Below are 288,358 nucleotides of genomic sequence, written 5' to 3' on the forward strand. Positions count from 1 at the left end.
CTAAGCTGAGGAATCACCAACTTTCAAAAATCACGTACACTAGGTGGCATAAGACAGGCGTCTTAAAGGGGGCCATTCACTGATGAACGCGCCAAGCGATCTAGAGATTATGCCATACGCGGTAAAGGTCTAGAATTGGGCTCTTCAAAAGGGGTCATGCTAGAACACCCAGCCCCCCTCCTCCAATGGTATCATGTAGCCTTAGGTTACGCAGAGAGAAGTGAAGTAATAGTTGATGAAATCGAATTCAAGGACAGATAAATATAGGGAAAAAACAAGGACTTGATTGAATTGACCTGATTGAATTGAATTGATTTATTGACAAAATAAAAAACAATACATACACTTATTCCCGTATTGCGAACATGCCAGAGGCTATAAACGGCCAATACGGGGGATTTGAGAAATTAGTCATTTGATAAAAATTTTGAGTTTTAAAAGTTTGATGAAAATATCATCAAAAAATATTCTTTTTCTAATATCATTAAGCAGAAAAACTAAACGAACAACAAACAAACAAAAACTAAACAGCGAAAATGTAAGTATTTTTTTTCATCTACTCAATAAGATATTTTATAGTATTTTTTTTTCAGAGCGATATTAGCGAAATCAATTCTTCTATATTTTTGGGCAATATAGGAAAATTCCACATATGAAAGGAAATAAATCACTTCTCAAAATTATCGCATATACCTTGTTCACAAAACATTAAACGGAAAAACTAAACAAACAATTTTTATCTACTCAATAAGATATTTGTTAAAATTTTTTTGGAACGAACTTAGCAAAATTGATTCCTTTATATAGTTGGGCAACATGTTCCACACCTCTACACAAACACGTCGTAATGACAGTGCACCTCTATGGCTGTGGCACATTTCTGATATGAATAAATTATTTTCAGATGAGGTTGTTGGGTATGAATGATATCCTTTAGCCTTTTGAAACATATTCAGTTGTCTTAGTCCAAGTGGTACTAAAAAATTAATACACGAGTAAACCAAACTTGAAACTTCGAGCAAAGATATTTTAAAAATGTTTCGAACTTTTTCCAGGCGGAATAAAGCACTTATAGAGTACTTATATGAAAATAGAGTTTTTACTGCCCAATTTTGTATTACTTGGATTTTACGTGCATTATAATTAAACTAATTAGACCAAAGAGCGCATCCATACTCTAAATATGAAAAAACGGGAGTATAACATAAAGTTTTTAGTGCTTTATGAGGAATAAAGTGCTTTAGTCTATTTAGAACATCTGTCCCTCGTGAAATTTTAATGGAAAGTGCCCTTACATGATCTTTGCATGCAATCATTTCACCAATAATCCTTCCCAGATAATTGAAATTGGTTACCCCTTCAATCACTACATTTCCAAATGAAAGTATCTTATTTGTTTCAAAATGCTGTATATTTGAAAATATTATATATTTTGTTTTCGAAATATTTAATGATAGATGATTCATTCGCAAATAACTAGACAATTGAGCTAAAGTGGTCTCCATAATAGCAAACAAACCATCATCCGTATATGACATAAACGACATACTGTGTCATCAGCATAGGTTATTAGTATGCAATTAGCTATAAACTCTTTTATTTCCGAAACATATATTAAGAAAAGTAGCAGCCCTAGTATCAAACCTTGGAAACCCTGCATTCTATTTTTCTTTCTGGTGATGTTGATGATCTGACTACTACAATCTGCATTCTATTTTCCAAATACGATTTTATCCATTTTACCACCCAAACTGAAAAATATTAAGCGGCCGAACCACCAAAGGTTTCTTGCGGTGAGCTGACAATGGTTGGGGGTCTGATCCGTTAGTGTCAGCAGTCAGGTGTTTGAGACGAAGTCGTACCACTTGATCACTTTGATTTGCTTGTTGCGAAAAAAAGTTTGTTTGGGCCGCATCTATGGCATCACGTACAGAAGCAGCAACCGACCAAATTTCGGCACCGTAGAGAAGAACTTGCGTTGCGGTTATTTTTAGATCCGCATTTTTGTTTTTCGGCTGATGTTGGGCTTTGACCACACCGAGCGACATAATCAAGCCCTAATAGACGCGGCTATCAAGGCAATATCATCTTCGAAGTGGCAATTGGCTAGGACTTTATTGCCATATTTTAGTCCGCATCAGAGCCTAATCGTCATTCGATCCATGACATAATTAATCATCGCGTTGAAAAGTTCAGGAGAAGTTACACAGCCTTGCCTTACACTAGTGTCTATTTCGAATAGTGAGCTTCGGCAACAAATAACCTGGACAGAGCTTTTTGTCAAATGTAGAGCACCTTGAACAGACGGCAGCATTTGTCAGGGAGACCTGTTCGTTTTAGTATCAGCCAAAGAGACTCACGGTCGACCGAGTCGAAAGCTGTTTTAAAGTCAACAAAGGCAATATATGGTAAATACTAGGACTCGCGGGCTTTCTCAGTGACTTAGCGAATAGTGCATAGCTGCTTGATCGTGGATCTTTTGGCCAAGAAACCACTTACGGATGAACTAGATATTCCTATCAAGCTACGTCATGGCGAATAGTTTGCCAGGAATCGGCAGGAGGGAATTCTTACAACATGAAGGAAGCCTTAAAATCCCCCTGATGATTGTTACATTTGATCAGGTAGTATTCGTGAGTATATAGTGGACCAAATGGGACAGAGCCTGTGCCTCTGAGTGAATTGTCAGTCATTTCTTCATCAAAGTGGGAACATTGAAAAAGTCATGGTTCTGGTTTCGAATACAAGCCCTTTGGAGACGATTAACTTCAGCTCGTCTCTCAGGTTCTGAGTCTCTCGTCTGATCTTGATGATCTCAATAGAGATCCAGTGCTTTCGAAAGAACCCACTGAAATGTTAGACACCAGAAAGAAATAAAAAAATCATTGGCAAAAGAGACTTCTGTGTTTTGGGGAAGAGGAAAACTTGGCCCTTCGTTCGGATTTTTACCGAATAATGAGCAAATGTGATACCCCCTACAACAAAAATGAATTAAACCTATTCATAGATTCATCCAAAAGAAACTAGATTCAAGCAGAAAATAAATTGTTATAATAATCCTAACTCGAAACGACCGTAATTATTATTAAAGAGTAAATGAAACCCAAAAGGAAGAGAAAATAAAATAAACGATCTTAGCAAACATAAGATAACAAGTACAAGTAAAGATAAATAAATAAATCTTAAAACGAGTGATAATTAAATCGAGCATTCGAGTCAAAATTAAAACGAATAAAAATTACTGAAAACAGATGTTTGGCTACCTTCTCCTTCCCCCTCCCCTAACGGTAAGAATCCTAATACTTATTACGTCATTTGCACTTTACTGAGAACAAAATAAATTATGAAATTTTTTCTGATTTTACAACGTGGAAAATGAAAAAAAGTAAAGTGAAATAAAATCTTGAATTGCTGAGATTTCCAGGATTAATATCATTATATATTAAATTATATATATTTAGTTTACTTTCATTAGTTCTTTCCAGTTATCTTGGTTATTATAGTGAATAATTTTTTATTTGTTGTCGATGCTTTGAAAACTGAAACACACTGTTCAAAATACATATAGTTTTCAATGAAATGCAAATGACGCAACATTCTTCTGAACTTCTACGGTTAGGGGAGGAGGAAGAGGACAGTTGCTTAAGCCCGATTTTCTGTAACGTTCGTTCATTTTAAGTTCGAATTGAATATTCAATTTATTTTTACTCGTTTTAAGATTTATTTATTCATCTATACTAGAATCTGTTGTCTTTATGTTTGATATGATCATTTGTTTTAATTTCTGTTCGTTTTGGGTTTCATTTATTCTTTAATAGTAATTTCTGTTTTTTTTAGTTTAAATTATTCTATGATTGTTTATTCAATTTTTGTTCGTTTTGGGTTTCATTTATTCTTTAATAGTAATTTCTAGCCGTTTTGAGTTTGAACTATCATAGGACTTCATTTTTGATGGTCTTGTGTTTAATATGGCTCTTTACTTTTCTCTGAAAACTTCTGTTTCGGAATTATTTTTTTTAAAGCTAATCTAGGGTAAAGACAGTAGTAAAGTTTCGCTCTGAAACGTGAGGCTTTGAAGGCAGAGGAAGATTTGTTCAATATTTTCCGTAGAAATTGCCTACGAACAGTTTTAGATAGCCGTTTCATTGACAGTATGTCAAGCAACAAGCTCTGCGAGAAATGTAGTTTGATCCTACTTTCTAGGGCTATATAATGAAAGAAAGGTTGGAACTGTCAGGAGGAATTTTAAGCGTGGAGGATGACAGATTTTCAAAGATTGTTCTTTTCTGCCAAACGAAAAGGAGGGGGAGTCCCCAAGTGGGATGGGAAGAGGTTACAAGGAAGGATTGAAAGGAAATTTGAACTTCACGAGAGGGGGTAAAAAGTAAAGCTTTGAATCGATTGGAGTGAAGGAGGAGCGTACGCAGCTATTTTGGTCTCAGGCGGCTGGGGCTGCAGTGAGCTTTTGGTAGTAGATTCTGTGGCTTTCCAACTAAATGAAAATGTTTATCGAACCCTTTATATTTCCAATCACGCTATACCTCGCAGGCTAAGCGAGGGCCAGTTTACGAAAAGATTTCTCGATCCTACTAGTGATCTAAATTAGAGAAAATAATTCGATATATGTAAATATATTTATTAGACTCTATATTAATATCAACCAAATATAGAAATATTTCGAAAACAAAGTCACTTGAAACGCATACAATATACATATCTTTCGAACACAATCAACAATTTTTTTTAGATTTTTTCGTTAGGCTAAAAAACTATAGGAAAAATAGTAGCTACTGCTCAGCCATTTAGCAATAATTAACTAATCAGTCTATCATTTGGTTAATGAGGATCAAGCTGTTCAAAATTGTACACAACAGGCTCAGAAATTCAAGTATTTTTAATTTAAAGAACAGCTTGTCTCAAACAACTGTTATACTCAAGTTAGTCTTAACTGTAAACAATGTGTTTTGGCAGAATCAAAACCGCGGTCCCATGAAATCAGTGTTATATTCCTACTTATTTTATGTTTTTTCCTACTGGGTGTCGTACATTAGTTTTCAGCAATACGCTCCTTTTTATGATGTAAAGAGAAAGCTAACTGCTTTAACTTTCCTCGACCTTGAGCTTAAGTTTATACTATAATACGCTGCAGCATCACGTGATATTCGAACAGGCAGTTTTTCCTGTTTCTTTGGGGATTCAACTCTTTTAGTGTTTTATGCATGTCTTGTTTTTCTTATTTGTCTTTGTTCCATGAAAAAGAATGTAATTTACTCTATCTCCCCTCCCCTTTTTTTCTTTTTTAGATCGTTTAGGTTGGCCAGTGATAGCAGAAACGTTGGATTATCGACAACCCTGGCTTAAAACTTCAAAGCAAAAATGACAAACTGGTTAAGATTGAGGGTAGAGACAATCCTAGGGGCATGATTTTGATATTAGTATTCAAAGATTGCCAAATTTAACATGCAATCACCATTTAAGTGGAAAAAAAAACGTGCAGCCTATTTTAGAGGGTACGAAAGCGTATCATGAGATACGAAGTGGCCAATCATTTCGAAAGAATTGGGAAACTCTTCTAAAAGATTAAGAATTAATATTTTCTCATTTAATATTATAGTTAACAATCCGATGATTTTCTAAAGGGATTCCTTTCTCACAAAGATCAGAGTCTTCTCTGTTTTGGTGGGGATGAGACTACGAAAATTGTCTATGAATCTTTACAATTTACTGATTGTCACCATTGGAATTTTGAGATTTAATATACTTCATCTATATCAACACGACATTCCCTCTTTTGCCGTTTAAAAAGAGCGGTAAATGTTTTTTAATAAAACTATTAATAGAGTTATGCCAGAAATTGAGGAATACTGTCACTTTTAGCCCAAGTATTAACAACGAATTATAGCATATCTATGGACTTTTATTAGATCGTGATCTGAAATACGTAATTCAGAATCCTAAAACTTTTTATGATACTCCATTTCAAGAACAAGGAATAAGATATATTTAATTCACAAATTCTACAGAACAAGTAGTTTATATATTATTTACCAGCCAAATTCTTTTGGCATAGAGAAAGTACTTTTAATCCAAAGCTTAAGAGGTATTTACACACCATCAGTCTCCCCCTCCCCCCAAGAAGAAAATGATTGTAAGTAGTAATAACTTTGTAAGTAGAGGAGCAAAAAATCCATAAGTTCTTGTAAATTTTTTTCCCGCAACCTCTATTCACTAACAAGTTCACTTACGGCAAAACCCAAAATGAACAACCTTAACTAGTCGAAAAACTAAAACTACAGTTACAAAATATCTTATTCGTGCCTTCAAGAATAACAAAGACATTTTTTCTCCCCAAATATTCCTTGAAAAAAAAATCTAAGACAAAAATATTAAACGCCCCCCCATCTACAGTTCTTAATCTAATACGCGAGGTGTGTGAGTCAGATGAAATATTCTGATTTATAGCTAGCATATTTCTCAACTTATGCACAATTAGAGACGAGTTATGATTTCTCAAGTAGATAATTTTTCAGCAATGTCAGTGAATTTTTTTCCTAAATTAAAAGTTTACGTTACGTCTTCTTTACTAAAAAAATGCAGATAAACAGTAAGAGTCCTCCATTTTAAACATAATAAACACAAGTTTTAATTTGAGAGATAGTCATAGAAATGTCTTTCAGTCAGATGTTGTACGTTTACTGGTACTGTTGGGCAAAAGACTAACTTTGTAAACTTAAATATAATTCATTATAATCTTTTAAGAATCTAATCAAGCCCTTTTAAGCTTAAGAAATGTTTGTCTTAATTAAAAAATTTTAACGATCGAGAAATATAAAGTTCCTTCTTTTTCCTTCTTAATGTATTGACAATCATAGAAAGGCAATTTCAAAACAGTCATTCTTCAATAAAACTTTTCTTTCGTTAAAACCAAATTATTAGCAAAAATAATTCAAGCAAATTTCTTAGCAAAATGACTATTCAGTTATCAGAAATGGTGATTTTTAATTTTTTTGAGAACCCAAGTCAATAACTTGAAAACTTGAAACATTTAGAATTTTGAATACTAGAAGAGTTGTTTGTAAGAAAAAAGAATAAAAAAATAATAAATTTAGAAAAGATTTGAAAGATATAAAATTGTACTAAATTCAATATTTTATTCAGTAAACCTTGTCTTTGTTTATTCGGTGTTTCACTATTTTAGATAAGTAGATTTTTTTATATAATTGTACTATATTTTCAATCTCAGTATATATATATATATATATATATATATATATATATATATATATATATATATATATATATATATATATATATATATATATATATATATATATATATATATATATATATATATATATATATAGATAATTAAAAAGCTTACAAAGAAAAAAAGGCGATTGCTAGATGGCTGGGAGCATGACCATGACCAGGATTTTGGGGGTTAAACTAGTTTCCCATAAATTACAAAAATAAATAAATTCTAATTTTTCAACTAAAATATCATTATTTCAACAAAGATTGTGTATTTATTTTAGATTGTCTTCAAAAACACGCGTCTGGAATTCCCCCAAAAAGCCGAAGGTCTAAAGTATGGTCTTTGCTGGGAGCAATGCATATCTGTTTGTTGCTTCCCATTAGACCCCCGCCATAACTAAACAAAGAATTGGCCCAGGATATAAAAGGCAACACTGTTTATCACTCATATCCAGGTATTCCATTGAAAGAAAAAAAATATGGAGCAGTAAAAAAAAGACAAAAAAGGAAATATGCAACCACTAACTTATAGTTCTTTCAAGGGAAATTGTTCAGTATTAACACAAGTGTTTGTGATATACATATAATCGAAAGGTTTTCATTTCAAATTCAAATTTATTTGGAAGTTAAGCTCAAATTAATGAAATCTAGGTGTTTGTTTAGTTAGATAAAAATTTAAAAAAAGTTAGAGGTTTCTTTAACAGCTTTATATTTAATATATGGCATAGAATATGATTAATTATAAGAATCATCGCTACTAACAAACGAAAGTTATAAAAATATTTGAGATTTATAAAATTTGAGTTATTACAAATTTGATAAATAAAGTGATGCGCATAGACAACTAAAATCGTTTGTTCTTATGATAGGAATTGCAAAAGGAATTGAAATCAAGATGATACGTGGACAGAGAGGAGTATATTTAAGCTTTAGATTCTTATCTTGTTCGAATTACTCGTTATTCTCTTTAGTTAATCCTAAGACTATATATTCATCTAACTAAAACAAATAGGAATAAATAAAATGAAATCAGTAATAACATATCAGCCAAAAAACACTTATCACACATTAAAAAAATAACGAATTAGAAAAATCAATCAGAAAAAAATGATCACAGTAAAAAGTTAAAAACAGGCCAATCAGCGAAGAGAAACAGGTCCTCCCACATTGATTGCACTCGTACCGACAACTTATATAAAAATAGTTGAGATCGTTTTTCTCAAAGTAGAAAAAGGCACTTAGTGTCCATCAACTGATTCAAAGTCCCCCAACTCCCACCCCCTAAAATATCATAAAACTGAGTGCAATATACCAATGTTTATATTCGCCCATATTTGTATCACAGGAGGGCTACACCAAAATCACTAAAGAAATCGCTGTATAACAAAGTTATAAAGTTGAAGTCAAATCCAGAACAGTCGCATTTAACACACTCCAGAACAGTCAATTTCAACAATGTCTCTTGGAACGTCCACAAACTGGTAGACAAGTCTCTGGCCATCCACCTTCGCTAAAATCCCTCGCTGATAATAGTACCTGTAACAAAAATAGCATGAAATTAGTTTGTTCTCATGCAAATGGCTAAAGTGTATAGTATAAAAATATAAGTAGGGTCTGAATAAACAGGGCTAAAGTGAAAACACGGGGGTGATTAAGCAAAATCATAACCATAGAAATAACAACCCTACACCTCAGCAAATGAAAATGGTAGTTTAACAAAAATGCTAAATTTCTATTTTAAAGATGTTTACAACTCAATACATAACGTTACCTTGTTCATTTTTTGTCATAAAGAGATCAATTAAATCCTATGAATCTTATTTCTTACTGTCTCATCCGATTTGCATTTATACGTTTTTGAGTTTAGATGTTTTTATCTATTATTTTGTAAAGCGATGTTGAAAACTTTTGCTCCTTATCTATGTCTATAACAGTCGATCTATTATAATCAAAGGAAGATTAATTTTAATAATTATCAATCTATTAATCCACGTTTTTTTCTACTTTTAGGACTAACGTTTGTTTGTATGTCTATTTGATTTACAATAGGAACCTTTTACATATTTTATAGAAATTAAACTTAGCTCCCTCATGTTTTCAAATTTATTCCTTCGTGGATTCAAAAACATAGAGACGCTCACGGCGAATAATTGGTTAAACCCCTAAATCAAGGTAAAAGAAATAGGCAACTCAAAGTTTTCCAATCCACTTGGTAATAAAAATTTTGGATACAATAATTATAAACAGTGGTAGGAAGTATTGTATACTTATTATTATTTGTAAAACATAATAACATTGGTATTAATAAGCCTATTGATAATACCAGTATAATCAATGAAGGGTATTGGTAATACGGGTATATGAGTTCTGAATTCTTTATTTAACAATAAAATTCATAACAAAAAATTATTTCAAGACAATTCTCCCCCATAAGCCTCCATGGCCGTGGATATAGCATTTGCATATTTCTATAGAGGAGGGAAAATAAGATTTTGAAGCTCCACGGGGTAACAACTTATTATTGGGGTTTATATAAAGACTATTTGAGGACTCTAAGGAGGAGAATAATTTATTTATTAAAGCACGATGTTTGTGTCAGATACGCTCTTTGGTTCTGGCATTGATGGTGTCGGACTTTTTACATATTTCTTTTTCTTGCACATTTCAGTGAATCATGCGTCCTATTAGCCATCAAATCAAGTGGTTTTGGAAGCTAGCTATTTTAATTCAGTATTAAATTCTGCAGAGAATGTGAAACATTTAGAGAATGAGAGTAAAGGGAAGCAATATAAACTAGGAAATTACACGGATTTAGGAAAGCTGATTAAACAACAGGGTTCTGCTGATGAATCACCAAAGGCATATTTTAATTATTTGAAAATTGCATCTTAATTTTGTTTTGGCTGTAAATACTATGTCTTCCAGCATGTTAGACATTTCAAAGGGACTCGCGCTTATAAATACCTCAAGGCTTTGAAAAACCTTTGTTTCTCAAATTGAAACAAAGAAAACAATTTGTTGTTGGGCAGAAATTTAGCTTTTGCATCTGATTTTTACAGATGACCGTAAAATTGGTGGACGACGATGGAAACTAAATGTTGACGGTGGATTCAAAATGAGCAAATGTTCTTAATAGATACAACGTAAGAATGACAATTATTAGTTGAGATTAATTAACAGGTGTGCCCTTTCTTGTCAAGTGATTCTTAATCTTATTTTTAATTTGTTAATAATAGTAATCATTAAATTTACATCAACTACATCAAATGAAGGTGCGACAGCCTTGTATTCCTGTTTAGTACTTTCTCCCCGTTTTTCTGTAGCTTTCCATATGATAAAGAAAATCTATCCATCTTTACTCAGTGTTAACTATCCTGAATGGTTCAGTAACTTCAAAACAATGCCTAAAAATTTAGCTCTCTAAAATTATACTAAATAATACAAAAAAGAAATTCGGTGAGGTTTTGTCCTGCGTTCAAGGACATATCTTTTTCTCAAGGGGTAAGAATAGGAGCTTGTAAAAGCGTTTTCAAGGAGTAAGTAAATACGGATATTACAGATTCGAATATTACAAGCACAAACATCATTTATTCGCAATAAGATGGTAAAGTGGAATCTAAATAAAACAAAATATTAGATTAAAAAATTAAAATTTGTCACCCATCTAGCTTCACTCATTAGTACCCAAACGTTGTGACAGCAAACTAGGTACAATAGCGCAGAAAATGAAAAAATAAAGAAAACAATATCAAATAACAGTGTTTTACTGAGATTTTCTTTATTCCAATTTAAAATCGGCTTCTACAAATATTAGTAATTAAATTTTTGAATCGGTCACAGATTCAACACGCTAACCTTAACCATTAAGCCATTGAGTTTAGGCACGCCCAAGCAAAAAGTTAAGAATACTCTAAGGGAAATAAATTCAGTTTTAGGATTCTCTATTTACTAATGGAACTTATATCGTTAATTTTAAAACCAGATGTTCATACATTCCCTAATCAAAAATTTGTTTTAACTAACACAAATATAATGTGACAACTGACAGCCATGGAAAACAGTACTAAAAATCACCCTTAAATCATTCTCTTTTTTAAGCATTGAGACTTAAGCACTAACAAGACGAATTTAGTTTACTTTTATTATAACAAGATCAAAGACAGGGGGCTGTACCCGAGGCTGAATATAGGGGTTGGATGGAGTGTGATTTTGACCCCCCCCCCCTTAATGTTTGTCCGACTCGTAAAAACGTAACAAATATCCTGGAAAAAACCCTGGCTGTATCCTTTGGCCTTTTTTGTGGGCATTTGATAATTTTGCTTCAGTCGTAGTTACACAACGTCAAACATTTAAAGGGGCTCGCTTAAAAATAGTTTGACGTTTGGGAAAGGTTACTTTCTCAATGGAAACAAAGAAGCACCAAAACAATTTGTTGTTGGGAAAATTGTAGCATCTGCGGATGATTTTGTGATGACGTCATATTTGCGACTCAAATTATGCCAAGAATAAATGGAACTAAGAATAAAACACAAAAACGCAGTGAAATTTATGAGGGCTAAAGATCGGACATGCTAATCCGAAAGGCATTATTTGTCACGCCTCTTGCATAAGTGAGACACGTACCCCGTCGGCTCTCAAAAAAGCGCGGTAAATCAGTAACTGATCTTATTATAGGGGGGGGGGCGGACATCGGCACATTAAAGACACGTTTCCAAATGCAGCATGTCTAAGTCTATCCTCGCTTACAGAAACATCTCAAAACTGGAGCTTTGGATGTAACAATTGTTTTGTCACATCCTGAGGAACAGGGCTGCATCGGCACCTTGACTACCTTTGTCGACTTTGTGCTGCCTCCCTCAGCACGCTTCCATCACAATCATTACCAGCTTTGGGTTTTAACCCTTGAAATACTTCTTGCTTTGCTTGGACCTTAAAAATTATTTTTTCAAAACGTGGGGGCGAGGCAATTTTTTTAAAGTTTTTCCTCAATGAAAATACACCTGACATACTCCAATTTGTATTCATGACACAGGGGGCGAGGCATATTAGTACAGATACGGGTTTTATAGTAACTTACCTGAGGGCACGTCCCATTGTTTCATAGTTCATATCTGGTTTATTTTTATGAAGTCCCCAAAGCCTAGAAACTGCTTTGGAATCCACCAACTTGAATACACCCTTCTCTCGATTTGTCCATTTTATAAATTTTGGACAGCATTCTTTGTCCTGAAGCAGCTTCAACAGGAATTCCCACAAATAAGTTGTATTTCCAGCTACAAAAAAATAAATAAAACTATACAAAAACTTAACATTATTACAGTCTATTCGAATTTTTATTATTATTAAAGTCATGCCTAGTGGTGCCTTGCAGGGAGGAGGATCCTGTACCTCAAAAACCCCTAATTTTTGGCATCTTCATAGAAAAATACTTGTTTTTTATGTTTTCATTTAAAAATTATTTTGTCTGCCTACCTCCCCCCCCATACGCTTTCGTGAATTAGCACCACATGACGTGTCTCGTGAGCAACTCTAACATGTCGCTTCGTGGCTTCTGAGGGTAAAATTAGAAAGACGGGAAAGTACTATTCTCGATCTTTTTAATAGATTTAAGAAAAAAAGAAATTTATTCATGGAAAGTACCTTTAAGTTCTGACAGCTTACATTTGAGAGCAAGGGTTCCTTCTTAACAAGGCTTTTGAACTAACATCTTGGCTTTTCCATGATTTCCCCAGATAAATACTGGTAATTGCTTTTTTATTATTTTGAGTGAGGTATTAAACTAAGAAGTGATCATTTTGATCTTTTGTGATTGGAGTTGGTTCGAGCTTCGGACCTGTTTTTCTAGTAGTTTTTTTTTTTTTTTGATGACATATTTTGATCTTTCGTGATTGGGGTTGGTTCATGCTTCAGTCCAGTTTTTATAGTAATTTTTGATATATTTTGATATTTCGTGATTGGGGTTGGTTCGAGCTTCAGTCCAGTTTTTTTTTTATACATATTATGAATAAACCTGGGATTGAAGTTCAGAACAGCCAAGTTCTTTAATAATCAATAAAAAAAATTCACCAACCTATCAAATTAATGACCCACACTGAGGATAACTCGTGTGTGGGATATACACTTAGCAATAAATAACATTCTCTCCAAACTCGAGATATAATATGAGTAAATATCAATTAAATTCCCAATAAGTTTCGCCCGTTTTTTATGCATAATTTGCTGATGAAACTAGGGGAGGGGATTTTTTAAACTAAGGACATTAACTTCATATCGTTACGTTTTTTCCCAAACAAGGAAAAATTTCGAATTCCTGCATGGTACTGTGAAAGTTTTTTCCCATTTTTTATAACCAGTTGTAAATAACAATTCGTCAAGAAAAAAGGAAGTAAAATAATAAGTAGACATCTAGTTTACAAGAGACGTGCAAAAAATTATTATTCGAACACCAATTTGGCAAAAGATCCAGGCGGAAGTGGATAGCTTTGCCGCTACGAGTGTTGTTAATGCGCGTCTCAAAATTATAAAAAGAAAATCTGGAATTCAAGAAAGTATAAAAACGTGACCTGTCATCAATTGGGGAGTAACGGTATCTTTCTTGAAAATACAACGGTCAAAAATAATTCAAGAAAATAGAAGCTACAACAGCGTTGCCGTTATTGTACAAACAGGGTTTTTGCGACTTGACACAAGTCGAGGTAAATACAAGCAATATTTTCAAAAACTGGTTTTCAAAACGTGACAAATTCAGAATAATTCTGTGGGTCCTTTTGATGCTAGATTTTCATTTGAAAGGAATGTCCTTCTTGCGAAAATGAATAAAATTTATAATAACCATAATAATAAAAAACATATCAAAATATCCCGCGTTTTTTAAAGTAACAATACAGGAGCAAGAACAAAAAAAACTATTTTAGACATTGCAACATTTCGATACTAATACAAATAAAATATATTACAGTACAATATCTTCTAAGAATTTACTTATTAGATTTTAACCTAGGATAATATAGAAATTTCATTTATGGATATCAATCATTTAATCATTGGAACGTAAATTTCATATTTATATTTATTCTACAAAGCTAGCGTACATAGAAAGCGACCATTTGACAGTACTCGTAAAACTAATAACTTGCTAGGAACAAAACGACAAGCTTCTCAAACGACACTTATACTAATTCTAAGGATCTCCATGATCTAACTTACCCATACTCAAGTCCTTTTAACAGAATTTCCATTTTAAATATTTTATTCTTTAAAAGAAGGAAAATTTCTTTTTTTTTCATCAAGCAGATTAAGGATTTCCACAATCAAGTTCTTTTTTTTTGTCTAAAATCTCTTTTGGATGAGGTTCCCTCTCCCATCCTATTTTTGAAATTTCAAACAGAATATAACCAGTAATACCAACACATTGTTCCCTTTCAAATTCCCTCAATAATTATTTGTTGTATATTTTAGTACTTTTTAGAGTTGGTCTGCGGCACTGAGTTAGGCATTTTAGAAGAGCAAAAGAGAACTTATGGAAGCTATTTTGCGTGGTCAAAATGTTTCCGGAACGGTTCCGTGTTTGCTTGATGTTTTTTTATGCGCTTGGTGTCTACATACTGATTGCTTTTATGGCACCCAGTTGCTTGGACCCATGACTACACACTTCAAGCCGATTGATTCAATTCATAAACTTAGACATTTGAACCAATAAAAACTTAATTCAATGTTATTTGACCAATAAGTTGACTGGAATCGCAAGGGGAATAAGCATCCGAAACCTAAGAGGGCCTGTCCACCTAGAGTGCTAGGTGAGTGAGCCCATTTATAAGCTAAGACAGTTGGGCTAACAAAAAATGAATTAAATATTGGTTGACGAATATTTACAACAAACAAAGACAGTTGACTGTCTGTGTTTGTGTCTTGGGTTTGACTGTCTAGGCTTGTCACAAGCTCAGGGAGTTTCACCAACAAAAATGCCCAGATAGTCAGTAAAATGGTATTACCTCAGACTAGGCAGCTGAGAAAAAAATTGTGCTTAATTGATTAATTAAAAATTCGCAACCGGAACCCCTGATGATAATCCACAGACCTTATATGAGGGGGGTCACTATAGAAAAAAAAAATAGTGAAAAATGAAATTGGCTGAAAATGCTGGACTGAACTGAGGCAATGAATAGATGCTGTTTGAAAAATGATTGGAGACGGCGGGCACCCCTCCCCACCTCTTCTGAAGAGAGAAACTTGAATAGCTTGGGAACAAAAGAATTTGACGAGATTTATCAAAGCACTATTTCGCTATTTTCTAATGCCAAAAACATGCTTTCTGTGGTAATAGAATATTTATTATTAACAATATTTTGATATTCTGAACAATAATGGTAATTTTTTTGCTCGAGTCAATTTTGAAAAGCACGCAATACATTTACTAATACTTGCTTTATTAAAAATGTTTTATCGACAATCTATCGGTAAATTCATAGTAAATTCATTTTTCGACACTAAAGACATCACACATCTTCAGCGAGGAAAAGATCAGTGTTGCAATTACTCGGAAGAATTTCCGATTTTAATTTGGGTTAATTTTCTCACATGTTTCCACTAGCCGAGACGGACTACTTCCTGCTTAAGACAAGAGCCTCATTCAATGCTCACTTACCACAATTTCTCATCTTAATGAAACGTAACCGATGTTTGTACTACTCATATTTCCAAATTTTACCTAAAGCGGAAGACGTCGCAAAAGAAGACAGAAAAGAAAATAACTTTGGAGGGATTGGAGCTTACCCTATCAACAAAACTGTAGCAAAGTACATATTTGACAAAATACAAAATATTTGAAAAGCTAGTATTGCATTAACTACATTTCCGATTATTTTCCAAATTAGCTTCTTTTTTTAATAAAATTGTACAACCCAGGCTGTGTGAATCTTGAATGTTTGAAAGTAAGATTCAAATCTGCTTTAACTTTTTCTTTGTGGAACTTCATATGTTTCACAAGAAACCAAATAAATTAAACTCTAAATGTGACCAGACACCTGAGCAGGGGAGGAGGGACTAGTCGGTCCCCTGAAAACTCCAATTAAGTTATTTTTTAGCATTTCTTAAAATTTGTGCGTTTCAACGAATTCTCCTTCTTAGACATAAATGTCAACGGATATGCCTGACTGTAACTGCTCAACTTGAACGATTCAGTTTTGTTTTTGCATCCCGCTTAGAAGTCTTCTTGTTTTTAGTATAACTACCGTCAAATTGAAAACAAATTACCCCAATTTTTTTAGGGGAAAAAATTGTTGGGATTGATGTTTTCAAGGCCGTACCAGGGGGGGGGGTTACCTGGTTCAAATCTTCCTCGAAATTCTTGTCTGACTCATAAAAACGTAATACACTTGCATACAAACATATCTTTGATGCGTTTTTTAAGTTTTTTGTACCCCCCACCCTGGTGAAAATACTACAAACAAGAATCCTTGGGTACGTTACAATAAAGTCATTCTTCCTCACCATGTGTGTATGCATAGTCCCCAGGCCTTAGGCGGTCACATGTATAAAAAAAGAATCGAATTTTTTGCTTTACCAAAATCATGAGTCTTAGTTTAGGATTTGAATTAATTTTCACACACTAAAATATCTTCAAAACTTCCTAGGACAAATTTGAAGAATGAGGAAAGCCCAGTTCTTGCATGAAGGATGCCTTTGCCTATGAACTAGCTACCGTATCATCAAATACTGCGTGATAGATTAAAATAATAATGACTAAGGGATTAAACAAAAAGTTAACTAAAAAAAATTACCATCCTTGTGCCTTCGCTTCGTTGCACAGCCATCAATAGGGCTTTTTGATCTTTTTGTCTTTTTTCTTTTCTGAAAGTTTTCAGAATTCAGGTACTCAGATTGACCATATTCAGGCATCAAGAAATCGTCTACTTCTCTTCCTGGCGACACGTCAGGTCCATTGGTCTAAACAATGAATTTTTTATCAGAATTTTTCAACTTACAATAATTATAAAGCAATAAAGGTGTAAAAAGTAAAAAAAAAAAAAAAAAAAAACCGCCCAAGCCACAATTGTCGATAAAAACAAATTCCGCACGACAACGTCACCAATAATGTATCGCGTACGCAATCTGGTGTGCAGGGTTATGCTCGACCTTCAACGGTAAGTTTCACGAATGCCTAAATTGAAGATTTAATGCATATTCCAAATAATAGTATAAGGCCTGCCATATAATAATATCCTTAATTATTAAAACCGCTCCAAAACAATTCTTGTTTGCTTTTCTTGGATTTTAAAATTTTTAGCAGCTCACAAGAATAGCATCATGCGTAAATAAACAAAAGAGATTTTGCAAAGGAGCCTAATAACATAATTCTCTTCCAAAGAACCACGACTTCTATTATGGGAAAAAAGGTAAACAACTGGATACTGTTTTAACTTAGGTCAAGCCAAGTATTTGCAAGAGAAGTACCACGTCACGGTCTGGTCCATCAAGAGAGGGAGACAGGAATAGGGAAGAGATCCATGGCAGCTAAACCTCAAAGGTTACCCAAGCACCAGCGTATTTTTTTTATGTAGAAACTTATTTGCCAGATCTGTTGCAAAAGAGGAAACTTCTTTAAATACAAATGGATATTTTGCGTTTACCCTCTGATGGTTAAGAGTTAAATGTTCTAATGTACGTAAATAGAAGGTAGCCAAGTTAGTAATCCGGTAGCTTGCTGGTCCAAATCTACTTAGCAGACTAGGACAGAATATCTTTCCGAGATGATTTGGAGGTCATAGTTCGTGTTTTTTTTCTTTTGTTTTTTTTTCTGCCAGGGTTAGGCACGTGACATGTATTGCATGAGCAAGACATTTGATTTACAATACATAGCATATCGAGTAATCCTTATTTAGCTCGAGAAAAAAGAATACCTGGATGTCTTGAGTTGTCACTGTAGTAAGCTGAGGTCTTGGAGTCGTCGGGGTATAAACTTTTGGTGAGCTTGGTAGACTAGTTGATGCCAAAGGAGAGTATGGGATGTAAGCTTGCTGTAAGGGTAGCTGAGAAAATCGATGCTTTGAGTCCTGATACAAGTGATGTAAATTGGCGAAGTCAGGATGACCTACAATAAATATATGAAATATTAATTATTAATTTCTTTGAATATTATGGAATATAGATGCATACACAGTGGATGGGGCGGATCTTATAGATCCCAGTTCCCTCCAAAAGATATGACACGTTTTAATACATTTTTTTGCATTGAATATTTATTTTTTCGAATTCAACCTGCTTACTTCTTTAGGCAATTGTATACACTATTATGTTTTCCAATTAGACCACCACCACCGAAACCAGAATGAATTCCTTCGTACTTGCCGGTGCATACAGCCAAAATTGAAGGGGGAACATAAATGAATTTTTGTGAGTGTGGGTAGAATCAACAAGATGTTTTGTGCGCTTTCATTTTTTCAAATATTCAGTCTTAATCGAGAGCCCCTCCCTCGTGTGCAGGCATGTTTAGGGTTATTTTTGGCAATATCTTTTATGGAGGGTGGAGTATAAACAGAATGTTGTAATTCTGCACAGTTAGATTAAGATATCAACTAAAATTGTAAGGTCTGAAAAACAACGTCAACATACCTAAAATTACAAAATCAATTTAAGATCAAAATGGGACTTATTGCGTTTTAGGCGGCCAAAAAGAGATTGCTTCCTGTTTATAACGGGTCTGGTTGAACTATCAAATGCGTAACTTATTATATGTTCTACCCGTTTTATTAACCGGTTGAGAGCTCCAAAGGCTAGTCATAAACACGCGCAGACTTCCGCATATTTTGCTTATTGGGCACCTTTTCTTATTCCCTAAATATTCCCATTTTTACGACCTAACGGACGACAACACTAAACTAAGATAGTATATTTATGCTGGAATAACAAATAGGAATTATTCCTTAAGCTTTGAGCGAGAACATATAATCAAAATGCAAACTTAGGAATGTCCCTAATTAACAAGCTTGGCGACCGAACAGAAAGATCAGCACCCAAGGGCGCATCCACTTTCTGGGGCAGGGGTGGCGGTACGAAAAAACTGAAAAACGTATAAAAATTTGTTTATATGCATTTTTGTTATGTTTTTAAAAGTCGGGCAAAAAATTCAGGGGGTTTAAACCTTGTAACCCCCCTTCTATACGGACTTGGCAGCACCATTAGCGGACTAACTTGGATTTGTCCCCCTCGCTTTCTTTGCCATTATCAGCAGTTTAAAATATTTAGAACAAATTTATCACCATGGCAAATGAGAAGTTCCAGGAAAAATTAATTATCTAATTAATTTTTAATTAGAATTATTAGATTCTAGATGAATCATCTCAATATATGAATTGTGCACCCAAAGATGGTGGGTATATAAATTTCACACCCAATGATGACACTGAGGAAAATCAGGTTAGCCAGTGATGAGTTTAGTGAGGACTAATAGGAATTATACCATATAGAACTTTAAAAACTGGACTACAGTCAGGGAGTAATTTGCAAAGGGATAGGGGGCGCAACTTTTCTCAGACTCCAGTTTGCCCTTCCTCCAGCTGAAATTTAGTTCCTTTGAAAATCTTGTCAATAATAAGATAAGCCTGGATAATTCAAGCATCCACAGAAACGGGTCAGTTTTCTTTAGTACATCTTTGCCTTTATGTTACTATATTGCTAATTTTTCAGTTTTCACTATCATTTTCACTTGATTTGGGAAAATTGGCTCCGACTTCCCCCCAGGATTTTGGCGAAATAGTACTTGTGTATTATACCTACCATACTTTCGGGTCCAGGAGCTGGGGGGCGGGCCCCTCCTAAGATTTTTTTGGGTCCCTCTTGTCCTATTTTTTTCTTTTTTCCTCTTTTTTTAAAATCAATTTGTCATTTTGGTCAATTATTGGCACCTTTGTCACATTCCCCTCCCCCTAAAGATTTTGCCCTATATTCACCCCTGGCCGACAACGCTGTTGCCCTTGATCTATTTAAAGCCGGTTTATGCATGAGCACTCGGATATAATCAGCTTAGCTTGAGTGAGACAAACTGCTATGCAGGTATATTCTAATTAAATATTTAATATATAGAGTTGGTTAGGTTAAGTGGTTAGGTTGTGAGTGCACACAGAGAAACCGGTTTTTACAACAAATCAAGAACAACAGTGTGGTCGGTATAATACATAAGTCCCGACGAAATTACGCCAGTGAATATAGTGCCATTTAATATGCCTGCGACTAATTGTAATTTACATACAGAAGCTTTACTCAGAGTAAGATATTTTAAAACTGTTCGATTTAAAGTGTTTTCGCTCCTCAAGTTTATAAAACTTCTTTTGGACATCTAAGTCGAGAAATTTTGTTTCACAGTTACAACAAAAACTAGGAAGTGTCAGAAAACCGCTTGATTATATGAATCGGTTAAATGAATACACAGGAAGCTAACAGTGAAAATTGTTAGGCAGTGCCGTAAGAGTCATCATGACTGAAGTTGAACGAACCGAACGACTTAAATTTGCCACTTACGAGAATAAAACCGTAAACCGGATTGGTTAGAAACCCGGAAATAGCGCGGCACGTCATTGGCCTTGATTTTGAATTGTCCACCAAAAAATGCACTATGAATTAGAAACGTTGGTTATTTAGGAAGGTCAATAATAATTTCAAAGTCACTTGCAGTTCTTTTTAAATCAATGCTTAAATAGTCGTTCTACCATTGAGATAGATTATGTTTCACCAAGTGTCAATTTGCTTCAATTAATAAGCCATTGTATTTGTAAAAGAAAAAGACAACATATATAAATGCTGCCGTACGGCATGGTCTCATAAATTCCGTAGATACAAAGGGTCAGGATTTCTGGTTCCCCCGTAGAATGCAATTTAGAGGATTCCCAGGGCATTGCTCTAAAAATTACCCAGGGCCTGCATGAATTCGAAGACGAAATCTTTTACGTAAATTTCAATTCCCTTTTTTATGGCCGGAGTTTGATGCAAGGTTAAGGGTGAATATTGTGAGTCGACTCAAAGTACCAAAAACTAGGATATTAGATAGGTGAATCAGGAGCAGAGTTTAGATCAAGAATGGTTTGTTTGGAGTTGTCGCAAACTCATGGATTAAGAAAGATTCGTTCAGTGAAACAAAATTTTCATTGCTTTTGAGCGGGGGGGGTCATCTTAACAGGCAGATTATTTGCACATGAAAACGATAGCATATTTGAACAATGGAATAAAAAACCAAGGCTCCATTTCTGATTACAAAAAGATATGTTTTTTGCAATGGCGGATAAAGCGATGAAAATTTCTCTAAAACATGAAAAAACTATGAAACTTTTTGCAAGGGGACAGATATAACACTGAAGCTGTTTAATAACAGAATAACACATTTTGCCAAAATATTTTTAGAGATGACTTATAGATCTATGACATAAAAACAGGGACAAAATATTTTCCTGGTAAACTGCCTGGACACTTCATCTAACACTTCTGTAAATAAGTCGCTTTATGTTTTGTGTAACCTTTCAAATCGTGTCAGCGACAAAAAACGAGTTCCAATTAAGTCTAGATTTTGTCATATCAAACTAACAAAATGTATATTCAGATGAACCCTTAGTAAACACTATTTTCTTAAACTGTAATTCTATAGATATTTCCCCATTATTCTAATCAATTTATTTTTCATTAATTTATGGTACTTTAGGCCCATAAACTCAAGAAAGTCGTTGAAAAAAACATAAGGAAAATTTCTCCTACCTCTCGCCGATTACAATATGCTATTAATTCTCTAATGACATAACCAATGTACAATATACAATTTTTTCAAAAAGTTTTACCAGAAGATTTCCACTTTCTACACTTCAAACGACCAAACTTAAAGCATAAAAAATATCAGTAAATACTTGAAAAGAAAGGAGAGATAAAGTCAGATATCAAGTAAATTTGTACACAGTCCGGAATTGGGGGGATGACAGATCGTATAAAAAGAACCATACCTAGGATGTAGGACTTATTGTAAACCGATTGTTTAGAATACATTATTTTAGTCTTTGAAGGAGGCAATGAATACTTCCAAAAAAATAGTTGTTTTAAATAGACACCAAAAAAAGCAAGTGTTTCGTCCCAAATATAGATTGTTACGTGCAATTCGTAACAATTTCCTACGAGAAATTACCCGCACTGCGTTGCATGCAGTGTTAGTAATAGTAATAGTGGTAGTAATAACAGGTGTTTATCCCTGTTATTACTACCAGCCAAAAATTCCGTACTTGGAATCAGATTTTTCTGACTTTTCACAAAGAAAATGGCGAAAAAATGAATAGTTTAGTCTTAATGCCTTTTCAACACGAATATCTGATACCTAAGACTCAACCAATTTACCCCATATTTTGCAGCAATGACCTTTATCCTCAGTTTTATCCAGAGACTAAAGAAGCAATCTGTTTCGCATAGGAACATATAATATAATACCCAAATTTTGTAAGCAAATCTATCACTTTCCGTTAATCATTTTCCGTAAATGCTAAGAAATAATACTTTCTTGAATGCATAAAATGCAGCTTGACTTTTTATGCAACAGTTTTCTGCTGTTTTCCACGTATAAGCCAATCCCATTATTTTTTTTACAAGTTTGTGTTAAATGACAATTTATATTTTTTATGTTTTGAAATTTAAGTTCTATCTTTTTTCCGACGCTTCTATCATTACATAGAGATTTCTGGAATTCAAGTCACGTCTGACATAAAAAGATTCAACATTAGAAGTTTCAGCATAAGAATTCAAGCTATTCACACAATAATTTTTACGACCTTCTTGTCAGAAACTTGGCTTGAATTGTCGAATCGACAGTCAGATTGTTTTGACCTGACAATCCGATTGTAAAGTTTGGTGTCGCTAGATAGTACAGTAATCATATCCTCGTTTTGATTGTGGAATTCACAATCTTCCATGTTAGCAATATTGTCAATTTCGTATTTTTAGATCGTAAAAAATTAAAAATCAAATATAAAAATGACGGACAAATATAATTGTGTTTCTCTGGGGTATTGTAGGAGATGGCCAAAGGTCGCCGCGTTGGGACCAGACTGCGTGGTACCGCGTAAGTTGTTAGTAGCAATAGTAGTATAGCCTGATGCCTTTTTTTTCATTATGTTGTTCTCAAATTCATTGTTTTGTGCGATTATAAACAACTATGAAGATTACATAATATTACGTGATCATTATTCAATTTTCTCGATAATAGATTTTAAGTTTTACAACTCGATTGTTATGTAATGTAAACCAACACTATAGACTATGAAATATTTCTTTCCTTAGCGATTCAATATTAATGAGAATTCAGAGTACCAAAGACTAAAGGTGTACAAAATATACAAGTTTTATTATTGTTCAATTCTTTCTTTTAAGAAAGGTCTGAAACTCGGTGTGAAGTATTGTGTCTGATATATCGCTTTTACTGCGAATTGAGCCTGCCATTTTTTTTTGGGGGGGGGGTCCTATATTTAGACAAGTTTCTGAAGTAACAGGAACAGAAAAGGTACTTTAAAAAATAGAACTGTAAGACATCCCTGTAGAATTTTGATTAGAATAAAAAAAAAATTACTTCTTAAAGTTCTATGAGTTCTAAAGTGAGTAATTTCAATGTAAATTGTGTGTTCCTGTGTGTTCAATGTAAATGTTCCTTGTTGTGCCCAGAGAATAGAGTAAGCTGAAAAGAAAATTCCAATATTTCATAATGATATTTGAAAATAGATTCACTTTTTTCTGGAGGCTACATTTCCAAAAAAGGAAATTTTCTGCAAAATTTTCTAAAATCTATGATTGCCCTTGAAGCAAATTTTAGTTTACAGGTTTACATATTAAATAGGGTTTCACTTTTCGGAGTTTACACTACTCACCTTGTGATATCGGGGAAACGTAAGCTGGATTACGATAATAATGCGTCACAGAGGGCGTTAAAACTGTTCCAACGTTTCGACTTCCAGGAGCTGTACCATGATGGGGGGCTACAGAACCTGGAAAATTGGACACTATATAACTTGAGTATACAATTAAGTTATGCTTTCGAGAAATCATGACCGATAATGAAGACAACAAAAATCAATAAAACCTACCAACAAATGTCCATCAAATATGCATTTCTCACGTGCAGATCCAAGCACTTTATGAAGTAAGGTGGTGAATCTTCAGCATTTCTGTTGTTGGGGGAGGGCAACAGGTGTCCATATCCGGAGTCCATATGAAATATATATCTATTTTTTCTCAACCAAAATTAGCCCCCTGGTGAACGACCCCCCACATGTTTCCCCTCCTCAGACGACACCTCTGGTGAAGTATCTATGCTGTTGAGTTTCAGGAAAGTTTGAGAAAACGCCGCATGTTTCTCTCTTGCTTTCGAACGATGTTTCATCTTTTCTAGATGGCTATGTTACTTAGAACTTAATTTTCGAAAAAATGAGGTCAGAATTTCAAATTGTAATCACCGTTTCTCGAACATCTCAGTTGGCCAAAATTAAATCCCATCGTTAAGAGACTTGTCTTCTATACCACAAGTCCGGGATTCCCAGGCTTAATTCATGCCTTGCATCCTCTTTGAATAGGGAATAGGATCAACCCATGAAAATTTAGAGGTGGGAAAATGTATCCTTTGAAGTCTAGTAGAGGGCTTAAAATCCAGAGAACACATGTCCCTGCCACCCCATCCAATTGATACCTCTGTGGATAAGGTGTGTAATATTTAAAAATTATCTGAGATACTGCTTTATAAAGTTGCAATATTTGATAATTCTATGGAAAATCATTGAAAAATCACATATGCGAAATCTTGTTTGAAATCCCTGGATAGGCGATCTCCTCTTCTAAAAAAACTTGAGTTTGTTCTGCCCAATTAGTTATAAGCTTTGGTTTTCAATCTAGTGTTTCCAATGTTTCAAGAAACATGAGTTTATTTATGAGCAGTCCTGTTCCAATCTGACATTAGGTATGTTTTATTTAATCAACTTAGTATGAAATGATAGCACTGTGAATTATAGGACAAGAAACGTCGATAGGGACAATTTAAATATTCGATCTGGCAAAAAAAGTTAAAATTAATTACGCATAGAAAACATATCTACATACTAGTCTAATCAAATATTGACTCCCTGGGATTACCCGAGATTTTTTCCTGGCAGTTTAATATCCAAATTTATTCAAGGAGAGATATCACCATTTGAAAATATATCAAAGGAAGACTCTGTTCAAAGAAAGACGGGAGAATTGGCATTTTTAAAAGGTCAATTTTAAAAATAGAAATATTACAATCAACAAGTTTAATTTGTTAAGAAGTACCAAGTACAAGTTAACTTTGTTAATAACACCATACATACTAGTTACAAATGATGTCAATGGACATCACGGTAATGGAATATTGCTTCATAAATCATAGTAATAAATACTAAGAACAATGAAAGTTAGGTAACTTAATCAGGAAGACACAAAAGTTTAAGTGTGATAAAAATAAGATAACTTAGTTAGTAATGATATACACAGTTATAAAGGAGGACATGTCCTCCGAAAGGAAGACGTCTCGTAACCCTGTATTTAATGATCTCCAGACTTGAAATATGCCCTAATTTTATCTTTTGGCTGTTCACTTATACTATAATGAAAAAGGAGCTTAGGCAAAAGTGTCCAGAAGAGATAGGGAACGGAGGATGGGAATTTGATTCACCCCTTCCCTAGCCCTTGAAGACTAAAACATTTAAAAGTGGCATTTTTCAAGATTGATGAATTATATTATACTTACATTGTGGAAAGAAGGAGAATGTCTTTTTTTATTCTTTACCTTCTGAGCGAATGCTTTAAAGCTTGCCCCCTTTACCGCTGGAAAAAAATTCTGCGAGGACCCTTAAACACAGACACTAAAGTATAATTCCAAAATCCACAGATAGACATTCTGAGAGCATTTGCATGATTCTTTCCTTGGGTTGTCGCACATTTCGTATACTTGGATTGAAAATTGTTTGAATACTGTCCACTCACGGTGTAGGTATATTTCTATGATCCATCACGATTATTTTCGTATATTCACACGACCTATTTATTCTTGTTTCTTAAAAAATTCCAGCAAATGTGAGAAAACGAAACTGTGAGTGTACTAGGACTGCTAAGTTGAAAGTGCTGGATGTGGATCACTACACTACATTTTTTCCACTCCTCGTAAAGCTCATCGGTGGATAGCCTGAAAGGTTTAATAGGGGTATTTGTTTTACTTCCAGAATGAAACGTATCAAGAAGGACCTTAGAAGGAAGTTTTTCCATGTCCGTCCTCCTGTATGAATACATGGTTAACGCTTATAAAAATATATTAACAGATATTTGACAAAGCTGCTTACTTTGGGAAGAGATATTAGTCTTTCCATCATCATTTCCACTGCTTGAATCAACATCAGACACACCGGAGTCCGCTGGGGACGGGGGCAAAGAACCTGTAAAGCCAAAGTAAAAATAAAGATCCTTTAAAAAAGAATTAAACAATTTATAGCATTTTATAACTTTGACAAAAAAAATCCTGTTAGATCAACGACAGTCAAACTGAAGTTAGTGTTAAAGATGTACAGCTCGTACAGCCCGTCAGACGGGGAAATTAGATTATTTTTTTGTGCCATTTTTGGCCATTTATAACTTTGACAAAAAAAAATCCTGTTAGATCAACGACAGTCAAACTGAAGTTAGTGTTAAAGATGTACAGCTCGTACAGCCCGTCAGACGGGGAAATTAGATTATTTTTTTTGTGCCATTTTTGGCCATTGGCCATTTTGGGTGGCCATCTTTTCCCCATCTCAGTTAACATAATTGAGATATTTTAGAATGCGTTTCAACCTTTCGTCCCACGAACATCTGAAGAATATCCTATAAAGTAGTTTTTACATTGGACTACATACTCAATCCGTCTTTAAGGTCTTTTCTCTATTTAACGCTTAATTCACAACCGAATAGAAACTTGGAGAACAAAATATCTCTCTGAGAAGGGAACATGTTGATTCATAAAAATCTTTTGATTTAAGATTAAGTTCTAATTAAAATTTGTGAAATTAGATTTTTTTTTCTACCCTGAATCCTGAATTTATCTGGGAGACCTGAATTTTTCGCCCAAACCCGTACCTTCTCTTCCATAGAACATGCGAACAGGTTTCATTCCAGCCATTCAGCTATCCAAACCATTCTCCAAAATTAATATTAGATTCTGACTCTAGCATGTAAATACAAACCTGTCAACAACCAAAACACAAAACACAACAACCAATACACATTTTTACGTTTTGTGAATGGTGCCTGAAATAATGTTGTCCGTCCTGCCGTAACGAACGGTTTAAAGCCCGAAAACCTCCCATGCCTCTTTTCTTATGTTTTCTGGTTCAAAACTCAATAGCCACCAAACCGTTTTCCACATAGCCTTGTAGGCATGTGGCTACTTGTTCTTTTTTCGTTTATTTTAGCGAGATGTTCAGATTTTGGAAGGCTGCCTGTTCAACTAAACATTTCAGCAGGTAGTATTCCGCTGACGGGGACCCGGATGGTTTCTATCTATACTGGGAATGCGAAAAAACATCATAATTTAACGATATTCTTGAACTGTTAGGATTTTAAAATAGAAATACAAAAAACCTGACTGGTGATTCATCAGAGGAAGTAATCATAACTGGGAACAATTTCGTGACAGTCCCGGAATATGAATCGACATTCCAATTGTCAGACACATTTTCCCCCATAAATCTCGATTGGAAGAAAAGCCTTTTTCAATGACAGCTATATGTCAGAATAATCAACAATGTTTTCAATTCAAAATTTGGGACATTTTTCAATTGATTATCGAATGAGCATATTTGTCAATGATTTCAAACATGACTGCATGGGAGCTCTCTAGTTTTGTCTGAAACCATTCTCTGTCAAAGGAATCACGCCTAAGTATACAAAATTTCATATATTTAGGAATTAAGGCACACTACTTATTTTAGAGTGTAACCCAACTTCCCCACAAAAAAAACTCTTTGATATGTATCAAAATTTCGGAGGTACGAGTTTTGGTACATAACTTTTCTAGTGATTTTAAATGGTTCTCTGACTCAATTTTTCAGTTTAGAGTTTTTAACGACGAAATGAAAGGAAACCTGTTTTACTTCTGTCTCGGATAGACATCTGGGCGCTGATCAAGCTGGTAGTATTATTACATTTCAATTTATGGATACAGTTAAAGTTAAACCAACACTTATATTCTACAAAATACGTGCCAAATCACGACTTCCTTTTCTGCCAAACTTCCTTTTTTTTCGCTCAAAGCTGCCATTTGTTTAGTTCTTCTTAGAACAAAACAGTTGTTCTTTTTAGAAAAGTTCTTTTTAGAAAAGTTCTTTTAAGAATGTTTTTCTTTTAATTCCGTTCAGACAACACCTTCAAAAAGCTACATAAAGCATTGCGAACAAGATAGAAGTCAGAAACACTAATAGTAAAAAATAGACGAACTGATACAAAACAAAAAAGCCAGAAACGTTTGGCTTTGTTTGATTTAGCACAGTTTGTACGACTGTCCACCAGAGTCAGGGTCGGTCCACAGACGTTAGTATAGTCTGGTTCGAGAATTAGCAAATAATCTAGCTGCAGCAAGACCTGGACCAGTGCCTTCACACTAGTAAGCTAAGAAGGAATCCGTAACTAGAAATGGATAAACTTAAACTTGACACTTTTTGAACAATAGAGGTTATAACTGGCTATGTGTCAACATCTAATCAAAGTCCAGGTGACATTGATTTGTAGGCTTAAGTTTCCCTTCCGACTTGATGACTGACATTAGCCTATTGTAGGCATTTCCGTGTTATTCTATGCTTTGATGGACATGGAACTGCTGAAGTTGATTAATGAGGTTCTATCCAAAAGGGGAAGGACTGTCTCAGTGTTGTTTACAAAATTAAGAAATCATTAATTCCAGTTAATTGATTCCGTTGACCCCACTAAATTCTGTACTTTGATCAAACCTATTCTTGTCAAACATTACTGGTTGCATTGGAAAAAAGAGCGATCCATACCGCCCAACTAAACAATACCCTATTGTGTACGCAGAGGGAAGGTTGTGAGGCCCACCTCCTCTCCTCCAAAATCCGAAATTTTCCCGAACTTCTCGGTATTTCTTATTCAAATTTTCAAATAGATTTTTTTTTACTACACCCCCCCCCAAGACAAAATCCTACATAAGTGCTTGAATAGATCATATAAAATTGTAACGGTATTAAGCTAGACTCACTACTTTATGTTAAGTCATTTCCTCCCCCCCCCCTTGCAGACCAAAAATATACAAGAAATCTTATTGCAATAAAATAAAAACCAGCCTGTCCCCCTTCTCAATTAAATTCTGTACTCAACCTTACCTACAGGTCATGACGATCTTGTCCTCTATACGCATTCTTTAATGTTCCAAGTTGCCGATAGTTCCCCGGCGTATTTTCATAATAACAAAAAAAGAAGGAAAAAAGGAACTGTAAGCTCATAATTCTTGCCACAACATTTGTGTTGCACCTTGTGTGAAACAGAATCATGCAGAGATTTTAATTCCACATGATTGGAGGACTGAAGAAGCTTTATGGACCTTCATCGATTATACTTTTTTGGAAAATGGTGCTGCCACAGCACTTGTCAACCAAGATCGATTCGACACTTCATATTGGTCAAACAACGTCAATCAATCCAAAGCTTGGTTGGAATTTTGAAATTCTCAGTTTCTAACCATGATTTGTATGTATGCATGTATGTAAAGCGTGGTTTGTAAGCACAGTTTCCTAGTTCTAATTAGTAGTCAGTAGTCATAGTGGTCATATTGGTTTATTCTTTATTACTCAAAAACTATTATTTATGAATTAATTTCTTTTGAAAAAAAAAAGACATGAGAGCACAATTGCAAGGTGCGAATGAACATTATTGACAGTTGAACTATGTTGCGGATCGTTATTTGTTTGCTTTCCGCATACTTACGTTTTTGACACGTAATTAACACAACTCAGAGAGTGGAATTCCTTCTTCTTCGCTTTTTTTTGCAATTTTGGCCTCCCTTCAAAATTACGTGAAGCGTTGGACATAATCAAATGGCAGACAATAAATCATCAAGTTTATTTAAGAAAGCTCAGCCTTTTTCATTTTCAAATTAAGAGTATCCAGCCTCAAGTTGAGTCTTTTTTTCGACGGTAAATCTCAAGGTGAACAACATTTTCAATAAATCATCAAGGTAGGATTAGATAAAGTGGGGATGCCAACCTTTACTGCAAACAAAACTAGCCAAAATGCGAATATTAAACAGGGGTTTCGATCAGAGACATTTTCAGGTTCAAGCAGCCAAATATTAAATGTATGCTACTTTCATTAACTGCAATCCTAATTACGTCACTAGATAACAAATCATTTTAGCCATATCTTCAACGACTCTGAACGGTTGCTTGTAGCAATCATTTGCTGCATAACTATGCAATATCCTTCAGAAATGATCAACAACTGAGAGAACCATAACGGGAGTAATCCACTTCCCCCGCACCTGGTGCATATTTTGGAACGCCACGTGCGCCACATAGTTCTACCATGATTGGCACAGTCCCCAAACACTTGACACACTCCCAAAAACGCTTGGCACAGCTCTGCCACACTGGGCACGTGCCACCTGGTGTACATGATTTCTGAGAGTGAGCAACCCTAAAACCATAATGGTAAAATTGATTGGAAGAATGTCGGTGTGTTCTGTTTGTTATCATTGCACCAAATTTATCATTAAACTGAGACATTACTACTATCCTCTTTTTGTTATTCTCAAAGAATTCGTTTTAAATTTATGTTCTATTATCTATTTATACATAATGGGCTATACTTTTTTTCAGAAATGAAGTGGTTTACTTGAAATTAGTAAATGGGTCAGTCGTTGCCCCGTGGGTTATAAGTTGCTGGCCCCTGAGATAAATTAAGAATGAAAGAGCTAAAAACTAAGAGGTAAATGAAAAACTATTATTGGAAACAAATCTTTCCTATAAATAAGGATATTAAAAACAGATACAAAAAGAAAACTTTTTTGCTTTGATATTTTTCTTGTTTGATCTAAAGTCAGTAACGTAGGAAAGGGTGGCACCTTTCCTCAAATCTTAGAGATTTTACGATTAGCCTAATAACTCCCTATGTTTTTCATTTAAATTGCCGGTTTCTTTCAGACTAGAAAAATTTTCTTCATGTGCTTCCTGACAAATAAACCCCCCACCCCCTAAAAAAGTATGCTTATGCTTGACCTAATACGAAGAGAAAAAGAGAAGTTTACAAGGATGTCTCCACACTAAGAACGTGTCAAAATGTACGAATATTTGAACAAAAAAAGCTTATTAGGATTGTTGGGAACCCTCCCCCGTCATAGAAAAGTATTCTAATTAACAATTAAAATGAAAAGCTTACAAGTGCTTATATTTTTTATTTAATTCGGCTATTTTATTCTAAGTTTTGCCCCTCACATAACCCCACATGCACACCTGCACCACCTCTTTCGGGCCATATCTTTACTCTTTCTATGTCCGATGCATTTGCTACTAAAAGATTAAATTGTTATACGAATCTTTTCTCTTCTCTTACAGCGTGAGTGCACCTGAGTGCGAGGGGATATGAAATGATTCTTTCAAGAACAAAAAGTGAAAGGTCCTCTCATTTTGAAGTCACGAGTCAGTAGAAAGCTGTTGTCAAGTCGAGAGTCAGTCCTGGAAAGTGACGGACGCGCGATGTTTCAAAATTATGAACTTGTTTATCCAGGAAATATTACTCCCGCTCTCACGGCGTTCTAATCGGAAGCAAAAATATTTTCCAACATGACAAAAATATGTTCTCACGGTTTTATGAGGCTCAAACGAAAATAACGTTGCTGTTGTGAAAGTGAGAGAAATGATGGGTTGCATATTGCTGTATGCTTGGACAAAGGTTCTAACTTGGATTTGCTTCTTGATTGAGTTCCCCCATCCCCTCCTCTCAAAACAAGTTTGACCAGAAATTCTATTTTAACAGACCTCAACCCCCCCCTCCCTCAGGTAACACCTGTCACCTATGACGGTATTTGTTGTGCTTTCGACTAGAACAATTAAAAAGAGGCCCAAAGCTGTTTTAGAGGTAATCAGAAGATACAGCAGAATCGATGGTGATATCTAATTTAAAAGGACGAAGATCCCATGACAAGATTTCCAGTAAGAGTAGATTATAGTAAAAAATAACACATTTTGCAGCATCAGTTTCTTGTAGCATATTCTTGTGGCTTTACTATTTCTTTCGTCCCTATCGTATTTCAAATTTACCTTCTTTTAAATTTTACAACAGTTGGTAAAGGTCTAGAATAGCGGCTCTCCAGAGGGAGACATACTAAAATAAAAAAGAGGAATTTTTAATTTCAAGCTCTTTTATTCTTTGACTATACATATTTAAAACTATTCACAAAATATCCCCGGCAGGGAGACTGGCTCGAAATTTGCTAATTCTTTGTTCATTTTAATGGTTTTATTCGCGTTCTTACTATATAAAAAAAAATATAAATATAAAAAAAAAATCACCAAAAACAAATGATGATATTCTTACTTTATAATATGCAATATGTATCATTTGCTTGTTTTTCCTCATTTTTTCCTGTTTACATAGCTCAGGACAATATGAAAACATCAGGGGAGGGGACTGGCGATGACTTGTCAAAGACGTAAAAAAAAATTTAGCAAAATTGCGAATAAAATTAGCAATCTAAAAGTGCATCTCTTTATGTTCTAGCATGCCTCCTTCTGAAGAGCCCCTATTTTAAGCCTTTACCTAAGATTTTACAATTATCTTTCCACTGATTTTTTTATGTGTATTTTTCCTGTCGTAATCCAGTTTTAATACTCTCTCGGAAGTATAATCTTATTCCATTTAGCATGTGTTTTAATCAGGTTTTTTATTCGACTATAAAGTGCAAATCTGACAAGCTATGGTTTCGCTATAACCCATTTTTAATACTTAATACATCAGGATTTTTGTCTTCTCCCTTTGCTCGCTTTCCTTTTGGCCTCCTTTCTTAGGCCTTTGACCTCTCCCCTCTTTCGTCTTGCTAAGACAGACAGCTAGGACCTTCGAGTTTCACATGGCGTAATGATGGTGTCATTCGAAGTCTATTTTACAGGATTTTTTTTATGTGTGATTTAGCCGTTCTGATGTTGTAAGATCCTATCAATTATTCCAAAAATTTTTTCACGTCTCTAGCTTGATTAGCTTGGCTGTTTTTTTTTGTTTTTTTGTTGTTGTTTTTTTCAGTGAAAATACAAACTAACAACTGTTTCTGCCTGTTAGTGGCTTTGCCTCTCTCAGTCTGCACAAAAAAAATACTATCCAAATAAATCATCCAAACGATTAGGATGATTACCCATCCACCCTAAAGAGCACAGCTAACTTGTTTGCAATGAAAGGGGGCTTTGGGTCCCTGCCCCACGCCAAAATTTCGGCGTGAGGCATATGACCTACCTGTTCTATTGTGATTTTATTTCAAATTTATACAACCCCCCACCCCTCTCCCCCAAAGAAGTCCTCTGGTAGATGCCTTGCGTAGATAAAGATGTAGAGTATGTATTTTTACGGTTTCAATTCACACGATGGAAAACGTGGAAGCTGTGAAACAAATTTAAAAAGGTTTCTTCATTTTCAACTTGTATGGATACATGACTTAATAGTTAAATAGAACAAGAAATACTCATTTCCTGTTTCAAATTTGATTTTAATTCAATCTCAGCCGTCAAAAATCAAAATCAATTAAGTGCGAAAATGCTAGCTTTTAGCTAGTCGAATCTAAAACTACTATGATACGAAGGGGATATGGTGTAGAAACTGCGTAGCCTACATCTAACTTAAACTATTAGAAATACACCGTGTTTTTATTTTGTAGGTAGGATCTCGGTTCTTGAAAACTTTTTGTAGGGAGGGAAGACAACTAAAATTTTGTTTTAGAAATGGAAGTAAATACACCCTATTACGGTCGGAAGATAGCTCTTTGAAATAGTCAGTGACTCTATTACTGTCCACATAATATTTATTAAAAATTCTCAAAAGGTTTTCTTTAAACTTTTCAAATGGCCCAATTCCAGGCAATAGTATTTCATGAAAAGATCAAAGTAAGGCTGTTCAAAATACGCTACAAAGCAGTTTTTCATTTCTGCTACCTTATTCGCAGAGGCGGTTTTATGGGGGATAGAGGGGGTACTTGCCCCAGGTACAGAAATTTTAAGAGCGCAAAATTCCGAATAAGTAATAAAGCAAATTATTAATTAATCAATAATAGAAAGAATAACAAACAATTAAAAACAATAATTCAATTAAAATAATAATAATTAAAAATAAATTATTAATTAATTAATCTCAAAGTATCTGGGAGACATGGAAAGTGGGGGGCAATCAAGCTTTTGCCTCGGGCACAAGAGAGACCAGAACAACCATTGCCTATTTGGTACTCAAAATATCTAGAAATTTCTATTTCCTATTCTTAAATGTATTACATGGTCTTCTCTTGCTAACAAAAATAGCTGAGGATGGTACTCTTAATATCAAATTTTTGTTTTTTTTTGTATATTGGATGACTTAGAACAATCAAATTGGCTCGTAAAATAAACGAAAACTCAAAGCACATTCTTCAGTTTTTCTCTATTTCTGCAACATTCATTCCGTGTAACATAACGCCCTTTAAGTTGCAGCATTGGAAGGGCTGCGAATTGTTTTTGTCGAAAATGATTCTTCGACAAAAACGATTCTCAAACAGTTGATTATCCGCAACAGAAGCACAAAGATCACATTTTATTTCCCAGAACACCGCAAAGCTAAGGAAACAATCAAGACTACTATTTTCACAGGTTAAAGCAAAGCATATGCTAAGGAATCTAGGTCAGGTAAGGTCATTCTCATGGGGGGCCAATTATTGAAATATTGTTATGGATGAGCTTAACTTTCTCAATGGATAAACATTCTAGCCACCTTGGATCAGGTCAAGAGCTTGACCTCTCTTTGGAAAGGGCTTGAACTCACCACCCATAATGAGATCTAAGGGTACCCACGAGAAGGGTCAAAAATAAATGAGATACAAATTGTGAACTTCTTGGAAGAACGCCCAAGAATCTTTCTGTAACGTTCTCCGGGCTGGTTTAGAAAAAAAAATGTTTTGTTTTTACAAGCCTATATTGACAGGCGTGCACAGACCACCTGGGATTTCAAGATTTTTAGTATCCCACAGTTTTCTAATCTTTATGCGTATGTGTGTGCTGTTTTCTTTGTTTGTTTTTATTTTCCAGGGGTATCCCAACCACTATTCAAACGCGAGTACCAGGTCCCAATTTGTCTATGAAAAAAAAATATTTAAGAGATACTAGCGGTAAAAAAGGCGGGGAGGGGTGGGGAAGTTCAAATGAGACATTACAGAATACCTGGAACAGTTATTTTTAGAAGCCCTGGAAGAGCTACTTGTGGTTCCAATTCTCCATGAATGCTTGATAGAGCAACTGGACCGCTTAGGATGCCTCTTAAGAAATCGGTCACACAAGTTGGAGGTGACCCTGGAGAAGGAGACGTGGTAACTTTAGCTTCCAACTCAGCTCGAAGAATTGAGTGGGCAGGATCTTGGTTTGCTTCCACTGAAAACGTGAAAAACTAAATTTCAATATCATTATACAATTGTTTATCAAAGAAGGAGATTGTTACGACAAGGCAATGGAAATGTTATTTTACAAAACAGACTTTTATCATCTTACTGGAATATATATATATATATATATATATATATATATATATATATATATATATATATATATATATATATATATATATATATATATATGATCAAAATAATGTGGAGAGCAGCCCTTACCTTACCCGTATGTACACATAAGACGTTGAACTACAGAATCGGTTTTGTTGTTAAATTGTATCTAACGAGAGTGATCGAGGAGGAGGTACTACAAGTCTTAATTGATTATTTTTCTTTCTCTGAGTGATAAAAGCATACAAAATGGCAAAGTCTTGTAATACTCGGAAAAAGTATCAAGGCAAAATTTGCCTTCAAAAAAATAAAGGGTACGATTTATTCCAGGAGCTGGAATCCTTCAACCAGTCTTTGTCGAATTATTTCTGCTTCTTCCATTTAAAACAACACTCAACACACACCCATAAAGAACAGTCTACTTTCTCAAATCTTTGGCTAACAAACTACAAACTGCTACTAATTACCGTAGCTAAACACAGTTACAAACGTGATAGGAAAAACCAGGCCCAAAAATATCGGTGCAATTCCCCAAATAGTACATTATATTTTTGTTTTACTACCATTCTCAAATTCAAGTTTAACCCAAGAAAGGACGGGCATTATCCAGTTTCAAGACTTATTATTTAGCCATTAATAAAAATGTTTATTTATATATTTATACCTTAAAATGTGCAAAAAATGTCATTTAGGCTTTATCAGAAATGTGCAAATTTAGGAAGGGGCTAAAAAAGAGAAAATAAAAGGATTCTGGTTGGATACATTGGCACCTTTGAGCATGGATAGGTAAGCCAAGAATCCTTAGTGTGTTTATTTTTCTACCTGGCAGTCATTTAATTTCTCGGCCGAAGTTCGAGTCAACGCATGCCGAACTAACCAACGAAGTGATATAACTAAATTTAGATCCTTTTGAATAAAAATAACACTTCAACATGTGTGTTCATAAAATCAAACATCGAATAACACAATGGAAGCAGAATAAATTATTTCTACAGTTAGGAATCACTGTGGAATAAGATGATCAGGCATGCGTACGTAAATTTGCTTTGCTGCAACAATGATTGGGGAGAGTGGGTAGTACAAAGTCGTCAAAATATCAAGAAAAAAGGAGGAATGTGTGGAAACTACTAAGCTTTTTGGTAAAATCTAAAAAATACTAGAATAATGGTTGATTATTTGGCCAGAACAAATGAATCTGAGATGGGGTGGACACTGAGGCCCCCTTGTGGATGGACTGGAAAGACTGTGGATATATTAACTACCTAAAAGGAATAAATGAAAAGGGAAAAATGAAGTAACTTGTTGAGTATCAGCAGGACCGGTAACCACGTAAATGTGGTGTTAAGACTTGTTACCAACCATATTCAGAGAAGGACCTTGAGACTCGTGACCTCTTGGAAAAAATCCATGTATCTGACCAAATTACAGAAGCGAGAATTTCCTAACAGTATTTTCAATCCCATAAATATGGGCGTACAACAGCTCACGTTTTTCCTGTGAAATTAAGCTATTTCTGATATTGCACTTTTCTCATTTTTTACAGCAAAAATTATTAGGGGGCAACTTGGCAATTGTAGTATTTTATACTAAAAAAAAAAAAATAATAATCTTGCTCTTCCCCCCTATTTTTTCGTCTTTTGGTGCCCCTACATTTGACAGACTCGAAAATAAGTACTTACACAATAATTAGGATTGATACCGAAAGAACGACAAAAGGTCACTAAATAATAGCTTTTCATACTCCATTTCGCTTAAATAAATTCTCTTACCGACCAATAAATTTTATATGCTTAAACACATGATTAAACAGAAAAAAATCAGGGCCTTAGTTTTTGACCGAGCGACTGGTGCGATTTCTTAAAAATTTCAGGGGGGGAAGGCAATTTAAACAGCAGAAACCAGGCTAATAATGTGAAACCTATAGGAAATAATGGAAAATTCCAAAAATCCTAACCTTTTGAGGGAAGTCACAGAGCTCCTCGAGTACATCCCAATGTAATATAGTAAAAAAACGCAATGCATCATCCCCCCCAACCTTTAGAGTACTTTACTGGGTTAACTCACAGTGAACGGCACAAATGTGTCTCTAGTTCCCATCTTGTCATTTATTCTAACAAAGGCATTTTGTACATTGTTTCAACTTGAACTTGAATTGCTCTCAAAGGCAAATTGTACGTTGTTTCGACTTGAATTCATTTCAAAAATTGAAAATAATGAACGGGTTATTCAACTTACGTCCTTAGCTTTGCGAATCAGGGTCATGTGAAAAAAAAAAGAACGGCTTCAGAAATAAAGTGAAAGTGAAAAATACAAATTAAAAATGTTTGCAACCACAGAGTACCTTACAAAGTCAAGGTTTTAGATTTGCAGTACTCAGTCTTCTTGAGCTTTTTTTTTCCTACAACACACCTCCCCCCCCCCAAACGGAAATCCTTATTCAAGAAATTAGTAAGGAAATGTACATGTCTATGTGCTATAGAAGTTGTATTCAATTTGAAACTTGGAATCGCTTATGAGTCAATCAGAAAATAAATGAGCTCATCAGTTTCTTTATTTTACTTAAGCGGTGACTTAAGCGGTCAAATTCATAAGTTCATGACTTAAGCGGTCAAAGTTCATGCAAGTTTTTAAGAACACTTGCTCAAGTTAGCTCTTGTCAGCCAGCTGAAAAAGTATGGAAGCCTATGCGAGTGAAAAACTGGTGCTAGTAGAACCCCATAAAACAGTAATCTCATTTAGAGTTTGACGATTGTGCTCCTTGTTTGGCCTATCCCAAGCTGCTGCATATTTTTTTCACAATTCCGTCATAATTCGTTTATTTGTAACTTAAAATCACTTGTAAAACATGCAGAGAATGGTGGTAGGCGGAAGGGAAAGGCCCATACGTATACGGAATAATTTCTATTTGTCTTAAGTTTTAATGTTGCTTCTTACATTCAGTTGAAAAAAACTTGTTTTTTATTTAATTCAGCAATAAAGTGCCGAAATGCAAAGAAAAAACCTTACATTTGTGATCTAACTATACAATTGTCTATGTCAAGAAATATCAGGTCTGAAGGCAACTGTTTGACATTATACGACAAGACCTCAACCCATCTTACCAAGCCAGAATGTCTCATTACACAGTCAGCAGTTTTTCGATCTTCACCTATGTTTTTTTTTCCTTATATAATTAAATAATTATATAATTATATATATATATATATATATATATATATATATATATATATATATATATATATATATATCCAAGGATGGGGCCGAAGTTTGAGAGAGTAAAGTGTTAATTTTTTTTTCCAAACATTGCACATGTTCTTCGATCTTCCAAAGGTGTAGGGAAGCTAGACCTCCTCCCCAAGGTGCCTACCCTGCACTTTTAACGTTTCCTTTCTATATAGAAAAAAGGTTTATTTTGTGATACGCCTTCTTCTATTTCTTTTTCTGGTCTTTTATAAAAATAAAAATGGCTAGCAAAAATAGAAAAGCTTCATTGTCCTAACTTGTCTAACTATTTTGGAGTATAAGTAAACTGAATGATATTGAGCCTGAATCATATTAGTTATAAGATTATTTCAGCTTAATCCTCGTAGTTAGAACGATGAGAATCCTCTAGCTTGTGAAACACAGCCCTTATTATTTGCCTGATCCTGTTTAGAAATCTCAATATAAATACAAGCGCAAGACATAATAATCTAGAGGCAGTCCCAACATAAGGGCCGTAAATCGTTATTATAAGCCAGGTCTCTAATAGAGGAGAAACAAGGTAACCTATCGGTACATAGAGCTCTCCTTTTTTTAAATGGGAGAGCAAGAATATATATGTTTCACAAGTCCAAGCAAATATGAATGTTCAGAATATATATAGTTTTTCGACCGTTAAGCCAATTCCTCGAGCCTCTGTTGGATATATTCTCTGCATTATTGAAAGATGTCAAAACCTCTATTTTAAAGGATAAGTGATTTTTTTTATTCCATTCCTCAAGAACCCTTATAAAAAACTACTTCAGTCTAGATTATTTAAATTCTAAACGAAACCCAGGGTTTCTTATCTAGACCACCTTAAGAAGTGGAGAATTATTTCCGCTTCTCTTGGAAGAGAAATGCGTCAGCAAAACATGTACCTGAGAGGACAAGAAAAGGTTATCCTTGAATATTACCATTCTTAGATCTTTTCCCATTCATAAACCTTCTTCCTTAATTCAAGGAACCAATTCCTGACGTAAGGGCAAGATTAGTCCCGCCTTGAAATATTGATTAAGGGATAGAATTGCGTCAGCAGCCGGAAATAAGAGTTTATTTCAGGTTACTGATTTTGGAGATGTATCCCTGAGGGATAGGTAAAGATATCCCACTTCTGCGCAAAACAAAGAAATCGATTTTCCGCCCCCACATTAAAATTACAGCTTCCGGGACTAGCTCTGCCGGGATATATATATATATAGAAAGATCAATGGAGGATATAAATGTCATAGGAGGGTCTTAAAAGAAAGAGCAATAGTTTGGAGTTCCGATGTGTATTTACCATAACTATGCTTAGAAAAGGAGAATGGGTTCAACTTAAATCTGATTAACAAATGAGGGAACTAGGATTCGAATTGCTACTGATCTGTTTTTTTTGTTGTTGTTGTTTTTTGTTTCAAAATTTAACCACTATCTTACAAATACGGATAGGTCTTTAGTGATTACAAATTAACCCTTACTACAAATTAAAGTTACGAAGACCCTACTTAGACCACATGAATTAGATATTATGGCAAACTCTCTTCCGCCTATTGAATTAAATTAATTAACAAATGCCCCACCATATTTTTAGCTTCTATGTTGACCTTCGTATGATAGCAAACAATATCCACGTCAAGAATATCGAAGCTTAGTTTTTCGTCTCTCCAGAGTCTTTCAAGAACATACCCCTTCCTCTCTCAAAAATTTTTTTAATAAATGTTTCTCCATGATAGGGTTTAAACCAGAGTTTTAAATGATTATAGAGATATTTTTACAAACTCAAGCTTGATTCCGAACAGCTTCAAGTTTTTTTAAGTAATAAAAAGTCAAAAGCAAACTAAGATATTATGGTTTTATCAAATGCAACGCAAGCGTTTTTATTCAATTTACTGGCATATTATGCAATAGCAGTAGGAAAATTTGTCTTACACGCAACGATGTCAAATAGAGCGTAATTTACTTAGTATTTGTGCATTTGAATTTTTTTTGTATGTCTTATAAGACATATATTATGTCCTTTACTATGCCGTACGCATCATTTTAAACTAAATTGGAAATTATGGGACACTTATTTTCTAAAATACTCCCCAATAACAATCGTTGCGATTTATCTTCAACTTAATTTAAATAATGCTGAATCTAGCTAATTCTGGACATACGAATTTTAATAGTTATACTTTAAATTAGTCCTTGGCCTGTTATTTGGTAAATGTGACAATCTTGAAAGCGACTCACACGTAATTTTTGACTATTCAACATTTTCATCGTATTAATTTTAAAGAGAACATGTTTTTTTTATCAAATTTCCTTTGCATAAGATTTGTTACATACCTACAAACCCCTCTATAAGAAAGGCGATAAGAGTAAGTGTGATTATTAAAGAGGCATTATCTTGGTTTCTGTAGAAAGCAAACTACTTGGTATGATGATGCTTTTCAGAGATGGTGCTGTAGATAAATTAAAAGAAAAACAATGTGGTTTTAGGAAGAGAAGCGGATGCGTCAACCAAATTTTTACTCTTAGAGCAATGATTGAAAGGTGTCTGAGTCATCAGACCCTTTAGTCCTTACTTTTACAGATTATGAGCAAGCGCTTGATTCAGCCGAAAGAAGCGCTCTAGAGAAGGTCCTATCCTTGTATGGTATACCAGGTAAATGCATTAATGGTATTATTGCTATGTACGAAAAAAAAAATCCTGTGGTAAGGTAGGAAATGAGGTTGGTAACTGGTTTCATATTAAATCAGGAATAAAGCAGAGTTGCGGTCTTTCCACATTTATATAGATCAATTTGATTGACTTTGTCCTATGAACACGGCAAAGGCTATGGCAGAGCACGGAATCAAATGAGAAAATAAACAATTATAGACTAGATTATGCTGATGATTTGAGTGTCCTAGGTGAAAATGTTATTTTTTCGTGATTTTTGAAATTTTCTTTTGTTTTTTTGGAGGTCAAGATAGTTTAGGGTGCAAGAACAGGTTCAAAAATCAATGTTAAGAAGACTAAGTTGATCAGACTGGGAATAGGTGAAGGTGAATAAGTGATGTTGGGTGGCTGTTGGAAGCTATCCAAAGTGGATAGCTTCACTTGCCTAGGTAGTAGGCCTATTATTAGCAAAGATGGTTGATGCAGTGAAGATTTTAAAAGCAGAATAGCGAAGGCCCAGGGTATTTATTACAGTTGAAAATTTTTTGGACGGATAGGAAGGTAAGTCTGTGAACCAACATTAGGATATTTGAAGGTACAGTGACAGTGGTCAAGTATGGCTCTGAAAATCGAGCTACCCGAAAGACGGAGGAGGATTTATTAGGTACTTTCTAGAGGAATTGTCTACAGATTCTTTTGGGTACCCGTCTGACAGACTGTATTTCAAACAGTAAGCTATACAAAAATGTGGTTCTTTCTTGTTGTCTATGGTTACAATGATAGGAAGGTTGAAATGGCTAGGACATATTATACGGACAAAGGACGATAGATTTCCAAAGATCATCCTTCTCAGCCAACCATCTAGGGCCAAACAAAAAGTAGGTACTCCCAGAATTGGGTGGGAGGATGTCATAAGGAAGAACTTAAGGGAAATTGGAAATTTGGGAGGCTGTAAAGAGAGAGGTTTGGAATAGATTGGGATGGAGGAGGATTGTGTGTAGCTGCATTAAGTTGTAAGTAGCAGTAGTAGTAGTAGTACAGTAGTACGTAAACGGGAGGACTTCTGGCCAGTGTTCTGCAAAAGATCAGGATCTTTCCAATTTTTCGTGAAATTTCTATCCTTCCCCTGTCTCTGGGACCCATCTACATTCATGCAGGTCGTTTCAGGTAACCGATTCACTTGCAAATGGGTAACTAATCCGATTGCAATTGTACAGGCCAAATTTGGTTCAGCCCTACAGGTACGCGCCTAGATTAATCATCGACTTTGATGCCATTTGGGCAACTGTACGGGAAAAGGTCATTCAAAGATAATTTCTAGATTGCTATGGAATAAAGATTTACCTCTAGACACACCATTGAATTTCTATTCCCTTTCAATGATTGAAAGACATACTGGTACTTAAGCATTAACGACACCACAACAGGGCATAATTTCGCCCTGAACCCAATAGGGCTTTGTACGAAAATAAAAAGTTCTTCGGAAATAAGCTTTACACCCCCCCCCCCCCATCACCCTATACGCTGACCTATACATCATGAAATGTATATGCAATGAATTTTCCGTTGTTTCGACGAACCGTTAAATCAATAATATAAATTCATTGCATATATAGCCTACAACTCATTGTATATATTTGCATATGGGGAGGAGAGAGGTGTTTTATAGTTAATTTCCGGCACAAGTGAATGTTATTTTTGGATTCAGTATGAAATATTTACTCTAAAGATATATCTATTCCTTAGCTATCTCAATATTAGCGCAACTTCTGCTGCACTGGCTTTAATACGGAAGTACCTGAATATTTTTGTAATTGTCTCTATATCCTCAGGAATGTTACTCATACACGATTTATAGCCAGGGTTGCCACCACGGTCAGTTCCTAAAGTGCTACAATTGCCAAAATAGTGCTGAAATGGTACGTTCGTGCTATTTTAGCAACCCTGAGCACGTGCTATAGTGCTATACATTATAAAATAGTGCTAAAATAGCACTTTCGTGCTGCAGGTGGCAACCCTGCTTATAGTTATGTATGATCAAGGTCACCAAGGAGGGTCCTCAGCGCCCCTTGATGAATTCATGCCATCCCATTGATCGGAAGTGCCCGTCAGACAGGTACTAATATTAACTTATAGGGATTTACGACCATGAATAAGAAACACTTTTTTGTTATTGGAAATTTTTCTAATTACAAAATGTTATCTATTTGACTTACAACATTATCTTTAGAGTATGCTTTATTATTAAACAAAAAACAAACATTAATGTCACCCAATACTAAGGCAAAAAAAACTCATTAAAATTCCTAGATAAGTTGACACGGGAGAACAACTAGGAGAAATCAAAATGAGAGGTCAAGATAGGCAATAAGCTCCAAGATTACGTTCGGGAATCTTCTTTTTTGATCTATAGGTTTTTATCTCTATTTGAGTAGGGACACAAAAGAACATTCAATTGGATAGAGCAAATAAATAATTTAATTTAACAATTAAACAAAGTACAAAGAAAACTGTAAGTTTTTAAATTTTGGGAGAGAACGGGTTTCTTCCGTCTGTGTACATAACTGGATGTGATAGTACGACATCTCGGCTGTTGCAATTCAAGGGGCCAAACAATGGATAAGGTACTTCCCTGTACCTTATCCAGTGTTTGAAAAAATTTATATTTTTTCTCAAATTTGAATTATTTTGCATTGTATATACCTAGGGGCTACAACTAGCCCCATTAAGAGGGAGGGGCTGAGATACAACTGTCACGGAAGCAACCATTATATTTGTTAACAGGTTTGAATGAAAGTGAAGTGGTGCTACTCTTTTGCTATCATAGCCTAGTGCTTAGTCCGGAATGAGGATAAATTTTCAGAGGCTTATAGCATTAAAAAAAATATACTTATCAGCAGCAAAAAGCACATAGAATTCTTTGGCTTCTGTTTTTGACTTCATGTCGATTGGCACATTATTTCTATTTCTTATGAAAACACTTCCCACTTATTTCAGCAGTTACGGGAAATGAGAATAGCGCAGCGAAGTGAGTACCGGTAATAACAGGATTTTTTCCGTCTTATTAACCTTACCGAAAGAAAAAATTGAAATGACATTTCAGTACGTAAGTTTTATAAACATTTTTCTACAAATGTTTTGGTTCTCAGCAGATACGTAATAACCTTCGCAGTGCAATTTGCATTGTATCCAGCTAAAATACCGCGATATTTACACAAAGTCATGGGACGTAGCCTGTTGGAAATTTAAATATTTCCGGCTCCTTTTATAAGAGCCGGAAAACAACTCCTATTTTAAGCGTAGCGAATTGCATACAAAAATTTTAAGCGCAAACTACAGATAGAATTACTAACTTCATTAAATTCGCAGACAAGCAAGCATTGACCTATGTCCATTTCAAAGGTTACCACTTTCGATAAAATACCAGTTAGGCTATGCCAGGTTCTCCCCAAATATGATAAATAGGCATGTAAAACATCAAATTTTTAATTCTAATTTTGGATTAAGTTCAGAATGCTTTTGAAAAGGACACTTCACATTTCAAAAGCTGATTCGGTAAATATTTAGTAACTGGTCACTTCTTAAGGTGACAGGGTATCACATTACCCTGCCAAATTTCTTTTGATTCTTGGTCTTTTTTTAACAATATTTAATCTGCAATCATATTTATCCACATTTCATTGTAATTTACTCTGGCGAAACTATATTTTATCCAGTCGAGACTGCGGAGACCCCTTTAAACAAAGAACCTATGACGAATCATGAGATTCAATCAACAGAGAAATTATCATTAGGGCTATATCTGGGATCATCAGAGGGAGAGGGTCAGGAAAGTGGCCCTGATACATGGAGAGAGCATAATGTGGCCAGGCACTAAAATATTTGCCGCCAATTGCGATGAAAGAATGAATGTCCAATTTGTATGTCCCGGGAAGGTATTTTGAAATATCTACCTCCACTCCTTCGCCCTATAGAGGGTATTAACCTTTGATGACTTTTAATCTTTGGGTTGTAAAAGTGAAACCTAGGAAAATTGGTCTTCTACTTAGATGAAGTACAAGAGAAGTATTTGGGCTTCAGAACTTTGCTCAGTTCCAATTTATGAGGTTTCAAAGATCTTCAAATACATTCCTAAATTTGGAAACAAATCCATTGATACGGCTTAAAATTTTACTCAAATGACAGGAATTACACTTTCAAAACCAATACGAGAGAAAAAGAAATTAAAACTGAAAATTAAAGTAGGCTATAATTATAATAGGCTAGGGTGTAAACCTGTCAAGTAGGCTAATTCCTAGGGATTAGAAATCAGAAGAGGCTTGACATAGTAGCATGGCAATACCTTCCCAGAGTATATATTTAGCCCTGGATTCATAACTGAAAGTTTCATTTTCCTAATCTAGCCCCTTTAAAAGATAGCCAAAAGCAACTTGTCGAGAATTTTACCCAAGTTCGCAGTAGGCAATGTGATACTGAATGTTGCTAAGTTAGCAGTAATTTCACAACTCAGTGCAATAGCTTCATTACGATTGTTAATTTTGGTTTTGGCCAACAAACTAATCTTTTTTACAACGGTGGTACGTGTATGTTTTCTTCAGAAGAGCAATTGTTCTGCAGTGTTACCAACCCCCTAGGTCTACTACAAATTCGTTTTCACCAAACAATCGACTGATAGACTCAAAATAACTTACGGTAGCGCGTAATCAGCCTCTTCTTGTGATTAAAAAAATTATTTCTACTTAAAGCTGTATCAAGTTCGTCCGAATCACTACCGGAACATTTAGAATCAGCTTTAACATCCAGATTATACTGACACCCAAAACCAAAGTGAGGATGAAAAGTAGCAAAAACACCTGTATAATTATACGAGTCCTCGGAATGGGACGATTTTTCACTATTCGACCTAAATTTGGAACTACAACTGAGGTCCAAAGGGACCTCCACTTCAGGCCTCACTAATGATTCAGTTCTCATTTTAACCAACCTTCTAAAACGAAGTCTCGTTCAAGACTAAAAATTTAGCTTGGTTCTTGTGCAGAATGCGACGCCTTAGGGAGCAATCATCCAATCCACGCAAGCACTCCTCAAGGTTTCCGTCTTTTTTTCTCTCTCTTCCTTAAAAATGTCCGCAAGATGGGACAAGAAAAAGATATTCATAATTATTCTTCAACCATTTATAACTGGGTCGTATCTCTAAGGCAAAATTAGATAATTCAATATTTGATTTTAACCATTTTGTTTCTATAGTAGACACCATTTCATTATGCCGACCAATGGAGCAAATGATGAGCGTTTCGTTGTTTCTTTACTCGCTACATGACTCAGCGCAGGGGGGGGGGGGGCATTGGTTCCGTGCCCCTTCCACAAAATATCGAGGTTTTATTTATATGATTTGTTAATTTATGTATTTTCCAATGTGATGTCGTATTGCACTTGCAGCAATTTAAGGATCAAAATTCTATTGGTGTCTCTCGCAAAACAAAATCGTTATTAATATATCTGTCAATGCTCCTATCCTAGTCCTTGCATTTTAACCGGTCGCCTTTTAATAAAAAGCACATTCGAAACAGACAGAAACTAAATTTAAAAGATAATTTTTTACATGAAAGTGTAGACTCAAGTTAAAACGGTACTTGTCTATAATATAATGAAAAAAGAAATCATCAATGCAGCAGAACAAACACATAAAAAAAAGAAAAAAGAAGACAAAAGGAGAAAAGGAAGACTGTTTTCCTACATTAGTAATTAATATAGATTAGTACTTGAATGAGGCCTTAACCCTACTCATCCATACAATTACCTAGGTCAAACAGCATAGCTATGCAAAAACAACCACAAAGAATAATCCATGGACAGGCAGTCGTGTCGTAAGTAAGTATAAGTCGTCATTTACCAAATATTAGAAACAGTAAAAAAAAGACAAATAATTCAGGGACAACAACCCAACACAAGGGATCATAAGGAGAATAAACACTTGCCTATAGGGTGTCGGCACTTTAAATTCCCTACCCAGGCAAGTGGCGTGCCTACCATAAATTCACTATGATATCCCCGTGCTAGGTATCACCCCCAAAATATTTGCCTATGAAAAAACAAATGTAAAACAACCAAATAACACCAAAACTAGAATACAACAAAATTGAGAAATGAAGTTTGGTTAATGCTTATGAAATGAAACAAAATATGATGAAAATAAAATTTAGCAATAAAATTAAGAAAACTACCACAAACAATTATGGAAGGGGGGCCGCCCAGAGCGCATTATATCAAATGCGTAACCTGACCAAAATACCAACTAAATATTTAATTTAAATATAGGTATAATGTAGTTTCCCAACGAGCCGAAGGAATTGTCTGGTATAGACAGCATGAAAACCGGATATTGTCTCATCCTCGGAATACAAGTTCTCGAGTTATATATACTAGACAAGTACCGTTAAAACCAACAAAATTATTCAAATTTCAAGGCGGGGGGGCTACCTATTTCTCTTCAAATCTATATTTTTGTAGTTATTGAAGTTACTATTAAAACTCTTTCCAAAATTTCCAGAAAATGGTTTCGTAATTAATTTGTACCTGAAGTTCAAAATTAGTAATACTTTCAATTCCTAAAACAGTTGCAAATGGCATTTCTTTTACATTTAGAGGTTTATTTGAAATTACTTATTTTTAATTTTCAGTTACTACGGGCCGTGACTCGCTGTTTACTAGGTTGCAGCTCTTCCTGCTATCTTTATCATGGAAAAGAGTACACAGTCTTCCGCCGGTTAGAGTCTCTAACGCATGACACGGATATTGTTGTGCTTAGACTAGAATAGCGGGTTTGCATGGCATAACAAGTATAGCAGGTCTGCATGCCTAATGTGTTAGGTACAGTTATTTGTATATTATGTAGTAAAAATTGTTTTCTAACTTCACACTGTCCAATACTTTATCCCCCCCCCCCTAATGTGCAAATATATAGCCCAAACTATATATTTTCCATCCATTCTGTTCCTTCTCTTTGTCTTGTCTCGCGCTAAGCTGAAAGATATCAAGGAATAAGCCGGTTCTGCAATGCGTCAATGAATGTACAACAGCTGTAGGGCGTAGATCATACAAGTACCTGAATTTCTCCTAAAACTTTCCCAGAGGACCACCCCGCCCAGGAAACTTGAATCTTAAGATAAGCTCCTTCATGTTTTCAGTCCGGTCTACCTATGGTGGGAAAATCCTCTGATATGCCCCATCTTGCAAGGTCGTATCCAGGGAGGGGGGGGGTACTGGTTTTTTAACCAACAGAATAGGATAATTTAGATGAAAATCATGGACATGTTAATGAGCTCTCTCAAAACCAAATTGGTTCTGATATTAAAAGCTGTGTCAGAGCTGAACACCCACAGAGTGAATAAAATTATACAATGCAGAAACACACTTTAATCTGAACTTTGGTAACAAGTACTGTACAATAGAATAGCTTGCATTAACTAGTCAATGTGATTATTTTTTTATTTTTCAAAAAGTAATTTTTTAAGTCGAGACAGATAGAGGTTGATTATTATACTCCTCCCCCTTATACTGTAAAAAAATGATCTGTCATGGTTGATTTTGAGCCATTAAGATCTCTCAGACGGTCTACAGCATGCAATGTTATCTGAAGTTTTCTGTTCAAAGGGATAGGACCAAAAACAATGAACAAGTGCATAGATTTGACGGAAAAGGCGAAAAATTCCATAGAGTCTGTTTAATCAGCCAAATCATTTTTTGGGTCGAATCAGGCATATCCGCACGAATTCATGGGCAGAGGTGTGTCTGTTTAGTGTGCAAGCTACGTTTGAGGAAATCTCAAAACTGGACAATTACATGTAAAATATAGGAAGTTATTGAAAAAATACAAAAAAGCTGTATATTCGCTTATGCGCCTGATTGTGATGTTAGGAAAGGAAATTTATAGACTTTAACTTTCAGCTACTTTCCAGAAAAAAGATGGGATGAGATGAGGTGCTATATTTACAAATAAAATCCTATTTTGACTAAAGTTGCTAATAGAGAAATGCTCTTTTTTCCTGTTTCCTTATCTCAGATACGAAAACAAGGAAGAATTGTACTAGGAAACAAAAGAACTATCTTCCTTGTTTGTAATTTCAAGACATGGTTCTTCTTCGAATTTTTCCAGAATAAAATTCAGTAACGGCATTAGATGGTTAGTTACGGTGCCTGTACCATTACAAGCATTGAAGAAATAATAGAAGCAGGATCCAGGCATGAATACAAGGGGAGGGGGTGTCCCTGATCATTTACCCGCATCAAATCTTAAGATTTTATAATATATACTATTTTTTCAACTTTTCATCATTTAACTAAACAATTCCTACTTTTCTTTTTTTTTTAGTCCCACCAATTATAAGTCCCCCTCAAACAGATTTCTCCTGGCAGGACCTGGCACCTGGTCCTGGCAAGACACCAGGCAGGACCTTGGTCATAATATAAATTCAAGATTGAGTGGACACATTTGAGGTGGGGGGAGAGATAATCCACCAATGAGAAAAATATTTTTATGTCTTTTCAGTCACTAAATTGCTCATTATTACACTATCTTCCCATGTTAAAAAAAGGGGTTAATCATGAATATCTTTCCCTATGGATATGGCCTTGGATGGAGATCCTTTGTAAAAGAGTTCCCTAATTAAGAAAACGGGCACACTATACCTCTCCTCTACATGTAGGCCATGTAGGCACCATGTAGGTGTCATGCACCTCTAAAATAATGGAACAAACAATGTGAATTCTCTAACGTATACTATAGTTAACACCATAAGGAGCTTTGGCTTCTCATACGGGCAGCTCCCCTTCCCAAACTAAGAAAATCTTGCTTTTACAATTTCCATATACATACACACACACATATATATATATATATATATATATATATATATATATATATATATATATATATATATATATGTCCATGGATTATTCTTTATGGTTGATTGTGTATGGCTATGCTGTTTGACCTATGTAATTGTACGGATGAGTAGGGTTAAGGCCTCATTCAAGTACTGATCTATATTAATTACTAATGTAGGAAAACAGTCTTCCTTTTCTCCTTCTGTCTTCCTCTTTATTTTATTGTTTTTTATGTGTTTGTGCTGTTGCATTGGTGATTTATTTTTTCATTATATATATATATATATATATATATATATATATATATATATATATATATATATATATATATATATATATATATATATATATATATATATAACGCAGTACGTAAACCCTTTGTAAGTTTTAAGTGGCATCAGTACAGGAACCTGTACTGATTCCATATACTGATGTACCATGTACTGATGTCCCTTCTTTTATATGGAAGATACTGCGGCTAGTTATAAAATCTCGAAATGCTTGTACAAACTGACATAATTATGCATCAAAGGCCAAACTAAATAGCAGAACCTGGGAAAAAATTTATAAATTGCACAAATGGACGTATTTGCAATTTTTTTCATTGCCAAAAAAGCAGCAGAGCCAAAAACAAATTGCGAAAGAGAAAGCTAATGTCATGATTTTTCAAGTGCAGCAAAGGCCTTAAACCTGATCCTGATCAAAACAAGAACCCGTTTCAAGCCTTGAGTACCCTTCAAGCTTGCCAACAAATCATTCTAAATCGCAAAAGGGTTAAGCTACTCAACCGGGAACGGAAAAGTTATATCATCAGTGAGCAGAAGTATTAAAATTGCCGCAATTGTATCACTTAATTATGTTTTTGACATAAAATTAACTAAAGAATAGACGTTTTTACCTTGATCCTGGGCAGGTTCAAGTGCTAGGGATGGGGATGCCATTTGGGGGGGGGCAATGAATCCACGGCAAAGAGGGGAATATATTCTTCGGTGGGGGATAGCACTTATCGAAATCTCCTCACCTCCCCCCCTATCTGATTGAGAAGTCGAGAGTTAAGATGTGAGAAAACATTTGCCAGTTAAATAAAAGTATATATACGTACATAGAGGAGGGGTTCGGAAAATTTTCCAAAACTACCAAGATGGTAATAACACACCCTTCTATGAGAAGTCAGGGAAAATACATGAAAACTTCCATACACGCTACCTCCCAGAAATCATTTTATAACTTTATCAGGAACAAACAATTTTCAACTCGCCTTTTAACCCCAAGTAAAACTCTGAAGGAGTAACCAATTGAAGGGAAAAATGTATTTCAATCTGCACGTAAGACTTAAATTTTAAAAGAATTTTAGATTAAAATTTAAGTTGATAATATTTACTGATCGTTTTGATTAATCTTTTATGACAGTTTAATGTTTTTCCGTAATAAATTATTTTAAAGTATAAATCACAATAAACAAGGCATAAACTATGTGAAAGTGTCCACTTGTCTGCTAAATTATGCAAATCCTGGTTTTAACATGGATTAAATTGAAGTTTTTTTGGTATGTTTTGTTTGAAGAAGAAATATTTGACGATAAAAGAAAGTAATAAAAAGAAGTCGATTAATAGTATAACTAATTGTCAGACCCGAAGATTTTTTTCCCTAGGGCCCTTGTCACATTGGGACTCCCCCAAGATTTTGCTCTAGATCCGCCCCTGAGAGAATGGTTGTACAAACTGTGCCTTTCTGTCCACATTGTTCAACAATTTCAGGATCTTATAGAGCTATAGCACAATTCCAGTCTGGATGAGTACGTCATTAGTAGTGGGGGTAGAGACAGATACAGACAAATGTAACTAAGGGAAAGTACTAAAAACTAATCAGAAAAATAGCACACGTACTTTTAACTTCCCATATTCAGTGGAGAACGTTTACCCATCCTTGACGAACGAAAGCATTAGAAGTTAAGCATTCGAGCAGTTGGGCCAATTCAAAAAAAGGAGGGGATGAAGCAATGATTTTTTTTATTCATGACAATACAAAAAAGGACATTCTTTTCTAATGCAAGTATCAAAGAATATTTTTCAAAATCCAGGAGGGTCCTCCCATGCACCTCCTTGGCGCTCATTTCTGGGCAAAAATTGTAGGCAAAATTGTCATTGAAGGCAAAATTTTAGTCAAGAGACAAGCTAAGACTGGTGGGGTTGCGGCCATTCTCATATGTAGGATAATCCAATTTGTGATATAGAAAATGGACATAAATTAAACGAAATCAAAGGTCAGTTTAACCGAAAGTAAGGAGTAACCTTAAAACACAAATTGAGCATTAATAACCCTTTATATGAGGGGGTTGTCTCCCCCTTGAGATCCTGTTTTGTAAACTAATTCTGTAACTTTATGTTTAAACCAGTTTTGTAATTTTAGTGTAAGCCTCCTCAGCCCTCCGTATATATAATACGAAGAACGACCCATTTCACTAAAAACCTAAGCTCTAAAAAATTGGACTTTTATGGCAATGCCCTTATTTATAAAATCTGCACAATCTAGACATTTTTCCAATGATAAAGGATCATGGATCGTATAGAAGTTTTAGATCTTTGAAAAAAATATTTCAGTCTTTGGCATATATTTCATAAACTTTTATGTCTAGAGGGCGTAAATGCACTGAAGCTTCTTGGATACCTTCTTCTTCTTTGTCAACATGCAGTCTTCACTCCTGTACTTTCCTCTACAATCTTCTCGGGATTTGCACAAGTTTCCTTACAATTACTCATATATTTCCATCGAAATGACCGTATTCATATTTCAGTTCTTACGTATTATACCGACCACACTCAAGAAGTGAAGTTAGGTAAGTCATAATGAAATATTCCAAAATCTTATGGAAATATAATACTTTAGTAACAAAATATCGAAACTACAACATACAATTATGGAAAGCAAGCCGCTCAGAACGCATTATAATAAATATCTAATCTAATCAATTCTATATATTAAATATTTAGTGAAAATGTACATGCACAGTAGCTTATCTCACTCGGGCCAAGCTAATTATCTCCAAGTGGACACAGAGAAATCAGTTTTAAACAGATCAAGAACAACAGTATGGTCTGTATAATATATAAGTACCCACACTTCTCTTCAGGACCCCCCTTGCCCCATCTCTGAAACGTAGATATCTATTTATCGATTAATTTCTGTGTTACAATTTATAGGTGAACTGTTCTATGGTTTTACAGATGAGAAAAATATCATTTGTTATATAATTTATTATTGCATTCAGGCGATGAAGACTTTCTTTAGAACGTTTTAGCAGTAAACATAGTACTTCTATGGAAACATAAATTTCCCTGAATTTCTGGAAAACTGAAGTTCAAAATTTTATCACTTGTCTTACACCCTTTGCAAAGGTACTTTTGATTAAATCTGTCTCTGATGGCATAACTTAAAAAAAAAATCCTAAATAGGTAAGGAAAGGACTTCCCAGATTTCAAGGAGTATAAACCCGAAAACCCCATCAACTCTGCTAACGTTCCTGATTTTGTATCTCAGAGCTTTAAATAGAGATGGGATTAATAGTTCTTATAGCAGCATGTCTACTAACAGAATTGACTTTGAAACTCTGAAATTCCTATTTACTAAAAGCGTTCTTGTCCGTGTAGTAAATTGACAAATAAGTGACTAAATGAAGAAAAAATCAAGTTCTTCAAATGGAAGTAAAGGACGACATAAAAATTGACACGAGTAGACATCTACTATTATACTGTCGAGTAGACATCTACAGATTGACACGAGTAGCCATCCTATACACAAGAGTAGTGGTCATTTATTCAAACCCCGTTCTTTACGCTGAAGTTCGACGAGTGCTTCCTTACAAACATTTTAGAAAACAAAAATATTTATGTAAGGATTTCTTTTGCCGATTGGTTTTCAATACATTCTCGAAAATATTACTATGAAAAGCAAATAAAAATAAATAAACCCTCCCTTAAAGCGCTGAGGTAAAAAAAAAAATAAAAACACATACATACATTTTATTACACTGGTCTTACGTAAGAGCATTCAGTCTTAAAATTGAAAAGAATCTTAATTCAGTGGAAACAACTGAGGTTGGGGTGGCATCAAACCCTCCCTCGTCTTTAAGAAAATGTCTAATTTTTTAGCTTTATTATTATTCTTTAATTTCATTTGAAAAAAAAACTCTCTTTCTAATTTTTAAGCTTTATTATTATTCTTTAATTTCATTTGAAAAAAAAACTTTCTTAGTTTACATTTTCTTCGTTTACACTATCATGCTAAGGATAGTCTGATCATCAAGGGGGCTTACACTCCCTCAACCCGCTGCTCTGCGTGCTAAATCTAGACTTTTGTGAATGCACATTTAGGAGTGTTTGCTTTTCGCAGCATATTAGAAAAAGTTTTCTAATTATAAGCTAAAAGTTTCTTTATGCTAATTTCAGCTTTTTTCGCAACAATTTTTATCCAGACACAAAAAAATAGAAGACCGCAAGAGATTCAAGCATCTCTTTAAAAAGAAAAAAAAATAACTTGATGAAAGTATTATTAATAAGAATACCAAGGAGCACATTACAATATTCTGCATAAAAATTCCTTCTTGAAACTTGAAATAATGAGCTCAAAACGGCTTGGAAGCTAACGGGCTTTCCAAATTTGAAAGACACGTAGTAACTAATTGTTAGTCTACCTATCCAATATCTCTTCAGACGCTTATAACATATTAACGACCTATTTATTTTTATTAGGTGAGAAATGAACCTCAAATTTTAAGAGGGGCTAGAGGGGGGTAACTGTAAGCAACCTACAGTATCACTAGCCAATCTATTGGGGGTGGGGAAAGCAAATGTTCTATGGTATGTCTTCTCATTTTCACTGAATATTCGCCTATCAAGACCAGTATTCCAAATTTTCTAACCAACTGGCCAAGAATATTGAAGAGACATCCCCCTCCTATCTGAAACTCCCAAAGCTAATGTTTAAAAACTATTTTTTCCCTTCGATAATGACTGGGAAACTGTTTCTCCTCTGTAACCCATGCTGAACGCTCAGTCAAAATATGTTTTCAAGTGAACGGATTTCTACCCCGCGTGTAACTGGATTCACGTTTCTGTTTTTCTTCTTTTTTGTCAGGGGGTTACTTGAAGCAAGAGACGATAATTCAAATCATTCGATGTCATTGAGTTTTTACTACTAAAAATTATCATCGAGATCGCCCTTCTTTTTGGGCGTGTTTTCCACCTATTTCTTAAGTTATACAAGTTTTCTTATCTTAACTACTCTTTTGGAAAAACGAGATTCTTTTTGCATGCAATGTTGTACAGGTTATATTTTTTAGAGCTTCAGTCACCATTGACATCAGTCGCTCTTTACTTGCAGTTCATTGCTACGAACTGTTCGATGAACACCTTTTGAAAATTTTCTCTGTTTGAGGTTAGTAAAAAGCATGAGATTCTTAACGAGTTCTTTTCTATCCAAGTAAAAGCAATAGTGAAATCTGAGATTCCATCTTTGAATATTTTACTCCTCGATTTCTGTCAAAGATCCTGTCAAAGTACAGTCTGTGAGATGAAGCATAAACAAAGTCATAAAAAAGCGATGAAACCAGAAACTTTGCATCTAAAGAAATTAAGGGAGATTTGCAAAAACCCTGAGATCGTTAAATTTCAATGCATTTGGATATGAGAAGACATCATCAACATGAGAGAAAATACGTGCAGGAACCTATTGTTTGAATTGTCACCCAGGGGGCTCTGCTCTATGTGCCATGGAAATTCTCTACTCTGATCAGATATACGTTTTTGTTATTGTTTGTTTCTATACCAAAATCAAAGGAATTTCGACACCTCAACATTATTTGAAAAAAAAATTAAGTCTTCACGAAAGAAACCTAATGTATCTAGTCCCATTTATTGACAGCATTTACAAAAAACATGATAGCAATCTGTATATTTGTTTTTATGATGACGACTTATCAATAATTTACAATAGGATGAGGATATAGCACCCATCGAACAAAGCATAAACCTCTGGGATTACCTGGCCTATTTAAAAGCCAGAAGAGGTGATGCCAAAGACAGGGGGAAACCCAGAAGTCGGTCATGACCGAATAAATAAAGCCTTTAAACAACGAAAAGTAGAAAGTTATGAGCGACAAAATAGACCTCGGGTGAAAAAAAAACCCTTGTCGTGCTACAGTAATAATAACCCACGGGTCACAATTGTAGGGTAACATATGTGACTATGCTATTTTGGATCAGGCTCAAACCCCCCTAAAAGTAAAATTATTTAACCCTAACGAACTCTATTTATATATGACAAGCTCTTTTGGTGGATATGGATTACAAAATATAACCATTTCCTCATAGAAATCTGATTTCGACAGACAACTAAAATTCTAGGTTTTGGCTGTCGACCAGGCTGGATGGAATGATTTCTACCAGCACGCAAAGTAATTATGCTGATAAATAAAGATTTCAAGCTCTGCCTTCTTTCACAAACGTTGGATCGGGTAAAGACTGTAAAAAACCAAACCACGTTTCCTTGGGATATGGCATTCCCTTCTCCTAGACCTGTGCGAACCAATAACTTAGTCACCACCTACCTCCCACCCCCACAGAGGCCAAATAAACGTTGGCCTCTGAAAAGGCGTAAGTATGACATTAATTGTTACTTCTTACTAAGTTCGTTTGAGGTCAAATAGTTGCTTTTGGTAGCTACCCTGACGAATGAAGCTAATGTACACCTCGCCCCCTCCAGAAAGCTTAAATCAATACTGTGTGTGCAAAAGGCAAAACTAGGACATTAGCTGTTACTAATCGTTCTTCTCGTTTCCTCTACATACGTCAAAATGGTCCCAGACTCCCAGAAAACAGAATAGATCACTAGCTATTACTTCTCACTGGGTTGATTGAGGTCCGACAACCCCGGCCCTCATACCTTAACAAAAAGAATTTAATACACCTTGTAAGCCTCACCCGTAGAGGTCGGACAGGGCAGGAGCCTCCCTCCCCCCAAAGGCAAAAGTGGAAAATTTATCTTGATCTCACTCAATTCTGGTATTTATTTCGAGATCCCTTTCTTGCAGTAGTAGTGGCATGATGGTTTATAATAAATCAAAAACGAAAAAAAAATTAATAAGCAGCTGACCAAAAGCTAAGGTAGTGAAGGAATGTTGCGAAAGCAAATGTAATAAAATCGATAAATGTAAAAAGAACAAAAGAACACCCCATCCTCCTCCGAGACAGACAAGACCAGGTTCAGGCCGTAATGGAAACAAAGAGAAAATCAGTGCAAACTCTCCACCAATTTTTTTTATTCCAACACTTTCTACCAAAACTTTTATGATTACCCGTCCCGACAACTATTGTAATCGCATCCCCAGCTATTTTAATCTCCAACCCGCTCCTTCATTCCCTAGAGAGAGTCTATTAGGTCCAAATTCGAAAAAGACGAAATAAGGACCCTAATTTTGTTTCTAACAAAGTGTATTGAAATTTAATATTCCGTTTTGATAGATTTTGTGATAAAGAGAAATTAGGGGCCCAATCCGCTCACTGGGGTTTGATCAGACATCGACCCGAAAAGGCTGAAATTGGATACTTGCTGTTACTTCCCACCAAAATTGGATGTGATCTAATAGACGCTTTCAGGCTGATAATGTAAAGACGAAAGAATTAAGAGACCCCCTCCCCCGTAGAGGCTAAAATGGCCACATGCTTAAGAGCCGCAAAACTAGAATGCTAGCTTTAACTTCACATCCAATTTGGTTGTGATCCGACACCTACTCTGGTAAGAGTTCCGACGATATGATAATAGAGAGCCCCTCCCTCAAAGAGGCCAGATTGGAAATAGAACCCTAAACTCATAACCAGGATACTTTTACTTCTTTGATGTCTCAAATTATAACTTGTTATATGCCAGTTTAACAATAATTTAGGAGGCTTACCTCCCTCTCCCCCCCCTAAGATGTCAAATCCTGGTCCCCAAAGGCATGCTCAGATTAGGTCCTGATTATAGGGCTTATTTTTATTCAATCTTTAAAAGATGAATAGCCCCTCTAAATCCATGTTGGACTAACGTACTGCGTCTAAGTAAAGCATAAGACGTGAAAGAACTTATTTACTTATGTGATCTACCTTAATAGTAAAACACCTATTATCATATTTTTGTTTTGATACTTGACCTAAAATGAAGCCCTGTATCAGACCTCTACTACAAAAAGTATTATGTGGACCTGTTTTACCTTATTGCTAATGGCATGCGCAGTTGTTCAAAAACAACTACCCATTGAAAAAAAAATGGCCTTACCGCTACAACTAAAAATCTAAAGAATATTTTAAACGCGATTTGCTTCACATGTTGAACATAACGGTATTGTTGGACTTAGTATACAGAAGCTGACATTCCGTCTTCATGGCTAGGTATACTACAACTACTACTACCAATAACTCACCGCAGCAACAAGCCGCCTGAGGTCCACACAGCTTTTCAACTTTTGAACAGACGAAAGTAATTAGAGGGCAACTAACACCCCTCCGACACCCACCATTCCCTCAAACACATCTGATCGAAATTTTGAGGTAGCCATTTTGTTCAACGTAATTGAAAGGCCCGGAAATTAAGTTTTTGAGAATGACAACCCTCCACAGCTCTCAGGGCAAGGGTTGTAAGTTATGCCCTGAGAGCATATATGGTTCATACATATTGGTAATAAGAAGTTCTAGTGCTTCTTCTAATATGACTGGAGTGACTGGAGGGTGGATACCCTCCCCACACACACACCCCGTAGTTTCCCGAAAAGCATCTGATAGTAATTTTAAGATGGTCATTTGCTGTTGTAGAAACTTCGAAAAAGGCACATTCGATTATAACATCGCATCGCAAATAAATGCAAGGGGCTAGTGCCCCTCTTATTAGTCGAAAGTGATTGGGGGGCAACAAGCCCCTTCCACACCCACCATTTCCTTGAACACAAAAATTTTGAGATAGCCATTTTGATCAGTGTAGTTAAAAGATCCGAAAATCATATTTTGAGGATGACACCCCCCCCATAACCCTCAGGGCAAAGGTTTTAAGTTATACCCTTGGGGCATATAAGCTTTTATAGAAAGGGTGGTCATATAAACATCGGATGGGGCACATTAGCTTGGTAATCATATTTTCTAAAATATTTTTTAAGATTCAAATTGATCGGAGGGCAGATCCTCCCCCTCCCTCCCCCGCCACACCTCGTATTTTCCCAAAATGTATCTCATAGAAATTTTGAGACGGCCATCTGTTATCGTAGAAACTTTAAAAATGCTACTTCGATTGGAAATTGGAAGGACCTTTTTTAATAGTCAAAGTGATTGGAAGGCAACAAGCCCCCCTCCACACCCGTCAATTTCTATAACATATCTAATCAAAATTTTGAGATAGCCATTTTGTTTAGCCTTGTTGAAAGTGTGATTTTACATATGGTACCACAATTTACCATTTGGCTAAATAAACAGCATTAAAACAGTGATAAGATAAAGAATGTGATATTTTAACAGTGATATTTTAAGGAATATTTGGGGAGATGTTGAACTATATCAGAGCAAACTATGAGCATGTGGACTTTCAAAAGGTGACAAAGTGATATCTGAAGAAAAAATTAAATTATTAAGTTAGACCTTTAAGGGTAAGTTGTGGGGGATTTTGAACTATCCAGAAGGCTCTATGTGTATACTTTTAATTCTACCACTACATACTGTAACCAATGACCCTAAGGGTATTAAGGTGAAACTTTTAGGGAAAGTTTAGGAGGAGTTTCAATTAGACGAAAAAAACTCCATGCATGCAGGTTTTCAAAAGGGCATATAAGCAATATAATAGGCAGCACCATTCTATAATAGCTAGAAATATCATTCAAAATTTTAAAGGAGCTAATTCGATCCAAAATTAAAATTATGCTGCCCTTCTTTAGAGTGAAAAGAGATTAGAGGGTATGCAGCCCTTCTCTCAAGCCCATTCATTTTCCAAATGCATCCAGTCAAAATTTTGAGACAGCCATTTTGTTCAGCTTAGTAAAACGGTCCAGCAGCTATGTCCTTAGGGATATTAGGTATGCCAACCCCCCACAAATAGGCAATTGGCCAATTGTGCTTTAAAACTAAATGCTGCTTTAGACTGAATTAAAAGGCATTGTGTTTATTGTTGTCATGAAGACACCTCAGCAACATACCGAAAACGACTAGGAGTATTAAGCTAAAGATTTTGGGGCTAATATTATTACTACTTCTGCTATTCCTATATTGCATTTCCTATATCATTTATAATTTTTGATAATAATATTTATGAGTATAGTCTCAGAACTACGTGACATGTAAAAATTTAAGCAGAGTTTATCTTCAATGTAACACAAATGGACTAATGCTGTTTAGCTTTTGCAATATTAGCTTTTTGCGATCGAACTGTCAAAATGGTCAAAACAGGGAAGTTTTCTTGCTCCAGAAAACTGGCAGCTTTGCATGCCTTGAACTCAAATTCAAGACTTCGAGGTCTAGCTACTTGCTTACATTTTTTAGCAAACAAATCACGTATTTCATCAAGTTTGACTTTCTGAACAGGGTTATCATTTACGGAAAAAAGAGCATACCATCGAAAGGGGGAAAATCGCATAATTAGTGAGAAAATATGAACTAGAAAAGCCAAAGTAAATATTTTACAAAACAGAGGCAAAAATCAAAATGGACATGGTTTTGAGAAAGATATGTAAAAAATGTATTGTACAGACCCTAAGGTGTCCTGTTGTCACCCTAGGTGACAGAAGTCCCAAATAAGTGCTGGAAGTGCCCTTCGTCAATCTTTTATCTATTTTTATTAATCCCCATTCGTTACCAACATCCCTAGTTACATTAAATATCATAATCAATTCATTTGGCTGAAGGCAAGAGCTTTTATGTTCAAACTTCGGAAATGGTCTTTCTCATAGAAAATAAGCTTTTTCGTCATTATTTACAGTAGGTTATGAATCGTTATCCTAAAGATTGCAACTATTGATGAGGATGAAGATGAAAGAACCCATCCAAACTAAACCCTGATTAGGCCTTATCTGGGGTCCTAATAGGTTTAATCTCAGACCCACAAGGAAGTAAATCCTGCCCTAAGCATCACAACATTTAAAATAGACTGAAATGTGCTTTACAGCCGATATTCCAGTTTGAAACTTAATAAACAAGTCTTAAGAAGCATTTTTAAATAATAAATTCCAACACCCATCTTAACGAAAAAATATTAAGTCGGAGCCATAAATTAAAGCTTCACCTCGGTGGACTTGGTTTTGGAAGATTCCTTTCTCACCTGCCGATGTCAACTAATCAAATGACAGAAATGGAAAATCAATTTAAAAAAATTTGAAAATAGCTCATAATTTTCTAACAGAGGTTTAAAATTAAATGACATATGTTACTTATTATTTGTCATCTCAATTTTTAGCATTGGTCATAACGGTAGCATTCCCATCGGTTCTAGATAGGCCAAGAAAGTATAGCAGAACAGACAAATCATATATGTATATATATATATATATATATATATATATATATATATATATATATATATATATATATATATATATAAAGTGGCGAAACCCTATAGGCCAGTGTATTCTCCTGATGAGCCCTTGTGTTGTTGCCTCTGAATTATTTGTCTTTATTATTTTTTCTATTGTTTGGTAAATGACGACTTATACTTATTGACGACATGACTGCCTGTCCATGGATTATTCTTTATGGTTGATTGTGTTTGTCTATGCTGTTTGACCTATGTGATTGAATGGATGAGTAGGGTTAAGGCCTCATTCAAGTGCTGGTCTATATTAATCACTAATTTAGGAAAACAGTCTTCCTTTTCTCCTTCTGTCTCTCTCTTTTTTTCTTTTTTTTTCTTTTTTTTTATGTGTTTGTGCTGTTGCATTGGTGATTTCTCTTTTCATGATATATATATATATATATATATATATATATATATATATATATATATATATATATATATATATATATATATGGGTGTGTGTGTCGAAGCTGATAAAGCCAAATGTAAGAGAAAAAAAAAGACATCGATACTGTAGCAGGTAATGATTACCAGTATTAAACAAATTTCTCTTTGAATTCACCAATTTTTTTTACCTAAAATTAAAAGAAAGTTCACAGTCCGCAAAATATTTTTCATGACTCGTCTTCAAATTCTACAAAAACGAGATCATGAAAAGGCCCCATCTTTCGAAATTGTACCTAAAGCCATTATTACTCCGTGGAAACAATCTCCAATTTCCTATTATCTCAATTAAAACTAAAGCAGTAAAGATAAATAATTGCTTTCCATTGTCTTCTGTTTATAAAACTGACAAAAAACTGTCACTTCTATTTTGGGCTGAAAATTAAAACGAACTTTAATCTCGGTCTTTTCAATCGATGCATAAAAAAGGTCTGGACCAAGGGAATGTTATCAACCGCGTTGACAGTCATACAAAATTCTAAATAGAAACTGGTTGACCGACCAATATCTATTTCACGTCGTAAAAGAAACCGCCCTGAAAATTATATATCAATAAAATCAAAGTCGAAACCAACCATGAAATACCAAAAGATTTGACGTGGCAATAACTTGTTGTGATACAAGGAAACCATTGACTCAGTTTATATCCCCTATTAAACAAAAAAAAGTTTTTTCAACTGAAAGTAAGGAGCGACATTAAAACTTAGAACGAACGGAAATTGTTAAGTGTATGGGGGATTCACCCCTCGTCAATACCTCGCTCTTTATGCTTAAGTTCAATTTTTGTTGCCATTCTTTAAGAATGACCCACTAAATCAAAAGACTGTTTAATTAGAATAAATAGCCCTTTTGAAAGTACTTAAAACACTTTAGCGTAAAGAGCGAGGCATTTACGAGGGGGTGCATTCCCTCATATACGTAATAATTTCTGTCCGTTTTAAGTTTTAATGTTACTCCTTACTTTCAGTTAAAAAACTTGTTCTTTTATTTAATTTTCTGATGGTTTTTTAAATATTGCTGGGAAATCCCGCGCCCCTTCATGGATAATTCCCTTACCCATGAAAAATTCCTCCATGGGAAAATCCTCTCACGTAACCTCCTCCCTCAGACCCCCCACCAGAAAAAAAACTGAAAACGTCTGTATACTTCCCAATAACCAATACTATATGTAAACAATGGGCAAAGCTCACAACTTGCCGCCCTTCCCCCGAGGGCTGTGGGGGATCAAGTCGTCCTCAAAGGCATATTTATTAGATTTTTCGACTATGCTGAACAAAATGGTTATCTCAAAAGTTTAATCGGGTGACTTTGGGAAAATGAGAGTGGAAGGGGGCCTAGTTGCCCTCCAATTTTTTGGTCACTTGAAAATGGCACTAGAACTTTTAATTTTCGTTCGAATGAGCCCTCTCGCGATATTCTAGGACCACTGGCTCGATAAAAAAAGAAAATAATAAAACACACCCATGATCTTTCTTCTGGCAAAAAATACAAAATTCCACATTTTTGCAGATAGGAGTTTGAAACCTCTACAGTAGGGTTCTCTGATATGCTGAATATGATGGTGGGATTTTCATTGAGATTATATGACTTTTAGGAGGTGTCTCCCCTTTTTCGAAAATAAGATAAATATTCTCAGGCTTGTAACTTTTGATGGGTAAGACTAAACTTGATGAAGCTTATATATTTGAAGTCAGCATAAAAACCCTATTCTTTTAAAGTATCTATTGGTATCAAAATTCCGTTTTTTGGAGTTTCGGTTACTATTGAGCCGGGTCGCTCCTTACTTACCGTTCGTTACCACGAACTGTTTGAAAACCTGTTATTAGATAGTCTCCAAAACGGAGTTCTAAGTTATCTCTCTCACCATATTATAGAGGTTTTTGAAAAAAAAAGACGTAAAAGTGGTACAACATACCATGAAATACTAGCGCATGCAGATTAGACGCTGGATTACAAACCTTTTTCGTTTTTAAATCCTTAGTTCAACTAATATGTATTTTCAAAAAGTTTTTTTTTAATATAAATAGTTCTTTTTGCAATAATCTCTTTTTTATATCCCAAGGGGATACCCACTTTTTGAAATCATGTACACCAGGTGGTGCGTGCCAAGCGTAGTGGAAGCGTGGTCAGAGCTGTGTGGTACAACTGGCGTTTTGAGGTGCACACCAGGTGGTTGAAAATGAGTGCCCCCTTCCTATATCCATTACAATTTCAAGTCACAGTTAAACTGTGTGCGCTTTCAGAAACCGCGCTTTTTTATTATCTCATTTATATTATGTAACTAGGCACATACGCGGGGGAGGGAACTCTAAACCTGGCTCCTTTGCTTGATGAAATGTCCGCAGTTTTGAGATTTTCCTGACAATTTAGTATACTTTTATATAATTCATTTGGGTTTCAGGATTTTTTGTATTGCCTACTATACTACTACTACTAATAACTTACCGCAACGTCAGGCGACCTAAGGCCCACACAGCTATGCTACGCAGGCATCACTTACTATGCCCAAATAGATTCCCCAGTATAGGTCTTGGTCCAAGTAAAAGGAGTCATATTTTCAAGGGTAGAATAGTATATAATACATACACTTGTCGCATCAACCATAATTACAAAACAAGGGGATGGAAGGTTGGTTCAATGCTTTGAACAGATGTATGGATTGCAGAAGACATAACTTAACCTGGTTATAAAATGGGACTCGGTCTTATTTTCTTTGAGGAAACAAAGGCGTATACAGACGATACGGATGGGTTAGCCATTTTAATTTACACTAAACGCAGACTAGCTAGAGCTGCGTATGAGAGGTGAATAAAACTCAACTTTGTAACCGTTCCAGATTAAAAACTGTAGGACGAGAGTGGTTCCTAATACACAGTAGATGTAATGGTGATCAAGGTCCTAGAAACAAGTGAGGAAGCTTTTCTGGGGAATTTAAAGACAAGGTTAGAACATCAGGAAAACTAACGTTGGAGTACATGTCTTCCAACATTTTTTTTTCTTTTTACAGAATTGTTAAAAAAGTTTTGGCAAAACATATTATTTCAAACATACCAGCTAATATTATCAGAGATTCCGATATACTTAGATTGGAAAGAAAAAGAACAATGCAGAGTGCAGAATACATATTGGATAAAAGCCTCCTAGATTTGCTACGGATTTTCTGAAAACATTGGTTATACCGAGGGGTCACATCGACTTCTAGGAATTCCATAAGCCAGGTGGCATGAGCCATGCGTGGAGGAACTATGCCAAGTGTAGCAGGGACTGTTCAAAGCGCGGCGGAACAGTTCCAAGTGTGGGTGAATCAGACAGCTCACGCGGTGCTGCGAGATGTACATGAGGTGGTGGAAAGTGAGTGGCACCTCAGGCTATACATCTGAAGCTAATATTGTAATATCGACTGCTTGAAGTTCATAATCAAAATGCAGTTAGTGCAAATTTCACAAAGGGCGTTCGATTTTGAGAAATATAATACCTAGAGGGCTTATTAATTACGAATATAAGCGTAAAGTTTCAGAAAAACGTCCAGGATCCACAAATGAGCCTCAATTCCCACCAAAGTTTGTATTCAAGGATGTCTGAGTTTGTTGATTCATACTAATAATGCAGTTTAGAAATCAGACGTAAAAACATACCAAGCAAATATTTCAAAAATGATGCTTGGTTTTAAGCGGAGGTCACCACAATAGATCTGGCAACCACTACTATTGCTACTCATATCACGGCTCCTCTTACGATGACTATCTCTAGCAAATTACTGATGCCATCGTGGTGGTAGCACTCCCACCAAAAATATTGCACAACATTTTTACAGTTAATTATATTAGCTTATATTGTTAGTTCAAACTAGGCCAACATTACTACTTTTTTATGACGCAAAAAGCTACGACAATTAAAAACGAGTGAAAACTAAATTAAAAAGTTTTTAAGTGAAAAGGGACTAGTGAATTTTAAACGATTAGAAATTAGCTTAGCACATTAAGTGTCAAACTTTAGCTCAGGTTAGACCAAGCTTTTGGTCCTTCATAAGGCGACTTCGGAGGGAATTCTTCAACTATTAGGGTGGAGTAAACACCTCTACCCTATTTAATCTATCTACCTTCGACTGTACAACTAAGTCATAAATTCTTCTGTTAAGTAGCAAAAAAATCTCTATAACCAGTATTAAACCTTTCAAAAATACTGTCACTAATTATTTCTTTGATATTGAAAGGCTTGGAACAAAAATTGTTGTCCACAATTTTTCAGCTGGGAGCAATAATTTTTTGGCAAGGGCTAGTACTTGGATATGAGGACCAGGAAGAAAGAAATTTGTCAACTTCTTGTTATCGCAAGGACAACAATAAATCGTTCAGACTGTTCAGGAACAACTTTTGGCTTTCCTTAATGTATTCTGAGCAGTGTCTTACTAAAGGGTTTATCCAAGACAAATTAATACACCAACTATATACATATGTAAGAACATTCTGGAAAGAAGATCAGGTACAGGTCAAACTCAGCGACATCATTTAAAGATAGAAGTATTTTAGTACATTTTGTACATAAAAATACTGAAGGAATCTGAAAAGCTACAGAAATTAAATGTATTGTAATAATTCTTCGACTCTTCAAAGAACGCAACAAATTTTGATTTTGGGGAGCCTACCCTTCTCTAGAGACAAGCTTTTTTGTATAGACAGTGACCAGTATAAACCAATTTATACGAATATCTTTAAAGTGACAGACCTTTATCTGCTGCTGTCTTAAAAAGCCCTCCTTTAGTAAAATTATTCTACCCTTTTGAAATTACAATGAGGTCTCTTCATAGTTACTTAAATCAACAGGCTGATAAATTCTTCAAATTAATTGTGGTGGAAGTCGAAAGCCATTTGAAGATCTATTGTGTTTGGCTTTAGTATCCTCACATTGTGACTGTAGCCTCATACCTATAATTAGTGACTTCAAAAACCCAAAAATACCGCAAGGTGATAGTCAACAAGGTGAAGAATCAATTATTTCAATTATACCAAATCTTGGTTTTGGATTTCCACATTACAATTACAATTTTAATCTTACAATGAATAAGATCAGAAGTCCTTTGACACAAATTGTGATGGAGTTCGGAATCTGTTGTGAAAACTGTTAGGCTACATGCTGTTTTCTTTAGGATGCTCCTAGTACAATTTGAGTCCTCCACTGATTGGCTGTACATATTGGCTTATGGTTCAGGACATAGTTTGGGCTAATACCATTCCCCGTTCTCCGAATGTGTTCCTGAATGATCAAGAGACAGAGGAGGTCGAAGAGTTCAGATTTTTTTTTCGGAGAATTGGGGTGAGTTGGCTCTTTTCCCCTGTCTTGGATCATCAAACTATGCTCCCTAGATAATCTCGGGCTGATATTGAGTCGAAAGAGATGCCCCATGTCTAAACTTATGAGGTTAGGAGAGGGTTGAGGGGCCTGGGCCTCAGGGTTCAGCATTAGATAACCCAATTACAGTAACCAAAAACTACAGACCAAAGGAAACTGCGATCCGTCGATTAAAAACAATTGGCCAAACATTATTCATGAAATACGTACTTTCCTTGTTTGGAGTTAGGATAGTGGGTCCCCTGATCAATCCCAAAATCATCTCTGGACAATCAAGAGCCGAAAGAAATACAACATAGCTCACTCCAGCTGCCCTGCAATCATGTCGATTAAAATTGTGCACAACATTATTTCCAGTAATACTGAGATTCTACTGAGTAGAATCCATCCTACTGAGATTTACTTATGCATGCTTTGCTTTACAGGGGGGAATTCGAATAACTTTGGGTCCTTGCTTAGGAAACTGTCCCCAGGGGCTGAAACTGCAACTTTAGCCCATAATGATAATTAGCGGCTTCAGAAACAATTTAACCCCAGCCTTAAAATTAGTCAAATACTATAATTATCCATGAAATATGTGCTTACTACGTTTCGATTTAGGACAGTCGTCTGATCATTTGGAGAAATCCCTAAGCGTCCCCTGGACAATCACAATCATCCAAAACACTAAACCACAAATAGGCTACATTTATAAAGTTGGGAGAGTATGGATTGGTGAGGTTTGGGCCCCAGCCTTGAGAAAATATATGGTCAAATTTTTGGTAAATCCGAGCAATATTCGTAAACATTGCTTTACAGTGTTGATTTTGGGCTGTCATTTTTCAAAATCCATCATGCAGTGAAGAAGCTCAGAAATCTCAATTGTAAAAAATGTAAAAACGTCCTATTACAATAACTAATTTGTTTGAATAGCATGGCCACCGTTCTGCTCATTTAATACCATTCCAAAAAATTATCATTAAACAATGACTGGTCAAAAAAGTTGAAATATATGAAAATCATAGATTTTGGGGCCAAAACGAAAAATTTGCAAAATGGAAAAATTGTAGATCCAGAATCTTTTCTTAATCCTATTTTCAAATGTAACATGTTCTTAAATTTGCAAACCTCGATGGAAATCAAACATCATACCATACCTGAAATATGAAACTAATATTGAAAGTTGTCTGATCATTGAAGACCATTCCATAAATGGTCCCAGCAAATTAACGAGTTGAAAGAGGTGCAATATGTATATATTTTTGAAGTTGTTTTGAGATGGGGTTGAGGAAGGTCTATGTTGCTCTAGAGGTGCGTTTTTCGAGACCCTTGACAGTTCTGGTTAAAACCGATATCATAAAGGTTGGTAACGATGTTATAGGGGGCTCCAACTACGCCAAGGTATACAAATGACGTTGAAAAAGAGACTTTTTGCCGTCTGAACGGTATTGCTCCTTGAAAGAGCATTGGAGCTTTGAACTTTTGATAGAATGAGCCCTCCCCTGACACTTTGTGGCCATCCTTTTTATACAAGGCATAGGAAAAATAATAATAATAACAAGTGGCAGACACATCGATCCTTAGTATGTCATTTGTAATAAAATTATCATTCACTATACATAGACTTCATATTTTTTTTGGGGGGGACGGAAGACGTCAAATCCCGACGGTATATCCACAGAGACCAGATGGTCTTTTGAAATCGTCTTGGCAGTTATAGACGTTCGCCAAAGTTAGGATTTTCACTTAATCGGATCTTAGCCTTGTCTGGATCAAGGCGCTGTTTTGTGGGTAAAAATTGGCATCTATCTATGATACAGTCCCCTTTGATACTTATAAAGGAAACTGGATCTAAAAAAATGATTCGTTTGAGTATTTCCACTTTAAAGTTCTAAAGCATGTTGATAGTGCAACATTTGTCAAGATTGCATAGGTTTCTGTGTTTGTTTCGATCCTCATCATTTCTAAAATTACAAATTTAGTTTTGATAATTATTTTCGAAAAGTAATTTCAAATTTGACATTTTCAAATACTTGGAATGAGGATCAAAGCAACAGGCATGCACATTCAAAAATTTGGTTCTGGACTTTCGTCTGATGTTTTCATAAATTTGCAAGAAAGCAAAAATGCTTTCATGCTTCTTGTGATTTATCAGGTACTTGAAACACAAAAGCAACTAAAAATGTTTATGTAGAAAAATATTTATGTGCTAAATTATTGTTGCTTTGTTTGATGCACTGTGAAGCATATTACGAAGATTTTTTTAATTATAATTTTTTTTTATGATTCCTAGTCTTTCGTTTTGTAATCTTTTGAGGTCAACCTGTCAGGTACGTAGTCTCTTTCCAGGTCAAGTTCAGATTTCAAATACAAATTGAAATTTACGAAGTTCCTTAAGTTCTTATTTCGCAATATACTTGTGACCGGTCGATTCCCAAAGGTGGTTTGTAACCGATTTTGATTGGTCGCAGTCACAATATAGAGCGATCAGACGATTGTTTGACCTAGCCTGCTCTTCCTAGTCTTATCTTATCAATTTGTAATCATACAACAGAGCCATTTGTGCATGAAGTCGTGCTGATAGATATCTTATAGTGGACTTGATTTAAAGTCTGTTTTGTCCCTGTAGTTTACAATATATGTCTGCCAAATGCTGCAAATAAATCTAGCGGAAGTCTCGACATCATTTATTAATCCTGAATATATTTTCATATTTAGATTCTACCTGCCAAAGTTTTTTCTTTGCCAGAAGTGCACACTTGCCTCTAGATTGATTTATAAATCAGTAGTTGCGAATCAAGACGAAACCGTTGTTTAAGTTGCTTATGTTGTTGCATTTTTATGACAATATTCAAAATTACATTTTTTTGGAAATATTACAAATTTTTCCCTTTTAGGTCTTTCAGGATATTATGGTGTACCCTCCTCCCCTGTGGTGCCTTATAATCACTAAACTATCCATAACCATGGAAACAGGCTTTAAGTTACATTAATCGAAGAAGGGGAGGTACTTGTCTATTATATAAAACATACCCGAGAAGTGAAGGTTGGTGACAATAAAATACTATGGAAACAAAATACTTTATTAGCAGAATTGTGAAAGTCATTTGTGAATTATTAAATTGGGAACTTCGGAGTCGGCTGACCATCTCAAAGACAAAGAAAGTTAATTGTTAACGCGATTCTTGACCTAGTTCATTTTAGTTCATTATTAACGCGATTCTTAAAGACACCGGTTAGTTTACTTTGACTAGTGATAGAATATAGTGTTTAATCATGGATTCACTTCACTTCTCGAGTGTTTTTATATAAAAGACAAGTTCCGAAATTAGTATCAAGGAGAAGAGGACTAAATTTTTCGGGGCTAAAAGTCGTTGAATAGGAAAAACACTGTCCAATTACCCTATTCGGATTCCCCACTAGCTGAAAGCTTTGTTATCATATCAATACTATGCCAAAATCAAGCAGTTGATGGCAAGGAACTGTAAGCAAGGGCGACTTGGCTCGTAACCAAAACTCCAAAAAACATAATTTTGATAAGAATAGATCCATAAAGAAAATTGGATTTTTATGCTGATTCAAAATATATAAAATTCGATAAATTCAATGTTACACATTAAAAGCTGCAAGTTTAAGAAAATACCCCAAAAAATATCAAGTGATCCTTGTAAAAATCACGCCATCAGATTCACAATATCAGAGAATCCTACTGAAGAGGTCTCCTACCTATTAAGTGTGCAATTTTGTGTTTCTTGCCATAAGAAACGTCACGGATGCGTGTTTATTTGTTTTTGTTTTGTTTTTCACAGGGATGATCGCATCGAACCAATGGTCCTGGAAGATTGGCAGAGGGCTCATTCAAACGGGAATCAAAAGTTTCAGTGCCCGTTTTAGTGGCCAGAAAGATTGGAGGGTAACTAGTCCCCCTCCCACTCCCTTTTCTCCCAAAGACATCCGATTAAAATTTTGTAGAAGCCATTTGGTTCAGCCATAGTCCCCCCATAGCCTATTGGAAAAGGCTGTAAGTTACGTAATTTGCCCGTTGTTCACATATAGTATCTGTTATTCGGAAATATGTGGGGTATTTTGGGCGGGGCAGGGGGTTCTGCAGTGATATTTTCCACAGGGATTTTTCTCCAAAGGGAGGATATATCCCAGGGGGAATTCTACACGGGGGAGGGATGGGGATTTTCCTGTGATGGTTTAAAAAGCGTTAGAAATTAAATATTGAAAAAACTAAATTTTTCAACTGTAAGTTAGGAGCAACATTAAAACTGAAAACCAACAAAATTTAGTCCGTATGTTCTCAACCCTCACTTTTTACGTTAAGTGTTTGAACAGTCTTTCTCAAGGAATTAGGATAAAAAAGCAAAAGTAAAGAGCGAGGGCTCAGAAGGGGCCGTCCCCCTCCTATACAGGATAAATTCTTTATTTTTCAGGTTTTAATGTTCTACTTTCAGATTTTTTTCATTTAGTATTGTGGTAGAAACAAGGTTTAAAAAAGTATTATCTTAGTAGTGGTATTTTACAAATAATAGTTATAATCATAATTTTTGGCAAAAAACATCGTATCCAGGTTCTAGCGGTAGCTAGCAACCTAGTAAGAGATTATAATAGGAACAATTTAGGCCTATATTTCAAAAAAAACATTAACATTTGCCAGAAGAGGAAGTTTTGGAGTCCAAACATAAAAACTAGATTTCTTATGCAATTTGAATCGGGATTACTTAACATTACTTAAGATAAATTAGCGTGAAATAAATAACGGACGACGTTGCTCCAGAATTCTCTCAATTTAAAGATGAACCAATTAACGCTAAGACGCAATATCAACCGTGACTTCAAAAGACCAAATCACAAGGATTAAGGGGCCAAGATGAATAGGTCAAAGAGCAAAAACCGAATTCCAAACGCCAGGAAGTGACAATGACCCGAGAAAACGCAACATATGACATCTGATCGGAAGACCGACTTCTCAAATGTCACATTTTATGCTCAATGTGCAAATTGTGCAGGGTTCATACTAACAACAAAAAGGTTAAAAGGTGCATCGACCAATATGATGCAAGTCTCAAGGATACAAGAGCCAAGGTCCAGGTCTTGTAAAAAATTTAACAGCGAAAAAATTGGGGTGTAGTCAGATGCGCCAGGGTTATGGTTTGGAGGGGCCCAACTTGCTACAGAGAAGTGAATTTAACTAGGCAAAAGTCTTTGAATAGCCATTATATTTTCAGAAAATATACATCATTGGCTTATTTCAATATTTTTATTTTTTTTGGGGGGGTACATTAATGAATAAAGTTCCTAAATTCCCCGCTCTACTGCCGTTATAAGGTCATGAAGCAGTGGTGTCGAGTTCCAAAATATTGTGGGGGATACACAATCATATTTTTCATTTTTTTTTCAGCTGTTTCAGTGAAAGTCCTAAAAAAAAGCCATAAACGGGATAGGAAGCGACCCCGATTAACTTGTTATCTCACACCGAACCAAATACTAACTTCAGGTCCTGCGTTAACGGCAGCAATATTATTCTCTACGTATCTAACATTAGTTAACACACATTAAACCCCTACATTAAAGGGTACGAACTTCAAGTTTTTTTCTTTTGAGGAGGGAGGGCTATAAAAAAAAAGAAACGAATTGGACAGTACAAATTTTAAAAATGAGCTCTTTTTCAACTTTATGTAGAACCTTGCTTCAAAATTATATTTTAAAGCAAGCCCAATAACGAACCGAACACACCCTCAGACACGATTCTTGACCGCGAAAATTGGCTTTTAGAATTTGAGAACCATGAATCAGTAATCAAAAACTGAATAAGTTCTTTAAGAGATGAACAGTTGAACACTGACACACTGGCCTTAAGTCAAATGCTATGGAAAGGCATAGGCCAATTAAATCTAGAAGACTGTTATGCGTTATTTTAAAGTCATGTTGACGCTCAATGGTCAATGGTTCAATACGCCACAGCGTATTGAACCATTCTCACAGAACACTTATAAATGATGGTGGGATCATGGGCACAATATTTGCAAAAAAGCACTCAAAATTCTAATGGATTGCTTGATATGCGCCTACAAATCAGGTCGATGAGGATGTAAAAAAAATTCTATGGAGCATTACCTTCTATCACGAAAGACATCCCCAAGCACCATGTACTGTGTGTTTTTAGCGACTTAAACGCAAGAGTCGGAAACGATCGCAAGTATTATCCTGAAGCGTTAGAACGACATGGACATGTTGTGATTAGTACAGTCGCTGGTGGATTATGCGCATAGTAGTGAACTTGCCATTGCTGGAACTTATTTAGAAATAGGAGATTTACAACTACTGTACAAGGAGGAGGACAAGCTAGCAAAAAAAAATACTAGAAAATACAAAACACTTTTCCTTGAAAATGAAGCTGCCTCGGTCAACGGAGCTACTAGGAAAAGTGCCACGTGATAATTGGAGAAGAGTCAACCTTCTACCAGTACCTTGAATTTCTTGGCTTCGAGTGTATTATACTGGTTAAGAGGTGTGCTTGAGTTGCACCTTCAAGAAGAGCAGAAGGGTTTCAGAACTGATAGATTAGGCTACAAATTTATATTTATTCTGATAATTCTCTCTGAGGGATCAATGAGTGAAGTCATAAGCTGTATCTTCTCTTTGTTGTCTCTGAAAAGGCGGTTGACTCATGGCAAAGAGCAAGAGTACGTCAAGGAGTTAAAGAATTTGGGTTATTGGATTGATTCTTATGGCAAAACTAAGACCGAGATAAAACCCAGGATTGGACAGTCGACTTTTTTGTCAGGTTTATTGTATGCGTTTGAAAGGAATATTAAAGACCAAATATTTACTTTTAAAACACATCTCCTTATAGAAGCAAAGAATGAAGTTCAAACTCCAAAACGAACAGATATTACTGCTTCGCAGATTGCTTTGGAAAATTATAAATACTCTTTTTAAAATATATATATATATATATATATATATATATATATATATATATATATATATATATATATATATAGTCATAGCCGGTGCAATTCTATTGAGAGCCTTGTAAAAATAAGTCTTTTATTTTATGCAGGCTAGATGGAATATTCTCCCCTAAAAGAACATCTTGATTTTTGGAGTCGATTTCGTGTTTTCGGTAAAGTGCTGGGTTTAGAATTCTGCAAATATTGGGAAACATCACAAGTCATCTTGTTTTAGATTGTGCCCGGAGAGATATCTTCAAGTTCAAATATTTGATCTTACCCTATTTCTAAACATTAGAAGATACATAGAAGACAGGTCATAAACATTTGAACCTTGGCAAAAAATACGTCATTTCGGTTTCAGTCTACTTTTCTTTGACTCTTGATTTCGAAAAAAAAAATGCACAAATCAATGAATTGAAAAAGAATTTAAGTCAAATCGGGTCTGTTCTTCAAATCGATATATTATAAAAAAAAAAAAATTCTATTAAATCTTGTAGTTCATAATTTAGAAAAAAAATATGAGGCTCGTGACACTTTCATTGGTCCTTCATGCTACAGATCTATTTTGGATCAACTCCAAAAACACAAAATTTGGCCAGGTTTGTCAATGGTCAGTACCCTCTGGAGGGGAACGGTATTGGCATTAGAAAATCCTGAAGATCTAAAGCATATTTTAGAGCATGAATCCGTTCTTGAAATTCCCACTCACCTAGCTCAACTAATTTCTATGAAAGCTAAAAGCCCATCACCTAAATTATTCTTCGGAATGATGATGTTGAGGCTATTTTAGCTTCTTTATTTTATCGCATAGATTTTTAATCGTAATAATTTTGTTTTTAGTTATCATTTAGTTTTTATTCCCTTTTTTGTTGACTACGACTGTTTTTTTTATAATTGCCGAAATAACCCCACCTACATAATCCAATAGTCCCAGGCAATCACCAATCTTCGGTTCTGAAAATAATCACCTAAGGTTATAAAACAGGCGAATGAACAGGCGGGCACTTTTGACGACACAGACACAGTTATCAGGTAGTAGGTTTCTGATGCTCACAAGAGAATATACGACAAGGTTTCAAGGTTGAATTGATTCCGTTCAAAAACTCGAAGAAGGTGTGTGATTTTGAAAGCACCCATTAAATTTCAGGTTTTCTTTTATAAAAATCACAAATAGAAAAATAAAATGCGTTAGGAAGCCTGAAAAACACGCAGGTAACACGCCTTAATTGCATTCTTTAAAAATTTGTAATAGATTCTTATATTCTAGATTCTAGGATACTCAATCGGCTACACTATCTAAACCCAGGCTAAGGATAAAATACTTTATAGAGATAATCTTGCTTCGAAAAAAATTAGACGATGTTTGCGCAAAACAATATATTATGTCGAAAATAATTTAAGGTTTTCTTGAATACGAATGTTGACTTTAGTAGAGTGAGGGACATGACATTCTTTATCCAAGGTGAGTCGAAGAAAAAACGGAAAAACACAAACATTTGTTTCTTATCTATTTAGAAACACTTGAACAATGTTTAGGTTAGACCATATATTATGTCAAGAATAAAATAAAATTGCCCTGAATACTGATTCTGTCTTTAGTAAAACGAATAACTTGGCATTCTATATCTAAGTGGACTAGAAGCAAAGACAAAAAAAGATCAAAAGATGTTTTGTGATAAATTCTTCGTTTATTCAGACGTGAAGTGCCAAACGATAAACAAAGGCGGGATCGAAGACCATACGACAGATTCAAGATAAATTACCCTTTTTACAAAAAAGTGCCCCAACCTCATTTTGCTCATTTCTCAGCAGCTAGAAAATTGGCTACCTTTGTCTCTTGATTACTAGAAAAACCCAGCCGACTTTTTACACCCGATGAAATTTAATGGCGGAGAATTTGATTTTTTTTTTCTATATCTGGCACATAATTAAAACTAAATATTTTTCTGGTCTTTTTTTGTAGATTAATTGTTTGTTTTAATGAACCTTTGTCCATACATAAACACTTTCCTTCCTGCAAAGTACCCAATTGACCTCTAAAGAAAGCAGGTGTGAAGGGATGCCCATATGAGTTTTTCCTCGGAGGGGGGGATAAACTTGTGGAAGATTTTCACAAGAAGTGCAAAATTTTGAAAAAAAAAATTTCTGGTCACATTTTTTGAAGAGAAAAATGAGTGCATTCAAAACCTAGAGGTTCTAACAAAAACAAACCTTGAACTTAAAATACAATCCAATAGAACTTCAAGTATAAAAGCATTAAATGGATCAACGAATAAAGGCTTTATTGACACATGTTCCTATTTATTTAAATAAATAGGGATTTGCATAATTGAGATATGAGGAAGAGGCACATTTAAATCCTGTAAAAAAGCTTTAAAAAAACCTTTAAAAAAAGGAGCTTGAAACTTCTACAGTAGGGTTGTCGGATACGCTGAATCTGATGGTATAATTTTTGTTAAGATTTTATGAATTTTAGGGGGTGTTTCCCCCTATTTTCTAAAATAAGCCAAAATTTTCACAGGCTCGTAACTTTTGATGGGTAAGACTAAACTTGACGAAACTTATTTATTTAAAATCAGCATTAAAATTTGATCATCATAAGATTTTGGCTAGTGCCCTTTTTAATAGTCAACAGTGATTGAACGGCAACTAACCCCCTCCAACGAACACCATTTCCACAGACACGTACAATAAAATTTTTTAGATAGTCATCTTGTTTAATGTAGTTGAAACGTCCGGTAATTATGTATTTGAGGATGACACCCCGCCTATAGCCCTCGGGGTAAGGGTTGTAAATTACACCTTAGGGGGTATATAAAGTTTATATAGAAAGGATGATCGTAAAAATTTCGGACGGGGATTATTGGATTACTAATCAGAAGTTTTAGTGCCCTTTTTGTGATTCATACCCCCCCCCCCACACAAACACAACTGGTATTTTCCCGAAATGCATCTGATGGAAATTTTGAGATGACCATTTGTTGTCGTAGAAACTTCGAAAAGAGCTTATTCCATTGGAAATTGAAAGGGATAGTGCCCTTTTTAATCGTCAAAAGTGATCGGAAGGCAACTAACCCTTCCTCCCACGCCCACCATTTGCTACACACATCCAATCATTATTTTGAGATAGTCATTTCCTTCAACGTAATTGAAAGGTCCAGAAATTCTGTCTTTGAGGATATCAGCCGCCTTACATCCCTCAGGGCAAAGGTTGTAAGTTATGCCTTGGGGGCATATAAGTTTATATAGAAGGGTGATCGTATAAACTTCGGAAGGGGATCATTGGATTGGTAATAAATTCTAGTGTCCTTTTTAATATTAAGGGTGAAAAAGAGTTAGAAAGGCCAATGAAAGGGCCTTTTTAATAGTCAAAGGTGATTGGAGGGTAACAACCCCTCCCACCCACACCAACCATTTACCCACACACATCTAATCAAACTTTTGAAATAGCCATTTTGTTAAACCTAATTGAAAGGTCCCGAAATTTATTCTTTGAGGATGACATCCCCCCCACGCCAACCATTTATCCACATACCTCTATTCAAACTTTTGAAATAGGGATTTTATTCAACATAATTGAAAGGTCTGGAAATTTATTCTTTGAGTATGCCCCCCCCCCCACAGCCCTCAGGGCAAGTATTTTAAGTTATGCCCTTTGGACATATAAGGTGCATATAGAAAGGGTAACCGTATAAACTTCAGAGGAGGCTCATTAGATTAGTAATCAAAAGTTCGAGAGCCATTTTTAAGATTTGGAGTGGCTGGAGGTGAATATACCCCCACCCCCAAACGTCATATTTTCCTGAAATGCATCTCATAGGAATTTTTAGCAGGTCATTTTCTGTCGTAGAAACTTCGAAAAAAGCTCATTTCATTGGAAACTGAAAGGACTAGTGCCCATTTTATTAATCAAAAGTTATTGGAGGACAAAAGGCCCCCCCCACAGCCATCAATTCCCAAAACACGTCTAATCAAAATTTTGAGATACCCATTTTGTTCAACTTAGTTGAAAGAATGGGAATTATGTCTTTGACAACCCCATACTTTCTAATGATTAGAAGGCCATTGAAAGGGCCAGTGCCCTTTTTAATAGTTGAAAGTGATTGGAGGACCATTAACCCCCTTCCACGCCCACCATTTCCCCAAAAACATTTAATCAAAATTTTAAAATATCCATTTTGTTCAGTGTAATTGAAAGGTCCGGAATTTATTCTTTGAGGACGACAACCTCCCCCCACATCCCGAGGGCAAGGGTTTTTAAGTTATGCCATATGGGGTATATAAGGTACATATAGAAAGGGGGATCGTATAAACTTCTGAGGGGGCTCGTTGGATTGGTAATCAGAAGTTCTAGTTCTCTTTATAAGATTCAGAGTGACCGGAGAGTGGATACCCCCCCCCCAAACCTCGGGTTTTCCCGAAATGCATCTAATGGAAATTTTGAGATGGCCATTTGTTGTAGTAGAGACTTCAAAAACAGCTCATTCGATTGGAAATTGAAAGAGCCAGTGCCCTTTTTAATAGTCGAAAGTAGTTGGAAGGCGACTAACCTCCCTCCCACGCCCTCCATTTCCCCAAACACATCTAACCGAAATTTCGAGATAGTCATTTTTTCAACGGAATTGGAGGGTCTGGAAATTGTGTCTTTGAGGATGAAATCCCCTCCCCTAGCCCTCAGGCCAAGGGTTATGCCCTGGGAGCATATAAGGTATATATAGAAAGGGTGATCGCATAAACTTCAGATGGGGGCTCATTAAACTAGTAATTAGAAGTTCTAGTGCCTTTTTTAAGATTCAGAGTGGCCAGAGGTTGGATAGCCCTCCCCCCTTCTTTTTTTCCTGAAATGCATCTGATAGAATTTTTCAGCTGGTCGTTTGTTGTCGTAAAAACTTCGAAAAATGCTCATTCGATTGGAAACTGAAAGGACTAGTACCCTTTTTATCAGCCAAAAGCTATTGGAAGGCAACAAGCCCCTCCCCCAGACCCATCAATTCCCAAAACACATCTAATCAAAATTTTGAAATACCAATTTTATTCAACGTAGTTGAAAGGACCGAAAATTACGCTTTACTGAAAACAAAATACATTTAAAATGTTTGACCTTTCTTATTTTCATAAAGAAAATAATTTTTTTTTGTTTTTTTTTAATATAGCGCAAATTGTGTTTTGTTCTTGAGAAGGAATGGGGGTTATTATCCCTGCTCATGTTAATTTTTGCTCGTTTTGAGTTTGACGCGGCTATTTATTGTAATTTCTGCTCGTTTTTAGTTTCATTTATTTATTGATAGTGATTTGTGGTAGTTTTACGCTTGGAAGATTATTTGACTTAATTTTAGCTCTAATTTTCTTTGAAAAACTTGTCTCGTGGAAAAAGTTTTTTAAATTAATATCCATAAGTATGGACTGAAATGATTTGATCTCATTAATACTGCTTCCAAATACACACGAACATTACTTAGTTCAATATTCGGTACACAAAAATAGGAATATTTCTTACTTTGGTAACGTTTCAAATACAGTATATTTCTAACTAATTTACTTTATAAAATACAAAGCTACACATTAATATTATTACTTTATAACATAGAAACATTAATTACGACTGAGGAATTCCCCAAAATAAAATCTTTTCTTATAGGTGGTCAATCCCAACCCGAGCAGGCAAACCAATAAACTTTCGTAGTTTTACAAGAAATAGAAAATAAAGGTTTAGGCCCTTTGTGGGAGTAATTATTTCGGAAGTATAACAAATAGATATTTTCGAAGACCCTTTCCATGACGTACAAGTAACAGTTCAATAGGGAAAATCCTTTCAATTGACAGGAAACACAAAAAAATATCAAGAGATTTTTTTTTGCGTTTCACTGTTAAATAAAAACATTTTCCTTATTGAACTGTTATTTATACATGAAATATAACAATATCTACAAAAATATAAATCATCAGTCTGTTATAAAGGTACCGGAACATTATTTCGTTAAACATGTCCTTTAAACTTTAGAGTCCAGTCCAAGGGCGTATCAAAAATTTTTGTTCGGAGGAGGTTTATTTTTTTGTTGGGGGAGGAGAGGTATGAAAAAACTTGAAAATGCGCATAAAAAATTTGTTTATATGCATTTTCTTACGTTTTACGAATCAGACGGTTTTTTGGGGAGGGGGTTCAAACCCTTTTACCCCCTGAATACGGCACCGTTAAAGCAATTATTGGCCATAAACCATTCATTTATCTCTAAATCCTGAGAACCTTCTTTAATAAATTTAATTCTTAATATCTAAAATATTTTCTCCTAGTCACCTCAAGAAGGCCCAAGAAACTGTACAATTAACCGTATATTTTTTTTTCAAATTTTCCCCTTCTAAATTCAATTACTGCCCAGTGAGTACACGCCCCCCCCCCATGTTGGGAGCCAGTATCTTAAAAGAAAATAGAGAAAGAAGATGGCAGCATTGTTCTTCAATTTCAGGGTGGCGAAAGAGCTCTGCCAGCATCCTGGTAATTTCAAGTTCTTCAATTTTTAGATAATTTTCCTCATTTCCCTAATTTTTTTCCTAGCAACACTAGCTCAAGTCCTTTCCAAGAATATTTTTGAAGGTTTCCTACTTAATTTCACTGTAAAAAGATCACATTCCTTTACAATAGTCAATTATTCTTGCCAAACTCTCTGTAAGTGTTAGATACGCATAATCCTTCAGGTCTTAATATAAAATTTTTAAGGATAAAAAAGCGGCGAAGCTTTAATCCTTTGCAGCAGTTTTTCAAATTTAAATGCTAGGTTTCCCATTGTGAAATGACACGAGTAAAAATAATTTCAACGTCTTTTTAAAGTTTTCAAAGTTTATTTTGTTTCTTTCAACTACTGGAATTGAACCGTTCAAAGGCGAATTTCACAAGAAAAAATTGCTTTTGACACCATAAATAATGTCAAAACCTTGATTGGTGGTTCAGTCAAGACTCATGACGAATTTGCAGAGCGAAATTACACGTCTTGTGTGTTTCTTTTAGACAGCTATAAATCAATTAACTCAAATTAATTGGAAGCGTTCCGAAAAGAGTTTTTATTTCCGCCTTGGGATGGGCAAATCAAACTGATATTTAGAAACTAATTTATATTTATATTTACAAAGCCAATAATTATATAAGGGTCTGGGGAGCACTAAACTTCCCCTAATTCAAATAGAAAGCCATTTTATGGATCAAAAATTTCGGCAGCTGATTGGATGGTCTGTGTATCTGCGTCAGCTAAAGCTCTATGAAAAATAGAATCAAATGCTAGACTTGGACAAAAATTATGTGGAATGATAAGGGCTTCATTTTTGAAGTCTTTTTCTACAATTTAGAATAAATTTCGAGTTTTTTCATTAATTAGATATGTAGAATGTGAACACACCACTCGATGCGTCTTTTTATACCTTTCCATATATATAAATTGCTTTTTTCGCAAAATTTTATTTGGAGCTCTTAAAGGGCCCCTTAAAGCGACAGCTTGTTCCGTATTATTTGACAGTAGGAAATGGGTACAAAAATTCTAAAAACTACTTTACAACAATCGCAAATACTTACTAATATCAACAATGAAAGTGTATTGCTTCACGTACCCCCCTCTGGTTGATACATATACAGCCCACTATAAATATCCAAATTATGTCTTTTTACTCTTTTCTTCCACCTGATTGATTAACTTCGCCATAAAAAAATAAGGAATTCACGACACCGCCAATACTTAATGAGATTATTTATAGAAAGTAACTCTTTCAGATGAGAAGCTCTAAAATTTAACCATCTTCTAATGAGAAAATGGAACGGTTTTTCAAGGGAAAAGTAGCGCCTCCCCAGGAATAGGAGGCTATGCCCCCTAGATAATGAAAAGGACACTCAACCCCTCCCTTATTTTTTTCGTGAACTGACGCCTCTGGAGCTCTCATAGCTGAGAACTTTTCCATAACTCTTACATTTACTTGGATTCGGTTCAATGTATATATTTTCTTGCCAAATAAAATTTGTTCTGAGCTTGTATTCCCAAAAACGAAATTATCTTGCAGTCCTGTCACGACAATAAACATAGCCTTAAAGCCGAATAACTGTTCTCTAATCTTTACTACATCTTTTTCAATGGAGCATTCCATTTAGTTTGGTAACAGATTAAACATAATAATTTTTAACCATTTTTAAAGACTACTATTCGGAAAGAATATTTAGTAACAGTAACACATAAAAACATATAAATAAACAGAACATACAAAACAGTTGTTACTATAAAAACAGTAACATATAAAAATGGTAACATAAATAATAGTAATATAAACAGTAACATATAAATATTTAGCAGCAGATTAAACATAATAATGTTTAACCATTTTTAGGAAAGACTACTATTTGAAAAGAATAGTGACTTGCTGGCACTATTAGCAAGCTACCCTCTTCTAAAGGGGTACCTAAGAAAATCGCAAAATGTGTTCCAAACGTGAACAGTTTCCTTAAAATCAGGCCAAAAAGTCTTTATCTGTAGTTTTTATTGCAAAATCCTTTTAGTCTCCCATGCCTACCGACGTGGAAATTGTCTTTTCAGTAAGTTTAAGAAACAGCAAATTTTCTGGACATTCCCGTAACAGCTTGATTTTATTTTGCTCACATTACTCACAAGAGGTGAATGGTTCAATTGCCTATTAATATTTTCGTTGCAAAATCGAAAAAACAAGATTGTCTCCTACTGTATTTTTAAAAATAAATTTCACCCTCTTCCCTCTCCATTTTAGTAATTGACACCACTAATCCATTCCTGGAAAAATTTACAGTCCCTCCTAGATAGATGCGAGTGCCCAAGTGCTCTAACCCTTCCCTTCCCTCGCCCACTCCTCCTCTGAAAAAAGAATGTGCTGAAAGTAGTTCTATCTCAAGCAAGCCTTGAAATAGGAAGCAAAACTGAGTTTGAGTAAATTCAATAAGATAAGAAAAGCTACCAAGATAAGAAAATTTTTATATTTGGAGAAAAGACAGAAAATACCCTCAAAAAGAATTTAATCTTCATGAAAACTGCACCAAAAAATCAATATGTCAGAGAGCCCTGGATCGGACGTTTCGAAGCCTCATTTGCAAATTTACAAAATTCCGCTCCTTTTCCAGGGCTATACATAATGAACGGTTATAGAAGATGGTTTATAAATTAATGCAGCGCTATAGCACCGCATTGTTGCGCACCAACTAAACAGGAGAGCGAGGTTATTGGGTTTATCCGTGGGTTAAGGATGCCCAAAACCTCGAAAAAACTGTTTTTACACGCACATTTTTAATATGGCCATGAGAAATTCTTCAGCTCAAAGTGAAGAGGCAATTTGTTCCCTTATGGAGATAGATATTTGGACTAAACGCGCAATTTAGGCTAAAGGGCAATAGCTCCATTCTTAATCTGAAAACCGTAGTTTTTAACAAAAAGATTAGTTTTTCAAAATGGAAGCATTGTGAAGAAAATGTAACTTTAGCGTTAAAAGTCAAAAGCGGCGTCCTTTCTAATATTAAAACTACTCTGAAGTGATATTAAATAAACATAAATGAAATTAACAAAAAAATTAAATGAGAGTAAAGATCAACTTCCCCCCCCCCCGCACTTCAAACTAAACAGTGAGTATTTTATGAATACTTTCATGCAAGGGCAATGTAATAAAAATGTCACTTTTGTCACAATATTTAGGTAATAATAGGACTCATTTTTGCTTAAAATGGCACAATTTTCAGTTCAAATGCTTTGAAAGGCACCCAGGCCGAGAGTTACCAACGCGGTACAATTGTACCGTTTTGGTTACAATTTAAAGGTCAGGTTACAATGCGATACATTTCGAAATCTTGGGTATAATACAAGTTTTCCTGTGCATTTTGGTTCTACTAGCTCCTTTCTTACTCAGATATCCGATCGAGCTTTATTTTACCAAAAATTTCGTCTTGTTACGATTTTCTTAACTTTTTAACCCACTATTCAGACGGTAGAAACAATCTTCTTGCGATACAATTTTAGTCGGAAATACAGCTAGCTCATCAGGAAACAAAATGATTGCACACGCGTTTACAATTTCTGCTAGTACTGAGTTTATTGTTGCCTTTTGCTTTCATTTGGAAAAAGCTTTTCAAATTTAACCAGGAACAAAAAACGAACGAATTATCTTTTCCTCAGTTTAATGACATAATTTAGTCTGAATATAATTACTGGTCAAGGTACTTGAAAGAGATAACCAATGTTGATCAATAAATAATAATGTTGCGATTATTTTTTATTTGAATACTCTACTGTCCTCTCGTTATTTTTTATTTATTTTTTATTTTTTGCAAACCACTGCAGCCGCATATCATCGCTGATGACATTTTTCAGATAAAACGCAGATGAATAAGACGAAGCGGATCAAAAATGTTAATCAACTGACAGGATATTAAAGTCAATTCCCCAGACCTTCATAAAGATCAGCCTCTAATAAAATCAGACAATAACTCCTAGTTTAATTAACTATTGCGACAGAAAAGCTTGGAACTAAAAATTGCATCATAACACTTTTGGCTGAAGCAAAATGTTCCCTGGATATTTTTCTCCTGTTTTCCACGTCTAAAATTCTTTATTAGGCTCATCGTCTCCCCGTCAAGCTTGTCGGGATGTAAATTTCTAATCGTTATTGTCGTAAATGTCAGAGATAAAGACCACTCTACTGGCATCTAATTTGAGCAAATATGTCATTTTTCTGAGACAACCCCTGGGATTAGAAAAAATTCCAAATCAAGTTTCTAAATGGCAAATTATAATCTCAAACAAAATCAATGGGTTGACATATTACCCCCCATTATTGCTCAGTTTTGACAAACAAAAACCTATATCTAATTTCACTTATTTATTTTTTAAACTAGCCAAAGAGGCAGTCGGTTTTGTGCAAAGCCTTCCTGAAAATGTAAATGTCAGAGATAAAGACCACTCTACAGGCATCTAATTCGAGCAAATATGTCATTTTTCTGAGACAACCCCTGGGATCAGCACAAATTCCAAATCAAGGTTCTGAATGGCAAATTATCATCTGAAAAAAAACTCAATGGGTTGAATTGACATATTACCCCCCATTATTGCTCAGTTTTGAAGAACAAAAACCTATATCTAATTTTACCTATTTATTTTTTAAACTAGCCAAAGAGGCAATCGGGCGACAGGCAACTCTTTTATGCAAAACCTTCCTGAAAATGTAAAACACGGAAAGAAATTGGCTTTATCTACTGGTATAACCTAACATGGATGGCTAGATGTCATGGATACTTACCAATTATGTGAAGTAAAATTCTTTAGGGCCACAATAGCAGTTTGAGGTAAGGCACTACTGATTTCACATCCGAGGCTCTATTTGCATATACCCTAAGCCTCATTGGGATATTACAGACGGTACACCTGACTAGCATTTTACAGAGAGTACATATTTAATATTTAGTAATCCTATGACAATTCGATGAATAATGTTTTCTTTCGGGGCGAATGAAACTGGTTTACATTTTTATAGGCTTCCAAGACTGAGTGAATATAAAGCGGGATTTCAAACGCATTTTATAATACGAGCCGAATTTTAATGAATCAAAAAGTGACAAGTCTGTTACCTCTTTTTCTAATGACGCGCGCTTGGGTAAAGTAAATCGGCGAATAGGAGAACTTTTCACCCAAATTAATCAATTATTACTGCATTTTTTTAAAAGGAACTTATGGTCGTCCATGTCCCACCTCCAAGGGCCCCCAATGCCCCTACCCTAACTTTTTGCTCCCCTCTTTCCCCCTCTTCGAATCATTTTTTTTTAACTTTGAATTTTTTTTTCAACAGAAATGTTTTCAACCTTTTTTTTACCTCGTCTTAAAATGAAGTAAAATATCTATAACAAAATAAATTCACTTGTGTTATTTACAAATACGAAATGAAGATGATATAAATATGTTAGTCGCGATTTTTCCTATTAGAAAAAAAATGTTTGTAGCGACGTTTTTTGTTTGTTTTTTTACTTTTTTTGGAACTTAAAATTTTTTCCATTGTTTTGGGACTTTTCAATGAATTTCAAAGAAATCTTTTCAACAGCTTATATGACCCCAAAATGGAATAAGTGCGATGCCAAGAGAAAACATATTGAAGTTTCTTATGGAATGGATTCAGAGCATCCATTTTTATTTTTATTATGATGTTCTAGATGCCGTTATTTCAATGATATATTTAATTGCAATACTTTGTTATGTTTCCGTTATTTTTAGGGTACGCTAGCAACTCCAACGTTTCGAATGTTTATTAAAACTTCGGAGATGTAAGGAAAGGAATTGTCAGAGACATAGGTACTACTAGCGGCCTCGTAGTTGGAATATTATAATCTGCAAAAGGTTAACAGGGTTTTTACCAAAGTCCGAAAGAGATGAGCTGGCTTTTTGCCAAAATCCGCAGAAAGGCAAAGAGACGGTCAGACACAGAGGCAGAGAGAGAGAGAGAGAGAGAGAGAGAGAGAGAGAGAGAGAGAGAGAGAGAGAGAGAGAGAGAGAGAGAGAGAGAGAGAGAGAGAGAGAGAGAGAGAAAGACAGACTAAAACAGCTACAAACATACAGAAATATATTTCTTATATGATGTCATGCACAGCATAAAAAAGATTATTGAGTTTCCAACGCATCAGTTATTTAAGTAATGCAATGTCTGTTGGAAGGCCTAAAAAAAGAAAATTGGTAGTTGCAGTTACTATAGATGATGACTCGTTGGAACCAACACCTGAACTATCATACGTGATAAGACGTGAAATTCGACAACCTGGACCATCAATTGCGACAACACCAATACGGGCAGCTAAAGCAAAGGCCATTGCTAAAGTTTTTAAAGCAATCAAAATCTAAAAAATTGTCAAAAATGAAAAAGAATAGCAGAGACACGGGCGGTTAGGGGATATACGAAAACGACAATTAGAGCGAGTCAAAAATGAAAATGAAGAGTTAACACACGTGGTTAGAGGACATTCGAAACCGAGCAAGTGAGCGAGTCAAAAATGAAAATTAAAAGCCCGAGGGGTATATTATCACCGGTGTCTCGCAGAAGTTGCAGGATAAAAATCAAGTTATTTTTAAGGAAATTATTAAATCCAGTTTAAGCTTTTAGACGCCGAAAAATCGATTGGTTATCTCAGAATTTGTATTCTTGACATTTTTACCCTCTTCAGCAAAAAGGGACGTTTTGTAACAAAAGGGCAGAAAACACCACTTTGGTGTGGCGTGACCTATTTTGTTACTTATAAAGGGGATTAAACATTGAAATTTTCGTTCAAATAGGCTTTCTCCTAGTATTCTACGACCACAGGCACAATACAACCATCCCTGGGAGAAAAACGGAAATAAAGAAGACATGTCAGTGCTAGCCATATGAAAAAGTGGTTTTGACTGTTGTTCAGGGAGGGGATTGTTATTCTTCGGTTTTGGTCTTCAACAATAGTGATTGCATATGATCCGCCGTCATTTTTAGGAGTTTCAAGCTCTTTTTCAAAATCCGCGGAAAACTTGCTTTCGTAATAAATATTTAATACAAATTAAACATATGTAAGGGCTATCACTCGTGGATCGTCTTTAAATGAAAAACTTTCCTCATTAGACAGTTTTTTTTAAACGCGTTTTTAAATTTTAGGCAACTGTTGGCTGCAGTTTTCTCTTTAATAGGTTGCAGCTATTGTGCTGGCACGAGGAGTAATCCTACAGAGCCTACCTACTAAATTAATACGTATTAAAAGAAAAAGAGAATTATGCAAAAGGAAATAAGGTAACTAACATATTGGGCGAAAAGGAAACATCATAAAAATTTTGTGAATTCCTTTCCATATGAATCAGGAGTGGATAGGTACGGAACACCAAGAGATTAAATTACTTCGGAGCCACTATTAAGCAATTTGAAAAAGCGTAAAAGTTATAACTTGGCAACATTGAGTAGGATTAAGTATGTTTTGAGTAACTTCACGATTTACGACGCTTGTAGACATAAATAAATTCTCTGCAAAGTCTATTGGGTATATTGACAAAAAAGGAACTATTTTGAAGGAAGAAATGTTATGAAAAATTTTCAAATTTCATGTCAAATAAATTAGGAGTCGATAAGTCCAAAACGCCAGCTAGAGAGGAGATTTAATTTAGAACTCGATTTATGATCCACCTTTATCAGAGAATTATTTCACTTGTGGTCCTATGGGTACGCTAAAAATTACTGCGGTAGGTGAAGTCAAACATATTTTTTGCAGTATATAATATATTTCCGTATGGGCTTAATTGCTGTCATTTTCAAGCACGAATTTCTTGTAACCAGCTAATCAGAATAAACATTAAAATGATAGGAAAAATGAGCATACCGATAAACTGTTGGTTCAAAGAGTAGTACCTTGCTTTATCAAAAAAGCGGTCGAAGAAAGTATGGTAATTAATCAAAAGTACAAAAAAATTCGATTTTCACAACAGTCTATTCACTTCTGGTTGCATCTTCAACGGTTTTCTCTTCATCCCTGGACCCTGAGTTCTCAAACCTGCGTTTTTTTTTGAAAAACAGATCACGAACAGCAAATGCAACCAAAACATAGTACCGTTCGTGTTCCTATTAAGGCTGTTCATCCCATCCCTTAAAAGCAGACGACAAAAACAACAATTCGGGAATCGGTAGAAAGTCCTTCGTCACAACGCGGGAGATAACAAGAAAAAAAGGATGAAATCTTACAGAAAGCGCAAAAACGGCCTTAAACGGCGTAAAATACAGCCGTGTAAGCCTAAGACCATCATTGAATCTAAATGATGGTAACTTATGTGGAAAGACGCAAGGGGTGTATTGGGATAATATAAAAGATTCTTCATAACAGACCTTTAAAAATGGTTTGCACCATGTCTCCAAAATTTGACATTCATTGGTGCTTGGTAAACAAAACAGTCGTGAGATATGGTGCATCAATATATGATATTAACTCGTACATGTATTCAGGGATAGCTTAAAGCACTAAAAATAAGTAATTATAAAGAAAAACTAAGAAACTAAAACAATTTGCGATTTCTGGAGAGGACGTAGACTGTGTACATACCTGAGTCAGGGTTTCCTTTAAAGTAAAAAATCAAATATACACTGATCAATTTTATATCTGTCTAAGCATCTCAAATACCTTTAAAAGTTCTTAAAAAAACCAGCAAGACAAAAAAACAACAAGCAAACAAACTTTAAACAAAATTGGATAAGTCCTGTTTTATTTTATCTAACATAATTTAGTGTCGTTAGTTTTTCTTCGCACACACTTTAGGTAAGTTCTACTGACGACACAGGTACCCATTTATCTGGGTAGAGAAAAATTATTTTTTCTTCTTCTTCAAACTTTTGCAGCTAGAAATTTGCAGGCTTACCCTTCTCCCCTGGCAAAATGCTAGATTGAAAGACGATAAACGTTAGTATATTAAACGGTTTAAAAGACGGTAATCCAAGCGAAAACTAAATATAAAAAGACTTACAGTTTTTTTCAAAATTCCCTTTTCGGCGTTTTGGGCTCATCGTTAAAAGGCAATCCCAGTCTTTTGGCTAGTGTTGAGCTTGCATCCGGAATCGGCAACGGCGCAGTAGGTGCAGCTAGTTTCTCTATTGAAAGTAAAATAATAACTTATTGTATGCCCTACTTCATTTCATATGCGTGGTTTGTTACAGAATACAGGAAACACTCCGAATACTCAAAAAGAATTCATCTTTGGTTTCGCAGGAAAGTTAGAAAGAGCGATAGGGAGAAGGGGAGGGAGAGAGAGAGAGAGAGAGAGAGGAGAGAGAGAGAGAGAGAGAGAGGGAGAGAGAGAGAGAGAGAGAGAGAGAGAGAGAGAGAGAGAGAGAGAGAGAGAGAGAGAGAGAGACAGACGGAAGGCAGAGCGTTATATCTATACAAAATATAGCCTGATATTTTTTTTTTGGCAAACAAAGTAGAAAGGACACATTCATACATTTCTGTCAAATTACTTATTTGCGGAAAATGCCCAGGGATAAAGGGCTAAAGGTCCAAGCTACAGCCCAAGGGAAGTGAATGTCCCTCTCAATTCATCTTCACGCACTGTATGGTAGCTCGAACCTTCGGCGTTTACAAAGATAGCCCGACGCCACCACCATTTATCGCCTCCTTCCGCTCACTCAGACCTTCTGTTCTCACATGCTTGCAAAAAGAACATTCCTTTTTTTTATTTAATTTCTTAAGATTTTCATTTATACTTACTGTTCCATAACTATCTTGCAAAAAATTTCATAGTTCTAGCTTGAATAGTTTAACTGCAACAACAGCAGTATTTGCGAGGTTATCACCATGTCGTTCACTAGTGACGGTCAATGGACTGAAAGAGTGGAGGGAGGCGACTTGACTATAACCACTCAAATTTTCAAAAAAAAAACTATTCCACAGCAATTGTCAATCATTCAATGCATTATTAATTAGAAGCTCTATTAATAGTGATAAAGTAAACGTGTATAAGTGACTCATAAAGGTTTAATTATCAGCAATACAATCAAAGTTACTGCGGCTGAGACACACATTTTACTGCGCTTTTATTTCGAATATTTGACGCTTTTGCCGAGTCGTTGAACGTCAATGTTCCGTCTGTCCGTTTTAGTGACTCGGTGACGGATATGGACATAAGTTGTATTTCATAGGCTATAAAATTTTATTGCAAACCAAATTATACTGGAAGATAGCCAGTGATATCTGTTTACACCTTTCTTGTCGTTGCTACAAATATTGATAAATCATATTATTTTGAACTGAGAATATAAACTTATGCGGGTAATGAAGAGTATTTTTGATAAGTATTCATGATGAAGTCATATCCCACCCAATGAAATTCCACTGTTGAAATTCGTAGGGATTGGCGGGGGAAAGGTTGGAGTGAAGCAGGGGGTAGGGAATTCATTAAAGGTTCACCCTCCCCCTCTATTTTCTACACATTTCTTATGGACCCGAAGGATTGGGAGTTTTTTTTTCACTTTGGTGTATATGCAAAATGTTGAATCAGGGGGGGGGACTATGAAACCTTCCATTTTCAGCCATTAGGTAGAAAAAAAGTGTCTCTTTAGCATAATCCCGCAGATTTCTTGTTGGGATGGGGGGCCAAACTGGCCCCATTAAATTAATAATAAATAACATATTTGGTAGCCTCTATATGCTGCTGTATTTCAAAATCTAGTTTGCTGAACAACGCATTATACATGATGGTCGAAGATTCAAAAATTATATTCATGTTTTGTTTCTATGTATTTATCTTTTACTTTTAATAAGAACAAGTTGTTTGTAAAAGAGTATTTTCTTAAGTATCCAAGATAAGACAAAGCAGTTTTGATATCAGACACTTCATTTTCTAACTATTACTGAGGGTAAGAAAAGACATTTATTAAAAAGTACCAACTTTTAAACATCTTGTGAACAAAAAAAAATAATAAAAGGAAACAGACCAAACTAATCAGTAGTACTTGCTTAGCTTATGCGAATGGACAATGATGTACATTTTACCAAAACCGTCAAATAATGTCTTTTTAATTACAGCATCCACTTTGTCTCCTGATAAAAATTTTGTCTTTAATCATGGTTCGTTCCATTTAATTAAACCAGCCTCTAGATTCTCATGCTGCCACAATAAGTATGCCAAGCATGTCTTGAACGCTTACCACTGGACATTTGCCAGGATTTACGCTATGAATTTTTATTAATCAAATGGTCTAAAAGCATAATCGCATTTGGTAAAAATTTAAAGTAATATCCAAGTACCCAATCTGTAATTGATTTATCAATGCCTGTGTAGAACCCCTCCATAAGGGACATTTGTAGCATTTACTCAAAACTTGGGGTATATTCCAGAAATAAACTATTATTAATGATAACTATTAATTACTTATCATTTTTGTTTTAAAGCTACGTTTTCACCCACTTCTATGAACTGAAAGTATTTTGGCTATTTTTTTAAATATCTGCCATTTTAGGTCAAAGGTAGTAATAAATAAATGATGGCCATTAATGATAACTAAGTTCTGAAACACACTGTGGGCTATAGAATTAATTTTTTGCGTTCTTAGTAAATTCCGTGCAGTCTTTCAGCGATTTTAATAATTAAAGCCCGTTTTGTGAAACACAATCTGGAGTTTATCTTAGACATTAATTTTTAATAGAAATACCTCTTATTCAAGGAATAATTAAGTGGCTGACATTTCTACGGATTGACCTTAGACAATTGTGGGATCACTGGAATCCACATGCAATATTAACTGACAGAATGTTGGGATTCTAAGACCTTCTTAACCTCCAAGACTCGAGGTGACGACAAGCCTCCTCAACTCAAAAGAGAATCTAACAATTTTTTCGTTCTGCTTCATTTTAATCCTGATTGGAGTAGACGTCAATGATGGTGTGAATAATGTCAGTGCTAGAAAGATCTGTCATTTCCGGTAGGATATTAAAACATAACAATTAAAGACCATCCCTGGCCGTTTGGTTACATTCTTGGATCACCAGAACTTGTGTGGATGGACACAAAAACTCTTCTGTAGATGAGTTTACAAACATTTACCTGAAGAGGGAGGGTAAGTGTAATAGAGCGTCTTTGTACTAATAAAGTGCCATGTTTTTTTCGGAACACTAAAATTGTTACCATTTTAGAAAGGAGAGAGAGTGGGAGAGAGAGAGAGGACAGAGAGAGAGAGACAGAGAGAGAGAGACAGAGAGAGACAGAGAGAGAGAGACAGAGAGAGACAGAGAGAGAGAGAGAGAGAGAGAGAGAGAGGGAGGGAGGGAGAGAGAGAGGGGGATTGAATGAGAGAGCAGTAGCTTCCCTCAAATTTAAGATAGCCATGGATCAAACAGTTCACGGCAAAAAACTGAAAAAAAGACTACCCATTGTCAACGGAAACTTTCACTCTGAAATACAAATCCTCAATTAAAATTATGTTACAACAAAATTTATGCTGATTTTAAACATATAAAATTTCTCAATTTTAAAGCTGCTCATCAAAAGCTGTTAACAAATAAAAGTGTGCATAATTTTTGAAAAAGGGGTCTAGTGATTTAAAAACGGCTACCCAAAAGAGATTTATTGATGAACTACACTTAGCCCGCTTCAGCACTGAGATTTTCAATATTTACAAGATTCTAGCTCAGATGACGTGCAATTGTCAGCTTTTCGGTTAAAAATTTAGTAATGGAGGGTTTATAGAGTGCGAGTTATATGACTAAGTCATCACCCGGTGCAAAAACGATAAAATTTCTCTCGTCAAAGAAGCGATCTAAGCTTGAGCTGTTGAATTTTGGGGACGCTCTATGAGAGCGAGCAATTTACTGATTCACAACAAAAGTGAGCTAAGTCTAAGATGCAGACTGAATCGGTGGAAAAACCAGTTAAGTCCTAACTCACTGTCAAATTCAAATTCTGACTCATGACAGAAATGGACAAATGTTGTTCGATCCAAAAAAAAGCTCAGTAAAAAAAAAGAACTAAGTCCTGAATCAGAGTAGGAACGAGTCACGCCCAAGCTGCGCTTAGTGGTCCGTCACAGCCTCTAACATTCCTCTCCCATTTTAGCCACCTATGTTTTAGTAGAAAAGTTGGCATTCTTATCTTGTTTGAGTCCGAATCACGTAAATATTTTCGGTTTTTGTTGTCACAGCCACTGACTCCTCCAACAACCCCAACTTGACTTCCCACTTGTTAGAAGAAAGGTGACCATTTTGCACCTACTTCAAAGTAACTTTGGCCATTGCGACATGGAAATGACGATTTAAAGAGGTGTATATGCCTATTCCGACCTAATCATGAAAGTGTCAAGATTTACTTGGAACTTAAAAGCTAATTATTTTGGACCAAGGGAAACTGGGCAGATTTTCAAAAGATTTGGGCAATATCTTTCTAAAATTTGCTAGTCTTTTCTTTTTTTTACACCTGTAGCCGTATTAACGATTCTTTTTTTCAAGTTTCTTGTCTTCAACACAGAAAATGCCACCCAAAAAAAAATTAAAAACTTATTAGGTATAGGTACATATGCAAGAAACGATCCGGTAAAACTATCCGAGCTTAGCCCAATAATTTGCCTTAATAGTTTCCCTTGGAGTTTTGTTTAACAAAAGGCCCTAATCTTGCAAAAAAAAGAAATAATCACAAAAATATTGGTGACCAAAAACTTCGGATTGCATTTCTTAAAGAGTACAGAAACTGAAAAATAATTTTAACACCACATTTTAGTTCTTGAGCAAAAACTTAAACTCTATTAGTAAAAACACTAATAATTCATTTTTGACCAACTCTAGGCAAAAATAAAAAAAAAATAATAAGAGAATACAAATACTATGACACATACGCAACTTGAAATTTTATCTCAGACAAAAACGCTTGGATTATGGTTTGGACTTACGGTCAGGGGTGTAATTTCCTATGGGGCAGGGATGAAATGCCCCTTCCTAAGCCTGGTAATCCATACCGCCGTTCCCCCCATCCGCGCTAATATTTAGTTTCTTCAAAAATCTCATCAACGCTAAGATAAACCTGCCTTATTCAAGCATCCGAAGAAATAGGTCAGTTTTCTTTAATGTGTCTTTAACTTTGTGGTACTATTTGGCTCATTTTTAGTTTTCACTGTCATTTCTACTTGATTAGGTAAAACTGGCTCCAACTCCCCCCCCCCCACAGGGTTTTGACAAAATTATCCCACTGCCTAGGGTCTCAAAAGCATGGCTTATTAGTTTAGCAACTAAGACGACTGAATAATGTCAGTAGAAGCGAACTTCACAATAATACGTGTATTACGAAGCGGGAAGGTACATAAAAAATTTGCAATTTCCAAAATAAGCATTACAGACCTGGCCTAGCGATACCACAATTGATTTAAAAAGTATACATGTTTTTTATTCTACAAAATAACGATATTAAAGATTGATCACATAAAATCTTGCTATTTTTATGGTAGATAGAGATAAATTCCAACAATTATTTCTTTTACTTATCTCCGTATGTTCAAATCCTGCAATTATTCTTGTGCTTGTAAAAAAAATTGTATCCATAATTACTTCAGGAGGCGGGGGGGGGGGAAATAAAAAAAACGTATCCCAAATTTGTTTATATGTACTTTTGTTGTGTAGCAATTTGGACAAAACTTCGAGGGGGTCAAAGTCCATTAGCCCCCTCCTCTGGATACGGTCTTGGCTTATAAAACTCCAAAAAACACTTCTGCCTTATCTGACACTTCCCATATCATCAGACTAATGTCTGAGGAATCTAGGACAGAGTTGAACTCGATCCTTTCTCTCTTAAGAATAGAGCCACTTTCGTTCGTTTTACATTTGTAAATACACACTTAAAATACTTTGCTTGATTATTGACTTTGGACATTTTAGTTTAGATTTATTTTGTTAGTTGTATAAGTTCCAAACGAATCTCGTCTTCCGGATTAAGCGGAAAAATAATCAGTTCCTTGGCAAGATTCTTCTTAGCCGAGATTCAACTTTATTATGCAAACAGGAAGGACATGATTAGCAGAGTTGCCACTACTTGATTTTTTTAGACACATTTTATAGATCGGGCGAAAAAGTGTTCATCCTTTTTTTTTTTTTTTTAATTGCTGGTTTTCAAGCCAGGGAAAAATTTATTTTGTCAGTTACGTTCTTTTTTACGTCAGCTGCCATTCTTAGAAGTCTTTCTAAACCAAAATTTTTTGCCGTTTCTGACGATGACTTTTTGAAGTGGGGAGTTTGACGTGGCAAAACTGAATGTTTTAACACTTAGTTTATGCAAACACTGAAATTGTAGATTGACGTTCATATGGCATGATTTAGCACGACTTTACAGAACTAAACTCTTTTCTTTAATGTTTAATTTTTTAAGAATTCAATATATTTGCCAAAAAAACACGAGTATTTTGTGAAAAAATCAGCTTAGCGTTTCCACAACATACGCTCTTGAAACTAACAGATATTATTATTTATCTCAGATATTATTTATCTCAGTTCTATTGTCCTATTCTCTTTAAAACTTGGGGCAACAGACCAGCAGGTAAAATTACATTTAAAATTGAAATTTACACTGTCTAAAATTATCATTTTGATAGTAACAATGTCCTGGTGGCAACCCTGGTGATTAGTCTTGGTAAGCAGATATATAGAAAATGGAGGAAGTGGGCATCATTAGCCAAAAGATTGAACTATAGAAAGCTATGGAGGCAATCTTAAAATTCACAAGATTGCGTCGATGGGTCCGAAAGACCCATCGTGCACATAATTTGTTCAAGAAGAAAGGCTTCTGACTCCCACCCAAAACTTCGGTATTTTTGCTGTATGTCTTTAATTTCCACAAAAATTAGAATGTTCTTTAGCTGTTATGACGGCCCCACCCCAAAAAGTCTTTAAGAAATAAATTGGTACGCAAAGGCTTGAGCCCCAAATCTCCATACCTCCCTAGAATGATTGTATCTAATGACTATATTGTTGCAATATCAAGACAAAATGAAATCTAAAAAAGTACTACTTGTCATTAACACCAGTTCCTTTAAAAAGGGCTAGTTACGCCGGGAAAGGAGGATTTTAGATGAGAATTCCAGTCAAGTGAGAGTTTTTGTATGTGATCCTGACACGAGCTTAGATCTTCAAAATGAACTTTCTATGAAAGGATATTTTTCTCTATTCTAGGTTAAAAGGTAATCTACCATGGGAGAATCCGATGTTGTAGAAAAGAAAGATAGATTTTTTCCTCGCCTTTGGGACTTCTCAATTCTCCAGCAAGACGATTGAACTTTCCAAATGAAATACCGGCTACAACTAAACTAACATTAAACGGGTAAATTTGAAAATTCAAGTCTTAATTTCTGCCAGGAATTTTTTTTTAGTTTTGTTAAAAGTACAGCCTATTTGAGAACAAACTCACCTGCTAATATCGGATTTGCAGCAATTATATTAAGCCTTCTTCTTTCATATAAGGTTAAATGAGACGGACTAGTCTCTCGAGTTGTTGAATGTACTCGGTCAAACTCCAAACTCTGAAAATAATAAAATGCTCATATAAGTAAATAACATATTATATTCATACTCTTAACATATTTTTATTTGGGGGAGATTCCCCCTTTTTTTAAATTACGCAACTTATCTCAGCACAAAAAATGGATTCTTTTGATGTACCAATTTTCATCCCAATTCTGTTTTTCAAATATTCTGTTACAGTTGGGACGAGCCACTCCTTACTTATAAACCAACAAATAGTCTGACAGTTTGAAAGTTCAGGTCTCAACATAATTACATAAATAGCAGAACTTCTCGCTTGACCGCAGAATCTTCTTCCATCACTTTTATGGCACACGAAAAAAAGGAAGAGTAGGTATACTTCCCATATGCTCGCCCTATTAAACTACGCCGTCAGAATCGTTCCTGTTCAGTTTGTAACCCCTGTCTATTGTCCCTATTTTCCGGAGAAAATTAAACAAGAAACCAAGAGATTACTTGGAATTGAAACAAAAATAAGAAACGCCGAATATTCAGCATTTGATCAATTTAAGGTTAGGCTGACTCATTTGTTTCAGCTCAGAGAAAAACTTATCAATACATAAAAACCCTAAATTTACAGGGAATTGTGTTTGCTCTTCATATATTTTGACCACTGAGCTTTTCAAGAAATATGGATCTTTTTCCTTATTTCATTCGTTGTTTATATGGAAATCTCATATCAAGCATAAAATAGAAGCATAGATAGGTTTTTAGAAGCATAGTGAAGAATAGTGAAAATATGATGATGTACAAGGTGAAAATAGATGGCGATGAAAAGCATCCGAAATATGGCGCATGTCTAAATCAGTACGAGGATGATCAAACAGACCAATAACTCTTGAAAAACTAAGTTCCCCCAAGATCTTAAAAAAAAGGAAAAATTGATATTTTGGTCAACTGATAAGCCTATTTTACCCTAAGATGTTTTTAACCAACTTAAAATTGAATATTTATTTCATATAGTTGTTACCGTGAATTTCCAAAATTGGTGAATGTTCGAAATTGGTGAATGTCGACATTTACCGGTAAATATACGAAAGATTTTTTTTTCTTTGGATTTAGTCAGCATTCCTGGTCAACTTTTTCAGTTTTATGCAAGGTCTGATAGGTTGGGTTAAGTTTTTAACCCATTTCTGAGATGTATAAGCTAATTTAACCTAGCCCAATCAAAACTAACCTAACCTTTGCAAAGCCAATTGAATCCAAGCAGAGGAAAAGGAATTTCGAACATTCATCAATGAATGTCGACATTAACCAGATTTCGGACATTCACGGTAACATAGTTACTAAATTTATCACTATGCATACTAAGTGTTTCAGCATACCCGTATTACCAGCTAAGAAAAATATTTGTCCAAGGGGTTTAGAAATCAAAATGACGACGACGACTAAGAAGATTACTACCCTAAACTACCGTGGATAAGGACCTGGATCACTTATGCCCAGTAATCCTGCAAAAACCAGGAAGAGCAAAGATAGCTGAAGTCATATTATCTTTGACTGGCTATAGTTCTAGCCCACACAAGAGTGTTCGATAATTTTTCTATTCTTAGCTATTGAAAATGTTCCTGCTACTAAGTGGCTGGATGAGAATTGCTTTTTATCTGTTACAGCTTACACCGAGGGAAGTTGAAATTAGGAAAGCAGTACTTGTGACGCTGTAACATATTTTACAAGTCTTGTGGGACACTTTCTAACGAGGGCAAACTTTTAAAAAATTCAGAAACAATACCATGGCTCTCTATGAAACTTGCCCTTTTTTAGACTTTAGCGCCTCTCTCCGGCAAGTTCCCATAGCTGCTTATAATCTATTCTAAAATCGTATTTCGAGGAATACTATAATATCCTCCTTCCATAAAATAGACTTGGAAATCACCTGAACTCGTTTAATGATATTTTTCTTGCCTAAAAGTGAAATGCAAGGCATAGTCTTACCTTGGATGGCTCTGACTGTTGTTCTTCCTCAGCACTACCTGGTTTGGCATCCAAGTGGCTACAATCATCAGCATTCAGAACGGGCAGCTCTCCCCCAAGAAGTGGAAGATCAAAGTTTACCGATGCACTAAGTTCAAGGCCAGAGTCGAGGTCACTGAGGTCTGACAGTTTCGGACGAGACAGTAGGGTAGCCAGCATGCTTGAACATTGGGAATATATCCCTGAAGGATATAAAAGAAGTTGAATTAGTTGTAGTTATATCAAACTGAGGCAAAACAAGGCGTAGTAAAATAACCTTGACAAAATCAGGACGAAAATATATCTAGAGGGAGACGGGAGATGTATAGTTATTAGGACATTTTTTCTTTATTGTAAAATGAATTCTTAACCCTCAGAGACAGGCTTTGGGATAACTCATGAACAGTTGATTAGCTGGATGTACACTACTGGATATATGGCTGGATTTCCTTATATAAATATCCAATTATTTTTTTTCTTTTTCTACATGAAGTGTCTTAAGAATTAACTTAAACCGCATCAATCCTTTTCTTGCTCCTGAGAGTCTTCTCCCCTTATGTTGTTCTTTTAATTATCCTTACAACTTTTATTTTTTTTTATGCGCGGGACAGGAGCAAGTCTTCAATTTTGAGGAAGATAACGTCTTTACAGAAGACAGCAATGAGGATAAATTTTGGTCCCTCTTGCCTATATCGTACTGGCACCAAGGGCCCTATTCAAGATTTTTGTTCTATGGGGGGGGGGGTGGAGGGTACAAAAAACGTTAAAAACGCATCGTAAATTTGTTTTTATGCATTTTAATGTTTTTAAATGTTTAATGTTTTAATGTTTTTTAATGTTTTTATGAACTGCACACACATTACGGGTGGGGGGCTAAACCCCCTAGCTTCTCTCCTGAACACGACCTGGCTTGCAACTTGTATTCAAGTTTCAGTTTCTTACCTTTGAATTTAATTGTTAAAAAAGATTCTCTTACAGTGTAATTCAGCTCATTATAGGAAGGTTGCTTTTACAATTATTGGGCCATTATTATCTCTCTATGAAAAACGCTCATTTTCTTCATTCTACTAGCCGCTCTCTACACTTCAGATGTTCCTACATTACAGCTAAAAAACAATGCAGTTATAAGTCGTTATACGTTAGACATTGACACGAAGTATTTATTCCTCAGGAGGGAGATGTTTTCATTTCAATGTATGTATTTGAACCCTGACATTCTAGTACAACTCCACGGAGAAATATATGTAGCTGGCACCTTGCTAGAATCGAAATCGTACTTGGTCCCTCCAAGACCTCCTCTCCTGTTCTCCTCGCTAACTTATGAACAGAAATACAAGAATGTTGTACACTTTTTGAGGAAAAATCACGCAAGGATTTTCAATCTACTTTATCAAAGTATTAAACTGATCTCGTGGCCTCTCTAACATCGCCAAATCTTTCTCACTGCAAACTTTTTAGTGCGTATGAAAGCATGGTGTACCCTGTTTGAAGCAAAATCTCGTGAGAAATTTTTGATCCGTGTCACTGAAGAATTGAACATGGATTGTCACCCGAGCAACAGCCCTGTCTCTCCAGTCACAACTTTCTCAGCAGAAAGATTGGCATGCTTCACTTATTTGGACTGAAATCCTGCAAGGATCTTTGACGTGTACCTTCAAAAGACCAAAGTGTGCCAACATAGCCATACTGACACGACCTTTCAAGCTTCTTAGTAGAAATTTTGACAGGTTTTACCTTGTCACTCAGTATTACTTGAGCCATTAAGCGAGACCTTGGCCCATCTGGGCTCGAAGCAAAGTGAGCCAGTGGTCAACTATGCTCATCTGTGACAATGATGGGTTTGCAACTTTTAATGGCTGGTGTGCCTTTAATTGGTTTATTTTATTAAATTTTCTATTATAAGATATAATCAAGCTTTCTATTATTATATATTTAAGAAATTATTATTAAAAATGATATTATATATATATATATATATATATATATATATATATATATATATATATATATATACTTATTTATTTTCTTTATTTCCCTCAAAAAATGAGGAGTACGCTACAATATGATATAAAGAAAAAACAACTGATAACACTTACAATCAAAACCTATCAAATATTGATCGAACACAAAAAAAAAAAAAAAAAAAAAAAAAAAAAAAAAAAAAAAAAAACTTGCTAAATAGATTAGCCTATAAATCATGAAGAGCCAGAACTGTTACTAAAAAACGAAATAAATTGTGGCCTAAAAGGCTAATTTTTGCCCTATCTTCAAATGTTTTATATTTTTTCTTTATACAGACTATAGGATCCTTCACATTAAGCTTTAAAACAATCTCAGTGTTACTAAAAGAAAGGGGGAAGCCAAGTAAAAATTTACAAAATTTAAAATAAGCAACTTTAATGGGCGAAAGATCAGAAGGTCTGAAATTTCGGAAGAGGAGGGACGGGAACAATACGTGAGGCAGAGCAACAGCGCTATACATACGACCAAGGACGTCCCGACGGTAAAGACCCCGAAAACGAATTAAAAGACCAAATGCCTTGCGTAGTTTCATCTGAACATGCTGAACCAGGACTGGTTTGAAATCTCTTTTCGAAGCAGCATAAGGTAATCCCAAATAAGTGACTATTGGCGACGACTGAAAAATAACACCATTGCCGCAATCGAGAGTCGCCCTGACATTATCCTCTAAACAATTTACAACAAAAAATTGACATTTTTCAAAACTGATAGAAAGGCCCAAACCTTTTAAACAATTAATTAAAATATTAAAATTAGAAACAAGACTAGACTTGGACCGGCTTAGAAGGATAATGTCATCAGCATATGCAATGTAAGACAGATTTCGAGATAATGAAACAAACGAGCAGGAAAGAGAATTAAGGGCAGTAGCTAAACAAGAATTGAATATATAAGGAGAAATAATTCCTCCTTGTCTAATTCCTCTACCCACTTGAATTAATTTGGACTGAGATGAAGACGAACTCGGACAGATGCGGATCTTTAAACCAGAATACCAGAATATATATATATATTATGTCTTTAATTTATTATGTTAGGTTTCTAGCATTCGTAAAACCGAAGGAAAGCCAACAATTGAGAAATTCGTGTACACATCTTACCGCTATCTCTGCTGACATAATCCGTACATCCGCTATCATTGCAAGAAGGAAAGTTTGATTCTAAATGGACATCAGAAAAGGAAAAAATCCTCCCCATAGCTTCAATTTGTGTTGGCTCCCTACTTTGTGGTTCTGCCTTGAAAATAGGCGGTTTTTTTTGTTCCTTTATTTCCTGTTTCAGGTCCTGAAAAGAAAAACCATAAAAACAACTGATCTAAGACACGTCATTTTAGAAAACAAGCCAAAATAAGCACATCATATAAGCATCAGTGTGACGCAAAAAGGGAGCTATGAGCAGGATGGAAAAAAAAGAAATTGAATGGGATACATTTAAAAACGAAATGATCTGAATATCTGAGTTTCTTAAACTCTGTGCCAGAAAAGCAAATCTCAGAAGAAAAAATAACAAAAGGAGATAAAGTACCACTGGCAATAAAAAATTTAAACGTTCAAAAACCGAATAGCAGTCTACAAAATAGCACTGGGCTGATAAAGAGCAATATAGTTCCCATACAATATCCCCCTCCCCCCTACGACTTATCTTTCAGAAAGACAATCGCCGAAAGTTTGCAAGCTGGCTCATTCGATCAAAAAACCTAATATATAGTGTGTTTTTAAAAGATATAGCAAAATAAGCTACTCTAAATGAAAATCCAGAGTGAGGTTAAAACTTATGACGAGCAGCCATTTGTCTATAAATGAGGCCCGAAGAGAACTTGAATTCAAAGGTTATGATGCTGTATAATGGCGGATTCGTTGCTAAATGCACATAAATTGAACACACAATTTCACCTTTAAATGCAAAAAAATTTCTTAGCATAGGTGGTGGGGGGGTACAGGGAGGCATCACCTTCCTCTGACAGTTGCCACAAATCGTTTTGTCGGACAGATCTAGAGACTGCTAACTACCCTTTTTGTAATTCAGGGCACCATATGGCAACAAATTAAGGCAGTCATTGTAGTCAGAATGGTCATAAATGTTGCCACCACTGCTACTTGTATGTCTTACCTCTTGCTTTTGTTGTGTTGGTGTTATTGTTATGACAAGAAATGTATTATTTCCACCTGAAAAAATGCTGATCCAAGCGACTTGTGTTCCAGACATTAATGTAGGCTGTATTTAACTTTCTATTATTCAGCTTGATTTCGAATCGTATTTCTTTATTCCGAGGGAAGTTCCAAACAAGGAAGTTCTTCAAAAGATGAGTGTAGGAGGTATACGAAATCGATAGCAACCGGAAATGACTTCTATAGAGGAAAAAGGGTGTGGGAGGATGAAAACCAATTTGACGGAATTAAATTTTCTAAGAAATCTCGGCATGATTGCAAGAATCAACAAGACCTGTTAATTACAATGTTAGAATGGTGCTGTCCATAAACGCCAGAAAGGAGAAAGGATAACCCTCCAAAAAACAGAAAGAAAACACCAATGAAATAGTCAATACATTTTCAAGGACAATTCAATCTATTATATTTAACAATAATAATTGTTATTATTATGCGCGCAAAACATATATTTATGCTAACAGAATCAAAGGAAAGTGGGCAGTAATAGAATCAATGTGCCATTATGTGTGGAGCAGAAGAAAATGAAAGAAAGTAGTGAGTTTTGAATATTTTAAGAGTCAAATTCATCAAATTCAAGTGAGGAATGGAAAAAATATTCTTTTTTCTTTTTGTTTTGGCAAATATAAACTACACTGTTAAAAATACATACCAATAGCGATGGCGGGGGGAAGGGGGGCCATGCACCCCTGGAAACCTGGGACTATAAAGTAATTATAACGAAACCAAAGGGAAAAGAGCAGAATAGGGGAAAAACATGGAAAAAATGTGTGTTTCCCCATTGTTGGCTGCCTGTCAATAGATTTTGACCCTAATAACGAAAATTTAAGTTCTGCTTTGTGACTGAGTGAACCCTTTCAGTTTTCCACAAATATGTTTTCTATATGATTTGGATGGAGTAACATAAAAAAATCAGTTTCCTCATAGTAATGAATGGTAAGTAAATAACGATCCTTGTCAGTAACGAAAATGTAAGAGCCTAACTATTGATAACATTCAATCAAAGAATCAGGTTTTTACAGTGATCCTGAATATGTGTTTGTTTATTAGTAATTAGTGCAGTTATTAGTACACAAGAAAGTTCGTACAATTATAGAAAACACAAGGAAAACAACTTAATAAGGATACGTTATTATTTGTTTTATATTATCGTTTATTGTTTTTTTAGGAGTGATTGTATTTATTTAGTTGTCAGTTTGAAAAAGATTTAACTTTTTACAGTTATGAAGTATAAAGAGCAGAATAGAGGAAAACCATTCAAATTATTAAGAATAGAGGAAAGCATTCAAAATTAGATTAAAAATATTGAATTAAAAATTTTTATTTGATTTTCTTAATTTTAGTTTTAATGTTTTACTTTGAACAAATTACTTTGAAAATGCGCTACTTCTTATAAACAATTGAGTCTAAAAGCATTAAATATTTTGATGTTTGATAACCAAGTTCAAAACCGCCGATATTTTTAAAAAGTATCCGTCCAACGCATCGGCATTGCTCAACAGAATTGAATGCTGGAAATCAAATGCTTAGTTTTTGCAAGTAGGCTATTTGTATTATTTGTAATTAATTGATTTTTTTATTTTTATATACTTTTACTTTAATTGACACACTTTTTCCATTGCCTTTAGAAAAACATTTATCTCTAAGCTTCATTAAATAAAAAAACAAATAAGTTTTTTCAATTGAAAGTAAGGAGCAACATTAAAACTTAAAACGAACAGAAATTATTATGTATATGAGGGGGATTGCCCTTCTCAACACCTTGCTCTTCAAGCTACTGTTTTACGGCACTTTAAAAAAGTTACAAATTGTTCTAATTAAACGACATTGTATTTCAGGAGTTGTTTTTAAAAAAATAGGACGAAATTTAAGCTTTAGTGTAAGGAGCAAGGTGTATAGGAGGGAGCAGCCCCCTCGTATATATAATAATTTCTGTTCGTTTTAAGTTTTAATGTTGCTCCTTATTCTCAGTTGAAAAAACATATTTTATTTAAATATTATTTCCGATCGTTTTTCAAACAACTTCGGAATACCTGGCTCCACCTCCACAGAAAATCCCCCTCCCCACAGAAATATCCTCTGGACAACTCATTACTGGCAAAAATCAACCCTGGACAATTACCCTTAGAATCTCCACGCCTAAAATTGAATTGGTAAAGAGAAAGCAAGACAAATAAAGAAATTTTGCATAGGAATTCTGGCGAATTCACCTCGTGTAAAACTCCCCCTGAAAAGTTCACCCCCTGGAAACTTCCCTCTCCATGAAAGATTCTCCCCGTGGAAAATCCTCCCAGCGGAAAATTCTTCCTCCCCTACCTACCCAAAAAATGTATGCATACTTCCCAATAGCAAATAAAACAATGGGTAAATTTCGTAACTTAAAAACCTTTCCCCAGGAGATGTAGGGGGTCATTTTATCTCTAAAATAGTTATTTGGCCTTTCAATTATGCTAAGGAAAAAGTCTATCTGAAAATTTCAAAAAAAAATTCAAAATGATCAGACGATTTTGGGAAAAAGTGGTGTGGGAGGGGGCCTAGTTGCCCTCCAATTTTTCTTGTCGCTTAAAAAGGGCACTAGCACTTTTCATTTATGTTACAATGAGCCCTCTCTTGAAGTTTTGGGGCCACTGGGTTGATACGATCACCCCTGGAAAAAAAAACAAACAATGAAACAAATAAACACGCATCCGTGATCTTTCTTCTGGCAAAAATTACAAAATTCCACCTTTTTGCAGATATAAGCTTGAAACATCTAAAGTAGGGTTCTGTGATACGTTGAATTCGACGGTGTGATTTTCATTAAAATTCTATTGCTTGGAGGGGGTCTTTCCCCCTTTTTTTCGAGAATAAGGCTCGTAGCTTTTGAAAGGTAAGACTAAACTTAATGAAACTTATATATTTGGAATCAGCATAATAATCCAATTCTTTTTTCATATATCTATTGTTATGAAAATTCAGTTTTTTTTAAGTTTCAATTACTATTGAGCCGGTTCGATCCTCACAGTTAGTTACCACGAACTGTTTGATTACCCATCAAAATCCCAATAGAGATCATTGAAATACTGATCGTTCTTTCTGCGTTACCAAATGTATTGTATTCATAAAACTTAGCAGTATCATGAAATGTAATTAAACAAATAGAAAAAGTTTTTCAATTAAATTAAGGAGCAAGTTTAAAACTTAAAACAAATATAAATTACTCAGTAGGGAAACTGCCCCCTTCTCAACACCTTGTTTATTAAAAAAAATTTCTTGCTTTGAAAAATTTTATTTTCCCAATTGTATTTTTTTTTTAAATTTAAAAAGAGCCAAACTTCACAGTAAAGAGTAAGGAACTAAGGAGGAGACAGCCCCCTTCATATAAAGAAAAGCGGTCCCCTAAATCCCTGGTTAACTGCTTTTAAAATGTGTTAATAATAATTGGACATTGATTAATACCGTACTACGTTTGAATTTGCAATTTTGGATGAATTTTGAATATACTTAAAAAATTAGCGGTGAATAGTAACTTTGGTAAATAGTTCTTGTTAATACTACTGCAAAAGAATTTTGGTGGGATAAAAAGGAGTATTATTGTTTGTACGGATGGAAATTCTGTGAGACTTTTGATTTTCTACATAGCTGAAGCCATGACAACCTCTACAACAGGATTTTCTTATCGATAAATACATTGAATTCATTTCCTTAAATACATTAAAGTACCTCATATAAATAGAAAAAGAAAATAAAACATTCTAAAATTGCTGAAAACTAAGTTCCTAGAAGTATTTGCCATCCCCAAGAAGTTTCCTGGCGGGGTGATGATGAATTGTCTTGCCTTTTCCATCACTGTGCTGGTAGATATGGAAATGTAACGTTTTAGCTGTTTAGAAAAAAATAATTTAATTAATTCCTACTCCCATCCTACCTCTTTCAACATTTATCTGAAACCTCATGAAGAGTAAGCAGTTTGTCTATTAAATATACTTTTTTTTTAAGAATCTACACTACCCCACCTAAACAAAGAATCCCCCTCAATATAGCTGATACGCAATTACAGATTACCCAACGTAGCGTAGTTTTATTACAGATAAAGCGAATCAACTTGGTTGAATCCAGTACTGCCACCGTGTGTCATTACTCCTTTTGTAACTGGGAAGCCTAAAATATAGTTATTGATACTTTTAAATCAATTGCCTCATCAGAATCTTAAATTGATTGCAAATTTGTCCTCTTCGGGGTAAAGTCGTAATTTGGTGCCCTAAAATAACAAGAAAACAAGACTTTCCCCTGACGCAATCTGCATGGTCACTTAAAAAAGAGCTTTAAATTTATGTTTGAATGAGCTCCCTCCCAATTATCTTGGACCTTCAGTTTGATACATTCACCCCTGGGAAAAATCAAAACAAATAAAAATGCATCGACGGTGTTTCTTCTGAAAAAAAAAAAAAAAAATGCGAAATTCCACATTTTGAAGATTGAAGCTTGAAACCTCTTTGGTAGGGTTCTCTGATATGATGAATCTAATAAAGGGATTTTGAATAAGATCGCTTGCTTGTTTGGGGGTGTTTCCCTTTTTTCGAAAATCAGGCAAATTTTCTCAGATTTTTGGTTTTGGGTGGGAAACAATAAGCTAATTTTTTTTTTTTATATATTTAGAATCAACATAAAAAGCCAATACTGTCGGCATAGCAATTTTCATGAGAATTCCATTTTTAGTTTTGGTGAATATTGGTCCAAGTCACTACTTACTTCCATTTTTTATTAATATTTAGGAGATTTAAGTTTGAGGGTAGAACTGTCCTGTTATGAAAGAGGTACATTTTACATGACCGTTATAAAATCAAAACGTGGTATCTATGCAGGCATGAGGATTTTGAGCATCTCTACTCCTTCTGTAAACTATTCTAAAGCGTAGAAAATTGCATAAAAACAAGTCTACATCTGCTATAATCTACGGAAGCAATGAATCTTTCTGTGATTTTGGTTTGAATTTGATTTTATTTTAAAATTAAATTCATGATAATTATTGTTGATTATATAGATTGGTTTCTTTACCAGGAATCCTCGTCGTTTAAAATTTACTGTATTTGGTTTCATTTTGCGTACAATTTAAATTGTTCTTTTTATTTGAGAGTTTTTTCTAAAAGTATTTAAAATAAACTTATTCCTACGAAAAAATTCAATGTCATGGAAATATATTCCATGTCATCCAATCACCACTGATATTTTGGCGTTTGGCCCTCCCTCTGAAAAATTTTCGACCGGTACCCTTGATACATGTTGTTTTCAATGAAAGGCAAGTAACAAGCAAGCCGTTCGTACAGTCTGACAGGGGGGTGGCATCACCATTACTTAGTAACCTTAGTTAGCCTCTTGATATTATTTTTGGTCGCGTTGCTGTTGATGTTATGACAAATAGAAAAAACGCTAAGCGAAATGCGAATAGTCTTCAATAAAGCACAAATGACACTCTGGCCTTCAGAAGTTTTAGGTGGTAAATTCCGTTCACTTTGCATTTCTGTTAAATCAGCATCTGTAATTATAAATAAGCATAATGGTCTTTGCACAGAAGTAGCTATAGTTCTTTGTGATCGATGAGATTATTCATTTATTTTATGTTCATTTTGGGATTCATTGGTAGCATGGGCGCACGTAGCTTCTTGTTTAAGGGGAGGGGCAGCCAATTCTGTTATGAAGGGTGGGGGAGCTGAAGTTATGTTGGGAGTTCAAAAAACTTTACATTGCCAGCAAGTTCTATCATACCTAAGAAATCTTTATTAATAAGTAATCACCAAAAATAATAAATCATCAAAAAGCTTCAGCGTTAGTCTTCTTTGATTAGAGCTAAATATTTCCAAGAAAGATAAGTACTTCTTGTGTGACTTTTATTCCGTCATTCCAGCTGTTCATTTCCAGCTTTTTCAATCATCTGTCTTATGTCAACTCCTTTTTTAGCCATCTAACTTTTTTCAACTGCTTTTTCAACCATCTGCTTTTTCAGTCATATCTAATGTAAATTTGAAGTTCTAGGCGGGAGGGCATCTGTCCCCCCCCCGTAATTCCATGATTGGTAGTAAGTTCTGTTTGCTTAAGTTTGTATTGCTATATGACTTTATTTTCGCTCGTTTTAGGTTTTAATATTAGTGCTTTAATTTTTTTAGAAGAAATTATTTTTTTCGGATTTTTTTTTTAAATTGATGTTAAAAAAAACTGTATTTAAATTGCGAGGTACTAATTTTGAAGTCTACTCTTAATGATTATGACTCAACTACTTTACGTCAAGTCATTTACATTATTATATTTAGAAAGACTGAATAAATTTATTAAAATAAAGTGGATTTAAGAGTATTCAAAACTAGAGTATTCAAAAAAAAGACGACCTTAGGTTTCTAATAGAAAAATTAAATTGACATAGCTCCTAATAATTCATTCCTATTAATATATCCCTTTGTTTCACTCTGACATTTCTGGAATGTCGTATTAGCATCCTTGCATTTTTTTTCTTTTTACTTTCTTTGGTGGTTTATTTTTTTCATTTTTTAAATATATTTCTTCAATTCTTTCCGACGATTAGGACTTTTTCAAGTGTTTCTATATTCCTCCAAATTTTCTCCTTTTCTCATCTCACAATTTTCCACAACTTGACTTAAGAACAAATTCTAAATCTTTGTGCATCCATTACTGTTTTTTTGGTTGCTCTTGCTATTTGCTTTTTTACGTTTTCGCATTTGTTTGAATAAAAATTTTCTTTCAAAAATAATAATTTTTATTCGTTTAATTTAATAGTTTTTGTTTCACTCTTTTTGTATCATCCCCCCACATGCTTGGATCCAGGGGTTCATTTTACTTGTAGTTATTTACTTACTTTGTTTTACACGTATTGAAGAAAAAATACTCGTCTAAACCCGAAGATACGAAGAGCAGATATATTTGTCCCAGGCTCCGTCTTACAGACTGTTCTTTCAGAGGATATACTTCTTTTTAGCACTAACATATATCCCTACATAGGAGGGGACTGGGGTAAGGGAGGAAGGAATAGGTTGACAAATCATAATACCTAGGGTTTAAAAATAAAAAAATTACTAGCATTTTGACTCATACCTTTTCCTCCTCCCTATAGAATCATGGGTTTGTATATGTCAGCCTATTCATTAGTTTAATTCAGGATAAATTAGATGCAGTTGGTTCTATTTTTACCTTTCTTATTTATTTGTGTCCTTCTAATACAAGTTATAATTCATTGTACGTCTTTTTTTCATGTTTCTGAGACATTGCATTTGTCGAAGATAGTCAATCTGTCAATGACTTGAAGACAAACAATCTTTCTTTTGTTTTTTATTTTGGCCAAGTAGTTCTCTCATAGACGAAGGATAGCCTTCCAGAGATCCAGATATTGTTTGAATTTGAATGAAATCTGACAGAGCGTGAATAATTGAATTCTAAGCAACAGGGAATTTCCCTGGCTGAAATTTTTGAATCGCTAATCCTGTTACATAATACGATGCTGAGTACTCGATATAACAGCACGATGGACTAATTAAGCATATTTCGGTTTAGTCCCCCCATGTGGATTGATTCTCCCCTTGTCTTCACCATCACCACTGTCTACACAATTTCTAATTGGTCTGTACGATAAAAGACAAATTTTACGCATGGAACATACTAAATCATTCATTCTTTTTTTCCTTATTTACATAAAATATATCTTTCATTTTTTGATTAGACCACAAAATATTATTACGGATATTTTGAACTCATTGACGGTGGTGAAATAAAAGGGGGGGTACCCCAAACCAGTTGGCTAGTAGCGTCGAATATGGCTAGGGGAATTTGAATTATAGTTTGATTGATGCTGTCTTATTAACAAGTTTTCAGATATGCTGTTTCCTCAAAACGTGAGTCTTGGTAGGAGTAAAAAAAAAAATGGATTATAAAATCTTCGCGCCAAAACTATAAGGCATATCTGACACCTTTTCCAAAAATTAGCCATTGTTTCCCTGCAAGTCCATTAATAAAGGTGAGTTTGCAAGCCAATACCCAGTGCTCATCTATAATTAATTTATCATGACTTTTGAAGTAAGAATTTTTATTTTATACTTGTGAAAATCGAAAGCTTAAAAACAGGACCCATAGCAACCCACTCTGGAGAGGAATAGCAAAATATTACTTTCAAGATAAGTTTCAAGATAAGGATTTTAGAATATATTCTCAAGTACAAATTACACTTTGCGTGTGTCTGGAACAAAATCGAGTATATTTAAGCACAAGCATAGATAACAGGCTAAAACTTGTAACTTCAGTGTGAACTAGCATAGTCGTGTAAGAAATTGCCAACTACAGTTACGATTTGTGCCAGTATGGAAATTGGAAACTTTTCCCTGTGTATATAACTTTTGAAAGCTTATGTCCTAGCTTTTCAAATGTATCCTTTTTCAGAATACAAGTATATCTCTATTTTGCTTAGCAGAATCAACCAAATATGTGGCTCACTCGCAAGACATGTTGATTGTGGTAACCAATGAGGCAGCCAATTACGCACATGAGCTCAAAAACTGAAAGGCGTGTTTTGAGTTTTATTTTCATCTTATCAAGGAGTAATTACTTATAAAAACTTTTCTAAAGTCACAAAGATAAGGAAATATAAATGGGATGGAAAATGCTCCTTTGTTCGACTATGTCTAGGAAAGAGAAATGATAATGTAACATGTTTTGGGAAAAGCAGAAACGCTCAAATATATTGAAAACCAAATAAAAAGGAGAAAAACGATTCAACTCATCAGTAGAATCGGCTCAGACTAAGGGGTGGACTGTAAAATTATGTTTTACAAAAATGGCACGCAATGTTTTTGGATTACTGTAGAAGACTTGAGTTTAGAATCAAAGGAGGAATGAATTCATTAATGATGCTTATTTTTACTACTCTTTTGAAATATTCAATGCTATCAAAATACTTGTTTTTCATAAGTTAATTTAACAAGCTATACAATGGGTAAGCTGCTACAAATTTATGTGATTGAGGAAAGTTTAAAATCCGATCAAGAGCAAAGTACATAAAACCAGATTAAACAAAGAAGCCATAGTTCACCAACATATACATATTCACACATATGCAAATATGTATTTTTATACCATAGCTTCTTTTCTGAAGGAAGGGGACTAATCTTAAGAGTTTCTCCCAAATAGGAAACTGAAAAGACTAAAAACTTAGATCAGTTCTTGAGAGCAAATCATAAATGCCATCTAATTTTGCCAAGTAGCGCTGTGCTTCTATTGTTGGGAATGAAATCAGCAGTTTTGCCACTTTTTTCTATCCAGCTCCGTAGCCCCGTAACGTCTAGGATGTATATATTTCAACATTCTGTTAAAATTTTTGTTTCTATAATATTAAAAGAGCAAAATGTTCCTACATTTTCCTTAGCTTTCCTACCTACCCTACATGTCTGCTCCTATCTTTTCAAGTAAAACCCGAGAATTAACAAATTACAGAAGAATTACAAAGAATATTATTGACAAAATACATTTAGAATTAATATATTGTTATTTTGTCCTCTGCTTAAAACAATATTAATTTCTTTCAAAAACGACGGGTGTTCTTTACAGACTAGCATAGTGATTGGAGGGTGCCACAATTGTTAACATTATTATTATCATGATTATTGTTGCTAGTATATTATATTGCTATTTCTACCATTATGACAAAAATCAACTTTCTCCGTTCCATTGCTCTGAAAGTTTATATTTTTCATAATTAGGGCTTTTCTTTCTTTTTGGGCTTTTCCAGACATCGGGTGTTCTTTGTAATTGAATTCAAAAGGAATAAACTAAAATTTAAAAAAGAGCAAACTAGACCCCCTTTAGATTTTTTATAATACACCCCCTCCTCCTAAATGTTTATGCAGTGAAATCACTGATGGTTTGAATGATACTTATGCAAAAACAGAAAGCAAACCAATGTAATGCAAAGTTCTTAACAAATTTTGAAGTACACCTTTTACTCTTCTCTTCATATGGAAAAAAGTCACGAGAATGGGATTTACAAACCAAAGAATGATTTTTCTCCCCTGTATCTTTTCTTAAACATAAAGTATAAGATTCACTGCACTTTTTAGGAGCAAATTGTAATTAAAGGGCAATTAGTCCCCCTCCTATTCACTTTTTACCATCATGTACCCTCCGTAACCCAAATTAAACCGAAAATCATGTGAAATACCATTTTTCAAGGTTCAATCAGGTTTAGTTAGAAAAAGGAAATAACTAAACTTAAAATACACTGTTCTGTGACAAAACTCACGTTGAGACCCAAACACTAAATAAAGATCAAACACTAAATAAATATGCCTTCTGGGATGATATGATCCGTGCAGCTCCAAGGGTGGGGGCTCTAACTCATGCGGAACTGCAATTTTTTCACAGTAGGCTTAGTAAAGAAAAAGGGGGTATGTTTGGCCTTGGATAGCTAATTGTCAAGAAACATTCATATCATTGCTCTTTCAACCCTTGGGTCCTCATGTTTTTGTCTCCGGTGGATTTCAAACCTGGGAGCCTTTGGCCTCGAAAGCCCTATTTTAAAGCAGATCTGCTGGAAATGGGCTAAAAAGTTTTTTTTTTCCAGTTTGCTACAAACCAATATCCTTGAATTAGTTGTGAAAATGGGACTTTAACACACAAAAAAGTTGAATAAAAACAATAGTTGATAAAATTCATTTTGATAGAAAAGGGAGAGCCCTATTTTAAAGCAGATCTGCTGGAAATGGGCTAAAAAGTTTTTTTTTTCCAGTTTGCTACAAACCAATATCCTTGAGTTAGTTGTGAAAATGGGACTTCAACACACAAAAAAGTTGAATAAAAACAATAGTTGATAAAACTCATTTTGATAGAAAAGGGAGAGCCCTATTTCGGAAGCCCTATTTTAAAGCAGATCTGCTGGAAATGGGCTAAAAAGTTTTTTTTTTCCAGTTTGCTACAAACCAATATCCTTGAGTTAGTTGTGAAAATGGGACTTCAACACACAAAAAAGTTGAATAAAAACAATAGTTGATAAAACTCATTTTGATAGAAAAGGGAGAGCCCTATTTCGGAAGCCCTATTTTAAAGCAGATCTGCTGGAAATGGGCTAAAAAGTTTTTTTTTTCCAGTTTGCTACAAACCAATATCCTTGAGTTAGTTGTGAAAATGGGACTTCAACACACAAAAAAGTTGAATAAAAACAATAGTTGATAAAATTCATTTTGATAGAAAAGGGAGAGCCCTATTTCGGAAGCCCTATTTTAAAGCAGATCTGCTGGAAATGGGCTAAAAAGTTTTTTTTCCAATTTGCTACAAACCAATATTCTTGAGTTAGTTGTGAAAATGGGACTTTAACACACAAAAAAGTTGAATAAAAACAATAGTTGATAAAATTCATTTTGATAGAAAAGGGAGAGCCCTATTTCGGAAGCCCTATTTTAAAGCAGATCTGCTGGAAATGGGCTAAAAAGTTTTTTTTTTCAATTTGCTACAAACCAATATCCTTGAATTAGTTGTGAAAATGGGACTTTAACACACAAAAAAGTTGAATAAAAACAATAGTTGATAAAATTCATTTTGATAGAAAAGGGAGAGCCCTATTTCGGAAGCCCTATTTTAAAGCAGATCTGCTGGAAATGGGCTAAAAAGTTTTTTTTTTCAATTTGCTACAAACCAATATCCTTGAATTAGTTGTGAAAATGGGACTTTAACACACAAAAAAGTTGAATAAAAACAATAGTTGATAAAATTCATTTTGATAGAAAAGGGAGAGCCCTATTTCGGAAGCCCTATTTTAAAGCAGATCTGCTGGAAATGGGCTAAAAAGTTTTTTTTTTCAATTTGCTACAAACCAATATCCTTGAATTAGTTGTGAAAATGGGACTTTAACACACAAAAAAGTTGAATAAAAACAATAGTTGATAAAATTCATTTTGATAGAAAAGGGAGAGCCCTATTTCGGAGGCCCTATTTTAAAGCAGATCTGCTGGAAATGGGCTAAAAAGTTTTTTTCCAATTTGCTACAAACCAATATTCTTGAGTTAATACACAAAAAAGTTGAATAAAAACAACAGTTGATAAAACTCATTTTTGATAGAAAAGGGAGGGAGGGAGATAGAAAAACATCAAAATACTATTCGCCTCAGATTACTTTCTTTCTGCAAAATATTGTTAACAAAAATATTTGCTTTAAGGTTCAATGTTCTTGATAAAATATGCGATTCTGCGACGAGCCTACAACAGTATCCTACACCGAAAGGACAAAATATCATTGGATTTATTAGTATCAGATCTATTTATTCACCGGACCAGAATTATAAAGTTATTTGGGACGGCAAAAAAATTGTGTAAGTAATTTCTTATGCCAAGCTGCATTTACATTTATAATTAAAACGAAATGAAAATATAGGAAAACAGGTATAATATTTCAGTAAGCAAATAGACAAAAAAAAGTGGAAAAGATAAAACTAGCCTAATATAAACAAAATATGTAAAGAAAAGGGGAGAAAACACAAACCTTGTGTAAAAAACGTAAAAAAAGAAAAAATGATCGCATCTTAAAACACCCTTTTATTTACCTTTTATTTATATCAAATGAAGCAGCTGAGCACAAAGCAAGACCAACAAGACAGGATAGGTTTGTCAGATAATCAATTTTGTTGATGTTAGGCTATTTTTATTTTCCTTCCCTTTTTTTACCCCGTTGACAAAGGCTTCCGGACGTGAAGCCAAAGTACTAAGACTTGTATTATTATGCGTGAAAAAAATTTTGTTTGTTTATTAATTGTCTCACTGAAAAATTATACACATTTTTCTGCATTTTCATTTCGTTTTAATCGTAAAAAAAAAAATCCCAAACAAAAACATGCAACAGAAACTTAAACATCGTTGGTTTACAATGGTGTAATTTGGCAGATTCAGTGGGCATAAGCGCCTCTCGATTAAAAAAAAGTATACCGTTTCTGGGAGTACTTTCATTGAAAATATATTTTTTGTATTTTCATAAAACAAAATGAAAAAACAGAGCAAACTAGCCCCCTCTTTAGATTTTTTAAAATACATCCCCCCCCCCTAAATTTTCATGATGTTCTGTAAAAACAGAAAGCAAACAAATGCGATACAAAGTTTTTTATTTTATTATATATTTTTAATATTAATTTGTGGGGGTTTAGCGTTAAATAGGTTTGTTAATTTTTCCTCTTTCGGCTTCTTGGTTAAATAAATCTACCATGTATCATAATATCAAAAATAAAAAAAGATTCACAGTTTTGAAGGGCAAAATGTATAGTAGTTACATAGCATTAAATGTATAAACCAGAATCCATTTGAAGCTTTTCTTTAAAGTTTCAAAAAAGATGTAAGTAATACAAGCAGAAGCTTGAGCACAGGGTGATCAATGGTAAGTAGCCCCACAAAGGCAAACACTCTTACTTGTTCATAACTTGAACCACTAATCTATTTCAAGATTACAAGATTTGATAATTCTGTCTAAGCTATACCATGAAATTAAAACATCGTTTTCATTCCACGAAGAGATGGGCATGTTACAAAAAACAGGATCTTGATGAAGCTTCGCATATTAAAAAAGAAAAAAACTAGTAATTTACTAATTTATTGCAAAATTTTTGTGATCATCAAGATAAATTTGATAGTTGTCCCAACACTTACGTTAGTTAAAGAAAATACAAATACAAACAAAAAAGAAAACGATAAGAAGAAAAGAAACAAAAACACAGTCCTCCGAGTACAAGAACCCCCCCCCCCTCCCTCCAAAAAAACTATAGCTTCCAATTATGTCATTATGCAAAAATAAAATTTGAAAGAACAAAGTACGTCAATAACAAAAAATAGACATTGCAAGAAATATGTAATAAGAAATTATACGTAATAAGACGTTATAAAAAATGCAAAATTTTAAGTCATCTCACCCGACAGTAAATCGTTGTTTTGGTTAGTGCTGTTTTCTACATGTTGCATTAAATGGTAAAAACAAATTGTCATTTAACTGGGGAAAATAACATTTCGTTATTGACGTTTGTTGAGTGTGTTTTTGTCTCATTAGTTCCATTCTAATTTTTGCAGAGCATCTGACTTTGGAGTTCCTTTTATTTAAAATATCGCCATCTAGTTTTACATACAAATTGTGACGTAGATGGCACAAATTCGAGACAATTAAAACAGAAAGAACCAAAAGGAAAATCGTTGTACGCTTAGATACATTTGGAAAATCTTATTGAATCATGTGGAATCAAGATATATTCAGAGTATTAACGAACAAATAGCCATAAATAATTTCGGAGACCCCACTAGCTAAGCATAAAAAATTGAAAAGGAATCATAACGAAAAAAACGAGGATAATCAAGGCCAGTGAAAAAAAGAACATTAATAAACGAATATCTCGGTTGAGACCTACACTTAACTGTATCGATAAAGAATTAGAAATAAAAGATACGCATAAATTCCACAAGACAGTGTGAAAAGACGAACCTTAAAAACAATTCTATGCTGAGGCAAAATTCACCTAGGAAAAATTTAAATAGTATTCTTCGTTGTTTCACTCACTGTGATTATCCTGGTTTTTCTTCGCTATTCTTATTTTTTATTGCTGTTTTTTTCATTTGTCAACCTTCCTAAGAACACGGAGACGTTCAATTCAAAAAATTCAAACTTGAAGCTTGAAATAAGGTTACCTTTGCAGAAATCAGGAGGTTCCCACCACCTTTATCATCTGAAGAATTCTGCCCTGGAATATTTTTCTTCTTCTGGATATCGTTGATCGGGGACTTGACAGTTGTATCTGGCTGCGTCACTGCTTTCTCGCATTTAACTTGTTTGTTCTGAAAAATAACGACTTTCAACGGACTCTCTGATATATATTCTTCATTGTGCTTCGCTATTTGTAGCAAAGCATCTCGAAGGAGAAGAAAAGGGTATATTCAACATATGACAATAAATTATTAAAGACAGAGTTTACATTAGGGAAATAGCGTTTGAATATTGCTGCCACTTTTCACCATTTTCCTAAAAAATTTTGCCGCGATTAACTACAGATTTCTTCTATTTAGAAGTTTTAAATTCGCTTGAAGAAAAAAAAAATCCGACGAAATAAATCTTGTAAGATCAGAAGAAATTTTTATGAAATTATCAGGCCTTATACTCTAAAACAGAAACTATTCATAAATCACCAAACTTGACAACATAGGCTTCCCACATGTGTTGACTTATCACCTTTTTAATACCGTAGTTCTAATTGAGGCATAAAGAAATGGTTACTTTTTAAGGTTGATATAAAAAAATTTGAATACTCCTTATACATCACGTAGCAATATTTCTCTTAGAATAACCTAAATCAGTGATTCCACTCTTTATCGCCCCCTGAGGTTTGTTACTCTGAACTTATGCGTATTCACCTGAAGGAGACTTAAAAGGTTTGGTATCTTTTTTTCGAGTTGTCCATTAGGCATGTTTATACTAATGAAAGTTTCTGTTTGTATACAACACCGTTTAAACAGTGCATGAGGTCATTGCAATCCTATCATGTATCTTAATGCTATTTAAATACATATGAATAAGACATCATACACATGATAATGTTTTTTTTTTTAAAGATTCTACACTATAGTCAGCCGAAGGTTTAACCTGGTGCACATGACCCACCGAAATATTATTAGGCCCACCAGTGGGGCCTGTACCCCACTTTAGGAATCGCAGACCTAAAAAGAAGTTACGAGCAAACTATATTCTAAATATGTCAAATTAATGAATTTAACATTACGTTACACACCTTCAGATATAATATTTACCTTCAGTGCTTTATTTGAATGAATTCCCGGTTTTGCAGTAACATAATAATTATAAGTTAACATAATAATTATAATAACATAATAATAATTGCAGTACATAATAATTACATAATAATAATTATTATCTGGTGGTTAGACCCGGAATTCTACTTAAGGTATACATTTCCGGTACAAGTATCTCGTATGTTAATTTTCTCCAATCTTATGGTTCTAATGTTTCGACCCACTATCATTTGATGGCTAAGATTCAGCTTCACCCATCTACTGGATTGGTTTTTTTAAAATTTGATTTGCGTTTAATTTAGATTGAAAAATAATTTGAAAATAGGCGAAATACACACGAAAGTAGAAAATTTTCCGATTTTTAAGCAGCTTTATATCGAAGAAAAGTTCTAAGTAATGTCATAGTTCTGTCTCAATGAATGAATATATTTAAAGCTAATGAATCTAGTGGTTTAAGAGTCTTCGCTTAAAGGTATATGTTACAGCAGTAGACTTGGTGTGAAAATTACATGTTTCATAGGGAATATAAACTTAAGGGACCTACAATAAGAGTAGGTCTTAGTCGTCTTGTCGTGATTTTAGTTCTGTTTCTCAATCTGTTCGGATCTTTAAAATTTATTCTTCATTGACCGACTTGGAATAAACTTAATATTCTTCATTTATTGTGTATTACTGTGAGTGACTTAGAGTTAGAGAGGATTTCTCTAAATCATATCCGGTTTTTAGTCTGGTACTTATGGCATACGCTACCAGATGCCTCTGATTAGTATCTTCCTACTAAACACAAAATTGTTCAAACCAGCAACAGATTTTTTTTTATCTGGTATAAAGCAAATTTGACTTTGACAAGTATTTGATAAAAATCAACTGGGTCACGGTATGCCTATATGGAGCTGATGATAGCCAGGTTAAAGTAACAAACTCTGGTTTTGACTTTAGTGTTATCTGTGTCTTATTCGTAACGCTAGTAGCACTCCTTTTTATAAAACAAAATACTAAATTATACGCAAGCTAACTATCATTAATATAGTTTAATTAAGAGCAAGATTTCCGTTTATAGATAGGTATGGTATTTAAAATGCATTTCAACCGGTTGAAAATATGTATAGCTACTAATTGTAGGTTTACCAATAGTTTACTTTTAGTACAGTAACCTAAGGTAATAAAATTATTTCCATTTCCTCCCTGGCTGTTCTGCTCCAAAATTGTAGTTAGTATGAGAACTTTAAATGTATATTCACCTCATCATTTAGGGTACTATTTTTTCACCTTCCTCTCTCTATTTTTCTCTCAGTGATGACTCACAATACCCCAAATAAATTTAAATGGTTCGGTAGCACCCTAAAATATGCCTGCTTTTAAATAATAAGTAGAAAAAGTTGTGAGTGAATATTTTCGACAGCATTCTTTTTGTTATCCTAGTGAAAAATGATAGTATTCCTAGATTCTGCAATCTTCTACTCCATCAGGATACATTCACATATGGTTATATTATTTTGAAACTACTGGAATTTTTTTTTAATATTTTTTGGAAATTTCATTAGCCAACCAGATATTAAAAATATGGAGTAGTAGATTTTTGCAGAAATACACAACAGAGAGAAGATTTTCGGACACTGGAGGATCGAAAGGATAAGGGAAGATGATTTCGCAACGATGAGTATTTGTATAGCGGGTATTAAGCTGCTACTCTATTTTTGTTCTTTGTGTTCTCAGAATATATTTAAACATGTCAAACAAGCAGATTGGATTAAATTTTTGGCCGAAAAACCTGTTTCTAAAAGCAAATAAACAATTGTGTTCTATTAGCAATACTGTTTTGAGGGGCTCCTTCCAGTCCATATTTCTTTAGTTGCCCATTTAATTCTTCTGCCAGTAGGAATTGCACATGACTGATAGCATAGATATTACTGATAGCATAGTATTAGATGCACATATATTTACATATGCGTAGTACTTAGCCTTAGATGGCGTTTCTATATTTTTTTTTTGTATAAGCTACTGTGGTTGTGGGATGATAAAAGCGATATTTAAATTCCTGATTTTATTTCAAAGTGACAGACTTAAATTCCTCTTTTTTGAATAAATCATGATCTAGGTAAATCAGCATTTGTAGACAAGTGACTTTCAAACTTTTTAGCCAGAAATGCAAAAGCTAAGCTTATATATTATTTCCCAGAAGCATCATCACTGAACATGAAAAAAACAAAGTAAGTAAACCACTTTAAATATAGCTTTTATCATCCCGCAACCACAGTAGCTTATACAAAAAAAAATATATAGAAACGCCATCTAAGGCCAAGTACTACGTATATGTATATAACTGTGCACCTAATACTTGTTCAGTTTGAAAATATATTTAGAGCAGTATAATAAAGGCGTTATTGCTTTTCTTCTCTGTTCAAAAATTCTCTCTGGACTAGAAATCTTTAAATACAGGGGCACAAAAATAAATCAAATTTCCATTAAAAAGTGGAAAAATCTATGACCCAGCTAGTTACAATTTTCAGTCAATGAAACTTTACAAGCACAGATTTTGTCACAAAACCTGAAGTTTAAGAAACCATTTTAACTTGTTTAGAAAACCTTCAATGAACGAGCGTTTGGAAAAAAAAATTCAAGACAAAAGATCAAATACAAAAATACCGTGACTTATAAGGAAAACAGAATTGAAGTCAGATGGATCTTTTTTGCTTTCTTTATCAATATAGTCTTTCGTCTTAGTTTTACTGAATTGTCGATATTAACTTATTTCTTTAACACAGTTCATGCGTAACTTTTGAAAATAATTCGATTAAATTAAAAAAAAATATATATAGTTCAATGACATGTCAGATAATACTTACTGTTTCTTTTTTTATGGAGCCAAATGAATGTAAACTTTATTTCTTTAAAATTTGTCTATACACCATCAGGAAGAAGATAAAATTAACCTTTTCACTTCTTATATTCTGGCACCGAACTCATTTAATCCAGTATGAAGAAAAAATATGTTTTTAGAGCACAACAAGAGCAAAGCCGTAATCAAGATGAGGAAGGGGGGCCACTTGTAACCCCCTTTCCAACGAGTATGAAATTCAAACGCTATGCTTTTAGAGTGAGTAATAAAAGACTAACAACGATAAAGTCGAAATATGTATTTTATGTAAATATTATATTTCTACAGTTCTTACTTTGATTGCGTTAAAGTAACTCTCGATCTCACTGGATTCAAGAGCTGTAAGAAGATCTGGAGGAGTTGAGCTGCTAACTTTTCCTTGAGGTGAGCTCTGGGAGGGAGAGCAAGACGAGTTTGTTGGTCCTCTAAATTTGTCACGCTGAGAAATAGATGCCATAACTTTATAGGGGTCAGCACTTGTCGAAACGGACAGTCCCTGAAAAAATACATAAAGTAAATATAGTAAATCCTCCTCATTTTATGTGTGTTACGATTCTCAGCGGTTTAGCTAAAAAACATTTTCAAAAGACTCAGTTACTTCAGGGATAGATAAATAGATAGATAATTTTTATTTGCAACAATTAAATAAATAAATATGATAAACAAGTGCACACGCCTGGTGGCATACTTTAGCACTGACAATGTTAAAATGTTACATACACTACGTATTCTCATATTTTCATAGTAGCCTATCCAAAAAAAATTTTACATTTATATTTCTTTTTTTTCTGATTGTGGGTGGATGACTCGTCTGTAATCTCGTTATTCTTGCTGCACAAAAATCAAATTTACAATTCATTGTTATTTGTTAAACAATAAGTAAATATTTTGTTAATGAATGTGTAAGCTAGTTTTAGTGTTTTTTTGACTCGTTTTAATCGTATTCCTGCAAAAAATTAATGTTGATGTTTCTTGCTGCAGTATTTTAAACAGGGCTGTCTAGAAATGTGTCCTCTATAAGGAGTCTAACTGGAAACTACATACTTATTGACGACATGACTGCCTGTCCATGGATTATTCTTTATGGTTGATTGTGCATGGCTATGCTGTTCGACCTATGTGGTTGTATGGATGAGTAGGGTTATGGCCTCGTTCAAGTGCTGGTCTATATTAGCCACTAATTTAGGAAAACAGTTTTTTTTTGTGTGTTTGTTCTGTTACATTGATGATTTCTCTTTTCATTATATATATATATATATATATATATATATATATATATATATATATATATATATATATATATATATATATATATATATATATATATATATATATATATATATATATATATATATATATCAGATGCTGTTTTTGTAGACTTTTTTACTCTTCACATACATGTCTCTTGTATTCTAAACTTAGATTTGCTGTTAACAATTTTTACTTGGAACTGTTGACAAAGCGTACGAAAATATATCGTTTTCTCAGGATTTAAAATTTCGATATAAACAGTGTCTAATGGAAGATTTAGAAACTCAATCTTTGTTATCATTCAGCGTGATTTTTTTTTCCACCATTACGGGAAAAATGGTTATCTCGAATATGGCAAAATGCATCAATGTACAAATAAATTGGAAAATGGTCTCAAGGATGATAATGAAGAGACGTTGCGTTAGAAAACTTTAGACGCGAAACGGAACTGTAAAAAAAAAAAAAAAAAAAAAAAAAAAAAAAAAATACAGGATGGAGTGGATGAGTAAAAAGAATGAAATTTTTCCCTCAGAGATTTTTTTTGCAGAATATTTGAGCAGATAATGAATTTTTTCCGGAAATTTATTGTCTATAATTTTCTTTTTTGCTTGGACTTTGTCTACTCCATTTCTACGGCGTCCATTCTATTCAATGTGCTATTTTATGTGTATTAAAAACCATTTGGGCAAACTGATTCGTAATTTTGATTATATATACTAGCCAATGTCTACCCATTTGCTGGCATACTTTTTTAAACTTTGGCTATTTATATATATATATATATATATATATATATATATATATATATATATGTATATATTCATTTAACTATTTATATATTTATGATCAAAAACCAACTTACGACAGCAGTGGACGAAGATATTTCACCAAGTCTTCCATCAAACTCCTGACACCACAAATAATCATCATCTAGAAACGGCATGTTCATCAAATACTAAAATAAAGTAAAATAAAATCAGAAGAGTTTTAATCCTCACTTCACAATGTATTTGTTTTGAAAAATACAAGTTTGATTATGTGACAGGTAAGAAGTAAGCTGTTGCAACCAGATGAATGTAATATGTAAACTTTGTCAATGTTATTATTCTTGACTTGAAAGAAATTACCTACAAAAATTGAACTTTTTTCAAAAATAAACTCAGTGAAGCCCGTTTGCCGTGGCCCCTCATAAACTACATATAAGCATAATTTCATAAATTTAGTATTATTCATTTGAGGTTATTCTGATTAATTACGGATCTTTAATAGAAGAAAACCTTTAAAGTGGAGATTTATTTTCCTACCACCCCCCTCCTCCTTACGAAAGAAACATTATTTTTGCACTTTTGTGCACAGATGAATGTTATGACGGCAGACACTATTGCTGATTTGTTTCTTTTGGATGACAAAATAGCTGGAATTCACGCTCCGTGAGATTAAACTTTATTATCGACTTTGGGTATAGGTATGAAATAAAACGGAACAAGCATAGACATCTATAGGATTTTACTTCATTTTTCTTAGATGGTGCTACTAGGCTATTAATAGAGTCTTCTTATCTGTTCCCAGATATGAATAAGAATTTTTTTCAAGATGTATAGTTTCAATGCAAACTTCTAGACACTATGGATAGCCAAATATCAAAACTGCCAAAGCTTCAATAATGGAGCTAACAAAGATTTTTTTTCAATAAATATAAGGCAGGGTATGAGCTATCTTGAGAGCAGTTTTGTAAATCCCTTTAGATTGGAATATCCCACTTGCAGAGCAATGAAATATGCATATAGCACTTACCAAAACAGTCTTGACCTAAGTTATCCTTCAAGTGATATGTCCTTATGGTCAATTGACAAAGAAAGAACGAAATAATTATTCCAGCATAGATAGAAGGCGTAATACAAACTATAAAAGTTGCGTGGCTATTAGGAAGAGACAAACGAGGGTTATAGCCACAACAAATTGAATTTTGTTTAGTTTTTAATTTGATCTTGACACTTCCTAGAAAAGACCGAACCCATCCTGTTGGAACTTAGACTTCTTTACCTGTGTTAGTGAAAAAGAATATAAAAGTAGATCAATTTTTATATAATTAATAATTTATGTTAGCTAGAGACATTTTGCCTGAAAGTTTAGTAGCCCGTTTTTCATCCAAACGCAAATCTTTAGGAAGAAAATATCTATTTCTGTGTTTACAAACCAGACAGTTTAGAATGATACTTTAATTGTTGTAATCCATGATTTAGAGTCATTTTCTTCCATATTTTCATACAATCGTAGCAAAGTACTTGATTGACCCTCGGCATTGCTGTTTGATGCCGATATTTTTAAGTAAAATGATAAATACTAACAGTTATGATAAAATCAAGCTAATCGGACATATTTTTTAGAGCCTTTTAGACAATCATTTACGAAAAGACGAAATTGATGCATTCATTGATTAATTATACTTCCACTTATTTTCCGGACTCGCAGGTATAAGCAAATACTAAAAACTCCTGGAGATTTTCCCATCAACAAAAACAGGATACGCATCTTTCCATTTTTCTCTCATCCTGTTAATCTCATGGACTTAAGGTTCATACTTCTTAACCGCCATCTATTTTTCAAAATGGAGGAACCAGATAGTGTATTTATTAGTGACAATTTTAACGCGGTTGAAGTATTAAACAGCGAATTGATTGCTCCTCCCGACCTTATTGCGCCAATTTACCAGAACATAGAATCTTTCGCCAGTGACTTACGAAAGCAAAGGGAAGACGAGGTAAGGAGTAATGTTAACGATTAAATCAAAATTGATTAAATAGATGGCGTATGCTGATGCACATTTTTGGAAATTTTTAGATGCATATTATTTTTTTTAAAACAAGTCCAAATGTTAAATTGTAGCAGTTACAAGTTCTAATTTGACAAATCTTAAATATTAGTTACGTTTGAAATTAGCTGATGAAAATCAACAACAGAAGCAGTACCATTCTCGTCTAAGCCCTCTTCAGAAAAGAATCACTATAAGCCTAATAGCTGAAGAGTAGTACCGTCTGATTTTCTACACTTTCCAAATATAATGGTTGCTACTCTGACAATTTCGTCCCTTCCCCTCATTAGAGCTTGATAAAGCTCTAAATAACGTACACGTGCATGTTTTTTTCATTGCTTGAATCATCACATCCTTTTTTTAACAGACATTTTAATCTTAGCCCAGACTGTACTACCACTTCATTGTGAAATAATGAGAAGAGTTTGATAAATATTATTTAAAAGTGATTTTGAAACATGGATGAAAATGGAAAGAAATCCGGTTAATAGCAAGTTTCTGCTTGCTATTATAATACCATATAATGCTACCGTATAATACCATATAATACTACCATATAATACCGTAAAAACTAATTTATAAAATTAGTTTAAGATTATTTTGAATTGTGATTTTGATTACGTTTCTTTTAATTTTCCTGCTTTATACTGTTACGGAAACTGCCCCTCCCCCAACTTACCTCCCGACGAAGATAAAACTGCAGTCGCTATATCATACTGGGATAGGTAAAAAAGTGACATAATCCATTTTGATATTTAATGCTCTGTAAATGTAGGCTACCAGTGATTCCTGTGCAATTTTATTTTAATTAGCGATTCTACCTAACATTATTGGTACGCTAACTACATTTTTATAGGAATTTACAAAGGGAATGGTTATTGTCTTTATAAAGAACCTTTCAAATGGTATGTCTCTTTTCTAGATGTCTCATTATGGTGTATATTAGGAATTCAACCAAAAATAGAACATTACAGAAAGTCTTACGTATTAACAAATAGTGACAGGATCCAATAAAATTACATCTTGACTGAATGAAAACGTAAAGACAAATGTAACTGTGAACATTAAATGTCTGAATATTTAAAATTTCTCGCTAAATGAATTATCATAACTTGAACTCTACAAGATCAGTTGATTAAAATTTAACTGCAGAATAACTTATGCTATCTCAAACCATTTTAATAAGCAATCATTTAATCAGCCGGAAACCATACCAAAACGTTGTGTTGTTGAATTATTTATGGTCTAGTTTGCAATTAATTAAAAGAGCAATGTTTTTCTGAGGGAAGTAAAGAGCAAAGTTGAAACTTAAAATGAACAAAAAACATTGCCCTGTTTTTCAAAACGCGTTTTTTAACTTTTGGCTTCTATGGGCTGTGTTTTGCTCTTTACTTGGTTGTATTTACTGCTACAACCATGATATATCCAGAAAATTTATTATTTTTACTTAATTTTTTCCTACTCATTTTTTTTTTCAGGAAGCTAAAAATAGTGGCAAGGTGTTGGAAAAGAAAGTGACAACCCCGGCTTTACAGTATGAACGTAAATTCAAACCTGAACAATGTAAGCTTTTCTTTATTTATTCAACGCTTAGGTATTTGAATGAATCTTTTAAAAGTCAATAGTTCTTTCATTAATAGTAAATTTTATTTATAGTTTTGTGGTATTGTATCTATTTTTTCGGTTATCTCTATGTAAACAAACGAACATTTTCGATGCGCTTTTTCAGCATTTTTTTTCGGGGGGGGGGGGAGGGGGTAGTAGAAATTATCGTTGGTGGAGAAGGCAGGGAACCAGAAACACTTTCTATATTTTTCACTAATTTCCCCCCCCCCCCCCTTCTCCCTTTGACAAGAAATTAATTATACTTGAACCGTGAGAGCGAGAAAGAGTATAAATCGCACCTAAGAGGGTGCAACTCTATTTGGGATGATCTCTCGAGGGAGGCTATCTCTGAAAACCCGTCCGTTGATTCATTCAATAGGAAGTTTCTCGCTTGCAATTGTAGGAAGAAATTACAGGCGAATGGTTGACCAGTAGCATATCAAGCACCAAGCACATTATAAACATATATACGAACAGTAGCGAAAAGTTTTTCCAAGCATGACACACTTTTATAGTTGCGCTATTTGGTAAGTTCCCAGACTGTCAGACCAATAGTTTCTTGCAGTGATGCGCTAAGCATTTGTTATTGCGCGTGCGCGAAGGCGGGTTCATGAAGAGAAGTTCAGCTCGTGTGGTTTTAGATGTTTTTCAAAAATCTTATACGGAGACTATAGCAACTATTTGTATTAATTTATACTGCGGCCCTAAGTTTTTTTTAGATTAGTTGCCTAGCGCCATGAAAATCGTCATAAAAATGCCAGATATTCGATTTGCTGGTAGTTACAACAATTCTTGTTGTGTTAGAGGCACAGGATCACACGCCTCCAAAGGGGGAATATTTTTCTTTATATGAAATTAACTAAATTCAAAATTGATGTTTCGATTTATCTCAGTCGATTTTTTGCTGTGCTTGAAGCACCTGAACGTTTGGCCCCTTTTGATTAGAGTTTTATTACCTGGAACAACTAGGCTACCTCTGCCAGCTTTGTTGCAGTTCTTGGCATTGGTACCAACGGGAAACCATTTACAGACGACGACTTATTTAACACTTATTTAAGGACTTTGAACTGAAAATAGATAATTGAAAGAATCAAGCAAATGTCATTCTCAGCTAGAACAGTTCAGCGTTTTTTTTTTTTTTTTTTTTTTTTTTTTTTTTTTTTTTAATATGACCAAAAACATTGACGAGCAAATCGCAAGCAACGTTATTTGTTTCTACCGATGTATTTGGCATTGCATTTAATGAAAGTAAATTGTACTAAAATGAAAATTTAAGTGGCACAAACGTCCCTTTGATTCTCACGTTTTGGCTGATTTTAACCCACAGCCAGAGATTGCCGACCTCTGGCTGACCGTTTTCATACTGATTTTCAGGCAAATAATTTTAATAGCATATTTTAAGAACTCGCTAGCTACTGCGTCATTTTTTGTCAGAATGCTGGAAGTTTATTTGACTTCGTCTTTTTCCACACAACAAGAAAATCTCATCTGTCAATAAAAACGATTAATTTTAGTGGAGTTTTCGACGCAGTTTCTTATTTTTGTTACTTTATTCTTTAATAAGGCTAACATGTTTCAAAAAGACCGAAGAAATAGAACAAGGGTAAAAGATAAAAGAGGGGGAGAAGAAAGGCTTATTTGCCAACAAAAGCAAGAAAGAAAAATCGAAAAAAAAGAAAAACGGAACCATGGTGACAAATAACACAGACCAGCGTCACCCATTAGCCACTAGATAATCTCCAACCTGTCCCGGAGATGTTCACTCTAGAGGAACTGCGATAAACAATAAAAATGCTAATAAAAAAAAAAGTATAATAAGAAAGAAAAAAAAATTGGTGATGGGAAGACGATAATTAGAGTGATCATGATCCATGATCAGTACAAACACCCAGAACAAAAATAATTTTCTCAAAAACTGCCTCACGAGAAAAATATCTCTGTAGATACATATTTAGAAGCAATCAATATTTTTTGGATCCAGATTGATCATATCTTAAAGTAAAAAAAAGAAGCTAAGTATTCCGAAAAAAGAGCCAGAAACCCTTCAGAAATGGCCAAAAGCCATGACCAGAGATTTACATTCCTCTGCCTCAAAATTCCAAGGCAGTTTCTGAGTACAAGTATTTTAGCGCCATAGCTGTGACGTCTTCTCTTCTTTTCTTTATATTTTTTTACCTCAACTTTTATAAACAAAATTCTACAACGTCAGGAGAAATTACCGTGCAGTGCGGAAAATGAAAACTTTTCGTTTTCATCATTTTTGTTTTCATGTTTCCGTCATTTTTTTTTACTCTCCCGGAATTGGAAACACTCAAATTAATTTTTAATGGCGTTGCCGTAAAGTTTTCCAAGTTCGTCGCTTAGTCTAGGGACCTATGGTAATATTGTAAGATTTTTCTTTTAATTTATGAGGAGGCTGACCAAAGAGTGGGGAACGAGTTCATTATTTTCTACTTTTTTTTCTATAATCTGGTTAATAAGTTCAAGGGGGTAGCCATTACAGAATAAAATTTCTTTAGTGCAATTTTGCTCAGAATCGATATGAATGTCAGAGTACATTTTTAGAACTGTATACTACTACTACTACTACTAATAACTCACTGCAGCACCAAGCCGCCTGAGGCCAACACAGCTACGCACGCTCCTCCCCCAACCTAATCTATTCAAGGCCTCCCTCTTTACACCCTCCCAGGAGTCCCCATTTCCTTTAAATCTTTATTTATGACATCCTCCCCAGACGAAAACGACCTGCTTTCCGTGTAGCCCAAGACGTTTGGCCAAAAAGGACAATCTTCGGCAATCTGTCATCCTTCATCCGCAGAAAGTGGCCTAGTCATTTCAACCCAAAGAAATGACAGCATCTCTTTCAACAAAAGGAGATGGTTTGAAGATGTATAATAATAAAAAAAAACATTTTGGGAGGGTTCTTTATATACAGGAAATTGAAGGTTTCAAACCCTTTTTAGAATTAGGAGATTCAAGAAAGGAAGCTTCTTTGGATTTTCAACTTCCAGTATATACTGTTGATTGGCATCTAAAGTATTCAAAAACATGAACAACTAATTCAGAGAATCATGACCATTTCCCCAAATGAACAAAACATGATCAACAAAACAGGCCAAGAAAGAATGCTTAAGTGGAAACCATACCTAAAGCGGAATTTTTGAGAAATTCATTTAGAAACTTGCCAAATAGCGAGTTACGATTGTTCCTATTAGTAAACCCATAATTTGAAGAAACTGTTTTTCTCCAAATCTAAAGTTTCAGGAAAATTTATGGCAGAGATGAACAGTGGCAGAGATGGCAGTCATGACAGTGTCAATTTGCCTTGCTTCATAATCAGACAAATTAAATTTACGCTTCAAGTTTCTTTGTAAAGCTTGTTTATGGTTTTGTACTTAGGAAGAAGTTTAAATAGAATTTGCAGTTCTTAAAAGGGATGGAATCGCATGATTGTGTTGCGAGAGCAACACTTTGGTTTTGTCGTGGGTTTTTTTTTTGTTCCTAGCACCCCGATTTCAGCTTATTCCTAGAAAGTGGTAAGAGTCTAACCTCTGCGGTTTTTACGGAAAGCGTGGACCTTAGGCCGGATTGATGAATATGACTTTACATTTTGGAAAGCTTCGTAGAACTCTTGCCTGGGGCCAAAAAGGATGGTTTTTGCTTGTCCTTGAGCCAGAGCCTATAGTGTGTGAAGTGAAGAGGAGTTGTATAGCCTATGTCAGAGAGGACTATCTGAAGTTATGCAGCCAAGCTTTCGTTTCATCAAACCATGTTTCTGCTTTCGAGTGGAAAGCTCCGTTCCAGCAGGCAAGCAGGCAGGCACCAGTTTCAAATTGAAGATGGACTAAAATCTATAAGTGTTAAATATATGCGACAGTTACCCTGCCCCACAGCCAATATATCTTCTTTGAGTGATAAATAGAAAAATTTAGAGAAGCGAAAAAGCGGCATTTTCCCACGGGTCCGAAAGTGCTGCCGTGATTTCGGCTGAGTTTATCATTTGGTTTTTCGAACTTGGGATTGCGGTAGAGAAATGGTATCAGATGTGCCTCTTAAACTTTAAAAGTTCTCTCATTGCTAAAGAAATTAGAGTTTATCCTTTGCTCCTTTCTAAGTGATGACGTTAGAAAGTTGGCCTACGGCAAAAAAGTCAACTTTTGAACTAAGACAGATAGATTTTTTTTCGACGGCAATCGATAGCTTTTGATGAGCTGATCAAAGTATATGTCATCCATTTTTTTGTACAAAAATTCCTTCATGAGATATACCAGTTTGAAAGTTTAAAGGGGTTGATAACTTCAGTAGTAAGGTACACACTGAAACCAAAAATAGGCCGATACCAATTGTGAGACATAGGGGAGTTGTAAGCAACAGTCGGCTGTTAGCTCATAATCATCCTCGGCAATGAGGGGTTCGCAACTCTTTCTAGTTGGTGTACCTATTTTTTGTTTCCGTTGTATTTGATGGTAAGACCAATTTGGTTCCAGTGGTAAGACATGTAGGGGACTTGTAATTAATAATCGGCTGTAAGGCTACAATCATCTTTAGCAATGAGGAGTTTGCAACTTTTGCGAGTTGGTGTACCTAGTATGTATTTTAGCATCCTTACAGATTAACAACTTCAGCGTTTAGTCGCAGCGAGGAAACAAAACCAAAGTGTTGCTCTCGCAACTTTTTACTCGGCGAAGCCGAGCAAAGGTTGCCGCAACACCTCACGTTGCCCATGCAACGTAGATCTAGTTTCATATGAAAAAGGAAGAAATGATATGATATATCAGTTCTCAAAAGGGGTGGAAAAATCATCGTCAAAAACTTTCCCAGTCTTGTAGCTGGGGAACTATAGCATGCTATGGGCTAGAGCAGAACACCCTTTGGGGTAAACTTATGTTCATTTGAAGAGTTACTAGTCCATCACCTTTTACAGTCTCCGATAATTTCTCAATTGGTGCATGCATTAACTTCTAGGGTCAGTTTGATTTCTTTGTCTGTAATGGTACTTGTCTATTATATAAAACACACTCGAAAAGTGAAGTTTGGTTAATGCTATTGAAAAAAATATGATGAAAATCGGAATACTTTATTAACACAATTGCGAAAATTACAACTTGTAAATATGCTCCCAGAACGCAGTGTTACACTTCCAAAAAACGTTGCTTCTCGTAAGAGTACAAAGCCATGGTGTGTCCATTGACGCAGTGTTTTGTTTTGGGCAAAAACCCCTTATCGTGGAAAAATATAATTGCCTGTTCTTCAGTCCTTGGCAAATCCCAGACCTTAATTTGAATATCCTTGGTAAGACACAATATTCTATCACTAGTCAAAACTAACTAACCATTGTCCGCAAGAATCGCGTTAATAAAGAACTAAAATGAACTAGGTCCAGAACCGCGTTAATAATGAACTTTTCTTTGTCTCTGAGACTGTCAGCCGACGCAAAGCTCACAATTCAATAATTTATAAATCATCTTCACAATTTATCTAATAAAGTATTCTATTTTCATTATATTTTATTGTCACCAACTTCACTTCTCGAGTGGGTTTTACATAATAGACAAGTACCTAGGTAATTTTATCCAACAAAGGTCACAAGTTTTGGTTTTTCTTATAATCTCTCCTGTCTGTAAGAACAGCCGTTTTTCCCTTGTCTGCTCTTGTAATTGTTGAGTTTTTTTCTTTTTCAAACAGTTTAGGATTCCGATGTCTTCCTTCGATTGTGTTGGAAACTGTGAAGAAGGCTTAAAATCAAGGATACTTTTAATGACTTCTCCTCGAAGCAGATTTGGGTTATAAACTTCTCCATCAGAGAAAAACACACCGGCCTCCAAGTCGTAATATTTTCGGGGACATTTGCATATATCTGAGCCATAGGAAATTTACCCCTTTTGAATACTTCATGGATGTGAAAACGTTAGATTGTAGATTCTCATAAGGGTGGGACAGGGTAAAATCTAGGAAGAAATTGTCCCAATGTTTGAAATTTTTTAACTCAAATATTAATAATATTTTTGATAGTCTGCTTTTGGCTAAATGGAAGCCGTTTTTGCAAGAATCTTTTGAAAGACCAAGAATTTGGTTCAAATCCAGGATTGATTAGCTGTGATAAAGTATGGTCTCAGAACCTATATAGGCATCCATTCTTCCCTTCTCAAATACTGGGTGCAAAATATTGGTTAGCAAAAAAATCCGTAATTCATTTTAAGGTAAATTATTATCAGAAGTATTATGTTAAAATTTTAAACATATTATCTCAATGAATGATTTAAACCATTTAATTATTTTAACCGATAGTCGATAAATTGTTAGAATCAAAGAAATAGTTCATGGCAGCCGGGTCGGATACACGCTGGCCTCCAACATCTTTATTTTGCGATGATGCGACTTCAAAGCTCACTGTGGACGTTTGTTCATTTATTTTTTTACTGCGTGACATAAAGGTTGCTGTTATAGTATCCATATGATTCAGCAAACTAATACTGACCATCAGTTTGTTGCGTAAGATGGAAGATTTCTTTGTACATACTTTATTGCGCATCATTTCGTATTCGTACCATGAAAACCAAAAAACAACAACCTGTTGAGAATTTCCAGTATAGCAAAAATGACAATTTAGCATTGGAATGGAGATGAAGAGCTATCCTTCATAATCGAGGATAGTCTCTATCAAACAAAAAAGCCATTTCTTCGCAAAAAAAAAGAATCAAAATCTGAAAAAATATAATAAGCAAGATTTTTCACAAAAAATTAAAGAGCAGCGATAAAACTTAAAACGAACAAAAATAACCCTGGACAATGGGGAGACTGTCACCCTCTCCAACTCATCACTCATAACGTTCTGGTTGTTGCTTGCGCTTTACTGAAAACTTATTGCAATATGCATATAAAATAAATACACAATTGTTTTTTTTTTACAAATATTTTTAAAATATAGAAATATTTTCTTGCGCTCAGCCAAAATCTCCAAACTGTGAAATTTTCAAAAATACAAATGTAGTTTGTTTAGGCTTAAAATGCTCCCCGAAATTCTCTGTTGTGTCAGTTTCCTTCCTAGGAGGAAACCTAAATACTTTATTGGAGGTGAAGATATGATGAATATGATGGTTGACTGAATCGCATTTTTACCCGGAACTCCCATAGCCCATCGAGCCCGAAAGCAGTATGTTAGTATGTTATATTAAATTTAGTACTTCTTAAGAATTTTTATTATGAAGGAATCTCACCTCTTTGGCAAGGAATTTGTAAAGCATGCTAGGATTCTCAGCATTTTTTTTTTTTTTTACCTGAGTTGTGAAATATGGGAAGAGACTTGGCAAATTTTGGCGGAGATCCGAGGTGTTTAAATAGCATGTTTAATTCACAAGTTTCTTCTATTAAAGTTGACAAAGCTAGTTTACAATCCCATCTCTATCAGATACGTATGTTCTCGTACCGTCTAAGAAGATTTAAAAATGAAGATAAATCTGGTCCTGGAAGAGCTGTACCATTGTCATGGCTAGCTGATATGCAATTCTCCCAAGGGATTAAAATTTCTGTACTTGTCAATAAACGAAACATACCCAAGAAGTGAAGCTGTCCGAATGAAATATAACCTTCATATAACCTTTAGTTTATATGATGATATAACTTGGCTATATGTTTGCATATTAGGGAGGTGGGTGGGTTAAGTATTTGGACAGCGCGCCTAACCTAACCCCCATTCTCCTAATGTGCAAATATATAGCCCAAATTATACAAGTCCAATGCATTCTATCACCCATCACTTATCTTTGTGGCTATGGAACCGGTTTTCTGTGATGTAACCTAAGTGTAATTCTTGAGTGTGTTTCGTTTAATTAACAAGTGCCAAAATTTCTTTAAAGGGGGCTGATGGGATCTTACAGGCCTAACCCCCACGACCAATCGTGGTTACGGGAAATTGGCGCCCTGATTTGTTTTCAGTAGAACTTTGAGCCAAGTGGTTTTGGTATTGCCTGAAATCACTTTATGAAATCATTCCATAATTCATTAACGACATGTTTTTAAAGATGCAACTAGTTCGTACACAATGTCAATGTATATTTCGATAAGCTTGGGATAAACAGTACAGGTCGTTTATGGTAAGGTGTTGTCGGAGTATGTGGACATATCTCTCCCCATTAATGCGACCATCCCCCCTGTCTAAAATCCTGTATAAATGCATTGTTAGAATGTAACCAAATTATATAGGATCTACTGTATGACTCAAAATCGTCGAATTTTTTTCCATGATGTTCTAGCAATGAATTCGCCAAGGGGACTCACGAATTAAACCAACAAAATATTTAGATTTATCTCCAAAATTTTTAATATTCTCCCAAGAATCAAATGAAAATATTATATTTCATGCTTATACTGTCCTTTTAGAACTACACATAATGAGAGCTCGAGGAGACATCTTGCATCCAGGCTATTTCTTCTATTTCAAGATTTTACATATGCACGAGACAAGAGGAAGATTAATAAAATCATACAGTAATCGCAAGGCTAAGGCTGGTTTCTCCTGTATGCCTCTCCTTATTAGTACACGATTGTGTCAAGTCGGCAATTGGTTAGACCTGGTGCCCTCCGTAGGCATTCCTACTATTTGTTTTACTCTTAAGTATTTTGTTTCGATTTGTGATTCCCTTGGGTTTGGTGACCTCAATGTAAAATGTAAAGACTATTTTCCTAGCAGTTTTATATTAATTTATATAATTGGTAAGCGTTCGCACTACCTAACCAACCACGGGAGACTGTAAAACATGTGGCCAACATTTCTCTGGATTAATTTTATAATCAAGAGTCCATTTGATTTCCAATAATCAAAAAAGAGGATACTTTTTGTCTGACGGTTGGGATCAAGTTGAAACTTTGAAGATTTTTTTTGGGGGGATGGGGAGTAAATGGTCTCGAAATTTGTTGTTTGAGGAAGGGAAGCAAAATTTTTTGTTTCCTAAAAAACCGACGATACTTTTTTCCTTTTTTATGTGTTCTAGTATATTCTTTTGGCTAGTATTTTTTTATATGCTCTCGTTTTTCCTTTGGCTAGCTCTAGTATATTCTAATAATGCGTTCAGTTATCTTATTGTTGTTTAAGAGTACGTACCATGTCTATGTTTACACACTAAAAATAGTATTACGTAAACTCCAAGGAATAAGAGCTCTTCTAAAAAACGGTATTACTAATTTTTTCCTTCCGGAAATTGATTGCTTTGAGTAATTTAGCGACAGTCTCTTATCTCAAGACGTCCCCCTTCTCAGACGGTAAAATAAAATCCAGGAAAACGACGCAGATCGCCCCAACAATTGTTGATTTTGGCCAAATGCCAAGTAAAAAACCGATTTCCGAAACGGAATTGGTGTAAGCAGTTTCCAGAAATTATAGTGCTTGAAATGGCATGTTTTTTCTTGGCTCTAAAGAAATGATTCCTATCTGTTATCTTTCATCTCTCGTATCTTTAGTTTCAATTGTCGATTTATTTCCAGGACAGATTTGTTGAAACATTGTTTCAGTCTTACTGTAAGAATAGGCTATTTTATGTTTGCTTTGAGTGAATAAAGCTGTAATCTCTTAATTCTGCAGAAATAAGGATTTTACGAGTAATATTCAGTTTAGACACACTGGAGTCTCTCAGTCGGTAAAAAAAAATTGTTGGCCTAAAAAAAAATATAGCTATCGATTATGTTTTCCATCTTTAAGCAAAAAAAAGTGATGTTGATGCATAAATAACATTCAAACTTTGAATTAACACAGTGAAAAATAAACTAAAAAATGCTCAAATATTTGGGCCGAAGTCCCTAAGTCTTAGTCGACGAAAAAAAAAAGAAATAAACAAAAAGTATATTAAAGAACTAAATTCTTTGGTTTATGTATTCGGACATCTTTTAGTTCATTTTCACGGTCTTAACCAAAGCTTTTGCTAATCATTTGTATGTCTTTGTGTTTTCCTTGTATTTGTAAATAGAAAGGCAGTGTTGTCTAAGAAATTATTCATTGTTTTTTTTCCGATTGAAAAGAAGTCTAGCTGATCCTTTTTCTGTCTGTTTTATATTTATGTAAACAAATATTCTCTTATTGTTTATCATTATATTTAATTGTATGTCTCAGGCGTGAGATGTTGTAAAAAAAAAAAACATTTACGAACGCTAACTAATTATTTTAAAAGTCTAGTTGGCAAACTTATCCTACTTAAGCCTATTCTTTACGCTCAGAACCTAAGCAGATTAAAAAAAAGTTAAAAAGAATATCCGGGTATTCCTTCAAACAGATACCTGGTATCTGGCTGGCCGAGGTAGGTAGCTAGGCCGAGTGGTTTGTACGCTAGACTTAAACCCTTTGTCCTTGAGGACAGAAGTTCGAGTCCTGGTGTTACTGGTTATTTGGTATGGAACGGGATCAGTGGCGTGACTCTTTAAGCTCAGCCAGATTCGACCCAGCCATAAATGGGTACCTGAGGAAATCTGGGGAAGGTAAACAAGAAAAGTGTGCGAAAATACTGGATGTCTGGCCCCAAATCCCCATTGAACTTCCTGGCAGAAGGACCATGAAACGAAGATCAGCAACGCCGGTAGGGACTGTAAAGTCCAGTGCCATATTCTTTACATGTACCTTTTAGATACTTTGCGCATTACAGTAAAACAAGAAAAAAAAATATGATCTCTTATTTTGAATTTTTTTATTGAAACTGAACTATCCTAGAATTACTTTCACTAATGGATAGACAGGTGGGTGACATTTTTTCTGGTCTTACTATTTGACTAGTTTGATGATAAATCTTGAGACATGTCTATATCATTAAGAAGAAAATATGACGCGAAGGAAAAAAGGGACTTTTACTTTAGCAAAGAGACGGGAGTCAAATATTTTTACTCAAAGAATTCTAATGGAATCCTGGGATATAACAACGTCACTGGATGTGAAATTCCAAGCACGTAGGCAAGAAAAAGACAAATGGACCCATTCTCCTTACCCCCAAATCTCGAGATTTTTCACAAATTTTCCAAAAAGTTTTTTTTATATTTTCCATATTATATTATATATTTTCCTTGGGCCTAAACTGTCGTGTTTAGTTCAATAGATGCGTTTGAGATTATTCATATCCTTTTTCTACTATGTAAACATCAAGAGTCAACCGGCTCTGTTCCTGAAGTCCAAACTCAAATGAAGTAAACCGAAAGAAAGAGAGCCGTCACCCCCATCAGCCCTCCACTCGACTCGCAACATCAGGGGCGTCCTTTCGGGGGGAGAAAAAAATGGAGAGAAATCTATTATATAGGCCATACCCCTTGACTATCCTGATATGAACCCCTATTGCCCCCAATAAAAATGCTGGAGATTCGTCCCTTGATTAAACTGTTTTCAAATCAAATAATTATCGGTTAAGCATGTGACAAGGCAAAACCAAACGTGGCAGTGTCAGATTTGAGATAATGACTGGTATATCGCCAATGGTTAGAAGTGGTCATCAGTAATGGCTTATCGTTTTGAAATTTTGTGTAGATCCAAATGTAGTAAAAGTGAATAGTTACGAACCCTGTAGAGGGATTTCTACCCTTTTCTTTGGATGTTTACACTCTTTGGTAGAGTTATAGGCTGCAACTCCTGACCAAAGGACTCTCTGAAGTCGGCGGTTAAACTTTCAATGTGCACGATGTGGCATAGTATATGGTTCCTTGCCTTTAGCTTAAACTTAGGAGAATTAAAAAATCTTAAATCTTTTTTTCTTAAATATGACTACCTGCCAAAAATTAGTAGTATAATTTTTCGAAAGTCATAGAAAACTTTTGTGCTTTCAGACTCTTAGATTTTTTTTTTCGAAAGCGATTCCAGTCATATAAACTTCATTTTAGTCGATTCCCCTGAACTCACTTTATTAAAAGAATTTGCCCGTGGTTTAAAATTAGTCTTAAATGGTTTTTTATTTGGTATATCATGAAACCCTTAAAAAGGATAAAAAGAAGAAGATATTCCCACATTATTGAGAGAGACATAAAAAACATTAGAAAAACAACTTTCGGTAAAACAAAACAACAGTAAACATGGTAGGAGGATGGAGAACGCACGATCTCACCGGCCTCACTTTGGCCTTTCAGTCATGCAGATTTAAAATCTCTGTATGACTCTGATTTCGAAAAGATGCATTATGTTTACCTTTCCATCAAAGGGAAGGGGAGCTTGTGAGATATGTTAGGGGTTTAGCCCGGGCTGAGGGTCGTGGAGAAATGAGATAACCTTATTCCAGAGGGATTAGTTGTAGAGTCGAATCAGACTAGGCGTGCTTTTTTAGCAAGGTTTTTATGGGTGGCGGAAGAATCACCAAAAAGCTCCTTTTTGCTTGTTCAAGACACATTTATTTGTTTTCGTTTTCCAAGCAATCTCTTAACTTCAAACTTGAATTACTAAAAATTTTGTTTTTGTTAGGAAAGTTATTTTGCATGACTGACATGTAGAACAACCAGTTGAAATAGGGGAAATTACGTCTAGCTTTTTCTCATCTAAATTTAATAAGATATGGAGAAGGCTTGTTTTTTTCTGTGTATGTGTGCAAACTTCGCTTTAATTATTTTTCTGCTTTTATTTCTCTTATTCGCAGGCCCAACAAAACAGGAAGAAACAGATCAACTGCCAAAAAAGACAATTTTTACCTGGATAGATTCAATAGACAAAGGTCCCCTAACGCTTTTGAAAGAATGTATGAAAAATCAATTCAAAGTCAAGGTAAGTTTAGTCTTGCCCATCGTTATGTAACAATACTTGAAAGTAGTTGTTTAGTGTAGTTGGTCTCAGTAGCGGATTTTTCTTCAAAAGAAGTGTTTTTAGTCATGTTTACTTAGTATATTAGTTTTAGTCAGCTTAGTGTTTAGTGTTTTTAAGTGTTTAGTCAAGCTTAGTATATGTCGTTAAATTAGCCTTAGCTACACACAGCTATTATTAGTTGTATATAAAACCAACAATTTCTTTTTGTCTCTTACAAAACATGGCAACCTTTATATATATATATATATATATATATATATATATATATATATATATATATATATATATATATATATATATATATATATATATATATATATATATATATATATATATATATATATATATATATATATATATATATATATATATATATATATATATATATATATATATATATATATATATATATACTAAATACACTGGCAAATTTCGCATATTAAAATGTTAAATCCTGTACAAAAGAAGCCAATTATTTGTTTGAAATATCATTTATGGAAACACAATGGTTGAGGAAGGATGCTAGAGGACGTCTTTAGGGGCGCTTGATACCCCTAAAGTGCATTTTTAAACCAACTTTACCCGAATTTTCTATTTGCCCGCCTAAAACTGTTTGGCCGAAAAACATTGGCGGGCACTCCTCATTCGTTATCCTCTGCTGAAAGATTCCCTTTTGACTAAGTCACACGAAAACGCCAAAAATCAAGTCATTTCTATTATCTTATGTCAATCTAATTGGGGGATCCTTGGACAGAAAATCAACTGTTTTTGTTCAGTGACAGCGTATGGTTAAACTAGAATTAAACGAGGAGCACACTGCCCTATATAACTGTCTAATATACTTTATTGTACTTTTCCTTGGTTTTATTCCGAGATCTTTTATCTGAATAAAAAAACTGGAAGGCCAACTTAAAAAATTATGCTAATCAGAACGCGATCCAACAAAACGAAGTGAAATAATTAGGCCATGGTAGAATTCGTGTAGTTTCTACGGTTCCTCGTAACAGTTTTGGCTCAAAAACTAGTCAGATGTAACTAACCAAATTCAAGGCCTCATTTTTGAGATAATGACTTCAACCTTGATAATGACCAACTGCTGCCGGGTTCACGGTTACGTCATCCGTTGTATTTTATAAAACCTTTATGCGGTGAGACGACTATAAATTTTGGTGAAAATACGCAGCGTAAATTCTATTTGTCAAATTGTTTTTTTTTTTGTTTTTTTTTTGTCAATGATACTATCCTATGGCTATAAGATTCATTCTAAATGTGTTAAATCATCCGTACTTTTGACGAGTCTCAGGCCCAAAGAACTGGAATAAACCCGAGGGTTTATTCGCGACAAGCTGTATCTAAACAAATATCCAATGTGAATGTAAAGTGGAATATCCAATGGAAAGAGAAGCTTGCTAATAAGACCAGCTAGTGAAAATTTTCGCAGACAATGTTTGAGATAGGAAGTCATTTGAAAATTGGCCATTTTCGGCATAATTAATTAATCTCAAGGAACTGGTATTAGTAGCTGGGTCTCAATTCAGGTTTTAAAAAGTACCGTAAGCATAATCTTAGTCTAGGAGAGTTTACTTCCCCAATTGATTCCATGTTCTCCCATTGCCTTTGCTCTGCTCCTTAGGACAAATTTCATCAAAATAATTCATATAAATGAGGATAGGACGCAAACTCCTTAACTCCTGATTTAACACGAAACCAGCAACTAACTTAATTTCCTACCTTAACGGCAGCATTTTTATTCTGGTAGATGGCACTAACCACTTAAAGATATTTATTTAGTATATTTTACATGGATAGGACCTTTGCTAAAGCTCTTCTATCAGCTGAACCAAAACCTTGCTCATAATCTACAAAACTGAGAACTATAGCGATTTGATGACTCAGGCACTTCTCAATTATTATTCTAAAAGTAAAAACTTGGTCGACGCATCTCCTCTCCTTCTTAGAACCAAACTACTCTTCTCTTAAATCTGTTGCGTTTTATTGGAAACTAGATGTTTCTCAAAACATCGACAACAAATAGGAAATAAGTCACTAAAATAATCAAGATAATTCATTCTCTGAATTTATTGATTTATAAATTGGTGAAATTTGCAGGTTCTTTAGCCAGTTCTTTTCTTCTCATAAATATTGGCCTAACAGCTTTCCAGTAGTCGTGAGTATCAGATGGAAAGCATGCCCAGCTTAGTTTGCCAGCTCGCGAATAACACCTATGGATCGTCGCTTTTCTAAACTACCTTGGCTTTCTCCAAACTATAGACGCTTTCGGAAACTTCATTTTAAATACGATATTCCATTTGCTGAATTAACGTCTACTTAAATTCCACAATCTCTGAAAAATTTCCGAAAATTTCCGCTTGTTCAAACGTCTCAACTTTGTAATGCAGGTGCATATATCCGAAGATTGGTGTTCAGATTCTTTGATATGAAATGTAAGCGTCCCCTCATACGGGGGTGAGAAGCTAAGGGCCAGCCTGCCGCAATCCTAATTTTTTGCGAATTTCTGGTCAGTTCTTATTTGAAGTATCAAATAAGATCTGTTTTTATTATTATTATTATTATTGATTCCCATCTGAAAAAATCACGCATACATGCCTGATTCTACCCTTAAAACTAGCTGAACTGCTCCCGTATTGAGTCCTAGGTTTAAGCCTGAAGATGGTCAAATGCTACTTGAAGCCAACTTTGGTACGAGAGGCCATCAATGCTACGTCAGATGGTACAAGAGGCCATCAATGCTACGCCAAATGCTACGAGAGGCCATATTGCGTTATTTGTTCTTCAGTTGTTCTTTCTTCTTCTTTCCTCTATCAGATTTATTCACTCAGATATACGGGAGAAAATACACTCAAACCAAGACTTTTATGAATATAACATACATGCAAAGAATAATATACAAATGAGCAAGTTTTTGGTACTTTTTTGAAATTATGCAAAAATACATCCTTGATTAACTAACACTTCTTCAAGGTACGTCCACAGGGGGGGCAACGGCTTTTAGTCACGCAATGCTTACGGGGCTTCAAAGTCCTTATCTTAGAGCTTGGTTCCTCCGGAGCCATTGGGGGCGCAGAGGGCCTCGACGAAGCCTTTCTTTTCGTCCCTCAGTGGTACTGCAATGGCTACGTCTTTCCATTCAGGTACTAATGAGGTCTCAGCCATACTCATATCGTGGTCAGAAGTTCTCCGCAAGATGTTCTTTGGAAGAACTTGGCATCTTTTGCCGTCTGGTTTCTACTTGCAGGCTGTCTGAGGAAGACGGTCTTCTGTCATACAAAGTAAATATACCTTAAATATACCCATTTCTTCTTCCTTAAGACAACAGTAATGAGAGGCTGGCCTGTTCTACTTCGAATTTCAGAGTTAATGACGCTCTATTGCCAAGTTATATTTAAAATCTCTTCGGGCAAATATTTTCGAATGCAAGGATTCTTGTTTCAAGCAGTTGGTTCATTCGCCAGTCCTCACTAGTGTAGAGGAGGATTGAGAGCACATTGTTGGTGAAGACATGTAGCTATAGTCGCAGAAAGCATTTCCTGATTTAGTCTATTAAAAGCTCCAGTTGACTGAACAACTCTACGTTTAATTTCGGTCATTATTTCACCATTACAATCAATCCATCTACCCAGGTGTTCTTGAAATTCTTGAATCTTTCTATATTCTTTTTCTTATTGGCAATTGAAAGCAGTTAGAATATTTTTGTTTAATTATACCGACAATTTTCTAAACACCTTGTAAGTGTCTTCAAAGAGTAAAAATCTCGGAATTTCTACAACTTTGTATTTTCTACAACATACCGGCGAAAATGCAGATTATCAGAAATTAACAGAATTTTTGTTGGCTGAGGGGGTTTTCTTATTTCACTAAAGAAAATTGGTCTCTGAAAATTGAAGGTCCAAAAAGAAAGATACTCATGAAATTTCTTCGTACCTTATTTGGCTTGGTGGTGCAATTGAGGAGGCCTTTTGACAAATATATAGTAAACGCACTGTATAATAAAACAAGGCTTATTTGGTGCCGCAAAAGTCCTAGCATTGACCAATTTTAGACTTTATTTGTTAATCCTAGCATTTACCTCACTTAGGAGCTAAAATAAATGAAAGATTAGTTTTGCAGTCATTTAGGGCTTCAGTAAAACCTTCTCAACAAATGCCAGATTTTTGTGGCACATGTTGATAAAAAGCCAAAATCAGTATTGAGTTTAATAGCGTACTTACCCCCTTCACTTAACTATGGAGGCAAAATCAGGAGGCAAAAATAGTCTATGGTAGCTCGAGTCCTAGAAGATCGATGGATAGGTGCGCCAGTAAAATTTTCATTAGGTATTCTTGTACTTCTTTCCAGCGGCGTCAATTCACGAAAATTTAGAGGGGAGGAAAAAGTAATTTTCAAAATTTTGGGGGGTGGGAATCTTTTTCGTTTTTATTTAAATTTTCCCAATGAAAACACCAAAAAAGGTGTTTTACAATGAACATGTCCAAAAAATGTATTTTCAAAATCTAGGAGGGGCACATGCCCGCCCAAGATACTGACAGATTTTGGCAGAAATTCTGCCAAAATGAGGGTCAAGGTGTCTGATTTTACTGGGTCGTTTGCTTAGATTCGAAGATTAATTTTTTCTTGGTGTTTTTGCCACCTATATGTGATAAATACTAGGACCTTCTGGAAAAACGCAGGATTTCTGAGGTAAACTGATGTGAGCATTTTTATACCTGAGTTTCTCAAAGTTTTATGGAAAGGGCCTGCCGGACTACTTTTAGAAGTGTGTTCCCCAATATCTCCTAACAAACTGCAGATGCTTTTGTTTTAAGGATTAAAGGTATAACGGTTTTTATTTTGATTAGAAAATTACTTTTCTTGACTTGCTGACTGGCAAGTACTTAAGTGCCTCAGAAATACACAAGATAAATATACCAAATATGCATTAAGAGCAAATACTATGAATTTGGATTTTCTACAACAATAAACGAAAAAAAACAGTAATGATTAGTTAAAAATAAAAACGGGGTTTATGTTTCCAGGCACTTTAAATTTACAGGACTTCACATTGGTCACAAAAATAGATATGATTGTCTCCAACAGTCATCTTTTAAAACAATCGTAATTTTTAAAAATGTGTTTGTTGCTTAGTACCCGAACAGTATTTCTAATCATGACAAAATAGTGTAAATTATAGTTATTTTATCTTATTAAAATTCGGGATTTTTCTCAGAGTTTCTTTTCAGGTTTGGACTCGAAGTGCAGTTTCTATAAGAGGGTTCTGCATTGGGTATATAGTTGCCTTTGACAAACACTGGAATTTGGCACTAACTGACGTGGACGAATTTTTCGTGAGGAGCAAAAAGGGACGATCTCTTCCTATTGGTAATACAGTTTTCTACGATAAAATCCTAGTTCAGTTCAGTTCAGTTTATTAACATCAAAATAAATGGACAACAATAACTCTCTACCCCTACAAGACTCCATGGCCCTAGTTTAGGGACTTTTTTTTATCTTGGAAAGTAGTTGAGTTATGTAAATGAAACTTTCAGGAGTGCTTACAGAAGCTTAAGGATTTCTTTGAAAGGTATCATGGGCACAGGTAAGGGGGGCAGAGGGGCCATGGTCCCCCTGGAAATTTGGGACTACAAAGTAATTATAAGGAAACCGGAGGGAAGAGAGCAGAATGGGGGAAAACCATGGAATAAATGTGTGTCGCCCCATTGTTGTCTGCCTGCCAATATGTTTTGACCCGTAATAAGGAAAATTTAAGTTTTGCTTTGTAGCTGAGTGCCCTTTTTAGTTTTCCACAAACATATTATCTATATGATTTGGTTAGAGTAAGACACACACACGCAAAAAAAATTATCAATTTCTTCACAGTAATGAATGGTAAGTAAATAACGATCCTTGTCAATGACGAAAGTGCAAGAACCTAACTATTGATAACATTCAGTCAAAGAATCAGCCTTTTATGGTGATTTTAAATATGTAGTTGTTTATTAGTAATTAGTGCAGTTATTAGTACACAAGAAAGTTCGTATAATTATAGAGAGCACAAGGAAAACAACATAAGACGGGCAATTTCGGTAAAAATATGCCGCCAATTTTTGCTTGCATTGCAAGAGCACCCATGGGCTGATATGTGAAGCCACTATAATCAGAAATATCACTCCTGAAAGGAATGCTGGGAATTTTTGTATTTTCCCCCTGAACGGATACGTTTTTTTTTGCTTTTTATTATCATTTATCTTTTTTCCAGGAGCAATTATATTTATTTAGTTGTCACTTTGCAAAAAGGCTTAATTTTGTAAAGTTATAAAGGATAAAGGTGTCGAATATATTGGTTTTTGGTATTCAAAATTCAATTAAAAATATTGAATTAAAAATTTTTATTTGATTTTCTAAATTTTATGTTTTAATGTTTTACACTGAACAAACTGCTTTGATAATGCGTTACTTTTTATAAACAATTGAGTCTAAAGGCGTTAAATATTTTGGTGTTTGATAACCAAGTTCAAAACTGTCGATATTGTTACGCTTCTGCATTGATCAACAGAACTGAATGCTGGGGGTCAATATCTTAGTTTTTGCAAGTAGGCTATTTTTTTGTGTATTTTTTGTAATTAATTATTTTTTCATTTTTATATACTTTTACTTTAATTGACATACTTTTTCCATTGCCTTTAGAAAATATTTGTCTCTAGGCTTCATTGAATGAAAAAAACAAACAAGTCTTTTTCAACTGAAGGTAAGGAGCAACATTACAACTTAAAACGAACAGAAACTATTACGTATATAAGGGGGTTGAGCCCCCTCGTCAACACCTCGCTCTTCATGCTACAGTTTTTCGGGACTTTAAGAAAAAGTTACTAATTGTTCTAATTAAATGATACTTATGTTTCAGGAGTTAATTTTAAGGAATTAAGACAAAGTTTAAACTTTAGCGTAAGGAGGGAGGTGTTGAGGAGTGGGCAACCCCCTCGTATACGCAATAATTTCTTATCGTTTTAAGCTTTAATGTTGCTCCTTACTTTTAGTTGATAAAATTGATTATTTAAATTTAATTTCTTATCATTTTTCAAATAACACCAGGATACTTGGCTCCACCTCCACGGGAAAATCCCCCTACCCACGGAAATATCCTCTGGACAACTCAATCCTAGCGAAAATTTACCCTGGCCAATTACCCTTAGCATCTCCATGCCTAAAATTGAATTGGTAAAGAGAAAGCAAGACATAAAGAAATTTCGTATAGGAATTCTGGCAAATTCACCCAGTGTAAAACTCACCCTGAAAAGTTCACCTCCTGGAAAATTCCCTCTCCATGAAAATTTTTCTCCGTGCAAAGTCCTCCCAGCAGAAAATTCACCCTCCCTTTCTTACTCGAAAAATGTATGTATACTTCCCAATCGCAAATAAAACAATAGGTAAATTATATAACTTAAAAATCTTTCCCCAGGGGATATAGGGGGTCATTTTATCTCTAAATACATAGTTATTGGGCCTTTCAATTATGCTGAAGAAAAAAGCTATCTAAAAATTTTGATCAGACGATTTTGGGAAAAAAGTGGTCTTGTCCTCCAATTTTTTTGGTCACTTTAGAAGGGTACTTTTCATTTCTGTTATAATGAGCCTTCTCTCGAAGTTTTACGTCCACTGTGTCGATACGGTCGACACTGGGGAAAAAACAACAAAAAAACAAAACAAAAAAACAACAAAGAAACAAATAAACATGTATCCGTGATCTTTCTTCTTGCAAAAATCATAAAAATCTACATTTTTGCAGATGAGCTTGAAACCTCTACACTAGGGTTCTTTGATACGTTGAATCCGATGGTGTGATTTTCATTAAAATTCTATAGTCTGGAGGGGGCTTTCCCCCTTTTTTGAGAATCAGACAAATTTCCTCAGGCTTGTAGCTTTTGATGGGTAAGACTAAACTTAATGAAACTTAAATATTTGGAGTCAATATAATAAGAGAATTCTGTTGATATATCTATTGGCATCAAAATTCCTTTTTTATAGTTTCAATTACTATTGAGCCGGGTCGCTCCTTGCAGTTCGTTACCGCGAACTGTTTGATTATCCATGAAAATCCAAACAGGGATCATTGAAATATTGATCTGTTTTTCTGCATTACCAAAAGTATTGTATTCATAAAATATTACAGCTTCATGAAATGTAATTAAACAAATAGAAAAAAGTTTTTTTTTTTCAACTAAAGTAAGGAGCAAGTTTAAAACTTAAAACAAACATAAATTACTCTGTAGGGGGACTGTCCCCTTCTCAACACCTTGCTCATTAAACAAAAGTTTTTTAGTGCTTTGAAAAATGTTATCTTTCCAATTGTAATTTTTTTTTTTAATTTGAAAAGAGCCAAACATCACAGTAAAGAGTAAGGAGCTAAGGAGGAGACAGCCCTCTTCATATAAAGAATAATCTATTCAACGGCCCCTTAAATCCGTGGTTATTACTTTTAAAATGTGTAAATAATAATTGTACGTTGATTAGTACCGTACTACGTTTAAATTTGTCATATAGATTTTGAATAAAATTTGAATATACAAAAATTAGCGTTAAATAGTAACTTACACTGAATAAACTTAAAGAATTTTATGTATTTAGAATAAACACAAAAAGCAAATACTGCCGGTATAGCAATTGTCATGAGAATTAAATTTTTTGTTTTGGTGAATATTGATCCAAGTTACTTTTTACTTCCAGTTTTTTAAATCACAAACTGTTTGATTCTATCTTCTTATGACGATAGTGTTTTTGAACCTGTTCAGTTTATTTAGTTGAATAGGACAATAAAAAGAAAGAGGGTTAATTTGACAACTGGAGTTTAAATTTTGTTGTTCTTTCGCTATTCTATGTTTTTAATGTCCAAATATATATAGGATTAAAGTTCAAGTGAGGAAATTGTCCTGTTATGAAAGAGGTACTTTGTACATGCCCGTTATAAAATCAAAACGTGGTATATATGCAGACAGGATGAATTTTGAGTATCGCTACTCTTTCTGTAAACTATTCTAAGGCGTAGAAAAATGCATAAAGACAAGTCTTCATAGGTTGTAATCTACGGAAGCTATAAATCTTTCTGTAATTTTAGTTTGAATTTGATTTTCTTTTAAAATTAAATGAACTATAATTAAACACATTATTGATTAAATAAATTTATCCCATTACCAGGAATCCTTGTCGTTTAAAATTTACTGTATTTTTTTCATTTTGCATACAATTTAATTTCTCTTTTTATTTGAGGGTTATATAGAACTGTCATGTATACAGTCTTCTAAGTGCTAGAAATAAGAAAAGGGTAGACATAGTAGCTAGACAATACTTTCTCAAGACAAATTTTTCTCCCCAGATTAATTCCTAATAGTTTCATTCACCTAACTCGACTGCTATCCAAAATAGCAAAAATCCTCTGGGCTAGAATTTGACCTTGGTACGACTACTATACGGCTATGATAATTAAAAAAGCGACATACGCCTTTTTAACTTTTCAGGAGAGCCAAAAAGTGGAAAAAAGTTTGTCGGCTGTGGTCGCTTTGAAGGGTGAGGCTAATGGAGATATATGGAACAGTTTCTAAGCCCCCTTTTCAGTGGTATAAAGTAATTCAAGTATTCCGAGCGAATTTCAAATTATTCCATTTCCATTTTATGACGCGTGCCTCCTTTTTCCTTGACAAAAAACGACAAATGCCAGGACCCAATGTTTAGCTCCATAAGATAATCCTCTTGTGTCGTTCTAAATTGCAACAAGACCAGAAGAAAAGACATACGCCACTAAGTGGTGTATGTCTTTATCTTCGTAACGGTACGAGATGAGAGAATTCTGAATGCACCATTCGATTCCTCGTGCTCCCACGATTCATACTTAACTCTATTTCAATCAAAATGGTATATGCCACACTGTTAATTATCACAGTCGCATAGTTTCAAGCGTTAAAATAGCTTGAAATTTGATATTTCTTTTTCCTCTCATCCGCATCTCGCTTATCTTAATGGCTATGAGTTTTTCTTAATACGTAAATTACAGACAATGGTGAGTTGAGGGGGGGGGGAGTCAGCTTCTTCGCAAACGGTGGAAAATTACCTATACTTTATCCTGTTTCGATAAGGTATCTTGGAAAATACCAAATTATTTCAGTAGATCAACATTTTGAATGATATGCTTGAAGTTGATAACATTCGCTTTTCCTCGGGAAAGTTTCTGTTTGATATCCTTCTTTGTGCAACTTATAAATTAACTGGGCACTAGTCTGAAGTAAACTGATTGATTTTTTGCAAGGATTCTTGTTTAGGTTATACGTTTCCCTATATACATACTAATAGGCCTAAATGTCAAAAAAAAGAAATCCACAGGGCATTATTACGCAACGAAAATATTCAAATAATTATGCCTTAGAGTTAAATAAAGTGCCATGTTTCGGTAACAGAAATTTTATTAATCGTTGATATTTTTCCTAGAAAAAGCTTAGGCCTAATAATAGGCCTAAGCTTTCTTATGGTCTTGAAAAATAAAAAGTGATTTTTATGGTCTTGGCAAAAAACTTAAAAGTTAAAAATAACTTCAGGTTGAATTATAGCATTTCTCTTTATGCTAAAAGAGAGGTTAAAGGATTTCGAGAGTAATAATCGTATCGCCACGCTATTTATTCAGGAGTAACTGGCCCCTCTGGTCAAATTAAAGAATGGCTGGATCCTCCGGTCGAAGTTTTAGTTGATCCATTTTGAGTTTCTGCCTTCTGATCAGAATTAAGTATTTCAAATTTTGGATATGAGACATCATTTGGTTTTGTTTGCTCAGTTTTGTCTTTTTTTTTTGGGGGGGGGGGAAGAGGTCTAGGTCAATATCGTCGTGGCAAAAGACCAAAGAATACATCTGAAATATTCATAATTTGACGGGGGAATGAAAATTAGGTTTTAATCTTTCGCGTGTTAGTTTTTTGTTCGAAGATTTAAAAAAAAAGAAGTTTAACTCCTGTCTAGCTCAATTATATAGCTTCAGTACAGTGTCCATATTACCATAAAATTAGGTTTGGGGTGTAATTGGAGCTAGAGATAAAAGTTAAGCATTGTTTGTTACTGCATTCGTAGTCCCTCTACTTTACCCTCTATTAGGCCTGACTAAATCGTGCATTTGTAAATGCAACTTACAGATAAAAGGTATGGTTTGGAAATCAATTATGATTTATCTGAAATTATTTACACCCCTAGGTTTTTTGTCTCTCTCCATTCCTACAACTTGAAATATAAGTTATTTTTTTGATTTTCGTTGCAAAATTCCTTTTTTGGTATTTCCACTGAAATAATTGAAAAGAAAACCCAACAAATTTACCCTCTCCAAAGATTTCTTTTTGGGTTTCAGGGACAGACAATTAGTCTATTATTCTAACACATAAACTTTTTCTAAGTATCTGCATTGGTCTACATGATCTGAATGGGAGCACACTGTGGAGACGGGTGGGCTTGGCGTTTCTCCCTTCCTCCCCCCAAGAAGAATAATATAGAAAGCCATATCTTTTCGAAACTTTCGAATAAAAAAAGTATTCGGGTTAAAGATATGCTTTTAAAGCTTTGAACTTGGACAAATATTTGAAAGTTCTTTCCATCTCCTCCCCCTCTTCGAATAAATTTTGCGGGCGCCCATGAGTCTTGATGTAGATGGCACAATAAATCAAGCAATAACATCCACAATTTTGTTTGCGCTTCAAAGTTTGTTGTTGTTACAACATGGATGCCCCTGGAGGAATTTTGTTGCTATAAACAATTTCCTCTCTAGAAGAGAAATTAGGTGCAAGATCTTGCAATATTCTAAATATCAAAGCATTTTTACATGGCTAAAATACGTTACTCTTCGAACCTTAGCCCCCCTCAAAAAATATGAGAATGTTATGGATTACATTCAAAGCTTCGATCATATTCCAGAATGTTTCAAGGGTCTTTAAAAACTCTTGGATGCGTATAATAGTTCTAACCTGGTATAAGTATCGTTTTCGAAAACTATGAATTTCTATCTAAAGCTAGGAAATGTTAATGACCTTTCTCGGAGATCTTAGGAAAGTCTTTTGTTCCAATGATAACACCGAATCAAGAAGTCAGTAGGGTTTTGTTTAAGTATTGTATAAAATACTTTGTAAAACTGTATAACAAAATAAAAGGTTTCTCTGGTTAAATAGATGTTCGAGCTTGTTTCTGAAAAATTCCAATTTATTTTTACAATGGCAGGTAAAAAAAGGCTGAGTATGTTTCAGCAAGTATGCGTTGTGCTGCGGCAAACTTTCTGACCTGCAAATTGATAAAGCCCATTTACACGATGGTTTTATTAAAGCTATGATTTGGCTTATCCTGATTTATTGAATCGGTTTAACCAGAATCGTTAACAGTCAAGCTAGATTTAGCTAAAACCTGGCTCAATTCAACTGAACTTAGTTAAGGTTTTGCCAATCCGAACATTCTTTAGAAAAATCGGATTAAGAAACGATCTTTGAAATTAGGAGATAAGGTTAAAGTATTGTCTTAAGTGTATATTCAGCACTTTTCTAAAGAAATTACTGAAAAAAAAATCAGTAAAAAATACGTAACACTGATCGCGAAAACCAGGTAATACCGGGTTTTGGAACGGGTCGAATTTTGGAGTTTGCAAACCTGATCAAGAATATCAGCTTGTGCCGGGTCATAAAACGAGAAAATCTCTGTATTTGTAAAATTCTATCGCGACACTCTTTCGCATACAATGGATGGTCAATGTTTAGTTCCGATCTTTCCCAATTCAACGAGAAAAGTATGTTTGCCCTTTTTAACTACTTGTTACTACATAGCCGTAACACAAATATAGTAAAACCAATTTCAACTGGGAAAGAAGAAATGAATTGTGAATGTAGTTGGGCTCTTGACAACTTTAAAAAGATTTTTTTTTTCTTGAAACTAGCCTTTGCTGTATTTTTTACTCGTGGAAGCTTGCGGGGGTCTCTGCTGCAGTGACAATGCTTATATATATATATATATATATATATATATATATATATATATATATATATATATATATCTGAGTTTACAATTTTATTGATTCAAATATACACATCTGGAATATTGAAAATAAAAATTAAATAGCCTTGGCTGTATACATAAAAGGTCCAAAAGGGTATTAACCCCCCCCCTCTCAACCCGCCTCAAAAATAACAAAACTGAAGACCAATACCGAATACAAACGATTTAGACAACTCTTAGGATTACAATAACTATTTTCAGAAAAAAATAATGGAATGCATTCTTTGATTTTACGCAATAGAACATTATGAGAAGTAAATCATCAATTATGGATTGAATGTTCTCTTTCCTTAATTCTAGTTACTACCCGATGATATTTTAGTGGTATTAAGAATAAAGCATTGGCTGAAAGTATGTAGATTTGATAAATAAGTACTAGTACTTGTTGAATGTTTTTGTTTTGTTTTCTTACCTCAACTTTTCCTAAAGCCAAAACAAATCCCAAAACTCAGTCAGTCGGTCAAAAGCTTTCGCCAAATTTGGCAGGAACCGGTAAAGAATTGCAAAATGTCATTCACACTTGATTTCCGCATCGACAAGAAAAAAAAAGAAAAAAAAAATCCAAGGTTACCCGGTCGTAAAAGCAAATTCAGCATTCAGTCCTTGACAATGAAAGTCCTTGGCTTTACACGCATTAGTGATTAATGTTACAAAAAATTTGACCGTATACAATATGAACTTCTGATTTCTGAGCTATGATCTTTGACAGTGTGTGTGTTTTTTTTTCTGTTAACACAGAAATTTTCAAATTGAATGTACTGCTTAAGTCTAAGTATCAGTATAGTCTAAATATCTAATGCGACGCGTCTAAAAAAGAAAGACAAAAGACCAACATACGAAATCTGATCTCCAAAAGGGCATCCAAAATCGTTCGCTGTGGAACCATAGATTGTCTTACTGAATAATATTCGTTTTAATCCTTTTCTAGGGTTAGAACTAATCTTTTCTGAATCTAGGCTTTTCAAGTAGTTATCCTGCTTATGTACCATTACGAAGTTTGGTGCGTAGAAGCGATGCAGATTATATTGAAAATTAGGGGGTTTTGGCCAAGACTTCTTCACATTCATAAGTTCCTTATCATACAGATCACTGGGGGATCGCCCAAGAAATATTGGTTAACAATTTGTTAGGACGTATGTAAAGCCGGATATTCGGGCCTAAAGAACACATTGGCGCTTAAAGCACCCCAAAAATCCTTTCAAAAAGTTTTGTAATCAATACCCTATGATGCTTTGATTCTGAATACTGAGTTGTTTTTTCAAGAATTCATGATTCGACAGGCCCCGCTTTTGAAATTATGTTTTTCGTAAACATTTTGTTAACTCTAAAAGTTGAATGACTAGGGTCTTTACCACCCTATAAACGTGCCGCTTCTACCATGGATATCCACAAGAGGTGAAGGGGGCAGACTGAAAATCCCCCCTCTGGGAGATATGGACAAACAGATGAAGATTTGTGTAACATTCAGCAAAAATGTAACATTAAAAAATGTTCAGAAATAGATGTTGAGACATCCCCCCTCTGGGAGATATGGACAAACAGATGCAGGTTTTAGTAACATTCAGCAAAAATGTAACATGTAAAAAATGTTCAGAAATAGATGTTCAGACATCTAACCACTAACCCTACAAGATATTGTGTAGGCTTACCCCGGTTGAAAAAATTTATGTGGGTGCCCATGCTGCCAGTAAGTACGCACGTGGGTATCTATTCCGAGGGGGTAGAACAAAAATACGCGAGCCACGTGAAAACCATAAAAATAATTGGAAGAACAGCACGAATATTGAGATTTCTTCGAAGGCGCCATAAGACGAAAAGCACTCCCCCCCACTACTTTCGTGCCTAGCTTTTGATATTACTTTGAATTTGTAACCTCGGAAAAGGAGGATTACCAAGTCTAACTGACGTCCTTCTTTGATATCACAAGGATAATTTCTAATTTTTCTCAATCACGTAGTGTTAAGAAATATAAAATCCGAAGCTGGTTTAATTGACGTGTTTGTATTTCTTAGCACCTTTCCGCTTATGAACTATTTATTTGCTTATTACTTTGAGCCATCGATGCTATAAAGCTACCATCTGAACACCTTTAATAGCTCAGATCAGCTTATACTCGCTCTTGTCTCCTATATACTATCTCTAATACCATTCTAATATATCATAAACCTAGGTGCACAAGATAAAAGCTCATAGATCTCAGGACCTTTAATGAACTTCATGCTCAGAAAAAGGACAAGTTTTGTGGGGGAAACTTCTCCTTTAAGTTCAGTCCCAAGGGTCCCCAAGAAACTCGTAACGAGACAAAGAAAATATTTCCACCATTCTTTAGTTTTTCTCACTAATTAATGCTATGTTGAACTCACTTAGGAAAACACTAGAGTCGTTCTGGTCACCCTAGGTATGCTTCCAGGATAGTAAGTTGCGACAATGTTTCTTCCAGGAAATTACCAAAGTTTTACTTAGGGCTGTTAGATGTGGAGCTATTAGTACAATGCTAGGTCAGGTGTATAACGAAAAGGCTCATACTATATCTCTTTCTTACCGAATGCTTTGGCTTCATCTGGTAAAGATTAAAGGAAATAAGGGTCCCGAAATCCTTGCTTTTACAACTACCCTTTCCCCTCTATTGGTTTTTACTACATTTTAGTAGTAACTAAAAAAAACAGCTTAATAATTTAACTAACATATTCAAATGTAGCGTTAAAAATACACGTAACAAGCTTTACAATAGTCGTTGGTAGATCAGTCCTAATAACACAAATAAAAATGAGGAAGAAACTTAAATCAATAAAATGGTACTTACGTTCTATGATACATTCGTCTATTATTTCCGTAGTTATTATAATCGATCAATTAATCCGTTTATGTGTTTCACCTATAAATAATGCACTTGTTAATATGACTTTACACGCACCATTCAGTAACTTTTACTGCTCGCAACTTCTTGCGCTTAATCATCGTAATGACCGTCAAAACGAAACAATTCTGATTGGTCGAGGTCTTGTTGTATGGTTAGTCTGTGCTCTACAGAAAGGAAGAATAATCAAAACAATCATTTCTAAAATGTAGTGGAAATTTACTTCAATTGTTCTATACCTTGTCTAGGAAAGAACTTCATTGACCAATGCTCGGTAATTTGTTCTGAACGTCAAATGTTGCGCTTCAACGCGACGCGGGAGCTCCACAATTTTATTTTACTGAAGTATACGGAAAATAAATTCCCTGAAATTCATTCTTTTTTCCGGGGGGGGGGGTTGTGAGTATTTTATTTAAGAAATATAAATTCTTCTTAATAGTGAGGGATGTTATATCTCCAGATGTAAACAGCAGAATAGATAGGGCGCAGTTTGTTTTCGCTGTTGAAAAAGTTTGAAAACATAGGAAGATAAGTCTTTGCAATGAGACTAGAATGTTGGAAGCTACAATAATGACAATAATCAAGCGTGTCTCTGAAACAAGGGCTCTCCGAAATGTTAAGGATAACATGCTAGACGTTTCTCAGAGGAATTGTTTAAGAATAATTTTGTAAATGCTGTAACTATGTTTAAAATTTCACCTATTAATTTTGTGGTGTGCAGACCTACTAAAGAAACTAAAAGACAAAATAAAGAGAATGTAAACAGACGCTATAGTATTTCTCTTAAATTCGTCTTTGATTTTTGTAAGAACATTTGTTTCTTCGATAAAATAAAAATGATGCTTAGCAAGCATTTGAAGTTGTGGTCAGGTAAAAATACTTTTGAATCTCGATTGGTAAATCATTTACTTTTTTGAGTGTCTTGGGCCAAAAAAAGTCCAATCATCTGAAGCATGCGTTAAATGTGTTAAAAACAAACTTGTTTATGTATTTGGCAGGATACTATTAAAAAGATTATTCCCCATACAAACAGAGGCAGTGCTTTGTTGCCGCCTAAGTAAAGAGCCATACACCTTCAGTGTATTATATTAATTTTTTTTAACTTCGAAAAGGGCTTATTCTAATCGAGATTGAAAGCTAAAGTGTCATTTCTTTAAAATCGAAAATGATCAGAAATAAACAGCTTCCTCCTCACCTTTTTTGCTACCCATCCTACTTGTAAACCATTCCCCCAAGACAACTGACCAAAATTTTTAGATAGCCATTTTGCTCGTAACAGTCAAAAGGTCTAATCATTATGCACCCGGGACAAGGCCCAGGAACAAGGGTTGTAAATAATGCAAAATACATATTGTTTACTCATACTTCTTATAAGGGAAGAAAGAGGCGTTGCTTTGTGTTGTGTATGTATTGGTTTGAAACGTTCAGGGATCGTTCTCTTAATCAAAACGATCAAACATTTGGTTGTAAATTTCCCTCGGTTCTCAGATAGGTTATAGTAGAAAGGCCGGTCAGGTTTGTTCTTGGCTGTCCGATTAGCTAGGAGCTCTTAAGAATCGTTCTCTAGGGGATACCCAGAGTTTCCTAGCGGTACACTCTGGAAACGACTCGTGAACCTGAGTAATTTAAAAGACGCTATGTGTACCTGCATTTTCAAATTATGTACAACATCTCAGAATAGCATGGATGATCGAGTTGAAAATTTCAGGGAGTGTTTGGGAAGGCTATCAAGTATATCTTACATTTCAGCTTGGAGGGAGGAAGGGGTAGACCGAAAAACACTGCATGTTTCCATGTCGTTGAAATAGGATATTGGCAATGTGTTAGGAACACCTTGGGGGGGGGAGTTTGCTACGTTGAAACTTTAAGGCACTCTTGGGGAAAGGAAGGGGAGAGAAAACAGATTTTATTTTGGGAGAGAAGGTAAATAATCTTTGTTTGTGATCTACCAAAACCTTTTTGCAATATATACTACTATAGAACTTATAATCTATGCATGGTTAATTATTGTGGTGAGGGGTTGACTACATTATGCCAATTGCTGTATATCTCGGGATGTCCCTACACCGCACAGTTTTGCCATGCTTTGACCAGTTTAGTATGACCAGTTTTTATCTTTTTGAATTTTAAATTGACTTATTATAGTTTAATTATTGACTCATAAATGATTATTCAATGTGATTTTTCTTTTTCGTTTTTTTTTTTGTATTTTCGCCAGTTTTAGTGCATCCATATGATTTGTCGACTCCGAAGTTCGAATTCGGCCCTTTGTGGTTTTGTGATAGATTTTCTTTAAAAGAAATGTCTTAACTCTTACCCTTTGCACAGCCCCAAGACGCTTGGCAGAGTCCTGCCAGGCTTGACACGTGCCACCTGGTGTATGTAGTTTGTGAAAGCCGGTGACCCCTCAAGCGCGGTAGATCAAAGGCCACTGTGTGTTGTCAGATTATCAAAATGGTTTATATGCAGTATCTGGGGACATAAAACGAACAAAAATCAATATCGATGCGTAAATGGTACTCAAAACGAACAGAAATTAAAATGAAAAATTATGAAAAAAATAGAAAGATGTCAGGTACTGCTATAGGTGAATAATTGAATCCCCGAAATATACGTAAGTTAAAATGAAGAATAAAGTCGGTCGTAGATCGAATAGAAATTGCCACAAACAAGAGTAGATCTACTACCCCCTAAGACAAGAACTTCATTTGTGTTTTACAGAAAATAAAACATATTCTATTGGTTTTCTGTTTCATCATCATAACACCGAAAAAAAAACGTTGATGCTTCCAGGCATTAATATTACTATATATTTAACGATCAGTCTGCTTTCATTAGTTTTTTCCAGTTACCCTGATTATAATGGTGATCTTTCTTTTTCGATTTCTTGAGAAATGAAAACCCCTCTTTGAAAAATGTTTATCGTTTTCATCAAAACGCAACTGATACTCGAGCCATTTAGAAGGTTTGTCAAGGAGGGTAGGGCAGAGGGTAGTTCCACTTTTATTTGTAGACCTTAATTAGCCTTGTGGTATTATTTTTGTTGTTGTGTTATTGTTGATGTTACGACAAATAAAAAATCCACTGCCTGAAATATAAGTCGTTTTTATTAAAGCAGAAATGGGATATTCTTTTTTTTTAAAGGGTTTAGGTGATAGTAACTCTATTCCTGTTTCTGGGAATTTATGTTTGTTTTAAGCTTGAGATGATTATTCATTCTACTTTCTGTTTGTTTCAGCATTCACTTGGTCATCAACAGCAATTGATGTTTACGTTTTATGTGATTTTTTCTGTTCCTTTTATACTTCATTTATTCATTGATAATAATTTCTGTTCGTTTCAAGTTTCAGTTATTATGTGTCTTAATTCTGCTCATTTTAGGTTATATTGTAGCTCTTTATTTTTCTTTGAAAACTTCTATTTCGAGACTTCTTTTAAAAATTAAAATGCCTTAAAACATTAAAAATAATGAAGAACTAAAAAGCGCAGTATTATTTAACTACTGTCCGATATTAAATAAAAAAAACTATTTTTTTTAGCTGAAAGTAAGGAGCGAAATTAAAACTTAAAACGAACAGAAATTACTCCGTATATGAAATGAGGTGTCCCCTCCACAATCCCTCGCTCTTTACGCTAAAGCTTTTAATTGTTTTAAAAAGTAGAATTGTGGCAAAGAGTCAAACTTTAGCGTAAAAAGCGAGGGATTGTGGAGGGGACAACTCATTTCATATACGGAGTAATTTCTGTTCGTTTTAAGTTTTAATGTCGCTCCTTACTTTCAGCTAAAAAATTAGTTTTTTTTTTAATTTCTGAACATTTTTGAATTAATGCATGTTTGGTTTTGGCTCTCCGCACATAAATTATTAAAATGAAATTTGTATATTAATTCTTTTTTTGGCTAAAGGGCTTTCTCTTAGTTTTGATCAGACGATTTTCAGAAATAAGGGGTGGAGAAGGAGGCTTAATTGCCCTCCAATTTTTCGGTTACTTAAAAAGGCAACTAGAATTTTTAATTTTTAATGAACGTTTTTATTAGTAAAAAATATACGTAACTTAAGAATTAACTTACGTAACAAACTTTCATAACCTTATATTTTTATTATGTATACGAGGGGGTTTGTACCCTCGTTAATACCTCGCTCTTTACACTAAATCGTAAGTTTTGTCCCAATTCTTTAAGAATGACCCCTGAATCAGAAAGGCCGTAGAATAAATAGTTGAAATTACTAACAATACTTTAGCATAAAGAGCAAGGTATTTATCTCCTCCTAAACACCTCGCTCTTTATGCTAAAGTATTTTTAGAACCCCTCATATGCGTAATAATCTCTGTTCGTTTTAAGTTTCAATGCTACTTCTTCCTTTCATTTGAAAAAACGTTTTCATGTTTATTTTTCATTGTTTTCTTATAGTAATGCTAGAGAATCCTGCGCCCTTGTCATTGAATTTTTCTTCCCCCATGACAGATTCCTCCAAGGAAAGATCCTACAACATAGCCCCCCCCCCTCAGCCCCGCCCCCAAACAAAATAAAATCCCCCTGAAAACGTCTGTACACTTTCCCAATAACCATTACTATATGTAAACACTGGTCAAAGTTTATAACTTGCAGACCCTTCCCCAGGGATTGTGGGGGAGTAAGTCATCCCCAAAGACATAGTTATTATGGTTTTCGACTATGCTGAACAAAATGGCTATCTCAAAATTTGTGGGAGGGGGCCTAGATGCCCTCAAATTTTTTTGGTCACTTACAAAGGGCACTAGAACTTTTCATTTCCGTTAGAATGAGCCCTCTTGTGACATTCTAGGACCACTTGGTCGATACGATGACCCCTGGGAAAAAAAACAAAACAAAAAACAAACAAACAAATAAACACGCACCCGTGATTTGTCTTCTGGCAAAAAATACAAAATTCCACATTTTTGTAGATAGGAGCTTGAAACTTCTACAATAGGGTTCTCTGATACGCTGAATCTGATGGTGTCATTTTCGTTAAGATCCTACTACTTTTAGGGGGTGTTTCCCCCTATTTTCCTAAATAAGGCAAATTTTCTCAGGCTCGTAACTTTTGATGGGTAAGACTAAACTTGATGAAACTTATATATTTAAAATCAGCATTAAAATGCGATTCTTTTGATGTAGCTATTGATATCAAAGTTCAATTTTTTAGAGTTTTGGTTACTATTGAGCCGGGTCACTCCTTACTACAGTTCGTTACCACGAACTGTTTGATTACAATCAATGTGGCTGTTTTTCAGATGCCCTATATTGAATCTACTATACAATTTCTCGGAATAATTAATTTCCCAAGAATTCTTCAAATAATTTTTGGAACATAATCTGTCATGATAGTATTTTGCGCTGATTAAATCAGCAGTTTTTTGTCTGTGATAAGAAGCGCAGCTGCTTTTGAAGAAGGCAACTTATCGTGCATTTAACATATTAGGGAGAATAAATTGTTTGTTCTTGTACAGAATAGAGTGGTAAAGTGGTTACGAAAAAAAAATTGTATTGTCCTTATTTCTGCTTGTTGTCATAGAAATTGCATTATATACATGTGGTATTCTCGTTTCCTCTAAGAACTCTCGGAAACACAGGTTCTGCGAAAATGTGATCACAATTCGAGCGCCTCCGTAGCACACAGATTTGGAGTTGCGGAGGTTTCTCTTTTTTACTTTTGAGTAAAGAGCTGATTCTCTCGTGCAATCTTGTAATTTGGTTCATTAGAACAATAGCTTTAACATTTGGATGAAAACGCTTAATTTGCACTATTCCAATTTAATTTGGCACCAACATTAAGAGAGGCAACTCCTGAACTTAGATTTCTCTAAGTTTTTTAAATAAATTTTCGTAATTTACTACACGGTATGTTGTAAATTTACGACAGTTGTTTAATCTGGCTTTTTCTTTCTAAAATAAATAGGCTTTACATGCTGTAATAATTTGAAATTTTCATCATAATGGTGTTTTCCACGGGTTGGGTTACAGATGTTCAGGAAAATATGACAATTTCTGGCAAAAAGGTTTTTTTTTCAAATCTTTGTCCCTAAAAAAATTACAAGTCATATAAAAAGTGAGGACTTCTCGGTTAGAAGGCATTAAGTGTTTCCAGGTCGCAGTCAAGCTAAAAAGTCCTTAATTAAAGTCTGTCATCCTCACAGTTCGAAACTAATGATGACGGTTTTAAAAATGTGACCTAGGAAAAAGAAGTCCTTTATTTTCAGGTCATTACGGTTCATAGCTGAAAGTCTCATTTGCCTTGCCGGTATTTTGTGAATTCATTTCCATGCCAAATAATTAGCATAAGACTGTCTAAAGAATCGGTTCCTATAATGGCCATGATAGATTGATTATCCTCTGTGTTGTACGAAAGGGACCACAAATCACTCAAGACAGGAATATACAGATATACGTATATACATGCATACATATATATATATATATATATATATATATATATATATACTAGCTGTTGGGGTGGCGCTTCGCGCCACCCCAACACCTAGTTGGTGGGGGCGCTTCGCGCCCCCCCCAAGCCCCCCCGCGCGCGTAAGTCGTTACGCGCCATAATAGTTACGCGCCATTGTAGTTGTGTCCCTATGTCCCACCTGTGAATATAGATATATATATATATATATGGTTTTAACTACGTAAAACTTGCGAATATACAACATTCTTTGCTGTCCCATTGTCTTTGCATATAAATAGATTGTCAGGTTATCCCCCTGTTTCCCCCGGTGTCCCCGTTGTAGTTGTGTCCCTGTGTCCCGGTCGTCATTTATATTCCCTGTGTCCCGGGTCCCGGTCATCATTTGTATCCCGGTGTCCCGGTCTGTATATACATTCGTTTTTTAGTTTTGTTTTTCTCCTTTATTTTTTTCCTTTTTTTTTCTTTTTTAGCTTATTTAGATTTTTAGATTTTTTAGTTTTTTTTATTAGTTTTTAGTTTTTATTTCTTTTTAGTTTTTTTGTCCCGGTCGTCATTTATATCCCCCTGTTTCCCCCGGTGTCCCCGTTGTAGTTGTGTCCCTGTGTCCCGGTCGTTATTTATATTCCCTGTGTCCCGGTCGTCATTTGTATCCCGGTGTACCGGTCTGTATATACATTCGTTTTTTAGTTTTGTTTTTCTCCTTTATTTTTTTCCTTTTTTTTTCTTTTTTAGTTTATTTAGATTTTTAGATTTTTTAGTTTTTTTATTAGTTTTTAGTTTTTTTTTCTTTTTAGTTTTTTTGTAGTTTTTACCTTCTTTTTAGTTTTGTTAATTTTTTTTTTTACTTGTGTCCTGGTCGTCATTTATACTCCCTGTGTCCCGGTGCTTTGTTGATTGCTAATCGAACATTCCTTTTGTCCTGGTCGCTTTCTCTTTGAGTGTCGTCATTTATTTTTTTCTTTTTTAGTTCTTTTAGTTTTTACCTTTTTTAGTTTTTTTTTAGTTTTTAGTTTTTTTAGTTTTTTACCTTTTTTTAGTTTTTTTAGTTTTTTAGCTTTTTTATTTTTTTTATTAGTTTTTAGTTTTTTTGTAGTTTTTGCCTTTTTTTTTAGTTTTTTGTCCTGGTCGCTTTCTCTTTGAGTGTCGTCATTTATTAGTTTTTTCCTTTTTTTTTTTAGTTTTTTATTGGTTTTTACCTTTATTTTAGCTTATTTTTCAGTTTTTTCCTTTTTTTTAGTTTTTTTTATTTTTTATTTTTTTTAGTTTTTTACCTTTTTTTAGTTTTTTTAGTTTTTTTAGTTTTTTAGCTTTTTTACTTTTTTTATTAGTTTTTAGTTTTTTTTTGTAGTTTTTGCCTTTTTTTAGTTTTTTCAGTTTTTTTTTTAGTTTTTTATTGGTTTTTATCTTTATAGTTTTTTTAGTTTTTTAGCTTTTTTATTTTTTTTATTAGTTTTTAGTTTTTTTTGTAGTTTTTGCCTTTTTTTAGTTTTTTCAGTTTTGACGTCACCTAATCCAGTTTTTTCAGGTGACGTCACCTGACACATCCATCCACACATCCATCCACACATCCATCCACAGACAACTTATTTTTATATATATAGATATATATATATATATACATATATATATATATATATATATATATATATATATAAATATATATATATATATATATATATATATCTATCTATCTATATATATAAAAATAAGTTGTCTGTCTGTGGATGTGTGGATGGGTCAGGTGACGTCACCTGAAAAAACTGGATCAGGTGACGTCAAAACTGAAAAAACTAAAAAAAGGCAAAAACTACAAAAAAAACTAAAAACTAATAAAAAAAATAAAAAAGCTAAAAAACTAAAAAAACTATAAAGGTAAAAACCAATAAAAAACTAAAAAAAAAACTGAAAAAACTAAAAAAAGGCAAAAACTACAAAAAAAAACTAAAAACTAATAAAAAAAGTAAAAAAGCTAAAAAACTAAAAAAACTAAAAAAACTAAAAAAAGGTAAAAAACTAAAAAAAATAAAAAATAAAAAAAAACTAAAAAAAAGGAAAAAACTGAAAAATAAGCTAAAATAAAGGTAAAAACCAATAAAAAACTAAAAAGAAAAAAAGGAAAAAACTAATAAATGACGACACTCAAAGAGAAAGCGACCAGGACAAAAGGAATGTTCGATTAGCAATCAACAAAGCACCGGGACACAGGGAGTATAAATGACGACCAGGACATAAGTAAAAAAAAAAAACTATCTATATATATAAAAATAAGTTGTCAAACTAAAAAAAGGCAAAAACTACAAAAAAAACTAAAAACTAATAAAAAAGCTAAAAAACTAAAAAAACTAAAAAAAAGGCAAAAACTACAAAAAAAACTAAAAACTAATAAAAAAAATAAAAAAGCTAAAAAACTAAAAAAACTAAAAAAACTAAAAAAAGGTAAAAAACTAAAAAAACTAAAAACTAAAAAAAACTAAAAAAAAGGAAAAAACTGAAAAATAAGCTAAAATAAAGGTAAAAACCAATAAAAAACTAAAAAAAACTGAAAAAACTAAAAAAAGGCAAAAACTACAAAAAAACTAAAAACTAATAAAAAAAGTAAAAAAGCTAAAAAACTAAAAAAACTAAAAAAACTAAAAAAACTAAAAAAAGGTAAAAAACTAAAAAAAATAAAAAATAAAAAAAAACTAAAAAAAAGGAAAAAACTGAAAAATAAGCTAACATAAAGGTAAAAACCAATAAAAACTAAAAAGAAAAAAAGGAAAAAACTAAAAAAAATTTTCATCTAAAAAACTAAAAAAAACTAAAAAAGGTAAAAACTAAAAGAACTAAAAAAGAAAAAAAATAAATGACGACACTCAAAGAGAAAGCGACCAGGACAAAAGGAATGTTCGATTAGCAATCAACAAAGCACCGGGACATAGGGAGTATAAATGACGACCAGGACATAAGTAAAAAAAAAATTAACAAAACTAAAAAGAAGGTAAAAACTACAAAAAAACTAAAAAGAAAAAAAAAACTAAAAACTAATAAAAAAACTAAAAAATCTAAAAATCTAAATAAACTAAAAAAGAAAAAAAAAGGAAAAAAATAAAGGAGAAAAACAAAACTAAAAAACGAATGTATATACAGACCGGTACACCGGGATACAAATGACGACCGGGACACAGGGAATATAAATGACGACCGGGACACAGGAACACAACTACAACGGGGACACCGGGGGAAACAGGGGGATATAAATGACGACCGGGACAAAAAAACTAAAAAGAAAAAAAAAACTAAAAACTAATAAAAAAACTAAAAAATCTAAAAATCTAAATAAGCTAAAAAAGAAAAAAAAGGAAAAAAATAAAGGAGAAAAACAAAACTAAAAAACGAATGTATATACAGACCGGGACACCGGGATACAAATGACGACCGGGACACAGGGAATATAAATGACGACCGGGACACAGGGACACAACTACAACGGGGACACCGGAGGAAACAGGGGGATGTAAATGACGACCGGGACACCGGGACAGGGAATGGTCGATTAGCAATCACCATCAACAAAGCTCAAGGGCAATCATTAGAATCATGAGGTATAGATCTGAATACAGATTGTTTTCCCATGGACCATTATATGTTGCATGTTCAAGAGTCGGTAAACCTGACAATCTATTTATATGCAAAGACAATGGGACAGCAAAGAATGTTGTATATTCGCAAGTTTTACGTAGTTAAAACCATATATATATATATCTATCTATATTCACAGGTGGGACATAGGGACACAACTACAATGGCGCGTAACTATTATGGCGCGTAACGACTTACGCGCGCGGGGGGGCTTGGGGGGGGGCGCGAAGCGCCCCCACCAACTAGGTGTTGGGGTGGCGCGAAGCGCCACCCCAACAGCTAGTATATATATATATATATATATATATATATATATATATATACATATATATATATATATATATATATATATATATATATATATATATATATATATATATAATCTGAGGACCGTAGGCCTGAACGATACCCCCCCAAAAAAGTAATTTTTTGTTGAATTTACAGGCATCTCTTATTCAAATTATAAATTAAGATGTTTTTAATGTAGGACTCTTCCCCCCCCTCCCTACCAAGAAATAAGAATTATTATCGGTCCCTCGAAAAACGTTCCTGTGTACGTGCCTGATGATGTTCATTATTTTTATTTTTGAAAAACAAAGCAGCTTATCTTTTCTTCTGAACTAGACATTTCAATATTAAAATTATTACTTGATTACATTCCAGTTTAACTGCATTCCATAATCCCCTCCCACTGCCTGGATATAGCCCTACACACAAACTCCACTGTAGTCAAGTGGATTGAGGTCTGGGCTGGCTAACGGTCAATTGTCGCTAATAAATGGGGAATGTCATATGACGGCGTCGCTTCTTAACATTTCTTTGAAAAGGGTGTTAAAACGGTGGTGAGAAATTATCAGCAGGACATTTTAACATATGTAGTTGAGCCCCCTAAACCAAGGCATGTTTCAAAATAGACCATGGATAATCCAACAGGACTCTGAACCTGCGCATAAGGAACTACTCAATAGTGGCTTAAGAATTATGTACCCAAATTTATCTGTAGCGACCTTTGGCCGTCAGCTAGCCCAGACCTAAATCCACTTGACTACAAATTGTTGTCAGTTTTAGAGGGCATGGTCTGTACAAGACGTCACTATAATCTGGATTCACTGAGGAAGGCACTGGTAGAAACTGTGGACAGTTTTTCTGAAGATGTCGTCCGCACAGCGATCGATGACTGGCCTAACTGACTTCGTCGCTGAAATCAGGCAAATGGCGGCCATTTTGAATGATTCTTTTGTAGAAACTGTGGATTATGGTAAAAACTGTCGGCAATTTTTCTGAAGATGTCACCCGTACAGCGATCGATGACTGCCCTAACTGACTTCGTCGCTGAAATCAGGCAAATGGCGGCCATTTTGAATGATTCTTTTGTAGAAACTGTGGATTATGGTAAAAACTGTCGACAATTTTTCTGAAGATGTCGCCCGTACAGCGATCGATGACTGGCCTAACTGACTTCGTCGCTGAAATCAGGCAAATGGCGGCCATTTTGAATTATTCTTTTGTAGAAACTGTGGATTATGGTAAAAACTGTCGACAATTTTTCTGAAGATGTCACCCGTACAGCGATCGATGAATGGCCTAACAGACTTTCGTCGGTGTGATCAGGCAGATGATAGCCATTTTGAATAATGCTTTTGTAGTTTGTAGTTCATTATATCAGTAATAAAATCTGCAACAAATTTTCAAATCAAACAAGGTGTTTATTCTTTTTAGTTAAAAACCATGTATCAGTATTTATGGCAGGAGTAGGTATGTTACTACTACTACTACTAATAATAATAACTCACTGCAGCACCAAGCCGCCTGAGGCCGACACAGCTACGCACGCTCCTCCTCCAACCTAATCTATTTGAAGCCTCCCTCTTTACACCCTCCCAGGAAGTTCCCATTTCCTTTAAATCTTTATTTATGACATCCTCCCAACCCAGACAAGGACGACCTGCTTTCCGTGTAGCCCCAGACGGTTGGTCAAAAAGGACAATCTTCGGTAATCTGTCATCCTTCATCCGTAGAACGTGGCCTAGCCATCTCAACCTTTCTTTCATTATAGCCCTAGAAAGCGGGATTGAACCATATTTTTCGTACAGACTACTGTTTTAAATACGGTCAGTCAGCCGGGTACCCAGAACAATCCGTAGGCTATTTCTCTGGAAAACATCTAGTAAATTTTCATCTGCTTTTCGGAGCGCCCATGCTTCAGAACCATATTTGACCACTGTCATCACTGTAGCTTCCAATATTCTAATCTTGGTTTTCAGACTTATCTTTCTATTCTTCCAAACTTTTTTTAACTGTGAAAAAACACCCTGAGCCTTAGCTATTCTACTTTTAACATCTTTACTGCTCCCACCATCTTTACTAATAATACTACCAAGGTAACTGAAGCTCCCAACCTGATCAATCTTTTCGTTACCTAATGTCACCTGTTCATCTTCACTTATTCCTAGCCTTAGTGACTTAGTCTTCTTAACATTAATTTTCAAGCCTATTTTAGCACCCTGAACTCGCAAAACCTCTAAAACTTCATTCATTTTGCTCACACTTCCATCTAATATGCTTAAATCATCAGCATAATCTAAGTCCAGGAGCGTTTTTCCTCCCCATTTGACTCTTTGGTCTCCAATTGCCTTTCCTGTGCTCCTTAAGACGAAGTCCATCAAACTTAAGAAAATCACTAAAAATTTTGCATATAGCCTAGGATCATATCCAGACCTTAGGGAGGGAAAGGAGGTGTATTCAAGCCTGAATAAGCTCTTCAAAACCAAAAAATAGAACCTTTTTGTGTTTGATTGAGTAAGAATTTTTTTTTTTATTATTATAGTGTTTTGTTCAGAAGAGGAGACAAAATGCACTGTTGCTGAAATAAGTACACAAAAGGAATGGAAACAACAAAAACAGCAACCTGAAGTATTGTGCATAGGACTATATTCAAGAACTGGTGGAGGGGGGGCTGGGATGAAATTAAACTGAAAGCGTAAATTAAAAAATGGTAACCTTGGTGTAAGATTTCCTGTCTAGACTACCTATGACAACAGTTCGGATTATCCCCTCTTCTGAAATAAGCACTATAATAACAAGATCCGCCCTTTATTACATTCAAATAATATCCATTTGTTAGATTTTCAGAGTTGCGTCCAGTTTAACTGTATAATAGTCACACCCCCCCCCCCCCATTGCCTAACTACAGCCCTAAGCTATACACTAAAATGTTCTGATTTTGTCGGTTAATTTTTGTCAAATTTCAAATTTTGAAATCTCAACTAATAAATCACAACAACAAAAGCATCAAATAGTTGTATATATCCTAGGGCTATATCCAGTTTTTTTTTTTTTTGAGGGGGGAGAGGGGGGCTGTTAAGCATTTGAGCTTGAAGCATCTCTTAAAATCTAAGGAGCTAAAATTTTATGAATGACATGAGGTAAGAATTTTTTTATTATACTGTTTAGTCTGCTTTACTCTTTTCCCCCTCCTTTGAAGTTTTAATCTCCTTTAAGTATGTACAACATCTTACTAATAGCTAAGGGTGTTAAATTGAACTTTAAGGCATCTGCTGAAGGGGATGATGAACTAAATCAAAAGATTCTATGTTCATCCAGGTATTCAAAAGGGTTATTTGTTATATCTTGGGAGGGCTAAGGATATTAAGTCGAAACTTTAAGTGCTGATCTATATTAATCACTAATGTAGGAAAACAGTCTTTGTTTTCTCCTTCTGTCTTTTTTTTTTCTATGCGTTTGTGCTGTTGCACTGGTGATTTCTCTTCTCATTATATATATATATATATATATATATTACTCACGGAGTTTCATTTACTCACGGAGGAGGAGGTGGGTCCAAAGAATATATTTTAATAGGCGCAATGTTTTGGAGAGTAATAATTAAAATGTTTTTAGTAAATTACAATGAAAAACATAACAAGTTCCATAAAAAAATAATAAAGATCTCCTAAGATATAAGGGAGGGAGGTACAGAGGTCGGGATAACCCAACTCTTGAATTTTGCCTGGGGAAGTTAGCTTATGCATTTTTTCCCGAAGAAGCCACTTAACGAATAAAAGAAGGACGGCGAAAAAGAAGGAACAGGGAGATGGACGAATCAAGAGGAAGCCGATACAGTTGAATTTATAAAGGGATTAATTTAAAAAAAAACAAGTTTTTTAATTAAAAGTAAGGAGCGATATTAAAACTTAAAACGAATGGAAATTACTCCGTATATGAAAGAGGCTGTTCTCTCCTCAACGCCCCGCTCTTTACGCTAAAGTTTGACTCTTTTTCTCAACTCTACTTTTTAAAACAGTAATAAACTTCAGCGTAAAGTGTGGGGCGTTGAGGAGGGATCAGCCTCTTTCATATACAGAGTAATTTCTGTTCGTTTTAAGTTTTAATATTGCTCCTTACTTTCAGTTTAAAAAAACTTTTTTTAAATTTAATTCCTGAACGTTTTTGAATTAATGATGTTTTGATTTTAGCTCTCTGCACATGAATAATTAAAACGGAATTTGCATATTAATTTATTTTTATGGCTTAATGGCTTTTTCATAGTTTTGATTGGACGATTTTGAGAAAAAAGGAGCGGGGGAGTAGGCCTAGTCATCCTCCAATTTTTTGGTTATTTAAAAAGGCAACTAGAACTTTTAATTTTTTACGAACGTTTTTAATAGTAAAAATATACGTAACTTACGAATTAACTTACGTAACGAACTTCTATATTCGTATGTTTTTATTACATATATGAGGGGGTTCACCCCCTCGTCAATACCTCGCTCTTTGCACTAAAGATTAAATTTTGTCCCAATTCCTTAAGAATGACCCCTGAATCACAAAGGCCGTAGAATAAATAGTTGAAATGAATAAAATTATTCTAGCGTAAAGAGCGAGGTATTAAGAGAAGGTGAACCACTCATATGCGTAATAAGTTCTGCTCGTTTTAAGTTTTAATGCTGCTCCTTACTTTCAGTTGAAAAAAATTTTCATACTTATATTTGCATTGTTCTTTAAAAAATGCTAAAAAGTCCTCCACCCCCTTCATGGAAATTTTCTTCCCCCACGACAAATTCCTCCACGGAAAGTTTTCCCCGCATAACCCCCTCCCGTCAGTCCCTCCTCCCAACCAAAAATTCCCCCTGAAAGCGTCTGTACACTTCCCAATAACCATTACTATGTGTAAACACTGGTCAAAGTTTGTAACTTACGGCCCCACCCACGGGGAATGTGGGGGGGGGGAGTAAATCGTTCCCAAAGACACAGTTATTAGATTTTTTCACTATGCTGAATAAAATGGCTATCTCAGAATTTCGATCCGGTGACTTTGGGAAAAAATTGAGCGTGGGAGGGGGCCTAGGGTTTTCGGTCACTTAAAAGGTCAATGTTGGTATTACCGGAACAATTTTTTTGGGTCATGAAACTATTGTTAATAGATGCATTTTGACTATTATACTATTTGAAAATCTTTTCTCTCTTGCAAAACTACGCTTGTAACTTTCGATAGGTAAGTCTAAACTTAATGAAACTTATATATTTAAAATCAGCATTAAAATACAATTCTTTTGATATAACTATTGTTATAAAAATTCCGTTTTTTAGAGTTTCGGTTAGTATTGAGACGGGTCGCTCCTTACTACAGTTCGTTACCACGAACTGTTTGATAGTTCAAGGGCATAGCCAGCGTTTGTCATGTACTTAAAACAAGACACGGGTAAAAAAGAAAAAGAAGAAGAAAAAAACTAACTTGAGACATATGTACACACTTATGAGCCATCTAACTCTCATGGAAGCCGAAAAATGACTGGTGAATGAAAGAGATCTAAACCAGTTGGATAGTTCAAACAGAACGGTGATTTACCAATTAGGTGCAAAGGAATTAATGGAAACGCACACATCACTTGATTTTATATACAGAGATATAAAAAAAACACATTTTTTTCAACTGTTTTCAAAAATGAGGAGCAACATTAAAACTTAAAACGAACAAAGACTATTCAGTATGTGGAGGGAGGGGGTGCCCGTCCTTGTCCCTTGCTCTTTACGCTAAAATTTGAAAGTTAAAAAACACTTCTGATTCAAATTCAGTGGCTCTTGTGTTTCAGTAGTCGTTCTTAAAGAAATGGGACAAATCGGGCAAAAAATCAAACTTTAGTGTAAAGAGCAAGGCGTGAGGAAGGGGAAGCCCACCTCAAATACGGAATAATTTCTGTCATTCTCCCGTTAAGTTTTAAGGTTGCTCCCTACTCGGAGTTTAAAACAAACGTATTTTTTTAAAAGTTAACTGACCCTTTTCCGAATAATGTCACGCAAGGCCGTATCCATGATTTTTCCCGGGAGGGGGTAAGGAACACATCAAAAATTTGTTTATATACATTTTGTTACGTTTTTACGAGTCGGACAAACATTTTAGGGGGGAGGGTAAGGAACACATCAAAAATTTGTTTATATTCATTTTGTTACGTTTTTACGAGTCGGACAAACATTTTAGGGGGGAGGGTCAAACTCCCTAACCCCCTGGATACGGCCTTGATGCCAAGAAATTCTTCCTCCTTTCGTGTAAAATTTTACCTTGAAAATTCTTATTATGAGAAATCCCCCCCCCAAAAAAAAATTTCGTATATTTCCAAATAAAAAATACTACATATAAAAAATGGTCATATTGTCTATATTACATCCCTTTCCCCAAAGGCTGTGGGAGTTATGTCATCCATGATATAATCGATGTCATCATCAATTCTGAAGTACGCTGAGCCAAATGCCTATCTCAGAATTTTGATCAGATGTCTTTGGGGAAAAAAGGAGTGCGAGAGGGGGGATAGTTACCCTCTCAATTTTTGGTCAATTGAAAAAGGCATTAGAACTTTTGATTTTATTTCGAACGAGTCGTCTCCCGATATCCTAGGACTATTGGTTTAATATGATCCAGGGCTTTATCAAGCATTCTTTTCGGGGGGGGGGAGGATTATAAAAGTTTTTCTGGGTGTTACCAAAAAACACATTAAAAATTTGTTTTAATTTATTTGGTTTACGTTTTTTACGAGCCGGACAAATGTTTAGGTGGGAGGGTGGTCCAAAAAAAGAGAGCCTTTTTTTTTTGGCAAAAAAAGCAGAAAATTCTACATTTTTGTAGACAGATACTTGAAACCTTTACAGTAGGGTCCTCTTTGAAAATCTGGTAAATTTTCCCAGGATCGTAGCTTTTGATGGGTAATATTATTCTTAATGAATTGAAATCAGCATAAAACGCCAATTATTTTGATGTATTAATTGTTTTTCCAGAGTTTCGGTTACTATCGAGCTGAATCGCTCCTTACTTGTAGTGACCACGAACGGTTTGACTAGCAAAAAGAATAACTTTCAGCAATTTTCTAGTAATAAGCTTGATCAGTCTATTATCGCCTCCTTCAGTAATTTTGGACCTCCGAGCCATGCAGTTATAGTCTCTCTCCTTTGCTTCTTTGTTATTTAGTTGTTTTGAAAAAATAATCTAGATTTTTTCTGAAAAATCTTGTATGTTTCAGGAAATCTTGAATATTTTAGAAGAATTTTACCCGCTGTTACCGAGCTACACATGGCTGTTGTATATAAAAAAGAAGAAATCTATGAAACCAGTAGTTTTGCTCCATAATAAAATTAGAAAAAAGTCTGTACCCTCCTTCCTAGAGCGAATAATTTTGTCTTAGTCCCTTCCCAGTCCGGATTCTTGGGAAAATTCCTGTTTATGCAAAGCTTAAGCCAATGCATTTTTTCTCCTTCTTGGATGGCGTAGTGACTTTGACTTAAAAGTTTTACTTTTAAGATGTCTTTATGTATGACGTACTGATTTCAACTTATTGTTGCGGCAGTTTTTTTTTCGTACTACTGGCTGTTGGAATTTATCAATAAAATAAATGTTTTAATGAATTAAACTCATTGGCTGCTTTTTCAGGTGAACTAGAGAGCCTGTCGCTTGAAGAATCCGCTTTAACCTCGCGCCACTCAGAAAATACTCGCATTGTTCCAGGAGCTACGTCATCGGAACGATCGAACTTGGACTCAAGTCGTTTGTTTACAAAAGTCCGAGTGGTTGACCAGACAAAGGGATCAGAAATTTGCGAAAGACATCTAAGTCAGGTGTTACTCCGTGGAGAACAAATTGTTTTGATTTCTGTTGTGAGTGGCAACCCTGTTGGAAGTCAAGTAAAAAACGAATAGGCTAAGACAGCTTTGCTGATTCGTAGATGCTTGGTCAATTCTATTTGATTATAAATAAATATGTTTTTTCTATGTCTTGGTAGAATTCAGGTTTTAGAAGAAAATCACGATATCGTCTAAAACCTGGACCGTTTCAATTCCTGTTATCCTTAATTTGGTTCGATTAATTTACAAAACTGAAACTTGAAAGTTGGGTCTTCGCAACTCGATGGCATTGGCTGTGACATTTTTGGGGTTATGGAGTTGAATCTGTAATATGTATAGTAGTATAGAGAAATAAGAAAGAGAGACTAAATATCAAATTTTCGTCAGAGTTTAGCTGAGTTCATCAAATAGGTGAGAAAACGAGGATTTTTTCCTCATGGCAAAATATGAAGACGAAGAACAAGCAAATATTTCGAAATAGACCTCCGCCAAGTCGTCCTCAGTGCTCGTAAGAAAAAAAAAACAACAAAAAACAAACGAACAAAATATAACCTTTCCAAGTGAACTTAACAAGAACACAGTAGATACTGAATAAAAAAGCCAGCGAGAAATAAATGGAAAAATATTCACCAATTTGATTGAACAAGTATTCTTTGCCTCGCAATTGATTTTGCCTTTCTGCAACTTCGATTTTCATTAGATATGTGGGCTGGCTGTCTTAAATTAGACTGGGCGAAAATATTGATTTAGTCTTTTGAAATTAAGTTGTTGTAAATTTGGCTTAAGAAAATATCCACTGTGTCTCTATTTATAGCCAAGTTTCTGTTTATATGCTTTTTTTTTATCTCAAAATATATTTTGAGATAAAAAAATTTATCTCAATATTTTAAAATATTAAAATTTTTAATATTTTTTTCCTCTTTAAAAGATTGCGGCTGACCATTTACAGTAGTTATAAAAGCTGCCTCCTAAAAAAGAACCAAATGTTCAGGATTTTCAAATATATGGAGGGCCAAAACAGAATCAAAGTTGTCATTTTTATTTTCGAATTTCAGGGACTTATTTATTGAAGTTTTGCGTTCATGCAAACGTCCCCCAGTTGTTGATGGTTCCTACCAATGTAAAGTTTCCCACATGAACACGGCACTATGTAACACCATTAACCAGTATAGGGTCAACTTTATCCTTTCCCAAGTGGAAAAAATGTTCAACTTTTTGTTCAGTTTTGAAAGAAACAGAGGGATTATATTTTTTCAAATGTTTCCAAGCTTGTCACTGAGTTTCGAGATGCATGGTAAAATGGTGAAAGTTTTCTTTTCAATTGCCGGAGTAATTAAACCAAGGGGGACGGAGTCTCTATTTTCCTGTTTTATCTTTTTTAGCGTCTATAATATTTTCAAATTAATTGAATAGTCAAAGGAATTGGTTAATTGAGTAGTCATTGCAGAAGAGAATATCTTTTACATAATTTAATTCAGAATTTACATGATTACCTGAAGAGATTTTTAGAACTCTGTCGACAAAAGAGATTATAGATACTACTAAAGAGACTATGTTCCCAAACAAAAAGAATATCATCAACGAAGCGAAACCAGAGAGTGTTTTAAATGGAAACTATTGAAAGCAGATTGCTATATGAAATTCATGTAAAAATTTGCCTAACTTAGGAGATAAAAAAGTGCCCATGGGTAGGCCCATGATTTGAAGGATAAAATTTTCTCGGAACTTAACCTTTGAAATTTTTTTTTATTTATTTTACACAAAGATTTCTTCGACTTTTTTTTATAAGTCTTGAAATGACATTAAATATACTTATAGCAAAAGAGATTCACTTTTGATATTTTCAAAATACGAAATGAAGATGATATACATAAGTTAGTCATGATTTTTCCTATTAGAAAAATAATGTTTGTAGTGATATTTTCCTTTTTTACTTTTCTTTGAACTTTTTTTTGGCGGACTTGGAAGTTTTTAAACAACTTATATAAGACTCAAAATTGAATAAGTGCTATATTCAATGAAGTATTTTATGGAATGGGGTCAAAACATTCTTTCACATTTTTTACGAGGATATTGTACATGTTATTATTCAATAAAAATGTTCTACGCTTTACTTTGTTATGTTTCCATTATTTTAGGGTACGCAAGCAAGTTGAAAGTTTAGAATGCTTATTGAAAAGTCAAAGATGTAAGAAAAGGAATTTTTAGAGACATATGTGTTACTAGCGAGAACATAGGGGGAATATTAGAATCTGAGATAGGTTAACAGGGACTTTTGCCAAAGTCTGAGAGATATGAGCAGGATTCTTTTCCAAAATCCACACAAATAGACGGTCATACACACAGGAACATAGAGAGAGACAGAAACACACACGCACATACAGTTACACACACCAACACACAAAGACAGATACAGGTACAAGCAAATACCAGCTCAGACACACAGACACAGAGAGAGACAAAAACATGTGTTTTGTCTCGTAATAAAAACACTTAATAAAAGTGCTTGCATTAATTTTTGGTACTCAGTCAGCAACTAAACACTCGGAATTTATCAACTACCTGAGTTTATTGTAGTCAAAAGTGCTTTGATTAATTTTTTTACATGTCTGATACTCAGTCACCAACTAAAGGACTCGGAATTCACCAAGTAGCTGAGTTTGTTGTAGTCAAAAGCGCTTTTATTAATTTTTTAGTGCTCATCCAGTATATAGAACACTCAGAATTTATCAACAACCGAAGTTGATTGTAGTCATAAATGCTTTTATTGACCTTTTGATGCTCAGTCAGCAACTAAGACACTCGGAATTTGCCTACTATCTGAGTTTGTTGTATGCAAATGTGCTTTTGTATTGATTTTTGGATAATCAGCTACCAATTAGAAGACTTGAAATCTACCCAGTAGCTGAGTTTGTTGTCAAAAGTGCTTTTATTAATTTCTTTGGTTCTCAGCCAGCAAAGAAAACACTCGGAATTGATCAATTACCTAAGTTTACTGTAGTAAACGTAGTAAAAGTGCTTTTACTAAAATTTTGATACTCAGTCAGCAACTAAGACAGCCAAAATTTACCTACCAGCTGAGTTTGTTGCATGCAAAAGTGCTTCTTATTAATTTTTTGATAATCAGTTACCAATTAAAAGACTCGGGATTTACAAAGCACCTGAGTTTATTATAGTCAAAAGAGCGGTTGTTTGCCTCTCTCTCTCTCTCTCTCTCTCTCTCTCTCTCTCTCTCTCTCTCTCTCTCTCTCTCTCTCTCTCTCTCTCTCTCTCTCTCTCTCTCTCTCTCTCTCTCTCTCTCTCTCTCTCTCTCTCTGTGCCTGTGTGTCTGAGCGGGTGTTTGCTTGTCTCTGTGTCTGTCTTTGTGTATTTGCTTGTCTGACTTTGTATGTTTGTATTATTTTCTTTTTTCTCTCTCTCTCTGTGCCTGTGTATCTGAGCGGTTGTTTGCTTGTATGTATCTCTCTCTCTCTCTTCGCCTGTGTGTTTGTGCGGGTTTTTGTTTGTCTCTGTGCCTGTCTTGGTGTGTGTGTGTGTTTCCCTTTAGGTACCTGTTATTATGGCTGTCTGTTTGCCTGCTTGTGTGGATTTGGGAAAAAATCCAGCTCATCTCTCTCAGATTTTGGTAAAAGTCCCTGTTAACCTGTCTCAGATTCTAATGTACCCTCTTTGTGCTCGCTAGTAATACTTATGTCTCTGAAAATTCCTTTTCTTACATCTCCGACTTTTCAATAAACATTCTAAACGTTCTACTTGCTAGCGTACCCTAAAATAATTGAAGCAAAACAAAGTAATGGATAGAATGTTTTTATTGAAACAATGACATGTAGAATATAATCATAAAAAATAAAAATGAATGTTTTGAATCAATTCCATAAAATACTTCGATTATTTTTCTCTTGACATGGCACGTATTCCATTTTGGGGCTTATTGAAATTGTTGAAAAATTTTTTCAAGTCCCCACAAAAAAGTTGAAAATATTCTAAGTTAAAAAAAAGAAAAAAGTCAATACAATCATTATTTTATTAATAGGAAATATATCGACTAAAATATGTATATCATCTTCATTTCGTATTTCGAAAGTTTAGCAAGTAAACTTCTTTTGTTATAAGTATATTTAGTGTAATTTTAAAACATGTAAAAAAAAGTGGAAACAAATTTTAAGTTCAAAAAATTAAAAAATGTTAGATTTCAAAAAAAGTTCCAAGTTAAAAAAAAGGCGCTCAAAAAAGTTGGGGGAGGGGCATTGGAGGCTTTAGAGGTGGGGCACGGATGACTATAAATTTCCTCTAGGAAAATGCCATAATAATTGATTAATTGGGCACAAAAGCTCGCCAGCTTACTTTGCCTAAGCACGTATAATAAGAAAAAAGGGGTAACAGACTTGTCGCTTGTTTATATATTGAAATTTGGTTCGTATTATAAAATTCTTTTAAAATCCCGCTTTATATTCACTTACTGTAAGAAACTTATAAAAAAGTAAACCGCTTTCATTCACCCGAATATAAATTTATTCATAGAACTGTCATGGAATTACTGAATATAAAGTCTGTACCGTCTGTAATATGCTAATGAGGTGTACAGTCTGTGATATGCAAATGAGGTTTAGGGTATATACAAATAAGGTTTAGGGTATATGCAAGTAGAGCCTGAGGTGTAAAGTCAGTACCCATCTACCCATTACTACTTAAGGATTCTTCAGAATTGTATTTAAAAGTTGAAGTAAACCCTTTTGGGTTGATTTAATTTTTAATGCAAGTACGAACCAAATAGAATTTCCGCTCTCCAAGGGGATACTTGGGAAAAGTGCGAGGCTTGAGACCTTTTTCAGTTGAAAGTTTTAAAAAATCACATAGACTTCTTTTTTTCGGATTTTTGTGGGCAATACAAAAGTCTGGCGGAAAGTTAAGGATTTTTCAGAATTTGTTGGGGAGGGGAAGTAAATCTAATTTGATTTACTATTTATTTCACAAATGGCGTTATTTTTATCTTTCTTTCTAAACTAAGCTACAATAGTGATGAAATGTTGAAATACTAAGCATTCACGAACACAATTCTTCTTTTTTATTCCGTCACTACGCAAAAACCTTCTCTGGTTTTTAGTAGAGAGAAATAGATGCCTTTAAAGGTGATAAAAAGTTTTATTTTGTCTTGCTATGATAAAGCTGCGAAAGTTGGCAGAACACTTGCTAACTAAGCTATTGACAGAATAGGAAAAGCTGTATGTTGATGCTACAACAGAGAAAGAAAAAGGAAGTACAGTCAAAGATATTATTCGCTACAGGTTTTGTTCAGTCTATATTAATGTTTAAGTTTTCACATAATTAACTTTAATCTTTCAAGGAATATTTCCACGTGCTAAGATATAATTTGTTTTTAAGTTTTTTCTTTGCTAATTTTCATCGACAGTGTTTCTTGAATTGTAAACAGATGCAGCTGCCTGCATTTTGTGTAAAATTTATTGAAACTTATCTGGCAGAGAGACCGACAAAGAATCTACTGGCTGTCATGAAATTTTGTTTCGATAAAAAAAAAAAAGAAATCAAATTACACAATTTCCAGATTTAAATGTCACTTAAGTATTTCCTACACCACACTACTTTTAAAATTATAAATAAAATGCATAAATAACGGGTAAAACTTTGATTAGCACATTGAGATATCTGAATTTCACGCGTTATTTGTATGTTTTCATCTTATTTTGTAATTTTATTTCACCGGCAGGTATATTTCACCGGCATAATATATATATATATATATATATATATATATATATATATATATATATATATATATATATATATATATATATATATATATATATATATATATATATATATATATATATATCAAAGTATTAATTTATATTGATTTAAAAGTATTTTTCTACAAAATAAGTTTTTCGGAGAAAATTAAAAACTCCACTAAAACAAATATGAGCAGGAAATAAAGTCTAATAATCCTCCAAGCGTAAATCTACCAGAAATCACCATCAATAAATAAGTGAAACCACAAACGAGCAGAAATAAGGATAAATAACCAAGTCAAACTCAAAACGAATAGAAATTAGCCTCAGTAGAACTGACAACCCCCATGTCTTCTCAAGACCAGAACGTAATTTGTGCTTTACCGAAAAAAAGAAATGAACGTTAATTGTCAGTTTAATATGCATACACTGATATTTATTCCATACAGTCTTAATAATTTTGGATTTACTTAAGTTAAAAAGCGAAAACGTTTAGAATGTATTTTGTTTTCAGGAAAACCGAAAATCATACTTCGGATGCTAAAATGAGATTTTCTCGACTTTCAAGTTGGTGAAATGCAATTCCACGTTTAAGGGTTTTAGATCACTAAAATCTATTAGTTATCTTAGTATTTGGATTTTCTTGCCTTTTCGACCCTTTTCGGCAAACACTGATGTTTGCGGCATAAAATGGCAGACAACAAAACTTTGCTGTCGTCCGACCTCTTTTATTGCTTAAAAAGGTCACTAAATATTGTGATTCTGGCTCACTTAGCCCTATACTAATATTCTACCACCACTGGTTCAGCACGATCAACGCTGAAAAAAAAAAGAAAAAGAAAAAAGGAAATGGAGACCTATCAGTACTGCCCATGCAAAAATTGGATTTTCCATCTCGTCCAAGGGGGGACGTCAAGTCTCAAGTTTAGGGTTTCTGACACTGGTAATTTCAGTGCCGCACTCTTTATTTCGATTTGACACCCTTTTTCGAGGGGTTTCATGCTCTTATGTGAAATTATCAAAATTTGATTTGAACGATTAAAAATACTGTTGTGTTAAATTGAAACAACAATCATTATTTCTGCGTCACCGTTCATTAGGAAATGTTTCTCAATAAAAATGGACAGGTAAGATTTCGCTTACTATGGGCCGGGTTGGCTCTCTACTAGGCTGTAGCCACTGGTGGAATCATGATATTTACCAGCTTTAAGCATAATAAATTGAAATATGGTCGTCCTTGAAGGAGTTGGGGAAAATACTGTGCTTGAGACCTCGTCCAAATTGCAAAAAAGGAAATCATGGAATACCATGCAATTTTTGTCTATATAATGATTAAGGAAGAAATTTATTGGGATGAAATAAGAAAGGCAACCGTGATCTCAAATATTTGTGGTTGAGCCAGTTCATGTTGCCTCCCCTTTTCTTGCTCATGCCTTGCACACTGAGTGTACTTTAGCATTTGGACAAGGGGGAGATAAATGATCCTTACTTCTGTTGAAAAAAGGAAGGATATCTGGACATGGTGATAAAAAGTAGCTTTTGAACAGGAAATATAAAATTTTCACGGTCTATCTTTGGCGGAAATTAAATAAAAAAAACAAGTTTTTTTAACTGAAAGTAAGGAGCAAAATTAAAACTTAAAACGAACAGAAATTACTTCGTATATGAAAGGGGCTGCTTCCTTACCAACGCCCCGCTCTTTACGCTAAAGTTTGACTCTTTCTCTCAACTCTTCTTTTAAAACAGTAAAAAACTTTAGTGTAAAGAGCGGGGCGTTGATGAGGAAACAGCCCCTTTCATATACGAAGTAATTTCTTGTTCGTTTTAAGTTTTAATTTTGCTCCTTACTTTCAGTTAAAAAAAACTTTTTTTTTTTTTATTTAATTTCTGAACGTATTTCAATCAATGCATGTTTTGATTTTGGCTCTCCGCAGAGGAATAATTAAAATGAAATTTGCATATTTATCATTTTTTTTTTTTTTGCTAAATGGCTTTCTCTTAATTTTGATCGAATGATTTTGAGAAAAAAGTGCGGGGATGAAGCCTAGTTGCCCTCCGATTTTTTGGTTAATTAAGATAAAGGCAACTAGAACTTTTAATTTTTTACGAATCCTTTTATTAGTAAAAGATATACGTAACTTATAAATTAGCTTACGTAAAGAAGTTTTGTATTCTCATGTTTTTATTACATATATGAGGGGGTTCGCCCCCTCGTCAGTACCTCGCTCTTTACACTAAAGCTGAAATTTTGTCCCAATTCATTAAGAATGACCCCTGAATCACAAAAGCCGTAGAATAAATAGTTGAAATTACTAAAAATACTTTAGCGTAAAGAGCGGGGTATTAGTAGGAGGTGAGCCCCTCATATGGGTAATAATTTCTGTTCGTTTTCAGTTTTAATGCTGCTCTTTACTTCCAGCCGAAAAAACTTTTTCGTATTTATTTTTTCATTGTTTTTTTTTTTTTTTAAATAATGCCAGTAAATCCAGCGCTCCCTTCATGGAAATTTTCTTCCATGGAAACCTTCATGACAAATGTCCCTTCATGACAAATTCCTCGATGGAAAGTTCCCCCAGCCTATCCCCCTATTCTCAACCCCTCCCTCCAACCAAAAAATTCTACTGAAAACGCCTGCACACTTCCCAATAACCATTACTATATGTAAGCACTGGTCAAAGTTTGTAACTTGTAGCCCCTCCCACGGGGCCTGCGGGGAGTAAGTCGTCCCCAAAGACATAGTTATAAGGTTTTTCGACTACGCTGAATAGAATGGCTATCTCAGAATTTTGATCCGTTGACTTCGGGAAAATAATTAGCGTGGGAGGGGGCCTTGGTGCCCTCCAATTTTTTGGTCACTTAAAAAGGGCACTAGAACTTTTCATTTCCGTTAGAATGAGCCCTCTCGCAACATTCTAGGACAACTGGGTCGATAAGATCACCCCTGGAAAAAAAAAACACGCATCCGTGATCTGCCTTCTGGCAAAAAATACAAAATTCCACATTTTTGTAGATAGGAGCTTGAAACTTCTTCAGTAGGGTTCTCTGATACGCTGAATCTGATGGTTTGATTTTCGTTAAGATTCTATTACTTTTAGGGGGTGTTTCCCCCTATTTTCTAAAATAACGCAATTTTTTCAGGCTCGTAACTATTGATGGGTAAGACTAAACTTGATGAAACTTATATATTTAAAATCAGCATTAAAATGCAATTCTTTTGATGTAGCTATTGGTATCAAAATTCCATTTTTTAGAATTTTGATTACTATTGAGCCGGGTCGCTCCTTACTACAGTTCGTTACCACGAACTGTTTGACTACTATGATTATTCGCTGATATTCTGCAAATTAATTGAAAAAGCTGAAAAAGATTCTGAAAATGAAGGATTGGGCAGTTTAAGATGTCAAAGAAGTCTTGTTTTGTATATTTTGAATGGAAAAGTGAACTAGGTAACTAGGAGGCTTTTAACTAGGTGTAAGGTTACCACTTACACCTGATAAGGTTACTAGGCATAAGGAACCATTTTGTTGCATGTTAGGAAAGCACATTTACTATTGTTTTAGTTTGAAATTCTTAAAGAACTTAATTTAGAGAGTAATTTCGATATTTTCAAGAGCAACAACAGCAATCCACTTTATTTAGAAAATGTTTTAGAGCATAAAACATTTTTCTTTAACGTTTCAGCCTTTCTTCATCATAGGCAGCGTAGTAAGCTATGAGTAATTAAGTACTTAGTGTAGCTTCATATATTATCTTTCCAGGTCACTTCATGTGGAACGGTTTGGTCGAAGAAAATTTGGAAAGGATTTTTTCGATGAGAAATTGATTGACAAAACCCCCATAACCCCTGAGCAAGAGCCGTAAAAAATGCAAGTTGCCCATTTTTTAAATATTGATTTCTTAACAAAAAAAAAGGGATTTAGTTTGATTTTGGATGTGCAATTGGCTTGAAATCCTTAGGAACCGTCCTCTGGGTAAACAAAATAGAAGTTTCTGTCCAGGGGGAGGAGGTATATTGCCTGGGAATTGACCAAACACTTCTTGTTCCTGATTAGTTTGATTTAAGGATATCTCTTATGGATATTTATTTACACTGGGAAATTTATGGCGAATTTCCCAGTTTTTTCCAAAACTAAACTCTGGAAACAATAAGCGTACCCGATCAAATAAAAATACGCTGTATGCCCTAATTTTCAAATTATTGACAATCGCTTGGGAAGGGCTTAAGGGATAGAGCTGAACTTCGAGTGACGATTGGGGACGGAGGGTATCGATTGGACTTTAGATTTTGACTTGGGGAGAAGGAGCGGAGTTCAACTGAAAGTCTGACTTTGTGTTCCAATGCTTTAATACTTTACAGCAAAGACAATTAGAACGGGGATACAAAGTTAATTTCACAATGCCTCAATAATGAAATAGCTTATTGACTCACATTTGCTTTAAGCAGTAAAATTACCAGTTCAATTGGTTATAAAACAAAAAAAAAACAAGTTTTTTTAAATGAAAGTAAGGAGCGACATTAAAACTTAAAACGAACAGAAATTACTCCGTATATGAAAGGGGCTTTTCCTCCTCAACGCCCCGCTCTTTACGCTAAAGTTTGACTCTTTCCTTAACTCTACATTTTAAAGCAGTAAAAAACTTTAGTGTAAAGAGCGGGGCGTTGAGGAGGAAAAGCCCCTTTCATATAAAGAGTAATTTCTGTTCGTTTTTAATTTCTGTTACATTTTAAAGCAGTAAAAAACTTTAGTGTAAAGAGCGGGGCGTTGAGGAGGAAAAGCCCCTTTCATATAAAGAGTAATTTCTGTTCGTTTTAAGCTTTAATGCCGCTCCTTACTTTCATTTAAAAAACTTCTTTTTTTGTTTCATTTCTGGACGTTTTTGAATTAATACATGTTTTGATCTTGGATCTCCGCACATAAATAATTAAAACGAAATTTGCATATTAATTTTTTTGGGCTAAATGGCTTTTTCATAGTTTTAATCGGAAGATTTTGAGAAAAAAAGAGCGAGGGAGTAGGCCTAGTTGCCCTCCAATTTTTTGATTACATAAAAAGGCAACTATAACTTAATTAATAAAATAATTTTTTACGAATATTTTCATAAGTTAAAAATATAAGTAACTTACGAATTAAATTACGTAGCGAACTTCTATATTCGTATGTTTTTATTGCATATATGAGGGGATTCACCCCCCATGGATACCTCGCTCTTTACATTAAAGCTTAAATTTTGTCCCAATTCCTTAAGAATGACCCCTGAATCACAAAGGCCGTAGAATAAATAGTTGAAATTACTAAAAATACTTTAGCGTAAAGAGTGAGGTATAGCGAGAAGGTAAACCCCTCATAAACGTAACAATTTCTGTTCGTTTTAAGTTTTAATGCTGCTTCTCACTTTCATTAGAAAAAAACTTTTCCTAATTATTTTTTCATTGTTTTTTTTTAAATAATACTAGAAAATCCTGCGCCCCCTCCATTGAAAGTGTCTTCCCCCATGAGAAGTTCCTCCACGGAAAGATCCTCCCACGTAATCCCCCCTCAACTCCTCCCCCCAGCCAAAAAAAATCCCCCTGAAAACGTCTGCACGCTTCCCAGTAACCATCACTATATGTAAACACAGGTCAAAGTTTGTAACTTGCAGCCCCTCCTACGAGGACTGTGGGGGAGCAAGTCGTCCCCAAAGACATAGTTATTTGGTTTTTCAACTATGGTGAATAAAATGGCTATCTCAGAGTTTTGGTCCGGTGACTTTGGGGGAAATGAGCGTGGGAGGGGGCCTAGGTGCTCGTAACTTTTGATGGGTAAGACTAATCTTGGTGAAACTTTTATATTTAAAATCAGCATTAAAATGCGATTCTTTTGATGTAACTATCGGTATCAAAATTCCATTTTTTAGAGTTTCGGTTACTATTGAGCCGGGTCGCTCCTTAGTTCGTTACCACGAATTGTTTGATAAAGGTAATCGATTAATAAAAAGACTTGCAACTGCCCTTCAACTACACTTGTGGAACTAGTAAATGATTAGAGTAAAACACTACATATTTCGAATGTAAAAGGGGGGCTGATGAGGGGGCTGCATCCTCACGCACGGACAAATTCTGTTTGATTTAGGCTTTAATGCCGCTCTTTACGTTCAATTAAAAAAAATTGTTTATCTGTCATGGTTTTTAAACAATGAGCAAAAAAAGTGGATGCTGCCAATATTTTGGGAACTTGCATGGGTTTTGACATCATCCATTTATAATTGAAGTTTTTTGCATTGATTAAAACTCCAATTTGTTTGCCAAAAGGTATCTCAAATCTGAATTTTCTTTTTGCTTGTGAATTGACTCATATTTTGAGGTAAAATATTAGCCAAGTAATACAGAATTACGTAAGAAGTTTGAAATATAAATTAATTTTTCGATTTAATTATCACCATTAATTGTTTTTGTTGTTAGATCATGTATATGAAGTAAAATTTAGCAAAAAAAAGAGAGTAAGTGGACTAGTTAATTGCAAAGTGTGTAGTTGAGGATTAGAGAGACAGAGGAACACGATGGAAGACAGAAAAAGATAGAGAGAAGAGTGAAAGGGATGAGGAGCTTTGAAGTGTCAGAGTCGTTGATCCTCACTCCAGCCCCCCCCCCCAAAAAAAGCTCTCTGAGGGCTAAGCCCCTTCTTGAATAGCTTGAAACGTTGTACGTGATATATCGCATGATAGAATCGGGTTAAACTCAATTTTACGCGCCTATGCTCGTCGAAAAATATATATATATATATATATATATATATATATATATATATATATATATATATATATATATATATATATATATATATATATATATATATATATATATATATATATATATATATATATATATATATATATATATATATATATATATATATATATATATATATATATATATATATATATATATATGTATATATATATATATATATATATATATATATATATATATATATATATATATATATATATATATATATATATATATATATATATATATATATATAACTTTGCACTGATTGTTAGGGATGATTTTGAATCATTTTAATTATACAGAAAGACATTGTTGCATACGGAATCCCAGTATTTTACATGCCGATCTAACATTTTACATGTATGGAATCACCATGGAGAAAGAAATTGCTTTACCTTTAACAATCTTTTTTTTGAAAAAAAAAATGATCAAAATAATCAAGCAATCTAACCAGGAAATAATGTATTAGCATTGAGATCTAGCAAAGAACAGCCTTACAAGCAATAAATAAAACATAAAAGTGAGGAGCAACATTAAAACTTAAAACGAACAGAAATAATTGCATATATGAGGGGGATTGTCTCCTCTTCAATACCTCGTTCTTAGTGCTATAGTTTTTCAGTCCTTTTAAGAAAGCTTCTTATTGTAATAATTAAACGACCCGTGTGTTTCAGGAATCTTTCTTAAAGAATTGGGACAAAATTCGAAATTTTGCGTAAAGAGAGAGGTGGTAATGAGGAGGCACTCCCCTAATATACGGAGTAATTTCTGTTCGTTTTAAGTTTTAATGTTGCTCCTTACTTTAAGTGGAATAAACTTTTTTTTTACTTTTCTTTAATTTCTGGTCGTTTTTTAAATAATGCCAGGAAATCTGGTTCCACCCCCAGGGAATAATCCCCCTTCCACATGGAAATATCCCCTAAATAATTCGGTCCCTATGAAAATTTACCCCGGACATCTACTCCGGACTACCCTTAACATCTCCACGCGTAAAATTGAGTCGGAAAAGAAAAGCAAGAGATATACAAAGAATTTCATATAGGAATTCTGCCAAATTCTCCCAGTTTAAAATTTCTCCTGAAAAGCTCACCTCCTTTAAAACTAAGCACCCCCTTAGAAAATTTCCACCTTGATATCTCCCCCACCAGAAAATTCTTCCACCCATCTGAAAAATGTGTGCATGCTTCCCAATTACAAATACTGATGACTTAATGTCTTGGATAATCTGATGACTTAAAGACCTTTCCCCTGGGACTGGGGGGGGTCATGATATCTCCAAAGTGTATTTATATGGCCTTTCAGTTATGCTGAACATGTTGATTTTCTTGTATATCTATTGGTATAAAAATTGACTGTTTTAAAAATTCTAATGTCGTAAAACATTCCAATGAAAATTTGCTATGCTTTAATAAAGACTAGAAGTCCGACGCTGTACCCACTGTGCTAAAAAGGCTTGTAAACAGTAATAAAGGAAGCAGAATTACAAAAAAAAGCAGATATGAATGTCACGTCATTCATATGTCAGATCCGTTGTTACCAACCACACAATCCTGTCATATACTTCACAAACTCTTTTCTCGACGCAGCATGTCGAGCACACTATTCGCTGGTACGGTCACTTCCTTCGATATGACGCCCCCGAACTATTTGTGCTTGAGTTTGACCCCACCCTAAACGGATGAAAAATATCGCCGAGAATGCCCACCCCCCACTAGGCGGAAAGACAAATCCGATGAGCTCCTTACTGGAGCCTACATCCCAGTGGAAGAAGCCGCGAGCTTGGCAAGCGATAGGTCAACCTGGAGGCGACTGGTCTCATCGTTCTCTACGCCGTCCTGGCAAGAGCCGTAAGTTAATTAAGTCAAGCTATTCATATAAAAATGCGTTACTAAAATTAAGATTCTAATTAGATTTTCCCAAAGTCGTAACCTATCTAGAACGATTTGTCAGACTGGAAAATAAACAGTGACGAAGTTACAATTGTGCTAAAAAAAAGTTTCGTCAAAACATTTTAATGTGTGAACTCCCTTGCATACAAATTCCAGAGGCGCCATTTGGGGGGGGGGTCAGGGGTGGGCAAATGCCCACCCCAGATTTTCCAGGGGGCCCAAGCTTCCTCCACAAAGGGCCCTTTGCCGGCCATAATAATCCATTATATCCAACATAATCCATTCTGTCCAATTGATTTGAAATTACTGCACGCCTATTAACCAAAGAGCGTAATTACTTGACGACCCTTGGGGTAATTATGCTATTTGCTATTAATCATTGTAAACTTTGAAAGTAGGTTAGATACATAATAAAATTCTCGAGTTCTGTCAAATGCCTATTTCCTAGATGATTACACGACACGAAGTGATTCGGGGGGGGGGGCAAGATGGAGTTCATGCCCACCCCAAGATATAGTCCAAATGGCGCCTCTGACAAATTCGCTACATATAAATTTGATTAAACATGGTCGAAACGTTTAAGAATTTAAGAAACGTTTAAGAAACTTGATTGCTATTCACTAACCCTTGTAAAACCCGGAATCAATTGCCAACCTTTAAGTTTAGAGTTCTCTAATTTATACCATTTTTCTGAAACAAATTTAGTGACGTTTTCGAGAAAAATATGCATATGAATACACATAATATACATGTAAATAAATATAGAGTTATTTCTTATTCAAGGAGATACTCAACGAACGAAAAGGCAGATTTACTTGTTAGAAGTTTCTTTGAAAGCTGCTTGACCTATCCTTTTATGCTTGAGTTCTTTTGGCTTGCCCCATAAGCTTCAAAATAACTATTTTCACCAACAAGTTGTAGGCAAAATTTTCTTCTTTTACTTTTGGATTCCAATTATGTAATGTGTTGCAGGTTCTACATTAGTCGTTTCCATCCCTCCCTCAAGGCGTAAATCTAGCCCTACCATGTTAAAGCATTAGGTAGAGGTTTTGGTTGCATTAAAGTGTGTACACAAATAATTATTAAATTATCCTTTATTTATTCAGTGCTCTTCCTAAGAAGCTGGCCTTATTTCAATGCTTTCTGTTGCGAAGAGCGAACTTTCTGATGTGGGTTTTTTGGATATTTAATGCACAGACAGAATCCAGTTTCTACGTGAATCAAATTTTAAAAAAAAATAAGTTTTTCAATTGAAAGTAAGAAGCAAAATTAAAACTTAAAACGAACAGAAAAATTAAGTATATGAGGGGATTTGACCCCTCCTCAATACCTCAGTCCTTACGTTAATGCTTAACCCCCTCTCGAAAAAAGTCTGTAAGTTCAAATGGACAAATTTCATAGCCTGTAGCCCTTCCCCTGGGGAATAGGGGGAGGGGTCAAATAACACTCAAAGACATAGTTATCAGATCTTTTGACTATCCTGGACCAAACGGCTATCTCCAAAAGTTGACTCGACAACTTGGGGAAAGGGGGATGGGGAGGGGAGCTAGCTGCCTTTTAATATCTTTGGTCACTTGAAAAGCGCGCTACAAATTTTTATTTCTAATCAAATGAGCCCTCTCCTAATCTTCTAGGATCACTGGTTCGATAGGTTCACCTCGGGAAAAAAAAAAAAAAAAAACAACAACAAATAAAGGCGTATCCGTGATCTGTCTTAAGGCAAAAGCTAGATGCAATACTCCACATTTTTGTATATAGGAGCTAGAGAGCTCTACAATACATGATATGATAAACCTGATGGCGCAATTTTCATTAAGATGACTTGATGATTTGGGGGTGTTTCCTCTCTTTTTTAAATTGGGCAAATGTTCTCAGGCTCGTGACTTTTGATGGGTAACATTAAACTTTATGGATTTTATATATTTTGAATAAACATCAAAATTTGATTCGTTTGATGTATCTATTGCTATCAAGACTTTGTTTCTTAGAGTTTCGGTTACCCTTGAGCCGTATCGTTCCTTATTTACAGTTCGTTGCCAAGAATTGATGTATGTAATCTCTAAACTTTCACCGTAAGGACATCTACCTGAAGGGGTTATAATATCTCCAACACTTCTTCCATCTCCCACATCCAACTCTTTTGCAGAAAGTTTGGCATGTTACACTAAACCGAAAAGGAGTAATGATTTTCAATCTATGTGATCTGCTGCAAAAGTGGTTCAATGGCCCTTACGACACCCATCACCCTCTTTCCACCAATATTAGAAATGTAGAAACGTCGCACCCTATTTGAAGCAGAATCACACAAAGGGTTTTCAGTCCGAAATAGTTTTTTTTTACATTTTTGGCTTGTGCTGGTTATCAGGATTTGGCAGCTACTAAAAGACAAAATCAACTTGTTTTGATGTGATTTCTAAATGTTTCTTCTTTTGGTTTTGGATAGTTTTGTTTTCTTTGCATAACAGCTCTATTTATAATTTACCTCTAAAACTGTCTTATCAAATTTAATTATCGATTTTGGGCAGCTTCAAACTAACTTTCCCCCCATATACTTTAATCTGTCATAGGTAAGCTTAATACTTCTGCATGGTCTAAAATATAAACTGGCATAGGCTGACAGTAAACTTTTACTTTGTAACTTTTCTAGAACGAAACGATGGCTTGTCGGATTACTATTTGGCAAAGAAAGAAATAACTTGTCACCTGTGTTATTGATGATGCGCTATGTTCCCACTCCAGAATTAAAAAAAAAGGCAAAATACACTTGAAAATTAGCTAGATTAATTCAAAACCACGTTTTTAATTAAAACGACGTTTTTAATTAAACAACGTTCAAAAACAACGTTTTAACGTTCAAAACAATGTAATTAATTCAAAACAACGTTTGCCACGAAATGGATTTTCAAGGAAGGTAAATAGTGACACTAAAACCTAAAATGACCAGTATTGAGGAGGGGTCTCCCCAATACCCCTTATAAGAATAAGACTGTTACCCCTTAAACCCTCTAAAGGCTGGAGTATCACTTGCGCTGTACTAAAAACAAAGTACATTTCGAACAGTGTACTTTCTATCATGCTGTCAGAAAATCATCTATCGTAGTATATGCGTATCACAATATCTCTCTATTATTGTGTCAGCCAAAAAAAATTACTCTTGAAGTTTACTGGTAGGAAAATATTCTTAGAACAAATGTAGGCTATCTATGACTTTAAATTAGTGTTATAATGTTTTGAAAGGACACTTCCTCTTCTCTACTTATATTTTTTTTTTTTTGGGGGGGGGGGTCTTGGAAACTTTACACCTAAGTAAAATTCGGTAATTTTTGACAAGACGTCAAGTGGTAATTTTTGAAGCGGTTTAGTTCTTATACCGCTTAGTTACTGTATATATATATATATATATATATATATATATATATATATATATATATATATATATATATATATATATATATATATATATATATAAGGAATTCATTGAAGTTAATGCTGTATTTAACACTTCAATCTTATATTGATGAAAAAACTGTTAATTTGAAGTTTTACCTGATTTTAATTTAATTCTAATTTTCGTTTGTTTTAGGTATTATTTATTCACTCATGGTAATCCTATTCATTAAAGGCTTGAATTATTACGTGATTTTATTCCAGCTCGTTTTAAGTTGTTAATTTATTTGTTTTGGATAATTTTGCAGCTTTTCTAGAAGAAAACCTTTAAAACTAAGCTCTGATCGGTTTTTAATTCGTATAGTTTTGTTATGTGCTATTTATTAGAATTTTTTGTAGATTTCTTTCTTTACCTTTCCTGCTTAAGCACTGGAGGTAGAGGAGAGTTGCAATTAAAATTGTTGGCAAAATTTGAATATTATGTCAATGTTTTCAATTAGCCATGGTTTTTTGTATTAATTTTTTTTTACAGAAAAAACTGGGGTGGATTCAGTTGCAAGGATTGATAACTAGCACAATTTTCAGTTTTCTATGAAGTCGAAGTCGTTCTGGTCCTCATTCTCTCGATAACGTGAAAATAGTGGTATTTCACTTAAAGTGGTATTTTACTTTTGGATACAAAAGTCTGGATATTTCGACCGCATATACAGTGATCGTCATCAGTATAAATACTGAAGCATTAAAATTCAAAGTAACATCTTTATGCAAAACAAAATAATTACTTCCGGTTCATTCAATAGATTTGTCTGAAAGTTCATTAACTGGGTTCTTTCGTTAATGCACATATTGTAGTTTAGAATTTGCTTTATCAAACAGTTCGTAGTAACGAACTGAAAGGAAAGAGTGACTCGGACCAATAGTAATCAAAACTTCAAAAACAACACAATTTTAAACTTTTATTCTGATTCCAAATATAGAAAATTCATTAAGCTTAACACTACCCATCAAAGGCTACGAACCTGAGAAAATTTGCCAGATTTTCGAAAAAGTCAAAGGATTAATGAAAATCAACATGTTAGAGAATTAAACATGTTAGAGAACATGTTAGAGAATCCGACTCTAGAGGTTTCAACCTTCTATCTCCAAAAATGTGAAATTCTTTATTTTTTGCCAGAAGAAAGGTCACGGATGTGTGTATTTTTATTGTTTTTTTCGTTATTATTATTATTATTATTCTTGTTTTCGATTTTTTCACAGGGGTGATCGTAACGAAGCAAAGGTCCTAGAAGATCAGGAAAGGGCTCATTCGAGCAAAAAATCACGTGCCCTCATTAAGTGACCAAAAAAATTGTAGGGCAATTAACCAAAAACATATGATCAAAATTTCGAAATAGCCAATTGATTGAGCGAAGGTGAAAGACACAATAAATATGTCTTTGGGGATGCCATTATCTCCATTAATACATAAATACATGTATTTTTGGGGAGGGGGAGCATTTCTGCGGGGAAATTTTCCAGGGCAATAATTTTCTGCGGAGAAAAAAATTCTGAGAGAATTTTTCAGGGAAAAATTTTACATGGAGGGGAGGGAAGGATATTTTTGATTTGAAAAGCGATCAGAAATTAAATAAAAAACAACTTTTTTCAACAGAAAGTAAGGTGCAACATTAAAACTTGAAACAACAGAAATTATTCCGTATATGAGGGGAGCTGCCCCTTCTTTAACCCTCGCTCTTTACGCTGAAGTTTGACTTTTTGTCACAATTCGATTAAAAAAGACTGATCATACACAAGTGTTGCTGAATTTGAATAATTTATTTATTTACTTTTTTTTTTAATGTGACAAAAAGTCAAACTTTAGCGTGCAGAGCGGTCAGTTCAGAAAGGGTCAGTCCCGCTCATATACGCAATAATTTCTGTTCGTTTGAAGTTTTAATGTTGTACCTTACTTATAATTACTTAATGTTGAACTAACAAAAGGTAGTTCTTTGCTCTTTAAAAATTTAAAGTCTGAGAGGAGAAGAGGTGAGATTCTATAATACTAAAAACAAAACAAAACAAAATGAAAAGTAATAAATTAAAAGAAAAAAACCGATGCTGAAATATTGCACACATACTACTTCGACGACCTGGATACACATAGTCTTACCTAACCTGTCCCCCCTCTCGAAGTCAAAATTTGAGATCCCCCTCTTTGAAAACACACTGCCTAAAAGTCTAAACTTGATTACCCTGGCTATTTGAGGGACATTGCGGATAATTTGAAAACATGGCTGCCTATAGCTTTTCCTCGTAGATACATGTTATTTAAAGATTATACCATTCTAAAACTCTAGGAATCTTTGCGTAATGAACGATCCTAGGAGCTTTAATATTAAAACCTATCTGTAAACGACGGAAAAGTAACATTATTTAGGACTATTCCCTCTGGGAAATGGGGTTTAGTTATCCCTGGAGGCATACTTATTAGACCTTTCAACGTTTCTGAACAAAATAAGTGTCTCAGTATTTAGATCCAATACCATCAGACTCAAGGGGAGTGTGAAGCAAAAATGGTAACAGGAAGGATTCAATTTAGAATCAAGTGAATATCCTTACAAGTTTGTATGGCTACCATTCCATGAGAAGTGGTGAAGGGAAAAAGTGTTTTGACTCTTTGTTGGGTCTGTTTTGGAGGAACCAATATTTTTTTTTTCCTAAAGACTAAAGTATAAAAGTTTTGAGCCAATCAGGAAAAATAAGTTTCTGGTCCTTTTTTTAGTCCCATTTTGGTGAGCTTTGCCCTGTTTTTTTTTTCCGTACATTAGGTTCTTCTCTGCCAAATGACTTACGGCTGCAAACTACGAGCTGATCCAGGACGAAATGCATTTTGGCCCATTTCTGAGCCCCCTTATCACTCTCCCACAGCAGAATATTTGACCCTTTCGACCCAGAGAACGATCCCTGAAAATTCTGAGCCAGCCGCGAACCCAAAATCAAACTAACCAAACTTTTCCATTATAAAGCTCACATTTAAACAGTTGGCATTTAGCATTTTCACGGTGCTTATCCCAGGGTCTGTGGGGCCATGCCATCCCTGGAGGGAAATTTATTAGATTTTTGGACTATTTTTAACAAAACAACTGTCTCGAAGTTTCATCGAATGCTTTTTGGAGTTACAATGAACATCGTAATAAAAAAAGGCACTAGAACTTTCAATTCGAATCGGTTGAGCCCACTCTGAAGTTTCTTCAAAAATATATTTGGGATGTTTCTAACAAATTTCTAGTTGAGATCGCTTCGAGAGGAAATCTTTGGGATGCTAAAAATTCAGGCAATATCCCAAAAAGTCAGGCAAAGTGGAAACGCTGATGATGTGGAACATCGGTTGCCAAACGGCCGGAACAAAAAGTTATAGGAACGTGTTAAGACAGATTCGGTTTTCAATATTCTTTGCGTTACTGATATGTTAATCGAACTTCAATGTTGGCTGGTTTAGTATTGATATTAAATAAGAAATAAAGATTTTTTTTTCAAATACAGGTAAGAACGACATACAAACTCGAAACGAACAGGAATTATCTTATTTATGAGAAGGGTTGCCGCCCCCCCCCCCCAAAAAAAAAAAAAAATCCTCGCTCTTTATGATAGACATGGACAAGTAATTTTTCTAAACATGTCTTCGAATTTATTATAAATAACCAACTCAGTTCATCGACCACCTTTAAAACAGTTGAACGAAAATTAAAGTTGTTTAAACCACTTACTACCAGATAAGCCATCCATTTCATTCTAGAAACATTGTGTAAAAAGTATAACTTTTTATCACGTTGTTCTTGTGTCAGAGCATTCATTCTTAAATCATTGAGATAAAAATTATAAGTTCAGTATTAGGAGCAAGGGGGTTGAGGTGGTATCAGATATTAAAGTATACAGGATGGTCTCTCTTCAGTTTAAGTTCTAACGCCGCTCTTTAGTTTCTTTAGCAAAAACTTATTTTGTATTTAATTTCTACTCATTTGAATATCGTGTTCAGGATTGTACTACATAAGCAGGGGCTACCGCCCCCTTCCTCAGCCCTACTCTTTATGCTAAAATCTAATTTTATATAACTACAATTTATTATAAAAGCTAATTCAAATGTTTTTTATGAGGAAACTGCCTCCTCCACCATAAGATTGCTGTGCCAAAGTTCTACTTTTTACGACAATGTCAAAACCTACCATCTTTAATTGGAAGAAAAAAAATCACATTTGAAAAATAGATTTTGATCTGTCACCCTCTCAGCACCAGTATTGCATGCTCAGTCCAAATGTATGTCTGTCAATGAAGGAGGGCTAGGTGGCTAAACTCTCCCTAACATCTATATTGAACTGAAGGATCTGTTCTTGGAAGCTCTGTGAATCCTCGGTAAACGTTGTTTACGCGGCTTTAACATCTTTTTGCCCACGACACCAAGATCTATTAACTTATTTTCAAAATTTATTTTCAAATAATTCTAGCACCATTCGGCCCAATATTTTTGTTTAGCGGCACAAAATGGCACGAAGCGAGACTTTGCTCATGCGCAATTTCGTGTGTTATTTCTAAAGCCTACTAGAACTTTAAATTTCCTCTGAAATGTTCCTTTGTAAGCCATTATCCTACCAATGGTTGGACACGATCTTCCCTAAAAAACAAAAAAAGCTACACAAATAAACATGCGTGTGTGACCACCCTTCTTGGAAAAAATACTAAGTTTCCCCTTTTTATCGGTAGGGCCTTGATACTAACCTTCTCTTTAGGGTTTTCAGACATACTGAAATCAACGATGTAATTTTCATCTCTCCTTCGTTTTTTCGGAGATAACAATTTATTTATGAAAATTTATTCTAATAAATTTTAATGAGTGAGTTTTAAATTACGGAAATTTGCATACTTGGAATCAGTATCAATATTGTTTATATATGTTATTGTTGCATCAATTTTAATGTGTCTATTATAATATATTTTTGTATGTTATGGCTTGTTTCGAGTTATAAGGGTCGCTTTTTACATACAGTACCATTCCTCACCATGAAGAGTTTCAAGTTTGATGTTAGAAATAGAATTACATCTTTTTAAATTTAGTAAGGTCATTGGGCTATTGATGGGACCACGAATACATTTAGGTCATGAGTCATATTCATAGGTCATAGGTCATATTCATAGGCTATTATCTATAGGTGCTACAATTGCAGCCTTAGACAAAATCATTAGAGGCGGCGGTTGATATTCGAGATATTGGACCTAGTCTGATGCTTAAACAGGGGACCCTCGCCCTGCATAACAAGAAAAGATTAAAATAATTATCAAAAGGGGAAAATAAGAAACATTCCTATTTAAATAAGGATAAGAACAGAACTGTAGGTTGCATTCCCCACCCCTCCCAGAAAAATTTCTTAGAGGCGTTCTTGATCTTTACTACTCATTACTATACAGAGACACCTTCGACTTTATAAAATATAAGATAATTTAAAATAATACATCTACAAGAGAAAAACAAATACAGAATAGTAACTAACCAGACTTGAGGAAGTATAAATAGTATCCATAAACAACGGTGTTATCTTACTAGATGTCAGTATTTTACTACAAGGCCAAACGTGTGAAGAAATTATAGTTTAATGCACCTAGTTTCGCACGGTAACAATGTGTGGTCCTTGGTTCTGAATCGATAGAACTGGAAATTAAGTCAAAGGACTTGTGCGCGATTCCCACCAAGACACTGCTAGAGACAGAGACAGAGAGAAAGACGCTTTCCAACTTTCTATGGATACACTATCTCTACAGGTTAAAAGCGATGTTCACCTGTTGAAAGAGATAAGGTTTTCAAGGGGAAAATGTTTTCCCAATTGTACTTGTTTTTTGGCTTGAAATAATGCTAATAGGGAGCACTATTGCAAAATGACTAGGTCATTAAACTTTTTTTTCATTTGACTATGAATTTTCAATAACTTAATTAATTTCTAGTGCTTGCATAGCATTATATATTTTAAATGTATTGTAGTTTGTGGTTGCACGTAGCCGAATATTCATGTGGGCAACAAACGATTTGTCAGTAGAATGGGAGTTTGATGCCAATAATCATTTTTCTTTTAAACTTTGTTGTATCGTGTTTCGCTTTTGAAACTTCCCAGGGGGGTGATACCTCAAATGTGCAATTAGCACAATGCAGATATTTCTATGACTAATTAGCTATCCTTCAAAAATGACTTTGATCAGTAAGATTTTTGGTGACGGACACAGTAAAAATGCTGGGTAACGACTGAACTAACATTCAATCAGTGAACATCTGTATTTGCACAATACAATTTTCAGCCGGATTAACTCTGATAAGTAAATTCTTTGATATTTTTCAATGAATTCGGAGTAATAGGATCGTTTTTGCGAGCGCTGTACAAAATTGGATGTGAATTATCTTGGGCGTTCGTTTATTTATTTTTTGAAAATTATAAACATTACTGAAAATAAATATGGTTAAGAAAAGTGAGAAGCGATCAAGACAAAGTGATTTAGAGGATTCAAGAGGATCCACAGAGTCTACTAATAATATCTCAAAGTTAGATAAAATCCTTGAAATAGTCGAAGCAATTAAAAATGATGTCTTAGAAATAAAAATGGAAATCGTTGACATTAAATCTGGTTTAGAGTCCCTAAAATCTCGTTTGGAAGATCTAGAATTAGCAAGAACGGCCCAAGAAAATGAATTATCTAGTATCAAGCTGGAAATATCGGCATTACGAAACCAAATTGAAAAGGAGCCTGGTTTGGGTGAATTAGCATCTTGAGTCATTGTGTTAGAAAACATGAATAGAAGAAGGAATGCTATTATATGGAACATTAAAAGTGAATCTAAATCAAGGGCTAAAGACCATGTTGGTACCTTACTTTCCCACCTTGGATTTAATATCCGATTTGAGCTACTTGAGTTTACGGATAGATTTATCAAAATCTAGCTTCAGGATGATAAGAACAAATTCTGTATGCTTCAGGGAAACAAGAAATTACGTGAAAACCCGTTCGAAAAAGGAGCTGGACGTGAATCCCCTTATATCTTATATGACAGATGATGTGACAAAAGGAGTTCGTGACATTCGTAATTCCCTAAGAATTAAACAAAAAGAATTTAAAGTAAGGGGAATTAGTGCTTGGATCCCCCCCAGTGGTCCCACCTGTATTGTGCTTCATTGATAATGAAGAAAAAGTAAAGCTTAAGTGGTATAAAGTCCTGTAAGTGAGATACATGTATGAGAAATAGATATAAAGATATAAATAGTCGCTTAGTATTTTATTTTAGTGGATTTAAAGTTTATGATTAGTATTTTTGATTTATTTATTGGATTTATGACTGTAGTTGACCTATGATCTAGCTCATGTATCCATGTTAAATTGCGGTCGCCTTCATATGATGATACGAATAATGGCTGAAAAAAAATAAGAAGCCAAGAAGAGATTATGTTCTTCTTTTTTTTCTTTTTCTTTTTTGTTGCTGTTGTTATTCTTATTTTCTATTTTATTTTTCATTATTCTTATTTTCGAAATATTCGTCTTTTTTTTCTTCTTCTTTACTTTTCTTTCCTCTTTTTGTCTTTACATTGGCTCACTGACATGTGATGCGGAATTGTGTTGCGAGAGCAACACTTTGGTTTTGTCCCGTTTTTTTTTTTTTTTTTTTTTTTCCTATGCCGCCGATCTCAGCTTATTCCTGGAAACTGGTAAGGGTCTAACCTGTGCGGTTTTTACGGAAAGTGTGGACCTCAGGCCGGATTGATGAATATGACATTACATTTTGGAAAGCTCCGTAGAACTCTTGCCTGGGGCAAAAAAGGATGGTTTTTGCTTGTCCTCGAGCCAGAGCCTATGGTGTGCGAAGTGAAGTGGAGTTATATAGCCTATGTCAGAGAGGAGTATCTGAAGTTGTACAGCCAAGCTTTCGTTTCATCAAACCATGTTTCTGCTTTCGAGTGGAAAGCTCTGTTCTAGCAGGCAAGCAGGCAGGCACCAGTTTCAAATTGAAGATGGACTAAAATCTATAAGTGTTAAATATATGCGGTAGTTCCCCGGCCCCACAGCCAATATATCTTCTTTGAGTGATAAATAGAAAAATTTACAGAAACAAAAAAGTGCGATTTTCCCACGGGTCCGAAAGTGCTGCCATCTATTGTTTCTAGCCATTTCTGTTCGTGATTTCAGCTGACTTTACCATTCTTTTTTTTCTACTTGGGATTGCAATAGAGAAATGGTATAAGATATACCTCTTAAACTTTAAAAGTTCTCTCATTGCTAAAGAAATTAGAGCTTATCCTTTGCTCCTTTCTAAGTGGTGGTGTTAGAAAGTGGGCCTCCGGCAAAAAAGTCAACTTTTGAACTAAGACAGATAGAATTTTTTTTTCAATGACAATCGATAGACCTTGATGAGCTGATCAAAGTATATGTCATCCATTTTTTGTTACAAAAATTCCTTCATGACATACACCAGTTTGAAAGTTTCAAGGGGTTGACAACTTCAGTGGTAAGGTACACACTTGAACCAAAAATAGGCCGATACCAATTATGAGATATGTAGGGGACTTCCAAGCAACAGTCGATTATTAGCTTATAATCATCTTTGGCAATGAGGGGTTTGCAACTTTTGCTGATTGGTGTACTTATTATCTGTTTCTGGTGTAATTGATGGTAAGAACAACTTGGTTCCCGATTGTAAGACATGTAGGGGAGTTGTAAGTAATAATCGGCTGTTAGGCTACAATGACTTCAGCGACAAGGGGTTTCCAACTTTTGCTAGTTGGTGTACCCATTATTTGTTTCCGGTGAACTTGGATGTATATCACGGGAGAGGGACTTGTAAGTAAGAATCGGTTGCTAGAGGAAGTTCATCAGAGGCTAAAAATTTGTGCAAATTGGTGCACATCTATGGTATTTGATCCTGAAAAGTCACGAATAGCTTTATAATACCAACTAGATTATATAAGATAATGTTCCAAGTTTCCATCGGTCACGATGTCTACGATTGAAAAGGATAAAGTTCAACTGGCTGCAAACTCAATTTAGTCCCTTCTTCCGATATTCTTTTGCTGTTGTTTTTTCAACGCTGAAGAACTTGATCATGTGATTACTGATTGTGTTCTGCTTTGAATATGCCGTTTTGAATGCTTTGATAGTTTTGACAACTTCAGAATTTAACCGATAGCGAAGAAACAAAACCAAAGTGTTGCTCTCGCAACACTTTTATCGGCGAAGCCGGACAAAGGTTGCCGCAACACTTCACGTTGCCCAGGCAACGTAGGTCTAGTTATCATTGAATTTGGATTATGGATGATTTGAATGTTTTCAAGTCCCTGCTGGTAGGTTGGAGGAACTGGAAAAATATCCTCTTGACATAAATAAATATTTTCATAAATTTTCGTCACAAGATCAAGATTTGTCAGTTCCTTATATTGCACCTAAATAAGTATTTATGTGTTCATGATCTTCCACCTTTAAATAATCATATAAAACGAATGTCATTTTGGAATTGTAGAGGACTAAATAGCAGCCTAAATTTTTTGCATGATTTTTTTTTAAAGTATCTTCAACAGATATTTTGGGAGTTTGTGAAACATTCCTTGGCGAAAATAATACATTTCAACATTATGAAAATTATCGATTTTGCGGTGTAAGTCGCAAAAAGATCAGGAGGGGAGGAGTAGGTATTTTTATACGAGATGACTTTACATCTTCTTTACGCAATGATTTTATGATTTGGAATGTTGAGATGCTATTTGAGAGTTGTGTAGTAGAAGTGAATGATGGAAGAAATACGTTTTTGGTAATTGTAGTATATCGGCCTCCATCATCTAGTCTTGAAGAGTTTTTAAGACAATATGAGTCATTGCTAGATGCTCTGACCCAACATCACCATCCATTTTATGTAATGGGAGATTTCAATGTTGATTTATTGCGTCATAATGCTGTGACATCTAATAAGGGAATGGCATTTTTGAACACTTCATTTTTGAATGGTTTGTTACCTACTTGCTTACTACCGTCAAGAATTTGTGATAACCATGCAACTCTTATTGATAACATTTTCACATCGCAAAATTGCTCTGATACCCATATTATTTTAAATGATACGTCTGATCATTGTGTTGTTGTTTCCGACTTCCCTGGATCAGGAATGGAGCGTGGAAAGAGACCAAATAAAAGTTATAAGAGGGTAATTAACCAGAAATAAAAAGATGAGATGAAAATAAAAATAAGATATATAGATGGAGTGATCTCTTAAATATTGAAGACCCAAATCAGTCAATTGCTTTATTTTATAGTAAGTTTAACCAAATATTTGACCGAGTATGTCCTTTGGTATTAAGAAAAAGTCAGGATTTACCTCGTAAGCCATGGGTTACTCAAAGCTTGTTAAATAGTATAAAAGAAAAAAACATAAAAGGTAAAGATGCAGTATCCAAATGAAATTAAAATTGAAAACTTTAAAAAATATAAAAATCGGTTAACTTTTGTTCTCAGATAGGCAGAAGCAAAATATTATCAAAAGAAATTTTGTGAATGCGATTCACCGCGAAAAACATGGAAAATAATAAATGAAAGAATAAATAATGTCAAAACAAGAAATATTCCATCCCATATTACAACTAATGAAGGAGTTAAAATAACGGATGAGAGAGTTATGGCAGAAGCATTTACTAACCATTTTAGGAAAATTGAACGTGATCTGGTGGATCAAATTTCTGATGGGACACATAATCATAGAAAATATATTCCAAATAAATTAGATAAGACTATTTTTATGTACCCTATCCAGTTCTTGGAATTTCAAAAAGCTGTTACTAGTTTGAAAAACGGATTTTCGATAGGATGTGACGGTATGTCGACGTCTCTGTTTAAAAAATTAGCTGAAGTACTTAGTCAGCCGCTTTTATTTATTTTTAATTCTTGCATGAAAAATGGTCTTTTTCCAGTTTGTTTTAAAGTAGCTAAGGTTTTTACATTTGTTTAAAAAAGGCGATAAAGATTATCCAAATAATTACAGGCATATGGCTATTTTATTACCTGATCTTCAAAGACACAATTAATATATCTTTCGACTATGCTGAATAAAATGGCTATCTCAAAATTTTGATCGGGTGAATTTGGAAAAAAATGAGCGTGGGATGGAGCCTAGTCGCCCTCCAATTTTTTCGTCACTTGAAAAGGGCATTAGAACTTTTAATTTCCGTTCGAATGAGCCCTCTCGTGATTTTCTAGGACCACTAGGTCGACACAATCACGCCTAGGAAGAAAAAAACACACATACAAAAAACAGACACGCATCCGTGATCCTTCTTCTGGCAGAAAAAAAAATAAATGCCACATTTTTACAGATAGGAGCTTGAAACCCCTACAATAGGGTTCTCTGACACGCTGAATCTGATGGTGTGATTTTCAGTAAGATTCAATGACTTTTAGGGGGTGTTTCTGCTTTTTTCGAAAGTAAGGCACATCTTCTCAGGCTCGTAATATTCGATGGGTAAGAATAAACTTGATGAAACTTATATATTGAAATCAGCATAAAAATACAACTTTTTAATATGTCTATTGGTATCAAAATTCCGTTTTTAGATTTTTGGTTACTATTTAGCCGGGTCGCTTCTTACTTATAGTTCGTTACCACGAACTGTTTTATAACGTGGAATTTTGTATTTTGTGCCAGAAGAAAGATCACGGACGCGTGTTTATTTGGCTTATATTTGTTTGTCCCAGGAATGATCGTATCAAACAAATGGTCCTAGACGATCGACAGAGGGCTCATTTGAACGAAAACTAAAAGTTCTTGCGCCCTTTTTAAGTGACCAAAAAGATTGGAAGGTAGATAGCCCCTTGCCTCCTAGCTTCGTCCCCCAAAGTCATCCGATGAAAGTTTTGAGGGAGCCGTTTTATTCAGCGTAGAAAGGTTCAATAGCCACCCTTTTGGTATTAATGTGACCATCCATAGTCCCTGGGAAAAGGGCTGTAAGCTGTATCAGGCATATCGGTACCGGGTATTTTTTTTCCAATTATGGTTTTGTTCCCTATATATGATTATGTGGAGAACCTGTCTTTTGTTAAGGCTACTTATGGTAATTCTTATCCAATATTGTTTTTTCCTACTATGCCAAGAAATGACAATTAACAGCCAAAATAAGACTGATTCTGAAGTGGGATTTTTAGGGTAGGATTTTCCTCGGGAAGAGTTTTTCCACGGGAAGGGAAGTTCTTACCTCTCATATAGGGAATAATTTCTGTTCTAGCTTGTTTTGATTAAAAAAAAGACTTGAATTTTATTTAGTTTCTGTTCTTGTTATAGCAACATAAACAATGTTCGTCCAACTGCGAAGAGGGCTACCACCCCCTTAAGATCAATTCTTTAAATTAAAATTTAAGTTTTGCGCAGCCAAGGTTTGAGAAACAAAGCTCATTTAGGGTATTTTATTTCGGAATGAATCCATAAGAAAACTTTCCTCCGCAATAGGAGTGGAGCTTTTGTCCCCTCAGCACTCCTATTGCACGACTATACATACATATCTTCTTCCTAGGAAGGGCGGTCAGAGGTTAGAAGCGTGACCATCTGGATATACCTTCAATTGATAAGAAAAACGAGAAATTTACCATTTTATAAATAGTGGCTGTAGGGCTGTCATACATGTTGAATTTCATTCCATAATTTCCATCAAGATTGTATCACTTTTTGGGTGAATGTAATTCCTATACCTGAAATTATACAAATATTTTATATGCTAATAGCAATGATGAGCAGCTTTTAAGTTAACACATTTTTTTATGTTTAGAGCGTACATTTGTAAAGACAACCCGGGGGCTAGTTGCCCTCTCGTCACTTCTGGCTCTTTAAAAAGGAACTAGAAATAACTCTCAATTTCCAATAGAATGTACCCCTCCGAAGTTTACACGATCATTCCTTCTATAAAACTTTATGTTTTTTTTTTTAATTTGAACAGCAGAAACTTGCCATTTCATTTCTAGATTGCAACGTTCCATGGCAATTCCCAGCCTATGACATTGAATGGGTGGCACGCGGCACCTTCTAGCAAGCATTATTACACTTATGGTGTTTTTCGGCTATTTTCCTACAAAAACATTCGTTTACACTAGAATCAACAGAGCATTTTCATGAAAAAAAAATATTTACCAATTTATATAAATATTTAGAAGTAAAATAAAATTTACAAATGGCATATAAAAATTCTGAGAAGTAAAAATAGGCTAGCGAAAGAAGTGTATTTTAGTTTTTTGGAGGAGAAGATAGAGCTAGGGTGGCCGCAGGGAACTAATTTTTTTTAGATGAAGTAGGACATTTGTATTTTTGGAACGAATTCAGTGGAGGACACGTGGGAGAGAGTTTAGAAGTTTATTTTGGGTTGGGGTTGAAAAAAAGAAATAAAATGTATTTTGAACTTAATGGAGGGTCAATTGATTTTTCGGAAAGTGAGAGGAAATATGGGGGTTAAAGTGTTTACCCGGTCCTTTGCCCGATGTGGGGGGAAGATGATGAAGATATTTCTCATTTTTGGGGGAATTGTAAGAAAATGGCGGATCTGAGAAATGAGTGCAGTATTGGCCCAGAGAAGGTGGCTGGAAGGAATTGCAGGACCACGAGTTAAAATAACTTTAAGGAATCTGGCTAAGTATGCTGCAAAAGGGCTGATATATCGTGAAAGGTGTATCCCCTTATAAATAATTTTTGTGAAGATTCATATATAACTACGTTTTTCTTTTTAATTTATGGGTGTTTTTCTTATTGGTTTTGTTATGTTTATGTTCTGTTTTTCCTGTTTTGTTGTTTTTTATGGCCCGATGGCTTTTTTGGAGATATATTCATGAATAGATATATGCATATTTGTTTACCATTGGTTTTGTAACAAGTATATTTGTTTAGATTTGATCGTCTAAACTTAATGAAAAAAACCATTAGCGTTTCTTCTGATGACTCCTAGCAATTGAGGCTAGCGTGGCACAATGTATCAATCTGATGACACCCTTTGGGGGAACATTATTACACTTAAGGCTTTCTTCAACTTTTTTCGCTCAAACATTGTCAATTCCCGGGCTCTGAAACTGAATGGCTGTAAAACTTTGAAAAAAATATTTGTCAATTTCTCAAACAATCTGCTTGATTTTCAGTGAAGTTCGAATAGTAATAAGTAAAGTTCTAGTAAAGTAAATAGTAAAGTAATAGTAAAGTTCAAATCAAATTGTGTCCTATGAAAATAAAAAAAATAGTCCAATACTCCTCCTCCAGATTAGCACCCCAGCTGTGATCCCTATCTAAGGAGGTTTGGAGACGGACCTTTTGCACTATCAACCAAAAGGAATAGAAATTGGGCGTATGCACGCTAGGGCCCAATTCTTGTTCCTTTAAATACAACTTGAAAGTCTTGGAAGACTCTAAAACCAGTGGTGTCTATTGAAGGAAATGTAGGGAGTAGCAGCAAAAATGTATTGTTCAAAATCTGACCGAGAGAGATTTTATTTTTGTTTTCTAATTTTCCAAAGGAAATACAAAGAAAAACATTTTTAAGGAAAACTCTCATAGGGGGGGAACCCCCCCCTAGTTGAAACTACTGTCTGAGTATAACAATTTGTAACAAATTCACCTTTGTTTTTAAATGCATCTATGAATCTTCTGTTTCATATGAATTATTTGCTTGAATCAGGAGGCTCCACCCTGAGACTCGTGCATCCCTCTGGAGGCATACTTTTTCACCCTTGAAGGTCAGGATTTAATGGTCAATATACATGATGAGACCATAAAAAAGCAATAAATAAATAAAAATAATGAACGGGGTGCACCGCTCTTTACAAAGTAAGCGCTATTTTATTGGGAACGAAACCCTAACAATCAAGCATTGCCAGCAAATTTCCAAGTTTGGAGATAAAGTCAATAGTAGCGTTAATGTTATTCTAAGACTCTGCCACGTAAGCAGTGGGTGGTGGCCTGGTTCTCTGAGAGCCTAAAACAGTCTGATTTTCTGGGCATTTATTATTCAAATTATTAAAGCATTTTCTTATCCTGTTCTCACTCCAAACCGAGAGAAATTTCTCTGTGGGCGCCTACTCAGGTTATTTTTGTCCACAATATTAACAGTGTGGAAGTCATTTTGCACTATTGTCAATGCTTTTGCCTGAAATGTAAGTAATAGCCACAGAAAAAAAACATGAGTATGCAGTGCTAACTAAATTGAATAGTAGACCATGCAAAACTAACTGTCAAAATTTACATGGTATGAAATCAGACCTTTACGTCACATTAATATGCTATTAAAGATTAATCCACATATTTGAATTTAAAGTATCAAATTTAACTTGTACAGGTTAATAGATTTACACAAGATTTAAATAAAGGCTATAAATAAAGTAACAAATGTATATTTAGGCCACAGCCATTATCAATATTATTAAGTGTAATTTTATATTTTGCTGAAGGATTTTTAGCCAGAATTAGAACATTGGGAAATTAACAAGTGGATAATACATTTTTTGCAGGGGTAGCAACTCACATGAATGTAGAGGGTGGTAAGAAGATTTTTTGCAAAAAAAAACAAAACTGTAAGATTAATTTAGATTTAGCGAGGGGCCAGTAGGCTAGTGTCTGCTGCACAAGCTTGATCAGATATGACCAAAAAATATTTTTTATGGGTGAGGCGTTACTTTGGAGACACAACAGTGACTGCAAACAAACAACAGGTAAGTCATATAAGAAATACAGAGAATAACACGTAGAAGCCCGAAATCAAGTGATACGATGACAATCGTTAAAATTTTGTTTCTAATAAAATGTAATTTAAAAAAAGAAGTGCAATTTCATAAATTTTCTAACTCAGAGAGGCAATTTTAAGGACGTACACAAGTGGGGCCTCAATGCCGGGTTCTTTTCTAAGCTAAATTTTTAATACATTCATGGGTACTTTTCATTCAAATTAGTAAATTTTATCCCCTTCCCTCCCCGAAAAATTCCTACTGAAGCGCTTAGATATTTCCAACAATTGAATTGGGTGCAATTTTCACCTGTATTTTCAGAAACATATCATTCAAACTGTCCAAATTCTGTTGAAAATAAAACTTGAAATAAATAAATAAAATGAAATAAATAAAATAAATGAAATAAATAAAATGAAAAAAAAGTTGAAAATAAAACTCCTATCGCGTCTACGTCTGGCCCTCTATTGGACCTTGACTTCCACAACCACCTCTTGGCAGCTCTGTACTTACTAGCTGATTGTTACCTCTCTTCACTCTCTCAGAGTTCCAGCTAACAACATGAATGTTCCACATTTTCCGGCTTCGCAAATATAGGCTGACACAGCCGCTGTAAAAGACAAGTACTAGAAAAGATAAATTAAAGACTAGTAATTTGGCTAGAAAGTGCTGATTGAACAGGGTGATTTTTAGGTAAAATTTTTTGTTCGGATCTAGTTGGTATAGAATCCCCTCCCTCATCCTCTAAAAGAGGGACATTGCTTTTTTTCTCGCTATATCTGCGACTGGTTTCTGTAGAGATTTTTATCCATCTTGTTTTCTAAATTGTTAATTTTAGCTTATGTATTTTTATCATTTGAAATAATGAACTAACTGCATTATTGAACTTGAATCTGTTTTCTACACCTGTCAGTTTAATAGCTTCTGTCAAATGAAATTGACGTCTCGTGTTCGAAAATGGAATATCTGCAGTCTCAGGGGAAATTCTCTCATTTGATTCAACAGGAAGCCAAAGTGAGATGCACTAAACTAGTAGAAGCAGGTCACACTGTTTAAATTTACATGTTAATTGTTAAGTATTTTAATCTATACTGAAAAACTCCTTTAGAAATGAAAATGAAAATAAGAAATTCCAAAATAATTTGGAAAGAGGATTTTTTTTCGAAGATTAAGACAAAACCTACGCCATTATTTCGGCTACGCAACCAATCAGCTAAATATGTCCTTAGTGAAACAGAAGAAAAACAGCAGCAAAGTAATTAATGAAGAATATGACTCATAATCAAGGAGCTCCTTGAGAAAATTAAGAGTTTTTTCACGAAATGTCTTCCCACGTTTGATTTTTGTCTCTTCACCTATTTTTGGTCTTCACAGCTTAATTTATACTCTTATATTTCCAAAAGTATTCTCAAAAAACCTCCCGATTCTAGCTGGATATATATATATATATATATATATATATATATATATATATATATTGTACTTGTTAAATATCTCATGAATACTCAAGTCTTTGATTTGTTTGATGTGAGTAAAGCCGGTTTGTATGTTTGCATTCGGTTATAATTAGCTTATTCTCAGTGATAAAAACTACGAAAGAGGTATATTTTAATTAAATATTTAATACATAGAGGTGATTAGGTATTTACTATAATGCGTTCTGGGCGGCCTTCTTTCCATGATTTCCTTCTGTAGTTTCCATAATTTTGTTACTAAAGTATTATCTTTTCATCATATTTTGGTATATTGCATTAGGATTGAATAACTTCACTTCTTGGGTGCTTTCGGGATATTTAGCAAGTACCATATCTAAGTGATATGGGTAGCCTATGTATGGCTTCACATCACGCTGTAAGATAGAGGTGGTCGGTACCCCCCTAAGATTTTTGTGGAACCCTAATTCCTTGTTTTGTCTGTTTTCCCTCTTTTTTTAAAAATAAATTTGTCAATATGGTCAATTATTGGCTCCCTTGTCACATTGCTCCCTCCCCCCAAGATTTTACTTATTTGTGCCCTCGTCGCATTAGGCCCCCTCAAGATTTTGCTCTAAATCCGCCCCTGTCACATCACCCAATAAACTTGATACGGTCAGTAGTTCAGGCCTTCGGCTCTCATAAATTCGCCAAGAGTTCTTTCGGGCCTTCGGCCATCATAGGCTTATTGTCATGACGTAACATTTGCAGTTCTCTTAGTTTATAAGCTTCTTTTGATAGCCCATCACCACTCCCATGGTTCCGAAGTTAGCGTGGATACATTTTAAAGTGTCTTACTCAATCAGTTTAGCCTTTTTCAGTTAATAGCAAAATGTGTAACCCAATTATCTTTATACAGACATAGGCACATAATTTAAGATGGTCAACTTTATCTCCGTAAGACTGAATTATTGGTTTTAGGAATAATGTTCTTCTTCAGATAAGAATACTTTTAGGCGCAACGCAAAGTTGTCCTTGCATTATGAACCTGTTAATAACCGTCTTTTTAGATGATGATTCGGTACTGTACAGGCCAGATATACGGGTATTTTCACTCCAAGGCTGTCTCTTTATGGGTCAAACCGTAGGCAAATAAACGTCATTATAAAAAAAAATAATAATAAAGATTATTTGGAGGCTGTTTTTAGTCCTTGATTTTTGTCTTTTGTGATAAAATGTGTTCATTTTTTTTATCCGAATTGTCGGTCAGTTCGAGGTAACTTGTATTATCTGTTGCGGATATTTTTGCCTACTGAATCCTTCAGAAATATTACATGGTCTATTTAGCTTTGATCGGAAATGATTGACGCCTTTGCTTATTATTAGATTAAGAGAACAAAGCTTGTGTCTACAAAAAATTAAAGAGCAATTGTAAAAAAACTGAACTAACTCATAGAAGTCAAATCTAAAATGAAGTTAAGTTACAATGGATAATAAATTCAAAATTAAAACGAATTTAAATACTTATGAATAAAAAGTAAAACATAAAATAGCACGAATCACCACGAATAAAGGCACACTATCGCCGTCTTACAAACCAAATTAATGTTTAATTGTTTTTCAAGCGCATATCAAAGATTTTTGTTCGGGGGTACAAACAAAAAATTTAAAAAGCACGTGAAAAATTTGTTTATATGTAATTTTGTTACGTTTTTACAAGCTGGACATTTTTTTTTGGGGGGGGGTCAAACCAAGTGTCCGCCTTCAACCCCCTTGTTGTCATCTACATTTTACTGTTCACTAAATTCACAAGATTTTCGTGCAAACATCATACATACCTGCAAAAGGGGATTGGCAGATGGTTTCCCTGATATTGTTCCGAAGCCCCCTAGAACAGCTGAAAAATAGTGTACTAAAATTTACTTTTAAAATTTGACCCCTGCTTCACGTGCCTAACCTTTCATTTATAAGAGCGGTCTAGTGAACAATGAAAAGCGAAATATATCTTTGTTTATCAATTCGGCTTGCGACGGCGAAGACCGATAAGTCTATTTCTTAGCACGTGATCTTGAAAAACACGACGAAACCCTGTAAAAGCTATGAAATTCAAATATATAAGACTTACACTTAGATTACGCATACATCTGTAGGATTACCAAAAACATGGATTATTGTATTTATTGCTATTGATTTATACAGAAGCAGAGGGCTTACGATTTATATATATATATATATATATATATATATATATATATATATATATATATATATATATATATATATATATATATATATATATACTGGCTTGTCAACAAAATAGGCTATAAACAGGCGTATAATTCTGTTTTAAACGATGTTAGGGGCTCATCATTCTCATAATTTTACAGGAAAGTGAAAGCAAAGCTTCTAAATAATCAATGGAACTACTTTCGTCCGGGGATGTAAATGGAAAAAAATGTATTTAAAAAATACTTTTCTTTCCGGCCAAATAGCCACTATCTTTGCCTCCTATTAAGTTAATGCGTTTCGGCGATTCTAAATCATAATTAAAAAATATCAGATACTCTTTATATACGAAGGTATGACGCTATGAAAAGTGCCATTAAGTCATACGTATTTACCTTAATATCTTTGGTCAACCTTTTAAATGAATCTCGAATAATGCAACACATTAGTGAAATATCATTTTGATTTTTAAATTGTTCCCATTATTTTGCAGGTTTTGTGCTATAACAAGGCTAGAACCTGTTTCTTTTCTTTCTTAATATTTGTCTACTTATTCTTTTTTTTATAAGAGTTTTCCCAAGAAAATTAAAGTGCATTCAAAGAGTAATGAATCTGAGTGAAGATATAAAATAGAAAACGAACAGAGATTACAATGAACGATGAAACTGCATTAAAGTGAATTTTAATTACAGCCACCCCTCAAACCCCAAAAGGATAAAGTGCAATTTGCATTTTGCTGAAAACTATGTTTAGATTACTCAATAATAGAGAGTGGAGGGGTACAATCCTCACCCCGGGCCCTTTAAAATACGTATAGAAAATCCTTCATACAATATAAAAATGAATCTCGTAAAATATATTTATAAAGTTCCTGTTTTACTTAGATCACGCACTTTTTTGGGGCTCATATCTCTAAGGCTTTACCTTTAATAGAGACTTAGAAGACAAACTTGTTGAACCTTTTGGCCGTTTTGGCTTGACCAAACGACAGGGGCGTATACGGGTTTTTTGCTTAGGGCGGAGGGAGCTCCCTACCCCCGCTCTTCCTCGAGGACCGTAACACAGAGTCTTCTTGAAATTTTGATCGGATATCATTTAATTTTCATCTGATATCATTTTAATGCCCTTCGCTTGGGCAGGAGTATGAAACATTGATTGGGTGGACAGGTGTTTCTTCTATCAGTTCCGTCCTTCTAAAAGACGTTTGCGACAGACTGCCTCTTAATTAAATCAGTTGGACTTGAAAAGAATATTTTTGGTATTTTTAGTGGTTTTGTTTCAAAAATGGTATTTTTCAGTAAAAAATTCATAAAAAATAGAGAAGTTTGCGTTATTGATTTATTGCGTTATTGAAAAGCATATTTTTGGTATTTTTAGTGGTTTTATTTCAAAAATGGTATTTTTCAGTGAAAAATTCATAAGAAATAGAGAAGTTTGCGTTATTGATTTATTGCGTTATTGAAAAGCATATTTTTGGTATTTTTAGTGGTTTTATTTCAAAAATGGTATTTTTCAGTGAAAAATTCATAAAAAATAGAGAAGTTTGCGTTATTGATTTATTCAGCGTAAGTCATTAAGACTCGGCCCATTTCATAACAGAGTCGTCAAATTTCAAAACATAGTCGTCAGATTTTCAGTAACAGTCATTAAAAACTGTGACCCAGTTAAATACAAACTATTCTCATTGTTTCTTTTCTTAACTTATTGAAACCACTTTTTATTTGTACGTAAGTCGTCCATTGATTTCTAATACTATTTCTTGAATGAAGATTGGCTACATCAGAATGTTTCCCAAATTTTTTGACAGTGCCCCCCCCCTCAGTTTCCTCGAGCCGATATCGATACATGTCATTTCCAGTACTTGCAATGTTCAATATCGTCGTGACACATTTTATTTTAGCGGAGAAGTATATCTGTAATGCTGATTCTGTGATTACTACTCAGTGACAAAATCGTGCATAAAGATCTTAACATGACCCCATGAAAATGATAAGTTCCCCCACCGGAAGTGATGAAATACACCCATAGGACATGGCACGAAGTATGGAAAGCATCCAGCAGGAATTTTTTTTTAAATATTTCAGTGGATGATGACGCTATTTACCAAACAAGATTTTTAAAACGAAGCAATATAAGCGGCATATTTATTTTCTGGTGGGGGGCACAAAAGAAACTTTGAAACCGCACCACAAATGCAAAATTTATTGCTCCATTATGATTTCAGAGTAACATGTAACCCCAAAATGAGCAGAACTTATTCTGTATAGGAGGGGAACTGTCCTTTCCCCATCCACACCTCCACATCATGGTCACAGAAACTTCGGAGGGTGCTCATTCGATCAGAAATTGAGAGTTCTACTTCCTTTTTTATAAGTCGAAAGTGATTGGAGACCAACGAGCCGTGAGGGGGTTATTTTCCGAGTTTTTTTTTGCGGGGGGACTTTCAGTGGGGATCGGGTTATTTTCCAGGGGAGTGGTAAACACTGACCACTATTTACAAGGTCTTATTGGCTGAATTCCTTATTTTACTTCATCACGGAAGGCTTTCAGACATTGTTGTACGTAGCCATTGGAAAAAGATCAATCGTGCGATTTGTTTTTCTAAAATGTATATCTTTCTACAAAACATTTCTATTGGTTTATCTAATTTTTTTTCATGTTGCTCTATTTGGCAAGATTTTACAAAAGCTAAATAGATTATTATTTAAGTACCAATAGCACTATTCAGGCTTCGGTAACTCAAAGGGCTTTAAGCTACAAAAAATTTTAGAGAACAATAAAAAAAAAATCCAAAAAGACTTTTTTTGTTTCCTTTAAAAAGACAACAGAACGGTTTTTGGCACACAAAAACCTCCTTTTTGTGACTAATTGCACAAAAATCAAAGACAACAGAACAGACTGAATCACCTCAGCAGTTGTTTGGATATTCAAATAAACAACAATAATTAATATTTCTTGAGTCAGTAGTAATGGGTCAAGATCATGAATTTTGCTTATCCTTTTACACAGGAAGTTAGGATTACAAAAGTTTGCAATATTCATCAATAGATTTCATTTGCGGAAAAACAGACAGAACCTGTTTTTTTTTGCTTATTTAGTGGAGCGGCTAAGCCTGAGAATTGTGCATTTTTTCAAGAATGCATGAGAGTTGGTGGACATATATTTTCGACCGCGCTGAGCAATCCTAGAACTGGAGGCGAAAATTCGATCACTAGAGCGTTGTCAAAAAGTCCTATAACATCGCGAATTGTTAAATGGGGTTTTAATAGCCCAAGAAAGTCTTGATTGAGTAAAAAATGCTGCCGAAGTCACTGATTGTCTCACTTTTATCCTCAAATCATAAAAACGACGTGTCTGTCAAATAACGATTTGCTGATATATAAGAGTCATTAAATTAAAGCCGTGGATGAGGCTTTAATTGAGCTGAAAATTCCTGGAAAGGAGGCAACAATTTAGGTGGAAAGAACGTCGTCAAAAAGGTGTATAACAATGCTATCTTAAATTAATTTAAAAAATAAGTTTTTTTCCGAGGGAAGTAAAGTGCTAAGTTGAAAGTTAAAACAAACGAAAATTATTACTTCACAGCATATCTAATATATACCAACAAAACTAGGACAAATAATCCAACTAATTATGTTTCCTTATGTTTCTAGGATTATAGAAAACTAGTGCTTCACTGAAAACGCAAAAGTATAGTGTAAAAAACAAGAATATTGATTTGGGAGCCAAAAATAAGAATGCAGCCTGACAACAATGAAGTAATCTATGAAGCTTTTCATACTCTTACACCAGTTGGGACATCAGTAACTTTCAATATACAATTATAATTATCTTAAAAGCATAAGCGTAAAAATAAATATTTTTTGAATAGCCACAAAGTCATTGAACAGCATACAGAACTATTGGATTGACTTATCTGGTAGTATTTTGGTCTCGCCAGCTATAACACCAAACAATGATTGATATACAATCTTAAATTGAAAGGAATATGCTTTTTTTGTTATTTAATATGCAGATAAAATAAGACATAATATGAACTCTGGAAATCTGGTTATCTCTCTCTGTACAACAGGGAATTTCAAGCTATGATACAAAGTCTAAAGCTAGTCTATAGTCCTAATACTAACAAGATGCCTTTACTTTGAACTTGTCTACAAACGAATCACAGGCATTGAACTCGGCCGTCATGCAGAAGTGATATCAAGCTAAACGAGAAAAAAATAAAGGAGCAATCCTAAAATGAATTACAGAATTTATCTAAAAAAGGATTGAACCAAAAAAGGATTAATAATATTTTTATTCTATAGAAAGTGCCCCCAATCGGTATAGGTTTGCTGTACCAAAACTTCTCTATTATTTTGTGTTTTCAGCAAAGTGCTAGTTTTCTATAGCCCTAGAAACATAAGGAAACATAATTAGTTGGTTTTGTACTAGTTTTATTGATATATATATATATATATATATATATATATATATATATATATATATATATATATATATATATATATATATATATATATATATATATATATATATATATATATATATATATATTAGATAGGCTTAGAATTAACAATTTTGTCCGTTTTAAGTTTCAACTTCGCTCTTTACTTCCCTTGGAAAAAATTAGTTTTTTAAAATTAATCTTGGCTCAATTTTGATTCAAATTTCACATAGAAACAACGCTGTCATGATCGTTTTTATTTATACGGAATAATTTCTGTTCGTTTTAAGTTTTAATGTCCCTCCTTAGTTTCAGTTGAAAACTCATTTTTAATATAAATTATAATCATCACCTATACGGGAGGGATAAGACAACTCTAGAAAATAGTGCACACAACCTTGATAGCTATGAAAAACTTTCAGTCTATAATGTAAAGTTCATTATCCGTACTTTACAAAATAATACATGTTTTTCAGGAACGTTTGTTTTTCGGTGAAAAAAAGCTACTTTTACTCGGCCGACTTCGCCTGAAAAAGCCATAATGAAGACAGGGCTTTTATAAATTGCCTACTGATTAACAGAAACTAGAAGGCTACTATAACAAAAGAGAGCTGTTTAAGGGCTCATTTAAAAGATTATATCTATGCCTCTTCGCATTTTATAGATTTGACTTGATAGCACAAAGTGCACTTTTTGGTAGATTTTTAGTTGAAAATTTTTATTTTTAGTTGAAAATTTCTAATTTTAGTTAATTTGCTCCCGCAATAGTCTTTTACTTTCAAGATAAGTAGGGGATATATGAAACTTACTACTTTGTAGGGGGAATATATGTGAGGGGAACGTGTAAACCTCCAGTTAAGGGCTTTGAACCATAAGCATTGCAATGGTACATAAGAAGTGAAACCAAAGGTGCAGTTTTTATTGCTATATGGCACTTATGGATGGTACAATTGATAAAAGAAACACGTAGATAGGAGTATTAGCATTAAAATGAGCCTTCCTGGGATATGCTTTACAAAATGGGTTTTGCAAAAACAGTGGATTATCTGGACAATAGTCATAACAAGGGACAAACCACGATTAAAAAAAAATCCAAGCAGTAATCGAACGCATGATAATCTAATTTGAATTCCAGCACTGTACTAACAGAGCCACATCCTTCAATAATCTAATTTAATATATTGGTGTTTGTAGGAATTTAATTGCCGAACTTATTAAAGGGGCCTGGAGGAGGAACATGTGGGAGGTGGTCTTGCAAACTTCCAGTTAAGGGTTTTGGATCATAATTATTACAATTACACCGTTTTATACTTTCAAGATTTTGGAAGAAGTGGCAGCAAAAGTATTGTTTTCAGTGCTATATCTCACTTATGAATGGTTGAATTGATAAAAAGTACCCAAATATGAGCAAAAGCTTTCAAATGAGCCATTAAACATCACTCCGAGAAATTCTGGTAGCCCAATAGCCCCAGCTTTTCCCGCTTGAGACATGGCACAAAAAGTGCCGTTTTAGTGCCATTTGAAATTTGCAGATGGTGGAATTTATAGGAAGAACGTGAATATGAGCAATCTTTTTTATGTGAGCTGTCACAAATCTATCCACAATGTCCTGGTAGCCCGCTAGCCCTAACCCTTTGGAGATGGCATAAGAAGTGCCCGTTTTCGTGCCATATGGCACTTCCGGATGGCAAAATTTATCAAAACCGCGTACATATGAGGAATAGCTTTTGAATGAGCTCTTAACGAGAGAGCCGGCAGAAAATTTTCCAGGAAGGGGGGGCAGACACCAAAATAACAGTAGTGGTTGGGTGACAGGAAATATATTTCAGGGTATTTTTTCGTAGGAATAAGTTTATTTCAAATGCTTTTAGGAAAAAACTCTCAAACTGAAAGAACAATTAAATTACATACAAAATAAAACAAAATACAGTAAATTTTAAACAACTAGGATTGCTGGCAAAGGGATCAATTTATTTAATCAATAATATATTTAATTGTTATGCATTTAATTGTAAAAGAAAACCAAACTCAAAAGCAACATTACAGAAAGATTTATTGCTTCCGTAGATTGTAACATATGTAGTCTTTATTTAATTTCCTATGCCTTAGAATAGTTTGGAGAAGGAGACTCAAATTCCATCCTGCCTGCATAGATACCACGCTTTGATTTTATAACGGCTATGTAAAATGTACCTCTTTCATAATAGGACAATTGTCCCCCTCGAACTTAAATCCCTTATATATTCACACAATAAAAAGAAATATAAAAAAATAGAACAGCGAAAGAAAAACAAAATTTAAACTTAACTATTCAGCTATCAAATTGACCCTCTTTTTTTGTCCTACTCAACTAAATAAAATGAACAGGTCCAAAAAATCTTCGTCATAAAAGAATCTTATCAAAGAGTTTGTGATATAAAACTGGAAGTCAAAAATGACTGCGGCCAGTATTCGTCAAAACTAAAAATGGCATTCTCATTACAATGGCTACACGGACAGTATGGGCTTTTTATGCTGATTCTAAGTACACAAAATTCTTTCAGTTTATTGTTACCCATCCAAAACCAAAAATCAGAGAAATTTTGCCTGATTTAGTTTCAAGCTCCGATATTCAAAATGTGGAATTTCGCTTTTCTTAAGGAAGAAACATCATCGATGCATGTTTATTCGTTTTGTTTTTTCTTAGGGGTGGTTGTATCAAACCGAAGGTCTAAGATAATTGGGAGGGAGCTAATTCAAACGTAAATTTAAAGCTCTTTTTTAAGTGACAATACAGATTGGGCCAGGGGAAAGTCTTGTTGTCTGTCATTTTACAGCACCAAACTTCTACTTTAACCCAAAGAGAACGAATTTGCAATCAGTTTAAAATCAACCAATTAATTCGAAATTCGTTTAATTCGTTTAAAAAATTAATTCGTTTAAAAATTAAGTCGTTTAAAGCAACCAAGTTAATTCGTTTATCTTGGAATGAAATTCTTGATACATACCATTAAATCATATTTCCACGATTAGTTGTTTATAAATAAAAATTTTTACAAGACAATTCTCTTACTTTACGCTAAATCTGAGTAAAATTTCAAATTTTATGTTTGTGCTGAACCCACATATCGAGATTTAAACGTTTGAATTGAATATCTGAAAATCTCAATTAAAAAAAAAAAAAAATTGAAATCTACTCAAGCTTGAAACCCTGAGAATTTCAATTACCAATCTATACCTATCAAATACAAAAACAACAAACACATAATTATTTGTTTTTTAAATGAGTATTTCGACTCACATACTTAGTTTGAAGCACAAAGCCTACATGCATCTTTGTTAGAGTTCGTGTTTTTCTGACGGTTTCGGTCTTTATTCGAATATTTTAGAATGAATAGAAGAGGAAATGCTAACGAAGATCTCTAAACTGACTGGACTCTAGACTGACAGGACTAGCCATTATAAACGTTCACTGAAATATTGAGGTAGACATTGACCGTGTAATAAACAGATGTGGAGGGAATGGAAATAGAGAAATAGACTTTTTCTTATAAATCTGTGAATTCTGTAATTTATGGGAAATATATCGAACCTTAAAAAATGGAAAGATAGCCTTCGCTACGTTGCTATGAAAAGTAAAATTTGGATTAATAAATTTTTGAAATTTCTTCGAAGTTGACACCGTTTATTAAACTATTTTTAAAAAGAAACCGTGATTAGTTAATGCTTTATTGCCTATACTTAAAACCTTCGTTTTAAATGTTTTCTGTTTTTCTTGTTAAACCCCTAAAAGAACTAGTACTGATGCTTAATATGTCTTTTACGAATAACCAAGTTTTATCTTTATCCTCATTTCCTAATCTTCATCACTATCATAGTTACTAAGTGAGGTCACAAAGTTAGACGACGTGCTAAATGGTTTGGCCTATACAAATTGTCACAAACAGTACATGACCGCAAAAGATGGTTCAAGACCATTTTTTTTTTACAAAAAAAGCTAAACTCACTCGCTATAGTGGTCAGCAAAAAATTATGCAGAAAATATTAAGTATCATATTTTAATATAGATGGTGAACAGCTTTTTATTTTTTTTTATAAGGGGTCGGTTTTATAAATTACTATGTTTATCACTTTGAAATTTATTTACTTTGAATTTTAGTTTTTTCACTTTGAATTTTAAATTTATCACTTTGTCTAATATAAAAATATAGACTTTGAAAAATCACTGGCATTAAAGGCAGATCCATCGTCTTCAGGTTTCATGGTGTTCCACCAGGAGATCTCTCTGCATGATTCGCAAGCTACAGATATATAGGCCTACATTACAGCTATCGCTCCAACCTTGACGTCTATCAAACCGTTGACTCTGAATGTACTAATTGAATCTTCTGGAACGAATGTGTCATCGCGTGGTATTACTATTTCTGTAGCTGGGAAGCTGAATCTATAGTTTTTTTTTGACAGTTTTAAATCCAAATCTAAAAATTCTGGGAAATTTTAGAATTTTAAATTTAAAATCTAGAATTCAAATCTAAAATTTTTAAGAAAGTTTTCTTAAAAGCTTTAGATTTGGATTAAGAAATGGATTTGAATTGAATTAGATTGGATTAAGAAGTTTTTAAACTTCAAAGTTACCTTTCTTCGTCACTTCACGATCACCACAAAGGGAAAAGGTTTCGAATTTCTACCTTTTACCATTACTGAGCTAAGGAAAACAGAAAATTAAAAACAACAACGAAAGCAGTAGTGTTCTCTGCAGCACATATAGGTTAGACATACCGTATTTTACTTCAGACAATACTGAGTGGCCAGTGGCCACTTGGCCAACTGGCCACTTTTAAATTGTGGCCAACTTCTGTTGCATATTGCATTGGATTAAAACTTGTGTCTCATAGTTAAGGAAACATATATAAATGATAGAAATTGCGTTTAATTTTTATAAGAAAACATACTTTACCGTTAAAATTTTTCTCTTCAAGGACAGTACGGATCATACCTTCAACATTTGATCTTTTTTTCTGTTTGAAATCCTTAAAAGCCTAAATGTAATTTTTAGTTCTTGCTTTGAGATCAAGTACAAGGCAAAATTTGACGCGTCGTCAAGTTCAGCTTGGACCAACTGTAAAATCGTAAAAATGATTTCAAGTAATGGATTACAGTTTGATTCAACATTAAAGACAGCCAACCTGGAACTTATTTCTATAAAGTTCAAAATAATGACAAAAAATGACACTCCTTGTTCATAAACATGCCACAATACCAACTTATTTACATACAGATGAAATTGACAGTGTTTTATTAGAATTTTTTTTCTGAACATTTTTCGGTAGAAGTTATGGTCTCGAAAAATGTACATCATTAATATGTTGCGTAATTTAACTGATTCTGTAATCTAACTAATGAGCACTTCCGATTGCATAAAATTTATTTTGTTATACGATTTCAAATGAAAATTGTAACACGGCATATCCGTTTATAGCCTTAATCTTTTTAAAATGATTTGCAAAACACCTGGTATACATAGATTATACTTATAACAAAAGTAATAACCAAGTTAAGAGACAATCTCCTTCCTTGTCTTTCCCAACACTAAAAAAAAAAAAAAAAAAAAAAAAATCAAGATATATAGAAAGAGAGAGCGGAGTTTGGAATTTGAAATGGAACAAGTACCTGCTGTGGGTAAGAATTTACTTGGGGTGTAGGTTAACAAAGGAGGATATGTGGGGCAAGCATGTAGAATTAGTTGAAAAAAGGGGAATAGGATAATAGGAAGGGTTCTAAGTACTCCCTTCAGGTCAGTAGGTCTTGGAGATATTAAGTTACAGAAGCGGGTGTTTGAGACTAAGATTAGGTCGGTAATGGAGTATGGAGCAGAAGCTCTGGGGTTTGATAAGGGTGTTATATTAGAAAGACTAAAATTATAGTATTATAGAAGGATGATAAGTTTAAGTGAGAGGCTTAGAAACTTAGTTATTAAGGGTAATTTGGGAATTTTGTCGCTAAGAAGTAGGAAGCTATAGAAAATGATGAAATATTGGGAAAGTGGGTAAGCATGGAAAACCACAGGTTAGTGAAGAGTCTCCGTTAGACGGAAGAAGATGTTCGAGGACGGGGTATATTAAGGCAAGGGCAGACCCCAGATTTTTCTTTAGAAGGGGGGGGGCATATAATAGGCTGCTTCGATAAACCTGCGAACAAAGAAATACCCGCAATTTAAAGGGAACCTCAACAATTATGTGTCGCAGGTAGGTAGTGGAAATAGTCGTAAATTTAATCTAAAACCTGATAAGAATTAAAGCCATAATAAATCTTTTGAAATCAAAATAGTATACAAACATTGATACAAAAATAGTTAATTATAACCCCCCCCCATAAAAAAAAATAAAAAGCTGTCCACCATCTATAAAAAAATATGATATTTAAATATATTTTCTGCATATTTTTTTTCTGGCCACTATAGCGAGTGAGTTAAGCTTTTTTTGTAAAAAAAAAAAAATGGTCTTGAACCATCTTTTGCGGTCATGTACTGTTTGTGACAATTTGTGTAGGTCAAACCATTTAGCATGTCGCCTAACTTTGTGGCTTCACTTAGTAACTATGATAGTGATGAAGAGTAGAAAATGAGGATAAAGATACAACTTGTATATTCGTAAAAGACATATTAAGCATCAATACTAGTTCTTTTAGGGGTGTAACAAGAAAAACATAACGAAGGGATATAAATGCATAGAAAACATTTAAAATGAAGGTTTTAAGCATAGGCAATAAAGCATTAACTAATCACGGTTTCTTTTTAAAAATAGTTTAATAAACGGTGTCAACTTTGAAAAAATTCCAAAATTTACTAATCAAAATTTTACTTTTCATAACAACGTAGCATAGGCTATCTTTCCATTTTTTAAACTTCGATATATTTCGCGTAAATTACAGAATAAATAGTTTTATAAGAACAAGTCTATTTCTCTATTTCCATTACCTCCATATCTATTTATTACACGGTCAATGTCTACCTCAATATTTCAGTGAACGTTTATAATGGCTAGTCCTGTCAGTCTAGAGTCTAGTCAGTTTAGAGACCTTCGTTAGTATTTCCTCTTCTATTCTTTCTAAAATATTCGAATAAAGACCGAAACCGTCAGAAAAACATCAACTCTAACAAAGATGCATGTAGGTTTGAACTTCAAACTAAGTATACGAGTCGAAATACTCCTTTAAAAACAAATAATTATGTGTTCGTTATTTTTGTATTTGATAGGTATAGATTGGTGATTGAAATTCTCAGGGTTTCAAGCTGGAGTAGATTTCTAATTAATTTTTTTTTTAAATCTGAGATTTTCAGATATTCAATTCAAACGTTTAAATCTCGATATGTGTGATGAGCACAAAGATGAAATTTTAAATTTTACTTAGATTTAGCATAAAGTAAGAGAATTGTCTTGTAAAAATTTTGATTTATAAACAATTAATCGTGGAAATATGATTTAATGGCATGTATCAAGATAAGTATAAAAATCCTCAGCGGTATATATAGCAGTTTAGACAATTTTATGGACAAATATATGCAACCCCTATACAAAAACTTAACTATATTTTGTAACTGGTTGGTACTGAGAAGGTGAGAAAATTCTGAAATAATATTGTAATTACATTCCCTCTCCGTGGTTAACTCAAGTTGAATGAATTTCTTCTTTTTATCAAGGTTTGTCAGTAAATGTTTGAAAAAAAATTGATGATTCAAACTGATAATTCAGAGACCCATCTATATCAGCTAGATAAAGAAAAATAAACACATAATGATTTGCCTTCTTTTATAAACAATTTTTCGAAAATTTATTCTTCTTAAATGATTACTCTGACCTTTGAAGGAGTATTTCGACTCATATACTTAGTTCAAAGTATATAATTATACACACCTTTAATAAAGTTCCAAAGAGTTTGGAATTTATTTTGACGTTTTAGGATGAAAAGAGGAGATGATATGTCATATAATGCAGAAATTTAATTAGATTAAAATAGGCAGTAAAGTGGCCATTCGTTCACCAAAATCCAAAACTTAAATTAATATTTTTTGCACTTGTCATACATTTACCTTCTATTATACAAATCCCCTAAAAACAGCAATGTTGTAAAAACCACCCCGCTTCGCAAAAAAAAGCAAACCCAAAAAACCAAAAAAGACAGCCAAAAAAGTAATTATACCAATTTTTTCGCCTCAGTGCCATAGCAAGAATCGAAAACAAATTTTTGACAGTAATAAGAAGTGAATATTTTGCTTTTACAGCACATACAGAACAATCCTGGAATATCATTTCGACAGTCTAAATAAGTTAGGATTTTAATATCCCCTCATCGTCATTACGAAATGAAGATTTTCCCCTCCCAGTGGGCTTTTGTGGTAATACGGACAGATTCCCTTGACAAACCTAAATTTAATCAAATACTTTTTTGGCGATATGCGTCATTAGTAAAATCTAACAGAGATCGCACGAAGTAACTGAAACCTTCTTTTAAACTTGTTTGCAAATCGAAACAGTCTTAATAATGAAAAAACTATTAAAAACTCAACTATTGAAAACCAATTCATAATCATCATCATTTTATTTATAACACATTATAAAAACTGGGCAGAAAGCCCAGAAAAAGAGAGAAAAATAAAGAAAAATAAAAAAAGAGACAACATAAATAAAAGCACAATTTGATAACTACAAACATAAGACGAACAGAAATGACCAAAGATGACAAGACTTCTGGAGTTCGGTAGAGAAATTATAAATACGCTTCTCAATAACCCCAGCTGGGTTGATGCTTTCTTTGTAGAAAAGAGTTACTTGTCCAAGTTGGAAGTTCCATTAAATAATTTGCAAATTTAAAGTAAAGTAGATGAACTTGCTTTCTCTTGTCTCACTTAAGGAAAGACCAAAGAGGAGCCAGGGCAAGTATACGAGGAACTGTTTGGCCATTATATAACTGAGAACGGTGACCTCTACTTGGACACGAAACATTTGAAGCCAGGGAGGCATACGCAGCCCGGATCTTACTGGCATAATTTTTAATTGCCAGGTTTACAGTTTCTTCAGGTTTGCTCCAATAGGTATGCCCAGGTAAGTAGGGCTGGAAGCAAAAGGAACTTCAGAGCCGGATAGACTTATTAAGTTTCTATTCCCTTTATAGTTGAATGGTAGAACAACTGTTTTGTCAGTATTAAAGCTCAAACAAATGTGTTCGTACTCTTCTTGGAGAAATTCAAAGGCTGAAGAGCATTCTTGAAAAGTGCAGGAAAGGTTTAGTAGGTCATCTGCAAACGTAACTAACGAAAGATCAACTCCTTTGAAGATAAATATACAGTTCAACTTATCCTGATCGCCGGTAACACAATTATTAAACGAAACCGGGGAAATCAGAGCTAGTTGGCGTACACCTTTTAAAATCGGAAATAGTTGACTACCGTCTTTAATTTCAGCATTCAGATTTCTGAATGCTGAAAGATATCATGATATCAGATACATGTATCTTAAAGAAGTAATTTTCGCAGCATCAATACCTTTCAAAAGGGCCTCAAGCAAAACCTGTGAAAATATACACGAGTCAAAAGCTCTTGTAACATCGAGTGCACATAAGACCAAGAAATCACCTCTTTCTTCAATATCCTTCAGCACATTTTTAAGCAGAAAGAGAGCATGCTCTCTACCTAAGCCATGCTGGTACCCAAACTGACAAGGAGGGCTGGAACAATTTTCTTCAATATTTCTTATCAAAAAAGATTCAGAGAGCTTGAAAGTAGTACATGAGACGGTAATAGGGCAATAAGAACTGCACAGAGAAGTGTCTTTTTCGCCCTTTTTAAAGATTGGAGTTATTTGTCTGATACAAAATTGCAAAGGGACTACACCACAAACAAGGATCATTTGAAACAGTAGTATTAAATGTCGTTCGATTAAAGAACCTGCAATTTGCTGGTGCCTTGCTGAAATAGAATCCACACCCGAGGAAGATTTTTTCTTTAATTTTAGAATCAAAGAGTGAACAGCACTTGGCGACAGAACCAGGGAAGATTTAGTCTTATTTGAAAGAACAAGGTCTAGCTGTTTAAAAAAAAACTCCTCTATGTTTTTGTTGGGAGCACTGAACCCCCTCGTAAAATATTCAACCCACTTTTTTCAGGCACACTAGCACTCTGGGCCTTGGTAGGCTTGCTATACTTCCAGAGTTTACAAATCAACTTTCGTCCCGACCCGAACAAGAGCAAGCGGTCCCAACCCCAAATCCACCACTGCGCCAGGAGGGCACGTGCCTCCCTGCATCCGCCACTGATTTAAGGTAATTCTGGACTCATGTGGAATTTCGGGTGAATGGAAAAAAGGGCATGGTAGTGGTAGGCAAGTGGTAGAGGTGTCCAAACAGATATATTCTATTTTAGTCGATCAGGAGATACAGAAGTGGAGGTGCCAGATCAGAATGTCTGATTCTCTTGGGTTATATTCTAGGATTAAAGCGGCACAGGGGGAGAGGAGGTATATTTTAGAGGTGAGCTATCTTGAGAGGATATTACGTGGGTAATTTCTTGTGGAAGTAATTCAATCCACTTTGGAAAAGAAGAAGATATTTGGGAAGAGCCAAATGAAGAATTGTCCTTATGCTTGCCCGATGTGTGGAGAGTGGGATGACAATTTATTGCATTTTTAGGGAAGTGTGAAGGGTTAAGGGTCTTGAGAAAAGGAATTTTTGGAATGGATGAGGGGGGTGGGCCTTGCATGCAAGAATTGCGGAGAAATAGGTGTCAGGATCCTTAGAAGTATCTGGACATATCGCGACAGGAAAAGGTCACCAACAAAGAAGTCCGTAGATGAGCCGATCAGCCATTAGTTAGTGACCTCCTAATGTGTAGGAGATGGACTTACCTTGGTTACGTCTTTTGTATGCCAGAGGATTGACTCCAAAAAATATTTCATGGTTGGTGCCCTCAGGAGAGACGCCAAGAGGTCGATCAAGACACACCATACGACGGCGGTATGACGCGGACCTGAGGAGTGCGGAGCTGTCTCTTCAACCACAGTGGAAGGATGTCACAGGTGCAGCTAAGTTATGAGATGTCTGGCAAGGCTTCGTAGACGCCCTATGCGCCATTTGCATAGGGCAATTGGATGATCTAAGGTCTAATTAGTATTAATAATCTGGCGCGGTTTAATCGTGTAGGTATAACCTATCGTGAGAGTGTTATGTGATGTCTTTGTTTTTGTTTGCTTGTATTAGTGTTTTTGAATGGTTGTCTGCGCTTTAATCGTTTTGATAAAACGTTTAAATTGAATCCTTTAATTGCATTTGTATTCTGTGAATTGTATTTGTTTATTTTTTTGTGTCTTCTTATTTCGGGACCATGGCTCTGCGGGGTTTTTCGTGGCAAATATACTATATTACTATATAGATATGGAATAGATTATATAGCCATTATATGTTTAGTATGAACACATTCTAGAACTGCATCTCGGATGGGCATAAAAGTGAAAAATAAGAATTTTTTTTTTTATTTCATGTTCATTACAAAGGGAGGCATTGTGGTCTAAAATCCTTATTTCAGACAGAGGAAAAACAGACAAATAAGAAAACAACTTTTTATTTCATTTTCATTATGCAGGGAAAAGGCACTGTGATCTAAAAAATTATTCACACAATTTGAATCTTGATAACTGAATGGCTGGGAGGGGGGAAGGGGTCTTACCTCCTCCGATTCCTCCACCGGCCATTATGAATTCATAACATATAGATACATTCTAACGATTTTTCAATGTAATCAAATTAATGTAATCATTAAATGTAAATGTAAATTAAATGTATCATTAGACATAAGTAAGGTTGCATTATTTCTGTTGTAAAGAAAAAACACTAAGTACGTGTTTCACTGTGCATTTCACTAAGTGAAATTTGTATTGGAGGTGTTTTGATGTACTTAACCCCCAAAATGATTATTTTTGGGGTTAAGTACATAAGAAAAAAAAAAAACTTAAAATAACAAAATTACAATGAATAATGAACTTAAACTTAAAAGAAGTATGATGTTACCACCCCTTCAAACCCCTCACAAGGCTGGAGCTTCATTCATCCTTTGCTGAAGACTAGATAGATTGCTTAAATTGTAATTTTAGCCAATCGATTATTCACCAAATTTGAAAAAAAAATCGACCTACAAGTAAGAAAGTAAAGACAAGGACTTGCCATAGAGCTTGATTAAAGGATATTTAAAGCTTAATTAATTGTAGAAATTTCTTTCACATCAATAATTTTTTTCCTGGAAACTTGATTGGCATTCAGATTTTTTTTCAGCATCTCCTTTTCATTAAAGCAAAAAAGCCCCAGAAAACAAAGTCTGCTGTTGTTGCATTAATGTGCTGGGGATAAGTTGCCATTTACAAGGTACAGATGAATTGCAAAGCAACATTTTGGCATGCCAGTAGCAAATTAACCAGAACAACAATCAAGACACTGCGGTATTCCGTTTATCCTTCCTCTTCCGTTTTTCGTGTGATCCCAGCATATATTGGCTCCCAGAGATATCTCTCTGGGATAATAACAAAATATTGGCTCCCAGAGATATCTCACACACATAATATTTTCTATTTTGCAGTAGCTTGTGTGGCATAGCTCTGAAAAACTTAGTGCATTTCAAGGCAACAATTTCTAGTTGAAAATTTTTAACGTTTTCCCGCAATTTTTCATTGAGGAGCAACTTGTGTACCTTATCAGGAACAAAACTGGTGTTTTACTCAAATAAACGGAAAATACCGTAATTACGCTAATCTATTACACTATAATTACATTTGGATGAAGTTCATTACAGCCTTTTTATATCTTACTTTAATAAATTTATCAAAACTTCCAAGCTTGTTTTCCTGTGAAATTGCACTAATTGGCACCTTAACGTTTGACATTTTTGATTGGTTGGGTCCATTTTACTTTTCCAGTTTATTTTAATGTTATTTTGTTCTCAAGATGCTTAGAAATTTGTAGTTTTCGTAAAAGAAATTGTATCACTCTTTTTGTTTATAAAATTAGTTTGAAATACAAGCTTTTAATATCAACAACCGTTTTGAGGTATATGGTTACCCAAACTAGCTGATAACCGATAAAAGCTGAAAGCTCGTAACACATCGTTCTATTTTTTTCGTTCTTCTGCAAAATTTCTGTTAGATTAACATAACGTCTTCTGGATTGCTATATCGAGGGCTAACGGGATTTGAATAATTTGTAAACCTTTCATAGATTCAATCGATGAAATCCAAAGGGACGCTTTAGTTCCTGATCTGACCTAATATCTTACAGACACCTGGTGGCTTTATTGTAGTTCAAACTTCGGTTTCCACGGAGTTCAATCTCGAAATCACCAAAACTTCTCTTGATAAAAGTTTTTTCACCATGGAAGTATCTTAGTAGGGAGCGATTTGTAGCAGCCTATAATCCTTGTAAACTTCAAAGATCGACTTTTCTGGACGGCAAAAGCAGAACTGTTATATAATAAAATAAATTATATCTTATCGGATGCTTGCAAAAGATCTACTTAAAATTAAATCATAGAACTGAAGAAACAGGGAACAATGTTAAAACCTTACAAGGCTAGATCAAAACTTCTTTTCCCAGTTGTCCTATTTTGAGGACTGTCACCACAGCATGTATTTCATTTAAATCTAAAAGAGTACCTATACATTAAACTAGCCTTAGGGAGATTTTGTAACGGAGATAATACAATTTCAAGATGGTTGAGTTTTAAAATGTGATTTGTCTTGGATCTAAGGCTAATAAACTTAATTTGTGCCCAATGCTATTTTCCTAACGCTAGAAAACCATGAATGGCTTATACGATTTAAGTGATTTTGAGCTATTTATGAATTCTGAGTTAAAAAGAAAAACAAATGTTGGTTTCAACTATTTCTTGACCTCAAGGGTTGAAAGAAAAAGTTTAAAAAGATAATTTAAAGAAGCTCAGCAGTATAATCCAAGATTACCAAACATGTTCTTTCCTTTGTAAAAATACATATAGACCTTCGAAATTAACAAGTCTAAGATTTTTATTTTCGTGTGCTAAACTTAAGAGCCGGAAATGGGCAGATTCTTGTAGACAAAGAAAATATTAAAAAAGAGCAAAACAGTTTATACTAGCAGAACATATGTTAAACATGTTGTTCTGACTGCGTTGATAGATCTATAAGCTCTTTTAACTTAAAAAATAGCTAGTTTAACCTAAAAAAAATAGTTAGTCGGATAAACACCTCTAAAAAAAGTAAACCACTAGTTTCTAGAATTCAATAGAAATTAGAAGATTTCACATGTCAGTTTATTTGAGCTATATTTACAAACACATCTTTCGTAATTAGCGAAGCGATAATTTTTGTTTAGTTTTAGAATCAATTCGCTCCTTACTTCCTTACGAAAAAAACTTGGTTTTCTTAGATTAGTTGATACGAAGCACGTATATGTAGTCATAAAGCTTTCAAATAGGCTCTCAAACAGCTTTCTATAGAGTTACAGTGCCCCTGTAGTGCACGAGAAATAAAAAAGAAAAATTGACTCATCAGCATTTCAAGGTCGTTTTAGAATTCCAGAAAATTATTTAAACATAACTTCAATCTTAGGCAGCACTGCGGTAAAGGCTGCAGTGTGGTCGGCACACCACTAGATGCGCCACAGTGCCAATGTATTACTGCTGAAGAGAAAGCAGATTTAGGATATCAGCTATAAATATTCGGACCAGTACGTACCAGTTCGTACAGAGTTGGAAAAATTCAATAAGCAAGAAATTTTCTTTGCCTTAGTGCAGAAATCATTCTTTAGCTAAAGTTTAACTTATGCCTTATTGAGAATATGGTTTATATCTTAGTTAGTGCAAACTTTAGAATGAAAAGTCTGGAGTTGAAAAGGTGACGGCTTTCCTCATGTATAAGATAATTTCTGTACATTTATGCTTAAACATCGCTCCGTATAGTTATTTCAGTTCTGTTCGTTTTATCTTCATGCGTTTTATCACATCCCAAGGAAATACTCAGGATTATTTTATTACAAATAGTCGCAGTTAAGAATAAACCCGATTAAATGGCGCTCATATCTCTACCCATCCCCCCTTATTTTATACTGACATATACGACACAAACTAGTTCGAGAAGCATTTTGCTTTCAATATTAATTTTTCTTCATAAGTAACGGTAATATGTGTCTATCTTTATCACCGCTCAGCAGAAATTGCCCAAATTTGCGGATCAAACTAAGACGAAGCTCGTGAACAGACGGCAATTGCAAGATAAAATAAGACTGTAAAAAAGTCGTTTTTTTTCATTCAAAAATTGTAGAAAGTGAAAAGTGGATTGTCTTAGTAAAATAAATCTTTTTGCATCTGTGAGGTACTTAAGGAGCTTGTAGGTCCAATAGTTTTCAAAACATCAAAAACGAACAGAACTGAAACAACTCTTTTCAATCTAAAATACGGATCAATGTTTAAGCATAAATGTACAGAAATTATCTTATAATGAGGAAAGCCGTCTAATTTTCCACTCCCCACTTTTCATTCTAACGTTTTCACAAACTAAGATATAAACCATATTCTCAATAAGGCATAAGTTAAACTTTAGCTAAAGAATGGGGCGAAGGACAGTAGACATCGCTCACATAAAGTATACATAATGTTAGTTTAATGTTTTGACGTCACTTGACTTTCTAAAAAACAATCAAGAAAGAAAAACCGTTTCTAGAATGAGTTTCTTTTGCAAAATTAATGTTTTGCAGCTCTCTGGAGTGCTTATAGGTCCTATAAGCCTTCTTCACGTGGATTTCGACTTCGTTTTTTTAAAGCTTAAAGACGGGCTAGCAAAGATGCTAAATCATCTTTTTATTACAGAAAATTCTCTGAGTACAGTAAAGAGATTAGGAAAAATGACAATTAATTAATTCTGTCGTCAGGCCATCTTTCCTTCCTCCTCATTTTAGTTCTTCTTGGACGTATTTGTCTCAAATCAGTGGCTCTAGAACCTGTCTCTGAAGTTGAAATTACCAGAGTTATCAGTGGTTTGAGGACTTCTACATCTTTTAGCCCAGATCGTTCTCCTACTATGGTTGCCAAGTTTTTTTCTTCCGATCACTATTTTTGCTCTGATGAGACTTGTCAATCTTTCTTTTGAAAATGGTGCATTCCCAAATGCTTTAAAGCGTGCTTGTGTTGTTATTCCTTTCAAAGGTGGATTACAGAATGATCCTGCAAGTTATGGTCCCATATCTCTCTTCTCAATGTTTAGTAATTTTTTTAAAAAGCTGTACTTTCTCGACGCCTTGCTTTTCTCAAAGCTTAAACATTTGGTTTTTAAGACTTCAAGTTTGATTTAAGGGAAAATCGCTCAACTGAGCATGCATGTTCAACTTTCTTAAATTATTTACATTCAGCTCATGACTCTGGTCTGACACTTGTTACTATTATTCTCTACGTACAGAAAGCATTCGTAACATTAACACACAATATTCTACTCTGGAAACCGTCCCATACTGGTATAGGAAGTAGTGTTTATTCTTGTTTTCTTACATATTAATCAGGTCGAGTCATCTCAGTTGAGCCACTCTTTGTAATTTTCGCAATATAGGGCCTTCCACAAGCATGTCAGTAGGCCAATGCTTTTTTAACTTTATTTTAATGACCTTATTAATGCAGTTCGCTGCGATTCGCTGTTTTCTTTGTCAACCAGAATCTACGGCTTACTGTTACAAGTACTCGTCTTTCCGGATGCACTTATGCTGATCAGATTAAGGTGAAAGTCTACAGAAGTCTCAGAATCCTTAAAAAGCTAAAACATATATTTCCAAGGTCAGTTCTTAGAACCCTTTTCTATAGCCTAGATCAGTCTTATATTCCGTGTTGTCCTGTTATTTGGATGACAACCTTTCCCTCGTTACTGAAGCCAATTTCAAAACTTTATGACAAAGCAAGAACTATTATTCAGGAAACTAACCGTTGTTCATTTAAACTCTTGATTGATTTGAAATCTTTTTATCTTTAATCGCGCGGTCCTTTCACCTTTTCTATGTTGTTGGATAGCCACTTCCCTGCTTCCCTGCGTAATTATATCTCTTTAAATTCTGACCAGCCAACCTTTACGGTCTGCCCTTCCAACAACGTACATGTTCCCCCATCATTACGGTCTGACTTCAAGCCCCCCGATAACTTATAGTGTGATCCGGAACACGCTCCCAGAGTCTGCACAAAGCTGTCATTCGTTTGGTATGTTCAAAAAGAACGCCAAAAAACTTCTAGTCAATAACTTAGTTTTTGCATGGTTTCCCCTGGAGTAGATGTCTCTGGTTCGGGTTGGATTTTTGTTTGAACATGAATTATTTGAGTTTTATTGAATTTACGCTCTGAATAATGTGCAACTCCCCTGCCTGGCTTGTGACATAGGGGATTCTTGAAGAGGGAGATTAGATTTTTTTTATTTATTTTGGTTTCATATCTTTTTTTTTATTGGTATATCCCTTTTATTTTTCTCCCTTGTTCCTTCCTGGCCATGGAGCTTTACGGTGGAGACTAATTTTGAAGCTCTTATTCTTTCAAATGTATTGTTAAATAAAGGAACACTGAGAATATATTTTGATATTTAACGGCTACCTACTCATTTTATCAAACAGTTCGTGGTAACGAACTGTAGTAAGGAGCGACCCGGCTCAATAGTAACCAAAACTCTAAAAAATGGAATTTTGATACCAATACATACATCAAAAGAATCGCATTTTAATGCTGATTTTAAATATATAAGTTTCATCAAGTTTAGTCTTACCCATTAAAGGTTACGAGCCTGAGAAAATTTGCGTTATTTTAGAAAATAGGGGGAAACGCCCCCTAGAAGTCATATAATCTTGACGAAAATCACACCATCAGATTCAGCGTATCAGAGAACCCTACTGTAGAAGTTTCAAGCTCCTATCTACAAAAATGTGGAATTTTGTATTTTTTGCCAGAAGGCAGATCACGGATGCGTGTTTATTTGTTTTTTTTTTCCAGGGGTGATCGTATCGACCCAGTTGTCCTAGAATGTTGCAAGAGGGCTCATTCTAACGGAAATGAAAAGTTCTAGTGCCCTTTTTAAGTGACCAAAAAAATTGGAGGGCACCTAGGCCCCCTCCCACGCTAATTATTTTACCAAAGTCAACAAATCAAAATTCTGAGATAGCCATTTTATTCAGCGTAGTCGAAAAACCTTATAACTATGTCTTTGGGGACGACTTACTCCCCCAAAGTCCCCGTGGGAGGGGCAACAAGTTACAAACTTTGACCAGTGCTTACATATAGTAATGGTTATTGGGAAGTGTACAGGCGTTTTCAGGAGGATTTTTTGGTTGGGGGAGGGGTTGAGAAGAGGGGGATATGCTGGGGGAACTTTCCATCGATAATTTGTCATGGGGGAAGAAAATCTCCATGAAGGGAGCGCAGGATTTACTAGCATTATTTAAAAAAAAAACAATGAAAAAATAAATATGAAAAAGTTCACAAACAGACAGAAATTATTACCCATTTGAGGGGCTCACCTCCTCCTAATACCTCGCTCTTTACGCCAAAGTATTTTTAGTAATTTCAACTATTTATTCTACGGCTTTTGTGATTCTGGGGTCATTCTTAATGAATTGGGACAAAATTTAAGCTTTAGTGTAAAGAGCGAGGATCTGACAAGGGGGCGAACCCCCTCATATATGTAATAAAAATATGAGAATACAAAAGTTCTTTACGTAAGCTAATTTATAAGTTACGTAAATCTTATGAACTTTTGTATCACTAATAAAAATATTCGTAAAAATTAAAAATTCTAGTTGCCTTTTTAATTAACCGAAAAATCGGAGGGCAACTAGGCTTCCCCCCCCGCTCTTTTTTTCTCAAAATCATTCGATCAAAATTATGAGAAAGCCATTTAGCCAAAAAAAAAAATGCAAATTTTGTTTTAATTATTCCTCTGCAGAGAGCCAAAATCAAAACATACATTGATTCAAAAACGTCCAGAAATTAAATAAAAAAAACAAGTTTTTTTAACTGAAAGTAAGGAGCGACATTAAAACTTAAAACGACCAGAAATTACTTCGTATATGAAAGAGGCTGCTTCCTCATCAACGCCCCGCTCTTTACGCTAAAGTTTTTTACTGTTTTAAAAAGAAGAATTGAGAGAAAGAGTCAAACTTTAGCGTAAAGAGCGGGGCGTTGATGAGGAAGCAGCCTCTTTCATATACGAAGTAATTTCTGGTCGTTTTAAGTTTTAATGTCGCTCCTTACTTTCAGTTAAAAAACTTGTTTTTTTATTTAATTTAATTAACGTCCATTTGGTCTTTATTACTGTCTTTTAAAAGATGGGTAAACTCAACTTATCCTTAAAAAAAAAAGATATTCACTCATTGAAACTTAAAAGCAGAGCTTTTGAAAAATTCTACACATACGGTTGAATAAACCTTCTTACTTAGGCAAATTTTAAATAAACAACTTTTCTGTAACTAAGTAACAAATTTCCTTGGTATCAAAGAAAACGGATTCCACAGATCACTCAAACAAAAAAGACAGCTGATTTTCCTTGCGCATTTAATATTTAAATGTGTTGTCGTTTCCAGAATGACCAAGACTCCTGCAAGGTTATAAAAATGAAAAGATTATAAATGAAAGAAAAGATTTTCGTGGTATATTGTAGAAACAGGTTTTTCTGAAGTTTTGCCCACTCGCTCCTAGGAAAACTCTTGAATCTTGTCTATCCCCTAAGGAAAAGTGAAAAAGAAATGTACGATGGAGGAAGGGGCTTTGGGATCGTACTACCTGAATCTTAAAATACGTCCACTGTTCCTAATAATTTTGACATATTCTTTTTAATCCACCTATTTTTTGTTGTGCCCATTACCCCCTAATAAAAAAGTTCTGCTTATGTGTCTGATTCAGAATGACGTCTCTGTTAACAAACAAATTACACACCTCTAGACTGATGTAACTAGCTATCAGTGATATACAACTAAAAGCAATAGAAACCCTCCGTCCAAAAGTAAAAACACGTGTATGTATCGCATACTCATACAGCACGCCCTCTACTAGGGGTTGGGGAACCTTCTTCTTGAGATGGGTCTCAATGCCCCCCCCTTCCCTCCTCGTTTGCGAAAAAGTGACATGAATTTATTTTTTTCGCGTCTTTAGAAGCACCCCCGTCTCGAAGGAAATATCTCCTGATCCATATGGGTCAAACCAGCGTTCATCTATGTATGTTTAGTCTTTATTATTCTATAAGATTATAAACGGGTACTCACTAATTCTAGATATCCATTAGCAAATGCAAAAGACGAATTATCAACATTTCAAGATATAGTTGGCTCAGTCTGGAAATGAGAAAACCCAAAATAAACGTAGACGTAAACTTCAGACGGTTTTTTCAGTTAAAAAATTGCAGACTGAATTCTTCTGCTCCTCACTCGGCTACAGTTGGTTCTGATCAACTATACAGGAGTTAGTGATACTGCCTATGGACACGAATATGTTCCTCAAGCCACCAGATCTGCGAACTTTTGAGAGTAACCATGGCCTTCAGTAAGGAAATGCTCTCTGTCCTATAGAACAGTATTTCTCAATCTTTTTTGTTTTTTTACCAACGGAACACCTTGGAGCATATACAAAATGTGGGGTACACTTGAATGAACATAAATTGGATTTTTCCTTTTTTTACTAATTTGTCAATGTTTGGCTGATAAATGCATCTACACATTTCTTCTATGTACAGTAGTCTCTCTTGGCTCTTGTGTCAAGATAAGAAAAAAGTAGAAAATATTCTTGTAGCTGGTGTTTAGGGTTGAAATATGCATTAGATGCATGATTGCAACAGAACTGATAAAGTTTTTTTTAACTATTGCATAATATGTTATTTCAATGAAGTCCAAAACTTAACAAGCGGCACATTTGTGTAATTTTTTTGAAGTCCGCTATCTCTCGAGTGAATGGACAATCCTTCTTCATAGAACTCGAATCTCTGGAACCACAGAACAAACAATTACAAAAGGATTTCTAATCCAGTTAACATTTTCTGCTTTAAATGATGGCAAATGCATGCCTATACTTTCTTTAAGGCTAGTTAGATCGCTAACTACAACAAGGATCATTTCTTTAAGTCAGCTTGTACGCACAAAAAAAAATTTCAAGTTTTCAGAGCCTGCTCTTTTTTCAAAAACACAATTTTTTTATAGCGAAGCTAATTTATCAGTTGAAGTGAGAATATTTTCATCTCTACCTTCCTAGTGTTTGTATTGCTAAGATAACTAAATATATTCGTTAAGTATTCGAGTTTGGGTATCCAAAATTTGTAACAGAGGTAATTGCCAAAATTTTCTTGCTCTTTTTGGTCGACAATACTATTTTGTTTGCAAATCGCGAACACAAGTTAACGCTTTATTTTTTCATTACAGTTGAACTTCAGTTTGCATCGGACATCCGAAGAATCTACTCAATTGCTTTGTCCCCTGATTTGACAGGTTTTGAAAATAGCGCAGCTCTTTATTTGGCAGACAACGGCGTTTCATAATGACCTGTGTTGAGAAATTGATTGGTGCTATTGGACTGTTTGATAGAGTGGTGGATCCAGTCCCCTCGAAGATTTTTATGGTGCCCTCATTCCTTGTTTTTTTCCTCTTTTTCATTATTTTTTTTAAATAAATTCGTCAATTTGGTCAATTATTCACACCCTTGTCACAATGGCCCCCCAAGATTTTATTCATTGGCACCTTCGAAATATTACTGTAATATTAGGCCTATTAAATATTTTTATGATACATACAATTTTCCGATTTAAAATCCTACAAAGAAGAAAGGTGCTTCGTCAAAACTGCCCAAAAACTGTCACATTCTTGATGCCCAAAAACCTTGAAGAGGACTTGAGGCCTTTTGTTTTGTTAAAAAGATTTCGTCAATATTCCGTTTCTACTGTCTTCTCTGTCCAAAACAATGATGCTTCAATGGCCGCGCTCACTTTTACGTGTAAAATATAAACTCATTGAACAAATCTAAATTGAACAAAGGCTACCGAAATATTAAGGGTTTAGAGATTTTTCCACCCTGAATCATATTTAACCAAAAATTCATCATCTTTTTTATTATTCTTGGTTCAAAGTTGTGCCCCCCCCCTGAAAAAAAATCCTCTGTACCTGTCTGATGATATACTTCGAAAACAGGCCAATATTTTCAAATTATGAATAATTTCCATAGTTTAAATGGCAAAGGTCAAAAGTTGGGCCCTCCTTGGAAGGAGACAAGCTAGAACATATGGAGACACATTTTTAGATTACTAATTTTATGCTCATTTTCATGGTTTGGTTCGTGTTTTTGACAATGCATCTCTAATGGTCTCATATAACCTTAGGCTATGAAGACAAAAGTGACGTAATAATTGATGAAAACTGATTCAAAAACCGATAAAAATGGGAAAAATACAAAGAAATATGATTTGTCGATGCTTGCTGCACATTATAAAGTAAGAATTCCATCATTGTTTGGTTATTTTCATTAAATACCCAGGGCTACACGAGGCCATTAGAGGAGGGCTGGGGATGAATTGTCAAAAACACGAACCAAACCATGAAAATAAGCAATCTAAAAATGTGTCTCTTTTTGTTCTAGCATGTCAAACAGTTCGTGGTAACGAACTGTAGTAAGGAGCGACCCGGCTCAATAGAAACCAAAACTCTAAAAAATGAAATTTTGATACCAATAGCTACGTCAAAAGAATCGCATTTTAATGCTGATTTTAAATATATAAGTTTAATCAAGTTTAGTCTTAAGCACCAAAAGTTACGAGCCTGTGAAAATTTGTGTTATTTTAGAAAATAGGGGGAACACCCCCTAAAAGTCATAGAATCTTAACGAAAATTACACCATCAGATTCAGCGTATCAGAGAACCCTACTGTACAAGTTTCAAGCTCCTATCTTTTTATTCTAAAATTTTCACAAACAGAGATATTAACCGTATTCTCAATAAAGCATGAGTTAAGTTTCCGCTAAAGAATGGGGCTAAGGGCAGTAGCGTTTGCTCATATAAATGATACATAATGTTAGTTTAATGTTGTAATAGCACTTGACTGTCTAAAAAAACAACCAAGTAAGAAAACCGTTTCTAGAATGAGTCTCTTTTTCAAATTAATGCTTTGTAACTCTGTGGAGTGCTTATAGGTCCTCTAAGCCTTCTTCGTTTGAATTTCAACTTCTTCTTTTTTTAAAGCTTATAGATGGGCTAGTAATTCACTTTATAGAGATACTAAATCATCTTTTTATTATAGAAAATTCTCTGAGTAGAGTAAGGAGATTAGGAAAAGACGACAATTAGTTAATTCTGTCACCAGGCCATCTTTCCTTCCCCCTGATTTTAGTTCTTTTTGGACGTACTTGTCTCAAATCAGTGGCTCTAGAACCTGTCTCTGAAGTTGAAATTATCAGAATTGTCAGTGGTTTGAGGAGCTCTTCATCTTTTAGCCCAGATCGTTCTCCTACTATGGTTGCCAAGTTTATTCTTCCGGTCATTATTTTTGCCCTGATGAGACTTGTCAATCTTTCTTTTGAAAATGGTATATTCCCAAGTGCTTTAAAGCGTGCTCGTGTTGTTATTCCTTTCAAAGTTGGATTACGGAATGAACCTGCAAGTTATGGTCCCATATCCCTCTTCTAAATGTTTAGTACATTTTTGAAAAGGCTGTACTTTCTCGACTCCTTGCTTTTCTGAATTCTTAAATTTTTTTTTATGACTTTAAGTTTGATTTTAGGGTAAAGCATTCAATGAGCATGCATGCTCAACTCTCTTAAATTATTTATATTCAGCTCATGAATCTGGTCTGACACCTGCTACTATTATTCTCTACATATGCAAAGCATTTGACACATTAATACACAAGATTCTACTCTGGAAACTGTCCCATACTGGTATAGGAAGTAAATTTATTCTTATTTTCTTACATATTAATCAGGTCGAGTCATCTCAGTTGAGCCACTCTTTGTAATTTTCGCAATATAGGGCCTTCCACAAGCATGTCAGTGGGCCAATGCTTTTTTTTACTTTATATTAATGACCTTATTAATGCAGTCCGCTGCGATTCGCTGTTGTCTTTGTCAACCAGAATCTACGGCTTACTGTTACAAGAACTCGTCTTTCCGGATGCACTTATGCTGATCAGATTAAGGTGAAAGTCTACAGAAGTCTCAGAATCCTTAGAAAGCTAAAACACATACTTCCAAGGTCAGTTCTTAGAACCCTTTTCTATAGCCTAGATCAGTCTTATATTCCATGTTGTCCTGTTATTTGGATGACAACCTTTCCCTCATTACTGGAGCCACTTTCAAAACTTTACGATAAAGCAAGGACTATAATTAGGTAAACTAACCGTTCTTCATTTAAACTCTTGATTGATTTGAAAATCTTTTTATCTTTAATCGCGAGGTCCTTTCACCTTTTCTATGTTGTTGGATAGCCACTTCCCTGCTTCCCTGCGTAATTATACCTCTTTAAATTCTGACCAGCCAACCTTTACGGTCTGCCCTTCCAACAACGTACATGTTCCCCCATCATTACGGTCTGACTTCAAGCCCCCCGATAACTTATAGTGTGATCCGGAACACGCTCCCAGAGTCTGCACAAAGCTGTCATTCGTTTGGTATGTTCAAAAAGAACGCCAAAAAACTTCTAGTCAATAACTTAGTTTTTGCATGGTTTCCCCTGGAGTAGATGTCTCTGGTTCGGGTTGGATTTTTGTTTGAACATGAATTATTTGAGTTTTATTGAATTTACGCTCTGAATAATATGCAACTCCCCTGCCTGGCTTGTGACATAGGGGATTCTTGAAGAGGGAGATTAGATTTTTTTATTTATTTTGGTTTCATATCTTTTTTTTTATTGGTATATCCCTTTTATTTTTCTCCCATTGTTCCTTCCTGGCCATGGAGCTTTACGGTGGAGACTAATTTTGAAGCTCTTATTCTTTCAAATGTATTGTTAAATAAAGGAACACTGAGAATATATTTTGATATTTAACGGCTACCTACTCATTTTATCAAACAGTTCGTGGTAACGAACTGTAGTAAGGAGCGACCCGGCTCAATAGTAACCAAAACTCTAAAAAATGGAATTTTGATACCAATACATACATCAAAAGAATCGCATTTTAATGCTGATTTTAAATATATAAGTTTCATCAAGTTTAGTCTTACCCATTAAAGGTTACGAGCCTGAGAAAATTTGTGTTATTTTAGAAAATAGGGGGAAACGCCCCCTAGAAGTCATAGAATCTTGACGAAAATCACACCATCAGATTCAGCGTATCAGAGAACCCTACTGTAGAAGTTTCAAGCTCCTATCTACAAAAATGTGGAATTTTGTATTTTTTGCCAGAAGGCAGATCACGGATGCGTGTTTATTTGTTTTTTTGCTTTTTTTTTGTTTTTTTTTTTCCAGGGGTGATCGTATCGACCCAGTTGTCCTAGAATGTTGCAAGAGGGCTCATTCTAACGGAAATGAAAAGTTCTAGTGCCCTTTTTAAGTGACCAAAAAAATTGGAGGGCACCTAGGCCCCCTCCCACGCTAATTATTTTACCAAAGTCAACAAATCAAAATTCTGAGATAGCCATTTTATTCAGCGTAGTCGAAAAACCTTATAACTATGTCTTTGGGGACGACTTACTCCCCCAAAGTCTCCGTGGGAGGGGCAACAAGTTACAAACTTTGACCAGTGCTTACATATAGTAATGGTTATTGGGAAGTGTACAGGCGTTTTCAGGAGGATTTTTTGGTTGGGGGAGGGGTTGAGAAGAGGGGGATATGCTGGGGGAACTTTCCATCGATAATTTGTCATGGGGGGAAGAAAATCTCCATGAAGGGAGCGCAGGATTTACTAGCATTATTTAAAAAAAAAAACAATGAAAAAATAAATATGAAAAAGTTCACAAACAGACAGAAATTATTACCCATTTGAGGGGCTCACCTCCTCCTAATACCTCGCTCTTTACGCTAAAGTATTTTTAGTAATTTCAACTATTTATTCTACGGCTTTTGTGATTCTGGGGTCATTCTTAATGAATTGGGACAAAATTTAAGCTTTAGTGTAAAGAGCGAGGATCTGACAAGGGGGCGAACCCCCTCATATATGTAATAAAAATATGAGAATACAAAAGTTCTTTACGTAAGCTAATTTATAAGTTACGTAAATCTTATGAACTTTTGTATCACTAATAAAAATATTCGTAAAAATTAAAAATTCTAGTTGCCTTTTTAATTAACCGAAAAATCGGAGGGCAACTAGGCTTCCCCCCCCCCCGCTCTTTTTTTCTCAAAATCATTCGATCAAAATTATGAGAAAGCCATTTAGCCAAAAAAAAAAAATGCAAATTTTGTTTTAATTATTCCTCTGCAGAGAGCCAAAATCAAAACATGCATTGATTCAAAAACGTCCAGAAATTAAATAAAAAAAAAACAAGTTTTTTTAACTGAAAGTAAGGAGTAACTTTCCATCGATAGTTTGTCATGGGGGAAGAAAATCTCCATGAAGGGAGCGCAGGATTTACTAGCATTATTAAAAAAAAAAAAAACAATGAAAAAATAAATATGAAAAAGTTCTTTCAGCTGGAAGTAAGAAGCAGCATTAAAACTTAAAACAAACAGAAATTATTACCCATTTGAGGGGCTCACCTCCTCCTAATACCTCGCTCTTTACGTTAAAGTATTTTTAGTAATTTCAACTATTTATTCTACGGCTTTTGTGATTCTGGGGTCATTCTTAATGAATTGGGACAAAATTTAAGCTTTAGTGTAAAGAGCGAGGATCTGACAAGGGGGCGAACCCCCTCATATATGTAATAAAAATATGAGAATACAAAAGTTCTTTACGTAAGCTAATTTATAAGTTACGTAAATCTTATGAACTTTTGTATCACTAATAAAAATATTCGTAAATATTAAAAATTCTAGTTGCCTTTTTAATTAACCGAAAAATCGGAGGGCAACTAGGCTTCCTCCCCCGCTCTTTTTTTCTCAAAATCATTCGATCAAAATTATGAGAAAGCCATTTAGCCAAAAAAAAAAATGCAAATTTTGTTTTAATTATTCCTCTGCAGAGAGCCAAAATCAAAACATGCATTGATTCAAAAACGTCCAGAAAATAAATAAAAAAAAGTTTCAAGTTTTTTTAACTGAAAGTAAGGAGCGACATTAAAACTTAAAACGACCAGAAATTACTTCGTATATGAAAGAGGCTGCTTCCTCATCAACGCCCCGCTCTTTACGCTAAAGTTTTTTACTGTTTTAAAAAGAAGAATTGAGAGAAAGAGTCAAACTTTAGCGTAAAGAGCGGGGCGTTGATGAGGAAGCAGCCTCTTTCATATACGAAGTAATTTCTGGTCGTTTTAAGTTTTAATGTCGCTCCTTACTTTCAGTTAAAAAACTTGTTTTTTTATTTAATTTAATTAACGTCCAGCTGGTCTTTATTACTGTCTTTTAAAAGATGGGTAATCTCAACTTATCCTTAAAAAAAAAAAAATATTCACTCATTGAAACCTAAAAGCAGAGCTTTTAAAAAATTCTACACATACGGTTGAATAAACCTTCTTACTTAGGCAAATTTTAAATAAACAACTTTTCTGTAACTAAGTAACAAATTTCCTTGGTATCAAAGAAAACGGATTCCACAGATCACTCAAACAAAAAAGACAGCTGATTTTCCTTGCGCATTTAATATTTAAATGTGTTGTCGTTTCCAGAATGACCAAGACTCCTGCAAGGTTATAAAAATGAAAAGATTATAAATGAAAGAAAAGATTTTCGTGGTATATTGTAGAAACAGGTTTTTCTGCAGTTTTGCCCACTCGCTCCTAGGAAAACTCTTGAATCTTGTCTATCCCCTAAGGAAAAGTGAAAAAGAAATGTACGATGGAGGAAGGGGCTTTGGGATCGTACTACCTGAATCTTAAAATACGTCCACTGTTCCTAATAATTTTGACATATTCTTTTTAATCCACCTATTTTTTGTTGTGCCCATTACCCCCTAATAAAAAAATTCTGCTTATGTGTCTGATTCAGAATGACGTCTCTGTTAACAAACAAATTACACACCTCTAGACTGATGTAACTAGCTATCAGTGATATACAACTAAAAGCAATAGAAACCCTCCGTCCAAAAGTAAAAACACGTGTATGTATCGCATACTCATACAGCACGCCCTCTACTAGGGGTTGAGGAACCTTCTTCTTGAGATGGGTCTCAATGCCCCCCCCCCCCCTTCCCTCCTCGTTTGCGAAAAAGTGACATAATTTATTTTTTTCGCGTCTTTAGAAGCACCCCCGCCTCGAAGGAAATATCTCCTGATCCATGTGGGTCAAACCAGCGTTCATCTATGTATGTTTAGTCTTTATTACTCTATAAGATTATAAACGGGTACTCACTTATTCTAGATATCCATTAGCAAATGCAAAAGACGAATTATCAACATTTCAAGATATAGTTAGCTCAGTCTGGAAATGAGAAAACCCAAAATAAACGTAGACGTAAACTTCAGACAGTTTTTTCAGTTAAAAAATTGCAGACTGAATTCTTCTGCTCCTCACTCGGCTACAGTTGGTTCTGATCAACTATACAGGAGTTAGTGATACTGCCTATGGACACGAATATGTTCCTCAAGCCACCAGATCTGCGAACTTTTGAGAGTAACCATGGCCTTCAGTAAGGAAATGCTCTCTGTCCTATAGGACAGTATTTCTCAATCTTTTTTGTTTTTTACCAACGGAACACCTTGGAGCATATACAAAATGTGGGGTACACTTGAATGAACATAAATTGGATTTTTCCTTTTTTTACTAATTTGTCAATGTTTGGCTGATAAATGCATCCACACATTTCTTCTATGTACAGTAGTCTCTTTTGGCTCTTGTGTCAAGATAAGAAAAAAGTAGAAAATATTCTTGTAGCTGGTGTTTAGGGTTGAAATATGCATTAGATGCATGATTGCAACAGAACTGATAAAGTTTTTTTTAACTATTGCATAATATGTTATTTCAATGAAGTCCAAAACTTAACAAGCGGCACATTTGTGTAATTTTTTTTTGAAGTCCGCTATCTCTCGAGTGAATGGACAATCCTTCTTCATAGAACTCGAATCTCTGGAACCACAGAACAAACAATTACAAAAGGATTCCTAATCCAGTTAACATTTTCTGCCTTAAATGATGGCAAATGCATGCCTATACTTTCTTTAAGGCTAGTTAGATCGCTAACTACAACAAGGATCATTTCTTTAAGTCAGCTTGTACGCACAAAAAAAAATTTCAAGTTTTCAGAGCCTGCTCTTTTTTCAAAAACACAATTCTTTTATAGCGAAGCTAATTTATCAGTTGAAGTGAGAATATTTTCATCTCTACCTTCCTAGTGTTTGTATTGCTAAGATGACTAAATATATTCGTTAAGTATTCGAGTTTGGGTATCCAAAATTTGTAACAGAGGTAATTGCCAAAATTTTCTTGCTCTTTTTGGTCGAAAATACTATTTTGTTTGCAAATCACGAACACAAGTTAACGCTTTATTTTTTCATTACAGTTGAACTTCAGTTTGCATCGGACATCCGAAGAATCTACTCAATTGCTTTGTCCCCTGATTTGACAGGTTTTGAAAATAGCGCAGCTCTTTATCTGGCAGACAACGGCGTTTCATAATGACCTGTGTTGAGAAATTGATTGGTGCTATTGGACTGTTTGATAGAGTGGTGGATCCAGTCCCCTCGAAGATTTTTATGGTGCCCTCATTCCTTGTTTTTTTCCTCTTTTTCATTATTTTTTTTAAATAAATTCGTCAATTTGGTCAATTATTCACACCCTTGTTACAATGGCCCCCCAAGATTTTATTCATTGGCACCTTCGAAATATTACTGTAATATTAGGCCTATTAAATATTTTTATGATACATGCAATTTTCCGATTTAAAATCCTACAAAGAAGAAAGGTGCTTCGTCAAAACTGCCCAAAAACTGTCACATTCTTGATGCCCAAAAACCTTGAAGAGGACTTGAGGCCTTTTGTTTTGTTAAATAGATTTCGTCAATATTCCGTTTCTACTGTCTTCTCTGTCCAAAACAATGATGCTTCAATGGCCGCGCTCACTTTTACGTGTAAAATATAAACTCATTGAACAAACCTAATTTAACAAAGGCTACCGAAATATTAAGGGTTTAGAGATTTTTCCACCCTGAATCATATTTAACCAAAAATTTATCATCTTTTTTATTATTCTTGTTTCAAAGTTGTGCCCCCCCCCTGAAAAAAAATCCTCTGTACCTGTCCGATGATATACTTCGAAAACACAAAAAAGGCCAATATTTTCAAATTATGAATAATTTCCATAGTTTAAATGGCAAAGGTCAAAAGTTGGGCCCTCCTTGGAAGGAGACAAGCTAGAACATATGGAGACACATTTTTAGATTACTAATTTTATGCTCATTTTCATGGTTTGGTTCGTGTTTTTGACAATGCATCTCTAATGGTCTCATATAACCTTAGGCTATGAAGACAAAAGTGACGTAATAATTGATGAAAACTGATTCAAAAACTGATAAAAATGGGAAAAATACAAAGAAATATGATTTGTCGATGCTTGCTGCACATTATAAAGTAAGAATTCCATCATTGTTTGGTTATTTTCATTAAATACCCAGGCTACACGAGGCCATTAGAGGAGGGCTGGGGATGAATTGTCAAAAACACGAACCAAACCATGAAAATAAGCAATCTAAAAATGTATCTCTTTTTGTTCTAGCATGTCAAACAGTTCGTGGTAACGAACTGTAGTAAGGAGCGACCCGGCTCAATAGAAACCAAAACTAAAAAATGAAATTTTGATACCAATAGCTACATCAAAAGAATCGCAATTTAACTCTGATTTTAATATATAAGTTTCATCAAGTTTAGTCTTACGCACCAAAAGTTACGAGCCTGAGAAAATTTGTGTTATTTTAGAAAATAGGAAGAACACCCCCTAAAAGTCATAGAATCTTAACGAAAATTAAACCATCAGATTCAGCGTATCAGAGAACCCTACTGTAGAAGTTTCAAGCTCCTATCTACAAAAATGTGGAATTTTGTATTTTTTGCCAGAAGGCAGATCACGGATGCGTGTTTATTTATTTATTTTTTTTTCTTTTTCCCAGGGGTGATCGTATCGACCCAGTTGTCCTAGAATGTTGCGAGAGGGCTCATTCTAACGGAAATGAAAAGTTCTAGTGCCCTTTTTAAGCGACCAAAAAAATTGGAGGGCACCTAGGCCCCCTCCCACGCTAATTATTTTCCAAAAGTCAACGGATCAAAATTCTGAGATAGCCATTTTATTCAGCGTAGTCGAAAAAACTTATAACTATGTTTTTGGGGACGACTTACTCCTCCACAGTCCCCGTGGGAGGGGTTACAAGTTACAAACTTTGACCAGTGCTTACATATAGTAATGGTTATTGGGAAGTGTACAGATGTTTTCAGGAGGATTTTTGGTTGGGGGGAGGGGTTGAAAAGAGGGGGATATACTGGGGGAACTTTCCATCGAGGAATTTGTCATGGGGAAGAAAATTTCCATGAAGGGAGCGCAGGATTTACTAGCATTATTTAAAAAAAAAACAATGAAAAAATAAATATGAAAAAGTTTTTTTCAGCTGGAAGTAAGGAGCAGCATTAAAACTTAAAACGAACAGAAATTATTACCCATATGAGGGCTCACCTCCTCCCAATACCTCGCTCTTTACGCTTAAAGTATTTTAGTAATGTCAACTATTTACTCTACGGCTTTTGCGATTCAGGGGTCATTCTTAATGAATTGGGCCAAAATTTAAGATTTAGTGTAAAGAGAGAGGTACTGACGAGAGGGCGAACCCTCTCATATGTGTAATAAAAACATGAGAATAGAAATTCTTTACGTAAACTAGTTTATAAGCTACGTATATCTTTTACTAATAAAAAGATTCGTAAAAATTAAAGTTCTAGTTGCCTTTTTAATTAACCGAAAAATCGGAGGGCAACTAGGCTTCCTCCCCGCTCTTTTTTCTCAAAATCATTCGATCAAAATTGTGAGAAAGCCATTTAGCCCCCAAAAAAAAAAAAAAAAAAAAAAAAAAAATGCAAATTTCATTTTAATTATTTCTCTGCGGAGAGCCAAAATCAAAACATGCATTGATTCAAAACGTTCAGAAATTAAATAAAAAAAACAAGTTTTTTCAACTGAAAGTAAGGAGCGACATTAAAACTTAAAACGAACAGAAATTACTTCGTAAATGAAAGGGGCTGCTTCCTCATCAACGCCCCGCTCTTTACGCTAAAGTTTTTACTGTTTTAAAAAGAAGAGTTGAGAGAAAGAGTCAAACTTTAGCGTAAAGAGCGGGGCGCTGATGAGGAAGCAGCCCCTTTCATATACGAAGTAATTTCTGTTCGTTTTAAGTTTTAATGTCGCTCCTTACTTTCAGTTGAAAAAACTTGTTTTTTTTTATTTAATCACCTTCTGAAGAGACCCGATTCTAGAGCTTTGCCTTGAACAATATAAATATTAATTACGAAACAAATTAAAAAGATACTACCCTTTGTTTAGAGCCAAAAAATAATATCACAGTCTCTATCGTGTTCGCGACAAACACAAATGAATAATTAAATCACACAACCTACTGAGTTATTATTCAACTAAGGCCAACAAAACACCTACTGTTAGATAAAAATCGTTCTCAATCATTTGAGCTTAGGTGGGCTTTGAACACCTGTTACAATTCCGTTTACACCCTGTCAGCAATAAAGTTCCATGAAAAGTGTATTTTCCAGAAAACAAAGAATTAAGCAAAAACTTGATCGTTATTTGATGATTCGTTTCTGTTTCAGTAGCGCGTTTCGGAGAGCAACCTAAAAAAGGTAGATGAAATTGAAAATAATAGCAAAACAGTTTTTACTGTTATTTTAGCAAATTACAAAGGAAAGTAACAAAATATTACAAAACAATGGAGAAAGAGAGAGACAGAGAGCGAGAGAGAGAGAGTGAGAGAGAGAGAGAGAGAGAGAGAGAGAGAGAGAGAGAGAGAGAGAGAGAGAGAGAGAGAGAGAGAGAGAGAGAGAGAGAGAGAGAGAGAGAGAGAGAGAGAGAGAGAGAGAGAGAGAGAGAGAGAGAGAGAGAGAGAGAGAGAGAGAGAGAGAGAGAGAGAAAGAGAGAGAGAGAGAGAGAGAGAGAGAGAGAGAGAGAGAGAGAGAGAGAGAGAGAGAGAGAGAGAGGGAGCCTTTGCCGGTTTGCAGATACTTGGAGAAAAGGAATGAATAAACAGATTGAAAAGTTTATCTTCGAACAAAGACCTCTTGTCAACGAAGGACTTGTAGCTGTGAAAATCAAGTCAGTTTATTCTAATGAATACTAGTGTATGGGCCAAAAATGAAAAGGAATGCAATAAGAAAATCTATCAGAACGACATTCCCGGGAGACTTTGACCAAAAAGCTTGCAAAGAGCAATTAACGTCATGTAGCACCAGGTACTTCATAATATAAAAAATTGGATGATATTTTGGAAAATATAAAGGAACATTTCAAAGCTAATACTGTCTGTGTTCTACTAGTGCCTTTTTTGCCATTAGTGTCTGTTTTGGAAGACCATCAATTAAAAAAAACAAATAAAACACAAAAATAGGAAGTGCTATGGAAAATATATAAATTTTCAGGACAAATCGCCAGAGAGATTTGGAGACGGAGCACGAACCCAAGGTCTACCTAAGAACCTATTCATAGCTTGTGGCCTTTTTTTTTCATTTGTCATTTTTTTCAGTTATTCAACTCCCCATCCCTTTGTCCAATTGATCGATCGAACGGCGATGAGTCGGTGACGCAACGTTATTGAAACAAGTTACAATCCTTAAACAGCTATTGACGCACAAGGAAACATCTTCACGATTAGAAAAGTTTTTCATTTTTTTTCCTTTTTGAAGGGATGCCTTTTAAACGTACGTAAGTATATGTAAAACTCGTCTGATAGTATAATAAGAAATGAAATGGACCATATCCTAATGTCAAACCATAAAAGATGATGTTTTGAGGATGTGATGACTTTTCGCGGTGCTGATTGCTATTCAGCCCATCAGTTTGTTGTTGCGAGGTTTAAACTGAAACTGAAAACAGTTGTAAAGCCCCACTCTTCAGTAAGAACTTTAAACTAAACGTAAGAAAACTGCAGGATTTGTATGTGCAATACGAGTATGAGGCAATCCTGTCTATCAATTTCTCCGTATTAAGCGAGCATCTTTTAGTTCATAGTTAACTGGAGAGAATCTAAGACAATCTCAAAGAGACCTTAAAATAATTCGTGGGCTACAACAGAAAGAAGAGACTATAAAGGATATTCGACAATACTTGGAAGCTCAGCGAAAAAAGGATGGAGTCGAAATACTTGTTGAAAAATACGAGCACAGAACGACCTGCACAAGAGAACATTGTAACGAACTGAAAGATGAGCATAAGTATTTCCAAAAACAAGTTAAAAATCAACAAGAACTAATAAATAAATATTCCTTGAATGAGCAAACGAGCTTATATAGCCGCTATACAAGGTAACAGCCATAACTTTTATGCAATAAGGAAGCAACTGTCAACTGTTTGGGCCCTTGGTCCTAATTACCAGATAAATGCCATTTTTGTTGCTTCCCTTGTTAAGTTAAATAATTCTCATTTCGGTATTCTCTGTATCACACCCACTCTTTATTCTACATGACATTCTGACCATCCCTTTTCACGTAATCTTTTGGGTAACTTTTCGCAGATTTGTCAATGAGCTTTAAGCAGAGACTGCATAGTTATGAGGAGTCATCCGGAACCCAAAGGTATTTTTAAAAGGCCAGACACGGTGAAATTCGACTGGGGTAAAAAGAAGGGTGATCTCATACATTGCAGAAGACGCGCGGCCAGACACTCGAGCCGAACCAATGTTTGAACGGCTTTTACGCGTTTAGGATGAGGAAAGAAGTCCCATGTGAATGGTCTAAATCAATAATCGTTACACTATTTAAGAAAGACCAGGGAACTAAGTGTGATAACTGGAGAGGCATTGCTCCAAGATCCAGTGCTAGCAAAATCTTGTGTCAGGTGATCCCCGATATGATTCAAAGCAATGTAGAGACTATCCTGAGAGATGAGCTGCATGGGTTTCATCTAAATAGATGGTGCCGCGACCTCATATTTAACCTGCGGCTTTTGCCCGAAGAATCGAATGAATGGCAAATTCAGACACTTATGGTGTTTATTGACTTCCACAAGACCTTTGACTCTATTCATCACGGAACAATGTGAAAGAATCTACTGCACTATGGGTTTCCACCGAAAATTGTCAACATAATAAAACATTATAAAGGATATTATCTCTGCTATGTAGACAGAGAGCGGTTTAACAGAGGGGTTTGCAATAGAATCAGGTGTGTGGCAGGCAGCATCCTGTCACCGCTACACTTTGCCGTACTTAGATTTCATTCTCCTTTGATGCAAATGCAATGGTGGGCTAAAACAAATAAGAGAAGTAATTGATGACAACTTTGCCGACAATATTGTTCTTTTCACCCATTGTCAGAACAGAACATGCAACATCCAACAGAATGTAAAACAAACTCGAGTGCGTTGCCAACAGTGTGAGACTTCTAATAAGCCAACAAGACGAAGTCTATGTCAAACGTGACCATTCTTGACGTTGGAATTTAACCATCCTCCCACGGTCTTCGCAAGTCAGGGAAGCCTACGGCGATTCCTTGAAATGAGCCAATACTGGAAGTGAAAAGAATTTTTAAACAACTCAAAAAAGTTATGCCAGCTTTGCTCTCACAGAGACTATCTGCTTTGGCTTTACTGTAATTAGCCATGGCTCTAAAGTCTTTCATCACTTCCACTAAGTTCATAATTCAAACAGATCAAGCTGACAATCTACTGCTGCTGTATTATGCGCCCCCAGGCGTAGGCAGACCTAAGTCTAAGTAAATAAGGGAGCCTTTCAATACCAGGGTGGCTGACTAGATACTCTAGCCCTAGTTGGGCTTCCTGAGAGCTAATAAGAAAACTTGGTCAATTTTTAGCCAGCAGAGAAATGAAGAAAGTACAATCTTTTCAGCAAAGACCTCTGCCGAGACTTCTTTAGTAGAAAAGAAGCCATAGTAGAACTAAATGACTAAAGCAAGATTGCCGACAGAAAAAGAAACAAACAGCAGAAAAATAATATAAAAATCTGAATGTAAAAAGATCGGACTAATAAAATCCCATGAACAGAGGCTTAAAATAATAAAGCCCCACCTTTTTAAATCCAAGACAAAAAGGCGACCCCCTTTTACATTTTCTTCGCATTGATGAAGGCTTGGTAAAGGTCCGTTATTCGCATTATTTGCGTTTGCTTCATTCCTTTACTGTGTGAGAATTTTCAATTTTAATATAATAGTCGATGATACAGTTTCACATAAGATCTTTTGTTAGAAAACCAAGCATTTATGTTCAAACGTGTAGAACTTGCGGCATTGATTTTTAGCTTTTGACATTTTGTTTTCTTAAAAACCAGAGCTTGCTTCCTAGAAATTGACCATTAAACAACTTTAGCAAAATATTGACTTGTCTTGATGAGCGAAACTGGGGATGGAAGCAAAAAGCCGTTACTTTACTTACGAATTTTGTAAAGAGTTTATGGATTGTATACAAATTCAAGTTGACTATACTTTGTAAAAATGATTTCGATCAGTAATTTAAATTAAATAATCTCTTCTCACGCATAAAGGATCAAACGAGGTGAAGGTTGCGAAGCTCGGGGGACAAAATTCACTTTATGGAATCTTCAATTCAAAGAATAATTTTTGGTACACTGAGATCTGATTCGATCGAAAACGATGAATCCCGTCTCAATTACAAAAAGAAGGAAAAAAATATAAAGGAAATAAGGCATACGAAATAAACTCGTCCACATCATTAATCTTAAACTGAAAATGAAACCATTTCAAATAACAGCAAAGTAATCAAAAGCAGGAAGGCAAAATGACGAATAGAAAACGATTAATTTGTCCTTTTATAACACTGAAAGACATTTAGTCAACATGTGCTAAACCTTCAAAAAACTCCGCACTTCTGTTTACGGAAGAAAACATCATTTATTCTGTGTCAAAAATCGAAGGTATTAGTGAAAAACTTATCATGCTGAACGGTTAAATTCGGAAACGATGCCAAAACTAGATGAATATTTCTTCTCCCTTTAATTCGAAAATCGAAGTGGAATAGAGGGCTTAATATGGCAAAAATCCAAGCTTGAGATAATTTCTTAAAGAAAGATGCATAGGACGGAGAGGGTTAAAATAGTTCATGATGTTAGCTGACTTATATTTAAGCTATTAATAACTTGAAATGCATCAACACAGGTTAAAATAAAAATAAAAATTTTAACAGATAATATTTAATTATCTCAGACTACGACTATTATCAAGCCCAGCGTCCTAGTTCATAACCTATTAAAGGCTAATTGAATACATTTTGCGTTTTCATTTTGTGGGAAACAATAACTAGTGAAAATTTGTTTTCCATCATAGAGTTTAAATATTTGCTCTACGTTTCCTTAGAAAATCACTGGACCAGGACATTTTCCTAGACCAGCGTTCTTAGCGACTCGTTGAATGTTGTACACAACATAAGACGTAAGAATTCTCGTGTACTGAATTTATGCGCCACATAATTATATTATATCCAATCAACTGAAGCGTCAAAATGAGGCAGTTTTCATTCAGATTCTTGGAGGTAGTTTGAAATTAGTAACCATCATTTACGTCATGGTACTAATACTTCCGCCCGAGCCATTATAGCATATGGGCTTATTCGGAAAACTGCTAAGGATATAAGGCCAAATAAACTTTTTATTGCTAGACACCAATGACAACCAGGACACCAATGGCGAACATGCCTGCTCTAACAAGAGATCTAACAATTTTTTAGATTGTGGCCGGGATCAATCCCAGCACTGAATCCATAAAAATAAGGAGTTACAGATTGTCTCTTTAAAAATGGATTAGCAATCCTTCCAGAGCATGACTTCTTTGCGCTTTGATGGCCGACGGTCGGTAGCATTGACCTATCTCGGAGCCGATGACTAAGACTTCTTTGACAGAGTCACTAGCTTTTGTGTATGAGCCACTGGGAACCACCCTTCTACCATGCTCAACAGCCACACTTGGCAGTGGACTTGCTTTCAGCAATTCAGCGAAAAAAAACCAAAACAGCCTACATGTTACCTTAATCAACAATGCTGAATAGCTACGTCAAGCAAAGCTCAGAAAAACTACGTCCAGTAACAAAGAGCAAGTCCTTCTCAGAACATGGCACATCCTTTGTGCTTTTCGAAAACCTGTTCCAGCAAAAGCTTATAAATGCTATGTACGTCTTTGTCTCTGTAGGCCCTCCACGTCAAACCAGAGTCCAGTCTATGGACACCAACAGGACAAGCTGAGGACAAAAATGTCGTATCTGACGAAAGAAAATCATTCTTGGCTTTAGAGTTTGCCACTTAAGCGGCCTTAACAACGATGCAACACAATTTCCTTATGTTAGGTAATGTCGTAAAGATATTAAAGGGTTAGAACATGTCTCCTGACACTGTTCCGACCCAATACAACTCTTGAAATTGATTAACAGACACCAGAAGCCTTTTTCAAATGTCGTTTCAAGAACGTGATCTAATTTGATACTCAAAAGAAGGGATAATGACTTGAGAGCAGTCTCTGACTTAACTTAAGGTGTCAAGAATGAGCAGAGGTACTTATCTCTGATAAGTGCCAAAAATGCTGGACACAATATGGATTTCCGACCCTCCTTCAGAAGCCTAGTATAAGCAAAAGGAGAAGAAATCCAGCAAGTTTTTCAAAGACAAATTCCAAAGTCTTCAATAAAGTCTTCAGAGTGAAAACACTTTTTTTTGGATTTATTGGACTTCCCTTTGAAGTTCAATAACTTCACTATATTCCTCTGCAACCTCTTTGAGCTTATGTCTTAAACAGAACTTGAAGAGATATCTTACGCCCCTCCACATTAGTTTGGTTCTAAACGAGAATCAGGATATGCCGATATACTAACTGCAATTGCTAATATTTTGATCAATGCTGTTTCTTCGAGAGGAAAGCCTTGTCCTTGCCGGACACAAGATTAAACGCACCTTCGACTCTTTCATCTACGCAATCACATATTTAAAAGCTGCCAAACGCAGAGTAAATCCCACTGTCATCTGTACTCTTCAGAATTTGTATTCCAGATTACGCACCGCCTGAAGCTACCACTAAATAAGGACATGCCACCCACTCCTTGTAGTATATCTATTTTAGTTATGATGTGGTCACATCAAGAACAACCACGTCGTCCAGTTTTTTCAATAACTGTGCTATTGAGGTTCAAGATTTCTGCCCATCCTTTTTGAGGCCCCAATCAACCTGTCTTTGGTATGCTATGTTGACGACATTTTAGATACTAGATGAACCTCCATCAAATCGCAGAGACTTTCAAAAATTTTCAAGTTGAACACCATAAAATTAGATTACAATTCAGCTCTGCTAAATCTGAGATCGTTCTTTAATTGGAGAATGATTGACTTAGTTCCGTTTGCAGCTATTGTCGATATTTCTGTGCAATCTATTTACCAGCTTATTTATTTTAGCCTCCATAGGTTCCTCAATCCACCACACCCGTACGCTTTTCCTTGATCAGCTGAAACGTCGAATTTCAGCAGCTTATGCTTCTATTGTTTCATGAAAACTTCGGTTTAACCAGATGCTTCTAGCTAGTCGTTATATTGCCACGGCACTTCCTCGCATATTAAACGCTACTCCCTTTAAAAAACTGCTAACAAAACTGATCAGCACAAGATTAGATCCTTGTTTTTCCAATTTACTTAATCTGCTCTGCCTGCCTCCACGGTACAGCAACTTACAAGTTTTTATTAAATTCAAAGCAGGAGACTCTGAAATCTCAGTTCTAGACGAACTGCAAAACATAATCATAAAGTTGAATTTCATCAAAATGAATAGTCGAGAGATATAAAGCAGTGATTATTGTCTACAATTTTTGTAGGCTACTAGGCTAGTTTTGTAGACAACTAAGCTACAATTTTTGATGTTCATTTCTTCATTTATTTTTTCCTCGTATGGTCTGTCCTTTTCAAGTTTTTGTAGACGGATTTTCAATTAATTAAACAAACAAAGGTATGAAGAACTCGCCTCATCGTTGCCAGCAAAAAAATGGAAGGCTTCAACAAAAAAATGAGCCATAGTTTCACTTCAACCACGATGCATAGAGAAAGAAAGTAATCAAAAGCTGGATGACTTGATTCCAACACTAAATTCAGATCGCTCCCTGCAGGAAATTTTGTGCCTGACTTTTAAGAAAATTGGAAAACCATAACAGAAGAAAATTTCGTTTTGGCTGTTGTCAAAGAGGGCTGCCATCTCCGCTCAAGAAACCCAATGAGAAACTCTAGCACGCAACCCGATCTACGCATCGAATATATCAAACATCCAGCTAAATATTTTAAATTAGAGATCAGAGTAATGTTAGAGAACAGAGAAAGTCCAGGTCCAAATTCAACCATTTTTAGGATTTTACAGTTGGATTTGTTTTATCGCAGAAGAAGAGAAATATTGGTTATAACAGAGTGTGGTAAACTTATCTCGTCTAAACCAGATCTCGAACGTAACAGTTTTTAAAAATGGAGAATTCAACCACGATACTAACTGCAGCACTCGGATCGACTTGTGTATCATCAACAGATCTGAAAGACGCCTGGTGGCAAACTGGCCAACACAAGAGTCATTGAAAATGCCTAAAGTTTGTCTTCAGAAATCAAATCTATCATTTCAAAGTAATCCACTTTATTACAGTATTAAGCCCATTCTGCGTTCAACTAGATTAGAATTCATACAACGCAAAAAATTCGATAAACCTATGAGATGTCATCACACTTTTAGGGTCATGGAAATAAACAAGGCGTGCTTGGCCTCGGAGTTTTTGAATTAAAATAAAATCAACTTTGCTAAAGTCGTCTGCAGGCAACTGTTGAAGCTGATTGAACCAATTAGTGCATACGTAAGAGCAGTTTCTTTCAGAAGACTGTGTCTTAGAAAATGACAGTTACTGGCACTCCGGTTGAAAGACCGTTGATAGAACAGAGATAAGAAAACCTTTATCACCATGACAGAACAAAGATTGGTTGAGCCAGGACCTACTTCTCAAGCCCCCAGTTGCATCCAAATCAATATTTAGGTATACCTTAACCTATGGTTGGGAAGGTTATCTAGAGGATCCACATAAAGACATTCTGGGAACTTGATTTCACTAGCATTACTCTTTTCATGTGAGTTACTTTTAGATGAAAGCTGTAGCCAACACAATCAACACCTTTGCTGAGAAGCTAAGAAATGAAGTAGTTATAGATAGATTGGAAGAGATTAATTACACATACGAGGGGGAGGGAGCATATTTACTTATTCTTGAGAAGGAATCCATAAAGCTCTTTGGGATTACGATATATCTGAATGTTCGTTTGAGAACAGGATATTCAAGTCATTCAAATCTATTACCAGAAGCACAGTAACGGGAAGAGGAAGGTCTACCCAAGGGATGAAGCCGTCACATTTTCAGAGCCTTGTCGGTGGAGCAAGGACTGATTTTTTTTTTTACAACTCGGTTGAGCCAGTAGATGAATATGCATTTTCTACCCCTTCCAGATTCTCTTTGTGGCCAGCATCGATGCCTTAGTCTAGAGAACAATGTCATTCTTGCATTTATCGTGATACCAAAGATTCAAGAGTGTATGAACTGCCAAACACCCCTAATTACCCTGAGTCAGCCTCATCAAAGTTGGCGCACATACCATTCCAGCCTGATAGTAGGTCGGGATATACCACGTGGATATCAGTCAGATCTGCTAAAAACATGGTTGACGTCCCCACCAAACACATAATAATGTATAGTTACACGGTATGAAGTTAAAAAATGTGTACTGGAAGGAGAGTTTTTCTCTAAGGAATCAGTCCGTGCATTTACCCCACCACAGCAACGTTATACCACTGATTATAAAGTGGGAAGTGGCAAGTGTCCGTAGGTTGGTTTAGTGAAAGGAAGATTAATCTTCTCGAAGCCAGTACTTAGAAGGTTGCAGAATTCATGGTGTACCTAAGGATTGGAATAAGCTTCACAGCATTTATGACAAAAGCTTACAAGGCAGCAGCGTGCCGGACACTAGCTTAAGCCACAGGAGAGATATAAACAAAGATACTTGTTTGACGAAAATTAAATATATTTTTGGCAAACGTAGCCACAGACATAACATATTCCTACCTGGGATCTTAACTTTGGCCTAAAGTATTTCGGAAGTCCATAATTCCTTGACGGATAGAATACTGAAATGAAATATTCTATTATTAATCAAGTGTTGGCGATTTTTAAATTCCTGTCTTCGTCTAGAGTTCGATCCAAGACCAAAAAGCCTCAGAGGACATTTATACATTCTTCTGCCAGCACCCAGCTGTACAACCAATTAGAACAGGAAGAAACCACATGTCCCTTACTTCCTTAAAAAAATCCCCACGGAAAGTACCGGTTGAGCCATTTCTTCTTGGGAAAAACATAAAATAGTAAAGGGCTATGGTGCAACAAAGGAGGATTTTTGAAGAGGAAAATCACACGACAAAAGACCCATGGTGGCATCACATAAAGTACTAAAATTAGCCATACTTGCTGATATGACGAGGGCTACTGGCTGGTCGTTAGAGACTACCCCAGACAAAACTACCTTCACTAGCTCTAGGATCGAACCGATACCCTACATTTTTCTGGTGTTCATAAATTTTATATTTCTATGCATTTGAATATTCGAATTGAATTTAGAATGCAACATTAGTCGGTTCATGAACCCAACACCAAATCAGCTGGAATTTAAGCTTTTATTAATATATGTACCAACCAATACTAATACAAAAACCAAACTTTGTAATGTTCAATTTTCACTAGCTATTACGTACCTCATAAGTTAGTACATGGAGTCCCTCCATCCTGCCGGAGAAGCTTTAAATAATGGATGTACCAACGTATGCTATAAGTATAGAATAGCCAAACGGAATATTCATATATAATATTTGGTTTTGAAGCAAAAATTTATATCTATATTTTCTTTTAAAAGTTAGATGATGCAGTAACACAAGTGCATAGGGCTTTACTATTGATTTTACAATATATAAATATGGTTGAATAGATTTATGTATTAATGGGATGAAAAAGAAGGAGATCCAGTCCTTGTCCTTAAAAACTTGTAGAGTTTAAAATAGTACCTGTTTTTCCTTGAAGGACCTGATTTTCTTCCCTTTCGCTTTGTTTCTGATCATCATAAAACCTTTTTTCTTCTGTTTTTCTTTATTTGTTGTACTGGCAAACGGATTTTGTCTCTTCTGTTTTCTACCTGGCTTTTCTCTGTCTTCTCTTCCTTCCTACAATAAAAAGCTATTTTTACTTAGATAGGACATTGGCAACAAATTAATAAAATAAAAAAAATTATCTAAAGAGCCGATTGGATATACAAAGCATGACTAGGGAGTTAATTATTGCTAATAAAGTAGCAGTCTAGAAAAATCGATGCTTGGGAGTCTTAGATCATCCAAACTCTAACTCTAGGGCCTTTTCAAACTTTAATATCGAACGTCTGAGGTTTGTTACTTCATTTCAGCATTTGTTGTGTCAATATAACTCTTGTTCATCTATTTAAGAGGCTCTTTTCCAACACGGATGCTGAACAACACAGTATAATTTTTTTGCAATATGTCTATTTGGCCTAAAAACTTATTTTATATTAACGGTGTTTGTGCAGGGCCTCAATATTGAAAAATTTACTCTTGAATATTAAAAACTATTGCTGTTTCTCTTACTATTATTATTAACTTTATTACTTTAGAAAAAAAGCTGCAGTAGCATAACAATAACAATTAAGACTCGAATTCAAAGAACAAAAACGGCAAAAAGGCAAAAAAATAGCACCAAAATTTTTGGAGTGAAAAATTCCTTTGGAAACCAAATGAGCCGGCATTCTAAGTTAAATGACTCTATGTCCTTCTAAGACCTAGGGACCTCTAGGGACCTTCTAAGAAACTCAAGACTTCCAGAGAGCCCTGAATCAAAGAAGCTGATACAATTATTAGATGCACACTCATCAACTTGCTAGAAATTAATGGCCCATGCCAAATGAAAAAAAAGTAAAACAAAAATCAGCTTTTCGAACTCTCCAGATTACTGAATTTTAGTTCCGATGCTCTTCATGGGGGATCGTATCCAGAGGTTGGGTACCCAGCTCGTGACCATCACCACCAGAATTTTATCCACTCCCTGCACTGGCCTGGAAAATGCAAACAACCATATATATTTATGCCCCCCCCCCCAAAAAAAAAGGTAAGAAGGAAAGTGAAATATAATCTGTAAATAAATCATCCCCTAGACCTACACGAGATTGTTAGACAAAGTCTACAAAATACATTCTTTTGGTAACCACTCTCCCCGTAAAAGAAAATCCAGCATCTATCCCGGTGTGCATGTGTTTTAGCTAAAAAACTTCAAAAAGCTTTAGTAAATCTTAGCCTAACGACTAAACGCCATAGTTTCGTTGAGATTCTTGATGCTTCGGAAATGAAAAAAAAACAACAACTAAAAAACAGAAGCTAAAACAGCACCAACAACACCTAAAACTTAGTGCTGGTAGAACTAAGAGCAATAGCAGAAGTTCATGGAAAAATGCTCTTCACAATGAACCAATAAATAGGTTTTAAGACCACATTGTTATACACGACGTTCAATAAGAAAAAGAAAATAAATAATTAAGAAACCAAAAGAGGTGAATTGGTTGAAAATCATCGTTTGATTTCTCCATTTTCGGTTTTTCTTCTTTTATTTGTCAAACTTCATGGATCTATACGAGGCTCCAAATGAGCTCCAATTTCTAGAGCTATTACTAGCATCGAACAAAAAAAGAAATAGAACTACACACACATCTAATATTTATTTTATAAATAATATACGTTCAACGAGATGCAACATTACTTGACACTATACATACACATTTAAAAAAAAGAGCACAATTTTATATTCAAAAGCACAATGATAATTAAGATCCCTCAGACTTTAGAAAAAAAAAGTGCATGTCAAGTTAGAAGAAAAATAAAATGATGTATTAATGACTACATTGCTAAATTTCTTTAAATTGTAAGTTAGAGGAATAAGAAAAAAATAGGGTCTAAATTTTCTTTTTTTTTATAACAGAAAAAGCAATTTGAGACATCTGAACTCGATGTACGTACTTGATATAACCTGTTTTCTTCAATGTCTTATTTGTACAAATAAAAACTTAAATTTCGACCCGAGCGCTTTTTTTGCTGTTACCACTCTAGCGTAGACACATTGGACTTCAAACAATCATCTATCGCAGAATCACCCGATCAAAATAGATTTGATAGAAATAATATAATACTAATAATAACTATATATAATAATAGACAGATAATAATATCATAATAATAATAGAACATATTAATATAGTAGATTTATCTATAGATCATAATAAGATCATAAGCTTTTTGTATTTTCGTTTAAAATAAATAAAAAAGCGACAGATATGCGCCCGCCCCCGACACACTGGAAAATACTTTGCATGTCCCCCTTAATTCGTATGAATTTATTACATTCGTTTGAATTTGAGCCCAAATCCATGACACTTTAAAATTCCTTGAATTTCTGGCAGCTTTATAATCCAGTTATCTAGCTCTTTTTTTTTAACAATTGCCTACTCCCTCCCCAGGAAAAGAAATTCATTTATGACTTCCAATTTTTCTATGATTTACTCTCTGCAAATACACTCTCGTCAGCAGTTGTCAGCGAAAAAAAAACGCCAAGTATGCCCACTTCCATTTAGTTCCATAGGCCACGATCTCGAAGCAGGCGCTAAAATACACGATCGTTTATTATGCAGTTCGTTTATTGCAGTGACAATGGACGGCAGCATTGCTGCCGTCGACGTTTGTTCTACCGCCTAATCTGCCCTTGACAATACTAACCTATACACCACTAAAAAGACGCTTGGTAAAAAAACGCCAAGTATGTCTCGGGCCTTAAGTTACAGATTTGTCGCCTGAATAGATAGCAAGACAATATAGAAAACATTACACAAGAAGGTAATCAACCACACGACATCTAGTAAGAATAGTGGCAGTCAACCAGGTAAATGAGAAGGGTATCTTAATAATTGATTTTTGTCTACTTCAAACACCTTATAGAACTTTCGCTGATAGCATAGAAAAATGCAAGGAGCTCGTCAAAAGAGATGCTGCCTGTAGTACACTATTAACTAATAAGCATGAGTCTTGACGCAATTCCCGAAGACTCGCTGCCAAGAAAACATACCATGGGGTGTTCGGCCGATTCCCCCTGTAAACCCCCGCGGAGGATATGAAATACCTCTGCCTCATTCTTCTGAAAAAGAAGAACATCAACCAATTCATTTTGCTCAAACTGGTTCCAAATTTATCGGAAAAATTAGTATCAATAAAAGAGTGGTTCCACCTATAATTTAGTTGTTTATTCAAAAAATCTGGGATATCAAACAACATGCCAAAACGTCAAAATGCTTCGGAATTGGAAATGACTCGGGGTAATTAAAGTCCACAACGTTAATTAAAAGAGAATGTTAACTTGAAAAAATTTACGACAATTTCGTTCGTTCTGTTTACTCAAATCCAAGCTAAAACCACATGGGAAAGGTTATAAAGAAATGGACAGGAAAAGATCACCACGTATAAAGAACTGATCATATACAAAATTTTGTCAATTAGGTTTCACCAACGAATACATGCCTTCATGGAGCTTCCTTTTTAATAAAAAAGGACAGAGTTTCACCGTGAGACGTAAAGATCAAATTAAAAACTTAAAGCGAGCATAAATTATTAGGAATGAAGAAAGGAGAAGAAACCACAATGTACAATGAAGCCATATTTAAAGCGAACACTAACGCAGGTAAGGGTAATGATGCCACCCCTCACACCCTCTACCAGACTAAACTGTTATTTACCCTTGATGAAAACTAAATAGATTGCACAGATCGGAAGTTTTATTTACCAAATTGTTTTTTCTATACATTCGAAAAGAGCGGGATTTAAAAGGAAGAAAACAATGAGGAAAATAAGATCTTTTCAAAACAGTAAAACTAACCTAATGGTCACAAATGTTTTATGTCCAGAATTTTTTTTTTGTCGCAAATAGATTTTTATATGCTGTACCAAAGCTATTAATAAACAACTAGGTTACGTTGAAAGTTTCACTGAGCCAATCGAATTTCTACATATTTGAAAAGAATAGATTTCAGAGGGAGAGACAGTTGATGGAAATTTATTATATATTAGATTACTGAAACAAAATTGATTGCCAGAAAGGTTTTGATATAAAAAAAAAAACACTTCCCAGAATTCCAGAAATACAGTAATAATCTTAATAGTATAGTGTTTGCATTCGAGAGGATAAAACGAACCTACTATCTCCCAAATAATAATCATTTGCCATCTCATAATATTTCATTTAATAAAACTTCTAATAATGTTTACCTATGCTTTGTGTTATAAATACTAGGCTATTTACCTATGTTCATCTTCCTAACTTCAGCAAATTTCTTCTCCGAAGATAACGTATGAGTGATCAAAAATTAAAATTCTCTAGGATCATTTTGTTTTCTTGGTATAGCAAATGAAAATTTGGCGAATTGAAAATATCGTTGTTTTTCTGAACAAAATGATGCGAAACGTATAAGTTTTCTCATAGTTGAAGATGCACGAAAGATTAATCAAACTGATTAAACATTATATTGAACTGTATAACTGATAATACATCCTGAAAAGACTTAACCAATTTTTGAAAAGGGGAGGAGGAACATCCTCAAAACATCAAGTGGCCTTAATAAAAATAACACCATCAGATTCAGCATATTAGAGAACCTTACTGTAGAGGTTTCAAGCTTCTCTATATCTGGCAGCTGGACCCTATTTTTCCCCTATGTGTGGATGTGTGAATGAAAACTTATTTCATTTTGTATCCGAGTGTGAAGAGCTGTCGGAATTGCGGAAGGAATGTTTTGGACGAAAGTTTGAGAGTGAATGTTGGCTAACTGAGTGGATGGCTGAGAGGAACGTATGTGCTATTAAACAGTTGTGCAAGTTTCTTCGTTTAGAGATTAAACATAGAAAACCATGTTTGAGTGGATAGCTTGTTAGGTGTATTGTTGTTGTATAGTTGTATTCTGTTCTGTTCTTTTGTTGTTCTTTTTTATTTATATTATGAAAAGTTGTATTTTGTTTCTGAGTTTCATTTGTAGACTGTATTCTGTGTTGCCATGACCCGCAGGCTTTTTTGCAATAAATCTTATATTATCTTATATAAAAATGTAGAATTTTGTATTTTTTTTGCTAGCAGCAATATCACGGATGCGTATTTGTTTTGTTTTCGTTTGTTTTCCCAGGGGAGATTGTATCAAACCAGTTATCATAGAAGATCGGGAGAGGGCTCATGTGACCGGGCATCAAAAGCTGTAGCGCCCTTGTTAAGTGACCAAAAATATTAGAGGGCAACTAGAAATAGTGATGGCATAATACCTTCCATGAAAGACCTATCCCGTCATTCTCATGAGAGCCAGCGGGTGCTCGTTACGTCATGGGGAATGTTTTCTAAGCAAAACATTCATGTTACATGTGGGTGCATGTGACGTAACAGTTTCTGAAAAAAACTTCAGGGCCCACTAGTAGGGAGCCTTCACGATGCAGGACCCTAGCATCCAATTCCAATGGGACCCTAGAGCCAATTCCATTGGGGGCAGTAACCGAGGGGCAATAGCAGCCAATTTCACACGGGACCCTAGCATCCAATTCAACCGTGGGCCTTAGCGAGCAATTGCCACGGGACCCTAGCAAGCAATACCACACACAAGGCGCTTATTGCGTAATGGGATTTGTTTACTTTTGGCTGTTACGGAATAGGACTTGTTAGAGCCCACTAGTCCAGCGGGGAATCCCCGGTCGTAACTGAGGGCGGAACCCACGCGGGTGTTACGTAATGACCGTGCACAAGTGGGATTTTATATAATATTTTAAGAGATTCCATTTTCTTTCAATACGTTTTCTTCTTTTTTTTTCAGGAAGCATTTATTAACCAAAGATTTGTGTCCAGATTAGGACTCGAAAGGGATCCCCCTCAATGAAATGGAGCGCTAGATAGCTGGGCCAAGAGAGTCTTTTTATCATTTTGATCCGGCTAATACATCTTACATGATTACCTATTACATGCAAGGAGAATCCCCTGTTCACACATACTAGGATAATTAAATGAATTGCGTGTTCCCATATGGCAGCAACAATTGACACACAGAGGAGAAAATTGATTACTAGAAATTGCTTAAATTTGGTATGCACCTGCATGTTAAGTAATGCTATTAGAGGATGTTATCAGACAATATAGCGGGTTGTTCTTAACACATTTTTTAGTAATAGTCTTTTACTCTATTGGAGCTAGAACATGCTATCAGAAATGAAATAAAAGCGAGAGTGTCTTTATGGGTAGAATATAGTACACCTTCATAAATAACACCAAGCCTTTCTTTTCCTCTTCACTACACTGAATTTTACACTTATATTAAGGTCATTCTTGAACGAGCATACCAATGTACAAGGGATACAAGATGATTAGATTGCGTAAATGATTACCTATCAAAGATTTAACCTGGATCAATTAATCAATAAGATACACACTTTTATTGTACATAAAAATCTACAGAATTTATTGTACAAAATATTAATATACAGAAAAAAAACAATTCAAACTCAAAAATGGAGAAAACAAAACGCGAAAAAAACATAGAAAGCATAAAATATAAGCAAAAAGAACCGTGCATTAAAGAAAGGCGGGGATCCTACCAACCACTTCAGGCGGGGAAGTGTTGTTATTACAGGTACCGTTTTATTTACGCTTTACTTCTCGTTTTACGAATGTCCTATAACCAGAAATACAGAATTTTGCATTATTTTTGCAAGAAGAATGGGTACGGATGCGCGCGTGCTGTGGGACAGTCTTTTTGGCTAATATAAATGTCTATGTTTACCGTTTATTTTATAGGACTACCTATAGCCTTAGGACCGAATGCGCTACCGTACGGCATTACTGCCTCTGAAATTCGAAACTCAATACGCGTTTAGTAGTTCGATAATTCTAAATCAACTGACTTTCTCAGAATTTTCACATGATAGAATTTCGGACTTCTTTTGGCTAGAATTGTTGTTTTGCACAACAAAATGACTGAAAACACCGCTTTGCTGTAGGACAGTCTTTATGGCTAAAATAAATGTCTATGCTAACGGTTATTTTCTAGGACTACCTGCACCTTTTGAAACGAATGCGCTACCCTACGGCATTACTGTCCCTGAAACTCGAGGCCCAATTTGCGTTTTCAATAGTTCTAAATAAATTGACTTTCTCAGAATTTTCACACAAGAGCATTTTGAAATTTTTTGGCTAGATTTATTGTTTAGCATCACAAAATGATTGAAAATACCACTTTGCTGTGGGGCAGTCTTTTTGACTAAAACAAGTGTGTATGCTAACCGTTTATTTTGTAGGACTACCAGCACAATAAAAAACAAATGCGCCACCGTAAGGCATTATTGTCTCTGAAACTCGAGGCTCAATATGCGTGAAGTTTTTCAATAGTTCTAAACCAATTAACTATCCCAGAAATTTCACGCAATAGCTTTTTGAACTTCTTTTGTCTGGAATTGTTGTTTTGCACAATAAAATGACTGAAAACGCCGCTTTGTCTGGGACAATCTTTTTGGCTAAAATAAATACCTATGTTAGCCGTTTATTTTGTGGGACTACCTGCACCTTTTAAAAACGAATACGTCACCGTACGGCATTACGGTCTTTGAAACTCGAAGCTCAACATGCGTATAGATTTTCGATAATTCTAAATCAATTAACTATATCAGAATTTTCATGCAATAGGTTTTTGACCATTTTTTGGCTAGGATTGCAATTTTGCATCACAAAATGGCTGAAAACACCACTTTGCTATGGGACAGTCTTTTAGGATAAAATAAATGTCTATTGTAGCGGTTTATTTTGTAGGATAGCCTGCACCTTTAGAAACAAATGCGCTATCGTACGGCATTACTGCCTCTAAAAATCGATGCTCAATATGCGTATATATTTTCGATAATTCTAAATCAATCAACTATCCAATTATTTTCCCGCATAACATTTTGGCCTTCATTTGGCTAGAATTGTTGTTTTGTATCACAAAATGGCTGAAAACACCATTTTGCAGTGGGACAATCGTTTTCGCTAAAGTAAATGTCTATGCTAACCCGTATTTTGTAGGACTACCTGCATTTTTAGAAACAAATGCCCTACCTTATGGAATTACTGCCTCTGAAACCCATGGTTCAATACGCAGATACATTTTTGATAATTGTAAATCAGTTAACTATTTCAGATTTTCAAACAATAGCATTTTAACCTACTTTTGGCTCGAATCGTTGTTTTGCATCATAAAATGGCTGAAAACGACGCTATGCTCTGGGAAAGTCTTTTTGGCTAAAATGAATGTCTGTGTTAACTCTTATTTTATAGAACTACCTGCACCGTTTAAGAACGCACGGACTGTCGTAGGCATTACTGCCTCTGAAACTCGAAGATCAATATGCGTATAGATTTTCGATAATTCTAAATCAATTAACTATCTCAGATATTTCACACAGTAGCTTTTTCACCCTACTTTTGACTAGAATTGTTGATTGCACCAAATAATGCCTTAAACCACCGCTTGCTGTGGGGCAGTCTTTTTGGCTAAGATAAAAGTCTATGTTAACCGTTATCTTGTAGGACAACCTGAACATTTAGAGACGAATGCACTACCACATGGCATTACTGCCTCCAAAACCCGAGGCGCAATATGCGTATAGATTTTCAATAATTCTAAATAAATTGAATATCTCAGAATTTTCACACGATAGCTATTTGGATTTCTTTTGGCTAGAGCTGTTGTTTTGCACCACAAAATGGCTGAAAACTCCACTTTGCTGAGGGAAAGTCTTGTTTGCTTAAATAAATGTATACGTTAATTGTTTATTTTGTAGGGCTATCTGCACCTTTAGAAACGCTTGCCCCACCGCATGGCATTACTGCCTTTGAGACTGAAGGCCCCATATGCCTATAGTTTTTCGAATCAATTGACTACTATCTCAGAATTTTCAAACAAGGCCAATATATGTCGATTTTTTTCTTCGTGAAACTAATTGTAGACTGATTTTTTTTCTTCAGGAAACTTTTTATATTTTTATTTTATCTTCATGGAAGTTGTTTTATGTTTTGTTTTTTCGTGAAACGTCTTGCATATTGATTTTTTCTTCGTGATTCTTTTTTCTCTTCATCCAACTAGATGCACCTTCATTTTTTGTTCGCGAGACATGTTCTATATTTATCATTTCTACGTGAAACCTATTGTAGGCTAATTTTTATCGCGAAACTTGTTGTATCTATAGTTTTTCTTCGGGAAACTTGTGGCAGGTTGATTTTTTCTTTTGTGAAGCTTATTTTATCTTGATATTTTCCTTTGTAAAACATATTGCATTTTGTTTTTTGTTCATGAAACTTGTTGCATGCTGATTAGTTGAACGTGAAACATAATATATGTTGATTTTTTCCTCATGAAACTTGTTGTATGCTGATTTCTTTGAAACTTCTAGCAAATTCATTTTTTTTTCGTGAAGCATGTTGCATGTTTATTTTTTTGTTCGTGCAAATGTTGCATGTGTATTGTTTCTTCAGGAAATTTAATATATCTTGATTTGTGTCTTCGAAAAAGTTCGAATATTTTAATTTCTTCTTCATAAAACATGTTGCACGTTGATGTTTCTCTTTGTGAAACTTGTACTTGTACATTGATTTTTCTCCTCGTGAAGCCGGTTTTGCTAATGAAACTTGTTGCATGCTGATTTTTGATCGTGAAACTTAATTTATCTAGATATTTTTGATCATGAAACTTATTGTATGTTGATTTATTCTTTCGTGAAACTTGATTTACCATGATATTTTTCTTCGTGAAACTTATATATCTTGATTTATGCCTTCGAAAAACTTTAGAGATTCTTTTTTATGAAACTTCTTGCATGTTGATTTTTCTGTTCGTGTAACATGTAAACTGATTATTTCCTCCTAAAACCGGTTTTGTTCGTGGAACTTGTTGCATCCTGATTTTTGCTCGTGAAACTTAATTCATCTTGATATTTTTCTTCATGAAACTTGTTCCATTTGGATGATTTCTTCAAGGAACTGCATGTATCTGGATTTAGAATTCTATTTTTATTTCTTCTTCGTGAAACTTGTAGCATCCTGATTTTTCTCTTCGTGAAACTTGTACATTTATTTTTCTCCCCGTGAGACCAGTTTTGCTCGTGGAACTTGTTGCGTGCTGATTTTTGTTCGTAAAACTTAATTGATCTTGACGATTTTCTTCGTAAAACTGTTGCACGCGGATTATTTTTTCGAGAAACTTAATGTATCTCGATGAAATTTGTTATACTTCTTCTTTGGGAATCTTGTTGCATGTTGATTTTTCTCTTCGTGAAACTTTTAAGCCTTTTTCTTACATGCTAATAGGTTGGGTTAGATGGCACAACAACAGTTTAGACGGTTTCACGAGGAGAAAAACAATGTACAAATTTCACGGACAATATTCGACAAGTTTCACGAAGAAGAAATAAAAATATAACAAGTTTCCCGCAGACATAAATCAAGATAGATTAAGTTTCTTGAATAAATAATCCATATGCAATTAGTTTCACGAACGAAAATCTGCATGCATCATGTTTCACGAAGAAAAATATGATAAATTAAGCTTCACGAAAGAATAAATAAACATATAACATGTTTTACGAGAAAAAACGTCAAGATAAATTAAGTTTCACGAACAAAAATCAGCACACAACAAGTTCCACGAACGAAACCGGTTTCACGAGGAGAAAAATCAAAGTACAAGTTTCAAAAAGAGAAAAATCATTATGCAACAAGTTTCTCTAAGACATTAATCAAGATACATTAAGTTTCATGAAGAAACTATCCACATGGATCAAGTTTCACGAACAAAAATCAGCAAAAATCATGTTTCATGATCCATTATTTAGAAAAAAAAACAACGTGCAACAAGTTTCATGAAGAAAAATTTCATGATAAATTAAGTTTCACGAAAGAATAAAATAACATACAATAAGTTTTACGAAGAAAAATATTAAGATAAATTAAATTTCATAAACAAAAAACCGCACGCAACAAGTTCCACGAACAAAACCGGTTTCACGAGGAGAAAAAAAATAGCACATTCTTTATTAAAGGTACAGGTAGTCCTACAGAATAAACGGCTATTGCGTGAAAATTTTGAGATAGTTAACTGATTCAGAATTATCAAAAATCTATACACATATTTAGCCTCGGGTTTCAGACGCAGTAAGGCCCTACAGTAGCACATTCGTTTCTACAGGTGCAGGTAATCCTACAAAATAAGGGTTAACATAGACATTATTTTAACCAAAAAACTGTCCCACAGTGAAGTGGTGTTTTCAGCCATTTTTTGATGAAAAATAGCAATTCTAGCCAAAAATGGTCAAAAAAGCTATTCCTTGAAAATTCTGAGATAGCTAATTGATTTAGAATTATTGAAAACCTACACGAAATTGATTATCAATTTTTAGAGGCAGCAATGTGGTGTGGTGTCGCATTCGTTTTTAAAGGATCCAGGTAGTCCTAGAGAATAAACATCCCGCAGCAAAAAGACTGTCCCATAGCAATGCGGCGTTTTTTTTTTCTTGGACAGTTATTTGATTTATAATTATTGAAAAACTATACGCATATTGAGCCTCGAGTTTCAGGGATAGTAAGGCCGTACGGTGGCACATTCGTTTTAAAAGGTGCAAATAGTCCTGCACAATAAACGGTTAAAATATACATTTATTTTAGCCAAAAAGACTGTCCCACAGCCAAACGGCGTTTTCAACCATTTTGTGGGGCGAAACAACAATTCTAGCCCAAAAAAAGTTCAAAATGTTATTGTGTGAAAATTCTAAGATAGTCATTTGATTTAGAATAATTGAAAAACTATACGCAGATTGAGCCTCAAGTTTCAAAATCAGCCAAAAAAATTCTAGGACAGTAAATTGATTCAAAATTATTAAAAAATTATGCGCAAATTAAGCCTCGGCTCATTCATTATTAAAGCTTCAGGTAACCCCACTAGATAAACGGATAACATAGACATTTATTTTAGCCAAAAAGGCTTTCCCAAAACAACGTGCATCCGTGATCTTTCTTCTAGCAAAAAAAGCAGAATTCTTTATTTTTGCTTATAGGAGCTTTGTAAAACGTGAAGTAAAGCGTAGATAAAACTTTACCGCTAATAAAAACCCTCCCCTCTGGAATTAGTTGGCAGGATATCCGTCTTTCTTTGATTCATGCTTCTTTTTGCTAATATTTTTATCCGTTATAAGCTTTTTCCACTATTTGTGTTTGTCCATTTTTGAGTTTGAATTGCTTTTTTCTGCGTTTTAATAATGCTTGTAATTTTTTTTATAAATAGATTTTGTATGTAGAATAATATTTGTATCTTTTAGATCTATTGATCCAGGTCAAAACTTCGACAGGCAATCGTTTACGCAATTTAATCATCTTGTAGCCCATGTACATTAGTATGCTTATTCAAGAATGCCTGAAATATAAGTGTAAAATTCTGTGTAGGGAAGAGGAAAAGAAATACTTTTGATCATTTATTAAGGTTTACCATACTCTACCCATAACGATACTCTCGCTTTTATTTCATGTCTGATAGCATGTTCTAGCTCCAATAGAGTAAAAGACTCTATTATAAAAAAAATTCGCTAAGAGCAATCAGCAATATTATCTAATAATGCTCTCTAAAAGTATTACTTAACATGCAGTTGCATGTCAAATTGAAGCTATCTCTAGTTATCAGTTTTTCGCTCTGCGTGTCAATTGTTGCAGCCACATGAGAACACCCAATTCATTTAATAATTCTAGTATGCGCGAACAGGGGATTCTCCTTACGTGCAATTGGTCATCATGTAAAATGTATCAGCCGAATCAAAATGTTAGAAAGACTTTCTAGTACAGCTATCTAGCGCTCCATTCCATTGAGGGGAAATCCCTTTCGAGTCCCAATGTGGACAAAAATCTTTAGTTAATAAATGTTCCCTGAGAAAAACAAGAAAAACACATTGAAAAAAAAAACAAATCTTTTAAAGTATTATGTAGCATCCCATGCGTACATCGTCATTACCCAAAACTCCATATGCACCGCAAATGTGTAACACCCCCGTGTGCCCCCCTCAATTACGAGAATCCCAGTTTGACAAGCGGACTCTAACAAATCCTATTACGTAACAAGTAACAAAGCAAAGTCAAAAATAAACAAAACCCATTACGCAATAAGCGCCTGCTGGGTGGAATTCCTCGCAAGGGCCTCAAGTAGAATTGGATGCTAAGGGCCTCAGTGGGGCTTTTTTGCCAGCACCCTGTTGGAATTGCTCGCTAGGGCCCCCTTAGTAAAATAGGATGCTATGGCCCCCGATGATTAGGTTAGGGTCCCCCATGGATACCTTACCTTACACCTTAGACCCCCATGGATATGACCTTGCTAACAATTATGTCTTTAAGGATACCTTGACCTCCCACAGCCCTCGGGGGAAAGATACAAGCTATGAACTTTGTCCATTGTTTACATATACTATTGGCTATTAGAAATTATACAGATACTTTCGGGGGGGATTTTCAAGTGGGGGAGGGGTTACATGGAATGATCTTGCCGTGGAGAATTTTTTCGTGAGGGAAGGAATTTTTATGGAGGAGGAGCTGGGCCTCCCAGCATTGTTTAGAAAACAACAAAAAATTAAATTACAAAAACAATCAATTTTGTCAACTGAAAATAAGAAGCAATATTGAAACTTAAAATGAACAGAAATTATTACAAACATGAGAGGGTGCCCCCTCCTCGATACCTCATTGCTTACGTTACAGTTTTTTTTTAAAAAACAACTTATTGTTCTAAATAAACGCCCCTTTTATTTCGTGAGTCATTCTTAAATAATTGGAACAAAAAGTCAAACTTTAGCGTAGAGAGCGAGGCATTGAGGAGGGGGTAATCCCCCTCATATTCGTAATAATTTATGTTTGTTTTATGTGTTATTGTTGCTCCTTACTCTCAGTTGACGGAACTTTTTTTTAATTTAAGAAAAGGCGAAAACATGATTTTTGGTCTCGGGCACTGTTTCTATCCTACCTTTTTACAATACTATTTAACGGGTTGTCAAAGTATTCTCAATTCAGATAATGATCACGTACCAAATATAAGACTTCAAAGGCAATAATATATTTTATGAAATAACAGTGATACCTCAGACAATGGAAGCACGCCCCTATCTTCAATGAACGACTCCGAGACATACATTTACCTTACATTTTGGCATGCATTTCCTTTGCCCAAGGCAATTCCAATTCAACTGGCATGTCATTTCCCATCCTTCGTACCTTCATTTAAAATTTAAGCACCTATAAAAGTTACTAAAAGAAATTTGCTAACCTTTCATCAACACAACAGTGCAAAAAGTAATCCAGTTGCGAAAGCTTGCAAAAATATAGAAAATGGCAGACGAACAAAAACTTTTGAGATACTTTGCCAAAAAATATTCTTTGCTCAAAATAAAACAAAAATATGACAATTATACTTGCACATTACAACGGTAATTTCAATTGCAAAAGATTTTGAACAGAGTTGTATCTCACTTCAGTTTTAAGCCGGCTCTAAGTTAAATAAAAAAACAGTTTTTTAACCGAAAGTAAGGAGCAACATAAGAACTTAAAACAAAAAAAAGTATTCGTATATGAAAGAGGCTGCCCCCTCCTCAATACCTCGCTCTTTACGTTAAAGTTTGACCCTCTGTCACAACTCCGCTCTTTAAAGTAATAAAAAGCTTTAGCGTAAATAGCGAGGCACTAAGGAGTGGACAGCCCCTTTCATATACGGAATAATAGGCTTTTGACAAGTTTGTCCTTATCAAAGAGCCTAACGGGTGTAAGACCCTAGTTATTTGTGTCTGGACAGAACACATTTAAACATGGAATCTTTTTCGGGTCAGGGGTAGGAAGTGATAGGCCACTACGGATCAGTTCCTAAGGTCAAGCGAAAACAATCCCCTCCTTGAATAATCATCTGAAGGACGTCTAATAAAAAAGTTTAAATATTTGGAAAAAAGGAAACTTTTTAGGTACTTCATCCTCCTCAAAACGGTACACTCCCCCTTGAAAACTCTGTAACCGTTATAAAACCGCATAATAACTGTTGATTCTGTAGGATTACAAATTCTTTTAGGAACAAACGCGTCATAGTGCAGCGGTATCTCGTCTGAACCTGAGCATTTATAAAATACCTGTTTGAACAATTCTAAACCGATTATCTCAGAATTGTTGCTCGGTAGCATTAGGGCCCAGTTCTGTAACAAAGTTTTCAATCTAAGCTAGAACAAACTTTGCCCGCTATCCTACAATGAATGAATCGATACGATGGTTCCTGGGAAAAATAAACAATAAAAATGAACACACACCCATGACCATCCCTCTCGGATGGAAACACGAAATTTTGTACTTTTGTAGTAGAAGCTTGAAACTTGAGCCCAGGATTGTAGGATTTTTTTTTTTTTTTTTTTTTTTCAGGGGTAATTTTCACCTGGATCTCAGCCTTTTTAGGTGGTAAAAATTAATTTCTAATTAACAGAGCTTTGTTTGTTAGGAATCAACATAAAAAAAAGTTCTTTAAATTTATGGACATTTATCAACTTTTTTTTTAAACTTTGGCTTTCTATAATCACGACTGACTCTTATTCTATTTATGACGGGGAAGAGGGCTAGGGGGTTTACAGTCAAAATTTCAAAATATTATAGATATTAATTATGCTCTCAATAAATCAAAAGATAAAATTTTGGGCAAAGAGTGGGGGAATTAGGTGGCACTGGCCCCCTCATATACAAGATCATAAATGGTAGCCTGCATAGGATCACAAGTGGTAAACTGCTGGTTTCATTCAATTTAATTTGTTCCTTTTTAATATAAAATTATGATTTATTATAAATGTGCGAGGAGATTTTTTTCCCTTCAGTCCTCGACTCTTGATGCTAAAGTTTGACTTTTGCGAAATATTGTTTCAAATATGAAAATTCTTTCTTAACGAAATTCTTTTGGCGAAGTTGTTTCATTTTGGTAGAATTGCAAAAATATTTTCTAAGTTTACGTTTTATTTTAATTATGGAATAATTCATACTGATCAACTCTTTCGATGACTTTCGGAAGTGAATTACGGCGTTACTCACCAGGCACGTACGCATGGTTTTTATTATACATTATATATATATATATATATATATATATATATATATATATATATATATATATATATATATATATATATATATATATATATATATATATATATATATATATATATATATTGGGGGGGGGTAATAATGAAAAATTAATCTTTTTAATAAAAATGTCCAGTAATTTCGAGGAAAACTCTGGTTTTTGGGTCCACAACCCGACCCCCTTAACCCCGTGGACGTCCCTGCTCCTCAGCGATCAGTTTTAGGACCTATTCTATCTCACATAAATGATCTTTTTTTATGCAGTGAAAACCAGGAGCCTGAAAGTTCTTTCCAGAACGGAAAGGTCAAAGCTTATTTTCAATTATTGAATTTATTTATTTTCTGTGAGTTGTGTATCTGAGGATTTGAAGGATAGTACGTGTATTATATTTTGGTTTTTGTTTCAGTGATGATTATTTTCGAATGGTACTGATTTGGTTGTTGTTGGGTTGAGGTTGCCAAATACGTTATGAAGTTTCTATAACTGTTTTTACAAATGATTGTGAATAACCATTGAATAAGAGAGAATAACCATTGAGAAAGAGGTTTTCATGTGAGGTCGAATATCGTTGCAAGGGTAAGAATGAATCTTTCTATTCATTGCGAAATGGTCTTTGAGTCTATGGCTGTTGAAATTTAATATTTGGATTTTAAGTTGCTTATCGTAGTAGTTTACAGGCAAACCCAAGGTAATTTTAAAGATTTTTTGTCACTGGAGGATCACTGTTAGATTTAAGACTAGCTCGTCGGAATTCTAGGCCAAGATGACTTTTAGGTAATATATTAATCTACAGTTTCTAGACTGGTGATGAATATCCCTACGACAGTTTTAGATTCCAGTGCTTTTATTATTAATATTATACTATCGAATATTTATTATAATGTCACAAAAGTGACGATTAACGAAGTTTCAGATCATTAAATAAGAAGTAATCAGTTGCGATCCAAATAAGAAACGAGGATCAACTAAGGCAGAGGATCAAACGAGGATAAAAAAAGAAAATGAAAAAAAAGAAGTGAGACAATAGTAGTTGTGGATAACAAAGAGATTCAAAAAATTTAAGACGGAGCTTAAAATGGAAAATCTTAAAGTTTTAGAGGAAAAAAAATGAATCCGCAAATGCAAATTTTGGTTTATATACGATAAAATAACCTAAGTAATTTTAAAACTGAAGTGTTTTCTTTATACTCAGCAATGCATCTGCACTAGCCTTAGTACATTATTTTATACTTGAATTAATTTGCAAAGAAACAAGATATTTCACATGAAAGCAAAGAGTGACGTTGATACTTAAAAGGAACAGAAATTACTAAAAGCATCATGATGACTGATACTGTCTCAACAGCTCGCGACAAGCAATCACAGTAATTTTTATAGCTTACAAATATACATTCTATTCTATCAGACACTCAAATAAACTGATCAACGAACTCATCAAATATATTAAAATTAGATACAGGGTTATCAAGAAGCTTAAAATAGAACTAGCTTAGTAATAATAATAAGTAATAATAAGAAATAAGTAAATAGGGTAGTAATAATACGAAATAAGTTTGCGAAAATAAAGCTATAAAAACACACGATTTAGGATTTTGCAGTATAAAACCCCTCAGGGTGGTTCCCATAGAAGTGATTCCGCATTTAATTTAACCCGTTCAAGTCAATCCCCATTCAATTCAATAATCAATTCTCATTTAACTCAGTCCATTTACCTTGCCCAACGTTTAACTCAACCATCATTCAATTCAACCACAATGCAATCGTTTTTGAAGCAACAATATACCTGGAAAATGCAACACAGCCCTTTTTATCAGAGGCGATAAAGTTGACTTAAATGAAATGATTTATATTCATTGGTAAGAATTCAGTTCTGAGGAACTACTACCCAGCAGGTGCACAGTTTTTTCTTAAACTATTAAGCAGGCCATATAACTGGATGGTTATTGCGGAAAATAATTAATAGTTCCACTGACCGAGTTGATCTTATGTACACTATTTCGTAGCTACCCATTAGCTATGTCGTGAACCATTCTGTATGTGTCTTGATTTACGAAAAGTTTACTTTAAGGTCTATATTTTGAAATCAACCCCCAAACTTTCCTTAATTTGATGGAGTATATTTAGATTCACCTTGCAAATAGGTTGTGAGGGGCGGTAGCTATTGTGGAAAGGTAATAAAAATAACATAGAAGGTTTCATCCATGTGCTTGGCTCCTGAGGAAATCAAACAGGTTCGTGGTAACAAACTGTAAGTAATGAAAGTAAAGAACGACTCTAAAACTTTAATAAAAAAATGAGCCTAAATTTGAGGAGGTTACTCCTCCTCCCTTTTCACATATTTTATGTTAACATTTGAATTTTTCTTGACTAAAAAACTTATTATAACATAGCAAATGTAGGAAGCTGGTACATGCAAGTGTTTTGTTGCCTTTCAATGTGTCTGTACAGAGAATTTGTGTGTTTTCAGCCTTACTACAAACTGCTCCACATTACAGCAAATAAACCCAGATAACCACATTAATTCTTAGAACATTATGACAAAGAAGTATACGTTTGAAAAATATATCTTGGTCAATTATAGCGTAAGTTAAATTTTAAGAGTGTAAAGAGCGAGAATATGACGGGGTGTCGATCAACTTCATATTCAGGGAAACTTGTATTCGTTTAAAATTTTGATGTTATTCTTTATTTTCGTCTGAAATAGCTTATTATTTTTTCTAATGACTCTAATTTAATTCAAAAGTGACATGTAATCAGGCTAGAAGTAAAGAAAAGGAAAAAAAAGACGGGTCGTTTCCAACTGCCAACTTATTGCACAAATGAATAGAAAGTCAGACAACATTCCCAGATGAGAAAGTGTCAAGCATTCTTTTTTTGATGGACACTTTGCATATGCATTAATTCAACAGTTTGAAAAGGAATTCAATCAGTTTAACAGCTTGAGAAAGTCCTTCACTGCAGGCCGAAAAAGGAAGTGATAGCCGTTCTTTTTTTCAAGTTGTATTTAAGTATCTGGGATTTATTAGCTAACACAGGACCCAAAATGGGCTTAGGCGACAGAAACTCCTTCGCAAGGTGAGTTACATGCAAGATTAATATCTCCAAACACTACGATAAAAGAAGTAGCTTCCCTATTTTTAGATATTTATTTTATTAATCGACAAGTAGATAACTTCGAAGATCACACTGCCTTTCCTTTACGTAAGTAAAACAGTTCAAAATAGGGATGAAGCCTTTTAATTGACAAATTTTCAGGGAAACAATCGAAATTAAAAAAAAATTATTCAAGAATAATTCTTGAATAAAAAAAAATAATAACAGAGAATTAAGAAATAATAACAGAGATGCAGGTGAATTTGGATTGAATTCAATTTATGATAATTTACTGAGGTCAAATAAAGTAAATATTACTTCACCTAAGAGCTAAGACCTCTGTCCACGTAATATGTCAGATAAATCTAATGAACCGGAACCGAAAAGGTCAAAGAGATTTGCTTCCGTTGTTGCATTGAAAAAAATAAGAGCAATAAACTATATGTAATTAGTTTATTAGGTATAAATTTTGTTCGTTTATATTGATGTCTTTTAGTTTTACTGCAGATGATGAACACTGTATATGTGTTCGAAATATCCAGTTAAAAATTTTTATATCTGTTCACTGTCAATTAAAAGGTTTCATGCCTATTTTGAACTGTTTACATTAATCGACACGAAAAATACTAAGATTTCACAATTTTGCTAGACTATTTGAAACAAATGAATTTATTAAACCTGGTATCTATGAACCGCATGCCATAATTTTTTGTCTCTTGATCTCCAAATCCAACAAAACAACATGTAGAGAGAAGGTGAATTCAGACCAACTCCCACTTCTGATTAGATGTATGAGTGCTTCCAGGAAATTAACAATTATTGAATTTGAAAGCCATATCAGCAATTTTTCAGAGTAGACTATATGAGCTACTTCAATACTTTGATCGTAAGAATTACCTCTATCTTAAAATGCATTTTCCAAAATTTTCAACTTATAAGTTACTTTGTTTACGTTAATTTCAAAGATAGCGAGATAAGGAAAACGAAAAATGTAAAGTTTCATTCGAAAGCGTCCATGAATCAAGCCACCATATTTCTTAGCAGAATAACAGCTCTACCATGACTACAAACTCGTCAAAGCGTTATGCCAAATAATATTAACCCTTTGACGAGTACCTCTTCTTCGCCCTACCCTCCCAAAAATACATAAGCATTTGATCGAATTTTTCTTTATGCAACATAATCCCAGCTTAATGTATCCCACCGAGCTGGCACCTTTTTGCCAAGTAGGTCACTTTGTTTTGTTTAAGCTTTATCTGTAAAAAGTACCATTAAATAGTTCGAAGTGAAAGGCCAAGCATGCTCTTTCTTTTTTTTAGAGCTCATGCTCTTATTGACTTGGCTATTCTGGCTAGCACCCAAATGCCTAGAGCTAATAACTTACTAATATCTCAGAAACTCTACCTTTCCATCTTATCGTTTTTCTTTAGCTCTTACTTACGTTCCTAAGTTGATCAAAAACGTCTTGTACTTCGGAATTTTATTTTCTAAATCTTTACAAAAAGCATTTCGCACTTCCTCATTAAAATGACTCTAAACAAATGATCTGCAAAACATGTGCAATAAAGTGCATTATTTGTGGCAAGCTTCTTAGCCGTTCTTGGCTGCGCCCACCACTGTTATTTCAAGAGCACTTAACTTTATTCTGATTCTTTCAACATCCTATTCCACACTAAGTAGAGCAAAAAAAACCCTTGCGGTTTTGCTATTCAACTTTGCAAAGCTTCTACCGACGTTTGCCCTTAATTATAAATATACCTAAACAATCAAACCTATCTACTTTTCTAACCGTTTCACTGATTACCTTTATAATATCAAGAGTGAAACGCATAGTAGGCCTCTGGAGACACACTAATTCTAGATAATCTCATCATATGCATCCGATTTCTACTGTAGGAAATCACGATATTTCCTTTCTATTTTCAACACCAAAATTAAGACAACGTCATTAATTTGTAGCTACTTGCAGCTGCAAGAGCATTCTCTATGAATACCCTGCATATACCTTCACTATATTCAGACTGCTTAAGGACCTCGAATCTGTTGGATACTTCGAAATGATACAGCTCAGCCAGAATGAGGTCTTGGTGGATGTGATAAGCATCAATTAGTGTTTGGTAAACATCAGGCTCCCCGCCAAAAATTCCAGCAATCTTGGCGGAAAAATCACCCATCCCAGTTAGGAGTGAGCTAAAGGCACTAACATAACACAGTGTATCTTAGGCGCACTTGGTACATAACATAGCATAGTCCCTTGAAATACTGATCTCGAAATACAATGACAAAAACAGATTGATGGTTTCATTATAACTACATAACACTACATAACTAATAACTACATAACTAACATAACTACATAATACTTTCATAACAACTAGCTCCCCTTTTTTATTTGGTTGAGATTCTACCACCCGAATACTTAAAATTCTATAAACTGAAGGATTACTAAGAATGACTGACGCAAGGCACAACACGCCTATTTTAAATCCCAAGGCAAAGTAAAAGAACATACAACAAGTAAAAGAACACAGAACCTCAAAGAAACGCCAAAAAAAAAAAATTAACAGGAAAGAAGAAGGAGTCAGGTCAAGAGATATTTCAATACTGATAGGAAAACTCATTCGTAGTGCTGTAATAAAGGAAATACAACTTCGAGGGCACGGAACTCTCAAAGACCCTAAATGGGATTTAATGGGATTAAGAATGCACGGAAAATGATTAGTCAGGGCGGTTAGTCAAGGCACAATCACGGCCATCCCGTTTATCTTTAACTGTTATAATACCAACAGCTTAAAAAGAATGAACCAAAGAATTTTAACGGTATTTTAACGGTTTTAATTTTAACGGTATTTATTCTCTTGGTCCCTTATTTATTGAATTTTGCATTTGGAGCACTTCTACACATTGAGAAGTACATCATGCACATTTAGGGTTTTGAGCAAGATGCACCTTGTGGCGGTTATTCACTTTGCTATATATAACTATATAACTGTATAATTTATATAACTGTCCACGTCAGGCCAATGTTTCCGTTGTTTTGGCTTGGAAACGTGCATAGATACCCACAAAGTATTATAAATTCATATAAAATTAATATTCGAAATAACAGAGAGCTGAAGAGCAATGGGCGTCATATAGAACTATAGACAAACAGATTTTTGTAACCTGCAGGCTCTGTTAAGGTTGACATAACTGTATGTGAACGAATCTAGGAGACACCCCCAAACCTTAACGCTTAGGGTGAGGGTCCACTGGAAGGCTTTCTGGTCAACTTTGAGAACCACAAGGCGCTACAATATAACATACAAGAGATTTTCTCCTTCAACGGTCACAAATAAAAATTCCACTCACCATTACAGTAGCTAGTCGAGACTCTTTGTCGTGTCTTCTTTTCTTATGCACACGTTCAATAGCGTCTAACGATACCAGCTCTGATCTAAACAAAAAAAAAAAAAATCTAAGATGAAATCACCATAATTAAAATAAGGAACGAAATAGTAAGGCATCATTTCCTACACCAACAAATTTTAGGTAAATTAAAACAGATTCGAAAGTACTTAAAAGAGAAAAAGTAGCACTACACAATATACTTATATCTAGCATGGTATACTATTTTGGTAAGTACTAATATCTTTCATCCGTCTGGGTTGCAGCGGTAGCTAGCAACCTAGTAAAAGACGATCACGTCCCATAGTAAGAAACAAAATAGCCCATAACTCCTAGAACTAGAGTCAGATCCAATTTGAAGCAAATTATTAGCCTTGTCCCAATATCCCTATATAGAAAACTGACGATGCATTGGCTTGAATAACAAGGAAAATATACTGATTTGAAAATCAAGAAAAGTGGCTGCAACTACAATACACTGCATATCCGGCATTTGTTTTCTTCTTTTCCTCAGATAGCGGGATACTGCAACATCGTTAGAGAGCTGTTTAATGGCTCATTTTAAAGGAAACCGCCACATCTAGTGCCTTTGGTAATTAAAAAAAAAAATTAAATATGATCAATTTTTCAAGAAAACTGCATTTCCTTTAACACTGTAGTAGCTTATGTTATTATAAAAAGTACAACACTGTAATAGCAAATGTTATTAACATCATCTTGCATAAGAAGATCAAAACAGTATTTTTAACATAATTAAAATACAACTAAAGAATATTCATCCCAGGATATTTTTTAATTAACAACAAAACATTTAGACAACTATCATTACACCTCGTCTCCAGAGAGAAAACATTGAAATGAATGTTTTTGCTCCCAGAAAAGAGAGTAGACCAAGACAAAGATGACAAGTCCACAAGTCCCTAGTGTCTACAGAAAATGTCTTTTTTCCTAGTTCAAGAGATGAGATCAACAACTCCATCAGTTACTCTATTCCTCTTTTAAACACTGAAATAACCCTCTGCGTTGGCATTTGGCGCTGGTTCATTTGTAAACCCAAATTTGTCCAATCTTCATTCTCTATTATAAGTGTGCACAGTCGAACGTTTAGAGGCTGATAAGAAGTTCTTCAGAGAAGAAATACAATCAAGAGAAAAAACAAGAATCACATGGATAAAAAAAGAAAGAAAAGTCTAGATAAGTCTAAAGCAGATAAGAAGTTTTTCAGAGAAGAAATACAATCGAGAGAAAAAACAAGAATCACGTGGATAAAAAAGAAAAAAAGAAAGAAAAGTCTAGATAAGTCTAAAGCAGATAAGACGTTTTTCAGAGAAGAAATACAATCAAGAGAAAAAACAAGAATCACATGGATAAAAAAAGAAAAAAAGAAAGAAAAATCTAGATAAGTCTAAAGCAGATAAGAAGTTTTTCAGAGAAGAAATACAATCAAGAGAAAAAACAAGAATCACATGGATAAAAAAGAAAAAAAGAAAGAAAAATCTAGATAAGTCTAAAGCAGATAAGAAGTTTTTCAGAGAAGAAATACAATCAAGAGAAAAAACAAGAATCACATGGATAAAAAAGAAAAAAAGAAAGAAAAATCTAGATAAGTCTAAAGCAGATAAGAAGTTTTTCAGAGAAGAAATACAATCAAGAGAAAAAACAAGAATCACATGGATAAAAAAAGAAAGAAAGAAAGAAAAGTCTATATAAGTCTAAAGCAGATAAGAAGTTTTTCAGAGAAGAAATACAATCAAAAGAAAAAACAAGAATCACATGGAAAAAAAGAAAAAAAAAAGAAGAAAAGTCTAGATAAGTCTAAAGCAGATAAGAAGTTTTTCAGAGAGGAAATACAATCAAGAGAAAAAAACAAGAATCGCATGGATAAAAAAATAAAAAAAGAAAGAAAAGAATAAAGAAATTTCAAGGCAGAACACCTGAGTTTTGCACTTATTTACACGATTTTTTTTTCACGAAATTTTTCCAAAATGATGAATATATAAGACAAATCATGGGCGTAAATTCTTTCTTGTTCCTCTGTATATTAATGTAAGTTATTTATCCTATGTATTATTATATGTTTTTTCTAGTTAGTCAGCAGATATTTCATAGAAATCATTGGATTGGATATTCTTGTCATTGATAATTTTTAGAATTGAAATTTTCGATTTTGACGATTTGTGAATCAATATAAGGAAAATAGTCCTTTTGCTCAAACCGATTGTAAAGTTATTGATTTCTTACCACCGAATATTACACAAAACAAGCACGATACCCGGCACCGCAACAAGCTACAGCCATACAACCCCGGAGCAACACAGCGATACAGGAAATCATTCCTACAATATTTCACCACTCGTTTCAATTTATAGTTTTATATATTGCGATTATTTATTTTAATATTCCGCTATAAATTACTTGTCATTGTCATTTTCAAACCTCCAGCTTCCAAAAAATAAATTCTTTAGCAGAAAACAACTGCCTTGAAACGAGATAACTGAATCAAAGAACAAGAGAAGGAAAAGGACACTTCTATTTTGGAATTTAAGGTCTAAAAGATATTCCCCAGGAAACTATCTTACTGGATTTAATGGGTAATTTTCCATAGAACCCAAGCAACTCCTACTCTAAAACATTAATACGATGCTGCACAACGGGTAACGCTTTTTCATCCTCACAACAGAGTATCCTTTTGTTTTTGCCCGATCCTAAAGGCAAGCAAGTACTTCTCACTACTGATACAGCAGTAATGCAGCTTAAGTTAGTTAATAACTTTCCAATTTTTGCCAGTTAATTGCTCTCAAATGCCAGAAACTTTTTGCCACCAAACATCGGGCTTTTATAAAAAGAAAAACAAGGCTTAAAACACAATTTACAAGTTATTATTAGAGGCAACAGTGCTTTTTCCCAAGATATATGGAAATTGTAGAAGAAATCCTAAGAGGGCCTACACCCGAAGCCCTTTTCTCCCATTCATCGTAGATGTCGCGATATCCGTAATTCCCTACGATTGCCAGGTACGTGACTATGATTTCAGCGTGAAAGCTACCCTTGAATTGTTCTGTGATGGAAGTTGTAGGGTGGTTTGAATTCTGTAACGTCTCAAACACAGTTTTATAACTGATTTCTTTTTATGACTGATGAAGCTTATTTCTTGTTTACATGTCTAACTAAGGTAAAATTTCTCGCTTATTAATTAGCTACTAGACTAACTGTAAACATAGTTGATATGTGTTGTCAAGGAAGATTGTTCCCCAATTTACACGTTAATTAGACATGTTACGCAGAAATAAGTTCCATCTTTGTACTCAACGATATCAATGTATAGGTGGTATGATGGCAACTGTGACACTAATGTAATGAATGAATAAAATACTAATAGCTATGATAAAGCGTCAACAGCACCGACACAGCACTTACGTTTTTCACCTTGTTTTGATGATATAATAATTTCAAGTTAGATAAACTGGGTCAACCACAAAATAAAAACAGATACGCTATACATACAGAGTAAAATAGGGAACTAACATAACTTCTGGATTTAGGGCCACCATACACACTGCAGTTACGATATGAAATGTCGCAACCTCGAAATCTCGGGAGGAGAAAGGAGAATCGTCAAAAAAAAGGAAAGGTATGAAAAACTATAAATCATTTTTGCTCAGGGCATCAGCTGAAATAGATACAGCTAATTTTCTAGCTTGTAGCAAACATCATTGCGGCTAGTGTGAAGATTATATCAAACTGGGATTAAAATACTAACCTTTCAAATTTCTCTTCATCTTCTATCTTCCGCTTGTTGTTATTTTTTTTGGTAACATCCACTTGCTTTCTAATTTGAGCTGCATCAATTTTGGCAAAGTCTTTATCCGTCAAAATCCGGCTAATGCTTATCATGGCTGCCTTTTCCTGCTTCTCTTTTAGTATTTCCAGATTCTTGGACTTGCCTGAAAAATTGAATACCATCTTGAATATCATCGGTTGTCAGAATGAAACTGAGCTGCGTAAAAAAGAGTACGTTCTGCATCTCTTCTATGACGTCGATTTAAAAAATTATTATTTTTTAAGTCTTGGTCTGAAAAAGCGGCAACACGTTTTATCGGCACATAATAACACAGAATTTTCCATCTAAAGTTATATTATCATCAAACATTGATGATCCCAATACTTGAGATTTTCTCCAGTGCAAAGACCGAATTCATTAGATTATGTCTTTTATTGTGCTTGCTCCAAGGTTACAAGGCAAAGACTTTCTCCAGTGTCAGCGACTGAAAATGAACTGTTGCAAAGTACAAAATGGTCCTTGGTACAAGTACTGAAATTCTGGGAGGCTCATATGGCCAAAGAAAATTCTATTTTTCATTCCATCCGCTAGAAATAATATATTTACATCCAAAGAGCCTATGGTAAGTATATGCTAATTTTAATATGATAGGAAGCCATACCACATGTTATTATTAATACTAATTAGGCAACGTGGGAGACACCGAAGAATTAGACAAATGTAATCCACTTTAAAAGTTGGAAATAGAACACTCAGGAACCTTATGAAAGAAGAAAAGAAATAATTCTATTAAAAAGAGAAGAAAAAATTCTTCAAATAAAAGATCCTGGGAAACTCGGTATAGCCAATATTTGTTTTCTTAATATATACGTGCTAGCAACTTCCTTTCTATTGAAAATAGTCTCCGGGCTTTTAGATGAGAATTTCAGGAATTAGACGAGAATCAGAGGTCTTTGTCCAATCTGAATTTTCACGCACATTTCTTGGCTTAACGTACTGCACGGGACACTGCACGGGACGAAAAAGCATATAGCATTTTTTCTCCAGAAGAAAAAAGGAGAAAGAAAAGGAGAAGAAAAGGAAGAAGGAAAGGAGAAGGAAAGGATGTTTCTAGGAAAAAGGAGAAGGAGCAAACTAATACTGAATTTTCTTTATTTTCCGAAGTCCTTTTAGTTAAAGAAAGAAGCAAAAAAAAAAGAAAAAAAAAAAAAAAAAAAAAGGAAGGGATACTTCTACTGGACCAGGAAACTCAACAAACAATCTAAGAAGGTTCTTTAAATTTTGTCTTTGCTACTTTACCTGATATTATGCTTCCTTTTTTTGTTTTATTAGTAAAATATCGTACGATTTTGAAGAAAACTGCTCTACCCCTCCAAAATTTACTCAAGGATCCCTTAGAATAATTTAAAAATTTGAGTGTAAAACAAAAATTTTTGTGACGTTAAAACCACATCCCTATGCATTTGTTCCTAACCTTCCCTAGAGATCAGACTCGCAAACCTAATGTATTACGGAAAACTCAATA

General features: G+C 34.6%; 3 protein-coding genes and 1 long non-coding RNA gene across 17 annotated transcripts in view; 2 read left to right on the plus strand and 2 right to left on the minus strand.

Moving 5' to 3' along the window:
* Positions 1-4,615: 4,615 nt before the first annotated feature.
* LOC136038751 (ets DNA-binding protein pokkuri-like) lies at positions 4,616-198,886 on the minus strand. Of its 12 annotated transcripts, XM_065722115.1 has the most exons (12): positions 173,043-173,091; positions 159,577-159,731; positions 157,206-157,277; positions 129,552-129,662; positions 125,041-125,133; positions 123,223-123,423; positions 118,934-119,080; positions 103,190-103,373; positions 100,050-100,270; positions 98,002-98,113; positions 90,592-90,715; positions 35,769-35,906 (listed from the first exon to the last, which is right to left on the minus strand). In XM_065722115.1, exons 5-11 carry the CDS (start codon positions 125,125-125,127, stop codon positions 90,600-90,602), a joined length of 1,068 nt encoding a protein of 355 aa, XP_065578187.1. In that variant the 5' UTR covers positions 125,128-125,133; positions 129,552-129,662; positions 157,206-157,277; positions 159,577-159,731; positions 173,043-173,091; the 3' UTR covers positions 35,769-35,906; positions 90,592-90,599. The 12 variants fall into 12 exon arrangements, 11 of the variants coding, with proteins under 11 accessions (XP_065578182.1, XP_065578180.1, XP_065578181.1 ...); XR_010620291.1 differs by lacking the exons at positions 35,769-35,906; positions 129,552-129,662; positions 159,577-159,731 and adding exons at positions 24,192-24,251; positions 26,613-26,705 and having other exon boundaries at positions 173,043-173,101; XM_065722113.1 differs by lacking the exons at positions 129,552-129,662; positions 173,043-173,091 and adding an exon at positions 198,732-198,886.
* Positions 126,762-175,564, plus strand: LOC136038753 (U7 snRNA-associated Sm-like protein LSm11). 2 transcript variants are annotated; one of them, XM_065722120.1, is made up of 5 exons: positions 126,762-126,939; positions 128,469-128,553; positions 141,186-141,310; positions 146,587-146,725; positions 175,227-175,564. In XM_065722120.1, exons 1-5 carry the CDS (start codon positions 126,787-126,789, stop codon positions 175,490-175,492), a joined length of 768 nt encoding a protein of 255 aa, XP_065578192.1. In that variant the 5' UTR covers positions 126,762-126,786; the 3' UTR covers positions 175,493-175,564. The 2 variants fall into 2 exon arrangements, with proteins under 2 accessions (XP_065578192.1, XP_065578193.1); XM_065722121.1 differs by lacking the exon at positions 175,227-175,564 and adding an exon at positions 160,498-160,602.
* Positions 198,887-223,604: 24,718 nt separating the features above from the next.
* LOC136038754 (uncharacterized) lies at positions 223,605-238,696 on the plus strand. The gene is made up of 3 exons (XR_010620292.1): positions 223,605-223,648; positions 227,161-227,316; positions 238,432-238,696. It is a non-coding gene; the product is annotated as an uncharacterized LOC136038754 (long non-coding RNA).
* Positions 238,697-249,804: 11,108 nt separating this feature from the next.
* The window catches only part of LOC136038755 (protein SDA1 homolog), a 128,566-nt gene continuing 90,012 nt past the window's right edge, over positions 249,805-288,358 (minus strand). For both annotated transcript variants that reach the window (XM_065722123.1, XM_065722122.1), the window contains exons 14-17: positions 286,813-286,996; positions 283,017-283,101; positions 260,356-260,511; positions 249,805-249,906 (exon numbers count right to left, since the gene is read on the minus strand). In XM_065722123.1, coding sequence (XP_065578195.1) covers positions 249,859-249,906; positions 260,356-260,511; positions 283,017-283,101; positions 286,813-286,996 — 473 coding nt within the window. In that variant the 3' untranslated portion in view covers positions 249,805-249,858. The remainder of the gene's footprint in view (positions 249,907-260,355; positions 260,512-283,016; positions 283,102-286,812; positions 286,997-288,358) is intronic.

The sequence above is a fragment of the Artemia franciscana genome, chromosome 18 (genome assembly GCF_032884065.1).
Source record: "Artemia franciscana chromosome 18, ASM3288406v1, whole genome shotgun sequence".
Classification (NCBI taxonomy): domain Eukaryota; kingdom Metazoa; phylum Arthropoda; class Branchiopoda; order Anostraca; family Artemiidae; genus Artemia; species Artemia franciscana.

Bases quoted from the DNA above. Each gene is read 5' to 3' on its own strand.
- LOC136038751 (XM_065722108.1), bottom strand. From the start codon at position 46,874: ATGAGAACTGAATCATTAGTGAGGCCTGAAGTGGAGGTCCCTTTGGAC. The intron at 18,344-24,134 runs GTGAGTAGTGTA...TATTTATTGTAG, and splicing joins CGTTTCCCCGATATCACAAG to GTCATCCTGACTTCGCCAAT. The intron at 17,200-18,152 runs GTATTCTTTTTT...TTCATTGTTTAG, and splicing joins TGACAACTCAAGACATCCAG to ACCAATGGACCTGACGTGTC.
- LOC136038753 (XM_065722120.1), top strand. From the start codon at position 126,787: ATGGAGGAACCAGATAGTGTATTTATTAGTGACAATTTTAACGCGGTT. The intron at 128,554-141,185 runs GTAAGCTTTTCT...TCTTATTCGCAG, and splicing joins TAAATTCAAACCTGAACAAT to GCCCAACAAAACAGGAAGAA. The intron at 146,726-175,226 runs GTAATACAGTTT...CTGCTTTTTCAG, and splicing joins GGGACGATCTCTTCCTATTG to GTGAACTAGAGAGCCTGTCG.